The sequence below is a fragment of the Hypomesus transpacificus genome, chromosome 21, assembly GCF_021917145.1.
Source record: "Hypomesus transpacificus isolate Combined female chromosome 21, fHypTra1, whole genome shotgun sequence".
Taxonomy (NCBI): Eukaryota; Metazoa; Chordata; class Actinopteri; order Osmeriformes; family Osmeridae; genus Hypomesus; species Hypomesus transpacificus.
The window spans coordinates 4,444,590-4,694,660 of record NC_061080.1 but is presented as its reverse complement, the minus strand read 5'-3'; the positions used below and the strand labels follow the sequence as shown (position 1 = coordinate 4,694,660).

Below are 250,071 nucleotides of genomic sequence, written 5' to 3'. Positions count from 1 at the left end.
AAAGTTTGAAGTAATGCTTTATGAAGGTTGTGAGGAGGTCATGAGAGGTCAGTGTTGGGGTCTCTCTGATCTCCTTCACCTCTATATCCGGTTATGAAATCCAATCAGCCACCATGGATCACACAGAGCTTGATGAAGAAGGAAAAGATAATTACAAATAAGTTGCCATTCCCTCACGATATAAAAGGCATTTCATTCCATTGATGGCATAATCTGTCATGTGTTAAATTCCAGCAGGGGACTGGTCATCTTTTCTTTTAAGTTTTGTTCACATACTTTGCCGACTTGCTTTCTGTTTTTGGAGGATATGTTTTGCCTTCTTTCTGTTGGACTGTATTGTTTGTATGTTACTTTTTGTTTTGTTTATTTGCAGTGCATTATTCCCCATTGCTCTCTCAATTAAAGAGTGAGGATGGGTTGCATAAAGGACACCGTGATGGTTATTGGACAAACAAGTCGTTTGAAGGTTTAGGTTACTTTCTGCCCTTAGTGACTGATCTAGATGCAGATCTTCTCTATCATATCCACATCCTTAACAATTATGAGGAAAACAAAACCACATGTCTCAGATCAGTTGCTAAGAGCAAAAGGAAACCATATCCGGTTTTTAAAAGGAAGTCATTATTCTGAGACCAACAGGAATTCTTCTCTGGTCTCAGGCACTATTGAAGATTTAATTTGTGGGTCTTGGGTAAAAATGGGAAAGGGGGTTTGTTGTGGGGTATTGAAATATTTGTAATAATAAGAATTTGGTGTCAGTAGACATGAAGACCGCGTAAAAGCTGGTATTTACGTTTTTTCGTATTGGTTCTCATATGTATATCGGCCGCACTTCATACACAATATATCTGTCTACATTTCTCAGCAAAACGGTCATCCAGTGCTAAGTGCAGTTATTGTAGCTGGATCTTATTTTGGTTGTTTCCTTTTAGTTTTTGATTTTATTTTTGTTTCTGTTCATACTGTAACTGCCTACCGCTGATTTAAATAAAGCAAAGTGATTTATAAGTACCTGGTGGTGCTCTGTCTTTCAGACGGGAACATGTGGTCACCATAAATACTTGTGACATTGTCGTCGACAGTGTTCCCAAATAAGACTGAATTGGGGGAGGGACATGAATTACATTCACATACTTGTACAGTGCCTTGAGAACCTCAGGGATTTATACATTTACATAAGGATTTTCCCAATCATAAACACACACCATACTCCACACTTTTAAGGGAATACATCTAGTAGAAGGACAAAAAATACCAAACTTAAACATGAATCACCCACCTGAAATGCTTGGGTGTTGAGATAGGTTTGTACAAATTGGAAACCTACATTTGGCAATATTTTATCATAGCAATCTTGCCACAACTTCTTCATTACATTTTTAGTAGGAGTTTTAATTGGGCCATTCTAGGGCATTTACTGTTTAGGTCCCTAGCCTATCCAGTGTTGTTTTGGCAGGGTGCCATGGCTTGTCATGCTAAAAGGTGCACCACTATCCTAGTTAAAGCTGGCAGCAGGTTGTCCTTCAAAGATCTTCTCTACATCACTCCATTTGTCTTCCCATCTATCATAACAGGTGGGCAGAGACATCCCCATAACATAATGCTCCATCACTGTGTTCTTGGAATGAAGTGCCAAGTTGGGTTTTCACTGAATGCTCTACATTTAGGACAGAGAGTCTCGTTTTAGTTTTGTCACACCACAAAGGTTTTCACCACATCTACAGTCTCTTGAATGTTTTTGTCTATTTTTACATTGAGACAAGTGGAGTTTTCTTGAGTAATGGCTTCCTTTTTGGAACCCAACCATACAGACTCGATTTGTGGAGTGTGTGGTATGTTGTTGTCAACACTTTGACCAGACTTGACCATAAAAGAAGTGTTGTATTTATGGCAAAAATGTGATAAGAGCATGACTAGAATGTTAAAAGTACAAGAGATTTGTATATAGTTTGGGGAATGCTAGGTGGGGTGAGAGGGGGAATTTAGGATGGAACTTTGGAGCTTTTCTGGAGATGCACCGTTGCAGAACCAAGCCTGTTCGGCCGCTCTCTTTGATCTGCATCGTTACCGTAGAGCTGAGCTTGGAATTCCCACCCATCAAGGTCTCCAAGGCAATGGCCTTTCCACACAAGAGTGATTCCCTTTGGCCGTCTGACATGTAACATCCCTCCTCAGCTTGACCTATTCTCATGAGTCGGTAGAACGGTAAAGTTAGTGTCATGCTAAAGAGATACAACACACTTCCGAGGCCGACCGAAATACCTGTTATTCTGTACAAAGCAGTGGTCCCAGTCCAAAGATAAGGCATGCGAGAAACCCCACAGAGACATTAGGGCAAGCTGGAGGCGTAGTAAGAGAGACAGGGATTAACAGAAGACCCTTTGAACTGTCTGAGAGTCTCGGGAACAAGGGGAGTTTGGGGAAGCAGGGGTGGGGGTGCTCTATAGAGTTTGGAGGGACATGCATGGCAGATGCTTTTTTCGAATTACGGGAAGTGAAAAGCTTCTGCAAAAGTTGGTTTCATTCTTTTCAGAAGGAAAACAGGCTAATTTGCAGGTTATAATACCCGCCCCCTACACCTACCCACAATGCCCCTCTAGTTGTATTCCACTTAGGGGACACTTTGTCAGGGATTAACTGAGACCCAGAAATCCCCTCTTATCCCCAAATGATTCTTTAATCATTAGAGCATTTACCTCCTGGGTCTCAGGCCGACCAACCAGGCTTGAGAATGTCACTTAGAAGAAAAACCGCACAGTAAGTCCCATAACAAAGATTATTTGGATAATCGTCATTCGGAAAAAAATCCATATAAGACTCAATACAGATGGGTTTTTTATACCGGAAAGGTGTTTGTATAAAACAAATCAATACCCTATATACTGCACCTTGAAATCCTGTGTTTAAAAGAGAAATTCCCATTTTCCCAATTCTCAACTGCAGACAACTGGACAAACTTAATGACGGCAAAATAACTTGTCTTTCTCCTTAGGCTTTCCTGTTTCACAACTGATGGTTGTTTTAACACACATGAACCATAGACAGAAAATAGGCAATTAGCAAAAAAAAGGAAGCCATAAAAAGTCAATGCAGTTTAGAAGCCCAGTAGGGAGTTTTGACCTTGCTCCCCCCTCCCCCCAAGCCCCCCCCCCCCCCCCCCCCCCCCCCCCCCCCCCCCTCTCCCTTTGCAGGGTTGGGGCAGTTTGCTATGTGCATTAATTTCAGTCCAAGAAAACAGCACACATGGCTCTGTTTGAGATAGCGGGGCTAGCTTAAGGGAGGGTTGAGGCGTAGGGGACAAGAGGGGTATCGTGTTCACATTTGTTTCAGATTTCATCCGTGTAAACAAAGGGAGGCAGGCAGACACACTGGGGCCTATTTAAATTAGGCCCAGACTAACATCCCGTCAGGGCGGCTGCCTCACGCCTCGCGCATGCTAGGCCTTCAGCACATTCTGACTCTGCAAGCTGTGATGGCATCAGTCTTCTTAGGGGGCTAAAAAGACTTATTTTATAAAGATATATCGGTTGGGGATCATTTTCACATGTAAATATGGCAGGGGAGTGTTTGTGTCTATATTCCACAGTAAACACTTACCTTAAATTGAAAAGTCTTCCAAAAAACGTGGTTTCTTTTGTAATGCATTTGAGAACTTTTTTGTCCACGAATGCAAATCTCTAGGCAAAGATTTTCAATTTAGAACCCTTGGTAAAAACGAGAACTTATCATATAACTCTTTAAAAGGAGCAGTTTGGAACCCAAAAGTTAAGTTATTTTCAATCTGAAAGGAAACGTTTTTTCCTATGGTGACAAATGGTGAACAATTGCACTGAGGCTTCCTATCTGGTGTTGACAACGTTTGGGTGATGGTGTGACATTGAGGTGTTTATATTCAAGACCTTTTAACTACCCCATTTGGCTATTGATGCTACAAAACACCCCTGCATGTGCATATACACTCACATGCAAACATATACTGTAGCATCTTGCAGGCTATCTAGAATCACCACCAAGGCTGCTCAGGCTGATGGAACGTTCTTTTTTGGGGGGTTGAAGGATGGAAATTTCATGTAACTGAGGTGAGTGGGGGCAGGGTTCAGACGGAATAAAGTTAACAGTTAAAAAGTCCACTTCCTTCCTCCTACCAACCCAAAATTTAGCACTGGGAACTGAGACCTCTCTGTGCCTCACAGTAACCCCAAATGTGGCCGGAACGCCAGACAAACTCTCGATACAAGCGTCTACGAAAACAAACACTGGTCATATTATTTTCACTGCCCTTTTCCTGTTGGTTTGATTCAATACTAGTCACACCCTGTTGAGCCAACAGACACACATACACCAGGCATTGGTTTTATGGAAATAACAGTGTGTCTATATTAGCCACTCAAGTTATACTGGCATTGGGCATATATAGGTAGAAACACAGAGGTTTAGACTGAGATTGGCACATAAAGGCATAAGTTGCTTCTGTTCAATAGAGATACCGTATGACATTGACCTGTACCCTGTGACCCTGAGTCTTCTCCGTCGTCGTCATCTGCCGCTTGTCCGGGGATCGGGTCGCGGGGGCAGCGACCTAAGCAGGGAGGCCCAGACTTCCCTCCCCCCGGCCACTTCCGCCAGCCCTTCCTGGGGGACCCCAAGGCGTTCCCAGGCCAGCTGAGAGACATAGTCCCTCCAGCGTGTCCTGGGTCTTCCCCGGGGCCTCTTCCCAGTGGGACGTGCCCGGAACACCTCACCAGGGAGGCGTCCAGGAGGCATCCTAATCAGATGCCCGAGCCACCTCAGCTGGCTCCTCTCGACGCGGAGGAGCAGCGGTTCTACTCTGAGCCCCTCCCGGATGACCGAGCTTCTCACCCTATCTCTAAGGGAGAGCCCGGACACCCTACGGAGAAAGCTCATTTCGGCCGCTTGTATTCGCGATCTCGTTCTTTCGGTCACTACCCATAGTTCGTGACCATAGGTGAGGGTAGGAACGTAGATCGACTGGTAAATAGAGAGCTTCGCCTTTCGACTCAGCTCCTTCTTCACCACGACGGACCGATGCAGAGCCCGCATCACTGCGGACGCCGCACCGATCCGCCTGCCGACCTCGCGCTCCATTCTTCCCTCACTCGTGAACAAGACCCCGAGATACTTGAACTCCTCCGCTTGGTTCAGGATCTCCTCCCCGACCCGGAGATGGCACTCCACCCTTTTCCGGTCGATTACCATGGCCTCAGATTTGGAGGTGCTGATTCGCATCCCAGCCGCTTCACATTCGGTTGCGAACCGCTCCAGTGAGAGCTGAAGGTCACGGCCCGATGAAGCCAACAGGACCACATCATCCGCAAAAAGCAGCGACCCGATCCTGAGGTCACCAAACCGGACCCCCTCAACACCCTGGCTGCGCCTAGAAATTCTGTCCATATAGGTAATGAACAGAATCGGTGACATAGGGCAGCCCTGGCGGAGTCCAACCCTCACCGGAAACAAGTTCGACTTACTACCGGCAATGCGGACCAAACTCTGGCACCGGTCGTACAGGGACCGGACAGCCCCGATCAGGAAATCCGGTACCCCGTACTCTCGGAGCACCCCCCACATGAGCCCCCGAGGGACACGGTCGAACGCCTTTTCCAAATCCACAAAACATGTGTAGACTGGTTGGGCGAACTCCCATGTACCCTCCAGGACTCCGCGGAGGGTATAAAGCTGGTCCACTGTTCCACGGCCAGGACGAAAACCACATTGCTCCTCCTGAATCCGAGGTTCGACAATCCGACGGACCCTCCTCTCCAGGACCCCTGAATAGACTTTCCCAGGGAGGCTGAGGAGTGTGATCCCCCTAAAGTTGGAGCACACCCTCCGGTCCCCCTTTTTAAAGAGGGGAACCACCACCCCGGTCTGCCAGTCCAGAGGCACTGTCCCCGATGTCCACGCGATGTTGCAGAGTCGTGTCAACCAAGACAGCCCTACAACATCCAGAGCCTTAAGGAACTCCGGGCGGACCTCATCCACCCCAGGGGCCCTGCCACCGCGGAGCTTTTCAACCACCTCGGCGACCTCAGCCCCAGAGATAGAAGGGCCCCCCCCGATGTCCCCAGACTCTGCCTCCACGTCGGAAAGCGTGTTGGTGGAATTAAGGAGGTCTTCGAAGTATTCCTTCCACCGATCCAGGACGTCCCCCGTCGAGGTCAGCAGCGCACCATCCCCACCGTATACAGTGTTGACAGAGCACTGCTTCCCCCTCCTGAGCCGCCGGATGGTGGTCCAGAACCTTTTTGAAGCCGTTCGGAAGTCATTCTCCATGGCCTCGCCGAACTCCTCCCATGCCCGGGTTTTTGCCTCCGCGACCGCCAAAGCCGCGTTCCGCTTGGCCTGCCGGTACACATCAGCTGCCTCTGGAGTCCTACCAGCCAATAAAGTCCGATAGGCCTCCTTCTTCAGCTTGACGGCATCCCTCACCTCCGGAGTCCACCACCGGGTCCGAGGGTTACCGCCGCGACATGCACCGACCGCCCTGCGGCCGCAGCTCCGGTCAGCCGCTTCAACAATGGAGGCCCGGAACATGGCCCATTCGGACTCAATGTCCCCGGCCCCCCCCGAGACATGATCGAAGCTCTCCCGGAGGTGGGAGTTGAAGCTCCTTCTGACAGAGGGTTCCGCCAGACGTTCCCAGCAGACCCTCACATTACGTTTGGGCCTGCCAGGCCTGACCGGCGTCCTCCCCCACCATCGAAGCCAACTCACCACCAGGTGGTGATCAGTTGACAGCTCCGCCCCTCTCCTCACCCGAGTGTCCAAGACATGCGGCCCCAAGTCCGATGACACGACTACAAAGTCGATCATCGAACTGAGACCTCGGGTGTCCTGGTGCCAGGTGCACATATGGACACCCTTATGCTTGAACATGGTGTTCGTTATGGACAAACCGTGTCTAGCACAGAAGTCCAACAACAAAACACCACTCGGGTTCAGATCGGGGGGGCCGTTCCTCCCAATCACGCCCCTCCAGGTCTCACTGTCATTGCCCACATGAGCATTGAAGTCCCCCAGGAGGACGAGGGAATCCCCAGGAGGAGCGCTTTCCAGCACCCCCCCCAGAGACTCCAAAAAGGGTGGGTACTCTGAGCTGCCGTTTGGTGCATAAGCACAAACGACAGTGAGGACCCGTCCCCCCACCCGAAGGCGGAGGGAGGCTACCCTCTCGTCCACCGGGGTGAACCCCAATGTACAGGCGCCGAACCGAGGGGAAACCAGTATTCCCACCCCAGCTCGACGCCTCTCACCAAGGGCAACTCCAGAGTGGAAGAGAGTCCAGCCCCTCTCAAGGAGACTGGTTCCGGAGCCCACGCTGTGCGTCGAGGCGAGGCCGACTATATCTAGCCGGAAACTCTCTACCTCGCGCACCAGCTCAGGCTCCTTTCCCGCCAGCGAGGTGACGTTCCACGTCCCTAAAGCTAACTTTTGCAGCCGAGGATCGGACCGCCAAGGCCCCCGCCTTCGGCCGCCGCCCGTCTCACACTGCACCCGACCCCCATGACCCCTCCTGCGGATGGTGAGCCCACTGGAAGAGGGTCCCACGTTGTCTCTTCGGGCTGTGCCCGACCGGGCCCCATGGGAAAAGGCCCGGCCACCAGGCGCTCGCCATCGAGCCCCACCCCCGGGCCTGGCTCCAGGGGGGGGCCCCGGTGACCCGCTTCCGGGCAGGGGCAACTGAGAACCATTGTTGTATTTCTTCATGGTTGGTTTTTTGAGCCACTCTTTGTCTGGTCTTTCACCTGGAACCTGTTTGCCTTGGGTGACCCTACCAGGGGCATGAAGCCCCCGACAACATAGCTTCCAGGATCACTAGGACACGCAAACCCCTCCACCGCGGTAAGGTGGTGACTCAAGGAGGGGGTCTTCCCCCTCCTTGGGGAAGACTGAGTCTTCTCCCATAATCATAATCCCTTTCCATAACCAAAATCATTCCATCGGATTCCCGAGTGGGATGATCCCAAAACATTTCCAAACAACCCATAAATATTGAATTATCAAGAGGAGTCTATTTATTCGAAGGCCAGTCTCCATGTCTGTGACTTGACTGCCAGAGACGGGTGATAAACAAACAAGGCGCTGCTGGAGACAATGCCACCGCACTCGTCTCTTTCCTCCTGCACAGTGTGGGAACCCTCCTATTGCCCCCCACCCATTGGAGGAAGCAGAGCCCCTGTCTCTGTTGTCTTATGCGCTCAATAACATCCTGATGCGTGTCCTGCAATGTTCCCACCAATGAGGAAACGGTACACAAATAAAGCTTGGCGCTCCCTGGCAAGCATGGAGGGGATGGGACTGGAGCCAGGGGTGTGGCCACCATTTTGGCTCCAGCGGTGAACACCGGTGGAAGGATGGGTCCACGAGGGGGGAGGGGGGATTGTTCACTGACAGGAAGTATCAAGATTTACTAAACCGATGGCGACACCTACGCCTTATACTTGTTAGGGATACTGTTATTGTCACTGAGGATCAAAATACACCTATGATATTGTTGCAGGTCTGTCGTCTTCATTTGGGGTTGATTCATGTTTGGAAGATAAACTAACATGAACCCTCTGGGGAATTCATTAATGATACAGAAATGTATGCATTTTGGCCTTGTAAGAAGCAGATTTACTTGTCTAACAAGGCATGTTTCCACCTGTAAACTGACTGTTATGGTGTAGCTTTACATCAAACTTGCAGTTGACTTAGTAGGATTAATGAGAGCACTGCTGAATTGTGTTTTACCTGACTTGGGAGGAGTACCGTCAGCAGACAGCGAAAGTCATCAGGCTTGAAGACCCTATGGAACGAATTCCCACTGGCAATTTCACTTACACGCCAGATGACGTTCTTTGTGTCGAGGTGGAGGTCATGTGTCCAGGTCCATGTGTTAAGGAGTTGGGCTATTAATCAGAAGGTTGCCGGTTTGATTCCTGGCTGTGCAAAATGATGTTGTGTCTTTGGGCAAGGCACTTCACCCTACTTGCCTCGGGAGGATGTCTCTGTGCTTACTGTAAGTCGCTCTGGATAAGAGCATTTAGCGTCTGCTAAATGACTCAAATGTAGCTAAATGTAAAAGAAAAAAAAGGTGCTATACATTTTGGATTTGGGTTTCATGAATACGCCGGAACATATAACTATAGTTTTTTGTTTCATGCATTTAATTTAAGATTATCTGACACATTAAATACCTGTTGACTGCTTTCCTTGAACACTCAACCAAATCAACACTTGCCATAGAGTAGGTCTACTTGTCTGTGGGAAGCAACAGTATTAGTGTTGGTTTCCCTTTCTTCAAACCCCTATTCAAAGAAGGGGAAAGAAATAAGTGACCTCATTAGACGAAAGTATGCCTTAAATGTTTGCACATGTTTTGTAGTTTGATACTATTTGCAGTTCCTCATTTCCACAGACGCCCAGGCCCTTAAGGGGCATTATTTTTTTCCTCTCTTCAATATGCATATCCAGACTCATAACCAGCAAAATAACCTTGTGTCTTCCATAGATTTTCGGGCTGCTTGCACTATTACGGCCCCATGAACCCCTTCTAGCTCCCAACACATATTTCAGTCTTGACAGATAAGGGGGAAAAAAGTCTCTGGAGCAAAGACAGGATCTGGCTTCTCTCTCTCTGTCTCTCTCTCTCACTCTCACACACACGGGTGTACAGAGAACACACACACAACCCTGTAGGCCATGCCCTGCCCCATGTATGGATTACCCTTTTACAGAAGGATGAAGCGGGGAGCGAGCAGCACAAGGTCGATCAGCACCCAAACCGCCCCCCCCCCTCTCCCCCCTCCTCTCTCACAAAAAGGAGGGCTGGGAAACTAGCTTACTACATTGGGAGTCATGCCTACAGCCAAGACCAAAAGTTCTTTATGAAAGCCACAAACCTATATGTTTGAGAAGCTCCTGTGTGGTTTATCTTAAACCCTTGTCAGCGAAAATGAGGACATGGGTATAAAAACTCACAATTGCACATACACAGTACAGTGGAAAGTACGCATTATCCAAGCCATGCTTTGGTTAGTTTCCATATGATGTATTGGGATTTGTACAGATCTCAATGTCTCTTTTCTAATTTTTTGTTTTTAAAAGCAAGAGTCGCGTTCGTCATTTTAGGAACAATAAAAAAATAGAACTTAAAATGTACATAATACACTTGATATATATTTTTTGCTTTTTTACAGAGGTAAAAATGCATATTGTAAAAAAACAAACAAACAAGAAAAACTGAGAAACCAATCCATTCAACAGTTTTTTTTACATGGTAATTATTATTTTGAAGTATACATGAGGACATAAATGAAGAGGATGCTTCAGGCACTTTCCTTTAATAGTTAAATGTGTGCAGGAGCTAGACACTGCACCAAACAGACAAACTGCTTTTGGTTAACTTTTCTTACCACAGATAGAAAAATAAAACTTGGATCTTCTCTACAATGAATGGCAACAGTATTGCGAAGCTTGACAAACAGGAACATACAGTAGAGAGATGGGGGAGAGAAGGTGGTGGGGGTGGGGACGGAAAGACAAAGACATGGACACAACAACAGCTTTTAATACAGACCCCGCAACTTTAGTCACACAACCCATACAATTGCAGACATAGCTTGGTAGGTGGATGGTTATGATCAGTTTACCTATGGCTGCAATATACAGTACAGAGATGTCTGTCTACCACACTGAATGCAAATCAAGATCGGGCACTTCACAGCAATTTGCGCATTATTCATACGTTTTTTTTTCTTCTGATTAGTGTTGTGCTTTTTACAGAGAAAGATATACCTTAAAGGTTCCTCCCATTAAGGGTAAGGTTACAGGGTGGTATCAATTTGAGGCTGGTTTTTGTTTTCGCTAAACATACATGCACACTTTCCAATCGCACAGGAACTTACACACGCACATGCATACATGTCTTAGAAGAAGCATTATGTCGATTCAAGCATACATTTGTGCCACCGTCTTCCTGACTGATGACTTCATTGGACAAACATCAGGCTCCTCCTGCAACAAGTTGTAATGTAATAATGAGACAAAGAAAACATGATGGGGTTGAAGGTAATAAAACTGTAGACATGGATGAACCACTTTTTTTCAGTGCAAACAGAGAGCCTCCAAGTACTGGCCCTGGGACACTTTCACTGGATCCCTTGTGTCCAAAACTTAAATTCTAAGCCTGAATGGGGCTGGCACTTTGGGGCACTCTTTATCGACACTTTTGTTCTTTAAGGAATGGGGGGAGGGAGCTGAGCAACCAGTGTTGGTTTCTCTCAAGCTTAAGTTGACTGAAGTTTAATAGCAATTCCCTGATAGTTAGCGTGGTCGAGTATCCTTTGAAAGACAAACAAAATTAAATAAATGCAAAAGCACCATTGACACTGTAGAGTGGACGACATCCATCTCAAATGCGACAAAATCTCTTAGTTTCCTCCTGGCTGTGTTTACAACGGGACACTTGACTCACAATAATTCCTCCGTCCCTTAGGCTGGTGTCTCAATTTAGCAAGGAGATAAATAAAACTATTTCAAAGAATATTAAACATGTAAAACATTACATTAACCAAATTTGAAAAAGTCACCTTGCTTCTTTTCCTACATTGTAAAAAACAAAGGTTGATTGAATTTTTTTTTTCTCTCTCCTTAAGTCACTGAATAGCTATATTCTATACATAATTGCTGTACCTCATTTTGAAGTTTTGGCTTTCGTAAAAGTCACAACAATAGTATTTTGAGATACATTGTTGCCCATCCTCTTTTCATTCTTTTTTCACAGACAGGAAGTAACACATATACTTGCACATGCAAGTGTATGCATGTGACACTGATTCTCACACATGTGCAATGCACACACACACACACACACACACTAACACACTCACTCTACTACCCTAAAGATGAAGTGTCTGAAGCAGTATTTCCTTATCCAATCCTCAAGTATCACTTCATGTTGTTTTTGTGTTCTTTGTTCTGATTGATTTATCAAGCAGCTTTGTATACATTGAACCTCGCCTTCCCATTTATCTGCGATTAAGAGAATTTATAAAATATTTTTGGTCAGGGTCATTGAACCCTGATTAAAAAACTCTGGTCTGAGGTCAGTTAAAGTTTTCCTTTCTTTTGTTTCATTGGCTGACAGGTGGCGGGGGGGGGGGGGGATAGGGAGAGGGGCATGATCACAGTTGATTTAAGTGCCTCTATTAACATGAAGGAACCAGCTTGATCTTCGATTGGTAAGCCATGGTGAGGGAAAGCAGAGCGTCCGTCAAAAAACGCTTACTCTGACCTCACGCAACACTGAGAAAAAGAAATATTCAAGCCTTCTAAAACACATGAGTGTAAAAATATAAAGTACCTGTTTATATATATTTATATATAAATGAATATTCATTGTTTTAGTCTTTGTAATGCAAGACGTGGAAGCCGTAGGGTACCCCTATAGCACAAGGACACAAAACAAAAACAAACTAAAAATAACAATGGGAACCTTTTTTTTCCTTCTTCTTTCTTTCCACCGAAAGGAAAACGTCCATTTAGAAAATAACTTGATGAGCCAATTGTTTTCCCATCTGGAATTTGGCGAGAAGACGAAACAACAACAACAACAAAAAATACGGAAAAACAAAAGCATGGAGGGCCCCCCTCTTCCGGTGCCTCCCTTGAGTCTTTGCTCCCTCTGCCCTATCCCGATCACCAACTGGAGCGAGGCCGGGCCTCAACCGACAGCTTTGTGCTTGCCACCGCAGCAGTGGCACGCCACCCCGCAGCGGTAGCAGGCGCGCAGGGGGCCGTAGCAGCACATGCATGGGGCCAGCAGCGACAGCCCCACCAGCGCCAACCAGCGGAGGCAGAAGCGCTCGTCGCTGGTGTCGCACGAGCACGGGTCCGAGTAGTCGCCCTCCGGGTCCGACATACAGTGGTAGAGGAGGCTGTCTGCACACCACATGAAGCTGACCCTGTGGATGCATGTCTGGATGGGATCGGGCGCCTCCTGGCAGCGCCCGCGCCCGTTCTCCTCGTGGTTGAACATGTCCCGGCAGTAGACGCAGCGCGAGCGCTCGCCGTCCTCCTTCCGCCGCTTCCCCTTGGGCTGCAGGGCGCGGGGCTGGGCCGTTACCACCGCCCTCGGGTTGCCGGTGCGGTCCACGCAGCCAGACTTGGCGTCGCGGACGTGCTGCGGGTCGCAGCCCAGGGGGTAGGGGTAGGTGTAGTCGTGTTTGGGCGCCTCGCTTTTCGCAAAGTGCACGTAGGCGTCCTCTGGCTGGATGAGCTTGTCGCGTGTGGCGGTGGCGTGCCGGTAGTCCTCGTAGCCCGTCAGCCAGGTGCGCTCGCGGGGGTTGATGCGGACGATCTCCTCCTCCTCTTGGAAGCTGACGTGACGAGTGAACATGGGCTGTGGAGGTCGGATCAAATCAAAACATGAGTATTTCAACACGCGCCCTAAACAGTGACACTGGGATCGGTCGTCCCCAGAATATTGTCTGTTTATTTCCTTCAAGGCACTTGCCTGATCTAGAAAGTAGTGGTCCTGTGGTCTGTGCTGGTCGTAGAAATGTCCCAGGATGCATTGGTGCCTACGGGGCTCACAGAAGCTGGGCGGTGCCAGGGTCTGCATGGGAGGCTCCTTCTTCTGGGACGAGTTGGAGGAGCTGTCAGTGGCATTCTGGAGGAGACAAAACAGAGGACCCACTTCAAAACTGTGTCACCGCTTTCATTGAAGACTGCATTGGGGAAACCAATCTCTGCTAGAAAACGAGCAACTTGAATTTCCCTTATTCAGCTCTTGCTGGTCACGATTCGTTCCATAAAATTTAGGTACACACTCACCGGACTAAAGTGTTTTCAAGATACCAAAAGCACACTGGTAGAGTTAATCAACTACTGACACTATGGTAGTCTGAACATAAATTGGGCCCTGAAACTCTACTGACCGTTTTGATGTGATAACAATGTTATTACCGGTCGCCGTTGAATACAGGCAGACAAGACTATGTAAAAAGATGCATTGAGGTGAGCAATGCTTTTTCCAGGAACATGGAAGATTGTGAGATCTCTTCACCCCAATGGGGATGAGATCCTACCTTCCATTGGGCTTTGTAATACAAAGACCAACCTGCTTACGGAACGCACTCAATGGGCCGTGACTAAGGTATGGCATGGTATGGCAACGATTCAAATACCCCTACTCCTGTATGCAATTAACCAACGCTCAAGCAAAAACTAAAAATAATAGAATGCCTTCAAGGACAAAAGAGTGGTAAAAAAAAAACTTTCTGAAGTTTCCTTTATTGAGGGTAGGTTAAATGAATTCCAGCTAAGCTTACGACTTTCAGCCTTCGAGCGGCGAACGAGACCAGAAGTGCGGTCGATTGCGTCACCAGCGGTGCCGACGCGGGGCACCGCTTTCATGTGTGTTTGCGAGTGTGTGCGTGTTGGGGAGGGGGGTGGGGGGTGACTTTGTAGAGCTAACTCTGCCTCACCACAACACTGCACTTTCCAAAGAGTGCGCTGCCCATGGGCTGCGTTACACACCAGTGGTAGAAGGCAGCCCCTCGATGCCTCCACGTCGCGTTCTCATAAGATGGGCCATAAGAGAGTTGGACGCCAGCGGATTGGACGGCCTTAAGTTATAGAGGCCTAAAATAAAAACGGCGTCTCTCCGTTGCACACTGCCAAGAGCTTGGTTAAGGATGGAGAAGAAAGGGGGAAAAAAAGTGCTTCTGAGGCTAGCTGGGGCCCCTGTCTGATGGAGATGATTACAAACACAGACCCGTTCAGATATTTACTCCACAGCAGGCTTTGAGAACGGGGGGAGTGGGGGGGGGGGGGATGGGCAGAGGGAAAATGCAATGCTCCAGAGAACTCCTAATAGCACGAGGCGAAAGGAATGCAAATAGGCTAAATTGCCCATGTTCATCACAAAAGCCACGGAAGTCCACCAGGCGTGTTGATTGGGGAAGATGTGTAACGCGCCTCGGATTTCAAAGGCATACCTCAGCAGTGTTTGGAGATTTTCATCATCGCTGGGCTTGGGAAGTGAATGGAAGGGAATTAAGGCTGGAGATAAAGGCAGCGGGGGCTGCATCTGGTGGGGAGCGGGCGGAGGGGAGGGGGGGGTGCCATTGAGATAATTACAGAGTAACGCCACCATTGCCCCAGCACACACACACACATACACACAGCATGCACACACAGACACAGAGCCCCAGAACTATTCACTTTGCCCTCCAACACAGGAAATAGCCAAAAGGCTAGGGTGGTGTGTGTGTGTGTATGTGTGTCCTTAAATGCATGCATAAGGGATATATTTGTGCATGAGTGTGATCCTGTTCTGAGTATGATTGCTGTGGCTGGGTAGTTTGGGGGTGGGGGTATATTTGTGGCTGAGCTAATTATCAATTTAGCCTCCAGACCAGACCAGACACAGGAATGGAACTCGCAGCAGCTGCCGATTCTAAAACTACCTCCTGGCCCCATCCACACATACGATGGACACACAGTCCGCTCACCAGCCCATTCACACTGACCCCAATACGCAAAAGGTAGGACCAGGCACCTCCTTGAAGGTGCGAGGGGGGAGGTTTTTAAAGCGTCTCTCTTATCAAAACCCCCACTCCTTCCCTTGTCCCATTCTACACCCCATAGTCAAAATCGTAAGGAGTCATTCCAAGAATCGGTCCAAATTTCCCCAAGTCACCGAGGACCTTCCAAAGAAGAGGAAGTATTGCATCATCCCAGGGAGTGCCTTATTTACTCTTGACTAATATTGTTCTAGCTCCTTGGGGTGGGTGGATGAGGGTAAAGGTCACTTGTCCATTTGTCCTCGGTCTTCCTCCTCTGGGCTTGGGATGTGTCCCTCTGGCATTTTTTCCCTCTTCCCAAAGATGGATCCTATCTCCTACAAGTGACCCCCCACCCCCGTTCCAGGCTGCCTCAGAGGCCCATAAGGGAATGCAGCTCGGCTCCAAAATAAAAGAGAGAGGGAGCGAGCGAGTGAGAGATCAGCAACAGAGGGGAATTAGCCACGTTCCCCTGAGCAGACCTGCCTTTTTCTAAGTAGGGCCAGCTATGTAAACAGGCAGGCAGTGACAGATTACTGACGGCCCTCTTCCCCCGGCCTGGACATCCTGTGGAAACGACACGCTAGGCCTTTTTTTCTCTCTCTCTCTTTGAAGCCATCGCCATCAGAGGGGTAGGGAGGGTAAAAAAAAAGAACCTAAAAGGGAAACGAGTGCGAGACCTGGGCTTCCCATCAGATTTAGGATGTAGGTAACACATGAGTTACAGTGGAAGGCCTTCACAGTCCGTAGAAGGGAAATGTATGATATTTTATTAGAGTTGTATTGAAACGCCACACTCACTCTGGTATCTTTAAAGGTAAAAAAGGTAAAAAAAAAAAAAAGTGTCCCCTATCAACATGTTGTGTAAGCAAACTAGGCCCTCTTAAGAGTTGTTTAGCAACACAGACAGCTCAGTGTCAGTGGAATGTCCATTTCTCATTTTCAGAGCGGACGGCTACTATCCAGCCAATTACATCCCAGCAATCCTGTTCCAGCTTATCACCTTCTGTGAGGCAGCTTTTATTCCTTGGTTTATGTTATGAAACCACTGTCAATCACACTCGAGCTGAAGGAAAGTGTGGAAGTTCAGTAAGAGTTGCGGGGGCTGATTCTCATATTTGAATTTATTCTAGATAATATTACCTGCTGCAGCTTTAAGTCATGGGGTACTTGAGACAATAAGGTATTATAGTTTTCCCTCTGTTTAGATTTTCAGTCTTTTCTGCAACATAGTTGAGCAATGGCTTCCAACCAGACATTTACAACACATCCATCATCCACTAGGCTCAATCTGTCTCAGAATTACTTCACTCAAGGCATCTCGCCATCACATCACGATGGTTCTGATTATAACAAAACATCTGAACCCCACGCAAAAAAACAATTAGCAACGACAAGATGAGAACTGAAGTAAGTTCTTCCAGCATTGTGGTTCCTGGTAGCGTCGAGGCTGGTTACAAATTCTCATCACATGCCGAGTCTTCTGCAATACCGCAGGATCTACAGTGCTTTGCTCTTCCCGGGCCAAGGCACTTCAAAGTTAAGTGTTAGCATGTTCGCTAGCTAGCGCTTGTGTGGGCTGAGTGAGTACAGTGGGTCATGTAGCAGTGGTTCGGAGGCTGCCAGGCTCAGGCTCCACACTGCGGATGCACCACTATGACTCATGTACGTCTCTCCTCTCCTCCCTGGGAAATTAGGCCTATTCAAAAGTGTGATGTAACAGCAATACTCGGCACAGTTGCAGAAATGGAGAATGTAGAGGAATGTAACCCCCTTGTTCACTGTGCCGGACAGATGTATCTGGTTTGCCGATGGAAAGCGAATCGTCTGTGCTTACCTTGTCAAAGGGAAGGCAGTGAAACCGTTGCAGAAGGAAAGTATGGGCAAATGATTGGTTGAAGTTGGTGACTGCCTTTGGTAAACATATTGGTGGGTAGGAAGGGGAGGGACAATTTCACTGGGCAGAAACTTAAGTCTATAGAAGTACCAAACCAGTAGATGGTTAGGACTGGCTTAAAGGTAAGCACATGTGTAACCGCAGCTTTAGATTTGGATACCACTGAGTTTTTAATTGACCCACTTAAATTAGCACCTTCGAATATCTGTGTGGTGCCGTGTGTGTGAGTGTGACAAAATGACGTCCCAAAGGCTCCAAAGTGTAGTAATGAAATGATCCTCTCTCAGGTGAGGTAATTGGTGGCCATTTTAGCTGTAGTGTCAATTATTATCCAAAAGCAAACGTAGCAAGAAACAAAACACTAGGCCATTTCTTTCCTCTAGCTTGCACACTTTGTGGAGTCCATCAGCTGAACAATTTGTGGCATTACTGCCTAACTACAGCTGTAGCTCTGAAACAGATTACATTAAAACATGCTCTGTCTATATCCAATCGCTGGCTAACAAGAACTACCATCTGCAGAAATCCACCATGGTAGGAGTCAAAACACAGCTGAAAGAAGCATCAGACATACACACACTCACACACCAAACCCTCTCTGCTCAAACCATGGCCAAACCCCACAGACAGCACTTCCAGACTGAACTGGGATAGAATGAGAGACAACACAAGGCTTTCCCTTCTCTCTCTTTCTTTCACCCCCCCCTCCCCTTTCCCCCCGGTGTTAAATCACAGAGGCAGTTTGCTAGGAAGCAGCTGCTAATGATAGTTTTACAGGGGGTGGTGTTGGGGAGCCAGAGATGGGAGGGGGGGGGGGGGTGCAGGAAGAGACCTTGCGACCCCCGCCTGCTGCTCCTCATCTCCTGTGACGGCGACAAAACCAAATGCCAAGCAGTGGAGAGAGAAGAGTCTGGTCAAAACACTACAGGATACACCCCCCCCCCCCCTTCCCTTCTCATACCCCAGTCGCCCCCACCGCCGCCTGTTACTATTATATCAGCCATCTCTGCTCAAAAACAAAGAGCTGTTTCATTCCCAAACAGGCAAGGGCCTCAAAACTAAAATAACCACTACCGACTTCACTTTTGAGGATGCATTCACACGCACTTCAAATAGGAGAACACAAGACTATCAGTGAAAGAATAAAAGAAAAACAATGCTGAACCTGGACAGGGCAAAGGTGGGCAAAAAACATGAGCTCCAACATGTCACCTGATGCAGAAAGACAGCAACGACCATAAATGGTTAATGCATCTCTATAGGTAAATCATCCCAGACCCCTAAAACAAACTGCGGATTCTCCCAGACACAATAAAAGACCATCTACAGCTCTGACCGAAAATGAGAAATTAGGAAAAAATGGAAGAGACTCACAGTGAACACATCGTCGTCGCCCAATTCCGCCTCATTCTGAATTGTTGAAGAAGAGGTGGTGGATCCTGGGGAACCAAAGAAATTGCATATACAACAACATCTGTCTCACCGTTTCAGTTTGGCTCTTTCACTACCATGGCCATTATAAAAAGGTATCTTGAGGTAAAATGGTAACATTTTAAATACTTGTTTCCAACTAGCAATGGACCAGAGGACAACAGATAGTCATATTGACATTGTTGGAGAGCAACCCTTGACCTAAAATGTCTTATCACCCCACACCCTTACCTTCCGTCAGGTCCTCCATTGCCTTCCTTACACCACGGTCAAAGGCCCGGGCATCGGCCGGGCTCTGGAACGTAAGGCCGCACTTCTTGTTGTCCACCTTCCAGTGGTGGAACGTGGGTGTGGCCTTGGTGTAGAGCAAATCCTTTTTCAGGAAGCATTCCAGAATCACCTGGGAGGAAATGGATGCAGAGGACATGGAGGTTAAGCGCAGCCCCCTCAGATAAACTAACTTCAAAGCCCAAGGAGAGAAGACACAGGAGATGACACACATCACAGGAAAATGACTATCAGACAAAAGAGAAGAGGAAAAGCTATAGGAGTCAACGGAAGGGGGACATCTGACCTAAATTCATTGTCAAAGTCTGTACATTCAACAAATTATTCCGTTCTCACGGCCGCAAACAAATTTGGGCTCTCTCATTCAGCTGGGAAGCGATCCGTCTGTTCGTCAACGCAGTCTGCAGGCCTCACCTGTTTGTCTTTAAGGCGCTCGCCATAGATGAGGAAGCTGCTCCGGCCAAGCAGCTCCGACGACAGCACCTTGCAGACGCCCACCCTGCTGAGGCAACCGCCGTCCTGGGCCAGCCAGCCGCCACTCGAGTCGTCCCGGGTCATGACCACCGCTTTAACTCGCACAATGTAGCTGTCACTGCAACGAGAGATAGATAGAACAGTGGCAAAGTCAGTCACTAAGCTTGTTTGGTGAACAAATGACGGGGGTACGGGCGCTATACGTTTGTTAGCATAGAATGAAACATCTCATGTAAGAGCAAAGTCTTGACTTCTCCCGTCTAGGTTATTGCCTAGAGGTACTGAAGGTAGACACAATTTGAATCAGCATGATACAACTTGGAATGACAGATAATGTTGCTTTTTCACGAGTGAATCTAGTGATAAATGCTTGTTGATGTTAATACTTGTTATGGAAAGCACAGACACTACAGTAAGAAACGTTCCCATCATTCATCCCATGTAACATAAAGGGTGGCCACAACAATGAACCTGCTATGCATTGTAAACAAAGTACAAAGTACTAAAAACAAAATGGTGGATGCAAATGGAATTTACTTTTTAGCATAAGGCTGCAAGATGGAAGAACTTTGTGAACCCCAAAAAAAGAAAAGAACAAAGATTTGGGTTATGAGTCAACTGTACATCTGTGCTATGAAAATGGACTGTGAACATTCCCTGCATCACCCCCTCACCTTCTGCCATCTTCCAATGGACACAAACTAGCACTAATTAAAACAGTCCATAAAATGAACTAACCTACATCATAGGCCGTGTTGGAGTTTTCTAGGATAGTGTTTGATACGAAAGCACTGAGAAGTTTGGCAGTGAGGTACAAAACGTCAGCTCTTCCAGATGCAGCATCTCACAAGATGTTTGGCACTTGTTTTTTTCACAATGTATGCTTCATGTTTGGCTACCCGCAATGTTTGGGGATATCTCTGTGTTATGATCAGTGACTTATGCACTTTTGTAAAGCTCTCTCTTGAAAGTTGCTTCGGATAAAAGCGTCTGCTAAATGAATAACTGTAAATGTTAAATAGAAAAAAAAGATTTCTAGTCTTTTCAAATATTCCTTCAAAAGGGACCTTCCACAAAGAAATGATATGCCATCATAACCCAACATTTGATTTGTATAGTCGTTAAAATAAACACCAACAATACTGCACCCTAATGCACAAGAGTATTTAGTGGTGGGTAATTCACTATACCAGGTTAACCATTTTATCAAAATGTTTCCAACCAATGACAGATTGAAAAATCTAGGGTGTCCTTGGCTTTTTAACATGGTAAACTGGCCATCTGGCTTTGAAAAAAAAAAAGTATATTAGGGATGGTGCACCTCCAACAACACTCCCACACACACAATCACACACAGACATACACACGCTATCTGACAGACAAGCAACCAGGCCATAAGAGGGAACAACAGGAAAAAGCCAGAAACAGACCCTGCAAACTGCAAAGACAGGTACAAATCAGCAGTATTACATATCACATTAGTACTACGTGTCAGTAAGTGGGGCGATTTATTGTGAAAAACCCGACAGGCAGCATTTAAAATCATATGAAGGATGACTCCACGACCCACCCACCCCAGAGAAAGATAAGCTTGGGTTTTGTTGACACCCCTGGAATGTGGCAGCCATGATAGGACCTACTAAATAGGAGAGTAATTCCTCTCCCTCTGCAGAGGTCACCCCTCTCCCACATCTCTATGACTGACACACACACACAATGCATGTATGTGGCTACCAGTTCTAAAATCCCTACCCCGTGCACACTACATGCCAAGGCAAACCGAATACTGGTAAAGGAAAAACATGTTGAACGCTTGCCTTTGCAAGCAGGATGATTGATCCATTTTCAATGGAATCTACGGAACACACACCAACACATGGATGATTCATAATACTGACCGAGTGCCAGTGCACGCACTCACCTATGATTACACATTGAAAGACCCTGAGAACACAGCTTTATAGGCGCCTAAACCGTTGCCTGTAAAAGGCGGCATTGCCTCGGTCGTCTTGTTCATCCACAGCCACAGCCAAAACAAAACCTTATCCTAACCAAGCCAGTCACGAGGAGTAGCCCCTCCAGCAACATCCACACAGACAGTGAGAGAGCAAGGAGGACATTGCAGTGTTGACACAGGAAGACATGGTGAAGAAAAAAAAAACTGAAGAAGAGGCAGCAAAAAAAAAAAAAAAAAAAAGGTAACGCAAAGGCTTGCCTTTTATAATCAGACATCTCTCCTACATCCCTTTGCCACGGTCACAAATTCCTCATGGTCTCCATCGACAGACCGTCGTTGTGCACGCGTTGACGCGACACCCCAATCATCCTGATCATGGTTGAAGCAGCGCTGCCTGATTCCAGGCTGTTTGCTCAAAGTGCTTCCCCACGAACCGTATGATTCAGTCTCCTTGACAAACAGATGGTGCTTGTGTGTGTGTCTGAAAGAGAGAGAGAGAGAGAGAGAGAGAGAGATAGAGAGAGGGAGAGAGGAAGAGAGGGAGAGAGGGAGAGAGTGTATGAGTGTATGTATGTGTGTGTGTGTGTGTGAAGCATGAGTCATCGGCCGGCAGCCATTCCGCATTTGCCGGCAGCCTGCAGTGGCACACAGCACACACTCCCATCCCCATCCCTCAGAAGGGGGGAGAACGTGGCCTGAGCCCCATCACTACCGCCAGACGCAGAGACCGAGAGCTGAGCTAAGCTAGCGAAATCAGAAAAACCTCCATCTTATTCTCAGTCACGGGGAGCCTCGCGCGGCCCAGATGCCATTCAAGCCAACTGGAACCGTCTATCAGCAAGGTGTGTGTATTGTATAACCAGAGAGAGTGTGGTGCACATTCAAGGCTTTCACGATGGGCTTACACAGGTCAGAATATGTGGGTTGGATATTACTCAGCTCTTTCTTATCGGGTGTGTGTGCTAGGTGTCCTAACTTTGTCAGGCTCATAAAGGTCAAAGGTTTACAATGTACAAACCCAACCCCGCAGGTAGGTGTGAAATGCCTGGGATGATGTCATCCCTCGCTCAGAATAGAGGAGCAGAGGTGATCAATAGTTCTTTTTTCTTTTCTTTCACTCTTGCCCCCTTACTGGCAGCTCCTATTGAGGACAGCTCATCAATTTCCCCAAAGCTCTTTTTCCCCCTCTTGCACAGGTTATCAAAACTGGTCATTCATCTAATGCATACTCTGTCAATGAGCAATGGGTCACCCACACTCATAAGTTTAATAGACAGGAAAGGAATATGATTTCAACACCATGATAATGTTTAAATTGCTTATGCATGGCCTGTTATCTAAATGATTTCAATATCTAACATTGATGTAGCAAGCCTCCAGCCAAATGGCAGGCAAGAATATATGCACTTGTTTATATCTCTGGGAACCTTCATGTGGAAGGTACACTAAATTCAGAATAAAGATGTCACAGTGTGGCTGGCAGCTGAAATTGGATAGAAAATGAGAAGCATGTAATCTGTGGCTACAGACCACATGCCTGGTGGTTACATTTCAGATGGAGTGCAGTAATGCATTTTATTAATATACACCAGACACTCATCAGCCAACACTACTAAAGAATGAGGAGGAATCCCTGTTGGACCGCCAAAACCGACTTTCCAAAATATAAATTTTATAGCTGGGATTTAAAGACGTCACATTTGTGAGGAAAAATCTGTACGTCCGTGACTTATTAAATCTCATATATTGCATATCAATTAAGACTTGCTAAAGTGCTGTTTGTTAACTTTGACTGCTGTATTCATTATGAGGTGCTGGTATTAAAGGAAAGGAGCCTCCAAAATGTAACCTTTATACTCTAAAGTGTAATTCCGATAAAGATCTAAATGCATTGCCTCAAGTGGCTTACACCAAGTGGTTTGTGTAGGAAGCAAATACAGAATATGTTGAGTTCCCTAATGTTACTTTGCCTTTGTATTCCCCAAAGCACACCCTCAGAATACTAATAAAAACTTTATCTGGACTTTTGCTTTATCAAAAGTTTGTACAAACACAAATCTCTCCCACTTAAAGATATGATAGAGCTAGTGTGATGAAGGATGTTTGTGGTGGTGGTGTCTTTCAGAAACTGTTGGGCAGAAACAATTTCCCTCTGGTAGGTGTGAAGAAGGAGAGTGCAAAAACATTCTTGCGATTCAATATCACTAATCCTCATCAAACCATTGAAAACCTATTAAACAAATGGAGGCACTCTTACTGTAACTGCAGTGCTGCTGACCTAATACCAAGGAGGTCCCGCTAACCGGAAGTCCCCTGCTGAGCATTACCCCTGAGACCCAAGACCAGCACACTGCAGCCTCAGGTGGTCTGTACTGACAGTAACGGCACAACACATGCAAAGTCCACACGTGCTCATGACATCATCATCCCCGTACAAAATGGTAGGATTTCAGTTCCCCCATCTCAGCAGGGAGCTAGAGCAGATGGCGTTTCGCTTCTCCTCTGCCAAACATTTGAATGAGTTTCCTCCCTTGTCACAAAGTGAGTAACTGTGCTCTTAACCAAGTCAACCAAAACAAGTGGGGGAAAAGCACTCGGTGACCTTGTGGGCTGTTTTGCATGCGGTCCCTTGTCGACAGATATCTGAAACGTGAGCAGGTCTGTGGCAAAGTCGATAGAGAGGCAGAATGCAGAACCTGTGTGATGCCACTATTGAGCTGGGGTAACGAAAATCCATCTTCCATTAGCCATGTCCTGTTGCCATTTGGGCATCAGATACAACGACAACTCTACCCTGTGACTTACCTTCAAAAGGTAGCCCTTTTGCAAGATAAATATGTATGGTAGGAGATGGATGTTGGTATTGATATGCAGGCAAAGGACCAAAAAACATGTAAAGGTATAGTGACAAGGAGGTTGGAGTCATTTAGTAGTCACAACTGCTTTAAATGTACTGGTTTAAAGTTGAGTAGTGGCAGTCGTTTTTGTAAAGGTATGATGCCAAAAAGCTAAATATAGCACACTGTAATGGCATTTGATTCACAAACGTGTGGAAGATAATCTAATTATCAGATCATGAAGCTGGGAAAAACAATGGTCTTTCCAGATGCTGGGACCATAAGTAGCAGTTAAGAACATGACAAACTGCTACCTATTTAGCGACAATATACAACCACCTCCTCTTTGCAAGATTTTGAGAACAGCTGAGCCCTGGCGGGTTGAAAAAAAGGAGGGCTGATACGTAATCAATCCTGGGCAACAAGGCTGGGAAGCCAAGGACAGTAACGTTGACCTTTTTCAATGTCATTTTCCATTTTTTCCCCTCTGTGGAACTATTGACAGCTCAGGGTTGGCTGGTTCTGGGGCATCATTACTCTGATCAATACAACTACCCATTCCACAGCCCCACCTTCTGCCCTGGGAGGGGGGGGGGGCATAGATGGAATGCATTTCTGTGCCAATGGGGAACATTGCAAGAGGAGACTTTTGTATGCAAACTTTAGTTCTACCATGGTTTTGAAGCCCAGGTTCTCTTTATGTCCAGACTGTGCCAGGAGGTTGCTCTTGCTATTGATGGAACCACTCCATTATTCTTCTTTGTGTGTTTTAATGTAGTTTCTTGGGTATCTGGTGAGGAAAACTCTCCTTCAAAAAACCTGTTCCAAAATTCCAAAGACCAATGTATGTTAAAAGTGAATCAAGCATTGCTTTTTTATACCAAAACAGCACTGGGTTTGTCCAGGCCAGGGACAGGACTCAGAACCAAGGTTTACATTCCAGGGGTCAGAAAACTTAGGTTAAAACCAGGTTGCTTTTGTAAAATAGGATTAGCTTGGGCAAACTAAATGCTGAATTTATTTGCACTCTGATGAATAGCAACAGTCTTAGTTTTAGACTGTGTGTATGTGGAATTCACAAAGGCTTCTGTTGTGTAACTCTACCATGTTGCTGCAGGGTACTCAAACTTGTGATATAATTTGAGGTCTTGAGGCATCCCACATATCCTTTTGTGCACACATGTAAGAAGAGTTATTTTTCCAATTCAACGTGCCCACCTTTCCATCTTATTCAATTCCCGTGAACGGTTATGTGTTGGAATCCCCAGCCACTTTCTGAGTAAACATTTCACAAGCCCAAACTATTATATCTCCCTATACATGATCATATGAGTCATGTGTTTACCTGCAGGGGTGTGTAACAGAACAATAAATCAAAGTAAGATAGCCTGATCCTTCAGTTCATGGGCTATTGTCAAATCTCTCTGCTAAGATATAGAATTGGAAAAGGGATATCAAGTTATGATCAATGGCAAACCTGTTGCACAATCTGTGCACTAGTGTTACAAATCTACAATATGCATATCGCATATGATTCTCACTTTAAGATTTCTAGGAGTGTGATTTACAATCACTGATTTTAAGGGGTTTGGCACAATAATTTTTTGTGTCTCTCAAAACTCTTTTTTAAGAGTTTATGTCAATACTTCTATGGCTAATATTATTACTTTGGTGTGTTTATGCCATAAGTAATTTACGGCTTTAGGTATGTGTCTGTATAAACATGTATTGTAGGAACTGTGTTTCATTTGATGACTGCAGTCATTTGACAGGTAAACTACACTACAAATTCTGGTAGGATAATCTGTCAAACTGAAACTCATGTATATCCTCGAAAGATTTGGTTACGGATCCTAGTCACTCAACCAGTGACACGCGCACCCCCATCGGGCTCTGCCATTGGTATTTTTATGAATGAAGGACAGTATGCAAATTAGAGCGATTCACGAAAAGAAATGGCGGATATTGCATATCAGTCCTCCACAAAGAAAGTCTTTCTAACCCTCAACGTCACAATGCAAACTGTGTCTACTTTTACGTGCTTGTGCTAATAAATCTTTTAGCACACGCCATATAAAGTTGTTGGGAACATGACCATCACAATAGCACATTAAATCCCGCTAGGATATATGGTACATTTTAGAAACTATTCAGCGCAAATCCCTTTACAAAATGTTTCCGATTCAACCCCTCCCCCTCGTCCCTCCCTCTACCTCAAGAGTAGCCTAGTCGTTCAGTGGGGAGTGCGAGGGGGCCCAGCCACCCCGCGCCTCTGTCCACTAGACATTGGGCTACATTGTAACAAAGCATTTTCAACTTGGGGAAAACATGGAAGTTGAACTTCTTATCCCCATGCCAATCGAGTGAGATTGAAAAAAGCAGCACCAGCACATGGAAACTTACGTTACCTCATGCATAAATAAGATTAAAGACAATTTATCCGCATCTATGTAGGCTACTTACTCGTCTGGATGTGTTTCTTCTGTCATTTTTTCGTTTCACCTACAATAATATCCCACAGCGGGTACATAGTGTGTTGTCTTCATTTTTACTTTCCCTCGTCCTGCACACCTTTTCTCACACGCTGTGGCAATCGAGTTTTCCTACCGTTTTTTGTTGATTGTTTTTGTTCCCCCCCCCCCCCCCCCTTTCGTTTCACAGTACTTCGCCTAAATTATTCGCGGGTATCCAGGAGCGCATAAATCCCCCTAGAATAGCTCCACCGATTTAATCCCGCCGCGTCCAGTGCTGAAATGCGGTAATTGATAATCGTGCGTTGATGTCGGTGAGGATGGCCCCGTACGAGCCCCATCTCTGGTTACTCCATGTTGGATTCTGTAGGCAGAAGCAACGCCACCGACACTGGAGGTGGAGGGGAGTGGGGGGGTTGCGGAAGCGATGACGTCAGACCCAAAGGACTGCAGACTGTGGAGGATTTTCAGGGATGTCCAAGTCAAGCAATGGGCCAGGGGTGATCTGGACAATGTCTTTTTAGCAAGTGAAAATCTAAGGTGACTACATTTTCACATGGTCCTTGCATTAGTTGTACTCTGCACTACAATTTAGTCGACATGGTGTTTCGGATTTAAAGTAGGTCCACCTGGTTCACAATTAGGCTACTAATATTTGTGAAAGTGGTTTCACAACTTTAAAAAAAATCTTGATTTCGAAGATTCAAAATGTGAGAGACTACGTGTATAGCCTAATCTGTCCGTTTTTAGATAGTTTAGGGTAGCCGACCTTATCTCCATCTGTCGTTTGTGCAGTATATGGAGCGTCATATCCAGCAGCTAGCTACTGGAATTAAGCAACATTTTACATTATAATAAAATATTTGGACACTACAGCAAGCAAATACTTAAAGTTTACGTCAGGCTACAATCTAGCCTAGAGAGACACCATAAGAGCACACCAAGCACATTCTTTTATTTCCAGTTTAGACTTACTGCTAGACTTATGAGTAAAACATTTTTTTTTTATTAAATCAGTTCAATTATTATATCTTATATCCTAAAATGTTTTGTATTAGTTGAATCATACACTTCATTCACAACGAAGCAAGGCTTGAGCAAAACCCATTTCCTGTCTTATATCTACCCCCAGTGGTATACTAATGACAGTGCAGCTTGTAATGTCCAACGTGCATGTTGCACGTTGTAAAGTATTGCTGTTAGAAATTTATAATTTGAAACAGGAATGTAAAAATGACATGTAAAACTTTGGAAAATATGATGTATGATATGGCATATCACACTACACAGCTTTCTCTTAGCAGCAAAAGGCGGTTTTGTTTAGGCTATTTACTTTACTGTACGTGATGATATTTATTGACTGCACTATTTCTACTGTATGTGTTAATACAATACATTGGTATTAAATGTAGATTGCAAAGAAAACATATGAGTAACTTTATTGTTAGTCTCTCAGCAGTTACATCAGGGCAGTAGATGGAGCCAAAGTCTTATCTATGTAAAGCATGATCCAGACTGAATCACAAAGAATCAGTTATTCATCCCCCATGTTTCCAAGTAAAAAAACAAAAACAAGCCAGATCAACTGCGTAACCTTCTCAATAGAAGTTTGTGTGTGTACATGTTTTGGTTCTAAATCAAAGGTCCATATCAAATATGTATTCCCCTTTAAACTTAGAAACTAGAAAATGAACGTAGAAAATAGAGCTCATTCACTGGAGGTTTATATTTACATTACATTTATGTATTTAGCAGACACTTTTATCCAAAGCGACTTCCAAGAGAGAGTTTTACAAAAGTGATAGATCACTGATCTTAACAACAAGATAGCCCCAAACATTGCGGGTAGCCAAAAATGAAGCATACATTGTGAAACCAAATAAGTCCCAAAGGGAAGAACAATAAGAGCATGTAGTTAAACAAGTTACAATTAAACAGCAAGAATCTCAAAAGTACAAGAGTGTACCTGTGGAAAAATCAAGCAACAAGAAAATAATTTACAGGGAGTACAATAATTGACAACTACAACAAACCAACAGGAGCAACAAGTCTCTCAATTAGAGTCATTTTGATCCTGGGGGAAACTAACATCAGGTCCAGCCAATCATTCCTAAGTGCCGCTGAACTGCCGGAACAAGTGCGTCTTGAGTCTTTTCTTGAAGGTGGGGAGACAGACAGTGTCTCTGATGGAAGTGGGGAGTTGATTCCACCATTGGGGGGTAGACAGGAGAAGAGCTTCTGTTGGGACCGGGCGCTCTTGAGCGGTGGGACCACCAGACGGTTGACGCGTTTAAAAACATTGACCATTTGCCCCCCAAAACAGCAACAGCAGACGGCAACAACAGGACAAATACTGGGGCTGCTCAGCTGTCACTCTGGCCCAGGCCAGAGATAATTGTAGCTGTGACCATTATCTGTAGTCCTTCCTTACCCCGCTCTTTTCACATTCCATGCAGACCTGAATTGTTTTGTGCGTGTGGAAATGGAAACAAGGATGAGAACGCAAGCTTGGATGACACTGCACCTCAGTCATCCTAGCTGTGGATACTGGGAAGAGTTAACATTAGACTTGGAGAAATTAGTCAAATTCTCACTTCATTATTATATTCTCATCTCAAGTTCATTATTTTCGCTAGCTTTCTTCTCGTTACGGGATAGTAAGAAAATTATTTCATAAAATGAGATGGTGTTTGTATAAGTTTATGTATACAGTCATAGTACTATACATAGCATTATGCTTGCATGTCATGGTGTCATGGTGTGTCATGTGTAGATGTCATGTGTGTAATAAACATGTTGAGGCTAATTTCTGATTCTAAACATAAAAAAGTCTGACCTGCCATACAATTCAAAGGTCTGATGTATTGTGGGTTATGCTCCATAGAACACTTTAAACAGACAAAAACTGATTCCTTCATGGACAAATGCACACACTATTGGTTCCTTACTACAACTTGCAGGCTTGAGATAGCCACATTGTAATAATGTTGCACTTGCCAAAAGCTAGATGGCGCAAGTGATCAGGTTCTCACTAAACTCACTAAATGATTAAACGTGTTTAAAAACATGTTTAATTAGTCTTAATTAGGCCAATGACCTGACTATGCAATGTAATCGATCTGAGTAGCAAACCTTTATAATGCCACAAATTAAAAAATGTGATATAATCAATAATGGTTGATTTGGGAGACAAGGAGTAAGATATCGTAGTTTTAATATATTTAATGCTAACTGATCAAACTTTTGTCTTTTTCTTGATAAATTATATCCTAATAGCCTACATTTTGGACATGCCTGCTTACAAGGAGAGGTCAAGTATGTTTCCACTGAAGTAATAATAGGCCTAACTGTTAAATTTCGAGAAATATTATTGTCCCTGTTATTTCTGAGCTACAAAGCTAAATGTCAGACTACAGCCTACAATAACATAATGAATACAAAACAAAGATTAGGCTTCTTGTGTTGCTGCTATTCACAGTATTTCAAAACATTAGTAACTGTACATTGAAGAATGTTTTTATTGTGTCTAAACTGTAAATAAATCATTGTTTTGTGGCTTACAACTTCATACTATCATATTGTACACAGATTGCGGTAGTTACCAGGCTGTCCTAAACTAAAACCTCTTCTTTCTTTCCATTTTTTTCACATATTAATCTAAAGTAGGCCCATGGCTGTAATCACAATATAACTTCAATCAAAACAGCTTTACTTGCAGGCATACATTAGGCTATGTGTGTTCATCTAGGTGTGTATCAAGCCAAGCCATGTGTATCTATCCTTTTTGATCTATAAAAAGAACAGTTAGCTGAATGTTAGGTGACCTTACGGACGGCTCTCTCACTTCATCCCCAAAAGCAATTGAACTGTGACTTTCTGTACCCATAAAGTGTTGTTAGTCATTTATTTTACAGCTGCCATCAGACATTGGTCATGTCCCCAATTACTCAAACTAAAACTTAACAGAAACTATCAGAATAGCCTATAGAATGGAGCGTAAACATTTCTATTGCATTGAGGTATAGTTGCAAATGAAGCCGTTTTATGTCAGCTCTTTAACATTGCACAAGACATCATACAACAGAGAGACACACTGTCTGACTGAAATGATGGGCTGCTCTTCCTTCAAATAGCATACCATTTGATCCCTATATCCGTGTACTTTATGCATGCATTATGCAGATCAGCATAGTTTAGCCATGTATTTTTATCGGTGTATTGTAAAAACATGCTTGTTATCAGATAATTTGGGGTTAGGCTATGCATTGTATCCGTTTCTGAACGCCCCGCACCTGGTTGCCCATTTGATGTGGCTCATTCCAATACGTGACCAGTTATGGCCACCACCACTTCCGGGTTTCCACAAATTGGTCAACGCTGAACCCCACTCCCTGTCTCCTGCTCAGCACACAGAGACACGCGCGCGCGTCAATTGCACATCGAGGATCCACAGACACACCGACACGGCGACGGCTCCTTTAAGAAAAACTAAGTCAGAAAATATCACCCCTCCTTCTTCAGATCTCACTTGGCTGGTATTGCATCAAAGAAACCTTCAGTAGAGTTGCAAGTGATCGAGGAGACGATGGGGACTGTTTTTGAACATATCTACATGAATATCTAAGTAAGGGAAGCGCGCAACGAGTCATCTTTAATTAAGCCCTTTTGACAACCTCGATATTGATTGACAGTTGGAGTGAGACGACCGTTTCCTGAGAGGAGCATTTTACGCCAGTCTTCGGTCGTGCAGACCGTAGTAGTGTTGCCTGTGGACGTTGTCCTGGAGAAAGCCAAGGCACGACTACTGTGTGTTATTGTCTGTAGGACTTATGCTGACGATCTGGCAACCATTCTCTCTGGATAGAAGCAAACGGGATTCTTAATCTTGCATTTGGAGTTTGGTGTTTATTTTTCCTCAGCCCTGGCCTCGTAGGAGACATTTGGAGACCGAGGGAATCGGATAGAGTGACAGGCCGATGGCGCAACGGGTGCGTATTGACAGAACTTTAAACAATTGAAATAAAGCTATATTTTAAAAAGATCACATAACCTAAATAATTTTTCAATATGTGGCAGCAGTGGGCTGTTATGGACCCTCACTTTTAAAGATGCTACTGAATAACCAAAAGCCTACCCACACGCTATTAATTCAAACTATATATATATGATTGAGTGGCTACATTTTAATACTTTTTTTTTTTACAGCAGACGTTCAAGCCAAATTATATTTAAACTACGACTTTGACATAGTGGTTTGATACTCATCCTAATGTAAACGATGCCTCCATCTTTGCATTGGCCAGAAAGTTGCTATTAAACAAATCATAAGCTTCCTGCAAATTATTAGGCTATTTGGTTTGATCACAATAGCATGAAAAGCTGACTGTAAATCTTTGCTGGAATTGGCCTATACAAATCTGCATACTACAGGCTATTGTTATAATAACATATAGCATAAAAAATACATGTAATGTTCTACAATTCTGATGATAATTTGATGGAAGATACACATTTATATCAATTGACATTTTGAAAGTAAGCTTTATAGGCTTATACAGGATAATCACAAAAACTGTTCTCAATAGACTTATTAAAATAAACGGCAGGCCTGTATTATGTGCTAGCCTACTTGTTGATGATGAACCTTTTTCTTCATCATTATTATTTTGTTTGTATGTATAGGACAATATTCTACTGTAATATTACTCATCTTTATACATTTTCATCAACTTGTGTAATATGTTATAATACGTTGCCATTTTAATAGCCATTTTAGTTACCTTTCTTTGTATCTGTAGGACTTCATAGCAAAAAAACTAGACAGGCGATAAACTTTTTGAATCAAGCCTAAGTTGTTCAGGACGACTTGTAAAAAAAGGTTTTAATGGCAGACATTGATTTAGTTGTCTATATTGTTTTTTATTGGAGTTACATTCCAGAGTTTTATCCAATTTGCGCCATAGGCACACATTACTGTTTGCATATTAACACGTAACCTATTTAATGCACTGCGTTTGTCTTTCTAATAGACTATTAATAGACTATTTAGACTGTTAATTATCATTCAACTAGCCACTTGTATTTTAAACGTGGCACAATTCCAGAGGCCAACATAGACTTGAACTTTAAAAAAACAATCTCATACCCCCCTGTTTTTGTGATAGCCTACACATAGGCCTATCTTGTTATTTCGTAAAGTTGGGAATATCAGCACAAAATTGGTTTTCATATTGCCTTGTCTCTGACTCAGTATGAAGACCTTCCCCATTATGGAATGGACGGAGTAGGGATTCCTTCTACGATGTACGGGGACCCTCACGCGGCACGGTCCATGCAGGCGGTTCACTTGAACCACGGGCCTCAGTTCCATTCCCACCAGTACCCGCACACCACACACGCCAACGCCATACCGCCCAGTATGGGCTCCTCCGTCAACGACGCTATAAAAAGAGACAAAGATGCCATTTACGGGTACGTTTACTTTACTGCCGGAGTAAAATGTATGGTCATAAGGGACATTAACAACCACAAATGGGAGTGATGACGTTTTAGAGAGAGTCCAATGAGTTCTCAGACTTGGGGAAACTCATGCTACTGCTCTGCAGTTGCAATTGCAATTATAAACTGTTGTGTAGTAAATGTCTCATATAGGCCTATTTGATTCAGGCATAAATATCATGAAATATGGAGCCGTTTTGAGCTGTACTATTAACTAGCCTAGGCTTTAGGCTGTAACACGTGACCTGCTTGTCGGTTGTTGTATTGTATGAGCCTACCCCCCTGCACTAGTTTTAAAAGTATAAACCACAGCCAATTATCTTAGACATTTCCATTTCGAATGTCAGATTGTTTTCGATTATGCTGGTTTAATTAATTTGTGAATTGTAGATAGAGGCCCGTTATCAGTTCTTTGCCAATTAAAAAAAAAAAATTAAAGTTAAAATAGTTGGTTTGTTCCTTGAAACTGTGCATGTAAAATAACAGACAAGTATGGGCCCATTTCTACAGCAGATTTGATGAATTGGTCTGAAACATGTTTAAGTTAAGTTTAGAAAAGTATTTGAATACCTTACAATAGGGCAATTCAAGAATGTGAGTTTGGACAAAGAACAATGTCAACTTTTCAGGCTACCTACGGATTTAAATGAGTACCGACTTGTAACGCCTCCAAACCTGCAGTCAACTCAATTGACTCCATCTCTCCATTTAGGCACCCCCTTTTCCCACTTCTAGCACTGATTTTTGAAAAATGTGAATTAGCAACTTGCACACCGAGAGAAACTGGGGTCGCTGGAGGCGATGTATGTTCCTCGGAGTCTTTCAATGAGGATATAGCAGTCTTTTCAAAACAGGTTTGATTCTTTTTCTATGTTGCCAACTTAGGCTGCTTGTTTTGAAATTGTGTTATTAAATGTAGAAAATGTGCATGCGTTGTGTGATAGGCCTAAACGTAGCTTACTTGTGAAATCCTTTGTTCAGTTATTTTTATGTCAGTATGAAAGTAAAATAATAATTTTATGACACTCAAACTTGAACTTGTAAACTCACACATTTGATTTCAGATTCGATCGGAGAAGCCTTTATTTTCGTCAAATCCAGAATTGGATAATTTGGTACGTTCTATTCTTTCTGGTAGAAGAAAGTATTTTGAGCATTGTTTTACCGAACACATTTTAATCAAACGATAACCATAGGCTGCTGTATCAAAATATTGTTAACTTTTACAAATGTTATTAATTTTCTGCTGACAAACGTTATTCGCCACAAGCAATGACTCACACACACCATTCACACACAAACACACAAGTGTAAGTACCAATCATACTTTAATAATATTCTATCATCGGCAATGTTTTAAACGCGTCGCTTATTTTTCATTTTCAGATGATACAGGCAATTCAAGTTTTACGGTTTCATCTGCTCGAACTTGAGAAGGTAGGCTATAATTTATCATAACAAGCGTGACTGATTGTGATGCTAAATCTGATGGGCTACAGTAGGCTATCTTAGTTTACAGTAGGCTTTTAAAGCCTAAATTTAACATAAACATGTTCGCTGCTGAGAGAGCAGAAGATTAGCCAAAATGTTGTAACATTGTCAGAATGGTTCCCATATTTCCGAGCAAGTGACCAAGTAAAACACGAAGGCTGTATAAAGGTTATTAATAACTGAATCATATTTTTTATACAAAGCTCTGACACCCTTTGTTTTTGACCCAAAGCGACATTAACCAAAATATAGTCTATAGGCAATCAGAGTAACACTGATTGCTATTTATATCAGGAGAGATTAACACATTTTAAAACATGAAAAGGTATATTACTAAATAAATTATGTTGCCAGATCAATTATTGATTAATTTCTAAAGATTGGTTGTGTTATTTTGTAGGTTCACGAGCTATGCGACAATTTCTGTCATCGATACATCAGCTGCTTGAAAGGAAAAATGCCCATTGATTTGGTCATAGATGACAGAGATGGAAATAAATCAGACACTGAAGATTTTACTAGATCATCTGGAAATCTTGATCAGGTAAGCGAGAGCAACTCCCCCCCCCCCCCCCCCCCCCCATCATTTCACAGTCAGTAAAGAGACAGGTGATTTTGTTTTTGTGTTTTTTATAGACAATCGAAGACATTTGTCCAGGTGACTGATGTTGGAATTATTTTTTTTATCAATAATACAATGTCGGTTCGCTGTATCGAAAATGAGGAATAGCCAAGTAATTTGCACCGCACGTATCATTGGTAGGCTAAGAATAATTACGTGAATACTTACGTTGCCTGTAGCCTATATCTTTCGTCGACACTTTCAGACGAAAGATATAGGCTTCCCTTACTTAGATATTCATAGTTACTAAAGTAACAATTTTCGTTCTGTAAAGAAAATGTGTAGTCTGTGATTATGCATCATGAATATATTTCTAACGTCATGCAAACAATCTTATTAATACAGGCCTTAAATTTCACCTATTTGGCCTTATATATGTTTCTTTCTTTCTAACTGGGTTATTGTGTTCATTCTTCTGTGATGTGCATGTGTTGCGAAAGACATTCTCTTCTATCACGAATGAACAAGAGGTGAAAAGTCAAGTCGTCTCCGTTTTCATGTGAATGCAACCGAGCCAGTTCTAAAATCACGCTGCACCCTTCCAGCAAGCCTTTAGGTGTTGAATATACATCGCCCCTACTTCCTTAAAGTGCCATGTCAGCCATAGTGACTTGTTAACCATTTAACTATTTATTCACCAAAGCAACAAGTATACATTTAAGTAGCTTAGTGTCAAGTGGCACAAGACTCGTTTTGGTGTTCCATTTCAAACAAGTAGCTTTGATGACTATTACGTTTTGAGTGTCCAATTTACTTTTCTCAAAGCAACACTCAGTGAAACAATGTTGGGAACATTCTGTACTATTTAGTGGTATAATTTCATAATTCATTACAGATGTATTTATCATACATGCACACTCTAATTTGCATACATTTCATCTGGCCATTTGGGATGACATGCACTTGACAAATGGAATTGTAAAATCGCCTGCAATATTGATACCTCTCTAGTATGCACAGTGATCCGTGATTTAATTGTATCCATACTGTTCACATTTAAATTGATTGTGCTGAATAGCCCATTGATAGCCATAGATATGTACTGTACTGTCCTGTTGCAATGACCAGTTGAATGACCTCTCTGCTCTCCCTTCCACATCTGAGTCCTTGATCCGACACCAACCCTAACAGGAGGGGCACTTAGAACCCAGGCCACCCCCCAACCCAACAGTGTGCAGCTTTCACACATAATTCCACACCTCTGTGAAATGGGGGTGTTTAGGGACTATAATACTGGATAAGGGTGGTGGGGGTGCAGGTTGGAGGGTGTGTGTGTGTGTGTGTGGGGGGGGGTGGGTTCGCTCTCTGTGCTAGCTGTACCTTCTTTCTCTCTCCTGGGTTGGTTTCTATTTTATAATTTACACACACATGAACGCATACATGCACACTCCCCATTCCCCCGCAAACACGTACACTCTTATTCTTCCTTATTTTTTGGGAACCTCTCATGTTGAAGTTTGCAGCTTTAACTATTTGCGTTCTGAGCATATGTTCTACATTACTACCGCTTACTGCATTCCCTTGGTATGCAGCACAATGCATGATATATATTTCTTGTGTCTTTCTTTTTTTACTTTCCAAAGAGAAGTCATTATTCAATGGGTGGTCAAAGACAATTACAACTAAAGGGGCACGCTGACCTGAATGTAGCAACACATCTCAAAACAGAGAGCAGTAACAAGCTCATGTGCAACTCAAAGCGGATTCTATCTGTTTCACGTATTGTATAAGTACCATCGGTCACAAATATTTTAAGCTCTCCACATTTAGCCTTTGTTTGCAAAGGGGACTTAGTAAGTAAGCAAGTAACCTTTGTCTGTTTAGTTTTTATAGCATAGTCATGTTGCAATATAACGATGTATGTCCCTTCATTGCTAGTGTCATTCTCATGTGTTGGCCATGAAGATGTTCTCTGGGGAAAAAAATCTTCCAAAGAATAAATGTATAGGTTGGAAAGTTGCAAAATGGAACAGTTTAAATATTGTCTTTTTATGTACGGTCAGTCTCAACCTACTTGAACAGGATCAAAAGAAGTAATGAAACATACAATCCTATGTTAACATTTTAATGTTTTGTTAGTATCACAGAATTCGGGAATTGGCTCGCATATAAACAATACTTTTTATTGCATTACATTGTGTCACATATAATACCACTTCTCATGACAGTTAGCTGAAGGCTCTGATAGTACAGTGGGTTCCACAATTTACACTATTCAGTATGTACAGTGCTCTGATTTTGCTATGCCCTGTGCTGACTGGGCAAAGAGGATGTATGACAGGGACAGGGTTCTGAAAATCAAATGGGACTGATGGCCATTTTGCACCCCCGGCCAGATTTCGTGGAGCAGAGACCACGATGACGCGGCATCTATACGGTCCACGGGGACACCGGGGCCCTCCAGCGGGGGCCACACGTCACACAGCGGAGACAACAGCAGCGAGCAAGGTAGGGGAGTTTCTGATTGGTGAAACCACAAGATAGGTGCAACTGGTCTTAGGTAGACTTATCAAATACTGTCAGGTCTTTGGGGAATAAGGAAAGGACAAGAGGGAAGAGGATTGGGCCTCCCCTGAAGGTCATGTCATGTTTTCCTGAGTTTGGATTGGATGTTACACTGAAAAGAAAAAGAGAAAGGAGAGAGAAAGAGGGTAGAGTGAGTGATGAGGGTTGACAGAAAACGTGGAGGCAAAGCTGAGACCGAGGATAGGATCTGGAAGAAAGGGAGCATTATATTCTAGTTGACTGAGAGACGATTTATGTACCAGCTTCTGCACCTCTTTTATTTGGACATGGGGAAAGAGTAATAACAGAGCTGGGTACACACACATGGACACACAACACACACTCAGATTCACACACACACACACACACACACAAGCACACAAACACACGCACACACACACACACAACGTCTCTAATTCCTAATGGTTGGGTGAGGGCAAGACTGAAAAGGGGCCTCTCTTCCTATTGGACGGCTTTACGTTCCGGAGGACTCTGGGTTTGTGGCCTCCTGCTCACTGTCCAAACAGTTTCAGTCAGATGTGTATCACCTATTACTGGGACCATTTGCAAGCCAAGGGAAACAAGTATGCACGGTCTTGTTATCTCCCGCATACATTTGCAGTTTAGCGCCGCCACGGGTGGACTCCTCCCTGGGGATATCTGTGTACTTAAAACTCCCAAATACAAATATGGTCACACTGCCTCAACAAAGCCCCACTAGAACACAAACACGACTATTGTCTTTTCCCTTCCTATTGGTATGCGTTTCAAAGCACTTTTCTGTGGTATTAGTTTGAAAAAGCCCTGTGCTGGTCAAGCTTCTGTAGAGCAGGGAATTTGTCAGCCTCGGCTCGTTGAGTTCATTAAGCATGACCAGTGGCTTCCAAACTAATAGCCTTGAGTTTAGGTGGGGTGACTGGACGGGTTGTGTTCCCCTCCAGAGACGTAATCACCCAACGTTTTAGGAAACACCTGATAGTGACTGAAGAGATATGCTGTGTCCCACCTGTAACTAAATGACAGACTGTAGTCAGAGACGATATCAGACACAGACAAACAAAAGAAAAAGGAGGAAAACAGATAGGAGGATGGACAACATCTCTGCAAACAGTTTTTGAAGAGAGAGTTAATCGCTATAGCTACGGTTGTAGTTTAGTCACACATTTACCCTCTGCTCAGGTTGCATGGTGGGGTGTGTGTGTGTGTGTGTAGGGGGGGAGACAAAAGCTCTTCTGCATGAGGGTCTGAGAAACAGTTAGCAAGGAGCCGTCAAACAGCCAGCATGAGAAACAGTCGGCCCCTTCAATCATTCTTCTGTTTTATTTCTCCTCAGTTGCTTGAAATGACCACAAGCCCTACATCCTATCCAGCGAGGTCACTTCCTCTCTCTCTTCAATTGGTCAGCGGTCACATGACCCCTCCTGTAGGGCGGCGGGTCCAACTAGCAATGGTCCATGGTAGAAGCGTGGATGCGAAATAACAAAAAAAGCCCTCTCTCCAGCATAGGCACTAGACCACGGCCAATAAAATTTTGTGCAAACACTTCTGAAACATTCTGCGATCGAGGAGGCCAGCAGCTGCTCTCCTCGGAGCTTTGACAGCTTGACTTATAACTTGCGTCTTGGAAAAGTGTGAGTGGACCTTTTTTTTGGTCAGGGTCTGGATGTTGGGAGAGAGCGATAGTCCCACTATTGAACTGTATTCGAAAAAAGTGACAATGGAATGAGGTCAAATGGATAGAAAAAGAGAGAGAGACAGAGACCGAAGGAGAGAGAAAGAAGGTGAGAGAGAGATGGAGAGAGAGATAGATAGAAGGAGCAACTAACACTTTGTCTGGCATAGCTACTGGCTACTGACTAGACTGCAGTTTCAAGGTTGTATTGAGCAAAGCTTAGTGTTGTTTTGGGGAGGAGGAGGAGCAATTCCTTCTGTAACTCCTCACTTTCTCGTCAGCCAGGTTGGAAAGCGCACAGTAGCAGAGCTTCCTCTGTCACTCTCTCCAGCTGCGCCTCTCCAAGTCTTCCCCTCCTTCTCCTTCCATTTTCTCCCACTCTGTCGCACGGGCAGCACCTCTTCACACATGGGTGGATCTGGAAGAAGATGTGACATTTTCAGTCCCCCCCCCCCCTCATCGCCCTTTCCACCATCCTCTTCTCTCTTCTTCGACCCGACATCAACCCCTGACTGCAGTGCACAGGGTGTCGTGATGTTGACCTGTCACAAGCCATTAGCGGGTTGGACCAAAGTCACCTCGTTTCCCTGTAGCATCGGTAGAATGACAGAGAGGAAGAGGATGGGGAAAGAGATAGATTGACTGAGTGAAAGGAAAGTACAAGCGAGAGTGACAGGGTAAAGATAGGGAGGCGCCAAGGCGGAGGGAGGAGAGTACGAAGACGGGAGGAGAATGAGAGGAAAGAGAGAGAGAGGAGGGAGGTACAGTACTGTACAGTCAGAGAAATAGAAGAGATGACAAGAGAAGAGGCGAGGAGGGAGAGGAAAACAAATGGAGAGAAAGAGCGAAAGAAGAATGAAAAGGAAGAAGTGAAAAGCAGAAAGGAGGAGAGAGTGTGGGCATAAATCAGCCTAGGGGAACCGACGGTTCTGCCTAATGAGGCTGAGAGCTTGTTTATGGACTTAAGCATCATTTTTATGATTATTTCCACCTTTTCAGACTCCGGCACTCAACAGAAATCTTGCCTCTGGTTTCAACGGAGGAAAAGCCAAAACTAAACTGGAGAGAGTCTCAATGAAGTCACCACTGACAGGCTAATTCAGACCCCAAAGTTCCTGCCACATGTGTCCTCAGACCGTACCTCTAACCTTGCCTGTCCGCTGTTAAAAGCCAGAAAGAAAAAAAACTCATTAAAGTGGCAGAGGAGGTGTGGAAAAGGTGCAATAAAATGACTGGATGTGTATGGTTGTTAGTGAAAATGTTAATTCATGACTTTATTTTGTGGAGTCGTTTTGATAGCTTTGGTTGGCTTGACAAAGCTAGTTGTTGGCAATAGTCTTGAGAGTTGGTTGAGGAGTGCAAATGTCTTGGCTGACCAGGTTGAAGGTCAGCATGGGTTCTCTTAATGAACTGGACATGATTCTGGGTGGATGCCATTTCTGACCCACACACATCAGTCTAAATAATTGATGTGAATCCCAAAACAGCAAGAGTAATAAACTAGGCCGTTTGGTTTTGAATATCTTTGGGGAAGGAAAGATGGCAGCAACGCTGTTTGTGTGTGAGTTCATGTGTTAATGATTTTATTTTTAAGGCTGGTTGGGTGTATGTCATGAGTATTTAAAATGCATGTAATGTGTAGAAGATAGACTACATGGACCACAACTGACTTCCCTTCCTCAGTCAAGTTGCTGATTCCCTTTCAATGAAGATATAAGAGAGGACCTTCTGCAACAATCGATACAAAATACATACTCTGCTCTGATTTCTAGCTTTCTCTGTATTCTGGAAGACCTAAATAAATAATCAGGTTAGAAGAGCTTACTTGCAGAATCAATAAACATTTGTAAGTGTTCCCTTTTCACAAAGCTGGGAAAAAAGAAAAAGAAAGTCAAAATTGCGGCTTTTCAGGTTTTAGCAGTAATCTCCCTCCCCTGAATTTACTTCAAAAGGACCCTGTTTTACATACTATAAGCACAATTACATTGAAAAGGATTCCCTTGGCATTAAAACTCTTTACTGTGTTGTAACTACTCGAACATCCACAACCACCCACAATGCATTGTTTTGGGTTTGGACAGGTGACTGCCTGGACAACGGGGTGGCTTCTCCCAGCACGGGGGACGACGACGACCCCGACAAGGACAAGCGGCACAACAAGAAGCGGGGGATCTTCCCTAAAGTGGCTACCAACATCATGAGGGCGTGGCTCTTCCAGCACTTGACGGTGAGAAAAGTGGCATATCACCATTACAACCCCCTCCCCCCCTCCTTTTTTGATGCCCTCCTATGGGGACATTTTAAGCATGAGGTTGTGCTCTTTGGCCTCTGTTACAGTCCAGATATGTCACAGAAAGCCAGTTCATGGATCTTTTAAGGTGTCCTGACAAGACTAACATTTTGAGTTAACAAGGTGCGGCCATTTTGGATTTCTGTGCTTGGAGAAAGAAGTTCTGTGAAGCTGAAAGAGGTTCTTGGAAGTTGTCAAACTGGACTAAGCATGCAGGTCCAAATGCTGGTGTTTTGACATGAGGCTGTCAAAGCTAACGCTGTTTTGCTTACATTTTGTCGGCCCTTTTCTATCAGTGATTCTAAGAAGCGTAGAATGGAGTGCTTAAAACTTGGTCGGAGTAAAACTAAGAACAAACACGCTGTGGAAGGGAGGATATATTTGGCCTCAGTACTTGGACACAGGCATATACGTGCCATGGCTGAGTTTGGCCGTAGATGAAAAGTAGAGTCAGTTATCCAAGTACTGAGGTACAGATAGAAAAATGAGAAAACTTGCTATGAACCCATTTTCACGCCATACATGGAGAGGCTAAATCAGGCAGGCTTGGCGGGGGTCAGGGTGTCTGCCAGGACCCACTGCTGAAACTGGGGGCGACCGAGGAAGGCAGCAGATGGAAGAGGGAGGGACGGAGTGGAAACGCAGGTACCTGTGAGAAAGAGAGGACGAGGGAGGAGTCTGAGATTTTGGACTGTTAACCCTGGATAGTCTGAAACATTTTTTGAGGGGGAGTGGGAATTGTGGGGGGGCTGATGTGTGTGCAGTTCATTGAGTGGAATGATTTGTGGAGCGAGGAGCTTAGCACTTTTCATTTTTCCGATTTATACATTCAAAGGAAGCGAGTTCAGGTTTATGGACAGTACTTGCCCTCATAAATTCCTTCATAAGGCCCTTTGTGTATGCGTGTGTATGTCTGCTGTTTGTATAAGCATGCTTGTGTATGGGTGACCGGTTTAGGGTGGAGTTCTGTGTGTGTTTGTATGTGCTGTATGTATGTGTAAGCTTGTGCTTTACATGTTTGGTTTGCGGGTGTGAGTGAGCAGGTTTTTCTAAATCCTGAAGCGAACAGGATGGAACTCCAATCATTTAGCAGGCAACATAGGTCCTAATTCCACCCCCCCCCCACACACACACACACACTCCCACTTTTATCACTGTACACGGAGTGGGTGGGAGGTAGGGGGTACACTCCCCAATGAAAAGGTAATTACGTGATAGGGTAATAGGACAAAACGCAGGCTTCAGATTGTTGCCATGCACACACATTGTGGGAGGTTCCGCTGGGATTGGCGGGTCGTTACCACGGCGAGGGGGAGGGGGGGTGGGATGCATAACCCCCTTCCACTAGTTGTACACAGAATGGCCGAGCCTGGAGCGAGAAGGGAGCCGCAGCTCGTAAAGAGCGAAACCACAGCCGAACGTGCTGTTTTCCCTCTGCACGTTTTTTTCTTCTCCCTCCTCTCTTAACAAAGTGTTTCATGTAACGGTGAAAGAGAAGAAAAAAAACGAAACTGGAAGGCATAATCCCTGTTAATGCAATTAGTGTCTAATTTGCCACCCTCTTACTCACAGATGTGCTGTAATAATGTGCTTAAGAAAAAACAACCTTGGAAGCACATTTTACAAACATGAGCAAAAACAGGTGGGGAAAAGGTTTGCGCTGTACACACTTCTGTACTGTAAAAGTTTGTTTATATTAAACTGAATTATTAAAACTGGGTTTACAGGAATGGCACAAATCTCAGTTGCAATTTATTAAAGCTTTGAATGTGTTGCTGAAAATCGTTTTTCTTTGAAAACACTATGCAAAGCCATGACTGAGACAGGACTTTTTACAAATTCAGGCACATTATTACAGGAAAGGGTTCCACCCTCTCTTCCTGTCCTGTGGAACAGATATGTGGAGCTATAGAAATCAAAAGAGAGACAAGAGAGAGCAGGACTGAGAGAGAATGATATTAGCCTGGTCATGTTTTATCCCTGGAAGCCCCACGATTGACCTCACGCCCCTCAACCCTGGGATCCTCAAAGGTCAAAGGTGGCTGGGCATCTGAACCCATTTGTCATCGGTTGTTTATTGCCAGGCTCCTTCGGATGTTGGCACGTTGCTCACCCGTGTCAACCCCTCTGCCATACACAGCCTGGCAGGCAATCCCAGGTCAACTTGTACCAGCTAGCTAGCCCTCTCTGTCCAATCTTTGTTTGCTGTTCTAAGACAATGTGTCCAGTCCATAATGTGATCGCTCATCATGATGTGCGAGACATGAAATAAGAACTTTACTGTGCAGTATGTCTCACATCCCTCTCCCCGCCCAAAATAATGAAACAACAAAAACATTTTTTTAATAAATGTTCATGTTTTTTGTGACCATAGGGAATATTGACACTTGGGTATGACAAAGTCTGCCATATTCATATTTGTAAAATTCAATTTAAGGGACCTACGCCTGCTGATTACTTCTTAATTCCATCCAAGCAGCGGGTAGAATTGTTGGCGCCACAGAATTAAAGAATAAATGTCATTACACATAAGTGTACTAGTGTTTATGCCCTCGGTCCTTAGCTTATAGCCTGAAAATATGAGCGACGGTGCCCCCTCTTCCTTTTATAGCTCAATGTACCCCTTTGTCGAGGCCACGATATCTGAGGCGGCCTTTTGCCGTTTTTTTTTTCTTTTTTCTTTTGCTCCTTCTTTTGTTGCTCGGCCCCCGTCTGACTTAGCAAGCATGCTAGCTAACAGGGAGACATTTGGAAGTAATGAGCAGACGATTATTGAAGTCAGTGGCAGAAAAAAAGCAAACCATAGTCTTTTAAAGTCTTTTTTAGGGGGGAGGAGTAGGGAGGGGAACCCCGACGGGGGCATCTGAGTTCATTTATCCACATTGGCGTCCCATTGTGTGGAGGGGATGGGTTTTCTCTGGTTCCCTCACCCTGCAGTGAAAACATCATCCATTACCTTTCTGACAGGCCCCCTGAGACTCTCAGCCCTCCTCTCCGCGGGGGTTGCCTTTATTGACCTCCCTCTGAAAAGTCCAGCATGTGGTCACATACATCATCGGCGCGGCCTCTTTTCTCTGACAAGGTAAATGACCAGTGTTTAGGCTGACAGATAATGAGCTGGAGAGGGTCGAAGGACAGGGAAAGATTGGCAGATGGCATCGCGTGGTGGGAAAAGTAGGATGAGCCTGGATCCTGAATATGGGAATTTGATGGGATGGTTGATTAGTGCAGAGTGTTGACTCGAGGGCAAGTGTGAACGTTCCCTCCAACATGACACTTGGTGCCTCCCCTGCCTTTTGTGGACCTCAACTGCAAACACAAAATGATTGTGAGATTAAGAGGACTTCAAACTAACGTTAACCTGCCCACATATGTCTTATCGACATGTTCAGTTGTTTAAATTCCATCTTGTCTTTCAAAGGGAAAGGGGCCTTATTACTATTGGCTGGCTCTTCCTTCCCTGTGTCCTAAATTGTGTGTCAGGTCTGGGAGCATCTCACTTCCCCCGGAGCGCTCCTCCACACTCCAAATGAGGGGTAATTACAACCTATAACAGGTTTACTGGTCCAGTAAACGACATAATCACCCCTCCTGAAAAAATCAGGTTGGTCGCTCACACCCCACACACACACACACACACACACACGCACACACACGCAAAGACTCAAGCATGTGTTCACACACACTTGTGGCTTTGAGTTGAAGCTCAGTAGCTTCCCCCCTCCCCTTTCCCCATTTGCTTAGAACCTCAAGCCAAGCAGGTGTGGATCTGTGGAGGTGCTAACCCCCCCACCCTCTCCCCCCCCCCCCCCCCCCCCCCCCCGCCTCCCTCCCAACTCAATATGGCACATATTTGGTTACCACCATTTAGCAACACGGATGGGGTCTGTCGTGCACTCCAGTTCATTAGAGACTCCTCGTGGTTCGTTTGAGCTGGAGGGGTGAGGTGGTTGGCTAAGCCGTTGAGGCTCGCTGAGGCTCGCTGAGGCTCGCTGAGGCTAGCGTCGGAATGTTGCCCATCCCCGGGGGCTTTGGCTTTTTTGGGGGGCCTTGTAGAGATCGTCAGTGGCCTGCCTGCCTGCTTAGTGGGAGACTGGTTCAGCTGACCTGTCACCACCTTGGCAGCTTCGCTTGCCACAGCCTGGCGGCAGCCACTTAGCGGTCGACACCACAGGCACCGTACCCAACATGTGGGCTGTAGCGCGGCTGTAGGTTGGGATGTTTCTCGTTTTGTCTTGGTGTGTGTGTGTGTTGTACTATGTGTGTATACAGCATGAGCAGGCATGGATGTACTGCAGGTGTGTACAGGTTTATGTGAGTGTGTTACTATAGCCTAAAATGTGCGCCGTTTTCGAAGCGTGTCTGTGTATGTTCAAACACACACGCACACAAGGTAACATACTCCAGCCCCACCTGGGGAATGTGTCCAGACCTGCTGGGATTGAAGAGCTGACCCCCCTCTCCCCACCCCACCCTATTACTGTTAGTGTTGTGATGAAAGACTTGGCGACAGGGAGTTGGATTCTGAGTGGTCAGGTTCGAGATGCACAAGGGGGGGGGGGGGGGGGGGGGGGGGGGCAGAAGGAAGAACGACATGTTGTTACTAGCCTGCTGACTATGCAATCCATGCGTTGGGTCAGTGCTTGATCTGGGCAGGATATTTCTGGAACTGACTTCCTATAAGCAATTGTTTTTTTTTAATGATCGTTATACCAAAGAAAAGAGTGTTCCAGTGTTTATGTTGAATGGAAAGACTGACAGCTTTAAAAGTAATATACACGATGAACTCATGAACTCAACTCAGACTCAGTCATGGCAATTGCACTGCTCTCTCGTTCTTACATGTGAATGTGGTTAAACGTGTTTCCACAGAAGTGGAGAACAAGAGATGAGTCGGATACACAGAAGTCTCCTTGTTGGCCTTTTTATGTTGAGACCAGCTCCATTGTCACTTGTCTCTTATATAGGTAACCTTAAAATATCCTGGAGGTAAAAGTCTGATCTGATCCGCAACCACATATTTGCGTTGATCCAACACTTTGTGGTGTCCTCTGTCTCCTTGGAGATTTCAGGCACACATTTGAGGAGTTTCGCCTGGAGTGCCTGGCGTTGAGCTGTCCTAGCATGCTTCAAGAGAGAGAAAGTGTGTGTGAGAAAGGGAGGGAGAAAGAGAGCAGAAGCATAGCCTGATAGTTGATTAGTGTGGCTTGAAACCTGGAATCCGATTCCCCAAATCCCAACCTTAGACATAGCTAGGTTTGATGCTGACACAAAAGCAGTTTTGAGGGGCAACTTCCACCTGCAAACAAATGATTGTGACTTTATTTGTCTGGCCCAAACAACACTTATATGATTTTACGTTGGCTAGGTCGAGGTCTGTTTTAGATGATGTAGATTGTAGTTTTAAAAAGTTTTATGCTTACCTGTTACTTCGTTTATGTTGTGCATGTCAATGCAGTTTCTCCCTCCAGGATCAATAGAGTTCTACTATATGCTGTAGAGTTGATCCAGAACTCCCTAGGCAAAGCCCTGGCATAACTTGCTAATTACAGGTTTGGAGATGAGTGGCCGCGGTCGGCCTTTCTTCCGAGGTTAGCTGGGAACCCAGGAGCGGTTAGAGCCACTGTTCCTGCTAACAGGATTATAATTTATAATGAGCGGGTGGATCAGGATTAGAGCCCAGAGTGGAAACTTCTGAAATTAGGACTGAGGTTTTTCCCCGCCTTCCTGTGTATTTGTGCATGTTTTTTTCTTCCTCGTTTTTGTGTCTTGTATTCTGGGAAGATGTTAGGATATGAAATTGAGTTGCCATACTGCTGGACATGGTCGAAATATGGAATGTACTGTGAGAAGCTGTTTGACATGGTCTGGGAAGTTTTCGCTTTGACGTTCACAATCCCCTTATGATTATCAATAGAATCATGAAAGCAGTTTTGCTCCGTAGTAGAATGCAGTGTGTTCATGCCCCTGGAATGCTTCTGGAACATTGCCTTCCTCCCAGTTCAGACAGCTATTTTTTTCCAGGCAACCACTTAATGGAATTATCAAGTTGGGTAGAAAGAGACACCCATGAGATTGGAAAGTACCTGCTAGACGGACGTTGAAAATGTGATGAGGCAACACCACAATTATCACTATTTGTTGCCAATTTGACCCTGTTTAGGTCAATTACGATAACCTCACATGAAAACCACGAAGCAAAACATACACTCAGAGTTGATTCTGTGGCTGAAAAAAAGCCAACAAACATCAGAAGCATATTTGTCAAGTGTGGTGAAAAGCATGCCATTTGACTATGAAATTGGCCCTAGGACGTCAGTCGTGGACAATTTGGACCAGTCACAGTACAGTGACTGACTCAAGAGGCTAACTAGAGTTAGCGGTTATGAAGCGTTAAATCGTAGGAGGTCTTGCCCTACACTTTTATGCACTCTGTTATGGTGGATCTGATTTTGACCTTTTGACAGTAGTATGCCATGCCTTGACAGTAATTTTTACTTAAGTTATCTAACAAATAGACTCGTCGGAGCAGGTGTCCAATTGCTGTTCTCACCTTTAGTCTTTTGAGGTTGGCATGGATGAAGAGAAACAAATCAAAGATAGGAATTGTGCACAAACTGTTGGGATTTGAATGCATCCCTAGTGCCTTATCGTTATTCGGGGGGGGGGACACGCACTCGTATACAAACATACACACACACACACACACACACACACACACACACACACACACACAGACACTCTGGAGACCTGGTTTTGCAGCCTCAGGCCTGCTCTGGATCCCCTGGTGCTGGGGAACAGTCCTGTCTGAGCCCCATCAGGAGCTTCTGTAGCGTAGCACACCACTAATTAATGTAGCTGTTTCTCCACTCTGCTAAACTCCCTAATTGGCTCGCCATTTCTTCACCATTAATTATGCTCCATTTCATATTCCGCTAATGAGTTGGAGCCACACCTCCGTTTCTTGAGCGCTAATTAGCCTCTGCTTTAAGACTACTAGTGCTGACAACAACAGCAGCAGAACAACAGTTGAATTTTGGGGGGGGGGTTGTTTCTCAGCTAGCCTTTTTTGTATTCATGCCCTTTTTTTCTATCCTTCTTTCTTTTGACGCAGCATCCTTATCCTTCGGAAGAGCAGAAGAAACAACTGGCGCAAGACACCGGGTTAACTATCCTCCAAGTCAACAACTGGTGAGTGGGGGTCTTGATGCAGCTTTGTTGTGTTTGGGATGGAAGAAATGGATTGCCCCCCCAGGCAACCTGTGGCTAATGATTTGAATGATTAATTCCGCTGGGAAAGGCTTACTCAAACCCCCCTCCCCCCTTTACAGTTGATTGGTCTCAGATAATTGGAATAAAAGGAAAACATCTGAAATATTCCAGTCTACACCAAGCTATATATATACACACAGACACACATACAGTATATATACAGTATATGTAGAACTATACATATTTACAAGTTTCTTCCTGAGCAAGGCAAACGTGTGAAGATAAAGAATGTCATCAAATAGTTTATGAACAATATAGGCTACACATTGTTTATTTCTCTGTCTACAGAGACTTCCATCAAAAATACAGTTTGAAATCACACTTCCCTGAACAGAACGTTAATGACTAGCGAGAGCACTCGCTTGCGGTGCACTAGGCTAGCCCAGCCTCCTCATTGGACGAAGCTAATCGGCTACACAGAGAGACAGGTGCTGGGGCCAGGTAGAGAACGCAGCAGGGCTCCGGCAGGCTCAGCAGCACGCTTCTCCTTCTTCAAGGACGCTGGCTTGCGTCAGTGCCGACACAAACAGACTCAGCTCTGAGAGGGGCGGTGGAAGCTCCACCTAGCATGCTGACATCATTCCGGTTGTGTGGGTAAAAACATCATGGGTGTGTTTGAGAGAAAGCGTACAAGAACGAGAGAGTAAGGAGGGGCAATGTGTCGAGGTACATTCAAACAAATGGCTTGACTACACTTAAGCTTTTTCATGCTTTGGAGTGTTTTTTTTATGGTTTTGAATCCCACTCCATCTTTGTGACCAACAAGGGTTTGGGTCACTAGACCATTTGGGCCTCTTAGCCCAGGTAACTTGGCACTACAACTAACAGAGAAATATCTCCCACCAAACCAATAAGATTCACTGAGCCATCCAAATACATGACACTGTACAAGGCAATGGGTGGGTGAAATATCAGAGTCCGTTTCTGAGTTTGTCTTCTGCAGCCTTTAGTAGACCACTTCTGCATTAGATGTTTTTTTGCGCCGTTACTACGGCAACCCGAGGCAGTCCAGATTTTCCCATTATACCGAGAATTATGAGTAAATGAGCAATCAGAGCCAACTGGCCAAAAAGCTGTGAATGAAGCAATCGTGCTTGGATTAAGTTGCACACCCGGCATATAGCCTCTTCCTTATAAGTTTTATAAATATAGATGTGTAGTGTGTGTGGTTATCCCTATGTGTGTATACAGTGCATGTTCAGTATGTGTGTGTGTTTGAGGGCTTTGCAGTTTAGTTAATGGAAACACTCCTCTGAGTTTGGCGCGAGGTGCCCTCCGAAGTGGGGGCGGGGGGATTGGGTGGTGAGGTAATGGCCGCCCACTGTTCAACAACAGAGCCTAATGTTGCCATGGGGACTTGTGGGAGACCCCCGCGTTTGTTCTCGCTAAAAGTACCAGCCTTGGGATGACATACACACACGTAGATACACATGTAGGCACACACGTTTCGTTGCTGCTCTGTGTGTATTCAGTGTGTTACTTATTCTGTAACTGCACACTGAGTTACCTGAACTCTTGAATTTTCTTCAGGATCATTAAGGTGAATAGAGCACACATTTGAACATGCATATACAGAGAGAGGACACACACACACACAACCTCCCTTGCAAAAGAAGTCGGCTGCAGAGCGCAGTGCAATGTTAGCATGTTGGAATTCAGAGGTTGCTCGACCCTTTTAACATTCTGGCTGGCATAGCAGACTTCCCCCTCTACTATTTTTTCAATATCCTCCCTGGATCTGATGAAAAATGGAGAAGCGAAGCCAATTTCCAGAAAACTCACGGGAACACACATACCTATCATCGTGTTTTTGCTGTCAGTGCGTTTGACATACTTGCTCTGTGCAGTTTTCTTTTTTTGCCAAATGAGGTTGGCAGAACCTTTGATACCCTTTGCCTCAGCACAAGATCATGTGCTGGTTAACAGGTGAGAGAGACAGACAGTGTGTGTGTGTGTATTAGTGAATGTTTGGGCGTGTTGGTGTAAATGGCGTTTTCATGGCAAACAGCTGGACTGGTTTATTTAAACACACTCAGGGTGGGGGGGGTGGCCGGTATGGGTTGGGGTGGTGACTGGGGGTAGGAGAGGGGGGGATGGTTGCAGGGTGTTGACCTGAGAATGACACCCAAAGAGGCGAGGTTTGGGGCCATTTTACGAGCAGGGGAGTGCTGGTGGTGGTGGTGGGGGGGGGGTGGGGGGGCAGCTAGCAGTGGAGGGAGCACTCGTTTGTTTAAGGCTCACGAGAGGCGTGTCACCGTGCGCCTGCAGTGGGCCAGACCAGATGCCCCTGGATGAGGGAATTAGCTAAACAGGAGGGGGGGTACAACTAAGATACATCACAGTTAAACATTCCTTCAAAAAGGAAATAGTGCTTTGTTTACCTTTGGTGACTTGGCAGGGTTTTGCTATGACTGTGCTTTGTGAGGTCGATGTTAGGCCAATTTGTTAGGTCAATTTTTCGCCAAAGCCGCCGTGAAAAAATTCACGTCCAAAAAACGTAAAATTACATTTCCTGTGAAAAACAATGTTTTCAGAAAAACGATTTTAGGATTCGACCTGCATAAGAAGAATAGGCCTCTATTGTGGGAGTGGAAGGAAGGGGGGATAGTTGCGCTCATTGTGCGGTGGGAAACGATGGGCCGCGCGGGCCGTAAACGCAGTCCCATGGTGTGAAGGGGGTCGCACAGGGGTGAACTTTTAACTCCCTACTGGAGGGCGCCGCTTCAGCTCTCCGCATGGGTGTCTGTTCCTCCTTTCATTGGCTGCTTAACAGGCGGAGCCCAGGGTGTGTGGCGCCCAGCTCTCACAACAAAACGCCACAGTGCTCCCTCTCCTTCTCTCTCACTCTCTTTTCCTTTCTTTATTTCTCTCACTCCTTCTTTCTCTCAGTCTAACACATGAGAGACCCCCCAACATAACTGCCACCCCCAGCAACCACCTTAATTCGTCACAGTAACGTCAAGGATTTGAACTCTTGGGGAGCCACAGCAGCCTTTAAGACATTGGCGCCTCATTTGTCAAAACTTTATTGAAACTGGGGTCATTTGTTCGTTTTCTTGTTTGCATTTTGTGACACTTGGCGCACGGATTCCATCATACAACTCTGTTTGCCTGAGTAGTCATCGCTCCACTTTTCTCTATCTCTCCTCTTACAATCGTCTTCCCCCTCCTCCCCGCTCCCTTCATACCTCCTCGCCCTCACCCCCTCTCCTGCCTTTTTTGCAGGCCTGAAAAGAGTGCTGTGGCTTTTGTTCCCTGAAAAGGAAACCCGTTACTCCCCCTTTTTTTTTCTTTCCGAAAAGATGAAATGGAACCATCCCGCCAGGGGTAAAAAGCAGGAGGACATAAATCAAGTGGGAACCACTGAGCTTTCACTCCCCCGGGTCAGGAAGGGTCGACGGGCGGGTTTCAGAGAGGGGCTTTAGGCTGAGCAAGAGCAGAGTGCTCCTCTGCTGAGGGCGTGGGGTCACAGGGTCGCAGGGTCGAAGGTCATGCATACCAGGATGATTTCGAGAGCACAAGTATGGTTAAAGAGAGCCAAGTATGAACACCCTACAACTCTGCACAAACATTCATCCCAAAATGCACTCCGATTAGGTTTCCTTTTGTTTTTACTCACGTTTTTTTTGCTCAAATTATTATTTTTTGTATACCTTGTAAAAATATATATTGAGAACCTTACAATTTTGGCTGGCAGTTGATTTGTTTTACATGAGGAAAAGGTAGCAGGAAATGAAATGACGGGCAAAGATAAGACAATTACTTTACTATACTTTTAATTGTTTCTACTCAGGATATTTAAGCCGTTATTTTCCACAGTCGTGTCATTGCTGTGGAATCATAGATGATCCAGGTGTTTGGTGTGGCAAGACTCACACGCTCACTGTCCAGGCCATTTTTGCCTTTTGTCAAAAACTGTGGGTTAAAAGGAAGTTGAGGTTTCCACGTTCGTCGAGGAGAGCGTGGAGGAGACGTCTGGACAACGTCGGGCCGCTGCTGCTGACAGCTAGTCCATTTCTTTCTTCTTTTCTCACAATGCCAAAATGAATGAATGTTTTCTCTCTCTCTCTCTCTCTCTCTCTCTCTCTCTCTCTCTCTCTCTCTCTCTCTCTCTCTCTCTCTCTCTCTCTCTCTCTTTCTCTCTCTCTCTCTCTCTCTCTCTCTCTCTCTCTCTCTCTCTCTCTCTCTCTCTCTCTCTCTCTCTGTCTCTCTCTCTCTCTCTCTGTCTCTCTTTCTCTCTCTCTGTCTCTCTGTCTCTCTGTCTCTCTCTGTCTCTCTCTCTGTCTCTCTACGGCTCCAAAAACAGAACATTGAAATCATATGCCGCTCGCCAAGTCTCATTTGTAACGTGTTGCTGTCTTCTCTCCCTCTTTGTCCCACCCCCCCCACCACCCTTTCCCGGGTCCCCTCAGGTTCATCAACGCAAGACGGAGGATAGTTCAGCCAATGATTGACCAGTCCAACAGAGCAGGCAAGTTGTTTAATCAAATTCCTTAGTTGGCACCAGACTTGCGGCAATTCAATAAAACAAACAACAGATTTTATTCTCATATAACTCATTTGGGAAAATGCTGTGGAAGATATTGACAGTTCAGGACACAGTGGCAAGGCATCCCCTCCCTCTACTGCTACTGTGGGCTTTGCCTCCTTTGGTCCTGAATGTGTTTAACTGAACGGACGGACTTAACTTCAGAAGTGAATGGCCACTAAGACTCAGGGGATTAGCCGAAACAATGACGCTAATCGCTTTGACTGGCCAGTCCATTGAACGTTTTAACCTTGGATTAGAACAAATAGAAGCCTAGAGTGAAACTGAAGCTAAAATGTGCCACTTGCCCTCCAGCTCTCTAACAAATGACACTGGGTTGACTTTTCGGATAGAAAGCCTCAATGCACAGCTAAATTACTCATTGGATGGATGACCATAATAAATACACGATGGGTCTTTTATAGAATCTTTTTTATTTATCTGTGTCTGGCTACCTTGTTGCCTTATTTTTCTCCTTATCTTCTCTCTAGCCTGTCACTCTTCAGGGAATTTCCCTTTCCACCTTACATGCTCTTACACCCATCTCTTGCTCTTTCACTCCCTTTCTCTCACCTTCTCCCTCTCTCCCCCCCCCCTTCCTCTCTCTCTCTCTCTCTCTCTCTCTCTCTCTCTCTCTCTCTCTCTCTCTCTCTCTCTCTCTCTCTCTCTCTCTCTCTCTCTCTCTCTCTCTCTCTCTCTCTCTCTCTCTCTCTCTCTCTCTCTTCGTCCATGTCCCCATTCTCTTGCTGTTCTGTTGAACACAGACCAGTCCCCTGATGCATGCCTTGTTGTGGAGCTGCTGTAAAATTTATGGCCTGTGATGGGGGGGTTATGGGTTAGGGTTGCATTGGTGGTGGTGGTGGTGGTGGTGGTGGGGTACTCTGTTAAGTTCAAAGCCGGCTGAGAAAGCTTGAACTGTTGCTCGGGCTAAAGTAACCAGAAACAGCCCTCTACCTGAGGGCAGCGACTGCCTTTTTATGATACGAGGGAGACAAAAAAATAATAATATGGAATTGCAGTCTGCGTCCATTGACACTAGGGCAGTTCCTCCTGTGCCACTAATTGCCCCTTGCCGGTGAAGGGGGGTGAGGGTAGGGTTTACTTGTCGGCATGGTGGCCGTTCCTCATTAATCTCAAACGGCGATGGGGACTGAGTTGCGGTCCAAGCCAGTCAAGTTGTTAGATGGCTTAAAACATACTTTTTACAGATAGTGAATCACATTTAGGTTTCTCCAAACTTTAATTTAAATGTAAAGTCACCTTCCACACACTCATTTGGTCTAACTATTTAACGACCAATTCCTATTGGTTGCCTACGCCTTCAAAGCAATTTCTTACCAATTATAACAGATACAAAATGGCATCCCCAAAGTCTGACAATTAGTGGACAATAATGAGATTACCTAGAGGGGGGTTGATGGGGGGGAGGGGGGGGGGGGTCCTGGTATGGCATGTAAGATTCTAATTAGTATTTCCTTCTGTTTCTGACCACTGTGGTTTCAGTGAGCCAAGGAGGGCCGTACACCCCAGATGGTCAGCCAATGGGGGGCTTCGTCATGGACGGCCAGACACACATGGGAATCAGACCACCTGGTAAGACCCTATCTCTAGATACACGGACACGCAAATGTCACACACACTCATACATATGCACACACACACTTGCATATAGACAAGGACAAACACAGATATCCAGACATGCACTGCCGACACAGCACTCCAGACCTAACTGAGTGCACAAGCATGGTTGTCTACCCGTGCCCCCATGCAGGTGGGGTCAGTCTCACTGCAACACCTCTCTTGCTCCTCTGACCCAAATCTCCCTTGCGCTGATTAGCTCCTGTCTAGACATAGGTCTAGCATCTACCTATGGACCCATATGCAAATGTTAGGCTAGGTCGCACGCAGTATGCATACATTAGTCACTCATTGGCCTGCAAGTGATGGTCAGTGACAAAGACAGCTTTCCCTGACTTTATTATCCGCGAATAAATTGACACTCCTGACAAATGTTCTGTTTCACAAACGTTTGACCTGATATCTGACTTGTCATCTTGCTTCTTCTTTTTCCTTTCTCCCTCCAGGCTCCATGGGTGGTATGGGCATGGGGATGGGGGTGGAGGGACAGTGGCATTACATGTGACCCTTCATGGGAGAACCTGGTGTACGGCAGAGGGGGACACACTGTAAGTGTTCATGTTCAAAGCAGGAAGTTATTCTTCCCTCTTCCTTCTCATATGCTAAATGAACTGCATCTCCTGACTAAATCTAGTCAACAATGACATCCGTGTTTGTTGTTTGCTCAGTCCACATTTTTTAAAGACGACATTTAATGAATTGACGTGGTGAGACACCCACCTGTCGTTAGATGAAGTCAACATATTGTGGGCAAGACGAATGTAAAAAGCAATGGCTTTACTTTATTTGATTTTTGTTTACAACATAAGAAACAATTGGAGGTATCCAGTACCAGCTTTTTGTTCCAAGAACCGAAGGAGTAAAAACACAGTATTAACTATTATTAGAAATGCTGGTGAGGGTAGGGTGTGATTTATGACCTTCTTATGTCACTGTTAAAAGAGTGCTGTTAAACACAAAGATGAAACACACCCACTCCTTTGGCATTTTTATAAAACATGTTAATACCTAGTTCTTACTCTACAGATACCTGGCACTATCATTTCAGAATATTTACTATTTACCCTGCAACCACAACTATGCAGTGACATAACAAGAACACTAAAAACTACGATACAGTACTTGCCATGCAGATTAACGACAAAAACAGCATTGTTTTTTCTTTTGATGACCCCTTCGTTTCATTTCCAAGCACATTTCTGAATGTATGAGTGAGGCATATTGGCACATTACAGTATGATAGGAAGACTGACGAAAGCTAATTGACTTTGTCCAAATTAAATATGCCTGCGCCAGCAGGGGTGACCAATTGATTTATCTGACTGGTCATGTGGACCGAAATAGAGACCTGTTACTGTAGGCGCACACACATCTGACACGTAATCCCTGAAAGCAACACACACAGTACTGTACAGCAGTTATGTGGTCAAACTAGAGCCAGTGAAAAAGATGGAGGGTTTGCTTTGAGCTCAAATTAATTGTTATCGTTCTTATTTCCTTATTTGCTTATAGTGAGACTACATTCTGTAAACGGAATAAGCCTGTTGGAATATAGTTGAGGAAGGAAGTTTTAAGTCCCAGGGACAGAGGTGAGAAAGATAGACAACAACTGTGGTCTTGCAGATAATATCTAGAGAATTTAGAATTTTTACATTGGCAAACTGTATAGCTCTGCCTAGCACGGCTAATTAAGATAAGCCGCCCCCCCCCACACACACACCACCCCCACCCACGCCACCACTTTAGATTCAAAGGACAATTAATCATACAAGATGCTTATATTATTTTTTGTCCTTTTGAATGAATTGTCCAAAGACATAAAGCAGTCTCCCCCCTCTTATTTGATTACGAGGTCCAGTTACTTCATAAGCCATTTTCATTAAAGTTTGGTGAATGTTCCGCAAACGGGGGAGATTAAGCAGACGTTCATGAGATGAGCATGGGTGGGGGGTTGATGAGGCAGTGTGTGTGTGTATGTGTGTGTGTGTGTGTGTGGGGGGGGGTATAGAAGAGTCTCAACACTTGGAACTACACTGAGCTGGTTCTCCTATCGCTAGTCACTCACTCGGCAACATTGCTCCCCCTGACCAAAGTCAATTAAAGACTCTTCAGAAGGAGCGTTACACTTTCTCCCCCCCCACCTCCTCTACCATCTCCCCCTGCCCTCTTCCCCCTTGCGATTATCGAGCTTATGGGTCTTGGGAAACAATACACCTGTCAGTTCGGATCGGACGCAGCGAGCCGTGCGGAAGCCCTGAGACCCGTCTACCGCACGGAAATGACTGTTTCATGGCCATTTGGCCCCCTCTCTTCCTTTTCTTCTCTTCCGCAAAATTTGCCATAGCTGGAAAGAAAAATGTTCCCCCATTCGCTATTATGGGCCAGCAGTAATTATAAGAAGTGTACAGGATTATAATTTTTCCCCCTTCGTCTACTTTGTTTACGTTTTTTTTCTTTGTTTTTTTTAACCCAGAAGACCCCTTTTAGACATGCTTTGATGAACTTCTTTTAGTGACCCTGGCACATTGGCCCAACACCACTGGAGGCCTTTGTTTAACAGAGCCTCTTCCCCAATTATTGGTCCAAGGTTTGCTAACCCCTCAGAGAAGGGTCAGCGTTGCCATCTTCTAAGAGAAGGACTTGTAAAGGGACTAGAAAAAAGAAAAATAAAGGGGGGGTGGAGACAAGGCTTTACAGGTGTTTAGCCTCTGCTCTCCTGCGGGAAGTAGCGCCTGTTGATTGGGTCCCCTGGTGTCTGTGAAACAGAACGGGTCAACCGGGCCGCGGTTGGCTCGCTCAGACGGTGGGGCCGGGTGCTCTGGTATTGATTGCTTTTCCCTCCGCTCTGAGTTGCTCATCTGTAAGCTTTGGGTGGGATGGGAGGCAAAGCTATACGGCAATGACAAATGTTAGTTCATTTTCAGTTTGCAAAGCCAACTTCTCTTCTTGTGAGAAGAAGAAAGTGTTTACGTCGAACCATAAATACGTTTTCCCCCAAAGCCCAAAAACCTTCTACAAGCCGACACATAAAATTCATGTTTAGTCTATTTTACAGTCGTTTTAAGGATTTCAGAAATTAAAAGTAGCTTATGTAATGTATGTTCATTCTGTTCATTGTATCTGTTGCTTCCCTACAGAACGATAAAGATCTTACCTGAGGATGGTATGTCACTGGGGTGGCACGACGGGCATGGACAAGGGCATCACTCTGACCTCAACAGGTGCCTCCTCCTGGCCTGTGCCACTTTCACCTCTCCCCTCCAACCTGCCTGGGACTGGACCTCTAGGCGCAACCTCCCCCTGCAGGGTGTTTGAAACCTCAACCCCCCCCCCCCACCTACCCTACCCCCGAGAATCTACTGTTGGTACTGTCCAACTATGACCTGGAGACCTCAGAAACCACATGCCTTCCTGGGACTGACTACAAGGATTTGCTCAACTTGAGACTACAACTGCAGGATGCCCAGAGGACATTTTTTACTTCACCAAAACAGTACCTCGTGCTTTTTCTCTCCTCCTCTGCTGCATGCAAATGAGGAGGGGTGGTGGTGGAGCACTTCGTCTAGCAAACAGACTTTAAGCAAGAAGAAAGCAGATGTCTGTATCACCTGGGGATGTATCTCAACACAGGCACCCTGGAAGCTTTGTGAAAGAACTGAAACGGTCCTACTGGTGAATGGAAAATTGGCAATAAGGTCACGAATCGAGTGCTGTTTACTGTTGTACGATGAACTCTCTGCAGGCGAGAGATTAACATTAACACAACTCATTGCAAGTGCTCCGGTATTGCTTTTGCATACTACGCCGTTTTTTTCTCAAAGGATTTGATTTGTCTTATCTTTCACACTATGTGTGTGTCTTTTTTTCTCTCCTACCCACCCCTTTGCGTTTGAAAATAAAATAAAAATAAGTGAAACGACGAGTTATTTATTTTTTGGGCACTATAAACAATTAAGATGGGAACCAGCTGCTATGGGTGACAACTTTATTGTATAAAAAAAAACATACTCCATAAATAAGTGGTTTAAAGCTGCCGCTATAGCCCAGTTTCTTACAGACAGACTTACAATTGTTGAAACTGGGGATTCAATGAGTGCTTTTATTAGTCCTCAACAGGGCAAGCCCAGTAGTTACTTATCAATTTTGTCTCTGTGGTGGAAAAAGGTTTGTGAGGACATAGTGGTGGGGGGGGTGAAGCAAGAGACGCTATCTCTCATTCCTCTTTGGTTTCTCAGCTGTTGGTCGAGGTGTGGTTGAGAGAAACAGTGTCAGGGGCCAAAAGGTTGGTCTGTCAGAGGTTGTCACGTCCAATACACACCGATGAAGGACCAGGTGGGCTTTGGGGGCCCCCTAAATGACCCTTACATTTTTGGGGACCCTAAACATGATGCTGTTTATGTACGTTGTGGTTAAGTATTGAAATCCCTGATGGGGTATATTGTTCAGGGATCTGAACACTCAGGTTAGAACAAAAATAATGATACGTTTTTGATACAATTCTGAAGTATTTTGTGGTGAGTGAAACGTTTTAGAAGAACTAAGTACTACTATGTCTTTCCAATTACTGGAGAAAAAGCTGTGGTTTTGAGTAGGCATAGTTGTGGTATTATGCGTGGAACACTTGCATTGTTCCAAATAAAAATATGCATTGCTATATATCATGTGAAACACATGGACCCAAAGCATAGTTTCTGTGGCTGCATACAGTCTGGCTGCAAACTGATATTAAAATATTATACTTACTTGGAACAGAGTCTTAAGCTATACATAGACTTGCTAAATCAGACATGTTGCTAATGCAATACATTTCCCCAGGCAAGAGGAAAAGCAACGACATCCACGACAATTATGCACAATAGTGAGGGCACTAACTGATACAAATGGGAGTCTTCCCTGGAATTTGAGGTGAGGGGGGAGGCGATTTGCGTAAATCTGCCTCCAACACTTAAATGGAGAGATTAGTTCCTCCTCATGCTCCAGTTGGCTCGCTCAAAAGATCTGCGCTCCCAATCCGCTGGGAGTTTCCTAGATACACCTCATTTCAAAGCCGTCAGCCACAAAAAGAGATTATTTATCTCCCTCTTAAAATCAATTACTAATTTGGTTTGAGCATAGAAGGGATGGCAGAAATGCAGTCAGTTATTTACTAACACATCGAATTGACTACACTGCTTATTTAGAAAAGCACATTCAGTAGAACTTGGACGCTGTATACTACTCTTTGTACACTAATGATTATTTTCCCATTTTTTTAAGATAGACATAAACATGATAGAGTTTCAGAAATGAATGTTTTTCGTGTCGTGCTCCCCCTTTCTGTCTCTCTCCTGTGAGTCTTGAATTCCTGAGTGACTTGCCGTCTACTGAGCTAAAGAGAGTGCAAAGTCCCATGTATGACTGCCATCTTTAGGGGGTTTTGAAAACTGCCTTGATCCACAGATCTTTCTTCTAAATGTGTGAAAATATCATCAGCATATTTGTCTTTCAGAGATGTTATGCCAATTGATATAAAAAATGCCAAAAGAACTTTAGGGACAACTCATCTGTACACGAAAAGTTTGTGATGGAGACTTTAGGGATGACACTGTGCCAATTTCTAGTTGCACATCAGCACATCAATAGAGAAGGAGGGATATTAATTGATTTAAACAGTTTTTAGCAATCAGTCAACATATTTATTTAAATTAAATAATACATATCATACTTTAGACAGTATGTACATTCCTCAGTACATGCACATTATCTGTACAGTATATTAGAAAGGTATCTATCAAAATCAATGTGTTGATTTTTGTAGGTTCTTTTTTACAAAGAAATTTGTGGCAAACACTCACCAAAATAACTCACCAACACGAGGAAAGAAGAGACACAGAGATAAATGGCAGTGAATGTAAACAACTTTTGTCTGAGATTCTGGAAAAGCAGTCACCCTGAAACAATGGCTGGAATCAGCAGGCCTCTTCCCCGGGGGGCTCTGAGCCTGACACCCAGTGATGGATGAGCGGTCTCCTGCGGACGGGGGTTTCGGGGCGCAGAGGGGAGTGGGGGGGGGGGGGGGGGGGGGAGAGAGGGGGGGAGGTTCGTCAGTGCATGACTTGGCTGTCAGGGTGCTGTAGGCATGACAGTCCAGGCGTCAGCAATAACCCAGTCAAGTTGAGAAGAGGAGGGTGCAGGGACTAAGAAATTATACTTTATTTACTAGAAATTCAAACCAACTCCAATATCAGGAGATGTAAGTGAGGTTCACTTTTTAAACTTCTTTGTTAGATTACTTCTATTGGGCTGGGCTTATCAACTTTGAGTCAATCATTTAAAATGCTTGATATCCTTTGTTTCTTTCTTTCACATTTGAGTGACAACAACCCATGACTGCCAATGTATTGCCAACGTTTAATTCTGATTACACAATACACTGACAACACTGTTTAACTCTGTACAAGTCTGGTACAACAAAATGCATGGATCCTCAATGTTATGGTTGTCCTAGGTTCTGAGTGTCTGGGGGAAGAAACATAGACTAGCTAACATCTGAACAAGATGGCAGATAAGGCTTGTTCTCTTATGCTATCATGAGAAGAATTTGGTTGTTATTTCAAATGTGGGCTAAAACAATCAGTCACTGCTGGAGCAGGACAACACTTCAAGAAAGTTAAGACTAAATAAAAACCAGAACACCAGAACATGTTAAAATATGTACAATTGTAAAAGGTCCTGAATGTTCTGCCTAGTCTTTGATTGGAAATATTTGCATTGCCTTGGCCTTTAATATGAACTTTTTAGGCTACTAAAACCATTTAGACATGTTTTATTGTTTGTCTGTTTGCAAAGTACATTCCATCTTATCATGTTCTTTATCTTATTTACATCCTAAGAACCAGAACATATAGTGATAGTGATATATTATAATAGTGATAATAGTGATAATAATTAAATGTAAAGCTTTTTTCCTTTACATAACTGGTAGGGTTGGGTCAGATTACTTGCAGATTACTACTTGAAATATAGTCAGTTACTGAATACAAATTGAATTGACATTTTTTTCGAAATCTGTTTGATTACTAAAATGTTTTGATATCATTTCAATACATTTGAATTACTTCAAAATCAAACATTGAACAAATTGCACCTCTTACCCAAATTAGACAGCCACACACATTTCGTTTCCACAAATAATCTTCATCTTTAAACATCTCAAAATATTTTCTATGCAAATAAAAGGCATTTAGCATTTTCAGCATTTACAGTAGTAATAACTGACTATTTATCAGTAATGAGTACTGGTATCCTGCAGTTTGTGTAAAATTGTATTAGAATAGTTACTGAAATTGAACAATGATTTTTCACCAGCCAATGCTATTAACCAGTGCCAATGCTATTAACCACTGGTTAATAGCATTGGCCATTGCACTGGCAATTTTTAAATAGCCATTTTTAAAGACATCATCAAAATGTAATAAAGTAATCCTTGACAACATAACTTTAAATCTAATTGCAATATTTTTCTAATGTAATCCAGTTTGATTAAAATTACCTATTTTTTGTAATCTGATTACATAATCCCAATTACATGTAGTCCTAGACTACCCAACCTTGAAGTTACTACAGATACAAACCTAATAATAGTAATTACTAGGCATTTACAGAAGATTTTTTAAAGACGTTGTTCTGAATCAATACGGTTTCTGTTAGATTTGGATGTAGATTTTGATACAAAGTCAGACAGTCAGTCAGTCAGATGACATACAAACACACCACTCTGGCCTGAATAAACAAGGATGACAAATTGAGATTAATGGAATGCTCTTGGTGACAAGGCCATTTATTTGTCAAGGTCTCTGGCAGTTGAACTTTGCCAGTATATTTACATTGGGCTGCAAGGGACCCACAGCCTCCCTAATTGATTGTGACCAATAAGTGATTATTGGAGCCAACCCACATGACACGGTCTACCTATTTGGTGCACCAAAACTAGATTTCATGTTGTTCTTTTGCGCATGCAATTCATATTTACAATAAACAAGAACCCATACAGGCTATATCCCAAAAGCTATTCCTAATTTCAAAATGTCCTCCACATGTTTGAGTTAAACCTGCCCAAACTAAACAAGATTTTACCTTTTGTTTCATTTTTGGTTCCTAATCCTTGGCTAATTCTTCGGTATGGAGGCATGTAGATACAGGCAGTCAAAACATCAGGCGTTGTGTACATTGTAAACCTATAGGTATTAGATAATCTGTCTCCCTGAGTTGATGAGGTGTATGAAGGGATTTTGTCACCCTCTCACAAGAGAGCAATCGGTAATTTGTATGGAAACACCGGCCTAGGAGGTATCAAGATATTTTACTGGTCCCAATGTTGCAAAAAATGTCATGGAGCGGTTAATAAATGAGCTTTTTGGGGTGTTTTTTTACTGTTTTACTTTTGGCGGCTTTTCCGGTTACGCTAAAGGCGGTGCATTCCAGACCTCTCTCTCTCCGACACTTTCCCTCCATAAGTCCCACAGCAGCCTCATGTCTGACATGTCAGTTGTACTCAACAGACTTGAAGGGGAAGAGGGGGGTGTTTTTTTGTGTGTGTTCGTGTCTGTGTGTGTGTGAGCATGCGTGTGCGAATGTCTGTGTGTATGTGTGTGAGTGTAAGTCACTGTTTATGTGTGTGAATTTAGTGTTCGCTGACCCACTCTGTGTCTATCCACTACTAAAGTGCGTATTCCTGCCCATGTGTGTGTATTAATCTGTAGACGCTTTGACTTGAAGCAACGTTCTCGTGTCCCTCTCTGGGTTCTCTCAATAGGAAAGAATGTGAGAGATACATATGGTGATAAATACCCATAAGAAATAAATTGAGCTAGTGCCCAAGGGATGACCCTTTCTGGCTGGAAGACGAGGAGTCGAGAGAAAGAGAGGTAAAGGGTTTAAATAAACAACACGGCTCCTAATTTGGACCACATAACGAACATTAGTCTGAGCAGACGCAAATTCCTGTAGGACATCCATCTGAGAGTGAGGTTTTCCCCTTACCTCCTCCAGGTCTAAGTCCGTGACCTAGCCCATCAATAGTCTGCTTTAAAACAACAACTTGCCATGAGCTCATTCCCAGTCTTGAAAACCTGCCAAAGTTCTTCTCTACAAAGGCTTAGGATGTGTTACGCCTGTACAGTCTGAGTGAATCCAAATGAAAGTTGGATAATTTATGACACTTAATTAGATACTTGATTTAAGACGGATTAAATGTGTTCCTCCTTGGGCTTGGAAGGGGGGGAAGGTATTGAGTGTCGGACAGAGGATCCAGGAATCCAAGAGAGTCGTGGATCATTATTACCTCAGAGGAAGAAGAGAAGTCAAGTTACTCCAATGGGAGACATCGACCCACTGGGCAGGAAGTCACCCTCATTTAAAGAAACAATTATCATTTATTTACCCAAGAACTGCAAACACTTCATAAATGGCAGCTTTTACATGCAAGCATGAGGCAAGAAAGTGTCCTTTCTAAGGTAGTAAAATAATTGCTTGCACAAACAAAGGCATATCAAGCCTATATGAAGCAATTACGAAGAGTTAACTGTAACTGCTGCAGATATAATTCATAGTATAACATACATCACAGCATAACAGACTGTTATACGTAGGTAAAAGACATTCTAATGCTGAAAGCCAATATGCCATGTTTATCAAGTGTTATGCCTGAGAGAGGAAGGTCCCCATCAGGAGTTTGTCATTGAAATTGCCATTGGCACTTGGAAACCGTCATCCTGTTTTGTTAATGATTCTTTCTCTGTTTGCCTACCCTGTCTAGACGAGGGTCATTTTTCCTGTTTACTGAAACACCTAATGACATGGAATGACAACTAATCAATATCTAAGAGGAAAGTGGCATGTGGCGGAACCGTGTATTAATCTAGTTAATGACACTCAGTGTCTTGGCCCGACTCTGGTCCATTTACCTTTAGCGCTGGCTCAATTAGCTAAGCTTGTTAGCCTCTGGGCTAGACCTAAACAGATCTATTTTTCTGGCATTATCAAGCTGGACAACAATCAATGTTCTAAGTCATGCTTTGTGTGGTGTAGAGATACTCTGTGTAGTTTGTAATGTTTCTGACAGTCTATAATTCTACGTTATCTGTTGTTTTCCCGCTGTCGTTTTTCAAGCATGTAACTACGTAAAGTTCGTTTTTTTACGCATTTTATACAGTGCAATTGATCCCCCTATTGTGGTGTTTGCCTTCTGTAACATCTCACATCACTCATGAAAAAGGTTCCAACGTGCATCTGTTTGGGTAAGGTAGTTGAAATAACATGAATGAAATGGAGAATGTATATAATAAAGTGCTGCACAAATAATCACTAGAATCAAAGTAATTAAGATAAAAGCTCATGGCACACACATACACCCGCGCACACACACACACGGTCTGGCACGTACTAATGATCAAAGCTACATCCCTCCTCTCGACCTCCGTCCCAACCCCCAATTTCCAAGCTACTACTTGGTCATCGTCAGGGGACAACCACAACAAAGAGCTATTGGGGGTTGTGGGGGTAAGGGAGGGGGGTCCTGATTTGGTGGGGCAAATGACCTTGGCTTGATGACATCATCACGAAGGAAGAGAAATTAAGCCATTAGCCGGTGGCGGCCATCCCCTCGCTGTAAATCAAGCCCTTTTCCAATAAGCTGCCTCCTTGTTGGTCATCCATCACAGGGGTGGGTGGCGGCCGAGCGTGGCGACACAGGAGCTGCCCGTCCCAGGAAGAGACATAAACAGTCCTGGTGAGCCCTGTCTTGGAAGTAGGGGTCACACACACCCCCATCCCCCCCCTACCCAACTTCAAGAAATGGAAAGGCAGCTAGCGGGATAGTAATGTTAAAGCAATACACAATACTGAAAGAGTTTTCTATTTGGTTACTGTCTCATGTCTTTAAGTGACTGGTATTGTATTCTGGTCATTCTATTTGATAAGACAAGGCAATGGGTTTGTGCTAGAAAGTCTGTGACAGACTTTATAAAACTGAGTGAGGTACGACCTGTACACATGGTAGTATATACAGTACTCAATATGGCTACAAATGGTCAACAGTCTATTGTGTTAACTGTGTTGTATTGTGTGACCACTTTAAGCTTAAGACAGGGTTCTGTAAATAACTAATAACAGCCAAATAACAGCTTTTCCATTGACATTTACTTTACAATAGGCCCTTGGCGTAAAATAACTTAATTTACAATAACTTTTTACGTCTCTCTGATGGAAGCTCACTTTATGTTCATATCTCAGGGGTCCAAGCAAAATGTGTCCATAAAAGCAGCACAGATGGATAGAACAGAGTATTTTTAAGCTCAGGATCTGTAAGAACGATGCAACAGGCAGAGGAACATTTCAAGAGCTGTTTAAATGTTTCAAATCAGTGCATACTGTATTTGGTCAAAATAATACTGTTGGCTAAGACAAAACAAGTTTCATTGCAAAGCAATGATTGCATGCTGGTTCCCAATAGCCTAGTAAAGCTTCTCCATAAATTGAAACAGTCCGCGCCTTTGGAACAGCAAACAGGCTTCACTTTACTATATGAGAACTGTCAAGGGAACCAGGAGAGAAATTAGTCTGGGAAGAAAGTTAGGCGGTTATACAGATGCCTAATATCATTGTAAATACATTCCCAATGCAAAAAAAAGAAGACTAGTTGCAGGTGCAAAAAATCTTGTGATAAGCCAGTTTTAGCTGGCTTCAATATATAGGTTCCTTGACCGATTAGAGACTAAATAAGGTCTACATGAAAATGGTGTTTCATGCATTTTTCTGACTACGGTAATTTACCATATAAAAGTGAATGTGCTGCACTGAACCGATGTTTTTGACTTATTTTCAAAATCACACTGAGGTACCAAGGGCAATTGGTTTTATGCAACATTAATTAACTAAGCTTCTCAGCCCTCAAACACAGCAGTTCCATTTTATTGTTGCTAGCCCTGCTGGAGGACAAGTCCAACCATGAAAGAGCTCAGTTTTGGTTAAGTCTCTCTCTCTCTTTCTCTCTCTCTCTCTCTCTCTCTCTCTCTCTCTCTCTCTCTCTCTCTCTCTCTCTCTCTCTCTCGTAGCTAACCACAATAAAGCAGTTCCTGTGCCTGCAAAGTTTGCATGAAGGCAGTTCCTGTACATGGAAGCACATTTCCAAGGATGGTAGGACATCTTGGGCACCTCTTGACAGGATGGTTTCATCTCTTTCCTCACAGCAGCAATGTTATGGGACTGAGAGAAGCAGTATTAAAGGGCTGGGGCCATCTGACACACATTACAATGGAAAAGTCAGTGGCAATAAATGCTGTATTAAACCCAACCTAAACACACGCACACTTTACATTGAAGCGAGTAAGTGGGCACTTTTTGAGGGCAACTTTTTGGACCACTTTCAGATGGAGCTGACTGAGCCACTTAACATATAATTTATGGGCCGGTAATGAAACCGTAACTGGAGTCATTTGCGCACATTAAAGTGTGTGTTGAAGTGGAAATCGGAAGGGGGGGGGGGGAGACTGTGCTTTTGAAACATATTTCAAGTGCAGAGTCCATAAATGGTAAATGATGCAGCTTTAGTGTCCTTTTCAAGTTTTGCCAGGAGATCTCAATCCTGCACATCGTCCACTGTTAAAAATTATTTCAAAAAGTTAAAGGAAGACATTGGACGCGGCCAATGACATCATGTCTGTTTGGTCGGTTTCTCTGCTCCATGTGGCATCTTTGTCAAGTCAACGGCCAACACCCATGTTCCATTGAGTTTCATTTTCTCTGAAAAAGAACTTCACACTCACATGAAATACTTTCCAAATAACACTCCCTCTCTTGTCTTTCTGTAGTTCAGCAATGGCCCCACTGTTTTGAATTAGGACATCTATATTCTGGATCACTTTGAGTTTTATTTTTCTGGATGACACCATTTCAGGCTGAATGTTCCCGTATAAATGCCGTCAAAGCGGACCTTTTTCCATTTATTGAAAAATTCCAGTGCTCCCAAAGGCAGCGAACCACAAACTCAGTCAGGCTACACTGTCTTTTTTGGAGCACCCTCTTCCTCACAATTACCTCCAGGCATTTTTTGGTTAAAGAAGGAATAGGGAGGAAACACACTGACAGTTTCTTGGAGATGGGGTAAAATAATACCAGGAGAAACAAAAATAAGTCATCACAGTGAACAAAGAATAAATCTGATCCTCAGAGATCATAATGTTGATAATGTTGATATGCTTTGTGAGGTGAACGGCTCTTCAGTTGAGGTTGAACTGAGACCAGGGCTGTGGATTAAAATATAATAGACAATGGTTTTAGCTTGCATGACAAATGATTATACACAAGTATGTTCTTTAGACACTCAAAGTCGCAGAGAGTGTGGTGCCGATGACAAACGTCAACATGCCATTGCAAGTGGAAATTCCTTCTAATGTGTATGTGTCATGTAAACTTTGGTACACTGAAAGCTTAGGAAGTTAAACAAATGTTGCTAAAAACAAAGGAACCCTATCTGTTGAGTAAGAAAAAGTTCACATGACACTGACAAATTCGCTCTATGACTCAAGAGTCGTGTATGAGTTACAGTGACCTGTGGATCATGACACATACTCTTATTAGGCCCCTAAAGGATCGCTGGCACATCCAAGTAGATGATGATTGATGGTTGAGATTACTGTACACAGCATATGACACGAGGCTCAAATCCGGCACCCTAAAATGACTGAGCCTCTTTATAAGAGCTTGCTCCATTGTCTTGGATCACATTTCAAAGACCAACAACGTTTTTGATTGTAGAAAGTCATTCACCATTATGCCACTTTAATGCAAAAACCAGGTAGATACCTTTTCCTCCTTGACAGTTTCACGATGGATTCTTTTTCAGTGCATAGAAACACAATGTTTGCTTTAGCACAGCAGGGTATTCTATTCGAAGGCACTCGCCATGAAATATTGTGCATATCTGTCTTTGGCCACGAGCCAGTTCAGTGGTAAGGCATGTCAAGCTGAAGGGACGTTGATGAATGCTCCATTTTCGTCACAGTCCAAAATCGGCAGGGGAAACATAACTTACTCCACCCTCGTTGGAGCCTTGCGAGTATGTAAACACACTCACAATTAAGTAGGAACAGGGTTGGTGGAATATTTTCACAATCCGCGTTATGTCTAGAACATGTCTGTTTAGCCATACAGCAATCCAAATCTCACATATGCTGGAATGCATGCATAGGGCCATACTCATTTTCCATGAGCTTGTCACCACTGTTGACAAAACATTCAAGAAGACCCCTTCCACGAACAACCCTAGCTGAGCTGCAACTATGGTCTGTAATGTGTTCCTCACGATTACAGCAATTGCTGTACCTCAGCAAACTCAAATGAGCTAATTCCTCAGTTGAGACCAACCACCTATGGGCAGTCAAACAAATAATGTGCCTAGTTGTGTGGGGGCTTCCTCTGCTGTCATGGTGTTCCCTGTAAGGCAAATGACATTTTGTTCGAGAATTTGCAACAAAAGAGGCCACTGAGGGATATGCCAGCTATTGGTTTGATGCTTCATACCAAAATTGGAAGTGACAAGCCTATGGCCCCTGCTCTTTCATCTCACTATCAATTCTGCGGAGTGTTCGCATTTGGTGTGACACAGGGTGTTACTGTGACTTTTCACCAAGCTGCAGCAGTTACTGCCTCCAGCTTTTTCTGTAAAAGAGTCTGATGAGGCCCATATAAGGTGAAACAGAAATATAAGGTTATTTTGTTTTAAATCGATTAAACAATGTGGTAAATACCCATAATGTGCTTGCAGAGATATGTTATCAACTGCTTTAATGAAAGTGTAGGAATATTTAAATGATTTCTTGAAAATGTGTACAGCTGTTACTAATGCCATTCTGTCACATGCCTTGCACGATCAGTATGCAACTGGGTCCTAGGAAACTGCGCTAAGCTGCGCGGCTGTAACGCACGAGGTACGCTTTCAACACAGCAATCTGCCGAAGATGTCGAACTGAACGATGGGAAGTGCAAAATGGCGGAAAGTTCAAATTGTTGCGATGTTTTGAATACTGTTCTTAATAAATTACTTCGCTTTTAGTTATCAATACGATCAAATTAAATGTGTTTTGTATAGATATTGTTAGATGTAATTGCTGAAGCAGACAGACAATAATTTTACTTTACCAACATGACAGAACGTAAAAAATACAGTGGTACTACGACGAGTGTGACAGCAAGCACTGGCGTAAAGTGCGAAGTAGACATTTCGACAGCTAAAACCCAAACAACTAGATTGAGAAGAAGCCTGAGACAAACGCAGCGACAACCACCCCCTGATTCTCCCAATTACTGCCACAACGGTACAGTATGCTTTTACCCAGTGCATGATGTATAGTGTATGTAGCGTTACATAGAGAAGATTATAGAGAAGTTTAGCTTGCTAGCTAGCTAGCGAACAGCAATGAAACTTCATTCACGTTAAACCAGACAGCTAACCTGCAAGTTAAAACCGTTTGCTAACCAGTACTTTACCCCAGGAATACAACAACAATTCCATTAATTTAATTACCAGTTTTCAAGACACCAACTCGAGTGTCAAGGTCAAGATACACCTATGCAGAGTCGCCACAAAATGAATCGGAACTTCAACAGGATATCATTTGGGATGCAACATCTCCCTCTCCCATCAGAGCAGGTAAGCTTCAACTTCTTTATTTTAACTGACATAAAATATACCGTTGCATGCAGGGGACTTGAGGACCATGAGATGCTGTGAAGGAGTGTTGCAGCATAATGTTTCTTGTTTAATTGACACCATTTGCGTCGTGTTTTTCTCTAGACAGAAAAGGCAAGAAGTATTCTGCAAATGTTGGAATCGTTAACATCTCAGATATTGTCAACAGGATTGCTCCCAAGGTTTGGATACCAAATGCATGCTTTATTCCTTGAATGAGACCACATGTAGTACATATTATTTAAAATAATATTGGAGATATAGGCTAATCTTGTTATAGGATAGTTTCTATAATATCCTATATATATCTCCTATTAATCATATTATAAGAGATCTGTTTGCTTATGATAGGCATTGCTGATGATGATGTCTAAAAGCATATGGTCACAATCAAATGTCAAAATCCACCTTTATTTATACAGATAATTTCATACCAAGAGGCAACCCAATACAACTTCACCTTTTTGGGCCAATAGAGGAGAACTGAAAAATCTCTAATCTGTAAAACTGTCAAAACAATACATGCAGTCATGTGGTCAGTGGGTTCTCTTTCCTGTAGCAGGGGAGACCTGTGGTTCCTGAGTCATCTTTGCAACAGTGGATAGGAGACAGTGCCATATCCTGCACTCCTGAAGTAGAGCAGCCAAAGCTCAAAAGGAAATCCCCAAGGTGAGTTATATTCCTAATACATATTGAGATACTGATCTTTCAAGATCTTGACCAGGTTCAAATGATGTTAAAGTGCCTTATTATTTCAATTTTTACACAGGCAAAATGGAGTAGATGACCTCATTAAGCTGGCAAAACAGTTTGATTTTAACATGTTACGGCAAGATGAAGAGCATGTTCAGATACACAATGAGAGTGTTATTTCAGACATGTTTAATTTTGATGGTGAAAAGTGCCAGCCTTCACTATTACTAAGTAAAAGAGCCCCTGAAAAGGCACCATCAGCTCTACAAACAAATGTAAGAGAGTCTTCAGTCCTGTTACCACCAGATCAAGATATGGAGGATGACTTGAATTTTCTGTTCGATGGGCCATCTCAACGCATAAGTGGCAATTTTAGTCAGAATTCTCTAGCTCGGTCGTTGGAAATGAAGACGGTTCCAACTGCATTCTCCAAAGTTATTCCTGGGAAAGATACCAATTCAGGACCTAGTGTTGTGCCACCTGTCAGTACTTCGCCTCATGTCAAACATGGATCGATGCATGGGGATTTTGACGATGACTGGGAGAATGATGATTTGCTGGATGAATCATTTGTTTTTGAGATGACCCAAAATGATCTTGGCTCTGCCCCTTTTAAGCATAGTTCACTACAAAGAGGATCAAATGAATCTAAAACCAGTATTCGTCCTCCTTCAACGATAGTCAATAATGAATGTCAGAGGTTACAGAAAGAAAAAAGTGATCTCCAACCAGCTGTGTCGGAAAAGCCAGTTAATGCTGTGAGAAACAGAACAACCTTCAGGCTTGAAGCGAATCCTCATATCCAAGTCAATATCTTCACAGAGGCACCAGCAAAGATAGAGTCTGCTTCAGAGTTGGTCAAACCAGGGAAGTACAGGGAAGTTCAACAATGTAAATCAAGTGCTCTTTCACATGCAAATGTGATTTCTACAGTAGCTGGTTCCCACGGTAAGCAAACCATGGAGCTCCATTCAAATGGAATAAAACCAGGGCCGCAAGCACCATTGTTTTATCAAAGTACATGGACTCCTACCAGCACATCTACTTCCACCAACTCTTGTCCAGCAAAACCTTCTCAGACTAATTCAAGTCAAAAGCCAGAAGAGAAGGAAGTGAATAAAGAAGACAGTTCAGCCTTCAGTTACGACAACTGTATTCCTGAGGATGACCTGGATTCTTTCTTTGCCTTGGACGATGTTTGGGACGACAAAGATGGTGACGATGACCTGCTGTGTGAACTGTGTGAAGATCTTGAGAGCCAGGTACAGAGTGTGGAGGACCCTCCTATCAAGTACTTTCAGCCAACCAGTCAGGTACAAAACCAAAAACCTGCCAGCGTCCTTCCAAGTCGTAGCACTTACAAAGTAAATCCCCCAAATCTGCCGGCACAACCAAGGAATCCCAACATTGCCACAAATTCACTGTTGGCCCCTGGAATTAGTGGCATGTACTCTCTCCAAATGAACAGAGTTTCATCTCAAGAACCCTTTCCTGCTGTTAGTGGCTGTAAGAAGCAAAGGGGCAACGACTTTGTTGTGAAATCTACATCCAACTCCACCTTTATGCTGCAGAACCATGGTGGAACCGAGCCATATAGATGTACTAAAAGCACTTACCTAACTGGGAGCACAACCAATCGCCAGTGGCTTGGGAATGAGACAAGGACAGTGTCTGCGGCTCGTTTAAATGCATCTGAAAACTCTGGTCAGTTCACCTTCAAGAAACCGTCTGGCTGTGTGTCCAGTTCTGTCACGTCTTCAACCACCAACACCAAAGGTAGGCAGTACAAATCTCACAAACAGTATTAACTGTTGACAATGCGTGATTCCACATAGATATATGACTAATATCCACAATTTTAAATCAAAGGAAAGTAAGTTAATTGATAGATTTAAGCTTTATTCTATAATCTGCCTAGAATTCTCTCAGTGCCATGATGGTACAACACCTTGGCTTACCCATCCACTTTTATACAGTTATCTTGGGCATTCAACCGGAGAAGGATGAAAAATGCTCAGTGGCAGAGATTGAACAGAAGAAACAGCAGGCTATTGCCAGGAGACGTCAGCGGATGCAAGCTGCCCAGAACCTAAGTGCTCCCCCATTAAGTAATCTACAAGCACATGAAATCCAACTTAAGCATTCTAAAGTCTTTCAGAATTGACATACAGAGGAGCCATGGCTGGTCATCTGGTATGGGTCCACATAGACTGAAAACACTGACCCAACAAACATCTGTAGATTTAAAAAAAAAACTTAACTTGTTGTGGACTAAGATCAAGACTCGGTACCAGTCCTTTAAGTTGCTCAGTCCATCCCATCACATTTTGATCTATATTCCTGACAAAGTTTTGATGATACAACCTTGAGTAAGATAAATCATCTTTATTTCGCAGATCTATTTTGATTCTCGTCGGACTGTTTATTTCTTGTTTATATTACTGGACATGGCAAAAAGATAAACAAACAGGCCATTGTTTTCAGTTGGATAAATTAATAAGGAATTGCGGTTTCATTTATTGTTGTTGTCATGTTTTTTTTAAATTATTTTATAATGATGTCATTACTTCTAATAATGACACTGCCTGTAAGGTGGTATACAGATTTTATTTATTTTATACTACAATAGGGTATTTTCTCAGCTGTGAATGAACAGTCAATGTTCAATTAAAAGATTTATTTATTTAAAATAAATATTGGGATGTGTAATTATTGCCTCAACTTTTGTACAGTGGTGACATCTAGTGTGGCCCGCCAAGTCTGTAACTGACACTGGTTCTGCCCTTTCAACCTAAGTCTCCCTCCTCACTAGAATACAGAAACAAATGACCAGACAACAACTGCCACTTACTATGAACACCTGATTAAAGTCAAACACAACAAGACAAACAGCGCCGGGGTACCGAGTATCATATAGCTCTTCCTCCTGCAACACATGTGCACCTAGAAGAGCGTGGAAGTAAAGACCTGAACTTTTCTAGGCTCCAGTAACAGGGGACAATATGAATCCTTCAGCTACAGTCCAGTATCAGTTTGCACCATGGGAGTTACAGGATCTGGCCCCTAAGAGGAGAGTCGGTCGGTTTTTGGCGCCACTTCAGTTACTTTGACTGGCTTCATTTATCATTACATTATATAGATAATATACACTCACAGTGGTTAGGCGAGTCATAGTCTACCCTGCAACCTTCCCACAGTGCGAGACAATATCAGGAAAATACTGTAGTTCAATGTCAGAAGCAGCAGTCCCACGCACACTCGACAGACACAATATTACAATGTCACCCGAGGAGTTCTCTGGGGCACCTGGCCCAGAAGCCTGGCCTGTGCAGTCAACCCGTCCGGACGGACTCGTCAGGTCCCTTCATTAGTAGGCTGGCAGCTGTCTGATGAGAGAGATACCCACCCCTGGCTGGGGCAGTGTGTAAGGCGAGTCGCGTTATCACCAGACAGGTGTGTAACTGTAGTCCGGGCACATAGTTGCAAATCAGTGGCACCGAGATGCAATCTCCCTGGCTTAATCACACTGCCATTGTCTCTCGGTTGTTTCATTATTCAGTTTTCTCCATTTGTAAAGATTATTAACAATGCTACTGTTCCGTAGCCACCAACAACCCCTTAAGATGAGGTGAAGTTATCTGAGAATTGCCTTGAACTCTAAATGAACTGTTCTTACCTCCGATTCACAGCTTTTCATTAATTATACCCTTTCCAATCAGTGAGGAGACTGATACCTCTACACATGGTACCAATTATCTTGTCAAAGGCTAGACCTCTAATGCAACAGTTAGAAAGTTAAAAAGGGAATATTTGTAAGAATCTTGAAATTCCGTTTTGAATATCTCTGCCCAGTCTCTTCAACCATGCTTCCTATTGCTTTGCATGTGATGATTAATAACTCATGATTTTAAATACCTTTTATCCATGCTGTTTCATTGTAAATGTGAACACTTGCAAGTAATTTGGTCCCTGTATAGTATAATTTACATAGCAAAGTAGATTGTTATCTTGCCAAATGTACATGACATCAAATGTGACAGGGTATGCCCTATATTGGTTTAAAATTTTTCCAGTAAAAGACTAAAAAATAAGCATTTGAATTATTCATTCTTAACCATGCTGAACCTCTTATTGATTTAAATCAAACCATTCTTTATTTACCCTATATGTACTGCAAAGAAACATACTGATAATTTAATAAAACCGGTTCTGGACAGTCATAGGATCTAAGAATTTATGAGGGAACTTTCATTACAGGGCTGAATTTGTTTTAATAAACTATCTTGAAAACGATTGGGCCGTATGAAGATTTGTGGAACTGGTAATCAAAACCACATAAGGCTCAGCTGGAGTTGAGTTCAGAACATGTTCCTAACAGTAAACATGTATTGTTAAGGGAGTGCTCTATATTTACAGTATGGTATGAGGTCTGTTATTTGGGTCCAATAGTTTGCCTATCCTGACTGACATTCAGTAAATGGATGTATTGAAAGACTGCCAATACACAGTTGTTGTCGTTTTTTTCTCAAAATGTTTAGTAGTATCGTATCTACCAAAAATGTTTGCTATGATACTTATGTGAAAAACAATTTAGAATCCATGACCATTTTAAGTAGACCTTCATCCTAAATTTTTTCACCTCAAACTATATTCCAAAAAGTCCCACCAAATAACATTTTCTAATGCTTAGCTCATTTAAAAATTACATTTTCTAGATTGTCAGTTTTTCTTGGATATATCCTTCAGCACTGAGTTATGCCCTGATTTACTTGCTCTGGTTTAAGCTGTTCACACCTCAGAGGAATTGATCATGACATCTGTACAAATGAGCCAGATTTTCCCCCATGCTAGTGTTACTGCTGGATGTCTGGAGTTCATTCTTACCCCTGCCGTCCCTTTCTCTGGCTGGCCATATGCAGAAACCTGAGCCAGAAATTCGTTTTGGTTCTTCTACAGTACAAAGGTCTTCAAGATAGACCAGGGGTGTGTATCGAGTTTTGCGTCTTGAGACAAGGGTGCCCCAGTAAGTGTCCTTACGTAGATGGACAGTCCATGTCTGCATTGCTTCAACTGTACATATATCCCCCCCGCAGTTTAAGTTACCTAATTGCTTTATGGGCCCACATTTACTGGTAACACATTTAGAGTATGGGCCCTTTTACTTGTAACAATGGCATGTTGATGTAAATTACATAGGGTAAAGTGGAAAGAGCTGAATCTGCTACACTTAAACAATGCAGACCCTAACATAAAGGAATCCCCGTAGTTGAACTGAAATGTGTGAGAAAATACATAATTTCAATAATTGTATTTATGTAGTTTCAGCCATGATGGCAGATTATTTGGAGAGCTAAAATGGCATATTTGAAGTTGGTCGGTCAGGCTTTCATGTTGGGCTGTGTGAAAATAAATCTGGAGAGTTGCTGAAGTCCAAATCACAAACAGATGAGCAGGTTCCATGAGAATGGCAGTCTTCGGAGGTCCATGTGTGGCGGGGTGGAATACAAATGGGAGTTTTAAGTGGCAGTGACGGGCACAACTGGCCACATTCTGCATGAGCTTAATTAGGACCATTCAGGAAACAGTGACACGTTATCTATGGAAGGGAATCTAGTTTACTGGTGATGTATGTATGAACACATACATGAGCTAAAATTGGTTTCATGAAGTACAGTAAAATAAGGCTATCTGGTTACAAATGTTAATCGGTCTCCTTGCTCTTGAGTCTGAAATCAAACCCAAAACTTCAGGGGCATTTTGTGTAATCTCCACACAGTAAGTGTTAAAAGACACACAACTCTAGCTCATGGTCTTATAATTAGTCTAAATAAATCTGTACCATTAGACAAAAAGTTATCTAGAGGTGAATTTGCTATTCAGGATTCAAATATTTTATACACAAGGTACACAACTAATTTGACTGAATAAATAACTAATATTAAAGGAACATTGGTGTATTCAAATGTGATTGCCATTGGCAATTTGCTTTGGACCACACTCTCAGATAATACACCTCCCAAACACTCATTGTGGATGAACTAGCGCTTTGGCATTCCTCAAAATATATTGTTAGAATGACATCTAGTGGACAATTTGATGCATAACAACAACAACATGATTATCCATCCATATGCTATCAGGCGTATACTACACATTTAAATGTACATTGTCATGCCATATATGACATCTGTAACAACTTTCAAATTGTTTATTTCTTATGTTCATGTATGAAGTTTCAATGGTTCCCACAGCATATGATGCAGCATGCAGAGATGGAAAGAGGAAAAGTAAAACCTAAGACTGAAACCGTCATGCCTCCACCCTAATACCCCATTATCAATGTACACCTTTATATCCCTTTCATCCAATAAACTGACATCTTAGCACTGACCTAAAAACAAAAAAAAATAACGAGGGAGGGAGCACTATAACTATGTTTATAACAAATATCTGTACAAAACAATTCAACTCAAAATAATACAAATTAAAGAAAGGAAGAAAAACACAGTTTCCCCTTGAAAAAAAAGCATCTGGCAGTTGACTTGGGGCATAAGTGAAGCTTTGCTGGAATCAAAGTGACACACAGATCCAAAAGATTATAGTTGTTATAACAGTTACATGTAGTGGATTTACTTTTAGTCATTTCCATATTTTTTTCACCAATTCTTTTTGGCAACATCCATGTATATGTCATTTTCATTCATGTTATAATATATTAACATTACTATTCATATGTAAACAAGAGGAGCTTTTCAAAATAAAAACGGATCTACATGCACAAAGAAACAGGAAAATAAAGAGAAAAACCCTCCATGTCATGCAAGCACATCACAAGACTTTGGGGCCTTTCAGGAACAGATAAGAGCCTTCATCGTGCAGCACTCCATTAAAGAAACAGCGGCACGAGCGGTCGTGTGTGCGCACGGTATAGGGATTGCGCACTTCAAACACCTCCCTGCGCAGGAGCATTCGAATGATCAAAAGCGGAGCACAAATCGAATCCATTAACTTCCATAAATGTAATAGAGAGTCTTGTTCGGTCGTATTCCCCATCTCTGTGTAAAAAAAAAATATATGGTGGCTTGGTAATAAACGCTCTAGTTGGTTGCGTCTTTATCAAGAATACTCAACACAAATAGAAAATGGTCAGAGGCGGGGAGGAAGAGGAAGGCCTCTATCTATATCCACTGACTCAATACAATGTTTTCTAAACCAAATTAAATGTTTTCTTGATACAAAATAAACAATGTTGTAAAGATGACATTTAGAAGTTGAGAGTTACTCCCCTTAATCTCAACCTATGCGGCAGCCCTCAATGTAGGCCTAACAACAAGCCAAGCCTAACCTGTAGCTAAATTACCTGAACAAAACGCTGCCAGCAGTTTAAATAAAACAATTTTCAAGCAAGCTTAAACTTTTTATGCACAACTGAAAACAGCATTATCTCTAATTACATGATAGTCTGTAAGCTATTTGATCTATCTTGTAACATGTTACAACAAGAAAACCGTTTATCTTGGCTGAAAGCAATAAATACAGAATATTAAAACTGCCTGCAATTGTATGCCACTGGCTTGATTGTAATGTGCACATTGTTGGGGATAGGTCATTTTCTATAGTGAAAACTATTCACATAATCAGCCCGTGATTCAAAAAAGACTTGCATTCGCAGTAAACCATAAGCTTGTGTGCAGAAATTAAAATATATTTTACTCTTTCACTACTTTTTGTATCTCATAAAGCAAGACAATAGTAGTCCCTGACAATATAAACAATTATAGTGCACAATCCCCCCTCTGTTGTGCTGTTGTTTTTTTGTGTATTTTTTTTTTTACAAAATGTGTCTTACATTATCGGAAACTAAAATGTTTACAATAAACAAGTTAAGTAAAATAGAAGAAAACAAGTTACACCTGAAAAATAAATTTAACTAGTTGAATTGTGCAGCTTGCACTAGAAAAAGCAGTACTCCCAAATCTTAACAGTAGATATAGATCATATACTCAACTGTTTTATCATTAACATGTTCTGATTGGCACTTCATGCTTTATGTTTGTGTTGAAATCAAGTACATCAAGTTACATAACAGCTAACTACAAACATCCCCCAAGATATACTTTCTTAAAAAAAAAAGACAAGACCAAAATAAATATAAAAAAATCCCAACTGCCTCAAAAACATTTATATTAACCTTCCTCCCTTCCTCCACCAAACTGAAATGCTCGCTCAACGATAAAAAGCTGTCCTTTAGCTTTTGAAGTGCTACACCGGGTTATTGATAGAATTCATGTTCAATAACACTTAAAAAGGTTGGCTTCGGAAGGCTCAGGTTGGGAAAAAGGTGGCTTCACAGAGAAAATACTTCCATTGAAAATACACAGAGAGCGTTGCTGGACGACGCGTTTGCTTGAGCAGATCCTCAGAAATGGAGAAAAAAGCGGAAAAAAGGTTGCAAGGGGCTCGTGAGATCGGTCACACATCCACCACCATCTTTTTGTGTATGTCTAATCCGCCCACCACCTAAGGGAGACAGAACACATTAGCCGAATGTCATTCAAAGCAGTAGAGGTCATTGACTTTAAATGTGTTACCGATATAGTAATTTTGACTTCATGGAGGTAACTTTGATTATATATTTAGATTTCATCTACTCACCGCACAAAACTCTTCAAAGGATATTCTCCCGTCACCATCTTTGTCTGCGTTAATAATGGTTTTGTCGACAATCTGCTGAAGCTGGGTATCTTTGAGGTTGTTCCCCACCATCATCTTCAGGACCTGGAAGAGCTCACCGTTGGATATGTAGCCATCCTTGTCCATGTCGTAGATTCTGAAGGCAACTGTGAACAAGAGGAAATTGGCAAACTGTTTCCGTCATCTATCCCTAAAAGGTCTATTCATCAGGTGATTTAGTACACAGTATTTGTGTATTCATACATTTAGTATTCATATTTTCTCAGTCAAGCCCTGTTAATATGCTAAACATTTTACGAGGGCTGTGTAATTAATCCTTATTTAACAAAGCAATTCATTTTTCAATATTAATTTCTTCACCCTAATGTATTCCTTATATTTTTTTCTCAATTAGAAGTTTTAGTCGTGCACTGTGTTGGTAGATATGGAAATATATTGAAATTCCACCTGGCAGTGTTGTTTTAAGTGACAGTGCAGACATTCGAGGTTGGAATGCTAAACTACTTTAGCAAGTGCTAGTGAATGCTAAATTTAACTCAACCATAATTGCAGCAAGCATTGTTAACATTTGACATTTTATACATACATGATAATCCAGCTGTTGTACTTACTTCTAAACACTTTGCTGCCTTTCATCGCAATGTCCCCCTAATTGTAAAACATCTGTGGTGATTATTCGCATGATACTCACAGCGCAATTTCTGCTCCTTATCGCCTTTGACACTGAACTGGGAGACACCCTCGATGAATTCTGCCAAACAATATCCCATTACATAAACTGTTAATGCAATGGAAGTGAGAGCATGTAAAAGGCTTCGGCTTATTCAGATTAAGACAGAGGGGAAGGAGGGCTCCTTCAAGGAAAATGCCCATGGGCAAAACAAAGTATTTTGCAAGTGTACATCTTCTTGATGTAGATGATCTGCATACTGTGTGTAAAACATAATATCACAGACAAATATTGAACAGTATCTAAAACAGACAACTCTTTCAATCGTAAAGTAGACTTATTCAAATAGGCCTCAGTACATGCAACATATTCCATGCTCATCTAGTGAGGAAAGGATAAACAACAGCATTAAAACTGTATGAGATACAGCAATTACCACAAAAACCTACCTTTGAAGTCAACTTCACCATTGCCATCTGTGTCAAATATATCAATAACTCGCTGTACAAGTGGATTCTGTTGGAGTTCCGGTAAGGACATAAACTCTTCGACACTCAAGGAGCCAGAGTTATCTAGGTCGAGTTTCTTAAATCTCTTTCCTAGCCTCTTAATCTCATCAGCATCAACTGAAATAGAAAAGGGAGAGGGAGAGATACAGAGGGAAGGGTAGAGTTCAAATCTGACATATTACTTGACAGTGGACAAAAAAATCAAGACTCGTAGGTAGGTCCGGTAGGTCATTTGCTAGGTTATCAACTACTACCACCACAGTTTCACCACAGAGGGAAGGACACACAGGACACATACGGGTGGGGGGTAAATCGGCCGGCTGTCCACTTACATCTGGTATTATGCCCCTTCGCTGCCTTTAGATACGATTTACCCGAGCCAGAAGGAATCTTACCCGATTTCTTGTGCGTGTTGGCCATAATTGTCCCAAGTTGCAGCTTTCTAGAGTACTTTAGGTTGAACCTTGAGCTAACATACCTCGCAGTTCCACAACTCTAAGCCCTTGCAGCGTGTCATGTGACCCCTCCTTTCCACACTAATCACTCGACTGATATCCATTAATCGTAACATGCACACACACCAACTAGATGGGCTTGAGGGAATCTGTAAGAGAGCGTTGACAGGATCTTATCTTGGACCACTCCTCTCGCTTTGCCAATGGGTCTGTCCAATGAGAGTGGTTTACATCAATAGGGAGCCCCTTACTTATCAATCCTGTATCAGATAGTGTAGTTAAATATGTTGTTTTGAGTAGGCTAATTATTTGTCTTAAGTATTGGGTGCTGTCTCAAACATATTTTAAAATTAGAAACTGCTGCAGAATGGATCCGTCTTTAGGGCATGTTTTAGTAAAGCAACGCAGCATTGAAAGTTTGAATTACTCGTCAAGTACGGTTTTGCAATGAATACTACTAATAATGACTAAACCACTTAATAACAATGATCCCATTTGGCTGTTAAACTAGTAACATTTCAACAAAATGATAAACAAATCTACAGCAGATATGTACATATCACATTGTTAGTGTACACTATGGCCAACAATAAATATGTCAATAAAAATAATAGCATGTGAGTACAATTCCTATCAGAGTAAAGGATGTTGTATCTCTTTTTTTGACAGGTGGTGTAATCCAGGTTGTGTTTTACATTAACCCAATAACCTAGGATAGATCCCGGTTAACCAAGCTTCTGCCCAAACTTCTCACCATTGCAATTCTTGTCAACAGTTAGTGGTGCTGCAGCGCAACGTCAACCTGGACAAGTAGTGGACCCATCTAAATGTCATAACAGATGCCCACCACTAGATGTTCCACAACACAAGCGAGTGGGATGCTCCAAAGAGTCACACAGTCCAACAATCCCTGCATATTCTGTGCCCCAACAAATAACAATGGCCTGGCCTCTCACTAAGAAAGAAGTGTTGCATGTGCAAAGTAAATCAAATGCGCTATTGTGACATTGCGGTTGAGTGTGGAACGCTCACTGTAAGTGTGTTTCATTTATCTTGATCTTCCGTTTGGGGCGTGGGTCATAACATTTTCAGCGCATCCCTCAATATAGATATGTGAAATTTCACATCTACCATCGCCATGAGAAATTTCAAATGATAAGTGTCTCCAGTCAAAAAATATCATAAGCCAACCCTTATAAACAGCAACTTTAAACAAAAATGTTTGGGGTAGGATCCTAGAATTGGGCATATTCCCTATATATTTGACACCATACCTTTCAGTTACTGCAACTAATGAGAATGTACAGTATGTTCTTGTATTTAGTTTGGACAACACTGGAAGGAAATACAGAACGGAAATACAATGAGATACAGGTGCTAGGCTTTTTTTCTGGTAATGGCCAGTGCATGTTGTTTATTAGTTCCATATGATCCACAGTTTGTGATTTTGTCTGGTTGTGCAATAACCTCTGCAGGCACTTGTCTAGAAATGATGAACCTTTGTTTGAATTATGATCCTAAAAACCTCCCTTCCTACATTGCCTGAATGATGTTTAGGATAAAGCTAAATGAGGGTAACATGCTTCTTAGCTTTTAGAGGAACCCAGACTCTGTAAAAAGGGCAATCAACTATAAACAATTGTAATTTGAGTTAAAATGTTGCTTGTTATTTAGAGATAGCTTGTAGTTTGCCCTTAGCGACGGTAAGAGATGGGACACCAATCTTCATACCAGTGGATAGGAAAACATTACAACAGTGGCGCAGGCCCAAACTGCAGCAAAATAATTCAATTACACTTGCTCAACTAGAACATATGCCAGCGAGGATACAATTCAGTCCAGAAGTACAGTTCAAACAGGAGAGAGAAAATGAGAGTATTTTTAGCAACAAGGCAGAGAACCCCACACCCCAGTCAACCCACACACCCACCCACTCAGAAATCACACAAACATACACACAGTACACACACTTACTGGCTGGTGCTGCCCTCCCCCTTGGGAAACCCCTAGCAACAAGGAAACCCAGCTAACATACAGAAAGGGAGGGGCTGGTGTGTGTGTGTGTGTGTGTGTTGGAGGGTATTTCTGAGGGTTGCAGACAGAAGTCAGAGAAGCTTTTCACAAACTGCTGAGCTGAGGACTGAGAAGTGTTACATTCACATAGGATTTCATAACAAGGCACTGTGGCCCTTATCTCCCTCTCAATCAGCAACACGCAAACCATGCTAATAGCCTGCATGGTGTTGAGCTGTAGAGTATAGAGTTTTGAGTAAGGAGACTGTCGTCAGGTCCTCCCGAATAAAGATACTGAGCCTGTTGCATGGCCATATTGCATGCCAAATCAGCAAAAGAGAAAAGCTACCACATGAACAAATAACCAAATCGGTTGGACCACTAAAGTCAGCATACATTCAGTGAGGTGTCTAAACTAAGCTCTAGCAGAGGTTGGGACAGCCTTGTTAAACTAACTGGTAGTCTAACTATTCTAGATGTTCACCACCAGAGACCAATAAACCTGACGAAACCACGCTCATCCGGAGACACACGAACCCCTCTACGAGTTTGCCAACCGATAAAGTGCGGTCACACATAAAACCCCCGTTGGTGTCAGACAAGAGGCGGATGATGTGGCGGTGGTGACTGGCCTGCCATTTACATGAAGGGGGTCTGCTGAGTGCTATCTCGCCGCGCTGCCATCCCTCTTTAATTTACTGCAGCGGAAACACAACACCTACATGTGGCCCCGTCACGGCACCAATCCCACTGAAAAAAAACGCAGCACCCACTGAGGCGCATCAAAGCACTGCAGTCTCCCAAACCGGACAGAAATACTCCCAAGCTCAATCGTTCCTAATAAAGAACTCTTATCTGCCATTTCTTGGGGAGACAGTTGGTGTATTATTTCATCAGTTCTTGTATCGAGTGACACAAAACTATATGCCCAACCTTACTGTAATCATGCAGGGTTGTGTTGAACGATTCAAGTTAATGTGTCTGAGGATTCATAATTTGGCTCTGAAATGTGGATCGGTGGTGCAGGAGGCAGGCAACGTCATTTGATTAAGGCTGAGACGGTTTTTGCCTGATTATGCGTATGTGTAATGTAGGCCTGCATGCTGTAATCTGCTGCATTTTTATGCCTGACTGGCACTCCTCAAGACATACCTGACGTTCTAAGCAGATGCTGAATATTGTCACTAAGCGACAACCATTGTACACAGGTAGAGAGAGTCCACGCTTAGCAAAATGTATGTCTCAAAATGTACAACTGAACAGGCTGTGGTAGTTGCTAAACAGTTTGGGAAGGAATATCTGGAATCGTCAAAAAGGAAAGACTGTTTGACTTGCAGGCCTTGAACACTGATTTCAGCTTTCTGCTAAGATGATGTCTTGCGTTTCCAAATACAACATTTGTATTGTTTTAGCAACTCTGGTGAACGAAAACAAAACTGACCAATCAGTAAGTTCTTAGGGGGGTTCCGAAAACTGGACTAGAGAACCAGAGCAGTGGGTTTCAGGCCCTGGCAGCACACAGCTGATTTAAGGCTGTGTGTCTTCTTGACACGGTGAACAGCTGCCACACCCCCTACTCTGGGGGGGGGGGGGGGGGGGGGGGGAGACTCCCAAAAATATCCCACGGTGGGGAAATCCACTGACTGACAAGAGAAAGACAGCTCAGGCGGGATATTAAGCACCTGTTAAAGGTCTCTCAGTTTTTGAAAGTCCTGCAGGTGCATGGCCCAGACGTGACACTATAAACACAGGTGTGTTTTACTGGCAAAGTTACTGCCTGCTGGTTCAGACGTCCACATGCCCAAGGAGACTTCAGCACCAAGAGGCCGACATCAAGTCCTTTATGAAGTAGGACTGTTTGGGCACTTGCCAAATTGTCCGTTATGGCCTGGTCTTTCTCAGAGCGATTGGACAAACCAAACATGTAACATTTGATTTCCAGCTAAACAAATACCTTGAGATTCTTAAAGAGCCCTTTTTCTCAGACGAGCCTGAGACAGAGTTTGTTCAGCGTTTTCAAGGTGAGAAAACTGAAAGTGTTGTCATAAATTTGGACCGAGGGCCTCCCCCGAGGTGCCCCAGTCTGTGACACCTACCCTAACAGCTCGTTAGGAGGTGCCCCCCCCAGCCATCCATCCACTAACCCAGCACATGCACACCCGACACCGGCGAGGCTGACGTGACTCCAAAACCAAACTCAGCTCGCTGCAATTCATCCCCAAGGGGGACTTCCCAAAAAGAAGTATGTCCTGGAAGTTCAGTACTGAAATTCTAATTAAGTAGCCCCCTGTTCTTTTTGAGATGGAATTGGAGGAGGGGGGGGGGAATGGATGGGCGAGAAAACCAATTAAAAATGGAATATTGCTTGGACTAAAAATAAATACGGCTCTCCCACCAGCCCTGAAACTGACCTTTATGTGCAGCTCGTGGAGACTGGGTCACACTGCTGCTGGGAGGGTTGAGTCCTAAAGAATTCAGTGTAGCGTGTGACGATGTATATATCCGTCTACTCCGTGATCACCTTCCAATCCATTCCCTCTCACCAGTTGTCTACTGCTTAAGTGTCCCAGACACGAGGCCAGCGCCTATGGTACATGCTGGACTTTGAGTTGACCCAACTTCAACCAGAAACAATGCTAGCCATTGGGTCAGTCCCATGTATTCGTAGTTAATCAAGGTTTGAATATTACTTGAATTTACAGATTTCCCCTAATTAATCATGAATAATGTAATCAATCTTTCTCTGTCTTTTTTTCTTTATGCACATTGTTTCGGCAGCTTGTTCTGTGCTTGCGTGAGAATGGAACTAACTGGTCATGCTTGGAAACAAGACTTTGGTCATACGGCTTGCAACGCAAATTGAAATGACAATAACAAAGTTTGACAGTAGCCAATGTAGTCTGCATGTTCATTGGCCGAAAAAGTCCCACAGCTTTCACTGACCACAGCTGCAACTGATGAGGTATTTGCACAAAATGGACAAGCAGATTGTTTATGTCAGGTTAATGTGTTTTCAGGCTTTAGGACTTTCAGCAAAGCTAATGCTTTACGTCTACAATCCACATGTCAAATACTTACAATGTGTGCACATCTCCAAGGGATAACTTGCTTCATTTCCCTGTAAAAGAAGAGAGAAAAATGGGTGAGAATGACTGCCTTTTCAACAATACTACAATACTATTGTTTGCTGTGAAAATCAGTAAACCGTCAAATGTAGGGGTTTAAGTCATAGGCCTACTCATTCACAAATATGGATTTGGACAGTTTGAGGAACCGAGAAAACCTTATGGGAAGACATGATTACAAGAAACGGTACACCACACGTCCCTCCACTTTAGCAACGGTGCATCCTATTGACAATTATGTGAAATTGTGGCAAAAACGTGACACATCGTGGTGTATTCTGTAGTATGTGAATGTTGCATAAATATAGTCATATATAAACGTGTAGACGGCTATATGTCCTGCCCTTTAAACGTCAGGAAGGACTTGAAACCTCACTGCCCTACTGCTTCTGTTTATCCCTAAGAAGTGGCGGTCTCCATTATGTATGAGAACAACAGAATGAACTGGATTCTGCCAGCCTTGGAAATTAGGGCAATCCACTGCCTTTGCCTTGCCGCATCTCTGTGGGACATGCAGAAATTGAAAAAGGCTGAGGGAGGGAGGCTGTAGCTCTACTCATTAGATAAAGTCTGAGACCTTAACCAGCCATTAACTCAAAAACGCCATTAACTCAAATAGGTTTGACCGTGGTTCTCTAAATAACTCATCAATAAATTTATGTGAATCTATTTCTCTACAGACGGCTTGAGGGGCTTCTCTCTGGGACGCCATTAAAGAATTCTGTTGATAGCTTTAGGTTATATTATTTCTTTAGGCCTGATTTGTACTTCTGTGGTAGAGTGGGGTGAATATGTCTACTTTTGAAGATCCGCTGATATAATTGTACTGGTGCTTTGAAAGAGACCTCAAGTTTGAAATCCTTTTTAAACACAGTAAGTATTTCAGTGAGCATATGGTTAACCATTATGTCATCTGCAATTCAATATTTTTAAGCTTTCAAATCAAACTGCACCATTCAGTATGTGTAAGCAACGTCAGCAATAATCAAGACAAACCCATAAAGACAGGACATTCCTTTTCTAACATAATAAATGGAAAACAGCTTAAGTAAGGGGACCTGTTCATACTTGCTGCCAACCCCACAACCTGTCACATCCCCAGTGATCATTCACAGACAAATGCATGGCCACCAATCCAGTCTCAAAGTATGTCTTCCTTTTGGAAACAATAACAGTAAGCGGAAGGAAAAGATACTTATCCAACATTTGAGGCAATGCAAATTGTAAAATGTAATTAAAAATTAAAAACCACAACTGTAAAAGACCTTATCGCAGAGTCTTTTAAGGGCAGGGATGACCATAGGATTTCAAGGGATTAGGCCTCAATATCCTTGCAGCACATGTGACTTTTGCCATTCCCGATGACCAATGTGTTGTGTTTGGTGAGTGTACTGTGGTTTACCATCAATTCTTAAGTACATCATCAGTGGATAGAAGAAAAAATGGCATTGCAACAAAAAAACAGGTGTCCTTAGTGTTTTCAAATTTGCAATTTTGTAGTGTTGATGCTACAAGAGAGCTGTGTGCCTCTTTGACTTCAGGCCACACAAGATAGAGCATTGAGTTAAAGTGGATTGAGGGTTTAGGATTACAGCATCTACTTGGTGTAAGGTCACATCTTTGTAGTAACCAAACAACAGGAGTGCAAGTAAGGCTAGTTTTGAAAGAGTCAAAACATTTAAAATGGCTTGAGTACAAGGCTAGGTTATGCACAGGTGTACTGCAACTCATCTTAAACAACAATGCAAATTCACATGCATTTTTCTCGACAAAGACTTCAAATACTTGTCTTTTGTTTTATGATGTTACTCTACTGATCATGCTACTCTTCTGGTCCTACAAATACAACTGTGTTTTGTAGTAGGGGGTGACAGTGGGGTGACAGTGGGGTGAGTTTCTTTCTGAAATCGTTTCCTCATTGTTTTATCTGAAACATCTGCATTAGAGGACAAGTCATCTGACGCATGCTGTGAGCCCTATAGTCAAATGTCATGCCAAAACGTTTTCTTTGCCAAACAGAATATTTACTGGTGAGCAATATGACAGCATGACTTGTCATATGTTGTTAAATGGTTTCCCGGGGGGTGGGGGGAGTTATTGATAAAAGAAAATTACCTTAAAAATTCATTACTTATCATATTTTCATTGTCATTTCAAAGTTATCTCCCTCCATATTGGTGACCAGCCAAATACACCAATTGATATCTGGCACTTCTGAAAACGCACGTTAAATACTTGCTAGCTTTGACCGACAGATACGTGATATTGCAGCCATACTTGATGCAATGACCTAAATGCAGCATTTCAATATTATGAGGCATTCAAATGCATTCACATAATGTGGCCGACAAACCTCCATACATAATTTTATAGTATTTCCAAAATGGCCACTAGCTGTAATGATGCCACAAACTTGTGTGACAAATTACAACACCTAACAGATGAAGGTATCTCAATGTCCATTCTATTTACCATGCATACATACTGAAGCTGAAACTGTAGAGCATTCTGAATCAATCTTAAATCGGATTATTTCAATGTACAGTAACATAACAGAGACCGTATGTTCAGTACTGCTTTAAATCAATGCAGTCAGAGTTAACATACACACACATCAAAATGTAGGTATTGTTTAATGAATACATAGAATCTAGACCCATAATATATACAATATGTTGGATAGATAACAATTATCACAGTGTTACACGGTAACACTTGTTATCTTCACGCACTCATTTAGATCTCTCGTACAGAGGAACAACCAGGAAAATGTGTCCATACTGTATTTTGTAACAAGTATTAGCTTAGCCGTGTTGGACCTGCGTTTCAAAAGCCAAATATTGGTCTAAATTGACAAAATAGTGTAATTGTGATTACACAAAGAGGTGACAAAATATCAATATTGCTATATTGTAGCTAGCGTCTTCGGAAACGATACAATGTTTCACTTTTTCCCCACAAGCTCGCGCCATTACCACTGTGCTTAGCTGGCTAGCTAGTTGGTTGGTTTCTACCATGTAATTGAGATAACATAATTCTGAACAGTATCAGTGTTAAAAATGAGAAGAATTGACTAAAGCAGAACAATGACACTGTTTGAACAATGACACAACATTTGCATACTGACCACAAAATATAACAAGTCATATAGGTTAACACAAAAATGACTAAATGTAACTCATTTGGTCTAAACGGTGGAACGTAAGAGCAAGCGAGCTGTCTGATCGCCTTGGGTGCTATGCATGCGTACGGTACGAGATTGTGTACACATTTGGTTAGCGCTAGAATACTATTATGAACAGGTTTTCTTACCATTCTGACGATCTGACTCTTTGTTCAAAGCGTAAAGACAAAATGCAGGGCAATGTTGCACAATCAATTAAGGCTATGATTTTCTGATTGTAGAACAGACCCGGTTTACTCTCTTTCGCGGTTTCTCTCCAGTCGACGGATGACGGATTCACTGCAGTAGCTACTGTGGATCCGCAGAGAGGGGGAAGAGGCAGAGGAGGTTGTGTTGGTGTGGAGAGCGAGAGAGGTTGAAAGGGGAGTAGGGGGAGGTGCAAACTGTACAGTACATCCGGGTACCCTTCCTCTCTCTCTCTTCCCTCTCTCTCTCTTGTAAAAACAATGCAAACTGCAATATATAGATGTAGTCATCTACTTTGTATCAAGCGAAGCATAAGAATGCACTACGAAATCCTCTTTAGTTGCAAATTGTTTGTGGCGAAGTGAGTAACAATGGCGAGAGAACACAACGCACGCCACACCTTTATGGTCTGTTCTCTATGTCTGTTGACTATATTTTTTCTGACAAACATTTAAAAACCCTTACTCCATGAAGCCAATTCACTTTCCAAAGACCACTTGCATAACTGCATGTGTCTACATACAAACGAACCAGGTACTTATCTTATCAGTATGGAACACACACAACTTGGAAACTATTGCCACATTTATTGCACCATACTGTTTTCAAGTACGGGCATGTCGCTTTATTTTTCTTCTATTGTACACTTTCCCATTCAATATGTAAGAAACAGAACATCTAGGCAATCTGATACCACGGTTTCCATTAAAACAAACCTACAACATTTTGGCATAAAATTGTTCAGCCATGCACTTTGTGGTGAGACTTGGGCAAAGCAAAGCACAAAGTAACAAGAGCAGAAGCACTTGGATCCAGGAAATTAGATGTCTCCACTATAGAACGTAGGGAATCAAACTTGAAGCCCCATTGCTTTTTGATAAACTGGTTCAACGGCCTAAACAACACTAACGCTAACAAAACGAACACAGAGGGAAAGCATACTACTACCATGTTCATTCATTCACACACACAACACACACCTCACGAGTAATAAAACGGGTTAGATCGTTTTTTTTTTTTACATGTCATCCACAGGTGTCTTCAATCCTGGTCCTGGAGGGCCAAAGCTCTGGCTGGTGTTGCTGGACTATAAAGAACGTCCCCTTCACCTGATGTCCTACTGTGTTTCAGTTCCTGAAAGACTATTGCTCTTATTTCCCTGCTAATGCACAAATCTAACCAATAACCTCCAAGACCAGCATCACTGACAGCTGCCTCCCTCCCCTCAGTTAATTGTACAATGATAGTGCTTGTTCTCAAACGTGCCTACAGTAAGGCTTTCCTTTTTAAGCAGATGTTCAAAAATAGTCATAGTGCAACTCATTTCCTTTGCTTGGTTTCTGTGACTGGGTGTGAGAAGGATGAGTTGATATGGCGGGTCGTCAGTTGAAGACCTCCTTGTTGATCCACATAAGACTGCGGGTCTCGTTGGGCTTGCACTCGTACTCAATGTCGCTGAATTTGTTTCCGAACTGGCAGTGCTCTCTCTTGTAGTAGTTATAATACTTCACCTGCCATACTGTTTCAAACTGGCCTGCTTTAGGAAACTGTAAAAGAAATAACATGGACAAAGACAATTTATTTTATTTCAAATCAAACCGTCAATTCAAGAGTTGCGTTCATCTATCATGAGGCCTGACTGACTGAGTGATGAAAAGATGCAAGTTTCTGGCATGTTTTCCCATCTCTGCAGACAAACTCTGAAGCTTAGAATGGTGATTCAATTCTTTGTTACCTCACTGACCAAAACCCTTCCTTCAAGTTTTAATGTTGTCCATTATGTTCCTGACATTCATGAAGACTTTAGCATTTTTTTATAATCTGAACCAGATCTATGCATTAAGACAATTGTATCTTTATCATGTCTACAACATGGACTGTGAACTATGGTGCATCAAATTTGCTGGTGTGTGCCTTCTCTAAATCAATCTCAACTCTATTTAGAGCATCATAGCAAAGGGTCTGAATGGACGTGTTTAAGTGTTTTGTCATTAGTATTGTGAGGTTTTGTGTGTAGACTGATTCAAAAGGGAAACGTAATAACTTTGTTTCAAGTCTATAACACAATAAAATGTGGAAAAATGTGAAGGGGTTGAATATTTTCCAAAGGCACCTGCAAACATGAAAGCTTTTCTCATCTGTGACCATTTGATGAGTAAGTGTGTCCAAATCTTTTGCAGAAAGTCAAAAAAATAAGCGGTATGGCAGTTTTGCACTTCCTTTGACCGTTTATCCTAACAAATGTATGCATACAAATTAAAGAGGGGTAATTGTATTCACTTACCTCTATGCTGACTTGAACAGGTTGCCTATCTCCACTTTTGGTGTGAGGCACACCCTCTGTGTCATATTGTCCATGGTACACCACTGACTCCTCATCTTTTGACTGCTGTTCCAGGGGGAAGGTGATACCTCCAATATTCATGGCCCTGCGAGTTCCATGGAACAGAGTCAGTAGTACCACAGCCCCACCCATCTGTAGCACAGTCGACCCATTTGAACCATCTGGTCATTTAGTGGAAATTCTAGTGGTATGAATTATCAAGCAAACCAGGTATTTTGACATTCCTTTACTTGATTTAATAAAACATGTATCCACACACGTCAATAGGCCTACATCATTTATTAATACAGGCTGTATCGGATGCAGGCCTGCAGAGGGCCACTCTACTCCATGTCTATGCGAACAGGCGTTCCTATGTAATTGTATAGCTAAATATAGGACACATAGGCTACCAAACATAGGCTTCCAAAAATACAACCTTTTGATGTTTCCCATAGACAATTTTCTTTCAAGAGAAATATAATGTAGCCAATATTAGACTAATAGATTATTTAACGGTCATCGGTAGGCTAAATATTGCAGCAGCCTTACTGTACATTCATTTAGCAATGATTTCCTTACTGCCTCTATTGTATAGACTTACGTGGCCTCAGCTTTTCCTGGCTTCATTACGACCTCTATCTTGTATTTCGATCCTGTAAGCAATTTTATTGTCCTGCTCTGCCCGAATCTCGTACCGTCCACCTTGAAAAAAACCGGTCCGTCATTTGGTTGGATTTTAAGAGCAATTGATATATTTATTATTGGTGGAACGTCATCCATGGTTCAAAGACAATGTAAACCGTCCTTTTACAATAAAAAAGCAAGCGGAAAGGAATGATGCTGCAATGGTGTATTCCCAACAGTGGCACCAGAGGATGCTGTGACGTATACAGTTTGCAAGCAAGGGTCGCGGTCGCGTACAGTCACGAACAATAAGCCGACATAGCCTCATAGCGTATCTCCATCAAAAATATTTTTGGGGCGAACATAATACCAATCCAAACACAATTATAGAATACATCGTAACTGGCTCACTATAAAGATAAGACAGGCACAAGTGTATTTTGTCGCTACTTTATAGCACCTTGAGTTTACGTCTAAGCGAACTCTGAAATGGCCAGCGGCCCCTGTCCGAAGGGCTAAAATATGGGAAGGCTATGGAACGCGATTTACTTTCTCCGCTTAACTCTCTGTAGGTACTGAAAGCCATGTGCATTTATTTTCAGTGTGATCCCATTACACATAACTTATAATATTAGGCTATGCAATGGAATTAAAAGGCTTAGTTAAACACGAAACCAAATTAATATAAAAAAGACTCGACAATTTTTGTCAAATATTTGAAAACCACAGTTATCATTCCTAATAGTTTTACAAAATATATAAATTAACATAGTTTTTATGTTTGTCATAAAACAAGCCTAATAATATAAGAAATAATTACATCAAGAAATTAAGTCAAGTGCTTCACATAATCATACATTTATCTACAAAAGTGGCTATAACCAGTATTTTTTACAGGCATTAGCCTATCTATCTAGTTCTGCTTCTAGAATCTCGCCCCACGTCTCAACATCCAGGGGACACATGTATGTGTCTAGGAGTTCATCTGCACAATGAACGTTGCTGTATCTTCCTCTCAACCAGTCCCTCTTCAAAAAGCTTCTTTTATAGTTCCGCACTAGTGTGACCTAATTTAAAATATAGAAGAAAAAACAAACTGGATGAATGGCATAATTTGGTGCTCAATTATGTTTAAACATGTAACATGTATTTTGTTTTCTGGATAAAAAAAAGAAGATTGCTTGTTATCTGTTAGTGAAGGACATTTGCTGAGACCCACCTTCCATGACATTCCACCTTGCCTGTCCCCGTCAATCTCTCGCTGACAGACAGCTCTTACAACCAGGCAGTGATCCCTCCAAATATGATCACTGTCTTCAATAATATGGTACCACAATTTGCAAGTTAACAAAGCATTACACAAGCTGCGAGTGTCCAGTTTACGGAATATATTCAAGCTAATTTCAGTCGGCAGAGTTTCAGCAAAGTTTGGGCAGGTCTCCGCATTGAAGCTCAGGGTGGGTCTTTCTTCAGAGACAAAGTAGGTATTTGAACTCTTTTTGAAGACATCCTGCATAGCTCAGGGTCCCAAAGGGTTTTCCTGAAAAGTGTTCCTGATAGGGAAAAGGTGATAGTACAAATCTATGAAACATAATCAGGTAACCCATATAGTCATGGTTCAACATGGCCTACATTAGAGAGGCGAACCCCCCAAATAAATGATATGGACAATTCAAACCAACTCTATCACTTGAGCCACATTTTTCAAATGATCTATTATTTTTAATAAAAAATGTAGTCGTGAAGGCTGTTAAGAGAAATACTAGCTGCAGTGACTAGACTTCCTTTCCGACGAACTAGCTCGCAGTTCGAATTAATCCCGACCGATCGTACAAAGCCTTTAACAAAGGTTACTAGCGATATAAAAGCATACACATCTTGTAAATTTAACATGTACAATCCACTTGTTAACATAATACTGCATAGAATATGTCAAAAACGCATTAAATTAAATAGCAAGCAAGATGAGGTTACCTAAGTAGTATTGAACCACTCCTTGACAGCTCAGGATTTAAATGTCTCACAGTTCAAAATTTTGTTTACATCCTGAAAGCATGGCGTCACAGCATTTAGAATAGAGCGCATGCGTACAGATTTTTTACTTTTTGAATAGGCTTTATACGATTAATATCGTCTAAAACATTTATACATGTTTTGAGTTAAAGTAAATTCACACCAACAGCAACAATAATTCAGTTTTAAATAAATAACTCAAAACATTAAAAATAGAACCAGGCCAGAGCCAACCAGGCTAGACAGAAACGTTATAAAGGCAACGCGTGCGCAGTAATAGCCGGAAGTACTTAAACATTTTCAAGAGAAGTTAGCTCGAACACAACAGCCAAACAGCAGGTATTCAAACATTCACAATAATAATCATATAACTTTCAATTCCAGTTTTAATACTAGGTTTACAAGCCTTATAAATAATCAAAGGAGGGGCCAGCTGTTATGAAAAATATGTATTGTCCTCGAGCATTCAAGTTAAGTTAATTCTTCCTAAGCCAGTCTTGATGATCCTAGATAGAAATTGATCGATAGACCCTAGATCATAGCTTTGTAACAACTATCATCATATTGCTAAGGGGTTACTCAGTACATTTACATTTGTACTGGCTTGTAAATAAAGCATTATATTAGACCTTATAGCGGAAAAGTACGTTTGTGAGAAGTAGCCGAACTAGGTAGTCTCTTCATAGGAATAATGTGTGATTCCTATCAACATACTGCATTTAACCATCCAGCAACAACCTTCATAGATGGCGGGGTTCAACCTTTTGCCCGTGGAAGACGGTGGCAGTCCAGTTCACCTGCCAGAGGGAGAAACTGTTTTGGGAAGGGGTCCATTTCTTGGGGTAAGTCTTTCTTTAAAAAACAAACAAACCACAAAACAATTATAGCGTACGGAACTCAAATGAAAGTCATATTCATACACTGATCCTGTGTAAACTCAATTGGTTATTGAATAGCAGACAAATCGAAAGCTAAAAAAGTGATGTTTAAAGTAGTCTACATTTTTTTTACTTCAAAATACAAGAAGTCACTGTAATATTAATTTAAATAAAATAAAATGTACAACCTTTACCTTAAATAACCTAATTGAACCAATCCACATTTTTAGCTATTACATTTACATTTATTTATTTAGCAGACGCTTTTATCCAAAGCGACTTCCAAGAGAGAGCTTTACAAAGTGCATAGGTCACTGATAATAACAACAAGATAGCCCCAAAGCATTGCGGGTAGCCAAAACAAGCACACATTGTGAACAACCAAAAAACAAGTGCCAAAGGGAAAAACCATAAGAGCATGTAGTTAGCAAGTTACAATTTAAACAACATTAATCTGTAAGTGCAAGTGTACATGTAGAAAAAACAAGCAACCGTAAAATAAAAATATAAGATTAACTAAAAAATAGAATACAACAGTTCGGCTATTATCTACATTGTTGAAATTATTATGGTGGGATCTCCTTGTTGCAGTGCTGTACTAGACCAACAGATGTCCCTCCAAGGCAAAGTGCATTGTCAGATAGACAGATACTGTAATTAAGAAGGATGTAAAAGTTACACATTGTAGCAACCCAGGGGACTTGAGGGCCCGATATACAATAAAATAAGACTCAGACACGGGGGGTTAACATAAATTGGTCTTTACTAAAGAGGGTCAGGGTAAGGGTAGGGGGACAAACTTTAAATTAGGGGTCTTCCCGTCCGGGGTCTGTGGTCCTTCAAGGAGTGTGGTTCTGGGGGGGTCAAAGCAGAGGGAAAGGTTAGTTGCAACACTCCTCCAGGGTTGTCTCTCTGGTTCTCTCCCTCCCCTGCGGCCTTGGGCTGGCTCCTTTTAAGCCCTCGCCTGATTGTCTGGTGGGCTCCAGGTGTGACCAGTGCCATGTGCCCAGTGGCTGCAGCACCTCAACAGGCAGGTAGACTCCTTCTATCACCTCCCCCAATCGAAGTCGATGGGCCCGCCTTCAGGGCCGGATTGGCTGGTCTGACTCCCCTGGTTTGTTACAATATTTATTCATATTTTTTTTTGCAGATGCTTTTACACTGATACCTTTTTTATTTACACACTGTACATGCCTTATATAAAGTGAACCACAAGAGTACATGTCTCAGTTACATTAAATACATCAAATAATAATGAATTTAAGGACATTGCATGCAACGCAGTGCAACAAATGGCAGAAAACAACACTTGTGTGTAGTGTTTTTGTTATTTTGGCAACCCAGTATAAAATCAAATAAATGACCAGTGTTTTGGCCACAGTCTGTGACATTTTTCACAGAAGAGTTTTTTTTACCGAAGGCTTAGTTTTTGTCAGACAATTGTGTTTGTCGGACATTTTTCTCATAGAGGACTCTATAATGAGGCTCATGTAAATTGTTGTTGATAAATATAATACTATATCCACTTTTGGAGATAGACTGTAATTACTCAGCTTTTTTAAACCGCACTCAATGCATTTCTGGTGGCACCTCCCCTTGACATTCTAAATGGAAATGTGATCATGAATCCATATCTAATTTCCTTACTCAATCTGGTTTTCATCCTAGGTTAGTGACAAAAGAGTCTCCAGACACCATGGGATGCTTGAAAACCTGGATGGGCAGTTGCGCATCAAACCGGTACGTTCTCTGGTTCTTTCATTAGAGCTTGAAGTGTGTGCATGTTGGCCTCATTAGGGGGAAGTGCACAGGCAGGTCATTGTTCTCCCTTATTGAAATATGACATCCATCAAGTGAGTGTAGTGTATGACTAAGAACACATCAGACCCCTCTGAGGGTCTATGTCCTGATACTCCTTAATGTCTCTGATCCATTGAAGGGTCCACTCAGCACATTTCTACCTCTGAAACAAGCCTTGAAACATTGTTACAAGAGCTTTATGCAACAGATTAATTTAATTGCAGTAAGAGAAGCTCTCTAAAAAAGAAAGATTGGACACGTCTGCCTTCAGTTGTTCACTGAATGTGTAAAGCAAGATCAGATATACACATTTAATTGATCTTCATCAGACTGCTTTTGTTCTTGTAAAATATAGCCAGAAGTAGAATCCTTGAACATAAACATAAATTACCTTCATAAAACGGAATAGAAATATCAATGCAGTTGCGTTCATTCATCCATTTAGTTTACAGGAGTCAATGTTGCCTTATAGCAGCTACAGTGAATTAATTAGTGCTGTTATTTACAGGCCGCAGTTGCATGACAATGAATTATAATCACCTTTATGTGGCTAGATATAGCATCTATCCTCAAACAAAGGCTGTTCTTCTTTTTGGATTCCAGACCCACCTCAACCCCTGCTTTTGTCAGTCCTCGTTGGACGATTCCCCTCAACCCCTAGACAGGAACCAGTGGCACACACTTAAAGACGGCGACATCTTCTCCCTCCTCCCTGGGAAATACATGTATAAAGTTGTGGCTGTCGATGGGGACAATGGCACACTCAGGTACTTCTGCACTGAAAACGTCTAAGCAACCTACCACTCAGAAGCCACTCTCAGTTTTGCATAAACATCATTCAAGTATTGTTGAAATCTCCGTTGAACCAAGATTGTTGTTAAAATGTATGATGAACAAAAAATATTGTAAGGCCATGAATATTTGAGGCTTACCAATAGTAGCACAACTTGTTCACAACAGTAATAGTTTATTCTCTTATCTGATCCACAAAACTGGTTTTATTTTCTCCTTCTGGCTTTTATAAAAATGTTCAGGACATGCTGAAGGTGCTGTTGTTATAGCGTCATTAAAATATATAGATTTTTTTAAGATTCTGGCCCTTTTCCCGATCTTCAGAGCTGTTTTGGACTGAAAATTATGGAAAGACTCACCTCACTTATTCCATCATAATCCCTATACACTTGTTATCATAGGCCACGTATTTCACTTAAGGTCTTGGCAGGACAGCCCCTAATATCTTAATATCCTTGCAGGGCAGGCTTTAAGATATAAAACCAGATTTAGGTACTGGCGCTTTTGTTGGACATGTGGCAACTAATGGATTTTAAATATGGTCATTTGCATTCATTTCATAGTCAGGCCTTTCATCTTTTACAGTTTAGATTGAGTGACTATTGACAGCTATTTTGGAAAGGGGATCCTTATGTACAAGACTGCCAAACCTCATGGTTTTGATGTTTTATTTTTGTTTGAAGTGTAGATGAAAAAGAAGCAAAACCAAACTACTCAAGCTAATATTGCTAGCGTCTGAATTGCAGACTTTAGAGTGGGTCCATCGTGTGTTGCAGAACAACATATAGCCCAATCGTTTTAAGGATTTCCCATGGCTTTGACATGTTGGATGTCTTACAGAAACAGTCAAGGCTATAACGAGGATTGCAACAAGTCACCTCTCTATCCTGAGCCAAGTAATGAGCAAGCTCATCCCACCATGCTTCAAGGCAAGACATCCACACCACGCTCACCAGAAAAAGTACCAGAGACACTAACAGCAACCACAGCCAAAAAGGATGACCCATTTGTCCAAGACCCAACACTAAACCAGGTTTGAACATCTGCACGGTTGATGTGGAACAATTTAATTCAACTTCTGACTGTTTACATTTCTAACGTTACAGTTTTATGAACAAAACAAAACAACAGCTATGTTTATGTTCTGTTTTTTTCTTCATGTAGACCAAGTCAGGGATTTTAGAGGAGAAAGAAGAGAAACCAGAACCAAAGAAAAGAGTGTTACCTGCCTGGATGATGGCAGGTATCACAACTCCCAAGAGCCCTTCAACCCCAAAAGGTACCTTTTTATATCACCAGCTCACAATTCCACGAATAAAATTCGGGAACATTACAAAACATTTCAAAATAAAAATGCAAACTGAGGTTATCACTTGGGAAAAACCACTGTTGACCAAACTTGGAATGAGAAAAATCTACTCATCCTAATTCAGATGAGTAGTTGAGGAGTTGCATGACCTTTTCCAAAGCTCAAGTCCTTGACTTGATTTAGCTACTTTGCAACCTGCTTTATGATCATGGTTTTCTCTGATGGACAAAATCCTCCTTTCAAAAAGTTCCTATTTAATTTAATAAGTGTTTTGAAGTTATCATTTCTATCAATGCCAAAAGTGTATTCAAATCTTTTATCAAGGTAGAATGTTTCTTATGAGGAAACGGCTGTGAAGGGCCGCAAGGTGAAAACGTTCTGTGTTCTTTGGCCCAGATTCAAATAGCTTTTAACAAAGAATTAAATTGGCTAAAACGACACTATTCAGCTGTTTTCTGGGAGTAGCTGCAACTATATCAAATGACAGTCACATACGATAATTTTACCGTCAAATTATGCATTTTAAATATGCATTTCAGAAAAAACATTTATTTAACAGTTATACAATGCATTATAAAAATATATTCTGTATCTTTATTTAAAAACCTTTTAGTAAAACCTGTTATATAGAGTTATTAGTAAAATATCAAAGATAACACTAGGTTGGGCACTTGTGCCCACATATGAATTTACATTCTCAAATTTGTAGCCGTGAAATGCTGTGTACTTGTTGGTTCTTAGTACCAGTGCAGTACTGGTTCTGTTAGGGAGTTCAGATCAAGCTCTCGCAGAAAGGCTTCCACTGGTTTTTTCTCTCCCTAATAGGAATCCTATTGAAACCTAGTGAAACGACCAATATGGTTGCAGAGTAAACTCACTTCCCTTTAAAGGGGGTTTGGTTCCTTTGTAGCTCCTCTGTCCATTACCATTAATGGATTAATTGTTAACACACAATGTCTCCTTTGAAACACGGTAGTAGGCAATGTTGATATGCCGTTTATGTAAACTACACATTGTTGTACGTTTTGAAACCCGAACCCCACTAGGCTCTGGAAAGCGAGCCAGGGGAACATCGATCTCATCGGCAAGCCGGGTTGCGGCAGCATCAAAGCAGGGCCGGGCCACGGAGCCCATCTCTGGGGAGGAGTCGGAACACAGCGAAGTGGAGCAGCCCAGAAAGAGGACAAAGAGGAAGAAGAGTGAGGAAGATGAGGTGGAAACAGTTAAGTTTTGTCATACATTTACAGTTATCTTCTTAGCATATGTCCCTATTCATTAGTTTGGGTCTAGTTTTATGAAGGATATAACTAGTAAGTATAATGAATCAATAATAAAATATTGATTCATTACAATTGGGAAATGTGGTTTTATGCAAGCTCATAAGAGTGGATGAGGTTCAGTCATTCGAAGTAAGTTGTAAATGAAACATTGTCATTGTTGGTGCTTAGATTGCTGCTCCTCAGGCACACAAAGCCAGGCTGGATATCAACAAAGTGGAGGATGGTGAAGAGTCAGACAACTTAGACATGGAAGCAGAAGATGATGGAAAGAAAAAAGGAGACGGAGCCACACCAACAGGCAGCAGCTCAACGTGTAGAGTGAAACCCAGTGAGCCGGAAAGTGGTCAGAGGATGAAGCGAAGGGGGTCAAGCCCAGAGTCTGGCCGTGGCGCAGCCAAAGCCCAGCCTAGAACACACTGCCCCTATGGAAAGGAGTGTTACCGGTACGTTCCAAGAGCGTATTCTGTGAAGAGGAAATTATGAAACATTGTAGAAGCACTTGAAATAAATTGTGTACCCCATTTAAACAAAGAACATAGATGGGGTATCGTAATTAATTGACATCACCGCCACATTAGCAAAAGATACTTAAACTGGGTAGCATGGCACACAATGCAAACTATTTTCATTGAAACAATTTCCATACTGTTTGTTATCAATCAACTGAACATGTGCAGTGTGTTTCTGGGTATTTTATGGTAAATTGAAGGTCGTCTTTGTTTTCCAAAATACTTGAAGATAAGGAACAGCTACAATAATATTGTCTATAATGTGATGCTGCTCTGAATAAGCTTCACTATACTGAAAAGCAAGCAAGGCCTCGGGCTTTAGATATGAAAGGCCAGAAAGACATTTCCCATAGTTTCTGATCATACGTTAATAACTCTATGTAATAACTTCCCTGAGACTAACTAAATCACCAGCCACTTTAATCAATCAAAATTGTCTCATTTTATACATTATATATTAATAACAACCGGTCAATCTGGTCAATGAAAGTTGCCTTGTTGTTTCAATACATCAAAAATCTTTTTAGGAAAAATCCACTTCATTTCCAAGAATTCAGTCACCCTGGCGACAGTGATTATGAGGAAGATTCAAAAGAAGAGGAAGAAGATGATTCAGATCGTCCAGAGTGTCCCTATGGAATTGACTGCTATAGGTGCGTTAGACATTTACAATGTAGCTATTGTTTTATTTCTTCATTTTATTGTATTATTAATACAATTTCATTGATTCATTTTATCATTATTCATGTTATTAGTAACTGTATGAGAAATGTCCTGCGCAAGCAACAGGATATTCTTTAGATTATTTTCAGTTCAGGCAATTGACATCCCAAAGTCTGTATTAAGTTTGGAACAATGGTTTTCTTCACAGGAAAAATCCACTTCACAGAAAAGAATACAGACACACTACAACGAGAGGTATGTTTATTCCACTGTAATTCATTTAATCTAATTTTTTAGTTGCAGTCAAAAAACGAGCACCATAAAAACGTGCACTTATGCAGAGATGAAAAGGCCTGTGTTTGAAGACCCAAATGTTTTTGCACAAGTATCGCTATGAGCATTAAGATTTAGGGGGGTTCCTTATTGATTTTGTTTGACGAAGAGGTTCCCCCTCTGTGTACACATAAATGAGAGTTTTTAACATACAATGACTTACATTTATTTATTCAACTCTTGATCAAAAGGTCGGGGGTGGGGGCAACAGGGACATATATTAACTTATCCAGGACCTTTGACCTGTTGTCTACATAGGTGTAAAAATCAGTGTGCTCTTCAGGTCACAGACTCGGTAGAAAAACAGCATAAAGGAGCCTTTGTTTGTTCAGACATTGGCTAGGGACGCTCATGGAATTTTTCCTTTTCATCTGAAATACCATTGGCTGCTGTCGATATGTCACACATACTTTCATGCATGTTATGGTTCTCATGCTGAGTACTGAAGATGGTGGAAAAATAAACTGAGCCAATGGCAGCCTAATAGGTGTGGATTACTCAAACCTAATCTTAAACCTCGAATGTGTAGAGTACATAAAATACCTAGGCTCACTTGTTGAGTGGTTCTAATACACAAGGTTTTCAAACCCTAAGGTAATAATAATGGATAAAAGCTTCTTTAATGTACACCAAAATCTTCTTCAACTAGTTGGAAGTAGAGTGCATGGACCACAGATGAAGTGTATAGCCTTCAGCTGGTGTGGTTTAAATAGACACCAGGGCCACATTGAAACTATGAGCCATTAAACACTTTTTTAAAATTTCTTTATTTGACAACATCAATAATTCATTTCCATAAAATACAAGTACAAATCAGCTTCACTGACGAGAAAGTACAGTAACAACCTCATTTCAGTTGCAGTTGACTTATTCAGCATGTTAATTGCACATAATCCTATCAACAGCAAAGAGGACCGTACAGAAAAATTACAACGATAATGAGGAGGAAGAGGATAACTCCGGGGATGACGACAGTTTCATCAACGACGAAAGTGAGGACATGGATGAAGACTCTGACTATGTCCCACCTGACTCGGACGACAGTACAAAGGAAGACTTAAAAAGACTCAAGAAAGAAGCCATGGCATTTGTAAAAAAAACAAAATAACTTTACATTTTCTTTCTTTTATTTTTTTGTTAAATCCAAAATAAACAATTAGAAGATTCCATACTTGCTGTTTGATCTGTGCTTTCGTTTTTCCACAAAGACTCCCTCATTCACTCAACAAAACAAAATAAACAACTTAACAGGTTGAATGAGGACAGTTGCTCTTGTTACATTGCTTTCTATTCACTGGAATACCATCAGTAGAAAAAAGCTTTTTGATGGTACGTATATTTATTCTTTGACATTCTTTGACTAGAATGCTCATTTAATATTTTACATTATAAAACCTAACTTGACATTTATTTGGCATTCATAGCTATGTAAGTACACAGTAGACCTGGGTTAAATTGAGTAAGTGGATGCAGTGAATATGTAGGTTGTGTAAGCAAAAACTAGATTTTTGAGACATTTCCCCTGCCCTCCCCCATACTTTCCTTTATCCATTATATAGCCAGTGACACTGAATTATAACACCATGTGATGTTTTTGCAGCTGGAATTTATGACAATGTTGTTACTGCATACACTGAATTACACAATAACATGCAAACCTGGTGAATAGGCTTTTTACCTTTATCTACTTGCATAAATTAAGTACAATCTGTCTTTACATAGAATGCTTTGGGGAAAACCTTAACTGGTGGTCCAACTTGTTTAGATTCTTGTAACTGTTTTCATGTTTTGTTGAAATACCATGCAAATAAAATTCCATCTCTCTTGTAATGCCCGTAATCTGTGTGTGTATGTATGTACAAATTAAAATGGATCTAGTTTCCCACCATCAGCTCAAAACCGGGTACTCTGCAAAGTTCATATTCTGCATGTGTCCTCTTTATAATCAACAGAGTGCAATGCTGCGATTGAACTTGTTGGGATAAGCATTTTTACATCAAATAACAGAAAATAATGACTGACGTTGTTGGGATAAGCATTTTTTGAAAAATATATGTGCAAAACCACTAAGAAGACATTTCATCACCAGCTGCATCAGAGGCACTGCACTATATATTCCAGAAATCTGAGTCATCATTGCGGGCACTGCCCTATCGATAATATAGGTCATTTTTATTGCAGAAATGTATCAGTTAATTTGCTTTTTTATATCTGTCTCTTTCTCCAAGGGTGATACAGTATACCAGTATACCGCAAATACACTTTTCTAGGTGTTACAACTTTTTTATTCCACATGAAACTGTTAAAGAAACCACAGGAAATTGCTAATTATGTTAATATGGAAGATAACTGAAGAGTACTACAAAAACAATATGAATTCTCTGATTGTTAATTCGATGCTTTTATATTTACAATAAATACGATGTGCACAAAGTACAATAACATTCTTTGTTTCATTAACTATATATTTATTTAAACCGTTGAACAATTAATCAACAACAAATTATTCTTTTGATAAATAGTAATTAGATGCAATGAACAATCAATCCTGTTACCTTACGTTTACTTTTGAGAGAGGCATTCCTCTGAGGGCCATACATGTGTTGAAAATCTAATTAGTTTCTTAATTTAAATGATAAATTCAATTACATAGTGCACAGTGCCCATGATGCAGTCAGTGATTAAGATGTCAGACAAACACACAAAACAGATTCCTTTAAAGATAGTGCATAGTGCCTGTGGTAAAATTGGTGGCACACACACACACAGATTCCTGGAATTACATCTAGAACAAACATCAATATTATTAAAATCCTATACTTATGAAGTTTCTTCAAAAGTTACATCTCCACCGAACCTTAATGTGCTTTTGAGAACTGTGAAAGCGATTTAAAGCAGGGCCGGTTCCTCTCCTTTTGCTTCTACATACTTTCACTGATCTGACTGTACAGCAAGGTCAAAGAAAAAAGACTGGACTGATGGCTAAATACTTGTCAAAACCTATTCAGATTAAGTGCAAACATTTCATACTTTTTCGTTTTCTGTCTCAGGCATGTTCCCTCTGTAACTGCGTCTCCTGAAGGGGAGATGTGCGTACATCTCGCCCATCTACTACAGCCTTGTTCACTACAGGAGACATCAACCTCAAGTGCAACTTATTCACCTGCTTCAAGCCTTTAGCATTGTCCCTAACGCTGACAAAACACAGTGTGTTGATGATCCCATTGCTCATGGCAATGCACTCAATGATGTAAAAGGCCACCAGCGAGTTCCTGTCACGAGAGATGAAGGTAGGGTGGAAGTCACGAAGCATGGCAAAGACGTAATAAGGCGACCAGCAAACCATGAATGCCACCAGGACCAGGATCAACACCACCACCGCCCTCCGACGGCTCTGGAGCCTCACGCGCATCTGCTCTGTCTGGAAACCCGGCAAGCTCTTGAACCAGAGCACCCGGGAGATCTGGACGTAACATGTGGCCATGACCGCCACTGGCCCGGCAAACTCAACGACAAAGATGAAAAGGAAGTAGCAGCGATAGTAGAACTGCTGGTCCACGGGCCAGATCTGGGCGCAGAATATCTTGTGGTTTCGGCTGGCGAGGTACGTCGTCTCCGAGGCGAAGTAGGCAGAGGGTATAGAGATGATGATTGGGACTACCCACACTACCATGATCAGACAGTAGGCTGTATGGTGTTTCATGCGGGGCCTTAAAGGGTGGACTATAGCCATGTACCTGAGGGGAGGGCATGACAGTTAGAGTAAGAACAGTAGGGAGAACAAAGATTAGGGGGGAAACCATGTTATGAAATAATCTTTCTTGGAGGGCTTTTCAAATCCTTGGATGTCACTGAGTGCTGCCTTTAGCATATGTAAATGAATTTATGGTTTAGTGAAATAGACTTATCCATTTATTCATTTTAGCAGATGCACAGCGGATTACAAACTGCATCAAATCTGAAAGGGGTGTGGGACTTGAGTCCACAATGTAGGCTACAATGCAGGACCAGAGGATGGAAATTTACTTCTTAATCATAGACTGAGCCGGATTCAAACGTTGTGTATTGTGATCACAGTGAGGATATTAGAGTAACATGAGATGGATTCAAGTTTTAGTCTTGCCTTGGACCTCACATTTAACATTTTTGATTATTGAGAAATTTTAAACGTAGCCTGGGTAGATTTCTGTGATGGATTTTCTGGGAAACTTATTGGTCATGTTGTAGTTTGAACTACAAGCTTTAATTTAAGTTTAAGACAGTTTCTTCGCGGAAGGTGATTTATTGACGTTACTTCACAGAGGCCGAACATTTAAAAAACAAATTCACTACTCACTTTTCACCTCAATAGGCCTACTGCTGAATGAAGGTAAGTGATTAGCCTACGTGTATCCTGATTTCAAATAAATACAGTTATCTTGCCAAAACAAATAGCTTCTATCTAAGTGCGAAACAACAACTAATTGTTTATCTTTGGCTGTCACAAGCTTGAACAAAATGTATAGGCCTACGTGCTTGCTGTCATGGCATACTATCACGAACAGGCATCGTTATGTTGTTGCATTATTTGACGTAGACTGTCACAACAAACTAAAAATACAATCCTATATTATTTAAAGTGGCTCTGGTTAGGAAGATGCACAAACATGACAAATAAGATTTCGTCATTCTGATATTCCGTTATATAAATCGTCATGGTAGGTGGGATGTTGTATATAGGCCTACTACATATTGTACGTGCTTTTCATTATCTAATGATAAACCGCAGGAGTTTTTTTTTATGTCTTGTACATTATCAAAGGTATATGTTGATGGATCACACACCTGTCAACAGCTATGGCCAGCAGGGCGTTGGTAGACACATACAGAGACACCGTGCGTAAATAGTTGGTGGAGGCGCAGAGCACTTGCCCATGGTCCCAAGAAAGCTGCTTCACCACGTAGTAATCCAACAGAAACGGGCAGCAAACTACCGCCACCAGCATATCCGATATTGCCAAATTGGCAATGAGCAGATTGGTGAGATTACGCAGTTTTTTGTAGCGCGCCAAATTCGCAATAAAAATACAGTTACCAACACCGCACACCAAAATGATACAAACTAGAACTGCAGCAATAACAATGGTAGCAACAAAAAAGGCATGACCTTGAGTCGTGTCAGGTATCTCTTCCATGGGAATATCGTAGTCCATGTCATTAATGTCCCCCGAAAAGTTATCTGTCAGGTCTTGGCCAACCAGACGTGTCATTGGGAGACTGTCGTTGTTAGATTCACCCATGTTGGACAGTTAGCAACAAACGATCTGCAAAGTAAATTACAATGTTGCCCATAGTTGTCTACCAGTAATAATTTAAAGTCACATTTTGTATATGTTTTTACATGGCAGGAAGCAACCAGGATTAGTTACTGATATAAGCGATAGGGCAAACATAGCCGGTTTTGTCTTTTTTATTGAAAAAGCTTAAAGCTTAAACATACTTACAATAGGTATATGAATCAGTATTGACTTTTTTGGTATTTAACATAACTTGACCATGCGTAGAGCTATCGATTCAAACTCAATTCCAAGAATGTAGTTGATAAAATACATTCCAGTTTGACTCTCAAAAGCATGTCCAACTCGTGCATGGTACACATGATAGTGCTGCTCAATCATGCCACATTCATAAAGAACTCTTGTTTATATGAAACTATTGCATATGTTGAGCTTACATTTGAAACCATTGTTTTTCTTGGCACTCTAGAAAATAATACTCTTAAAGTTAAAAGTTACAGAAAACGCATGAGGCGCTCTGAAGATATAAATGCCATGTGTCTTACCATAACTACAATGCCAAAGGATATTTGCCCAAATGTGAAATGGAAGAGGAATATCCATCGCAGCTCCGGTGTCCTCTCTCCATCTTCCCAAAGTGAATGGACTATCCGGGTTGTTGCAGCATCCCTACTTGACACTCCTTTTCACCATCTAGTGGCAATTCAATTCTCCTCTGCGCCACCATTTCCCCTAATCGCATTTGTAGTGAACACATTCACGTTTTAGTGCTTACATTGAACTTTGCAGTCTAGTTATTTGAGGTTTTCTGAATTCTTTTTCACAGTTTTGTTGTTGTTTTCACATCATATACCGTCATATGTTACAAGCTTCTCGATGCTGCAAGACTACAGTAGGCCCTACTGTCCATGCACACAATTTAAGCAATGTTCTGTTTGAAATTCAAACTAATCCAAAATAACTGTATACATTCAAACAAAAGTTTCCAAACCAGCACAACAGTCAACCTTTTCTCAGTGTCTGAGGTTGTCCCTCCACTCAGACAGAACTGCCCTATATGAGCTGTGGAGAGGAAGTGGAGGGAGGAGGTCTGAATCTCCTGATGACCTGGCCTCCTACCATTCCCTGTTGACAGCCTTCATGGCAGCGACAACAGGCACATTCTCTGTTCAACCACTTTAAAATCAACTCCTGCATCTCTAACCCACACAAAGCCTTCTGAACCTTCTTTTCCCTCCTCACTCTGCGGATGACAATGGGGGTCCACTTTTAGAAGAAGATGGTCTGCATCGGATACTCCATGACTCCAGCGTCATCCTTCACCCCCAACCGTGAGCATGACTAGCTTGCCTCCTTTGAGACTCTTGAGTACTCTGGAGCGAAACAAGTCTGGAATGTGATTCTGTCAATTAGTTGTTCCCTAGACAGAGTCAACCTGTTAGTCTCTTACCAATCTGGCTTCAAAGCCAGACACAGGCCCTCAACACAGCTAGAGCCTCCAACCTCTCATCTGTGCTGATTCTCGTTGACCTGTCTGCAGCCTTTGATACAGTACACCACCAGCTCCACACCGGCTGAAATGGGCATCATTGGAACCACTCTCCCCTGGTTCAGGTCTTAGCTATCTGGGTGGAACTTCCAGGTACTCTGTAGTGCAGGGATCCCCAAACTACGGCCCGCGGCCCGGATACGGCCCGCCAACGCATTTGGACCGGCCCTCTGAACAATGCCAGTCTTCTTTTTTTTTTATTAAGTAGATGTTTTGATTTCAATAGCAATTAATATGAAAAAAGTTATTTACAATATTAATAATCCTCTTTTAATAGGCTATGATATGTACGAATGTACGGTGCATAACATAGTAATAAACTAATCTAGCATTATAAATACTAGTGCTGTCAGTTTAACGCGTTATTAACGGCGTTAACGCACACCCAATTTAACAGCGTCAATTTTTTATCGCACGATTAACGTTCTTTTTGGCCCAGCAATTGTTGTAGTCTTTTTCATATGATGGTACAACAACTACTGACGTTCTAGCTACACCGGAAACAAAACAACAGGCACGCCGCACACACTTGTTTGGGCTTGCGAGCCGGCTAAAGAGTATTGGCTAACTTTACGCTTTGAGTAGATGGCGAGCGCGAGACGCAGAAATGGATGCCAATAAGATTCTGAATGCAAAGTTTACTTTAAAAAAGTTGCCAAATGGTCCCATTGACAAGAGCAAAGTGATCTGTGTGTTTTGTCGTTGTGAACTGAGCTATCATCGCTGCACGTCCAGTCTGAAATACCACTTGATGGCGAAGCACACAGCTGATGCGAATTCTCCGCCCCCTCGTCAAAACCAGGCGATTGCATTGTTATTTTCAATAAAAATAAAATTTTGCACCAAGCAATCCGATCCACTTTTCCATGATGATAAAAGCATTCAAATGACAAAAAATAATAAATCAAGGGACATTTAGAATAGACAAAAATGTGCGATTAATTGTGATTAATCGCGAGTTAACTATGACATTAATGCGATTAATCGCGAAATTATCGTTTGACAGACATTTAAAATCATATTAAAATCTCCACATTAATACTGGTAGTTACTCCAGCCCAAGTAGTTTTCTGTTCCAACCCGGTCCCACATTAAAGAAAGGAAAATTATTTGGCCCTCGCAGACAAAAGTTTGGGGACCCCTGCTGTAGTGGGTCCGCTTGAGCACCTTGCCCCCTCACTATGGGAGTCCATATGGGGTCGTGTGCTGGGACCCTTTCTTATCCATCTACACCAGATCACTCAGTCATCAAATCACGTCTTCTTTTCCACTGCTGCGGTGACGACACAGCTATTTCTCTCCTTCCCACCCTTGTCCCCCCCCCAGTCAGCCACCCTTTGAAACTGAAACCTGACAAGACGGAGCTACTGTTCATCCCTGCCAGATCAGATCCTACCTGGAACAGGAGACACATTGCTTGCACGATGCAAACATGCCGATTTTCTCTAGGCAACATGAAGAGGATCTGTCCATTTCTGTGACTAAGTCCATCCAGCTGCTCTTCCAAGCCTTCTTTACAACTGTAACTCCCTTAAAATTTTACAAACCAATGTTGCAAATCAGCAAACTAGTTTCTGATCATTTGTCTGATCCATCTGTATTCTATAGGCGTTATCTGTCAGTAGAATGTGCTTCTGGGAGCAAGCAAATAGTATTGGAGATGTCTGGAAAGTGAAAAAAGATGTAGTCACTTTTTGATGCAGGAAGATGGCTATTTCATAAACCTCTGTGACCTACGGTGGTTATTTTTTCTCTGTCAAAATCATTAAAATCATTAATTGTAATGATGGGCAGCTCTTAAAACCCGTAAATATTTTCTGTCCGATGACTGGTAGTATCTATCACATGAAAGATTTGTGTCTTAAAATTCTCCTACAGTACTCAACAGAGATTGCCTTGACAGAGATGCTTTTCTTTAAAAGCTATAATGTTTGTAGTACATACAGTACTGTTCATCCCCAAACCTGGGAATTACCAAACCACAGAACTGCCTATATATAACAAAATATGATTATTTTAATGTTGTACATGTTGTACAACTGTATGTACAACATACAGTTTAATACTGTTTGTATTAAAATGAATCATTTTACATTGAAAACAAAGACATTTGAGTTGAGGCTCATGATTATGTTTTGACTTGGTATTATTACCTAGTGGTTTATATAGTAGTAGTATATAGAAGTAGTATATGGTTCCTCCTGTCTGACAGGAAGCAATGAGTTAAGCTAGGAACAACAACAAGTCTCTGACCTCCGGTCCATCACAGGATCTCCTCAGGGCTGCATCCTTTCCCCTCTGCTCTTCTTTCTGTGCCCCAACAGCTGCACCTCCAGTCATCCGTCTTTCAAACTCTTGAATTTTGCCTCTTCAACAAGGCCAAGGACTCACACTGACATTTAACTAATATCTATTATAAGTCATCCATCCAACACCTATTGCACTACACACAAGCCACCTTGATCCCATTTGCACTATGCTGCCCATTCATATTCTTATATATATATTTTATATTTAAATTGTTAAAAAAAAAAGATTGTTAAATTCTTAGAATTAGTTCGACTATTGTACTTTTAATTTAAGATCCATATATGTTTATTGTTTGCACCTTCCTGCCACAGTAAATTCCGTGTTTGTGTAAACCTACATGGCGAATAAACCAAATTCTGATTCTGAACAAAGCAATGTGATGTCAATTAAGTGACATTTAATTTCCAATCCAAACACATCTCATTCTGTTTTGCACCTTGCACTAGATTTGATTCCTAAATCAGATTGGTCTTCATCCAGAAGAAGTGAATGTTTGGATGTGCAAAACATTCCCCACATATCCCCAAGTAAAGCACGTTGTCGCCAAAAGCTATAATTTCTCAAACAAGAGTTTGACTTGACGTATTAGGTCATAAAATAAAATAATGGTTGGTGTCTATGCATATTTTTGTCTCCCGTCTGAGACAGTTGTTGCATAAGATTTATTTCCTGCAATGACAAGACTACTACAAGTGTGCAGGAGGCTCAGGGGCGGAAAAATCAGTGCAGTGCCACCAGATGTTACCTTTGATAGTATCTATAAATTATGACAGACATTGCTTTCATTTTAAAAACGTATTCAAACATATTCTAACTTTATAAAACAGTGTTTTGTTATTTTCAGAAATCAAATGATGTTATATTGAATTCCGATATCAAAGCATGGAAAAAAAAAAGCAATATTCACAAGAGGGTGCAACGTTCCAGAAATAACCCATGGGGAGTGTTGTAGTAATAGGCACCAATAAATCCCCTATCTTGTTTTGATTTTTGTTTAAGGAAAATATATTTCTACCCTCATTTTACAAGGTCATGACACAATTGTATGCAATCCCACCATATTTTTCCATCATTATTAAATGTTTCCATGGTATAAATGTGAAGAAAAACATCATTGATAAAGTAAGGTGGAAATGCAAAAATGTTACGTACTGACAGCAGACAGATGGAGGAGCTGCAGAATAATATCTTAACATTTCCTCAGAAGTGCCCTCTTGAAGAGAACTGTAGTTAGCAAAAAAAATATTCCGGCAAGTATTCAAGTCAGTACTTGCTCAAACCACCTCTGCAGCCATACAGCTAGTTGTCTTTTCAGATAACACTGTGTTTGAGATGTTACTGTGGCACTGTGCCTGGTAACACACCGTCAAATTTACCATTTTGTTATGTGGTTTTGAAATAAGATGTTCAGTCCTTATTAATGATCTGCTGTGCATTAAGGTGTCGGTTAAATCTCGTTAATCCCACAAATTACATACATTTTGTGCAGTCTGAACAAGGATAAGACATTAAGTCATATATGACATGGCAATTCCTAGCCATGCAATTGAAGTCTGAAGGCACATTTTATTATATGATGTGAACATGAATGCCTGCAGTGGGAACGAGATGTGAGATTGGAGTTCTGTTTCTCCAACAATAAACTTGCAAATGTTGAATAATTTGGTAATATATATTTTTTGGCATTTTCAGCTTCATTTAATATTGATAAACAGAGACAGGAAAGACATGCAAGAAATTGCCCAGGCCAGAATCAAACTCAGGCCCCAGCAGTAAGGCCTTAACCTTTGTGGTATGTTCTCTACCTTTCACCAGTGTGCCCCCAGTGAGAATTATTTTTCTTATGTAATTAATTTGGAAGAAGTTCCTACTGATCATAGGTTCTAAGTGGGACCCACAGCAATAGTCATTGTTGATGAATCCCAATGCAAACCCTTAAAGCTAATCTGGGCTTCAGACACTGAGAAATGAGTTACACAAAGTAATTTTATTGCTCTGTCTCACTAATAAAAGATGAGTCAAAAGTAGACCGTACAATAAAAAATAAAAAAAGTACAGTTTTTTTATACATTTTGTTTTTTTAAACTTTCAATCAAATGGCTGATCAATTTCCAATACAAGAGTCCAACTTTGCTTCCCCCATCTAGCATTGGGGACTACTTCTTAGAATAAGTAATCTTCATGGCACAAGTGGCTGTAATTCTGAAGCCTTGTAATGCATCCTTGGCAACGCCTGCCTGAGCTTCGCTTTCAAATTCAACAAAAGAGATGTCGTGTTTGCCAGGAACAAGTCGTACCTCTTTAAAACCAGGGAACCTATAAATGAAAAGATGACAAAATCAGTCGCTAATACATGCATGCAAGCCATGTGCTGTAGCCACCACCACATGAAGCCTCCAACATTAACAATTTAAAAATGTATATATTTTCTTTGTGAGCTGGTTTGCTAGTCACTTTTTAAGGCATCAGAGAGTAAGTCAACTCATAATAACAGCAACAAATACTCACTGATTAAACAACATAGACAGCATCATTTCGTTTGTCTCTTCAGGCAGGTTGTTGAGGAATAAAATGTAGTTGGGTGGATTGTCTGGAACCTAGAATGAGAAAAGAGACACATCTGTCACTGTGCCACACAAACCTATCACCTTCACAATTTACAACATTCTTTTAATAAACAGTGCATTAATTTAGTTGACGGGACAAATAAATAAGCAAGGAGCTACGGCTGCTCGATTACGGCAAAAATCATTATCATGATTATTTTGGTAAATATTGAGATCACGGTTAATAAACGCAATTCTTCTCCGACTTTGGAAACATGATGCATATATTTAAGTCAAATAAATAATATGGGATACTGTGGATATTGTTGAACTTTAATTAAAAAATAATCCATCGGAAATTAAGAAAGCAGACCTCATCGAATGGGTCTCATGTGATAGGAATCCTGATAGGGAGGGAAAGCTGTTTGCCAAGCTCAAGGTAGAAAAGAAGCGCATTGGAAAGCACACAGCTCTCCTTTTGTGGGGAGTTTGTGTCGTGAATGTGTGTATGTACCTACCAAGATAAACACAGTCAGGTACGTTAACTTTGGTACTACCCGTTGACTAGCATTTGTAGCAATATACTAGCTAAGTAGTCAGAAGAACCCATACAAACAAGTTGGGGGTACAGCATGCAAATAACATGCCACAGCCTGGCTGAGTTTAAGTTTGGGGTCTTAAGGAGGGGCAAAAGCACACTGCTGTAAAGGGGTGCTTTGTATTCATAACACAAGAAAAAACGAGAGCATCTTTGTGAAATGGAAAGCGGCACAATCGTTTTAACTTCATTTTACATTGTACTATTAACATCAACAACGATTTCCTCAGCCTTCACACTATTCATTGGTTGCTAAATTATATGCTTACCTGTGTGGTTACTTGTGTGTTAGGCTGTGTATTAGATCCCTGTGAACAAGGAAGTAAAATTAGTCTACAGTATTTGACTGTGTGCTTAATTTCCCTCTTAACATTTGAACAGGTTCAAACTCATTGTCATTCTCACCAGTGCTGGCTTCTTTGTTACGTTGGCAACTTGCTCTTGAGCCTTCTTTTTCTTCTCCTTTTTCTTCTCTTTGTCATTGTAAGTGCCTCTCATTTTGGAGATGACCTCTGAGTCTGTTTTGGCATACTGTATGCGCTGGATATAGGAAAATAAATATGTTTAATATGCTGATGTTCAACATTTCCCTTTTAGGGACAATGTAAGGTGGAGCTTACCATGGGCTTATTGTAGAAAGGGAAACCCTGAAGTTGCCTGAGTGCATTTGTGGACGCAGCAAGCTCTTTAAAAACAACAAACGCCTGTCCTCGCATCTTTATCGTTTTCATAGCGACAATGTCCACAATTTGCCCAAACTGGGAGAATAGGGCATAGAGTGAGCGCTTCAGTTCTGAAAGTCAACAGACATAAAAAAAATATTATTTTCAAATGGCCTAGTGCTTTTCCTAAACTTCCCAATTAAATGAAGGTTTGTATCCACTAAAATTCCCCTAGGGGGCAGTTATGTGCATGCGGTACTGCAAATAATAACATGATACAGATAACATGCATCAGACTTGATCTGCAATTGTAGTTGTAACAAGTGTAGTAGAATATAACTTGTCCAATGATTGGCCTGCAGCTTTCAAGATAGCCTAGCTAGCCTGTGCTTTACCCGGTACGGTAGGAAAAAAATCAGACGCGGTCTTACCATCTTTCTTAATTTTATCATTTACATTGTTGATGTAAATGGTGTGGTTGGGTCTAATATCCATGTTTAGATCAAAAACAGCTCCTGTAGATACAAACAATCGTAGTTACCTATCGGAGCAGCAGTAACGTTAGTAAGATACATGCATTTAGATCATGAATGAAACATGCTAGTCTAGCTAGCTAGTGCTAGCGTGCATCACTGCTTGCGTGTAATTGTGTTGCTACTGCAAGTTAAAGCAAACGCCATACTCTTGGTATGGGTCAGAATGATCAACATCACAAATTTATGTTTAGTAACTCCACTCAGTACTAAATCAAAATACATTTCAGCCAATGAGAAAATACACTCACCCGTTCACTCAACGCGCTTCTGAACAGTGAACACAGGAAGTGAACGTGACTGCGTCCTATTGTGGATAGACATAGCTGGAATGTAGTGCCACCATCTGTTCAGGAGTAAGATTAATTTGACACATTATATTTAAAGCGTTCAAACGTGGGCAATATATGGCTTGTTTACGGGTTTCAACCTATTATTTAACACTACACAGTGCAATATGTGGACAAAAGTAGTTAAAACACTGACCTAAGATTTGTTTTTAAACAACAATATATGTCTTCTCCAAGTTTCCGTATCAGCTTTGCGATTTATCAGCTGATGACGCATGGTGACGCCCCTGGAGTTTGATTACTTTCTGCAATGCTAAAAGCTAGCAAGTGATAGCTAATAAATGTGCAGTGAGTTCACAGGGAGGACGAGAGGGTGCACAGTGATGAACGAACAAGTAGAGCAATTTCACCTGTTGTGAAACAGCGAGCTAACCCTGGCAGTAAGATAACGCAGATCGACTGTCAACAACAAGGTTGAAGTCGTATCAATCACCAGAATAACTGGATAAAGCACCGTGGACGCGCCAACAATAGAGAGGGATGTGCAATGGCATCGGTGCGGGTAGCTGTCCGGCTCAGGCCGATGAACAGGCGGTAAGTGAAACAACGGACATATGGGTATAATATACATGCTTATCGTTCGAGGTGATTCCTGTGTTTCCAGATGTACAATGTAAATAATGCTAATTTGTGTAACAAGCTCGTGGCATTGTCGCAGTGGCACATCAACATGTTTTTTTAAATAAACTACATCAATTCATGTCACATGACACTGACATCATGAGCACGCGAATAAAACATATTTGCAAACTTAACTAGGGAACGTAATTCGAACTCAGTAGATGAACCATTCTCACCCACCAATAATTATGGAGTTTAAGAAATAGGGTAGTTTTCCCATGATGACAAATCATGGGGAAATGAATTGTATCTTGACTTGTGTTATTTTACTTTCCATCATACTGCAAGCTACCGATTTATAACATGTTGACCATTAACTATATTAGAGTTCATACGTGCAGTATGGAAACAAAACAAAACCTAGGCCTATACAAATCTCAAGAAAGTTTGGGTTACTGAAAAGAGTAACAATTACAGTTTTGTTTTATTTGCTTTGGTACAATTTTCACAACAATGTGGTAAAACCTCACAAATGTTAGTACAAAACTCAAAGCAGATCATCAAAAAGTCAGTTAAAAAAAAAATGTCATCACATGTTCAATTGACAAAGTACAATGCACAAAATACACAATCACTTTTTCACCACACCTAATCAGTGTGTCATCAAAGAAATACCTTTCATGTGAAGTAGCCTAATTGTCTTTCACAATGCAATGCTCACAATACTTTTGATATGCTTCTCATCTAATTTGCGTAAATAAATTTGACCAACACTTAATCCAACTGATCTTAATGGTTCATCACTGAACAGTTTGGGAAACCTATATATTTTCATTTCAGCAATAAACAGTGTATCAATTTTGAGAACTACAGAAATAAAATGTGTTTTTTTACGAACATATAAATCAACCACACGTGATGAATACTCGTTATTGCTACTTGATTTCAGATTGGGGTAACCACAATTGGTCATTAGATATACGTTACTACCTGTAAAGTGGGGGTGTAAACACTGGCAATTTCTTTCAACATGGAGCCGGATAGACAGCAAGGAATAGGAAGAGCTCGTGGACAAGGGATCCATCAGAGAGGTGGGCATGGGCACCACCAGAGAGGTCAGAGAGGTGGGCATGGGCACCACCAGAGAGGTCAGAGAGGTGGGCATGGGCACCACCAGAGAGGTCAGAGAGGTGGGCATGGGCACCACCAGAGAGGTCAGAGAGGTGGGCATGGGCACCACCAGAGAGGTCAGAGAGGTGGGCATGGGCACCACCAGAGAGGTCAGAGAGGTGGGCATGGGCACCACCAGAGAGGTCAGAGAGGTGGGCATGGGTACCAACAGAGATGTCAGAGAGGTGGGCATGGGCACCAACAGAGAGGTCAGAGAGGTGGGCATGGGTACCAACAGAGATGTCAGAGAGGTGGGCATGGGGCCTCCTAAATGTTGTTTTGTTCTCATTTAGTTACATACTGTAATAGAAAGTATACCTATGTTACAATTATATCTGAAAAATAGTAAAAACTCATTTGCCCAAATGATTGTAGACGATGTCTGCATTGATCCTTCACTTGATTACACATAGAATGGATATTTTGGAAATGATAGATTATGTAAATGTAATTAATGTAAGTGTATTGCCTAATGTGAAAATGTGTAATCTGTTTTTTTCATAGTACTGTAGCATATTAATTTCAGCACTTTTAAGGCCGATTTGAAACATTTATCTTGCATTGTTTGCTGTTGGATGAACTGATTGTTAAAAGTACTAAACTGAAAGAAGATCATACTGTTGTGTTTTGGTGATTAAACCAAATGTTCCCATTACATATTACAATAATCTTGTGTTTGAAACAATGATTATGTGGACTGAAAGCATTCCATCAAGTTTTGAAAGAATGACTAGCTGCGTTACAAGTGTGATCAGTTTGGATCTTTGTACTAAGAGTTTTGAAAATGTACACCTTACTTGTAAAAATAGTACCAAAGCGAATAAAAAAAAAAAAACTGTAACACGTGGAACTTGTATAATAACTTAAAACAATTTGGCAGTTAATTTAAGGCATTTTGAATAGTAATTTGTCAGACTCATTGGCAATCTCACAGCCCAGAATTGAGGGTTATTTGGGGTTCTCGAGGTTTGAGAGAATTTGGTTATGCACTTGCCCAGAAAAAATTGCATGTCTGATAAACTTGATGTGATAAACATGTGCGATGTCAGTATTGTTTATTATTTCATTTCTTTGTCACAGGGAGAAGGATCTGACCGCAAAATGCATTATTGGAATGGAGGGAACAAAGACTACTATTTCAAACCTAAAGGTGATTTATTTCAGGATTATAGGTCAAGTCTGATGCATGAGCAGCTTTAAAAGAAACGCATCGCAGGGAACTGATCAAAATACTAGATAATAGCATAATCACATTTACTTGATGTGTATACTTTGTTAATATAAACCTGCTTTTAAAATAATTCTTAGGCTATGTTGGTCGATGCTTAATTGTATTATGCAATTCTTTCATAAGGTGACAGATGGAATTACTGGGGATTCTGTGAGAGAGAGAACCAAGACCTTCACATATGACTTTTCCTATGACTCCTCTGACTGCAAAAGCACCAGTTTCGTATCTCAAGAAAAGGTAAAAAAATAAAAATAAATCTTTGTCAGAAACTGTTCTGCCTAGGAAATGTGTGTTGGGTTCAAATCAGATTATTGCTCAAAGCTGCTTTAAATTGTCCCTTTGTTCCAAGATAATCTTAATTATGGCGGAGGGTTTTTCCCCTTGTCAACTTCAAGGGTAGAACAATTGCTGAGGTTCTTGCTTGCATGTGCGCCTACATTATCATATTTATTTTCTTAGTCACAGCTGGTTTGTTGCCAGCACTCTCTGTTGATATTCTACACTCTGACTTAATACAAGTGTGTGTGTCTTGTCATGTTTTCTTGTATAATGTTGATGGAGTAATCAATAATATGTAACCCTTCTAAAATAGTGGAAAATCCTATCCCATTTATGTTTTAAGGAAAATTACTTTCCAATGCATTATAACATTACAGTAATGGTTTTATTATAATGGCTCATTAAATGGTATAAGAAAACCTGTGCTGCTAACTAGAAGTTTGTTTTAGTATCTTTCGTTTTTACTCTTCTTTTATTAACCTTTTGATAGTGTTATTATAGTCGTTTTTAAATGTTTTTCTTATTTTAAGCAGGCAAGTCATTTAGAACAAATGTGTATTTACAGTGGCAAAAGTCACTTGAGGAGAAATTGTGCCCCTGTGACAACAAACTTGGAACCCTTAAATGTAGAGTCTGAATAATTATAAACATGATCTTTTGCCTGTTAATACCTGCAATGCAGGGAAGATAACTATATGACAACAATAATGTTTACCAACTGGCCCCTCTAACAGTACAACTGCCACCAGCTTGGCTCTCCATTCTAGAACCTCTCTAGGAAATGGGTAAAAGATAAAACACATAAAACAAGGATTTTAAGAGAACAACAGTAAAAACAAGCAAGTTACTTACCATGCATCTCCCCAAAAAACATGGAGACACATTTTTGTTTTACAATTTGGTGTGAAAACATTTGCATCTATCTGTGAGAATGTCCTTGATTTAATTTTTCAAGGCAGTTATGGTGATAAATGTTTCCAGTTTCAGGAACTTGAGTAATGTTTTCCATTCAGTGGCAAACTGCGGAAAATGAGAGACCAAGGCATGTTTTAGATTTGGGGACTTTTAAATGAATTTGGAGAGAAGACCAGCTGTTGTATGTGTGTATGTAGGAGATGCTTGGTGCAGCAAGTTGCATAAGTAAGGGGATGAGACCAAAGAGCTAACCAGTTATCATAAATAAGTTAACCAGTTATTTCAACAAGTATGCAGGGGAGGGCCAGTTCACTAAAGAAGACAGTGTGCACCGATATGTTTTGAAGAGGACATTTGTGGCGAACTGGATAGCAGAGAGGGAAAGCATGTCAAATATTTGAAGTATACTATTGAATGCAGCTCTATTTATTACATTACCAATGTTTCCACATCTATACTCTACTGTTTGCAGGTTTTTAAAGATCTGGGCTCTGATGTCCTGAAGGCTGCTTTCGAAGGCTACAATGCTTGTATCTTCGCCTATGGCCAGACGGGCTCTGGAAAGTCTTACACCATGATGGGCAACCCAGTGAGACAACTATGAATTTACTGATACAAAAGCATACATCATTAACTTTGCTATTGGGACTCCAATAAGATGTGCTGATGTAAACAAACATTTGTCTGTAAATAGGGCTCTGTCTTTTTTCTGTTTCACTTTTCAGGAATTGGGATGGGGGGTGGTCTGGAGTTAGCAAGGTGTCTTGGGTTTTTTCAAAATGATGTGTTTTATCTGTCATTGAATCGGAAGCTACTCTACATTAGTATAAGCACCCTATGGAGTACTGATAATTGATAGCAAAATTTGGTTCACGTCCAATTATCTTTAGGAAGATGCAGGACTCATCCCAAGAATATGTGAGGGTCTTTTCAGCCGCATTGCTGGGATGACACGATGGGATGAGGCCTCTTTCCGCACGGAAGTCAGGTGAGTGAACAAATGGGGTAAAAGTGGTTTTGGCTGATTTTATATATCAATACAGCAAAGGAAAGGGAATCTGAGACTTGGAGCAAAGACATCGATGAGCAAGTCTGCAGTCGATCACTTATCTTCCAAAAATAAACAACTGCAGACTTTGTAGCTCAGACATTGGGTTTGAGGCCAACTTGAGACGATTAAACAGACTCTCGTGGCTCCGGTTATCTTCAGTTTATCAGTGCACCAACCTTAGCCATGACAGCTATCTTTTGGACTGCATCTTTTTCAGTTATTTGGAGATCTACAATGAGCGCGTCAGAGACCTGCTCCGAAGAAAGTCCACACAGACTTACAACCTGAGGGTGAGGGAGCACCCCAAAGATGGACCCTATGTGGAGGGTAAGATTGCACTGGTCACTTACTACACTAGGCTTGTAGTTTTAGATGATTCATATCTGCTTTTTCACCCCCCAAAATACTAAAAAAGTCCCGGCTTTTTGAGAGAATTCTAGTCCAATAGAGGGGACACAACATGACAACAAGGCTGCAATTCATTTTATTTTATTCATCTCTAAAAGTATTTTTCTGTAAAGGTTTCCATTGTGGTATTTTCAGACAAATGCCAGAAAAACTGTCACCACTAACAGTTCAAACTATTTGCCCAATGTCACAAAAAAAATAGTTTTGTGTTATTTTTTGATAAAAATGATAAATTCATTATAACACATTATAACACACATTCCACTCATATATTGATAGTTAGGGAATTGAATATAATTACAGCTGTCTGTTAACATATAACATTTTACCACGTATGGTGACCCCAGACCTGTCAAAGCATCTGGTGCAGAACTATAGTGACGTGGAGGAGCTGATGGAAGCAGGCAACATCAACCGCACCACGGCAAGCACAGACATGAACGACACCAGCAGCCGCTCGCACGCCATCTTCACCATCAACTTCACTCAGGTGGGACGTCACGATTGTCACTTCAGCTTCACTGTACAAACAAACTACTACTCTTGGCTACCATGGGAATACATTATTGTTCTTGGTTAATAAGATAATAAACTAATGAAATAGAAAGGATATACTCTCTATTGCTGTAGTAATGTTCAAAACCAGTAATTCCACATTGTTGTGTCCTGACACTATATTCTTGGCATACTCCGATGATATGCAACAGTGTTTGCCATGCTTGACTTATATAGAAATATTTGAATGTCTTCAATCCATCTGGATCACACGTTCCAGGGCTTTGCTTGAGTTGTTTTTAAATGGTAAACCAATAAAAAAATAGAAGTGTTGGGTCAGCATCTACTTTAATTGTCAACCTCACATTTTTTATTGACTTTTCAGGCTAAGTTTGATGCAGAGATGCCTTGCGAGACGGTCAGTAAGATCCACCTGGTGGACCTGGCAGGCAGTGAGAGGGCGGACGCCACGGGAGCCACAGGTGTCAGGCTAAAGGAAGGAGGCAACATCAACAAATCTCTGGTTACCCTGGGCAATGTAATCTCTGCTTTGGGTGGGTGCCTTGAGTGGGTCTCACTAGGTCAAAGTTGGCATCATGAAATCATAAATGGGCGAGTTTAAACAAATTGTCCATCAATCGTTATTAAATTATTTCACTCACGTGTCCATATTCATCTTATAGAAATGAATTGTTCTAGCTAATGCTTGTTGAGCACCCCTACCCAACACACCCTCTCGTACTCCAGCTGACCTCACCCAGGATGCAGTAAACACCAACCTGAAGAAGAAGCAGGTGTTCGTGCCTTACAGAGACTCGGTGCTGACCTGGCTGCTGAAGGACAGTCTTGGAGGCAACTCCAAGACCATCATGATCGCAAGTGAGTCAAAAACCTAATCAAATAAAGATTGAAAACATGTTGGAAATTACATGAAAAGCTTTTCACATTGTTGTCGCAATAGCCCTTTCACCTGCTGACGTCAACTATGGAGAGACGCTGAGCACACTTCGCTACGCCAACCGTGCCAAGAACATCATCAACAAGCCCACGATCAACGAGGATTCCAACGTCAAGCTCATCAGGGAACTGAGGGCAGAAATCGCCCGACTAAAAGCACTCCTCATCCAGGGGAACCAGGTAGGGATTTACTGTTACTTATTTGTCAATCACTAAATGATAATGTTGTCCATTTGCAATGTATCAGCGGATATGATATTGAGATCTACAAATATTAGTTATGAAATTATGCATTTTATTTTATGGCGAGTTGTAGAATTGTCTTTGTGATTTTATTGGTTTCTCAGACATCTCAGACTTTGCCTGGTCTCCCATATACTATCAGTTTACTTTGTATCACAATGCAGTCCACAAATACATTGATCCTTGTTTGTTTATCCAGATTGCTCTGCTAGATTCACCCACCGCCTTGAGCATGGAGGAGAAACTGCACCAGAATGAAGCAAGGGTAAGACTCTTGTATTTGAAAGGATCCTTTATAAAACAACCAATTAAGTAAATGTTGTTTTAGTATGAAGTAATTTTATGAAAACTTTCCTGAGAATACGATGACATCAGTTTATCTACTGCAGGTACGAGAGCTGACTAAGGAGTGGACTAACAAATGGAATGAAACTCAGAACATTCTGAAGGTCAGCAGACACAGTAGAATGGGTCAAAACCAACATCTCTACCAAACCTTGAATCAATGTAGTTAACCCTGAATGCATTGATGCAATTCAGTGATGGAATTGACTTGAGCCAAAGATATCACCTCTGTTTGATTTTCCTCCTTGCATTATCATCACACAGGAAGAGACCCTTGCCCTAAGAAAAGAAGGGATCGGTGTGGTCCTAGACTCCGAGTTGCCGCACCTTATCGGAATTGACGATGACCTCCTTAGCACTGGGATTATCCTCTACCATCTAAAGGTCTGATTCTCAAGAGGCAAACTCAGTGACATCAATGTTCTTTTTCTGTGTTATATCTTCCTAAATGCTCCATCCTGGCTAACCTACTGATTGATTTAACATCTTGGCCCCGTCCCGTGAAATCAATTCTTGTGTTTGGGTCACGTTTTTGTCTTGTTTATTAACTTAGCTAAAATCCACTTGTATTTGACATGCTTACGTGTTGTTTTTTCAGGAGGGCAGGACGTATGTTGGCCGAGATGATGCATCAACAGAGCAGGATATCAGTACGTGGCTACTCTTGATAAGCCTAATGCTCACGTGTGGCAGGGAATTCTGTCGGAAATGCTAAGCATTTCATTACACATAACATTACACAATACATTGGGGAAAGGGGAACATATGGGGATGCCATTGACGCCATTTCAGTGTCTCACTCTCATCTCTTTCTTTGCCTTTTTTCCCCCTCTTTCTTTGTTTCTCTCTTTTTTTCTGTGTCTCTATTTTTCTTGCCAGTTCTCCATGGGTTGGACCTGGAGAGCAAACACTGCATGTTTGAGAACCAGACCGGCACTGTCACCCTGATACCGCTCAACGGGGCCCAATGTTCAGTAAATGGGGTGCAAGTGACAGAGCCAGCACCGCTCAATCAAGGTACTATGGACCGGTCTACCCCACGCATTTACACTTTTGACAGTTGGTGAATGGTGGTTGGTCCTTGGCCGTTTCCAAGTGATTTTAATCCGTGCTTGTTTGTCAGGTGCTGTCATCCTGCTAGGCAGAACAAACATGTTTCGTTTCAACCACCCTAAAGAGGCAGCTAAATTAAGGGAAAAAAGAAAGGTAAGGCATAGAAGGTACCTCAACTTTGTCAGTTCCTTTCTCTCTTTCCTTCTCTTTTTCTCTTTATTTTTTTCTTATTCTCTTTATTTCTCTCCAAGATGTCATGTAGCATATTTAGTCAGGTAGATTAGCATAATGGGGAACAACACATTCAGCATGATCTTGGTACTCTAGTCTAGAATACTGTTTGCTAATAATTGATCAGGTTTGTCATACTGACTGCATTTTTGTGTCTGGAATTTTGTAGAGTGGGCTACTCTCCTCTTTCAGTTTGTCAATGACAGATCTTTCCCAGTCATGTGAGAACCTTTCCACCGTCATGCTTTACAACCCAGGGTGAGTGTCTTTGTTTCGCTTTTTTCGTAAAAAAAAAAATGTACAAGAGATGGAAGAAACAATATGCAATCAAGTGCTTGTGGGACTTTCATCATTCCCTCTATGTAATGCAACACCTTGGCTGTTTATCAATCCGAAGAACGCTAAGAACGTTCTTGCCAAGCGTCTTGCCAGAACGGTCTTGCAAGACCGCGAAGACGGGGAACGATTTGAGATGCGTGTGTTCTTGCAATGACTTCTACGAAATCAGATGCGTCCTCACTGACCAAGTCACCATCCAATGCATCCTCGATAAAAGGGGCAGATCAAGAACATTTCTGGGTATTTTTGGCGGTCTTGGTGACTTGTGTTCTTTGGATTGAACACAAGAACGGGAAAAAAATGTAGATTGATAAACAGCCCTTACCTTCTCTGGAGTTGCTAGTTCTCCACCCCCATATGCAGACGTTCCTTTCTGGCATTGCTACTCACCTGTTCATAATCATATTCAGGGATTTGGTTTTCATTTTTAACGCCTTTTAAAACATAGTTTAATATATATGCCGTGTTATAGTATGTACACAAAAAGACGTCCCAGATTTGTAGCTCAACCCATTAAATTCTGTAACATTGTATTCTGCTATTACACAAACCATAATGGTATGAGCTGAAAATGACTGCTTTTCACCTCTAAATTCAAACTGTATGGCCTTCATCTTTGTCTTATTTTATTTTTTAATGAAGACAAACAAGTGTGGTTTTTATTGCCGCCTTGTGGAGAACTTAGTACATTTACGTTGTTTTGATAAATACCAGTGATGTAATTTTGGTCTTTCAAAGTTCAGTTCAGATCATCTTCATTATTACCTGAGAGCAATTTGGTTGCAGCATACAAGCATACAACATGACAAACAAAACAATCCATCCCATACAACCAAGATAAAAACATTTCAAGTAATTTAATTTATTCCTATTAACATTACCTATCATTTTAAAGCTTTAAAGCTGAGGGGATACATGAATAGTTAATGTAGATTGTACACACATGTAGAATGGATAAATAAGACATCCCACAAAAGCATCTAAAATGTAGTGGTTAATATACAGTGAGGGAAAACATTATTTGATCCCCTGCTGACAAACAAGTGTGGTTTTTATTGCCGCCTTGTGGAGAACTTAGTACATTTACGTTGTTTTGATAAATACCAGTGATGTAATTTTGGTCTTTCAAAGTTCAGTTCAGATCATCTTCATTATTACCTGAGAGCAATTTGGTTGCAGCATACAAGCATACAACATGACAAACAAAACAATCCATCCCATACAACCAAGATAAAAACATTTCAAGTAATTTAATTTATTCCTATTAACATTACCTATCATTTTAAAGCTTTAAAGCTGAGGGGATACATGAATAGTTAATGTAGATTGTATACACATGTAGAATGGATAAATAAGACATCCCACAAAAGCATCTAAAATGTAGTGGTTAATATACAGTGAGGGAAAACATTATTTGATCCCCTGCTGATTTTGTATGTTTTCCCACTGACAAAGAAATGATCAGTCTGTAACTTTAATGGTAGGTTTATTTGAACAGTGAGAGACTGAATAACAACAACAAAATCCAGAAAAACACGTCAACATTTTTATAAATTGATTTACATTTTAATGAGTGAAATAAGCACTTGACCCCCTCTCGATCAGAAAGATTTCTGTCTCCCAGGTGTCTTTTATACAGGTAACAAACTGAGATTAGGAGCACACTCTTAAAGGGAGTGAGTGGGTCTCAGTTTGGGTGTGCTCCTAATCTCAGTTTGTTACCTGTATAAAAGACACCTGTCTACAGAAGCAATCAATCAGATTCCAAACTCCGATTCGCAAATGGAAGAAACACTAAAGAACTGTCAATCTCCCTCGGTCTGGCACTCCATGCAAGATCTCACCTCGTGGAGTTGCAATGATCATGAGAACAGTGAGGAATCAGCCTAGAACTACACGGGAGGATCTTGTCAATGATCTCAAGGCAGCTGGGACCATGTCCCATGACCAAGAAAACAATTGTTAACACACTACGCCGTGAAGGACTGAAATCCTGCAGCGCCCGCAAGGTCCTCCTTGGGTTTTAAGTATTAAGTCAGGTTTTGCAGAGGGGTCGAATACTTATTTCACTCATTAAAATGCAAATCAATTTATCAAACTTTTGACATGCATTTTTCTGGATTTTTTGTTTGTTATTCTGTCTCTTACTGTTCAAATAAACCTACCATAACAATTTTAGACTGATCATTTCTTTGTCAGTGGGCAAACGAACAAAATCAGCAGGGGATCAAATATTTTTTTCCCTCACTGTATACAGCTAAAATAATAGTTGAACATAAATGGTGGCAAATACCATATTGTTATCACTAATAGGATGCTTTGTTGGTTTAATCTGTGGTATAATTTTTGTCAGTTTTCAAGCAAATATATTTTTTATAAATTATCTTTACCTTTTTCCAACCCCCCCTCCCTTGGCAGTTTCTTCACTGAAAGGGGGCCCATCTTTCTCAGGTAGACGCCATGAGTGTTCAATGTTGATAGCTTATTTTTAACAATGCACTCATTGGTCTGCCGTGTTGAACACACACAAGTCTCGGTTTTATTATGAGTCTTCATTGTCTTGCCGCTTGCTATCATCATTATTTTGATGCTTAATAACATGATTGAACTTGACATCCATGTTTTCATATCATGTTTTTCATGCAACCTTTGTATATTGCTCACAAGCCTCAAAGTCCATTTAAGTTTTGTGTGCCTCCTAACTTCTTTTATCTTCATGTAAGTCATTTGTATCTGCTCTTACAAAAGGTTAGAGTTTGAGAGACAGCAACGGGAAGAACTGGAAAAGCTGGAGCATAAAAGGTGTGTGCAGAAATCATAAAATTTTCTTTGACAGTCATCTGTTCACATGTCTCAAATATGTTAAAATGTTTGTCTTTTGTGTTTGAGATATGTCATACTTTTTGTGTATAATGTGCAGCATTTCGGCAGACTAGCAACAGTTCACAAGCAGGCGAAGGAATAGTGGGAAACAAATCTGAAATAGCAGCTCACTGTGTTTGTTGCATGGTCTTTTAAGTGGGTTCTGTTACATATACATATAACATAAAAAAAATTGCACATAAGCCAAAAAAAGGCATCAGAATTCTCTTATCCAGGGGTGGCTGGTATGAATGGGCTAACAGGGCTAAGCCCTCCCTATCTTTTAAAATAAAGTTGAGAAAATTAATTGTTTAAAATGTTGGTGGCACCTAGAGCTGAAACACTAAATAGTCACACGAAAAACAAAAAATAACAAAATGGGCATATCAGCTACCACTCATCTTCATAGTGTGTGTGTGTGTGACAGGGAGAGAGAACAATGGTTGTGCTCGCCGAAGGCAAGCACACCCAATAATGGAAAAGCAGGCAGCCAGACATCTGTCACTCACAAGTCCCCACTCAGATGGTCACATTTGGCATTGTTACTGACAATTATCTCTTCTAGTAAGCTTTTTTTGAATGAGACATTCCCCCCAAAATAAATGTCAAGCTTATTTACGTTTTTGGGGGCATATTTTCAGTCTGCAGATGGTAATCAAATCTAAATGTATTTGTATAGCCCTTTTTTACACGCAAGCATGCCACAGAGGGGTAATGTTTGAATCGTGATTCCATCTGAGATATTGCAGGTGACGTTGTTAGAATAAGCTTGTTTCAGAGGGGGTTCTTTATTAATGAATAAATGCAATATGAGCAGGTTAAATGCTTGAAGAAATCACTAGAAGAATATCACTAGAAAACTTAAGGGATGTTTAAGTCATAGAAGTTGGGACAATTTTTACACCGGATTGCCCGTTTTTCTTCTGGTTTTATCCAACTTTTCCACTTTGAGGCTTCTATATAGCCGATCAGCATGCCCTCTTGCAGGGTATATGAGAAGACAACCGTTTCATTCTACATGTTACTCTTAGTATTTTGAGTTGTAAATGAGCAGCAACAAATGTATGCTTTTAAAGCTATGCAAACTTCATAAATAATAAGTATGCATTTTGATATGAAATATACAGAAATATCAGTTGTAAAAATGTATGTAAAAAAACGCACCCATCTGCAACCGACGCAAGCACACCCCACAATTTCCCCAGAAATTGTACCTTCTCTAGTTGTTGTTATAACTTGGTATCTCGGATGTAATAATGCATTTGCTGCAGTGCGAACCTTTGATGAATGTATAATAACCTACACTGTATTAGCCCACCCACCAATATCACCACCAGCCGTCACTGTTCCTACCTTTTCTGAAACTGCACTGAAATGGAGACATAACACCAGTTTGAAGAAAAATGGCTGGTGAGTTTTCACACTGTGTCTGGTCGGGCTACAGGAGGCTGATCAAAGAGATGGAGGAGAAGCAGAAGTGTGAGAAGGCCGAGCTGGAGCGCCTGCAGCAGGAGGTGGAGTCCCAGCGGAAGGAGTCGGAGCAGGTCCAGCTCCGCATCCGGCGCCAAGAGGAGAGCCTCCGCTGCCGCAGCCAGGACATCGAGAGCCGCCTCCGCGACCTCCTGGCCGAGAAGGAGCGCTTTGAGGAGGAGCGAGGCCGCGACACTCAAGAGCTGGACCTGCAGAGACGGCAGCAGCGAAAGCAGCAGGAGGAGTGGAACGAGCGGGAGGCGCAGGACGTGGAGGTGCGGCGCCAGCAGGAGGCGGCTGAGCGCGCAGAGCAGACGGAAATCTACCGCGAGCTGGAGCGGCTGAAACGAGAGCGCGAGGAGCAGGAGGTGAGGTTGGAAGCGGAGCGCAGGCGCTTGGAGGAGCAGGAGCGCGAGCAGCTGAGTCTAGTCGGGCGCTTGGAGGAGCAGCTTCGCGAACGCCACGACGCAGCCGCCGCACTCCTGACCCGCGAGGATCGCAGGCGTCTGGAGAACGAGAGCTGCGCCCTTGCCGAGATCCGTGAGGTCCTGCTCCGTGCCAAGGAGGCCTGTGAGCGCCCTGATGGTGAAGAATCCTGGAATGAGGTACGCGCCGCCCAGGCAAGCTATACAGACTTTAAGGCCGCCCAGGTAACGGAGCTAAGCCAGCTGGAGGAGGGGCTTCGAATGCAGAAGGAGCGTCTGGAGAAGGAGGTTGCAGCCGAACGTGCTACCCTAGCCCTGCTGGTCCAGGCCCACAAGGACCGTCAGCGGCAGGTACGGGAAACCCAAGAGAAGGGAGCACAGGATGCCACCGTGCTTTTCCAGGAGGAGCAGCGAATCAAGCAGGCCGAACAGCGCCTTCAGTTCAAGGAGCGCCAGTTAGCCACTCTGGCAGACAGCCACCTGCCAGCAGTTGCGGAGGAGAGGCAAAGAGCTGTCGAGCTGCTCGAACGAGGCAACGCCGGCGGGGACAGCGGCCGCCACAGCCCCCCGGCCCTGGACAACACACTGTACCAGGTGGAGAAGGAGCTCGAGGAGAAGAAGGAGCAGCTGACGCTGCACTGTGCCAGCGCCGAACAGCTCCAGCAACTCCACGACACGTACGAGTTTACGGCCAACGTGGCGCGGCAGGAGGAGAAGGTTCGAAGGAAGGAAAAGGAGATCTTAGAGTCGCGGGGAAAGCAGCAGCGAGAGGCTTTGGAGCAGGCCGTCGCACGCCTCCAGAGAAGGCACTGTGCCCTGAGGCGTAGCATCTCACTGGAGCCTGAGAACGAGGAGCTGAAACATAAAGGGTCAATCCTGAACACAGCACGGGCCGCTCCAGAGCTAGACCAGGAAAGGTCTGTAACCTGTTATTGACTGACTTTAACTCGTCACTTGAATTTCACCATAAGATAAACAAATAGAAGGAATAAAGGGGATTTTAGTTAGTTGATGCATGATTTTATTTTTCCGGAGACAATTCAGTTGCTTACTGCTTTGTAGTCACATCCTGGCCACCAATTACTTTATTTTTAAGTTATTATTTCTTAACTTAATGATTTAGTAATGGGTAATGAAGTAATAAATAGCTACTTACTAGATAGTCTTTCTGTTGGATATATGAAACCAGTGTGATCCACCATTGTCCTCAGAGTGGAGCGTGAGATCCTGAAGCTGAAGCAGAGGATCAGTGAGAGTGAAGGGAGTGGGAGGAGCCACTCGGTGAGCAGCGATGACAAGAGCAGTCACACCAACTCTCCAGTCAGCCCCATCATCGCAAGCCTCCCGGGTGTACTGCCCATTGCAGACGAAAGGTGAGCACGGTCCTCCATGTTCATAAAAGAGCACTTTCACATTGTGTAACTGGGATGTTGAGTTCTGGAACTATTATGAATGGTCATCGGTTTCATCACTGTCATTAGGTGCGTTCAACATGACCCGACTTCATGCGGCGCCGCAGCCGGCCGCAGGCGGCTGACTTGAAACAGTGAATTCTGGTTAGACTTTTTGTCCGACTTGAGACGGCGCCGAGGATACGTCACTGTAACGTCGCCATTAAAGTACCGTGCGATCGATTCGAGAACTGCCGGCTGTGTAGCCGAGCGCATTTTCTCAAGAGCAACTGCACGGGTTCAAGTGTCGACACAGCTATTTCATGATTGGCCAGACTCACACACGACAACTTTGACGCGTGTTTGGTAATATTCGGACACCTTCAGTTTCGCCAACACTCAAAAAAAGTTTAATTGAATTAAAATGTGTTGAAGGGTTTTAGTCAGCCTCTTCACTAACGGAAAGAGTAAGTTAAATTATAAATAAAGTAAAGTAAGCAAACAGTGCTTGAACGGCCATGACTGACATCAACGCAGTAAACCACGAGAAGCTGGAATGTCCGACTTCACAGAGCCGTTTTCAACTCCTCCCCGACTGCAAGCGGCTACTCTCGCCGGTCGTTTCATGCAGCCGCAGTCCATGTCTAACGCACCTATTACTTACAACAAATGACATTTGACACAATTGGTACCTGGAAGGTTTTGTGAACTTGTCATCTTTTAAATTGTTGCTAACCCTTATTACATGCCTTGTTCTATGACAGGATCAATGCATACATTGAGGAGGAGGTTCAAAGAAGATTACAGAAGATTAATCTCCTGAATGGGGATACCGTTGATCTTTCGTTTTCATCTGAGTCACTGAAGGTTAGTATCAATGACGTGGGGTAGATTTTTTAGAGGGTCACGCATGTAATTTCCATGCAGTGTTTGGATGAAGGTGTAAGTCCCTATATTTTCAAGCACCTCAGTTAAAACTAGATACAATATCATAGTAGATGCTAACATGGGTCCCACTCCCTTTGTAACTGCATAACTAATTTCAAAATGCAATTCTACAGGACCAAGAAGAAGTTAATGAATCTGGGTCTGTAAGACTAACAGATGAGGTAAGCTGCACTGTGGGATGTATAAAGAACGTTTACAATCTGCACGTCTTTCCCATAATTCTCCACAGTGGTTCTGCTGACCAGTTGAAGTTCCCGTGGGTTACATTTTATATGTATTTAATTATTTACAAGCTTTGATTTCCTTTCCCCAACCTGGCCCACAATTAAAATGTTTATTCTGTTTTAAAATTTCATTAATTTGTAATGTTTTAGTTTTTATCACAGGAACCATTATTTTTTAACTTGCAACCTTTCCAAATGTTGAAATCCAAATGAAATGTACATAGTGTTGTCAATGTTGTGGGTCAATGAAATCTAAGATTGTCTTTTTTTGTCAGGATGATGACAAGCAACAAAATCATGTAAATCCAAGGAAACTGAAATATGAGGTAAGAGTTCTGTAACAGTTTAGCTGTGGATATCCGTAATCATAATTTTGTCAGCAATCCTGGAATTTAAATTGTCTATCGTGCATAATTAATTTGTATGTTACATCTTTTAAGTTATTGCATACGCTTGTTTTTTTTGTTTCTCTTGAGAACTTACATTGTATACTATATCAGCAATTTTTGAATTATTTGTATTTGTTTTACTGCCGTAGCAGCAAAGCAATTTTTGTGTCATTTAATTTTACATTTAATTCAGAGAAATCCCTTAATTCTTATAATTTTTCAAAAGTGCCGTATTTGCTTGAATTGCGGTGTGTTCATCGAAGGATAATAATTCTTAGGACCTAATTGGGGTGGAAATTGAAACCAAATGTATTACAATTCAAAGAGCCCTGACCTCTTCTGAAATTATAGTTGTGGATACCCCCCTTGTCCACACAGATAAACTCCATGCCCTTGCTGTGGCGGAGTTTCCTGCATGTTCCTTGGCATGAGAATAGTACCTACTTGAATGGCAGTAAAACATCTTCAGAAGAACAAGAAGGGGAAGATTACTCAGATTTAGATAAAGCAGACAATCCAGAAAAGACAACCAAAGTCTCAATCAAAAACGAGAGTCTACTTTGTAGACAAGGTAACACAGCCAAGTGGTGGCATGTTGGGGTGACGGTACATCGAGAAAAACTGGATCAAACAAAGACCAAGCACTATGAAAGTGACATTGGGACCAACTATATCGACATATCAACAGCTGTCACAAACAAAAATGACATGTATTACGATGTCCCTGGAAAGAGAGACACTAACATGGGTTGTTACATTCTTGACAAGAACCAACATCTTACGTGTAGCCAATCCAAAGAAACTGAAGAAGAAAACATGCTTCTGGACAGATCTGTTTTGCACTCTGAAAGTCACGCAAGGCATCCTGTACCTGATAAAGCTACTGAAATCCCCAAAAGACAAAGCTCAAAGACTCAAATCTCTCTGAATGGCTACTTTGGTGTCAACCTAACCGTACTGTCGACACGCCATCAAAAAAAAACAAATGAGAGGACCTTTGATCTGATCACTAGAATGCTGGGAGCAAAACAGGGTTACATTATCGGATATTTTGCTGGAAAGTTAACTGCTGTTTACAAGGATGCTGGAAAATGCTTGCAAAGCACACAGAAAATTATCCGTCAGGTTAGACAAAGGGATGCAAACAGATTAATCAGCTCATACCTGACAATGGTAGGTAGGGAGCCTCAGCAACTGCAGCTTGAGTTGGAACCAAAATCTAGCAATGGAGCTAAGGAAGTTTCTTTAGCTAATTTGGCAGATTGTGATCTTTTAAATTCCTCAGACAACATCAGTGTGCTTTCTGGTCAAAGCACCAATAGGTGGCCAGAAGGTTCTGTGCTGTCAGGGAAAATTGGAAATCCAGAAGTCTTGTTCCAGAAGCTTGTGCAATTCCCAAAGAGTCTTTTGGAGCTACAGTCCCTTCCACTCTTGGAGATGCTACAGAATTTTTACAGATTATTGCCCCAGTCTGCTGCCACCTCTGGCCAGCTTTTGGGGATCTACTGGCTGAAGATTGCTAACTTCAAGAGGCCTACCTCACAACCAGGTTGTTTGCTTTTATTTGAAACAGAGTTGTATGCAATTTCCAGTAGAATGGGTTTTCATGAAGATGACCAGGCCTTGGAGGTTTTTCACAAATCCTCTCTCTTGGATATCCAGGAAATTCAAGTGAGTTTTGCTGGTCAGCTAGTCCGATTCATTGGCTCCTCTGAAGAAACTCTCTTGGTAGCATTCACTCACAACAAAGACCTTACCCAGACGTTATGCAGAACATTCCACAACATATTTAAAGTATCAAAGGGTGTTGAAGGTACCAGTGCCCACCCTTTACTCCAAGAAGACCTCATGTCTCTCTCCCTGGACTGGAGGTCCCATGTCCCAGACCTCCTTCTAAGCAATCAACTTCGCATCACATCCCGATTCAAGAAAGACCATGCTGACCTGCTCTATATCCTACATGGCAACATGGAAGGACGTGGCAAACCCTCCCTAGCGGACATTTGCCTTCTTCTCTACACTTGTGTCAAGATTGAAGACTCCTCTAACCAAAGTCAAGATGTCCTATCTCAGTTCATCCTCACTGACACTCATGTTGGCCTGCTGCAAGAAGAGGGTGTGTTCCACGCTGTGCCACAAGGCTCCAACCTGGTTCCCATCCAGTCCCATTATCGGGGAATTGAACTTCGCAGACGTTCAGACATCCGTTGTCTTCTTGTCAGGCAAAATGATAATTGCATGGTTGTAGACATTCTGTTTTCCAAGGCTTGCAAACTACAGGCTGAGACCAAAAGCAAAGATGAAGTTTCTGATCCCCTGTACGGGGGCCACATAGCAGATTCCTGGAAGTTAAAATTTGGTTGCACCTCAGAAGCTACAATTTTAATCAATAATCTGTCTACCTAAGCACATGAGTGAGTGAAGAACAAAACATGCCTCAATGATAATTTCAAGCCAGTCCACAAAGGGTGGTAAAACATCTTATCTTACACTTGTTCTCAGTATTAGGTCAATATATTATGGTTTTGAAACCCAAAGTTCTTCTTTCAGTGTGTTTAGGTGCTGCTCTAGAATATAGTGGAGTATCTGAACTGATAACACAATACAAACTGACTTGCCACAAACTGAAGACATAAAGTTTACCTTCTGTTTGCAATTCCTAAAGAGCACCTAAACCAAAGTTTTAAAGAATTTGACTTGAAAGTCTACTGTTGCTTTTTAAAATGTTTTATATGTAAAGATGTTGTTGCTCTAGCAAACCAATTATGCCATAGTGGTGATTTGCCTTAAATATTAAACAAATGATGACCAACAGTTCATTTTACTAAAAAGGATCAAAGAAGCGGCTAATCTCTGACAATTTCTCAGTATCAAGTTCAGAATTTGATTATATTTGATATTTACTAAAGTATCTTACAAAAGTGTATTAATTTCACATTGGGTTTATGGAAATGGAGAGGAAATTACTGTTTTATTTAATATGCAGTATAATATCAGGCAAAATTGAGAAAGTCAAATATTAGGGTTTGCAATGTTCAATATCAATGAAAGATAAATATGTTTGTGCAATATATTTAATGAGACCTATGATTGCTGCTCCAAAGATTTATGTTGACAAAATGATAAACAAATAAAGATTGAACTAGCATGAATAACTTTGTCTATGTTCATGAAGCTACTTGAGTCCAAGTTATAACATTTTTATTTTGTGAATTAGAGGATATCTTTCCCTCCAAATCTATTTCCTCTTCATCCCTCTCTCTACATGTTTTCTTTAGCAGCGAGTCACATCTTTTTCTCTGGGAACCAACTCTGACTGCCTGGACCCTGTTAAAATTTGCATTCCTCGCTACGTTCTCCGAGGCCAGGGGAAAGATGAGCACTTTGAATTTGAAGTGAAGGTTTGTCCAATTTTGCATTATTTAAATTCCTGATCCCTTATTTTTAGGGGACTACCAGCATTTTTGATGCAGACATGTTACATTTGATCATATTTCTTCATGTCTTACTGTAACAATGTAAATATACAGCTTTTTTGCTCTGGCTTGATGTTTTCCTTTCAACCTATAGCTCGCAGTAATGGACGAAACATGGACTGTCTTTAGACGATACAGCCGATTTCGAGAAATGCACAAAAGTCTCAAATTGAAATATCCAGACGTAAGATGCCCAACTGTAAATTGTTCCAGCACACATGCCCTGTGTATTACAAACCAGTTTTGCTAATGTGTTTAAATCTTTGTCTCCAATTTTAGCTCACAGCTCTAGAATTTCCTCCCAAAAAAATCTTTGGAAACCGAGATGAGAGAATGATTGCTGAACGACGGGGTCACTTAGAGGTAGTTGCAGTCAATTTGTCTGAATATATCCACGGAAATATGTCATGTAACAATATACCGATATGGGTTAACTTGCTGAGTAAAACCAAATAAACTTCCTTTACATAGTTATTTAATTAATTGTCTGATTTCACAGAGGTATTTGAGGAACTTCTTCAGGGTGATGTCATCATCTTCTGGTTCACCTCTACGAACAGACTCTGAGGGCAGGCTGCCTTTATCCAAGCACGCCATCTGTGAGTTCTCGTCGTTTTTCAAAAAGGGTGTTTTTGACTACAGTAGCCATGGCACCGGCTGACCCCTTTTGGACAACTAACTTTCAAGAAGCTGTTATCTTAAAACCAAAATGCACTTAGTAGTGCCTTCACAAGTAACTCCTTTCACCCGTTTTTTTCACCACCATGCTTCTCTTTTCTACTGAGTTACAATATACACACAGCAGTTTTCTCTTTTGTCCAAAAATATAAATTTCCATAGATATTGAATAGTCAAGCCATTAAGTTGTAGCATGTTTATCATAACATTTTACTTCTTGATGTTGTTCTCTAAAGATTTATTGTTGCTCACTCAACGGCAGTTATGGTCAGTAGGCAAGTTTTTCTTGATATGCAATAGATATACATACTTATGTGATTGATGTAGGGCGACACAACTGCTAAAGCTTTTGGCCTTACAAGCTTACTGAAAATAATATTTTGCCAGTTTTACATACTTTTACATACATAATTTCAACCATTGCTGCTAGCATATTACTCAATGAGTCTTGCAAGTTGCTTGAGTAGTTCCTGTTCCTGTGCAATAAAAACAAATCTAAACTACTTGGCATTAGGTACAGACATTTGATTGTTCAGTGGGGGAAAAAACTAACAGAACTACCTGGTTAGAAAAAAATTGATTATAGATTACTCCTGGAAGCTGTTGTCGCTCAAATGGTTTTTGCGTAGTGAAGAAGGTAATAGTTTTTCTTATGTCTTCCAATCTCTGATTTGTATATGGCTTATAGCAAATACAGTCAGGGTTCCTTTGATTTTGGGTCTTTGAAATAACATAAAGCTGCGCCAAGAAAAAAAGTTGTAAAATGTCTTTCTCTTGAAGTCCATTCATATTAAGATATTTGTATAAATGATCGCTGAAAGACATTTGGGCATTGCCTCAATTGCTAAAATAACTTTAATCACTATTTGTAAGCCATACTTTATAAATAGAATGTATAATTGAATGTCAGTGTGCATATATATTCTTCTTAAAAGCCGTATACACATGCAATATAAAATGTTTACACTGAATATCATAAAAGGGATTGTACAATTTGTTTTTGTTCTACATACTTTAATTGTTTTGTGATAAGGTTCACTCCATTACTGTATATTTTGAACATACTTCGAATTGTGGGTTTGACATCATGGATATGAATTGAATAATTGCCCTTTTCAATGTGACAGGTTAAGAACTATTATGAAAGCATAGATTTTTCCAACTTGTGAATTTGAATTTATGTCCTGGGAAACAAGTGACTAAAAACATATACAACACCTCTAATGTCTACCAGTTTTTATTATTAAATTTTATGACAGTTGTATCATACATTTATTGGATTAATACAATATATGTGATGTGTGAACTAATGCAATGCAGGAGGCTGGTCTTGTCATGGACGTGCTACCATGTAGGCCTACCATAAAGGCAGAACATGCTACATGCGGCTGTATAAAATGCAGTTTTAATTTTCAGTCTGTCTTACAACAGTGGGGAATGATTAGCACAACACTTAATATGCAAGACTGCCTAAAACTCAACGACTTCACTGAAACTACAACAAATGTTGGTCAAGGTCACAGACTGAAAATACATTTCAATTCCCAAACTTTATGACTACAACTCTTTAGCTGCATGTTTCCAAGAACCACTTTTCGAAAGATTACATTTAACAGAATCTCCAGAAATACCTTATTCTGTTAGCACCTAAAGACGGCTGTTCCAATTGTGGTTTCTGGAGGCAATAATATGGGGATTCCAAATTATTTGGTGTGGTATCTCCTTGCAGTTTTGATTTTCAATGCTGGGTTCTCCTTTCATTTGGCACACTTCATACTGAATTTCTTCATAGGTGTGGTCAGCCATGTTAATAATGTTGCCATTTAGTCAATTAGTTATCCGTTTAGAAAAATGTATCTTAGTTAAAATGGTAAACGTAAATGTCAATGCTTCTATGACAAGCCCAAATGTTAGAATCCAGTGGTCTGTGTTATTTTCTTCATGCAATTTTTTTAATCCATGTCGTTCTGTGTAGTAACACTTCCTGGCTGGATTGGTACATTGTCATTAAAATTGCAGGTTTGTGGTGGGTTGGATGTGGAACAGTTCAGATAGACAGATGGTTTACAATTGCAGAGGTAAATGCTAGAGTCCAATTGTGTAACCCTTATTGTTAGTGACATTTTGTCTCCCGATAAGCCAAAACGTTTACCATTAGTTTTTACTTCAAGTCCATCTATAACAATGATGAGGTCCACCAACTTTCCATTGTAGAATCTTCCCCATGTTATGTTGGGTCCCGCAGAATGATCACACATCAGTTGCTGTTTGCTTTACAACTATTCACACTAGGGAGTCCTGCTTTCAGAAATGTCCATAAAGGCATGAAGGGGTCTGTCCTTTACCACTGATCAATTAACAATAATTATTACTTTAATACTGTTTTGAATGATCCGAATATAATAAACAATATTTGAACTTTAACATGCTATGTTAGCTCATGTAGACACGAAACGTTGAGTCCATTTCTAAAACCTAAATAAAAGCTTCCTAGCATTTGGTGTCCTCTTTCTGTGCTTGCCAAGGCTATGTTGATCGTCAACCACCCTCCCATATTGTGATACCATTTAACAGCCCTTGAATTCCAGTGTTCTTGGTCCAGTCCTTTGAGATGCTCAACTTGAGTGTATCAGACACCTGCACCTTACATTTATGTAATACATATGTTATATTTGCCTTGAACTTGCTCTTAAGAGATTCATTTCATTGACTTGGTACTTTCACAGCAATTGGATACTATCTAATACTTTAGATTATCTTAAATTGTCCATCTTACCTACAGTACAAGTTATAAATATATATATAATTACATTTGTATATTGGTAACACTTTTTTGAGTAAAACTGAATGGTTACCTTACTACTTACATTACTAAATGATTTACTAATTACAAAATATTCTAATTCACTGAAACACAAGATGAATTTACTGTAATAGGCATTGCATAGACACCCAGAGATTCTCAAGACTGTAATACAGACTTTAAAACATTTAGACTCTTTCAGTGATGAGTAGAAATTAGACAACTGGAGTACTTTTAACCACAGAACTTTTTCAACAACGAATAAAGAAGTGTGTGTCACCATCGAGACAGACTGTTCATCCAGTGAATGTGGGTTTGGGTGTCATTAGTGTGACTACCCCCAGAGCAGAGGGTTGTGATTCATTTGTTTGAGTTCCAGCAAAATATAGATTAAATTACCATGACTGAGTGAACTTATTGTGGGTGAAACAACAGGCAAGTAGACAACGATTTTATTTTTAAATGCCAGTTTTTTTAATATTTGTAAATTTACAGAGGCTATCGCTTTAGCTGTTTACAGAACTATCCTTTACGCTTGATGTTAAAGTCATCCCAAAACCTTTCACCAGACAAATGAGTTTGTTGCACATTTAACCTTCCATCTTCATTCTCTATGTATTAAATTCCTGGTGTGAATGGTGCATTTGTCTTTAATGTTCTGAGGTGACTACCAAAGGCAAAAAAGATATACGTCTCAACTTTCAGAAAAAGATCTGATAGTTAATAAGTGGGCTTGTGAAAGATATTGAAACCGTTTGATTGCACAACTTGACACTTTGGTTTGGGTGGTCTTTGCGGTCTGACTTTGTCTGGCGTCTTTTCTTTTTCATTCCGTTTTTAACCATAATGTTCAAGTACAACAAGAAACATATTTCACTCTCCATTGATCCTTTTCTATGATTTGTCTTTGGTAGCTGGCTGGCCAATCTTCGAAAGGTCCGCAAAAGACACGTTTGCAGAGCCTCTTTTTAGTGGTTTGGCCTGCCATACAGAATCAAAACAAAAAAACATTCAAGACAAATATAAATCTTCAAGAAATTCTGTTTATTCAATGACAAGGAAAAATCTGCAACATGTGATATCATACCTGTGAGTCATGAGGTTTCCAGCCAATCATGTAAAGAATCTCAAAGGTGGCAGGGATGGAGCCGTCCTCATTTCCGTACATCTCTGTGGAAAATACCACTCAGTCAACCTTTTAAAGATGCATTCAAGACTTGAAGTCTTGAGCGACTGCAGAGTATACAGTCATTTGTTCAATTTCAGAATTAACAAGACGGATTCGTCACAAAAGCTGATCATGGACTTATTTATTAGTTTCTAGTGTGGCATTAACTTTTAATCGTTTTGTGCTGTCTTGAACTACACTGGTCCATATTCTGTTCAGCACAGTCGCGAAAACAAATGTATAAAGGGTACATCTCAGCTTAGTCTTTACTATTACCATGCTACTACTTAACTGTTAGCTCAATGGTATGTTTTGAAATGACCCATACGTTTTCCATAAGAGCAAGAGTTTACCTAATTTTGCATGTGTGGTGTTATTACAAATAGTTATTCTGTACTTACTTCTGCATGAGAGTTTTACTAGTATTAGGAGAAACTTTATCACACAACCTATCCCTTTAGCTTTGGAGGAAATTAGAAAATTGCCAAATGGACAGGTGTTGGGTCATTGAGTAGAATTTTTATGGCTCATGAGTAAACATGAATGTGAGTGTAATGAAGTGGTCTTTTTACCTTGGTAAATTGCTGCAGCAGCTAAAATTGTGTCTCTGTGTAGTAGTGACTTCCTGTTCCAAGCACAGTTGCTCTCACCCATACCTACAAAGAGAAGAAAAATGTGTGTGTGTGTATATGTATAAACTTTTATTTAGTAATTGTTTTACTGTTAAAACATTATGAAGAGAATACAAACAATTACTATGTTTCTTAAAAAAATGTACAGGACACAAAGTGAAGCAATGCCTCATGTTTCCATAGCTGTAAGCCATATACAGTACCTTGCAAGTCCTTCATGACCTCAAGAATTCCAGGATAGAGAACCTGTATATCATCAATGTCCTATGAAAAAGGAAAACATTGTAGGACAGATCGAGCTAGGGCCTATCCATAAATCCCACAAAAATGTTTTTGATTAAAGTCCCAAACCGAACTTGAATAAACCTAACAAGTCAATTGGAGCTAAAAAGGCTAATTCTAATTCATGAAATCCGACTAATCCGAGTCTGTTTCAAGTAGTCAAGATATTTACAGGTGCACTCTATTCTTAACACGGGCTAAGCCTGACAGTTAGTTTTCCCCGGACCAGGTTAGTTTTGCAGCATAAGTTGCTATAGTAACTGAGCTTGAACTACATTGAGCTGGCTTTATGGAACCGAATCGACTAGAAAAGAATAAGACTACGACATAAGCCTCACTTATTCTGTAAACTCGCTTTATGGAACAGGCCTCTGCTCATTAGACAGCTGTTTTATGTTTTAACTATTCCAAGTTCAACGTTTATTTGCCATTTGCAACACATTAAGGGTTAAGTACACTGTAATCCTGGGTCCTGCTCTCCTTTACAGTTTCCTATCAGTTTGACCTAAATCCTATGTTGTGGTTATAAATTTGAATTTCCAACCTAACACTAAATCAACATGTTGCCATCTAAGCTAAATCAACATGTTGCCATCTACGCTCTTACCACAGTGAGCATGTTGAAGCCTGCTTGGCCCAGCAGGTTGCCCAGGTCAGTGACGGCTGTGTAGGGGGACACATGCGGGGAGAACCCCCCCTCCCTCTCCAGCTCAGCCAGTTGCAGGGAGCACCGCAGCTCGTAGAGGGTCTCCCCACCCACCATGGCCCCGATGAACACTCCATCAGGCTTCAGGACTTGGTGGATCTGGTGAGGGACAGATAATGACCATGTTCAATTGTTACCTACCCATTCAATTTTCACATCTCCACCCTCTGAAATCTACCAAGTGAGCACTGATATATGAACATCTCTTCATCAAATATTACCTGTCTCAAAGCTCCTGGTAGATCATTGATCCAATGTAGACTATAGGAAGCAGAAAGTTGGATACAGTCAAATGTATAGCCAATTGCTGTACCTCTAAAATAAAAAAACAACTGCCAAGAGTCACACATTACCTCAAACTGCTGACCACTAGGTCAAATGTGTTTTCCTTGAATGGCAAAAACTCCTCATCTGCTTGGAAACAGTGTGTGGGGATCTCTATCTTTCTCGTTTGTCTCTGGGGATGAAATATGCAAATCATTCAAGAACCTTGTTCCTGTTCCATGTTAATTTCCTACAACACATTACTTATAAGTAGCCTATCACATATTAAGCATACTTTTTTTGGTGCTAAAGACATTTCACAACTTTACCCACCAAAGCATTATCTGAGATTTCAGTGAGAAAAAGACACTCAACCACTTCCTGCAAATAAAAACAACATCTTAAAATACACTCAGTATGTAATACACTTTACACTATACATTCTGAAAACGTCTGATATCTAGGCATAATTAATTCATAGCTTAATTCCCATGTCTATATACATACACTGTACCTTGCTCAAATGTTCAGCTATGTGACTCCTTCCAGAGCCAATGTCCAAAGCCAAGGGAAATGTTCTGTTGGATGCAGAGTCGCAAAAGGAATTGTGCATGACTTTCGTTAAACACCAAGCCTTTTGCTTTGAATACTTTCCCTTCATATCAACTGAAATTCTGTAAACAACTGCCATGTGTCATTTGAACAGAAGGTCTCATTTAAAATGTGCTTGTCCTACCTTGCAATGTCGTATACCCTATCCGCAACTCTGCTGCCAACCTGCCGAGAGGAAACACCAAGTCAGATATTTGTTAGCTGTACATGGTGCATGGTCAACATTTACCACCCACCTCATTTCTCAGGTAGTCGTATTTGTCAGCATCTTGTAGTGATGCTGCCCATTTCTTCTGTTTTCTTTTCATTGTTCGGTCAAATATATTCATTGTAGTTCCAGACCTGCTTGACAGCTGCCTATTGAAATCAGTCCACTGTGAACACCAATATTTGGATGCTATCAAGTTGCTTAATGAGGATATCCTTGAATGAACTGTCATGACATTCCTGCGAGAAAGAGATTCTGGATGTTGTCGTGGTACAAGGAACCTTATGCTACCTATTTCGACGATTCTCCGGCAGACACAGTTTCGATTGAGAAAACAATTACCTATTCTGCTGTTCATGATGGAAAGTAATTCACGCGCTAAAGGTAAGTATAATGTTGAACACGCGTTGCACAACAGACAACTCTGGAGTTCTCCTGTCTTCCTGCCGTCCCCATTGAATGACCTCAATAACAGAAAACGCGAAAAAAGCGGAACTGGATTCTCCAGAGAAAATGTGGGAAAATGTTTACTTGTGCAATCCACATATTTTCTATCATAATCAAAGTATGCTTTGATTATGTCAGTATCAATGTTATTATAAAATACAAATAAATTAACTGCAGACTTTATTTATTTTAATTCTGAGCCATTCCACACATTGTACCACTTCAGACACCGTAGGAAAGGTGCATGCTGGGACAACACGTGGACCCTGAGGATATCACAGAAACCGCTGTGGTTGTTTTGGTAAGCGTTTACATTGCCAATTTTTTCAGTTATTGTTGGATTTTCTTAATTTGGGGATAGATTTGATGTCATATATAATCTTATCACTGTCGTCCTTAATCAATCCGCATTGGGAGTTGTTAACATGTATGTCAATATGACTATGAGGTATCTTATAAGGAGCTAGCTAGCTCTGACTCTAGCTATACCTAGTTAGTTTAGCTACACAACACTCAGGTGAAAACCCAGGTGAAATATTAAGTCCAAGGATATGTGTAAGCAGTGGCATTTGTTTCCCACAGAAAAGTGTATTGAGTAGCACGTTAGTTACATATAGCAAACAAGCCACATAGTTCACAGTTACTTGACTAGCAAACATCATAGTTCCTGAGCTAGAGCTTTTACCTAGAAACACAAAGTTTAGCAGTAGGAGCTAGCATCGCCGTCCTACCATCCATTCAAAGGTCAGCAGCCATCGCCGTCAGTCTATGGACGTCCATATGGACGGCTATGACGCTCTCAGGGATTTAGCTGGCTCTCAAGATTAGTCTCGAAGTTAACCCATATATTTTAGCTTTTGTACACATTATATGTGGTTGCCCATAGTAGAAAAAGTGGGGTGGAATGTTATTCTCCATGTTTATTTTAAACGTAATCAGTACATCTTAAAGTAATATGCGAAGGAAGTCAGGTGGCTGAGCGGTTAGGGAATTGGGCTAGTAAACCGAAAGTTGCTGGTTCGTTTCAGGCCGTGCGAAATGACGTTGTGTCCTTGGACAAGGCACTTCACCCTACTTGCCTCGGGGAATGTCCCTGTACTTACTGTAAGTCGCTCTGGATAAGAGCGTCTGCTAAATGACTAAATGTAAACGTAATAGTTAAGGTTGGTAATAAACAGTCTCTTTGTTTCCTACAGTGCTTGGAGAATCTTGCCATCATGGCGTCTAAAAAGCACCATGGCAGTGATGACCGCTTCCTTAAGGTGAAGAAGGACCCGCGCTTCTGGGAAATGCCAGAGAAGGAGCGCAAGATCAAGATTGACAAACGCTTCCAGTCCATGTTTCACGACGAGCGGTTTAAGCTCAAGTACACGGTGGACAAGCGTGGCCGACCCGTTAACCACACCTCTACAGAAGACCTGAAGCGCTTCTACAACCTCTCTGACTCTGAGCAGTCTGACGAGGAGGATGGGAAGAAGATAAAGAAGGAGCAGGTGAAGAAGAAAGAGAAGACAAAAACAAAGTTGGATTCTGCTGTGGGAAAGGACACAGACACAAGTGAAAAACCTGTAGAGAAGGGAAAAACAGTGAAGCCCAAAGACTGTGACTTCAAGGGAGCCCAAACTGTGAGAGGAGTAAAAGTCTTTATGGAGGGTAAGTGAAAGATGTTCATGACATGTTTTGGGTGTTGGAGAGGAGTGAAGTGAATGCTCAAAAACTTGGAATTAAATTGAGACTTTGCAATTTCATATGAACTCACTAGGTTCAGTAAATGCCAAAACATTTCTTTTCTTGAGACAGGTGAGAAAGATGATGAGGAGGAGGAGCCAGGCATTGATGAAGATGATGAGGATTTGTCAAAGGTTGACATGGGAGACAGCATGTCAGATGCAAGTGAGGATGGCGATGAAGACAAGGTGGATGAAGATGAACCGGAGGCAGAAAGTGACCTCGAGGGTGAGTCAGAAGATGAGTCTGGTTTGGAATCAGATGATGACAGTGACAGCGGGCCAGATCTTGCCAGAGGGAAAGGTAATGTGGAAACAAGTTCAGACGAGGACGAGGAAGACGAGGTGGAGGCCATCTTGCGTCACGAGGAGGAGGAGATCGAACACGACTGGGGCGAGTTGTGCAAAGATGCACCACGGACTGAGGACGTAAGTTAAACTGCAAGAAAATTTTGAATTCTTTTTGTGTAGTGATCATGTAAAAAGGCTCAGAAAGCAAGGATTTCAGTAACTGAACAAAAAAATCCTGGGATAGACACTTTTATTTTAACAAACGTTACTTTAAAATGTAAGTTTCCACACATTGCCTTTGAATTTGAATGGGCATTAAATACTCCAATACCAATCAGGTAACCAAGAGACTGGCTGTGTGTAACATGGACTGGGATAGAATGAAAGCCAAGGACTTACTTGCGTTGTTCAACTCCTTCAAGCCCAAAGGAGGTGTGGTGCTCTCTGTGAAGGTAATACTACCCTAATTAGTTTGTATTTGATATGGATTAGATGCACTCCTTTAGTTTCAGTTGAATGCAGCGGGTAACTACTTCAATGGTTTATTGCATTTGATTTGTCCAGATCTACCCATCTGAGTTTGGGAAAGAGCGGATACAGACTGAACAAACACAGGGTCCGCTGGAGCTAATGGCTTTGCCTGAGGACCCAGAGAAAGACACGGATGAGGAAAAGTAGGCCCTACACTATTCTGCACAAACAGCAGGTTGAATGACTATACTGTGTTAAGGGGTGGTCACTTGAGACACACAAACCAATCAATGTGAAGGTGCCTTTATTTTTATACAACTTTGCAGAGACTATTTAGTATCTAAATCTGCCTTAACAATCTGCCTCGGCTGTACTATAACTGTGATGGGGACCTGAAAAAAACAATGGTAGATAATTTAGTAACCGTTGTTAATTTAGTTCATGAGAGACAAGCATGTACCCAACCTGCGAACTTGCGCATTTCATGCGCTTCATTACAATAAAAGTAATACAATTATGGGTAGTCTACGTGGACAGTGAAGAGTTGATATATAACTGTCATGTTAATTTAAAATGATTGCCATGGATTGCTACCAAAAAATTATAATTATAAGTGCGTTTGTCTCCCAGGATTCACAGAGAGAAGATGCGAGACTATCAATTCAAACGGCTGAAGTATTACTACGCTGTGGTGGAGTGTGATTCGTTGGATACCTCCGCCAAGATATACGAGGAGTGTGATGGCTTTGAGTATGAGAGCAGCTGCTCCATCCTGGACCTTAGGTAAAATTAATTGGCAAAAGTAGAGATCAATCAATAACAAATTGTAAAATAGTACACTATAAACTTTTTGTTGCTATATAGTAAATTGTAAATCCTTTGTCACATAAATCCTGACAGGTACATACCTGATGAGATGATGTTTGATGATGAGCCAAAGGACATGGCCACAGATGTTGACCTGTCTGTGTACACTCCAAAATGCTTCACCTCAACAGCATCAGCCACGTCCAAGGTTTGGCAAACTGACAAAAACTTTCATTAATTAATCTACGTTGACTTTCAATTTAGCACTACAACAGCCTTTAAGAAGCACGGTTATGTCTGGGCTCAAAGTGATGTTTTAGGCTGAAATATTTGTTTTATAAGACTCAAAAAACACAGATGGCCATTTTTAGCTAAATTTCTCTTTTCAATTGTCAGGTGGAGTTAACATGGGATGAGACGGACCATGAGCGTATGACTGCCATGAACAGGAAGTTCAACAAGGAAGAATTGCTGCAGATGGACTTTAACGCATACCTGGCCTCCTCCAGTGAAGAGGAGGACGAAGAAGAAGGGGAGGGATTGATTGAGATGAAAGTACTGGAGAAGGAACGACCAAAAGGTATTAACAGAACATATTTAACAGTTAAAGGATCCTTGTGCAACACTACGTGTTGCCTTTTTCCAATTATTGTATGTTTGCTTTTTGTCTTTGACAACCTAGCTGAAGAACAAGAGGCTTTCGTTGAAGAAGTGCGGGAAAAGCCTGCAAAAGGGAAAAAGAGGAGTGCCGAGCAGATCGGCAAATACAGAGAGATGTTGAAGAACATCCAGGAGAAGAACAAAAAGCACCAGGACAAAGACATGGAGATGGAGATCACGTGGGTGCCAGGTAGGAGGCCCAAACTATGGGTGGAGATGATTGAGCATGTGTACGGGGCAGTTTATTGCTGGGATTTAAAGGTCACATGATGTGCTGTTTTTGGATGCTTTTATAGGCCTTAGTGGTTCCCTATTACTCTATCTGAAGTATCTTTCCCGAAATTCAGCCATGGGGCATAATTACAGCCACTACGAGCAGTCCCACAATGAGCTTTCCTCAAAACGCGCTGTTTCTGTGTCTGTATCTTTAAATGCTAATGAGGAGGAACATTAGCAACAACATTAGCAAGCCAAAACTCTTTCTAGCATGTGTATTGACAGGGAGAGCCAAACCTGTCAGCTGTGTTGTCAATGCCTCGAGAGAAAAGTGGAAGTAACCAGAGCCTGCCGTCAAGCAATAGCTCTGGTCGTACGATGTGTATGACGCCAATGACATTTTCAAAGGCTTTTTAGAACAGAAAGGCGACTTAAAAAAATTGAATATCCAGCGGTGTGTATTTTTTTTGCCTCCCCTTACGAATTCAGAATTCAAATTACTAGACAAAAAATTATATCCTGAGAAAAGTGGATTTTGAGGAGTATAGCTCCATAGACCTGAGACCATGAGACATTCTCTGGTAAGATGCCTCGAATTTTGCCATTTTCATCTCATCACCCTGGTTTGCAGAGGTGCACACACTAGTCATTTCAATGAGGAGAAAGGCTGATATCGCGCGCCGTACCAACAGCAGATGGTTATCCAAATAACAAAGAAGTGTACACTCGCGTTACAGCGTTTGTATTCACACACACACTTGATGCCATCTACCTTTACATTAGCGTCAGTAACTCAGCTGGCTCGTAGCCCCGTTGCTGTAAGATGCCTCGAATTTGCCCATTCTCATCTGATCACCCTGGTTTGCAGAGGTGCACACTAATAATAATTTCAATGAGGGGAAAGGCGGATATCGCGCGCGCCATAACACCAACCGCAAAACGGTTATCTACAGCCGTAATACAGCGTTTGTATTCACACACACACTTGATGCCATCTACCTTTACATTAGCAACAGTAACTCAGCTGTTAGCTGCAGAGCTAATGTTACAGCCACATTCTAAGGGTAGCAAGCTAGGTAACCATATACAGTAAAGCAACAAAATGATATAGCGTTAGTTAACTCACTTGTCCAAGGTTTGTAGCTTGACCAAGGAGAGTTAGTAATGATCCAGAATTTAATTTCAGCAAGGCCAGCCTTGTATTGGCTCAAGTTGAGGAAACGGTAGTGGCTGAAATGTTTGGCGCAGACATACAAAACTCTGCGCATTTCCAGCGAAAATAAAATTAAGATACTGGTTGTGCAGAGGCTTGGATGAAGGAACAAAAAAAAACAACTTTTGATTTGTACATCCAAACACTGAGTAACTGTTATGCTTCGTTCGTTTGCTAGCCATGATGTCTCTCCTGGAAAAACCGATAATGCACTGGCCTTTGCACGATCGTAGCTCAGTTTTTCATGGGCGGGCCAGATTATCTGGGCGGGCAATGCAAAGAGAAGGGCGGTAGCCTGGCTCCTTGTGACGTCACAAGGAGGAAATTTTCAAACAGAGCAACTGACCGTTCCCCAGGGCCACGCCCCCTTAGTTACTGTTGCTACGCCCGACTTAATTCCCGGAACTGTCAACCCAAAAGCCATGGTGAGTACGGGAATAAACGCTATAGCTGTCAGTGTGAGTGATGATTTTTGGAGTAATACCTCTGCGATATCTTCCAGATCCAGGCAGATGCGACTGCAATATGCAGTGGAGGGATTTATTCAAAATATTAAAATTAGCAACGAAGGGGAAACAACAAAAATCGGAAATTCTAGCCACTGGGGGACCAAAGGCAGGCTAGGGGAACTCATATTAATGTTAAATAACCTCCTAAAGTGAAGTTTTCATGTGACCTTTAAACGTTTTTGTTTTTGTCAGGCCTTAAAGAAACAACAGAACAGTTGGTGAAAAAGAAGCTTGAAGGAAAAGACAATATGACACCCTGGGAAGAGTTCCTTGAAAAGAAAAGGGACAAGAAAAAACAGAAGACAAAAACCAAGCAGGTGAGCATCCAGGAAATAGCTGCTACAAGAACAGAATAACTACACATTTTCTAAAGCAAACATACATACAATATACTTTGTTACATGGAATGGTCTTTTTGTCAGGCGACTGAATTGGACCTCAGTGATGATGAGCTTCCACCAGATGTTGATCTAGATGACCCATTCTTTGCTGAGGAGCTTGGATCAGTGGGTAAGTGCCCATGTTATTAAGTAATTATATTAGCGCTGTCAAACGATTAAAATATTTAATCGCGATTAATTGCATTAATGTCATAGTTAACTCGTGATTAATCAATTAATCACACATTTTTATCTATTCTAAATGTCCCTTGATTTCTTTTTGTCCCATTTTTTTTCAATTTTAAAGCTCTTATCAACATGGAAAAGTGGTTCGGATTGCTTCGTGCAAATATTTTTTTATTGAAAACAACATTGCAATCGCCTGGCTTTGACGAGGGGGCGGAGAATTCGCATGAATCACATCAGCTGTGTGCTTGGCCATCAAGTGGTATTTCAGACTGGACGTGCTGCGATGATAACTCAGTTTACAACGACAAAACACACAGATCACTTTGGTCTTGTCAATGGAACCATTTGGCAACTTTTTAAAAGTAAACTTTCCATTTAGAATCTTATTGGCATCCATTTCGGCGTCTCGCGCTCACCATCCACTCAAAACGTAACGTTAGCCTACTACCAGAGAATGTCTAATATCCGTAAACGGGCTCTGCTACTACTCTTTAGCCGGCTCGCAAGCCAAACAAGTGTGTGTGGCGTGCCTGTTGTTTTATTTCCGGTCTAGCTAGATCCGGTGTGGTGTTGTAGTCTTTCTAACGTCGGTAATTGTTGCAACAGCATGTGAAAAAAATTACAAAGTTTGCTAGGCCAAAAAGAGCGTTAATCGCGCGATAAAAAAATTGACACCGTTAATAACGCGTTAAACTGACAGCACTAAATTATATATTTTTATTTTATTGATATTCTTTGTGCAACCTGCAGTAATATTGCCATGCAAGTAGTGCTATTCTGCCATTATTGAACTTGTTCATACATAGAAAAAATACAAAATGATTGTTACCTTTCTTTACCATTCCACCCTTTGTTTTACTTATCTGTCCTGACCTGTGCTTTGCAGTAGACCTGAAAAAGAAGACAAAGGCAAAGAAAAACAAAAAGAAGGAAGAAAGAACACCGGAAGAGGAAGAAGCATTGGTGAAGAGAAAGGTTGGTATTGGCATGACAGATAGCTACATTGATACATGGATGCATCGGAAGGCAATAGGCACACACTGTCACTCTCAGCTGCTGGTTGCAGTATCTGTCATTTTGCACTATTGTACTGTACTCGACCCAGGTTAGAATAGGTTATAGGTTGAATAGATTCTTTGTGCATTTAGGGTTAGTATAGTGTATTATTTATTGTTATCTGTATATTAAGGACGTTTTTGTATTAGGGTTAGTATAGTGGATTATTTATTGTTATCTGTATGTTTAGGAAGTTTCACTTATTTAAGCTCAGCATAGATGTTAATTATGTTCTGTGTACGTTATGTTATGCCAGGTGCTTGCGTTGTCTTGTCTTAAGAATTTCAGTGCCCAGTCTGACCTTGTGTTGTTCTGTGTACCTGACAAACAAAAGACTTGAGACTTGTATGGTAGTGATACAGCTAGTTTTGCCGACTGATAAACTTGAATTTAGTTCTTTTCATTTCACTTCAATAATCTCTTGAAATTGCCTCTTGAAGTGTTTTGGTAATATCTCAGTCACAAGGGAACTCAAATTAAAGTGAGCCTGTTTCAAATGACTGGAGCCTTTGCTTTCTTGGGTGTCTCTAGGCTGAGATGGCATTGCTCATGGACGATGAGGACGACGACAAGCACAAACACTTCAACTACGACAAGATTGTGGAGGACCAGAATCTCAGCAAGAATAAGAGGAAGAGACTGCTGAAGAAGGACACAGCCCAGGAAGAGGACAACTTTCAGGTCAGAGAATCAATAGGTTGCTGGTGGGTCGTCTGGACGCATAGAATCGCAGCGCTTAGAAAAACAATTTGGTACCTGACAGATTTACTGTGTGAGAAAGAGTATAGTAAAATAAGGTAGTTTATTCTTCATTGGAAGTACAATTTGTTTCATTCAATTTGCTGTTCTTTTTTCTGGATTTGCTTTGAGTAGTTTGATTTAGTTTGCATGGTCTTTGACAGGTGGATGTTCAAGATCCTCGCTTCCAGGCCATGTTCACCTCCCACCTGTACAACCTAGACCCGTCCGATCCTGGCTACAAGAAGACCAAGGCCACGCAGAGCATCTTAGAGGAGAAGCAGCGCCGCAGGGAGCAGCAGCAGAGCTGCCACCAGGTGGCGATTAAGAGTTTAGAGTCCAGGAAACATGAAATGGGGGCAAACAAACAGGAAAAGGCTGACAGCAGCTGCTCGGCTGTGTTCGATCCCTCTCAGAAGGCCATTGACCCCTCTAAGAAGGCCATTGACCCGGCTCTGTCTATGCTTATTAAATCGATTAAAAACAAAACGGAGCAGTTCCAGGCAAGAAAGAAGCCGAAGACCACGTAGGATTTACCTATAATGAATTACTGTCTATAAAAAGCGATGGGCTGTTCTGAGACATTTCCAGGACCTTGTCACTGCATTTCTTTGTGACAGAGATGCACTTGGGGTAAATAGTCAGAAATATATTATACTCTGGACAACATCTCCATATAACGTTTAATAGTATCTAACAACGTCAATAATAGCGTAAACAGAAAAACAGGAAGAAAAATAAACAATTAGATAGCTTTGTCATTATTCAAACATAGCACATTCATAGGCCCATCAGCACTGTCACAATTACAGCACAAAGTTATTCTTTGACTCTTTACTGCCTGTTAGAATACACCACCTAAACACAAGCTAGTGAGGGGGATACAAAAAAGAATCTTTCATATAGGGGGTCCAGTATATGATTAAGTTATACTGTACCATGAGTATATTATTTATATGCTTACATACAAAAGGTTAGTATTTACATGAAAACCTTTTAATTATGAAATAAACATTGTTTTAATCTGAAGACACACATATGACAACGGATTGACGTTCTACAAAATAAAACAGTTTTAGAATACAAAACCTTAGAAATTGCACCATCAAAATTGTTGACCATTTCTCAAGTTAGAAATACAAAAATATATGTAGTGTTTCTTGAAACTGTTGAAATATTTTGTACTAAAGTCATATCTTTAGTCATTGTCTTTTGTAGTGTAACAAATTATATCGCCAATGTAAGAGTGGGGGGGGGGGGGGGGGAATACACTGCATACTTGTGCTGTTTTTTATTAAATGTTAGGTTCCAAGGACAACATTTATACGGAGTGAAATATTTTGAACACTTTGCACATTATCCTTCATTTGACAGAAAAAAATACTTTTTTGTTGCTTTAGGTCACCACAACCATGGTCCTTCACACTGACTTAAGGCAGAATATTTCAAACTCTTCCACTCAGAAACTTGTTAAATATGCCAAAATGAAGATTTGATACATGAGAACATCCTGAGAGTAAATCCCATCTCCATCAGTTTTCCTACCCCTAAATTTCCTACCCTTCCAAAATGGCAGTATCAGAAAAAAATTGCCCTGGATTTTAAAAGTGGCATCTAACATTTTCAGGCGTAGAAGATGAGTTCTGGGATCTGACCCCCTTGCACACCTGTTCCGTTGGTACTGTCTGAGGAACACTGAAACTGGAAAGTCACCTTCCCACACTGCACCTCGGTCATACCCTCCTGACCAAAATAACTCAGCTCATTGCCGTCCAGCACCACGCTGGCCGTGTAGAATGTGTCCGGCTCAATCTGCACCGGGTACTCGAACCACACGGGGAACGTACTGCTGGAACCGTCGGAGAAGTACTTGATGAGGCTCTGGCCCAGGGACACTCCCTGACGCTTCAGCTCGATTTTGGCGCTGTACTCTGCCGAGCCGCAGCTAGAGCCATACAGACCAAAGCCGGCAATGAAGACACGCTTGTCCACGGCGAACTGGATACTGTCGCAGCGGCCCCTGTAGCGCCACTGGTTGCTCCGGTAGGCGCACGACTGGAAGCGATGGCAGCGTTGTGGAGACAGGCCTTTGCGGGGGTTACTGACAAAGAGCAGATCGGGCTTTTTGGCAGCTGTGTACCACAGGAAGATGTCGTTGGTCTCGTTGAGTGTCAGCACGCCGGACTGCGCCGCTCCGTTGGCAAAGTCATCCAGCGCCATCGTCGGTATACGGATGAGGTAGATGGCTTTGCCCAGTACCAGGCGCTTGTTCTCGATGGTGGGCTGCAGTTCCTGCCGCTGGCATTCGGCTTCGGCCCAGCTCAGTGCCGCCTCGAACACCACCATCTCCTTCGCATTGAGGGTCTCGCGACGCAGGATGCTCTCGAGGGTCTGTGCGTCGATGTCGCAGAAGCCCTCCGAGCGGAGTGCTAACTCGGCTTGGGCATCAATCACCTCCCAGCAGCGCTGTGTTAGGTCGGGCTCTTCAAATAGGCAGCTCTGGGACAGCAGCACGCAGGCATTCTTGGCACTCAGACTCGTCTCCAGGAAGTTAACACAGGCTCGTGCCAAATGAGGCACTATGTACTTTTTAGCAGCATAGAGGGTAGCCAGAACAGAGTCAGCACACAGGTCTATCTCGTCACAGTAAATGTACCTGTAATGTCAAGCGTAGATATGTTTAGTTGACAAAACTTGTAGAAGTCATGCAGAAAATGTATAATATAAGTTAAGTGACCTCTAAGAAAACTCAGCATTCAGGGTTAACCCTTAAAATGAAAGTTAACTTTCATCAGCTATTGTAGGACAATGTCCACATCAATCACTGCATAGAAAGAAAACTGCTCAACTGAACATCTTTTGTCAGAAACCAATGGAGGCTCACGTAATGCTCCCTCAGAAACACATAGTAGTCGTTCATAAGTCAAATCCACATGCTTAGATCTTGTATATGAAAAAAGAAACTTACTTCAACATTGCCAGAAAAGAGGGAGGTTCAACGTCAGGTATACGGATCTCTTCCTTATCCTCAGCCAGTTCACCATAAAACATGGCATGGAAAACTGAACTTCCAACAGCCAGAACATACTGAGGAGCAACATAGAAAATAAATACGTAGTAGGTGAACCAGAAGGAAAAAAATTATGTATTGGTTATTTTAAACAAATTGTTTGTTTTTTTTACAGTAATTTGGAGTCAGATGGCTGAGCGGTGAGGGAGTCGGGCTAGTAATCAGAAGGTTGCCGGTTCAATTCCCCGCCCCGCAAAATGACGTTGTGTCCTTGGGCAAGGCACGTCACCCTACTTGCCTCGGGGGGGAATGTCCCTGTACTTACTGCAAGTCGCTCTGGATAAGAGCATCTGCTAAATGACTAAATGTAAATGTAATTTGCAACTGGAAAAGTAGAACACGCTTACTTTATGCCCTGGAACTCGTTGGGTCCCACCTGGAGGGCCCACAACAAAGTGAACATCTGCCATCAACTCACTGTTGAACATGACTGAGTTCCTGTCAATGAATCATATGATGAAGGAGTGGCATTGGTAAGAAGACTTAAAAAAAAAAGTTAAACATGTCAGTGAAATTTGTACTGTCCTACACCACCTGATGAAGCAATGGCGACAGGGTTAAATTTCAGCCAGTTAACTTAATATAGAGGTTATTGATATCTGTTATAAGCGGCCTGTCTCAATCATGGTCTTTGTGCCTATTGCCCTGCATGTGAGAGGCTGTCTCATCATTTAAGTTACAAGAACAATTTGGAATGCAATCTTGGCACAGCACACACCTTTCTCGAATGGTAGGATACAGTCCTTGCCAATTAAAACTGTGTATAGTGTTGTTGTTGTTCAGATTCTGCTGCTGGTACTGCTGAACAGCTGTACTAGCAGAGGCACAAGTGACCGGCGTCTTAGTGGGAAAAAGCTCTGCAGCCATCTTCTTCCCACGTTTGTTTAAATGAGTGATCTCATGGCAGACTTGTGGCCAATAAATATTGGTGTTGATGTAGGGTGATCCTTCAGTTTTTGGATCCAGGCCTCTGTAAGCACAGGGGAACATGAACAATTACTAAGCTATACAGATATTAAAGCTGATCATTGATACCCAATATAGAGCAGTAAAATCAAATGTGCAGTTGTAATGTATAAACAACTATATGGCATCTGTCACTCAACCCTCCTCGGAAAAGAGGCCAAGTCAAATCAGATGTTTTTGTAACCAGTCAAACGTTCTACTGAATTTGGGCGAGAGGGTACTACGGTTCAGCTCTTAAAGGCAGGTTTGGCAAGTTGCGCGAAGCTAGTTATTTTAGCTTCTTTTTGAGATGAGAGGTTACCCCTGATTGGTCATTTATTACAGTATTGTGATGCCCACCAATGTCGGAATGATTTCATATTACCTGCAAACTTGTAGATATATTGGTTGCTATCAAGACGTGAAGTTACTTAAGGCAAATATGACAAAAAGTGCATCTCAACAAAATTGCCTACCCTGCCTTTAAGTCTCATTAGCAGTAAATCGACGACCTTATCAGCCAGGTATTCTAGCTAATTGTGTAGGGTTGTGATCAATACGCAGGCAAGTTATCTTGACAAACTGGCTAGGCTAACTAGGTAGTGCTAACTGACTAGATAGTCGAGCTGGCGAGATAATTAGTTAGGCCCCTTGCTTTGATATGTCACGATTGCCAGCGATAAATACTATTACAATACTATGCAACACCAAATTGAATTTATCTGCTACAACACAGCTTTACCAGGTCTTCCAATTCCAGCAGCTACTACTGTAAGCTAGTGGGTTACTGTACAGTATCTGACTGAGTTTATCAACGTTAATAGATTGCTATAGCCAGGTACTGCAATGCTAACAATACATGTAGCTAGCCATTCTGTCTTGCAGATAAAATATTGGTTTCATTACAATATACTTTAGCTACTTACCTGATTCCACAAGCCAATCATGCACCTACTCCACTAGTCGATATAGCGATGTGATGTTAGGTTGTGCACATTTGTAGCTAGTTACAACACAGTAATGATGTCACCATCACACAGCTAGCTAGCTCTCAACACGTAGCTAGCTAGGTTAGTTGTTGTTTCTAACGACGCCAGCATCAAGACAAATAATCAGCTAGTTAATTATCAACTTAACTGCTGCAAAGTAATAGTCGTATTTTGTTGCACGGAAATGTATTGTATGGTCAAAAGTATCCAGCTAGCGAGCAACTATTACTAGCTAGTTTAATTCGATAACTTGTAAACAATGTTATTGTTAAAGTTCCCGACACATCCTGTCACCAGTCACAAAGAGGGCGGTGTTTACGAGCAGTCTTCACTATTAATGCTTACCTTAATTTACCTTCTTTACGCCATAGCCAACATGTTTTAAACAATTACGTATTTCAATTGAGACAATTGTCAAATAATTGGTGGAAAATCGACTGAAATATTAAATATTTAGGTGAGTTGTAATCACGTCACACAATGGCACATAGTTATATATTTTCTCTATGCACTGTCCTGGCTAGACTACCTGTGGTAGAAAATAAAAAGAAATACATTTCTAGAAGCATACTAGAAACTCAACCCAAAGTATGCATCTCTTGAACAGCCGATTGCAAACCTTTACGTTAAGTTAAATTCCAGGGCAAAAGTCGAATTACATGGAGTTAGTTCACCACCTGTAGTGAGTGATATGTCGTTTTACATTACAATTTCGTAACATGGCCTTAAATCGACTAATAATGTCTCTATTGTAAAATACAATATGGTTGAAACGTTCCTAAAAATAATATTATTTAAGGCTGACCGATTGTATTTTCAACCTTTTGGCTTTCCGTACCGACTTGCTTCATCAAGTCGTGTTTTTAGACGTCTAAACTTGGTCCTACCTCTCTGGGAATTTAATTTTGTATCCATTTTAATTAGATTTCATACATTCCAACAACTATTTGTGAGTACGGAAAACTGAAATTATAGCATATAATCGAGGATGTCAATATAATAACCGTACTGATTGTGACTACAATATATTTTTTAGCTGTGTTCGCATTAGTGCGCATCAGCTAGCACTAGCTGATTAGCTAGCCAGCTATCTAGATATATTTCCGCAGAGTTCCTTCTTCGTACTTATTGCAACCACTGAATAATTATGATAAAGGTAACTATACAGACTGTTGGACTTTTAGTTTTTGTATGGTTGTTCTTCGGGGACTTTGTTTTGGGTTGGTTTCACAACAGTGCCAAGACCAAAACGTCACAGAATGAATATTCTAGAAAAAGTACACCTGACAATCAAGACCACAGTTGCTTTTGCCACGTAAGTAACACCAATTTAAAATGGCAATGTTCATTGTCATTTCAATAATATTTTATTTTCTGATAGTGTAATGTCTTTGTAAGGCATCCAGCTTACAGACATTTACTTTATGCATATGATCCAGATCCTCTAGCATTTTCTACTGTCACCTTAATTTGACGTCACACCTTCAGAAATACATCTTTGTCCTCTCATTTGAACTCTGTACAATTTGTCTACGCTGTCTCCAATACCTTATATTTCATATTAAGATTGTGCTAAATAATATTCATTCAACAATATACATGTATTGTAGGCTACGTACGTAAATCTCGAGAAGTGTCTGGTCCATGCCCCATGAATATTAAACTCAAGACAAACATCACGTTTATTTGCTACCAATGAAGGGTAAACCAATCAGAAAAGGGGTTTAATTATACAACTTTTCTATACATATGTAGAATGGAAAAATCACATTTGCATACATGAACCAGGAACGATACAAGAATATAGCGTGGTGTACCCTGATTGGTTAAACTTGGGGTTCGTAAAAAATACAGTATGGGATTTGTAGTCCCGTGCAGTGTAAGAACTGCTACATCACGTGTACTCGAGTGAAGTGAAGACTACAATTGTAGGAGTCGAGGGCTAATTTGACAGCTGTAATTTGTACACTGCTTTGTTTGGAGGCGGGGTCAAAGCGGGATATACCCACGAGGAGTCAGTGGTCTGAAATGACAGGTCATCTTCTCTCACAACCTCTACATCAGCTCTCTTTGACTACTTATTTTAAATTGCCTTATCAACGCTGTCATACCAGCATGTCAGTAGTTCAAATGTTTTTTGCAACAGCTTAAAATAGCGTTTTATAAAAACTGAGTGGCTCCCTTTGAGGACTTCATCGGCAAAACCATTAAATACCGGTATGCTCAGAGGAATTGGTTTTATATGGACGGCTTCACAACTTTTCGTCATGATAAGTGGACTATTGCATTCTGAGGTCAGACACGTTGACTATATATTGTAAATAACAGTTTGTTAACAAAAGCATTTACAGTCTATTAAATGCTTAGAGAAAGCATTGCATAAGTTTAAAGCAAGCTGTTGCGTATGTTCCAAAGGAACATGCCTCTAGTGCCACATACACTAGTTTTCACCATGAAACCAGTATAATTGTCCACTCAGCTCACTTTTATCATTTAGTGACAAGTTGCATTGGTTAGGTTGAAACCTTAATACTGAGTGAGGGCTCAGGTATCTGACTAGCTCAATACAGTTTTAATTTCACATAGCATGTGAGGATAAACCTGCTGTTCACTATTGGATAATAAAAGTGAAACGTGTGACAGATTTCAGTGGACAGACTTGTCAGCCTAGTTACAAAACAGGTATCTGTTGTACAAATCAGTTTTTTCAGGATGTGGCATGACTTCAACCTGTTTTGTGTCTTGTGCTTTTTGTACATGTTGAACACAAGTCTGGCAACGTACGTGCTAAAAGTAGATTGAGTCTGGAAGTTTTGAGATGCCACTCGCTCTACCTATTTTGTTATTTTAAACAAATTACAAGAAGTGACGTCAAGTTGTTTTTCCAAATGCCTCTATTTATTTTATACCAAAAGGAACTCTAATTTTTTGTTTCCTTAGTTAACTGGTGTCTTGGACGACTGCTTCTGTGACATTGAAAGCATTGACGTTTTCAACAACTTCAAGATTTACCCGCGCATTAAGAAGTTGAATGAGAAAGACTACTTCAGATATTACAGGGTAAGTGGACTGTAACAGTGCTAAAGAAGTGTCAGAGGTCAACAGACAGTGTTGTACAACAAATACATTTACATCTTAAGTGTTGAACTAACCAAATAAGTTGTTGTATTAAATGCTTGACAATAGACACACCCATAATCACACCCATAATCTGAGGCATGCTAATCTTATACAAATAGGCAAAAACAATGCCCTTTGTACACCACATTGTCCATCTTCACTTATAATGCCTTTTAATAACCAAATTATATTCTTGACAATTTAACTTTTATGAAAATGGCACCTTGTCAAAATGCATGTACTAGATTATTTACAATAGACACACCCTTATTCTGATACAGTCTAATCTCAAACAAATCGGCTAAGCAAAGCTCCTGTGTACACCATGTTTTCCATTTCGGAAATGTGTAACCAATAAAAGACTATAATTAATAATTTGTTAATTTAGCAGACGCTGTATCCATATTATACCACTGAACGTCAGCCCCCCTGCCCAAATTGGATTTGGCTATTAATTAAATGTTTGAAAATCAACTGTTGGTTTTGTCACAATGTATGCATGCACCCTATAATCGATGAGATCTTAGCCAACCAAAAATAAAGAAGCAGATTAAGCCTGTAGGAAACTGAAGGTCCTGTGATAACTAGCAAGGTGACGTGGCAATTCTGCCAAGACTATGCGTTGCATCATCAATGAGGGTTCTAAAAATGAAAATCTCGCTCTGCTTGACTACATCCACTGAATGCACACGGACACAAAATCCAAACTACCTGATGTGGAAGCTATCGTCTTCGATGAACAGTTTATCAATAACCCAAAACAGGAAAAATATACACATTGGGACACTATTCATTTTGTGAATGGGAGCATCTGGATCCTGCAGTGCTGATCTGTACTGCATCAATGACTTGTCAGTAAGCTGTGGCCCTCATGAATGACAACTTAATAAATGGATCTAGCGATGTAGACGGCACAGTCTTATTTCTTGAAAGAGAGAGTTTTATAAGCTCTTTGTTGTCATCCATGGTTGACCTGTCCATGAAATCATATAAAACATGTCACCAAAAACGTTTTGGCTCTATACACATCTAACATGTCTTATTGTCTAATTGACCTAGACAAGTCGTTTCTGATACAGCATCCAGAAAAACCTTGTTGTCAGCCTGAGCAAGATGATAGGTATGGTACTTAGAGGATGGCCAAGTGGATCACCTTGCTTCCTTTTGGTATCTCTGAAGGTCAACCTCAAGCGGCCCTGTCCCTTCTGGCCGGACGATGGACAGTGCTCCATCAAGGACTGCCACGTTGAGCCCTGCCCGGAGGTCAGAGTTTATGCAGAATGCAATTGTTCTAGCCAAACTTTCATTTCATTATTTTGAGTGACTTGCATTAAGCAATAGCCCATTCCAAATCACCCATTACTGTCTCCTGATTTGTAGGTGTTATGTACTTGTACACTACAGCTATGAGCAACATGGGTTAAATTCATCTGTGGCTATTATCATACAGGATGATGCCTATCCATTTATTTCAGGTTCTGGTACATAAGACAAAGCTACTCCTTGGGAAGTTAGGAATGGTATTGAGTATGTTTGCCACCTCTATCAAATTAAACGTGATGAGATGTTCACCTGCCCTATTGTTTTCTGGTGGTGTCTCTTTTTAGAGCAAGATCCCAGTGGGAATTAAGTCTGGTAACTACAATAAGGTAAGCCTCCGTTCCCAGCAGATCCATTAAAATGTAATGAGTGTAAAAATGCTAGCTCAGACAAGAGGGTGGAGTATATTTTTATAACAACTTATCTCTTCAAAACACTGTAAAGCTGTGTATAAGATAACTTTTACATTACATTTAGTCATTTAGCAGACGCTCTTATCCAGAGCGACTTACAGTAAGTACAGGTGAAGTGCCTTGCCCAAGGACACAACCTCATTTCGCAGGCCGGGAATCGAACCCGCAGGTCAATCCAGTCATTTTAGTGCGTTTTTGTTGTTGTAAAATGTCGGCGTAAATCTTTTGCAAATAACTGAGTCAAGCGGAGTTTCAACAGCTTAGTGTCTACGGCTTAGTTATCCTTAAAGTTTGAACTATTTGTCTATTCAATGGGCTCGAGGCTTTTGCACTGAGCTGCTTTGTTTTGGGCAAAACATTGTAGCCTATTATGAATAAAGGATGTCATAGGTGCACAGAAGCAGTGTTGTAGTGTAAATATCTCATTGTAATAAGAGATAAAATATACAAAATAAAAAATGTGTTCATTTAGCAGATGCTTATAGCCAAAGCAGTGTACATCAGGGGGTTTTGAACTTGTAACCTTTTTATTTGCAGTAAATAGTTATACCACAGAGCTACACCTATTCCCAAAATAGATAATTATTATGTTCCCTGTTCCCATGTTATTTTGTTAGGATTTGTCATGTAACAGTTTGGTGTTAGCCTCATGATTTTCCAGTTGAAACATTTGAGGAAGATTAGATTAGCGTTCTTTCAGAGTTTTTCCACAGCTCAGGGCAGGGAGGGGGCATTGCGGGAGATGCAAGTCAACGTGGCAGGTAGAGGGAAAAGCACAGCAGGTGCCTGTAAGGCCAGGAGAGGTACATTAGCCACACACAGTGGTTATTCACCTCTAACTAGCTATGTGGCTAGAAGGCAGTTAGCTTTACTAGTTTGTTTAGCCTTCCTGGGTATATGTGTTCATGACTGGCTTGCTGTTTGATGTTAAGCATTCTGTCCTGACACTGAGACCTGGGCAACATCATTTTCTGTCTCTGGTCTTTTGCTATAGATTTTTTGGACCTCTAGTGTAAACTGTCCAGGGTGAGTTGGGGAAAAGTCTGAAAATTACTGTTTTGGCCAAGTTAGAGAAGAACAGTGGCCCTTACATTTACATTTAGTCATTTAGCAGACGCTCTTATCCAGAGCGACTTACAGTAAGTACAGGGACATTCCCCCGAGGCAAGTAGGGTGAAGTGCCTTGCCCAAGGACACAACGTCATTTGGCTCGGCCGGGAATCGAACTGGCAACCTTAGGTCAGGGCTGTTGAGGCTATGACAGATTAATGCAGTTTAGACCTTTTGGGTCAGTTTTTCATAACAATGCTCTTTTTCCTGCTGCATAGTACTCACAGGCACCCAACACAATAACAAACATTGTGGACTGTGAACAAGCCCATGAACTTGGAGCTATTAACAGCACATTAAGGTAATAGCATACTGTACTTTTCAAGTTTAAATGTATTATTATTATTTAACTTTTATTCCCAAAGTGGTGCCTGATAACTTAATGAAGGAAAAATGTCTGATGTTGACATTTCATGATAGTGTACATTATTTGTCAGTTCTGTGCTTGTTAGTTGTTAGTCTTTTTTTTCAAACTGTTTTACCGTTTCTCTTGCCAGCAACCAGACTAAAGAGGCCTTTGAAGACTGGGCTCGTCACGATGATGCTCAGGACCACTTTTGCCTGCTAGACGGTGAGAACATAAATTTTAACTTCAAAGATCAATTTTTTCGCACGTCAGGCTTTATAAAGTATACACTGGCTTCAAACTATTTTACATTGCCTTGCAGAAGTATTCACAGCCTTTCAAACTATTCAACATTTTAAACCGTAGGAAACGTTACTCATTTATTCAAATACAAAACATTGTATTTTGTAGATGTAATCATTGGTGTGAATACAAAATGTATTTATATTTCTTATCTGCAGTAAATTAGCAAAGGTAAAAATAATTGATTTTTAACCCATTAATTTTGAAATGGTATTAAGTAGCTTTAGACACCACCAAATCCCACCAGTCTATCTGTTTCACTCATTCATTATCTCTTCCCTTCTCTTTCAGATGAGACGTCCCCCGATGCCGAGTATGTAGACCTTCTCCTCAACCCTGAACGCTACACTGGCTATAAGGGGCCGTCTGCATGGAGAGTGTGGAACAGCATCTACGAGGAGAACTGCTTCAAGTGAGAGACACATACCCACACTTTATCAAATACTTTTATCTACTTTTGAGCTTTCGCTATTTATTATTAGTACTATTGTACTAATATAAATAAATTGCGTAGCTAATAAAGTATTGCCACTAACCCTAAAATATCACATGATGATGACAAAAACTGTGTGTGTGCATTGTGATTGGTGACATAAAAGTATTTGTTGATTGCAGGCCAAGATCAGTGTATCGACCACTTAACCCACTGGCTCCGAGCAGAGGTTAGTGATGTTTTTGTACTTTTTTATCTTACCGTGTCTGCTCTCTCTTGTCTGCCTTTTCATTGATTTTTCATTAATTATGCTGTTGTATAACGTTTTTGGAAAATCTTATTTTGTATAGTCTAATTTCTATATTTATTTATTTATAAATAAAAACGTAGTGGCCTTAACATTTCTAGAAGCCAGCAAAGACAATCAATACAATGATTTTGAATTCAAATGCTATGTTTTTCCCACAAACAAGTTTTTATGTTTGCAGTCAGTTTATTGTATACTATTAATAGTATGATTGTAACATGCTGTTGTTATCCTTGTCATCCTTTGGACCCCTAGGAGATGACGATGGTAAGTGCTAGTTTATGTATTTTAATGTATCAATTTTTTATTGGGATTATAATAGCAAGACTCCCATGTTAATACAAACTGAAACATCTTTATTTTTTGCATGCATTCAGGAGAGGGCTTCTACGACTGGCTTGAAGGTAATTTATTTATTTATTATTTAAACCTTTTATTTTTAATTGTAAGATTTGTCATTTGTTATGGTTTGGTGAGACAATGAAAATTATTATTTTCATCAAATTTGAGAGGGAAATTCAAACAGCTTGACACAGTCATTTTATCGTAGTTGTTTTGCATGTGTCTATTTCAAGTCATCAAACTCTCCCTGGAATATCTTTCAAGCTTCCTCTCTTCTCCATTATTTCAACATCTCGGTCACGTCAAAGCAACCATAAAAAGCACCCTCTTATGTATTTCTATGATAGCTTTGAAGTGTTTTGTCTAGGCAGACAGAGGCTGTTGAAACCTCTTGGGTTTGGGTACAAAGAAGCCACACAGAGTTCTATTCCCTTCACTGTAGACTTCATGAAATAAGTCTTTGTCATGCATGTCCCGTGATGCAAAGATTACATTATTGAGACTTAGTGAGACTCGAGGCCCTCAAACATCATGACAGTTATATACAGCAAGTGGTAAACCTGCTGTATATAACCTTTTTTTTTTGTCTTTTTAGTGTTCGTTACTTGTTTTGTCAATGTTTAGTAACATTGCACTACTGTACCTCACTGTACCTCGCCACCAGGCTCCTGTTTGGTCATTGACATAGTCACTGATCTGCAAATTTGCACTATTGCACTGTACTCCACTTAGGTAAGATAGGTTATAGGGTTGAAACTGTTTTTTTTTTTTTTTTTGTGCATTAGGGTTAGTATAGCGTACTATTTATTGTTATCTGTAATTTTAGAAGTTTTAGGGTTAGTATAGTCGTTTATTTATTGCTATCTGTATATTCAGGAAGTTCACTTATCTAAGCTCAGCATAGATGTAAATTTGTTCCGTGTACTTATATATGTTATGTTATAACAGGTGCTTGGTATAACAGGTGCTTGCGTTGTCTTGTCTTAAGAATTTCAGTGCCCAGTCTGACCTTGTGTTGTTCTGTGCATCTGACAAATAAAAGACTTGAACTTGAAACTCCCAAACCTTTTTGTAATGGGTGAGGATGCAGTGGAACAACTACATTCTTGTCACCCCTGGCTTAATAGGGCTATGCCCAATATACCCAACAAAAAAGATACAGTGAAAGGACTTTCATCTCCCTTTTGAAGAGCAATGTGAAAATGTGTTGTTCTCTCCTGAATAGGGTTGTGTCTGGAAAAGAGGGTGTTTTACAGGCTCATCTCCGGTCTCCATAGTAGCATCAATATTCACTTGTGTGCAGAGTACCTGTTGGATGGTAGGAAACCCCCACCCCCCCCAACTTCCTTGCCATTTAATAGATGTGAATATGAACATTTTTAATATTACATATGAGGATGATTGCACAAATGTTTAGATAGGTGTTGATGATGCACAAGATTTTCCCTGCAGTATGTTAATATTTGCAATTTCTAACACCATGCAACGATTCATTCAGCCTTTACTTTTACTTCAGAGGCTTGGGGCAAGTCACTCTGGGGCCCCAACGTGCAGGAGTTCCGTCAGCGCTTCGACCCTGCTGAGACCAAGGGCGAAGGCACGCGGCGCCTCAAAAACCTTTATTTCCTATATCTAATTGAGCTGCGAGCACTCTCCAAGTTGGCGCCGTATTTCGACCGTGCCTTCATTAACCTGTACACAGGAAACACCCAAGAGGACACTGGCACCAAGGAGCTCTTGATGCAGTTGTTCAACGAGACCCAGTATGTAGAGAATGAGGATGGAATGTAACAAACATGTAACATAAAAATACAGTATAACCACCCATTTTTATAGGTACATCAATTACACTTGTTAACAGTTTGTTACTAACCTCCCACTGACTACCAATTGTTTTCTCATTTTCTTCAGAGCCTTCCCAATGCACTTTGATGAGAAGTCAATGTTTGCGGGCCACAAAATTGAAGCAAAGATTTTGAAGGTGAGCCCACCTCATTGACAGTTATAGCTTCAACACTAAATATGGATTCTGTCTTGGAGCATTTTTGTCTTTCTCTCCCATACATTTCCTGTCTTTTTGTAACCATCTTTGTCTAATAAAGCCATCAAAAGGCAAATAATATATCTTAAAAAAGACAAGAAAAATGTTTTTAAGTCTTGAAAACGTGTTTTTGCAGTTAGAGGAGGGCAGCAGCTTTAGTGCTGCCTCAATGCATGAGTGGTCAACCAGACAAGCAAGTTTCTGGTCAGCTATGTTATATAACAGTTAATGATTCTCATGCCAGTTACTTTTGTGTTTTGTGTATATGAACACCTGTTGTCACAAATTATCTTCTCACGTTTTGGAATGTGACACAGTGGGTATAAATGTGCATACATTTGTTGCACGTCTTTCTTTGTGGTTTAAAATAGTCCACTTCTCTTATTTTTAAAATTAGGTATTGTTATACATTTTTACAGTTGTGGACACCTGATTTTTCCCTTTGTCTTTGCCTCCTTATTGTTTGCCAGGAGGAATTCCGTCTCCATTTCAAAAACATCTCCCGGATCATGGACTGTGTAGGCTGCAGTAAGTGTCGTCTCTGGGGAAAGTTACAGGTAGGTTTTTTTATTAGAAATTAGAAATAGCTTGATTTATAAATGTATGATTGACACATTGTGGTCAGTTCTTTACTTACGCTTATCTATTTGTAAAATGAGTCTACTCTTGCACAATATTTATTCCCCTCACCCATGGTAATTCAGTTGAGCATTAATGTACAATTTTGCCTTTACAAATGTGCCTTTACTCCTGATACATAGATAATTTCAATCCAGACTGCTCAGAAAGAAAATCCTATTTTGATGGTGTCCTGGCCAACGCTGGCCTGTTTAACTCTCCACTCACGTTACAGATCGAAGGACTTGGTACAGCCCTGAAGATCCTCTTCTCTGAAAAGGAAATCAAGAACCTTCCGGAACACAGCCCTTCCAAGGGTTTCCAGCTGACGCGGCAGGAGATCGTCGCCTTACTGAATGCCTTCGGAAGGTTGGTGTTACCCCTCTTTAGGAAAAGTCCTTTTAAAATATGTTTTTCAGAAACTTAAATATAAAAGCAAAACAATTGATTTTCACTTCAAAGTAATTGAGTCCTAGTGATACAAGGTCAAGAGGTGTTAACATGGCTGTTTATTTTTCTTGCCTAACCTTCTTTTAGACTATCCACAAGCATACACCAGCTCCATAGCTTCCGAAGCCTACTTAATGGCAAGAGGTAACAGACAATGTGGCCACCTGGTGGAGCAATCGAAGAGGAAACTGCAATAGTCTTATCCTATCCAGGATGAGGCCACTTTCAGGGACTTCAGAGTCAACACTGACCCCCCTACCACTCATTTCAACATCTCCCATCCCTGTGTGTGATATTCCTCAAGATTTAGGTCTGAAAGACCTCCTTTACCGATGTTTGCATTCAAATTGTGAGCATTACTAGCCCAGCACTCGCTTGAGAGATCAGAGAAGTTCCTAGTTTGCAAGTATTTGATTGCACATTTGTTTTCTGTCTGCAATTCATGCTGTACTCCGTGGCTTTTTGCCTCCCCCTTTTAGCTACCTCCTTTTTCCTGCATTTGTGTTGCATAAATGCTTAATGCCTGTGAGTCTGTCCTTCCATTATTTTTTATTCTCTACCCCCCCCCCCCCCCCTCCCAATTCACCATCTCAGGCATACTAGTTGTAATCTAGCTAGAACATTGGTGTGCGTACGCTTGAGTGTCATGTGTGTTGATGTGTGATTGAGCGTGTGCATGTTTTCTGAGGAAAAAACAGTTGCAGCTATACAAGAATTATGTTTTTTATTTCCCCAAGCTTTTACAACTGTTATCTTGACACTTGTAGCAGCTTTTCGCTATTCTAGAAGTCATTGATTTCTTCTGTTTCCGAACGCATGTGTCTTTGAGGGAATGTCTGTGTACGCACATTTTTGCTGTTCAGTGGTGTCCCAACATAGTCTTACTGCTGCACAACATGCATAAATTAGGTCATTATTATATGAAAAACTACGCAGTATATCCTTACAAATACAATGTTGGTCATCATGCCTCATCAATCATTTTACATATTTATGTATATGTTTACATATACATGTTTTTGGTGACTTAAGTTTAATTGTTTTTCTTGAACCCTGAGATAAAAATGACTAAATCCCTTCTCAAATATATCTGTAAGGAATTGTGTTGCAACTAAAATGTTGCTTAATATAGATATTCAAGTATTTGTTGAATATTAAGTCTGAATTCAAACACTTTGACCAATGGTGTTAAGCTGCCATCTTGTTGAAGGAGAAGTTCAAGGATGGTATTTTCTGTCTTCACAACTGAAAACAAGCTTTTTTTAAGTTTCTACAATTAATATTCAGATTTAAATATTTTTGGAATTAGACTTTAATATTGGTAATGACTTGTCATAGCTATCCTACAAGTGTCAGCAATTTGACATTATTATGGTTATTACTTGATATGAAAAATCTGAGATACTTATTCCAAATACCAGTGTGAGAGCGGTTATTATTATTTTGTTGTTCTTTCTTTGAAATTGATTTAGAATTGGACCAAAGATTTTATGTTGCCTTTTTTGTCCAACAGCTGATTTTCCAAACCTTTTGACCCCATAAAGTGTTTATGTTCTGAGGATTTGGAAAGGAAGACGTAATCACGTAATCATAATATTACCATCACGTACTGTAAGCATGATTTTTCCAACCATGTTTAAAAACAAAAAACTCTTTAGGACCTTTAGTAAACAAGCCTTTAGTAAGAGTTACTCAATGGAGCACAGCTAATCTAATGCTACTCTCACCATGAATGTGAACACTATGGGATGTGTTATTATCTTTTGTTTGAAATGAAAGGTATCTCATGGACATCATTTCTTGGTAGATTTTTTGTGTGTGCGAGCGTTGGTGTCCGGTTTGTTTGTGTAATTGTGTTCCAAGCCTTGCATGCTGTCTACAACACCAGATTGTCCTGTGCAATCCACTTGTCTGCCTTAAACAAGTTTCCAAAAGTAATTTTAGAATGAAAAAAAAGCCTTCTCAATAGGACAAAATGTACATTAAACTATTTTGTCACTATTGATTCCCAGCTTTCTCCTCTCTGCCTTTGTAAAACGCATTTGTAAAGGAAATAAATACAGAACTTTTTTTCAAATCTATGATTATATATAGTTGCACCTATATATATTGATGTGTATACTGTACTTGTTGAGTATATTTATTTGAACAGAGGATTAAATATTTCTGGTTGTCAAACTTGTCCAACTTGTGTGTGTCATAAGGCTGGTGAGAAAGGGATGTTCAGTAGTATAATTTTCAAAGGGTCATACAATTAGGTTAGTAGCTTAAACTCATGTTTATTTAATTGAATACTCAATAGTTTTTTTGTCATGTTTATGTGTCAATATGCATTCCACAACACATCCACAAACAGACACAAAATATATAGCATTTAAGTGAAACTGCATTACAAATGACATACAAAACACACCTTCCTTAGAAATATATAATCTAATATTTCCATATCATCATAATATACGTTCAAAATGTATGTCACATTCAGACTGTTTTGATGTGAAAGCTCCAGATGGTGATTTCATCTGTACAATACTTCCGTGATTACAAGAAATTAATTGTGTGTCCTCTAAATATGAACGACAGTTACTGTATATTTGAACTAACAAGCAATAGTGCGGTTTAAAATTGTACTGGCTGACATACTGCACACATCAGTATCTCACATTGTAATGGGTACAACTGCCATTTCTCACAGAGCAAAAGCAGCAAAAGACAAACTTATCAACTTTATCAAATTACATTTCATTCAGTGTCTTACACAACAGGGTTATGCTGTAAATGATTTGACAGCAGTAGACCGACAACTTTCTAATTAATCCTATTATATATACAGTGTTTGTCAAAAGTTTGGAAACAGTATTATCGTTTTTGAGAGACACATGCATATGCAACAAACTAGGTCATTTAAGGTATGAAGATTTACTTTGACCAAAATAGTGGTACATAAAGCTTAATTTGCATCAAACTGCCACCTTAGGCAATATTTGGAAAACATGTTAACTCATTATGCCCTACAGACCATGATTGATTGAGTGATTGAATTCATGCATTAAAAACAATGAAAAACAGGTGGTGCATGTCTCAAAAATTATAAATGATTAGGTGTTTCCAAAAAGTTGACAGGCACTGTACAAATGTATTGCGAGTCAACCATGTTGGCTATCTCTATGAAAGTTGCCAATAGGGATAATTCTGCCCACCTGAAACACTAAAGCAAAAATGATTCACAAAACCTTAGAAATGGCTAAACATTTTCAAAATTCAGCTTTTTAATCTAATTCCCCAATAGTAAAAATGTACAGTTCAGTGACAACTCTCCAGTAGCAGGACCTGAATACAATTCAGCTTTGAAATATGAAGTTTAACTAATCTGTGCCAATATCACAGTACAACGTTTCTTTGAAATATTGTGAGACATTCATTTATCACAATATCTGCAATAAACATTAATGGTCTATGTTCTTCGAATGTTTGCAAGTTTCTATTTCTAAATTAGCCACACTTATCACATTGTGCTAATGGACACATTACTACTCTTATGATGAAAAGCGTCAAAGTATGTTATGCGGTGATGTAGGCCTACATTGAGGTGCAGACTCTGCTATGGATATGAGTACAATTCCCCCGTTGTAGCTGTAAGTCGTTGCTCATCAGTGCTGGTGTGTACCGTAAAGCTGCTGTTTCGGCTCCCCCAATCATAGCAGTCTGTGGATAGACTATAAACGTATAGCATTTGTTACGAGTAACCCATTAAAGCCTTACATTTTAGCGAAATTTTGGAAACAACCACCCACCAGATTCCTAACCTGCTAATAATTAAATGTTGGTCAATTGATCAACATTACTGTAGCCTTGAGAGAATGTTTTGGCATGTCACTTACGTGGCTGTATTGTTCTGAGGAGGGATGCTCCAAGCCAGGTCATCGTCACTGTCATACCGCCGAGGGTTGTCAAAGAAATAGCCTCTTGATGAGAGCACATGGTTTGGGATCACGGATCCGCTCTGAAAAACATCCTTTATGATTAGTGAAAGTAGATCCGTCCCCTGCTTCATACATGGTAATACACAACAGCAAAAAGTTCAGACCCTCTCAAGACACATCCAGACAGCAACCCACAAAAGCTCACCCTGTCCTGTGGTGGCCGGCGGACCCTAAAGAAGTACACCACTAGGGAGGTGGGCAGCAACTCCCAGACGAATAGAATCACCCCAAACACGATGTAGCCCGCGTCTCCCAAAGAAGATCGCAAGTCCGCCTGGACAGAGGTTTGTAAATTAATCCAATTCATTCTGAGACTTACTTAAGAATTATAGCATGAATGATATTTGGCATGGAATCACGATTGTTTTCTAAATACATGTGTCTATCCATTTATAAACATTTATGCCACTGTTACCTGGTCAGAAACGTTGTACCAATCGTAGTCAAAGGAGTTGATGGTTTCGATGTCTGTCAGAGCTAGCACTACTAAATTGTAACAAGCGCGAGAAGCATACAACAGAACCACCATCACGCCAATCAAAGTTACCTGGCACACAGACGTCCCCTATAACCCAAAAGAATAGGGATGTTGGAATTACCAGGCTACAGGACGTTGTAAAATTGGCATTGATTTTTATCAATTTCCAATAGGCTACACCATAAACGACTTGCTTAGAAACGAATAGCTTGTTGTTATACATAGAAAAGCAGTTTCTTCTTTTTGGAATAAAGTAAGCATGGGCTCTTACCTTAGACTCTAGATAAATACTGGCAAGAGACATCTTAGCCACCTTGTAGAGGCAAACGGACAGAGAGATGGCGCAAAGCACAAAGAGCGTGTCATTGATGGTAACTCGCACCAGGACAATGGTCTTGACCTCGGTGGCAGTTATTTTGACCAATAGGGCACATGCCAAGTTCACCACCAGGAAGAGGAGACTGACACTTAGAAAGACCAGGTAGAGTGGGAGCCTATGGGAAGAAACAGGAAGAGAGGTGAGTCAAAAAAAGAGTTGTTGGCTAGTGCGAAATTATACTATTTTAATTATGCTTTCCAGAAAAGGATTGTACACAATGAAATGATTTTTTAAAATAATTTTGCATCCTCAAAATCCGGATTTCTTAGATTTATAGGACATTAGGGTATGTGGTGATCCAGACTTTGAGGTTAAGGACTGTTCAATAATATTCTGGAGTCATCTTACCTGTACTTCAAAAGGGAAGGAGTATACTTGGACTTGGCCTTGAAGTAGACCTGATGGGTTCAAAGAAAGAACAATGTACACCTTGTACATAGAAAGCAGTCTTTCTCAAGAAAGATGAGCATGCCACCCTTTCCCCCAGCTTCCATACAAAACAACAACAAATGCAACATTGCTGATCTGATATCCAAGTTAATACATTGATTCTGATGACAGATTTGTCGACTGATCTGATACTATAAAACTCCTATAAAAAATTTAAGATAAGATTTGTATTAGTACTTGCTGATCCCCAAAACAACCCTACTCTAATGTCAAAGGAATCTGACATTGAGTTAACCATCAATGTTTTTAATCACAGAAGCCAAATTTAGCTTGTAGATGTAGCATTCCCTTGCTACACGACCACTCAAAGCTGGACACTGTGTTGAGTGTGTCCTTAAATCTGATACAGTATTAATTCAGGCTTGATGGAGAGTCTCTCTAATGTCTGCCCATATTTTACGAGGCAAGGATCTCATCTTTATGTAGTCGTCACCTGAAGTCCACTTTATCAATTTATAATGTCAAAAATGGTTTTCTTATTGCTCAATGAGGCATCTGTGCTACGCCACTGAATAATGGAACTGCTTAATCTATCCCCTGCTATGTCTCCTTGCCACCCCGCATTTCCATAACATTGCCTTTTTCATCCCTCCCCTAAACCGCACCTCCATCAGCCTACGCATGCACACACTTTTACACAATCCTCCCACATTCACAGGCTGGCTGGAGAACATCTATTTTTGAATAGTTAAAAGCACCATAGCTTAATTTGGAGCCCAATTGACCAAGAAGAACCACATCAATGCCAATTTGGTCCTTTGAGGCCCTCCTCAAGGACATTCTTTTTTCCCAAATGTATACCTTAATATGACCACTTAACATATTATCTCTCCCTCTTTTCACACACAAAACCCATTCCCTTTCTCTCTGTCTCATACACACCCCTATTCCACAACCCCTCACCTGGGCACAGTAGAGGTTCATGAGGCTAAGTGTGAAGAACTGCAGACAGACAGGAAAGCAGTAGAGCAGCCAGAAGGCAAAGGGCCCCAGCGCGTTAGCGGTTACACAATCGCGGAAGTAAAAAGAGAAGAGGACAGCGCGCAGTGCTGCCCACAGCAGACACAGGAAGAGGAAGGCTGTCTGGTAGCTGAATCGCTTGTGGCGGTAGCGCAGGACCAGCCAGAGTTGGGCATAGATAAAGGCGAAGAGAAGGGAGTAGAAGATGGTGTAGGCCACAGTGAGGCCCAGCTTCACGTACGGGGGGATGGCCGGCGTGATGGTCGGAGACGGTGGCAGCATGGAGCCGTTACCGGCTGCAGATGTCCCCAGCTCACGTTGCTCCTCTATCAGGGATCCTTCCATCGCTCCTCCATTCATCTCTCTGGTCCCCAGTGAGAGACAAAAGAGTATTCACCACGCTCTCTTTTTCAAGCAATGCTGTATTGTAAAGTCTATGTGTAGGATCAAATGTATATGTAAAATTGACACATTCTTTTCATCGAGTCTTGCTTTAGAAACACAGGAGAAAGAGATTGGGAGGAAAGGAGAATGAGGAAGGGACACTCCCCTCTTTTTGCCGGTGCCTCTTGGAGAATGGTTGGAAGCTGTGATCACCTGACCAATTCAGACCCCCTTATTGGCTGAGGGCTTGGCAGGAGGCTGTGATGCCTATGAAGAGGATGGAGGGGAGAGGAGAGGAGGAGGGAGGTGTTGAACAAATGGATCGAGCCAGAAAGAGAGAAAGGGAAAGAGAAAGGTGCACATTGACAGTACTTCAATACACGTACTGGGAGACCTCTTCTCTGCTCCCATCCTCTTGCGTCAGTGATGGTATCACATGCAAAGAGCAGATTGTCATGAAGTCTACCCTCCCCTGCTTTCCATTCGGCTGTTATTCCTTAATTTATTTCTATACATTACATAAGGAGAGTTAAAGCACTGTGCCAAACCTTTTGAGTGTAATTACAGAATAATCTGTAGAGCAGTGTAACATAATTTGTGTGGATATAGGCTTACCTTAAAGAATGGGTCTCTGAGTTTTTGTCAGTTCAGCTTTGATGTACATGCGCATCTGTTCATTAATATGTACAGTACATTGTCATAGATTTGGATTATATACATCAATATACAATTACATGTTCAGTATGGTAAACTCATTCTCAACTCATTCAACTCGTTTTATGTCAGACGCATTTATTCATGGTGGTACAATAGCTGAATGAAAAAAAGGGCTGAAATGTGGTGGAGAATGCAATTCAGAGAATCTTTACATGAACTACAAAAGTAAAGCAAATAATTGTGTAAAATGTGGGGTTATTACTGGTGTTTTACATCAAATGGAATGAATTATCAGTGTTTGCCCGAGATTGCATGATGCATCTAGGGTGTGAAACTCATGAAATAGTCTATACTCTTACATTCACATGGACTTTATTGCCACCTGGTGGACTATACATTAGTAGAGGTACCATGTTCAAATATTTCTTATATAGTAGCAGATGAGAATGGATAACACCGCCTGGTAATACCTGGTATATTTTATCCTATCAATGACATATCAGAAAGACAGGTACGGTTGAAAAAAAGTACTAGATCTATAAATGAGTTAAAGTTCAAACATGTTTTACTATGGTATCTGTGTCAATGCTCAAATGTATTATAAAAGGCCCCACATATACAAACATGTTTTCCCCGTTTCACAAAATAGCTTTGTGTGTGGGGTTTAAAGTCACTAAATTCCATGTCTTTGTGAACCTGTACCCGTACTTATTTAGCAAGGCCACCTTCCAAGAATGTATTGGAAAGGGTCTGGGGTTTATTATATGTGTCACCAGGTGAATAACCAACATTACTACTTAAATATCTGCTGCATTGTGACAGTGTTATCATTCATACAAATTTTACTACAACAAAATTAAGTCTCTGATTAACTATATATTATAGTTATAGTTAGTATATATTAACGATATTTTCCTAAGGCTGATCAGATCCTTGTCCTTTCCTAGTTTTTTGGTATAATTTTATAGACTGATGGGAGCCACAATAAATTATTTTTTGTTTTTCTACAATTAATTTAATCATGAGATAACCTTTCACTGACTTTTTTTGCTATTGGGATTCCATAAAATGACAAGTATCCGTGCTGATAATTAGTGTCATAGACCAAGGTGAAACCTTTTTACTTAAAGCGTAAACAGCATCACAGACTAGCTCCTAAATGTCTGCTTCTGACTTCAGGCTTTTCCCCCAATGATTTGATTGTCCAAATCAACATTTGCTCCATGCTATGGTGAGTTTTAGACAATTGCTTTACTGATATTATTTATTTATTTTAATGCTTGGATGTCATACTTGCATAATAGCTGCAAATCCATCAAAATCCCAATTTTTTATTCTGATAAAAATGCTTTAAATTAACAGCAACACCTTCAGGGCAAGAGAGGAAAGGGGAAGTTTATGTGAAGTGGTAGTGGAGGATGGGGGCCAGAGGAGGGGGATCCTGCTGTCCTCCTTAGGGCAGGATCTCATACATCAATTTATCATACTTCATTTTTTCCATGCTTATCAGTTATTGGCTAAAACACATTACATGATGCTCCAAGGGCGGACGTCCTCCCTAACCAATCAACAACTAGAATACAATATTGACACCGAGTTGGTCCAATTATCATTTCCAAATTTGATCTGTCAGTCGGCAGTGCTTTTATACTTGTTGATCTATCATCTCGAACATCACTTACTCAGGTTAGGTGTGCAGAATAAGTCACCATGGCGATGTACCCCTATAAAAAGTGGACCACTGTTGTGACACCGCAATAAGAGAAACGTAATACAATTAATGCTACAGATGTTTTTGTTTGCTGCTAACTACTTTTGTACATTTTCAGGTGAACGCGGCTCACCATCACTGAACATGTCATGGATGGATGACATAAAAAAATGTCTTGTTTTGACTGTCATACAGTCTGACATGACTGACAATTGAGATCCTACAGTGTGACATGGTTTGCAGCGAGGATCATGTTCGCCAAGTCTGACAGGCAACAGTTGCAAAGGACTATTAAAAACCGCACAGTGTGCACCCGTTTTAAGATGTCTGCTTCCCAAGCTGAACATCTTCTTGTCATATTCCAGAAGGTTTGCATTGGCATTCTTATTCATTGACTGTTGTTTCCCTTTTGATGAACAAATGATGGTGTTTGTTTTTGTTGTCTTTGGGTACAACCATGATTAAGCCATTGCTTCTACACTACACAATGCTCTCTCCCACCTGGACAAAAGGAACACATATTTGAGAATGTCGTTTGTAGACTAAAGCTCAGCATTCAACGGCATAGTACCCTTGATGTGAAACTCCAGGTTTTGGGCTTTAAAAATACTCACTGTAAGTTGATAAGAGTGTCTGCTAAATGACTAAATGTAAAGCTAATTAGGGTTAGGGGGGTCAGACCCCCCCAAACCCCCCCATAATTCGCACCCTGTCTGCAGGGGATCTTACGATTGGCCTTACAGTTTTTCACAATTGCTAAAACACTAAACCCCATTCTCTGAATCAAATGTTCAGTGAACTAAACCAATTTGTCAAATCAGACACTCTTTTGGCAAAATTCTAAACACATTATCATTCACTAAACACATTTTGCACTGTGATGCACTTGTGCTGCAAAATGGTAAACACAGTTGTCAAACAGTAAACACAACTACAGCACAGTTGTCATCTGTAAAACACAGTGACTCAAAATCATTCACACTTGTTTCTAATAATGGTTTGGGAGAATGTCAGCTTTCACTGTGGTGTCCGTGTACGAGAATAGTTCAACATCAACCAGCATTTTTTACTGTAAATGTATGCCTTTCACTATACAGCCCTTTTCTCAACCCAATTCAAGATTTTTTCTCTGCATGGCGGTCAAAGGTCTATGACTGAAACAAATATACCAGGGTAAATTTCCTACAGGAAAATCAAATGTACTGTATTTGTATAGCCCTTTTTACAAGCAATGTCACGGAGGGCTTCACATATGCCCATAGAACCGCCCCTCTCCTTTATTGCTACAGTAAATTAATTTACTGTGTAAACATAAACAAATTCTTCTTTACATGTAACTACATGCCCTGGATGCTGTTCTCAATTTTTTGTTTTTGTTTGTTTTTGTGTTGTGTCTAATAATTGCTCCATAGTGTTTGTATATTGATTGGTTGTGTTTATGATCTGAAAGCATAGTTTGATTTTGAGCACATGGTTTAGGAACGAGTGTTTGATTTTGCCAGAAGAGTCAGAAGGTTTGGAAATTTAGTTTGAATTAGTGGTGGGCCGTTATCAGCGTTAACGCACTGCGTTACCGTAAGACTCTTATTGGGCGATAAAAAAAATATCGCCGTTAATCTATTCTCAGAGTTGGGTTGGGAGCTGGGTATGGCAGGCCGTTTTAACATTTATTTCTATAAACGTACTAGTCACTATTTTAAAGTTACTAGTACTTATTCTTTAGTTACTAGTAACTAATCCAATAGTTACTAGTATCTATTCCCGTTTTACTAGTAACTTTCATTAGATACTAGTAACTATTCTTTAGTTACTAGTAACTAATCCAATAGTTACTAGTATCTATTCCCCTTTTACTAGTAAGTTTTCATTAGATACTAGTACCTATTTTTTAGTTACTAGTAACTAATCCAATAGTTACTAGTATCTATTCCCGTTTTACTAGTAACAAATTGGACAATTTTACAATTGTATCCTATGGGGCTCTGCTTTACAGATATCTACTATTTGTGTCCAACTAGTATCTATTCAAATAGTTACTAGTATCTATTCCAGTTTTATTAGTAACTATTCATTAGATACTAGTAACTATTCTTTAGTTACTAGTAACTAATCCAATAGTTACTAGTATCTATTCCTGTTTTACTAGTAACTTTCATTAGATACTAGTACCTATTCTTTAGTTACTAGTAACTAATCCAATAGTTACTAGTATCTATTCCCGTTTTACTGGTAACATTTTACATTTTACTATCAAGTAGTCATTTTTACTCGTCATAAGCAATGACGAGTAAAAACGCATTTGTTACTAGTAAGAATTGTATTAGTTACTAGTAACTAAAGAATAGTTACTAGTATCTAATGAAAGTTACTAGTAAAACGGGAATAGATACTAGTAACTATTCTTTAGTTACTAGTAACTATTCCAACAAGAGATATCCCGAAACCAATAAGTACTAGTAACTATTGCCAACAAGATATCTAGTTAACATGCAAATTAGCTTTAGAAGATATCTAGTTAACATGCAAATTAGCTTTAGAAGATATCTAGTTAACATGCAAATTGGCTTTAGAAGATATCTAGTTCACATGCAAATTAGCTGCCGAAGACCACACCTCACAGAAGACAGCACTACAGTGAACATATCGACGCGAATTTATTTCAGAAATGGCACACACGTGTTATTGAACAAATTCCAACAAGGCAACATACGCCACGCACTATTGATTAATCACTGGTGAATTTAGGAAGACTCGAAGGCATTTTATCGATGGAGACATTGGAAGAACTTGTTGCTAGTCTTTCAGAACTCGAGCTCTGATCACCACGCACTCGATGTCAATAAGAGAGCACAGCGAAGACGCCTTCTCAGACCCTCGTATGCCATCAGGTAACTTTTGGATTTCGCTTTTAGAATAACATTACTCATACAATGGTAATATGGTTAGCCAAATATACCTGATCCCCGTAGGTTATATTCCTTAAACTAGCTTGCTAGCTGGCGAGCGCTTATGTTATCTACCTAGAATACCAGGGCTTAGCTTAGACTTATTAAAATGTCTAGCCACTGGGTGACCAAAGGCAGGCAAGGGGAACTCATATTAATGTTAAATAACCTCATAAAGTGACATTTGTATGCCTTAAGACCTTAACAAAACAATCACCATGGCAACTACTACACAATGGAACTTGCATTTACCTTAGCTTAGTTCTAACAATAAGGGCCAATATATGGTTATGGTGTTGCATGACAAGTTATTGGCTATCCAATCAGAATATGCAAAATGTGTGTCATTAAACAGTTTGTGATGGATCCCTTACCTGTGTTGCAGCTGGCTAGGGCACACTCTTTTAAACTTGTGTCCTGTCGCTCCCCACTGTCCTATCTGAGGCAAAGGCTACTATTTGACTGTAGTTCCAAATTTGTGTCCTGTTTTTCATTACTGCAGATACATGGATGACCTCGGCAAAGCAGGACGACTGACATTATCCACCTCTGCTGCTCACCAGGCTGCTGCGCTGCTTTTTGAAAATGGCGTGGGCACAGAATTGGACATGGAAGCTGGGCAGTGCTCTGTGCCGTCACAGTCAACCAACACAGCATACAAAGTAAACTTGTTACACTTCACGTGTGAGGAGTGAAGTGTGGAGAGGGTGGCGGGACTTCCGCTTCCTGGGGGTCCACATACAGGACAGCCCATCCTGGAGTGTGAACACCTCTGAGCTGCTGAAAAAGGCCCAGCAGAGACTGTACTTCCTGAGAACACTCAGGAGGAATAACATCACACAAAGACTGCTGGGGTCCTTCTACCGAGCCTCCATTGAAAGCATCCTCACAAATTGCATATGCATTTGGTATACCAGCTGTACAGTGGCTCAGAGGAAAATGCTCCAGAGGGTCATCAACACCGCGCAAGATTGTTGGCTGCCCTTTCCCCGCACTGGAAGACCTACACAGATCCTGTTGTCTCAAAAATGCCCAGAACATCATAAAAGACACACCCCTGGGCACTCCCTGTTTGAAATGTTGCCTTCAGGTAGACCATACAGATCAATCAAGGCAAGGACAAACAGACTAAAACACAGTTTCTATCGAACTGCAATCACCACTGTTAATGCTGCCAAAACATAATGTGCACAATGTCATGTTATGTATTATGTAATGACTGTGTGTGGTTGTTCACAGTACTGTCTTAGGTATATTTATTCTTATTTGTTTGAGTAATTTTAGCACTTTAGCAATTGTATCCTTTTTATTGAAATTGAGACACCAGAGAAAGAAGACAATATATCTTAATGATTATTTGTATTTTCCCATGGGACCAGTGTGGTATCATCCCTGTATAATTAATATATCTCATATGTATTTTGTCCAAGAATAACTGGTGGAAGTTATGGTTCAATGGCAAAATTTACAAGCCAGAAGTATCAGCATTACAACAAGCTGGATGATTATCAATGACATTTTCTGTCTTGAGTACATTTTAATTGAATAGCTATTTCTTGATGCTATATATGAAGGCTAAGAGAATTCATCATGAATTGTGTTGCCGATGATGATGTCTGCAGCTCCCATACCACACTGATGCAACCAGTCAGTATGCTCTCTATAGTGCATCTGTAGAAGTTAGTGAGGATGACTGAGTCCATGCTGAACTTCTTCAGTCTCCACAGAAAGAAGAGGCGTTTACGGGCCGCTTTGACCACCTTGTCAGTGTGAACAGACCAGGTGAGATCATTGCTGATTGTAAGGATGAGATCTCTGTCTCCAAGCAAGCCGGAAGGAGGCACGACACTTAGAAAAAGGTTGACTCGGTTTTATTAGTAACAACGTCAGATCATGCCATCAGTCCATGACAGAGGGATAGCATGAGAGAGAAACAAGTCTCTCAGAGGTCCATTATATACATGAGCTGGCCCATACAGATATAGTAACCACCAAAATATGCCCTTAAACAGTACACATTTCACAACTTAATGCACAGGAGAAATAGCACACAGGTGATGCGTCATAACTCATTGTTTGTACTTTTCTCAAAGGTTAAACAGAGCACATTCCCTAATCTATATGGATATTGTCAAAGGCCCACTGCGTGACCTCTTGACCACAGCAAGAGACAACCTCACATATGTATAGAAAATCTTCAGATCACTGATGTTCACCCCGAGGAACTTGAAGCAGCTGACCTTCTCCACTTCGGATCCCTTGATGTGTAGGGGTGCATGCTCTTCTTCCTGCCGCCTCCTATAGTTGCTGACGTTGAGAGAGAGGTTATTGTCCTAACACCATGATTTCAGGTCATCAACCTCCTCTCTGTAGGCTGACACTGTCAGAGATGAGGCCCACGATGGTTGTGTCGTCAGCAAACTTAACAAGGAGGTTGGGGCTGTGCGTTGCCGCACAATCGTGAGTGAACAAGGTTAAGCACACAGCCCTGGGGGGTGCCTGTGTTGGTGATTAGTGTGGATTAAGTGCATTCACCGATTCTCACCACCTGTGGCTTCCCCGTCAAGAAGTTGAAGATCCACTTGCAGAGGGAGGTGCTTAGTCCAAGGTCCACAAACTTGGAGACAAGTCTGGAGGGGATAATGGTGTTGAATGCTGAGCTGTAGTCAATGAACAGCATCCTCACATACGTATTCCCTTTGTCCAGGTGGGAGAGAGCGGTGTGCATTGTCAGAGCGATGGCATCGTCTGTAGACCTGTTGGACCGGTATGCAAACGGCATTGGGTCCAGGGTGGGGGGCAGCGAGGAGCAGAGGAATGATTTGACTAGCCGCTCGAAGCACTTCATGATGACAGAGGTCAGTGCTATCGGGCAATAGTGGTTCATACATGTGACCTTGGTGTTCTTGGGCACAGGGATAATGGTGGTCATCTTGAAGCAGGTGGGGGGTACAGACAGGCTGAGGGAGAGGTGGAAGACGTCACTGAAGACCCCTGCTAGCTGGTCAGCACAGCCCAAGGGCCCTACCTGATACACCGTCTGGGCCAGGAGCCTTGCGAGGGTTGATCTGCGCTGCCTCACCTCAGCTGCAGTTAGTGTAGGATAATGTAGGAAATATGTGTTGGGCTGGTTGACCTCTCAGACTGTCTGCCTGAGAGAAATGGACACACTAGTATCATGTTGTACCAGTGTAGGTGTGGAATACTAGGGACTTGTGTCTATGAGACCAAATGGCCATGTCTCCAGCTACATCCAGCACTGCGTTGATGACGTTGTCCCCAAGAAGGTTGTCCGGTCTTTCCCAAATCAGAAGCCCTGGGTTGATGCCGCGGTCCGGGCCAAGCTGAGAGCCCGTACTGTCGCCTTTAATTCTGGGGACCCTGATGAGTACAGGAAGGCCAGATACGACCTTCTGAAGGCCATCAAAGCAGCGAAAAGGGCTTACAGGACCAAGGTGGAGTCCAGCTACCATGGCTCTGACCCCAGGCGCATGTGGAGTGGACTTAAAGCCATTACAGACTACAAAGGGAGAGGCTACAATGAGACCCAGTCCTCTGTCCTACTGCCAGACGAGCTGAACTCCTTCTACGCTCGCTTTGAGAGGGACAGTGACCCCCCTGCAGTGGAGTTACCTGAAGGCCAAGCCAGTGGTGTGCCTACACTAACTGTAGCCGAGGTGAGGCTGTGCTTTAAGAAGATCAACCCTCGCAAGGCACCAGGCCCAGACGGCATATCAGGTAGGGCCCTTAGGGGCTGCGCTGACCAGCTGGCAGGGGTCTTCAGTGACATCTTCGACCTCTCCCTTAACCTCTCTGTACTCCCCACCTGCTTCAAGAGGACCACCATCATCCCTGTGCCCAAGAACACCAAGGTCACATGTCTGAACGACTATCGCCCAATAGCACTGACCTCTGTCATCATGAAGTGCTTCGAGCGGCTAGTCAAATCATTCATCTGCTCCTCGCTGCCCCCCACACTGGACCCTATGCAGTTTGCATACCGGTCCAATAGGTCTACAGACGATGCCATCGCTCTGACTATGCACACCACTCTCTCCCACCTGGACAAGGGGAATACATATGTGAGGATGCTGTTCATTGACTACAGCTCTGCATTCAACACCATCATCCCCTCCAGACTGGTCTCCAAGCTTGTGGACCTGGGAATAAGCACCTCCCTCTGCAAGTGGATCTTCCACTTCCTGACGGGGAGGCCACAGGTGGTGAGAATCGGTGACCACACCTCATCTGTACTGATCACCAACACAGGCACCCCCCAGGGCTGTGTGCTCAGCCCTCTCCTGTTCTCCTTGTTCACCCACGATTGTGCGGCCACACACAGCTCCAACCTCCTCGTTAAGTTTGCTGACGACACAACCATCGTGGGCCTCATCTCTGACAGTGACGAGTCAGCCTACAGAGAGGAGGTTGACACCCTGACATCATGGTGTCAGGACAACAACCTCTCTCTTAACATCAGCAAGACCAAGGAGATGATTGTGGACTATCGGAGGCGGCAGGAGGAGGAGCATGCACCCCTATTCATCAATGGATCGGAAGTGGAGAAGGTCAGCTGCTTCAAGTTCCTCGGGGTGAACATCAGCAATGACCTCACCTGGTCTGTTCACACGGACAAGGTGGTCAAAGCGGCCCGTAAGCGCCTCTTCTTCCTGAGGAGACTGAAGAAGTTTGGTATGGACTCAGTCATCCTTACTAACTTTTACAGATGCACTATAGAGAGCATTCTGACTGGTTGTATCACAGTGTGGTATGGGAGCTGCACAGACCGGGACCGCAAGGCCCTACGAAGTGTGGTCCGTTCTGCTGAGTTCATCATTGGCAGGAAGCTCCCAGCCCTACAGGACACTTACCACACACGTTGCCTAAGGAAAGCCAGCAGGATTCCCACCTGTTCCTGACTGTTCCCACCCATCCTTCAGTCTCTTTACCCCGTTGCCTCCTGGCAGGCGTTAACGCAGCATCCGGTCGCGCACACGCAAACTGGACAACAGTTTCTACCCAAGGGTCATCAGGCTTCTCAATGGACACTGATATGGACATTTTACTGCACACGAGTCACTTATACACTGTCACTTTCAGCTACTGGTTGCTCTTTCAGTAACATTGCACTACTGTACCTCGCCACCAGGCCCCTGTTTGGTCATTGACATAGTCACTGATCTGCAAATTTGCACTACTGCACTGTACTCCACTTAGGTTAGATTAGGTTATAGGGTTGTAACAGATTTTTTTTTTTTTGTGTATTAGGGTTAGTATAGCGTACTATTTATTGTTATCTGTAATTTAGGAAGTTTTAGTGTTAGGGTTAGTTTAGTCGTTATTTATTGCTATCTGTATATTTAGGAAGTTCACTTATCTAAGCTCAGCATAGATGTAAATTTGTTCTGTGTACTTATATGTTATGCCAGGTGCTTGCGTTGTCTTGTCTTAAGAATTTCAGTGCCCAGTCTAACCTTGTGTTGTTCTGTGCACCTGACAAATAAAAGACTTGAACTTGAACCATTGTTCTGATGTTTTAGGCTCAGCCAGAATTGATCATTATGTTGTTCTGGGGATTTCAAGTATGGTAGTTTTATTGATCATCTCATGTATAAATTGTCCCCTAACAAACACTACTGGGTCCATTAATAAAAATCTCCATGTAACTACAGTCTACAGCATTTACCTTGGGCCAGGCTGTGCCCCCAAAACAATTGCATACCATACAAATGAATAGAATAGATCTTTATTGTCATTGTCACAGGTACAAAAAAATTTAAGTGCTTCCAGTCAGTGGATCATTCATTGACTTAAAAATCTGTAAAAAGGATAAAATTACTAAAGTGCTAAAATTTACTCAAATAAATATACCTAAGACTGTACCGTAAACAACCACACACAGTCATTACATAATACATAACATTGTGCACATCATGTTTTGCCAGCAGCAACAGTGGTTATTGCAGTTGGATAGACACTGTTTTAGTCTGTTTGTCCTTGCCTTGATTGATCTGTATCATCTGCCTGAAGGAAACATTTCAAACAGGGAGTGCCCAGGAGTGTTAAGTGTCTTTTTTGATGTTCTGGGCATTTTTGAGACAACAGGATCTGTGTAGGTCTTCCAGAGGTACTAGTATCTAATGAAAAGTTACTAGTAAAACGGGAATAGATTCTAGTAACTATTTGGATTAGTTACTAGTAACTAAAGAATAAGTACTAGTAACTTTAAAATAGTGACTAGTACGTTTATAGAAATAAATGTTAAAACAGCGTCTTCTGTGAGGTGTGCTCTTCAGCAGCTAATTAGCATGTTAACTAGATATCTTCAAAAGCGAACTTGCATGTTAACTAGATATCTTCAGAAGCTCATTTGCATGTTAACTAGATATCTTCAGGATTTAATTTGCATGTTAACTAGATATCTTGTTGGCAATTGTTACTAGTACTTATTGGTTTTGGGATATGTCGGAATAGTTACTAGTAACTAAAAAATAGGTACTAGTATTTAATGAAAACTTACTAGTAAAACGGGAATAGATACTAGTAACTATTGGATTAGTTACTAGTAACTAAAGAATAGTTACTAGTATCTAATGAAAGTTACTAGTAAGACGGGAATAGATACTAGTAACTATTGGATTAGTTACTAGCAACTAAAGAATAAGTACTAGTATCTTTAAAATAGTGACTACTACGTTTGTAGAAATACATGTTAAAACGGCCTGCCATAGTAGCCTATATAACGCTAGCTGGGTCTGCAAATGTGACGGCTATGTAACAGCTGTAGCCACGCTCCGTAACGACAAGGCTCGTTCGCCACTCACTGGGCACAAACGAACGACCTCTGACTTGCCAAGCATGACGACTAGCTATGCCAAAGAAAAGCTAACTATTCGTTGACGCGGGTGGCCACGACGCGTTTTACTTTCTTGTGTAGATATCACTAAGTCCTTGGTGCTCACGGAGATGGGTTTCAAGAAGGACCCTGAGCACTTCAAAACAATGATGGCCAACATCAACACCATCCTCTCCATTCCTGTCCATGGGTAAGCAGGGCAGAGCTGCACACCTGGGACCTGTATCATAATTAGTTCATTGAACGATTGTTAAACCTAATTTATTGTTTTGGGGGAGTTTGTGTCAATTTGTGGGCTGCCATGATCTCTTTCTGCATGATCTTTCAATCAGTCAACCCATCGACCAATAAATCAATTAATTAATAAAATCCTAGGATTCGTTCACCGGGCAGCGCGGCGGTTAACATGTGTCTGATTGCCCTTAGCGCGGCAGACGCCTACTACCACATGGGCATCCACTGCTGGGACACACACACACCTTATGTACTAACTTCATTCTTATTGCCTCCAAGTGCTTTTGGATTTGCAGGAAATGAAAGTAACTTGAAAGTTCAGAAAGCCATTATTGTTTTTCAGACCGATAATATCTGTATTTTGCAGTAACTTCCTTACCTTGTAATAAACTATGGTTTGATTGTAAGAAATATAGATGAGTATTCTATTTACACAAGGGACAAGGATTAAGCACCACATGAACGACCAATCAGAATTAAATTCCTAACATTAACTTCCGCTCTGAAACAACAGGTGAAATCATATATCAAAATATATATTATAAATATCTTAATCAGTGTCCTAGAAAGAACTTACTTTAACAGAAAACTTAGTTTAACAGAAAAATATTTTTTGGGGGGTGAATTAGATATGTTAAGTGAAGATGCCCTTTTAAGACGCTGGGTGGTAGTATTTTGCTACGTAAATTAAATGCACAGAGGATCACAATATACATACTGTAGAATGTAAGTATTCATTTCTATAGGCCTGCTGTTTGTATACGTTAGATAAAAACCTAAAGTTTGTACAGATTCATGGTAACAACCTGTAGTAGAACAAAACAAAACAGAAATAGGAGTCAGGTGAATTAGCGGTTAGGAAATCGGACTATTTATCAGAAGGTTGCCGGATCGATTCCTGGCCGTGCAAAATGACTTTGTGTCCTTGGGCAAGGCATTTCACCCTACTTGCCACGGGGAAATGTCCCCGTACCTACTGTAAGTCGCTCTGGATAAGAGTGTCTGCTAAATGTAAATGACACCTCATTCAAATGGTGTAATTATGAGTTTATTACAACACATGACCTTGTGGGGATGATTGCACTTTCATAGTAATAGTAAGGCAACTCTGATAACAGTATACTGTAACATAGTGCAGTGTATTACTGCTTCAGACCAGTTAAGGTGACATAACTACTTACTTTTGGTCATATTATTGTTAAATGCAGCAAAAAATCCATTAATCAAATAGTGGTATATTCTGGCAGCAGCTGAAATATTACACATCACACTATATTTTATATTATACATGTGCATATAGCTGATGAATACATGGTAAGAATGCAACGCAAACACATATCCAAAATAAACACATATCTGCCTGTCATCACATGGTTCCTTCCACTGACAATCATTGCAACACACCCCTCAGAATTGTTCCATCCTTTTCAGGGTCTAGGGAGAGCAGTAGCGCCCATAGAAGAGGACACTATTGGTGGGGTTGTGTCTGATGAAGAAGAGGAAGGGGTGGTCAGCAATGAAGGAGGCTAAGGTGACGAAGCTATGACACTGCATGATAACGGCCGTGGCAGCGGCGGATTCTGTGCCCTCCTCATTGACCTCCACAAAGGCTTTGTGGATGACTTTGGACAGGAAAAGGTCGTTGCTGGGGGACATGCCTGTTGGGAAATGGGTAGAAACAGGATGTTATCATTTACATTACATTTACATTTAGCAGACGTTCTTATCCAGAGCGACTTACAGTAAGTACAGGGACATTCCCCCGAGGCAAGTAGGGTGAAGTGCCTTGCCCAAAGACACAATGTCATTTGGCATGGCTGGGAATTGAACCAGCAACCTTCTGATTACTTGCCCATTCCCTGACCACTCAGCCACCTGACTCCCATTATTTAAATCATCCATTTAGTCATCCACCTGGTAAAATGCAGGTGTCTGACCTGAATCAATTTCTAATTCATTAATATTGAATCCTTCATTTATAATATTTAAAAGAACAGAGAATGTGCAGAGAGAAAAACATATAAGGAAGGAAGAAAATTAAAATAGAACAGAAGGAAGAAAGAAACACAAAGGTCGAGGCCCTACCAGAGAAGTCAGCAAGGCCCTGGTCGAAGGCATCCGTCATGCCCATACTGGTCAGTTTGGCTCCCAGGTCCAGGGTCTGCTCCAACTTGAACCTGGGCAGGCCCACCTGCACTTCCGTTATATACATCATGTCTGGTCTGGTCCATTCTATAAAGTTCTCATAGCTCAGATTCTTCTCCAGCTGGGGGGAGGGAGAGGCTTTCATTTATACAGGTTTTCACTACTGGGGAGGGAAATCATTTGTGAGAGTATTCAAACAGTTCAAGGCAGCTTGTAGAGAAAGTGTTTCTTCTTCCTACCTTCGTCAGACCTGTGATCTCATTGGGCAGCATGATGAGCATGCTCAGATCTTTTCCAACATAAGGTAGCTCCAGGATCTGACAGTTGGCCTCACGGATGAATCTCAGGGGGAACTCTGTCTTCTGGTACATCATCTTCACTGGCTTGCTCTCATTCTGGAGGACAACACCAGAATTATATGGATGGGATTAATAACAGATTTATGCAAAGAAGTAGACAGAAAAGAACACAAGCTTTGTTCAATTTGGGGCCTTACTTGGTTGAGCTTGAACTGGGTGTCTCTTGTGCTTGTGGCCTTGAACTTTTCCTCCCAGCTGCCCTTGAAGTAGATGGCGTTGACCAACACCAGCTTGGTCAATTCATCCAGAGTGCCCTTCTGCAGAAGATTCTGGATCTTATCTAGGGAGGAGAAAACCGTAGAATCAGACCCAACCTTTTTCATGATAACTGGCTTTTTGGTAGAGTACAGTGAATACAGCTACATCATAGTCACCTTGAGTCTGTTTCTCCACCCAGCCGTTGATGTTGAGCCTGGCCGCCTCATAATTCTTTCCAAAGTCCACAGTCTCTAGCTCTGCATCGTAGTATTTCCTGGTGTCTCCTAGAAACTCCTGACACGCACACAGTAGTGAGAGAAGGTTCATAACGTTATCTCTGAAACGGACACTAACGTTATCTCTGAAACGGACACTCATTTTTAACGAGTTGCGTCCCTGCGTCCATCAAACTGTGTCTTTCACACAATCCCTTTGGCCCTCCCTCCCTCCCTTCTTCCTCCCCTCCCTTCTTCCCCCCTCTGAATCAACACACGGGTCGTTACCTTCACAAACTGGTAGGTCTGCTCTCCGTAGAGCCTGTTAGCCAGACTGAGGGCATAGGGGGCTTTTTTCTTGTTCAGCTGAGCCATCAGCTTACTAAAGGCCACGTGCACATCATCCTCTGTCTTGTGAAGGTGCAGGGACTAAGGCAGAAAAGGAATAGGAGTCATCTTCAAAACGGCATATATGTTTTTGAAGATTGGAGGTTTGGAACTCCGTGTGTGTGTGTGTGCTCTGAAGTGTATGTAACCAGCGTAATAATGGCCAGCAACATCCAACTTTTAGAGAATGTGTATTAGAATACATGTTGTAATTAAGTAGGTCCAAGCACCACAAGTCACGCTAGATTTTGCTATCATAACAAACATGTAAGAATAAAAGCTGTGGCCTATCCTTATATACACATTGATACAGACATGCTGTTAGACTGAAACAGACCACCAAAGCCTACCAGACCCACCTCGGACATTTGTGTGGCCGTGTTGCCCCTAGCGCCGAGTAGCACCATGGCCAGAGCTAAAGAGATGCTGAGGGGAGAGAAAAAGACGTTTCCTGTTGGGGTTTCCTCTGCAATCTTCTGGAACAGGGCCAGGGAGAAGTTGGCGTTTGCCTCAGACAGGGGTGATGCCATGATGATGGGCTGCTGATGGCAAGGATGGAGAGGGGGGAGAGAAAGAGGTGAAGAGTGAGGAACCATAATACTACACAGGATATGAAAAGAGTGTAAAGACGTTTTTAAACCATCCAGGTTTCAAATTGAGATAGTTAGCCAGGGAGTTAAGACTTCTCAAACGTAAACAATCGTACACTCAATGTTTGCATTAGCAAAATGATAAAAATAACGAGTAAATTTTTTATATTGAAACCACCTTTTTATTACAACTTAAAATATAACTGCAAGCAGTAATGGCGGATTCCTCCAAACATTGCGAACCATTGAAAAATGTATATTCTTGACAAATTGGAATTGTATAGAAAAATCTATGCTGCAGAATTACCAATGGGATACCAAATCTGAAATATAATACCATCAAGATCCACAAGGGCCTTTATTTCAACCCAAGGAGTGAAGGGAGGGGGCTTGGTTAGCCTATCCATTCCAGAAAGCCTTTGTGCTTTAGGGCGTGGAATGTAGCGCCACCTATGGGTAATGGTGGGACAGTTGTGGTGTGGTAATTACCCTTGGTCTATACTTTCAAAAAAGCTCGACCAGAGCACACCCCCCGCTCTCAGGGTACCGAGCTTCAGCTCAGTCATGATGCTGGGATGAATGTAGGCCTATATGTAGAGACCAGGGAGACAGACACACCGGCCAGCTGCCCTGATGGGTCCGTGGTAGATCATTAATGCGGGTTGTATCCTACAACGCTCGTGGCCTCCGAGTAGGACATACTGCTGCTGATAGATCAAGACGTTTGGTGGTGGACACATTGCTGGACGAGAGTGACATTGTCTGCCTTCAAGAAACCTGGATGGCCAAGCAAGATCTGGACAAATTGAACTCCCTACACAAGAACTTTCATGGTGCTGGAGAGTCCACTACCGATCTCAGCATGAGAATGGTTTGTGGGAGGATAGCTGGTGGTATAGCTATACTGTGGAACATAAAATATGACCCAATGGTAAAGGTGGTGTGGCTTAACGTTGACTGGGCTATTGGGTTGGAGTTTAATCACAATGAAAATAAATTTACTATTGTAAAATATGTACACACCATATGAATCCTATGACCATGAGGATGAATTTCAGAACAGGTTAGCTTTTATTCAGTCCTTCATAGAGGACAATAGTTCATGTTGTGTCTATGTCATGGGTGATTTTAATGCTGACATGTCAGATAAGCGTTTATTCGCACAACATCTGCAGCAGTTCTGTAATGAAACTAAATTAATTATATCAAGCGTTATTGCCTGATACAAGTTTTACCTATATAAGTGAAACATGGCACACAACTTCCTGGCTAGACCATATTGTAACCACAGCCGATGCTCATGACTCACTGGAAAGTATAGAGATGTGTTATGGGCTGGCCACCACTGATCACATACCAGTTGCTATGCTGCTAAATGTTGAGTGTACCCTTGTTGCTGGCCCCCCAAGAAAACTGGACTGGTCAAAATTGACCAAAGAGGTTATGCACAGATATTCTCTATTAACTGACAGCTTACATAGTGATGTTGCATTTTCTAGGGATGCCCTAATGTGCACGGATATGAACTGCAAGGATAAACATCATGCTGAAAAGCTCTGTGCCATGTATGATGATATTGTCAAATGTCTTTATGCTTCCAGTGAACCTTTTATTAATCACAAGAGTAAACGCACGGCCTGTCTGGAATGAGTTTGTGTCTGAGCAACATGCTGCTGCTAGAGAAGCCTTTAGAGTCTGGTCAGAGGCAGGCAGACCCAGACAGGGAGTGCTGCTTGATAACAAAAACCTCACAAATGCTAGATTTAAATATGCACTTGTTTCATTAAGAGAAATGAAAACACAATGAGAGCAGACTCGCTGGCCAGAAAGATGCAGAATAACAATCTTACTGACTTCTGGAAGGAGGTCAAGATCATAAATAATAACAGAACTCCCCTCCCTTCTGATATCAAAGGGGTTAGTTGTCCAGAGAAGATTGCTGATCTATGGCATGAGCACTACAGTAAACTATTTAATTGTGTTCAAAGTAACACAGTGAGAATTGATAATCAATATAAAGGTATCTCTGCAGACTTGATAGTTAGATCAGTAGATATTTATGATGCCATCCACATGATAGACAACAACAAAGCTTGTGGTATGGATTGCATTTCTGCAGAGCATCTAAAAAATGCCAGTTATAGACTCAGTCCATTTCTAGCCATGTGTCTCACTGGAATTATGGTTCATGGTGTTCTACCGAACTCTATTATGTCAGTACTGTTAGTGCCTGTTGTTAAAGATAAGGCTGGTAAACTGAACAGCATAGACAGCTATCGACCCATTGCATTGGCCAGTATCTTGTCTAAAGTGTTTGAGAGAATTATTTGATTGAAATTGGAAATGTATATTCTGACTGCAGACAATCAGTTTGGTTTTAAAAGAAAACATGGTACTGATCTCTGTATCTATGCTCTGAAGGAGATTGTCTCAAGTACACAAGTCTTAATTCATCTGTATTTTTATGCTTTATTGATGCTTACAAAGCTTTCGATCGAATTTGTCATGAAAAACTGTTTATGAAGCTAATAGCAAGAAGTGTCCCTAAACCTCTTGTGAGGATTTTGGTGTTCTGGTATGCCAATCAAACTTTTCATGTTAAATGGGACAATGTTGTATCAGCTCCTTTCCATGTTGGTAACGGAGTTCGACAAGGAGGAATTTGATTTCCCTTTTTGTTTAATATGGATATGGACGACTTATCAAGCCAGCTGAATAAGACAAATACAGGCTGTCTTGTTGGTGAATCTATTGTCAATCATCTGATGTACGCAGATGATCTGGTTCCACTCCGCCTGTTGCAACAGATGCTATGGGTGTGCTCTCAGTATGGCTTAGATCATGATATAAAATGTAATGCAAAGAAAAGCCACATAATGATAGTCAGAAGTAATCAGGACAGGAAATTAACCTTCCCTACCTTTTATTTATCTGGCAGTCCCCTTGGTGTTTGTGAGGAAATAAAATATCTGCCATGTCATTTCTGATGATTGGACAGATGACAACGATATGTATCAACAGCGCTGTCAAATATATTCTCAGGCCAGTATGTTATTAAGGACGTTTTCTATGTGCTCAGATTCAGTTAAATGTTCCCTGTTTAGAACCTACATAACACCATTGTACACTGCTCATTTGTGGTCTATGTACAGGAAAAGGAGTATACAGATACTGAAAGTAGCCTACAATGATGCTTTTAGATTGCTACTTAATGTGCCAAGGTGGCATAGTGCTAGTCAGTTGTTTGTGTCTAAGCACGTACCAACCTGTAAGGCAATCCTGAGACAACTGATGTAAGGTTTCAATGATGCTTTTAGATTGCTACTTAATGTGCCTAGGTGGCACAGTGCTGGTCAGTTGTTTCTGTCTAAGCACGTACCAACCTGTAAGGCACTCCTGACACAACTGATGTATGGTTTCATGTGTCGACTGGACAAGTCTGAGAACTGAATAGTAGAGGCTCTGGTCAACCCTCTAAAGAGCTGCTATCGATTACTTGGAACTTAAGACTACATTGGCACAAAAGTCTTCATACTTTTTATGCACTGTATTATCTATGTTTTATGTTTTTGTTTTACTCTCTTTTTTATAGCTCTATGTCTGTTATTTTATGTGGAACTTGGCGTCTGAAATAAAGATTTATATATATATAAATACATATATATATATCAATGTTTCAGGATTTGTATAACTTTTTACCATTGCATACAAAATCGGAAATGCAATACTAAAAAGATCAGCTTTTGTTAAGAGATCCAAGATTACAAGATCCACAAGGCCTTGGCTAGAAACCAAGGAATGAGTGGGGGCTTGGTCAGCCCACACTCTCCTGAAATGTTGCGTGTGCGTCTTGCCAAGCCCGCGCGTGTGTAAGTTAAGGCTGAGTGTGTGAGGATGTGGAGCACGCGCGGGCAGGAGGAGGGGAGACATTCATTGGAAATTTGGCTAGAAATTAGCCAAGCAAGCATGTTTCAAATATTCACCAAAAATCGACCTTTGATCTTACAGTCAACTTTTTCACAGATTTGTGTTATAAACATTCTCAAGAGTCTTCATATGCACTTGTGATTGAATCAGAGTATCAGTTTTTGACTGGCTGATGTGTAAAGCATTATTTTAGCGTTAGCGATAAGTTCAATTTGCTTTATATCAATCATTTTTGGAGATATGAAGTTGCCTTTGCACACGGTAACATGTTGTAGTGTCTTCCATCGATATACCAAGTTTCGTGTTGATATCTCAAAGATTTGCTGAGACATGACTTCACATCCTGTTTGGCGGCTTTTCTGATGAATTTGATTGGCTGTACCGGACAAACGGTTGTGAGGATCAAAATTCTTTTCGATAACTTTTGTGAGGCTTGGTCTGAAGATCATCTCTGGTAACTTTGAAGAAGATATGACAAAAATTGTAGGAGGAGTAGGCTTTCAAAGGTTTTTGATAAAACCGGAAATAGCGGAAAATCTATATAACCGGAAATTGACGCCATGGGGTGCGTTGAACTCGGCTTGATCCAGGGAATCCAATGGTGCCTCATTTTTGAAAATCGGTCATACGGTTCAAAAGTTGTGTGTGTACACACAAGTCCAACTTTGACCCGTTGGTGGCGCTGGAGTGGTCTAATGGGAGACATGAAACTTGGTGTAGGTATAGAATCAACTGTCCTTAATGAGTGTGCCAAATTTCACAAAAAGTTGTCGAAGGGTTCTAGGGGCTGCCATTGACTTCCATGGAACAAGAATAATAATAAATATAACTGCAAGCAGTAATGGCGGATTCCTCCAAACATTGCGAACCATTGAAAAATGTATTTCCTGTACAAATTGTCACTGTTAAGAATAATCCATGCTGCACATATACCAATGGGATAAACTCATTTAATGCAACACCAATACGATCCACAAGGGTCTTTGTTTCAAGCCAAGTAATGAGTGGGGGCTTGGTCAGGCCACAATTTCCTGGAATGTATTTTTGGGATTGTCTATATACCTGTAATGTGAATTTCAATTGAAAGTGCAATTAAAATGTCTGTTTGTATCCTTTGTTGCAGTCAGTTATTGCAAAATCCTTTTGTCACTGACTGGATTGTTTTGTTTTTTACGTACTGTCTCACAAAGCAGAATATTTACATTTACATTTAGTCATTTAGCAGACGTTCTTATCCAGAGTGGCTTACAGTAAGTACAGGGACATTCCCCCCTAGGCAAGTAGGGTGAGGTGCCTTGCCCAGGGACACAACATCATTTGGCACAGTGGGGAATCGATCCGGCAACCTTCTGATTACTAGCTTGACTGCCTCACTGCCCAGCCGTCTGACTCTAATATATGAATATGTCTTGACAGCTTAAGATAAACACTACAGCTAGATTATTGCAATAGAAAGTTATCATGTGGAAAATTGTCTGTCTGTGTAATGCAATAATGTGCACTTATGTCAATGTATGATGTTATCAGAACAATAATTTGTTCTAGAATTGAAAGGAGGCATTGCATTAATTAGCTATATGGCAACAGTTAAAGTGTGTTGAAGTAAAGCAGAGGATGTTTAAAAAGAGATTCACTATGTATGAATATGGATGTATAAGAAAACAAAAGGCAAGAACAAAAACAAGGAGATTTGTAATTGTGATAACAAGGCACAAACAAAAACTCAACAAATTATTCTTTGGTAATCATTCAATGATCTCACTGAGTGAAAAACAATATTACACAACATGATTAATGATTACAGCTACATTTTAACATGAAACAAAGGTTTGTAATTGAAAACATTGGGTACAATTTAAGAAATAGTATAAACACATTTCAACTATAGTATCATTTGTTACCTAATTTGTATTTTGTGTGTTTTGAGGCATGTCACCCAATGAAAAATCATATTGAGCAGGTTAACCAATGTTTTGCTGCTCCTGAATCTTCAGCAATGTTGAAAGTGCTTTGTGGTGTGGTTGTCAGCAGGACTTTGCTATAGAAAAAACGGACAGACACATCTCTAAAAGTGTACCATTTGTCTATCACCAACACATCATTTCCCCACACGTGACCATGATGGAGGCAGTCATGTCAGGAACAGCATACACTGTTTGTCCATCACTTTGTGGGTCCTAGTCATGATTTTCTCTTTTTCTCTCTGCTCCAAGACTTTTACCAGTACATTTACCTGCACACACAGGAAACATTTAAACAACATTTTAGTAAATCAACACACTGTAAAACCCCTTTATGCATTCAGATTACTGCAAGGTTTCATGTGAAATCTGTTACAAATTATAGTATTACAAAAAGTCAAAAGGCAAGTTCCTTGGCATGATTTGCTATTACAGGACATTGAAACAGATGCATTATTTATATGTATAATATTAGGATAGCACTTCTGATTTTTTTACATGGTAAATCATTTTAAGTGACTTTCTATTCGATGTGTTCTTGGATCAGAAATGATGTCGTTATTGATCTGGTCTGCTGGTTGTTTGGAAGAAACTCATCGTAACAAAAGGCCAAGTTTTGCACACATGTCAATTGGGATTGCTCATTGATGAAAATAGCATTCTGTCCTTGATTTTGGCGAGATGGGGTCAGCATTATGTCTGCAACTTTGACTGGGTTCCTTCAAAGAAAAAGGGGTTGAAACAAACAAGTGTGAGTACAATGAAACCAACATCTTACATAACAGCATACTTTGAAATCGCATTTAACATTATCAAAGTACCTATTTTTTTCATCACACACAAACCAATTGTGTTTCTGTGGGGTGAAGTCCTGAAGATTACCATTTTTGTGTTTTGGTGGCTTCCTGAAGTACAGCAGTGAAGTATGCCTTAAACGTTCCTTGTTTCACTTCTGAAACCTGGAATATACCCTTCTACTTTGATGTGCATCTTCGTAGCTGATGTTAAATTGAATCTATCGACAGATTACACACAGTTTGTTTAAAATGTGAAACTGATTTGACATTGCAACCACATCTTTAAACTGTACGAAAAAATAATAAATGCCTTTCCCAAGTTGAGCTCTTTGTCTTTAAACACTGCCTATGTATATAGACCATATTAGCTATAAATTAATAACAAGTTTGAAGAGTCCATTAGCCGTAAAAGTAAATATTGAAACTGCAGCTTAAGACATGTTCAGGGCAAAACAGAAGTGTGACAGTGTTTGGGACCGAGGAAAAAATGCATATAGTAGCGGCTTTGTTTTAGTAAACGAACATATTAGTGGGGTCCAGAGAGAATAAAAGTATGATCTTTTTAAAAGCGCAATCTACGTTGTTTCAAGGTTATTGTGCTAAATTGAAGTTAACCTAGAGCTACGTCTATAAACTATTACTCAAAAGTATAGCTATAGCTACAAGTTATAACTTGCTATAGCTACAAGTTATAACTTGTACATGTTGACGTTTATCGTTGATGAAAACAATTGGTTAACCTTTAGTATAACATCAGAAAAGACAGAAACATATTAGATTATTATACATTTGAAAATGTACCTTTCAAAGTGCTTGGATGACCTGTAGTTTCCTTGCAGTCGTGTGAATTAAATTACGATACTGTACAAACGTGCATAGGTAATGGACATTGTTGCTCTGGCAAGAGCTTGTTTGCCCTGATTGGCTGATCTCCCTTTCAACTTGTTTTGTTCGTTTTGTGGCTGCATTAAAACGATAAGCCTATTATTAGTTAAGTTAAATAAAATGTAATCGCAATATCATGTAGTTCTGTAATAATGTATTTTACCACTTTAACATCAGTGTTGCCTTCTGCCTCCAGGTACATGACATTGTTGTTTTTTTACGTCAGTGCACTGTTGAGCTAGGGAAAACACTTTCACTTTGACGTGACTTTGAGGAGTAAGTTATTTTATTAACTGTGGTATAATATTGGAATGAATATAGGAGTCAAAATGTTGATCGCTATTTGGACCTTGTTTGAAAAAGAAAGTGATTGCGGGGTGACAGGTCATGTTGCTTGATAATTGCCTACATGCAGTGTGCCGCACACTTCAACAAATAACCATTTCAAAGTAAACAAAGGCGACCTGAAAACAAGTATTTACTTTGCATTCATGATTGACAACCTTTTTGTCTAGCAAAGCTTTAAACACATCCATGTAGGCCTACATAGTTTAATAAATTTCTGCCTTTACATCGTTTTAATAGCAGAACACCATAAACATTAAACAAGAAAGAAAAAAAGCCATAGTTTGCTTAATTTTGTGTTTTCAAAGTGATAAATTCGTAAAATGTTATATATGATTTAGGTAGTGGGCTTAAGATCTATCCAGATCTGCAAATGTTTACTTTTGATAGCAGAGACATGTATAAAAAAAGATGTTTCTCTCAATTGCATAGGAAAACGCCAAAACAGCGCGTCCCAAATCTTCACAGTGACCGCAAATCCTACAATTCGATAAGGTTAAAACTAGCCAGAGAAAATGAATTAAAAAGTCTGTAAAAACTAGGCTATTCATAGCAGACTGTTACACCGGGGTGTTTTGAGATTTGGTTCCTAGATGAATCAGATGGTGGGGGCATTTGTGTTTTAAAATATAGCTATGGAAATGTTCCCTTTAAAAATGGCACAGCATTGTTTATTAATGCCGATCTGGAGCCGACCCTAAGCTCTGCTAGACAGAAAGGTTACCAATCATGAATGCAAAGTGGATACTTGTTTTCTTGTTGCTTTCTTTTGTTTTCTTTGAAATGGTTATTTATCGAGGTGTGAGGGCACACTGGAGGTGCTATTGTTCCCCATTGGGAAAAGCCCCCCTCCCCCCCTACCACAGTCACTATCTTTCTTATACAAGTCCAAAAAAGCGCAACATTTTTTATCCTAAATGTATTTACAATATTATTTCAGGTAGCCTATATGGTACAATACAGTTATATCATTATGTCAATTTTTATATCTTCCGTTTTTGTGTCTTTTTTTCATTTCCTGTCGTTGTCTTCTTCATTGCAGGTAAATGGTTATGCAAAGTAAATACTTGTTTCCATGGCGCCTTTCCTTTGTTTCTTTGAAATGGTATTTGTTGAGGTGTGAGGGCACATTGCATGTAGGCAATTATCAGGGACGTGCAAGACAGTTGGAGGGGCTCTAACTCTAACACCTCCCCCCTGGCAGGCACTTTTTTTTCATACAAACTCCAAAAAGCACAAATGTTTTACTCGTTTATTATTTACGGCATTATACCGTTATTTTTGTACAGTTGCTCTGGATAGGAGCGTCTGCTAAATGACTAAATGTAAATGTACAGGCCAGTTGTATTAGTACATTGTAAATCAGTGGCGGATTCAGTGATTTGGGGGCCCCAGGCGAAGACAGGCATGGGGCCACCTTAACTCCTATTCTTACTCTTTTCAATCAATATAATAATTATTAATATATATAATATTGATAATCTATAGCAGCCTCAGTTGAAAAGTTGGATCACATAAAGATATTGGGCAATCCGGTGAAAATGTTCCTAACCTCTATGACGTTGTCACCTTTTTCCCTTCTAGGGATATTTTCAAGCATTTAGATTAGCTACTCATATTGCATTAATTCATTAAGAAGCCCTTTTGAAACAAGCTATTGTAACAACATTGTCACCAGCAGTATTTCAGATGGAATCGCAATTCAAACAGTACAGTACCATCTGTTTACTGAAAATATGCCTCCAGAACGTAAATAAGCTTGACATTTATTCAGGGGGAAATGGCTAATTCAAAAAAAGTTTGCTGGAGGCGATAATTGTCAGTAACAATGCCAAATCTGGTCTCAGTCTACAGCCCTGCGTGGAGAAGCTGACCCCGGTAAATTGTGCTACGAGCAAGCTAGCCTAGCTGCTGTTGCTAGCCAAACTTCACTGAGCAGCACTTGTGCTAGCTGCCGCATCATTGGATACCAGTGAAGAAAAAATAAGTTTCCTTCTGTAGTTTCAGATAGGAAATTACTTGTTTACTCTCCTCTTTTGTCTCTCTCTTTTGTGCTCTGCTCGGGGAGTTTTGTTACATTTAGCAAATTGGTTTTTGCATTCACTTCACTCTTCTACTGTCTCACATTAACCAACTAAAATGACGTGCTTTGCTGCTGCAATCGATGGAATAGTCCACAGTAGTAGGCTATAGGGTGGGAGGGGAAGCCTGCGTTGACACAAATCGAATAAACGCTCTGTTGGTATCTTTGTTGATACTTTTGTGGAAGGTTATGACTTATGATCGGTTTGTATTATTATTATAGTAATTATGGATCATATAGTAATTTTATGTAGACACCCCTGGCATCTGGGGGCCCCCTGGTAGCTGGGGGCCCCAAGCGGTTGCCTACCTTGCCTAATGGGTAAGTTTGCCCCTGTTGTAAGTCCATCAATTCTTTCTCAATCTCAATGAGTGCACAAGAATTGACTGGACATATCGTAGAGCTAGAGTTAGTTTGCTGCTTCTACATAGGGTATTAGCTACTTACCTTTGTTTAAAAGGCAACATCAATACAAGGCAAGGTAGCTTAGGTAGGTAGGTTTATTATTCACAGGGCAACGCTGACGTTATACTTGCAAAATAAATTATTTCAGAACTGGATGATATTGCAATTTAATTGTATTTTACTTTACAAAGGATCGGATTATCTTATTGATGCAACTACAAAACAAACAAAAAGGTTTCATGGTCTCTTTCTCCAGAAGGGCAGATCAACCAATCAGGACAAAGAAGGCGTTGCCAGGGCAACAATGGCCCTTACCTGCGCACGTTTGTACAGTAGGCTATAGTTATTTCATTGACAGGATTGCAAGAGGAACTACTGGTCATTGAAGAACTTTCAAAGGTAGATGTTCAAGTGTATCTTAATGTGTTTGTGTATTTTCTGCGCTTATACTAAAAGTTAAACATTTGCTGGTATTTAAGATAAACGCTGTAAAAATGTGCAAGTTAGTTATAGCCTACTTTTGAGTAGCTTCAGTTTACATAGGCTTGCTAGCTACAATAAACTTGGAAAAAAACGTAGATTACGCTTTGAAGAGGACTATCCTACTCGTTTTCTTTTTTGACCCCACTAATTTGCCAATGTAGTAAAACTGGCCGCTCCATGCATTTTTTTAACTCAGAGGAAAAAACTGTAACACTTTGCCCTGAAGCATGCACTGTGTCAATGTTTACGTTTACGGCTAATAATGGACTTCTCAAGCTTGTTTTTTAATCTATAGCTAGAGCTAATATGGTTAAATACATAGGCAGCATTTGAAGATACAGAGCTCCACTTAGGAAAGGCATTTATTCATTGTTTGTACAGTTTAAAGATGTAAGTTTGAAATCGAATTGACAAAGATCTTAAGCTAAGGTGACCATTTCTTTTGCAACCATTGTACCGCAAATGCTGTTTTTAAAGCCTAACGTATAGACTGATATAATATGTTGGACACATGTAGGCCTAGTTATTATTTAGTTAAATTCCGATGATCGGTTGGCATATTATTGAGACGTTGTCTTCAGTTTCGTTTGTTTTAAACTATCTCAATTTTGAAATGTGTCGAAAACTATAAGTTCTGCGGACATGTATGTTTGTGTTTTCGGTTCAACGGCATAGATCTTTCAACTGCTGACTGAGATGGCCTTTTGAGTTTTTACACATAGCCTACACATCTACAAATGTTACCTGTTGCAATATCTTAATCAGTTTCCAATTTTGTAACAAATTGTGTGTAATTTGTATAGATTCAATCATGACGTCACCTAAGCAAATGAAAATCGAAGCAGAAGGGTATATTCACCTGGTTTCTGACGTGAAACAAGGAAAGTACAAGAAATACTTCACTGCTGTACTACAGGAAGCGACCAAAAACACAAAAATGGTCATCTTCACCCCGCAGAAACACAATTGGTTTGTGTGCGCTGAAAAAGACAGGCAAGTACTTTAGTATTGCTAAATGCAATTCCAAATTAACTAAAATTACACGAATTTTTGGACTAAGTATGGTGTTGCTGAACATGTTTGTTTTATTATTCCTATTGTTATTTGTCAACTTATTTCTCTTTTTCTTTGAAGGAGCCCAGTCAAAGTGGGAAACATAACGCTGACTCCATCACGGCAAAATCAAGGAGAGAATGACATTTTGATAAATGAGCGTGCCCAGCTGACATGTGTGCGGAACTTGGGCTTCTGTTTCGATGAATTGGCTCCAAAGGATCAGCAGACCAGATCAATAAGTGACATCCTTTCTGATCCCAGGGAGCATCAAATAGTGAGTACATTTGAATGATTTACCATGTTAAAAACATAAGAGTGCTATCTTTTTAGTATAGATCTTAATTATGCATCTGTTTCAGTGTCATATGATAGCACATCATTCCAAGGAATTTGCCATTTTACTGTTTCTAAATGGCACTACTAATGTCCTATACAGATTTCCTGCGAAACCTTGCAGTAATCTGGATTCACATAGGTGTTTTACAGTGTGTTGATTTAAATAACATGTTGTGTAAATGTTTCCTGTGTGTGCAGGTAAATGTGGTGGTGAAAGTCTTGGAGCAGAGAGAAAAGGAGGAAATAACGACTCGGACCCACAAAGTGATGGACAAAACAGTGTATGCTGTGTCTGACAAGACTGCCTCCATCATGCTCACTGTGTGGGGAAATGATGTGCTGGTGATAGACAAATGGTACACTTTTACAGATGTGTCTGTCCGTTTTTTCAATAACAATGTCTTGCTGACAACCACACCACAAAGCACTTTCAACATTGCTGAAGACGGAGGGGCAGCATCACCAGCGGTAAAAAATGACGCAAAACATACAGTTGGAGAAATTGTACAGGTGGATGTGACATCCACTTACTTGTGTCCACAGCGCCATGCTGTATTTGATGTCAACCCTGCCACCTTAATGACAAGGTGTGAGAAGTGCAGCAAATACTGCAAGAACACTAAATTGACCAGTTTGATGAGGGGGACAATTGTTTTGGAAGACGAAGAAAAAAACCATGTTGAATTCATCTTAGACGACAAATTGATTCGCTCCTTAGTACAAATTGACAACCATGTTTTAAATCAATGTGACCACATTGTGCAGAACATCATGCAGCATGACAGAATTGATATTACAGCTCGAGGCAAACGTGCCATTGCTGTATTGTTTTGTGATGATGAGCCAAAGCCAAGTACCAGTACTGAGGCAGATAAGGAGACAACACAAGTATGTGAACTACACCAGCCGATGGGTTCTCCTATGATTCCCTCACCAAATAGTGCTGACAGTTGGGATCTTTAAGATCTTTAAGTTAAAGTAGAAGGGTTTCTGAAAACTGTGATTATACACCAAAATGTCTTCTTTGAACAAAACTAAAAGCCTTGCAAGGAAACTTGTTTAAATAATGTATAAGTATGTGTAAATGATTGTTTACTTTGTTGCTTTTTAATATTGAGTTTGTGTCACATTTTCAAGACTTCAAATGCTGACCTTTGTTGAGTGAAGTTGAGCTTCTAAAATTGCTATCATAGTTATGCTGCAGAATGTAACATTTTTCAAGGTGGGCTAACTAAGAGACGACAACACAATAATATGCCAATTAATGATTATGTTGTTTAATTTGTGCCTTATAACCTTTTATAACATTGTTTCATGTTTCACATTTTCATGTTTAATTCATATGTTTCATGTTGAAATGTAGCTGAAAACATTAGTTATGCTGCTCTATATTAAAAACATTATCGTATTTAATGTTTTTCGATTTCAGACCTATGTTTCATGTTGGAATGTAGCTGTAATCATTGGTCATTGGCTGTGTACTATTGTTTTTCACTGTCTGAGATAACTGAAACATTACTAAAGAATAATTTGTTGAGAAAAGGTTTTGTTTGTGCCTTGTTACAATGTCATATATTTTTTAAAGATGACAATAGTATTACTGGTATCCTTGTCTTTTGTTTCTTATACATCCATATTTATATATAGGGAATCTGATTTTAAACATCCTCTGCTTTCCTCAAACACATTTTTAATGTTGCCATATAGCTAATGTACTGCAATGCCTGATTTATATTATAGAAATAATTATTGTTATGATGAAATCATATATTGGCAAAAGTGCCATATTGGTGCATTGCACAAACGTTTTCTAAAGATAATGGCTTTCAATAGCAATAATAAGTTTATGTTTTTGTGAGGTCACTCTGTTTGAGGATGTAGACATCCACAGAGGACCCATCTTAGGTAAGTTGTCGGAGTCAACGTCAGAAGAGTTTGATGCCTGCATGCTATAGCAAAAATAAATAATTTACATGTTATCATTTAGCAGACGCTATTATCCACAGCGACTTACAATAAGTACAGGGACTTTCACCCCGAGGCAAGTATGGTGAAGTGCCCAAGGACACAACGTCATTTGGCACGGCGGGGAATCAATCCAGCAACCTTCTGATTACGAGCCTGACTCCCTCACCGTTCAGCCATCTGACTCCCTGACAATTAGATGTAGTGTTTATTTTAGGCTGTCTAGAGCAGGGGTTTTCAAAGTGGGTGCCGTGACGCATGCTCAGGGGTGCCGCGGAATGGCTCAAGGCTTGGTCATTTCATGGGAAAAAAAAAAAACATTTTTAAATTCATTTTATTGACATTATATAAATAAAAAATGTAGGCTATTTACGTCACAAACAACAATCGGCTACAGTTCACAGTTGATTCAGGGCTTAACGTCAACAACAGTTCTTTCGCTGACTTTGTTAGTTATTCCGCATTGACAGCAGATGGAGGAGTGCAGGCAATTAAAAAGGCTACGTTTTTAAAGAGAATGCATCCACATCTACATGAACAGACATCGGAATCGAAATCAGCAAAGAGAAAAAAGCGGCATAACGACTCTCTAGTAGTAAACGTGCCCCACATACCTGCCTTGTCTGCAGGGAGACGTTGGCTAATGCAGCCAACGGTAATGGTGCCTAGCAAATTGAAAAGGCACCTGAAGACCAAGCACCCACCACACCAGAACAAAGACATTGAATATTTTAAAAGACTTAAAACACAGAATACCACACAGAGCAAACGTATGTTGTTTGCTAAATCTAAAAAGCCACACACTTTAGAAGAGTCGCTCATATTACCAGCCTGCAAAAAATGGATGATGTAAGGCTAGGGCCAGATGCTGCAAAAGAAAAAATCCCCCTCTCTGATAACACGATCAAACGTCGCATTGATGATATGTCAGAGGACATTGGTGAATGAGAAACTACGGCTAAGGTGGAAATTTGCGCTTCAAATAGACTCAACTGATGCTAGTCGTCTTTGCCAGCTGATCGCTAACGTGAGATACGTGGATGAGGACAATGGACAAATTTACAGATAACTTTTTAGTTTGCAAAGAACTGAACAACCTTCCATTACATTACATGTATGTATTCAGACGCGTTTATCCAAAGCGAGTTCAAAAAGAGAGTTTGACAAAAGTGCGTAGGTCACTGATCATAACAACGAGATAGTCCCAACATTGCGGGTAGCCAAAACATGAAGCATACATTGTGAAAACTAAATAAGTCCCAAAGGGAAGAACCATAAGAGTATGTAGTTGAACAAGTTGCATGTTGCATTGAACAAGTTACCGGAGATGAGATATTCAGGGTGACAGTGATAGGCCTATAGTTGTGATAGGGACAGGGACGTTGTCTGTTCATATTCTTGTTCACTATTTATTCAAAAGTTCGATTAAATTAGTTGAATTAAAGAGAGTGGTTCATTTGAGTATAACAAAAAATAGATAAACCTCACTTTCTCAATGTAATGCCTATAATAAAAGCAGTTATAGCCTATTTAACATATCACAAGGTTAAATCAAATGGCATAAAGTACAAATATGACAGAAAGGAGGTTGAGAGTAAAAAGTAAAAAATAGGGGTGCCGTGGATGGTGAGAGATATGTTTAGAGGTGACGTGAGCCAGAAAAGTTTGGGAACCACTGGTCTAGAGACATCATTTGGTTTGTGAGACTAACGCAAGACAATCCAGTGACCAGACACAGCGACAAAAGTAATTGTATTGTTCATATGTTGAGGTGTGAGGAGACAATGCATAATAAAGGGTGATTGATCCTTGTATTGCTCTATGGATGAAGAATTGCTTCATACTCGAAGTGCAGAGCGTGTTCATTTGCCTGTAGTGAAGGATACAAAAAATATTTATAATTGCACTTAGAATAGAAATGCAAATGTTTTCATAAAGAACATTTGAATATATATATGTAGATAGCTTTTATTGAAGCAGGGCTGGTAGCAAAGCCAAGCCTAATGCATTGTGGTACAGGCTGGTAGCAGAGCCGAGCCTGGGGCGGTTGGTGTAGGCAGGTAGCAGAGCCGAGCCTGGGGCGGTTGGTGAAGGCTGGTAGCAGAGCCAAGCCTGGGGCCGTTGGTGTAGGCTGGTAGCAGAGCCGAGTCTGGTGCTGGTGGAGGCCGGTAGCAGAGCCGGGTCTGGGTTCCTGGGAGGATGAGAGTGTGATTAGGGGATTCAGGGAATGGTGATGGAGGTGATGTGGATGGTGTGTGTATAGTTACCGGGTATGGACTTGGGTGTGGCGGAAAGTCCTTAAGGGTCACGGCTGAGCAACGGCTCGATCGATTCCCCTGGGGAGCCTGGATAGATGACTGGGAGAAGCAGAGAAAAGGGAGGGCAACAACAGCATGCTAGCAAAAGGATCAGAGCAACGGAAGAGACTTTATACAAACCTCGTAATTGATACGGGGAGTTTGGTCGCATTCTTTTGTGCTTTCGCTAGGCTGATGCGTATGAAGTGGATTGGAGTTGGTGCGCGTTTTTCTGTGCTTTTGCCTTTTTCCCTTTGTTAACTTGTATAATAATATGCACTGCGATTTAGTGTAAATGCTACCTTTTATGTGTAAAATGTGAACTTTAAAACAAAAAACACAATATACAGTAACATCATCATCATAAGCTTTATTTTGGACACTTGCTCGGTCCAGGACCGGACTTAACCATTGGGCAAAGTAGGCAACCGCCTAGGGGTCCCAGCTGCCAGGGATTATTTTAAAGACTCCATAAAAATACTATATGATCAATAAAAAACTATAATAATAATTATACAAATTGATTAACAGTCATAATGTCTTCTTAAAGTATATAAAAAAAAGACAAACAGAGTGTTTATTCTATGTGTTTCAACGCAGGCTTCCCCTCAGACTTCATACTACGGTGGACCATTCCATCGATTGCAGCAACTGCATAGCAAAGCATGTCATATCAGTCGATTTATTATTTTGCTAAATGGAACTCCCCGAGCGGAGCACAAAAAGAAAAAGACAAACAGAGTAAATAAGTACTTACCAAACTGAAACTACATAAAGAAACGTCCCCTTTCTCTCCACTTTCTCTTCACTTTTTGTGTTTTGAATTGTAAATGAGCAGCAACAAATGTATGCTTTGAAATCTATGCAATCTTCATAAATAAAACACATTTTGATATAAAATGTACAGAAATATCAGTTGTTAAAATTACAGTTAACAAACAGACCCATCTGCAACTGACACTAGCAAGGACACCCTACAATTTCCTCAGAAATTGTACTTTGTCTAGTTATTAAGATTATTATTATTATTATATTAATAATTATTATATGGATTGAAAAGAGTGAGAATAGGAGTTAAGGAGGCATGATTGTCTTCGCCTGGGGCCCCAAAATTACTTTATCCGCCACTGACTATGGGTACATAGATGAACTTTGCAAATCTATATGTCACTGATAAGTAAAAAGAGAAAAACTACACTAATAAATTGTTTAGACTGTGTTTTTAGGTAATGCAACAAGAAAACAAAACAACTTCAGGAAAAAGTTTTTTGGGAAAATCCTATGAAAATCTGTTGGAGATAAAGGTAAAAAGATTTCTGTGATGCAGAGTGAACTGTTTCCCCTTCATGTCCAGTGATTGAATTTGCTTTTGAAGTGGGGTACAATAGGCAGTTGTGTAAGAATAAAGGCATTTTATTTAGTACAAATATGATACATTAACAAATCAATATGGTGTTGAAAACTTGTATCAATGTTAAAAGATAAAAAACATTACATATGGCATTTTTTGTTAAGTAGCTTTTTGTGTATATAGATAAAGTAACTATTTGTATATACAAATGCAGGTAACACATGTATTATAAAGAAATATACAAATAATTCAACTGAAATAACTGTGAAATGATAGTACAATGTCTGCAGATTTAATACATGTATTATAATGAAATGTAAAAAAGAAAAAAAATGGTAAAAATGGAAATGATTGTGAAAGGTGTTAGTGGTAGCAGTGTTAGATTTGTGAAATGTGTTTTCTGTTCATATTGTTTACTGACACAATATAATACCAAATGTGATGTATGTTGTATTGGTGTAATTTACAATATTGAGTGCAATACAATTCTCATGAGTTGAGTCTAAAGCAATTGAGGGTGGACAGGTGTAAAAGTGACCTTTGGATTTCCATGGATTAGAAGGGTGTTTCTGTAGGGTGGTATTAAAACACATGGTCCATCAACATCCTTGTGAAATTCCAGGCAGCCACAGACTTCTTTGATATCTTTCCATCCAGTTGTTGATGTTGTATCCAGTGGTCCAGAGTCGTCATTGAGTTATGCTTCACATGTTTGAGCATTGTGGTTAGCCTGTGTGGACACATAAAATAGACAAATATGTATATAAAGAACAGATAATTTTTTTTTTTTTTAAACATTTAAAGATGCAGAATTTGCATGTGTTTGCAAGTATTTTATTGACAGTAAACAGTGTAGAGGTGAATTATTTTAAGCACATATGTGATTATGTGTTTGTTGAAACAAATATGTTGTACATATTGTACAATATTTTGTGTATAGGATTACTAGGTGTTATAATGCTGTAACTCCATGTTTTGTCTTAATGTTGGTATGTTTACAGTGTATGGATTGTGAAATACAAAGCAAAATTAACAATGGATATATTTACCACAAGGTAGGAATGAGTAGGGTAATATCAACCAGGGTCCAGAAGGCATTTTAGTCAACATAGTACTAATAGTTTCTCAGGGTATTCAGCGAGAAGATCTCAATGCTTGGTTTGAAATCTGGACACGGTTCCTGTATTTATACATAAATATTAAGTTGATGCAGTACAATAATGAAGGTAGAACAGACATTTTGCCCCAAGAGAGACTAAGTGTTCATTGTAAGTAGGTAGGTATAAAAGCATACTTTTTGGTGCAGTTGTTTTAGTGTTGCCAGACTGAAATTGCTGAATGATGCAACCATTGGTACTCCCACAAGGTGTGAAGGCCTGGAGTGGGTTGCTGAAAAGCATAACATAAAAATTTCATGAGAATCATGTTTACAGTGTGACCTTTATTACAATAAAAACATAGGACATTTGTAATATACGTTACCTGATGTAGTAGTGATGGTGGGAAAGTTTTCAGTTGTTGGCTGGTTGAATGAAATCCAACATTTCAAAGCAGAAGGATTCAGCAAGATCCTAATGCTGGGTTTGATATCTGGACAAGGCTCCTTTAGTGATAGGTAAATATATGTTTTAATGCAGTGAAACAATGTAGAAAGAAAATACATTTCTGCCCCAGAGAGATTAATTGTGTAATTGTAAATACCTACTTTGTAATTGAAGTTGTTTTAGTCTTGCCAAACCAAGATTGATGAATGATGGAGGCAGTGATAGGTTCACATGGTTTAAAGGATGAGGTGCTTGCTGAAAAACAAGAAATGACAATTGGATGAGTGTGATGTGTACAAGGTTTAAATGCTTGAAGTGGGTATCTGAAAAGCATAACATTAAGATTTGAAGAGAATCATGTTTACAATACGACCTGTATTACAATAAAAACATAGGAAATGTATAATATACTTTACTTGATGTAGTATTGGTGGTGGGAGAGTTTTCATTTGTTGGCTGGTTTAATGAAATCCACCATTTCAAAGCATAAGGATTCAGCAAGAAGATTTCAATGCTGTTTTTGGTATCTGGACAAGGCTCCTTTAGTGATAGGTAAATATATGTTTTAATGCAGTGAAACAATGTAGAAAGAAAATACATTTCTGCCCCAGAGAGATTAATTGTGTAATTGTAAATACCTACTTTGTAATTGAAGTTGTTTTAGTCTTGCCAAACCAAGATTGATGAATGATGGAGGCAGTGATAGGTTCACATGGTTTAAAGGATGAGGTGCTTGCTGAAAAACAAGAAATGAAAATTGGATGAGTGTGATGTGTACAAGGTTTAAATGCTTGAAGTGGGTATCTGAAAAGCATAACATTAAGATTTGAAGAGAATCATGTTTACAATACGACCTGTATTACAATAAAAACATAGGAAATGTATAATATACTTTACTTGATGTAGTATTGGTGGTGGGAGAGTTTTCATTTGTTGGCTGGTTTAATGAAATCCACCATTTCAAAGCATAAGGATTCAGCAAGAAGATTTCAATGCTGTTTTTGGTATCTGGACAAGACTCCTTTAGTGATACGTAAGTAAATATTTTAATGCAGTTAAACAATGTAGAAAGAAAATAAATGTTTGCCCCAAGAAGAATACAATTGTAAGTAAGTATAAGAGTTTACCTTGCAATTGAAGTTGCTTTAGTCTAGCCAAACCCAGGTTGATGAATGATGGAAGCAGTGATAGGTCCACATGGTTGAAGGTTTGAGGTGCTTGCTGAAAAGCAAAACATGAAAATTGTATGAGTGTGGTTAGTACAATGTAAGCTTTACTACAGTAAAACACATGAAATGTGTCCTTTACATTACCTGATGTGGTACTTGAGTTTTCAGATGTTGGGTGGTTGAATGTAGTCCAACATTTTAAAGCACAAGGATTAGTGTGCTGATGAGAAAAGTATTGCACAACACTGTGTGTGTATGTGCGTCTGTGCGTGTGTGTGTATGTGTGTGTGGGTGTGTGTGTGTGTGTGTGTGTGCGTGTGGGTGTGTGTGTGTGTGGGTGCTGCCAGAGGGCTGGGAGAAAAAATTGCAGAATGATATTGCAATATCAACACGAGTACAAAGCATGTTGTTAAAGCACTTTAACATCTAGTAATTCTATCCCAAAAAAGTATCATAGCATTGTACAATACATAATGTCATAAAATACAAATTTGCAAAGCATAAGTTACCTGTTACATGTTAACAGAATATTTTGACCATTTCAATTGTGAAGTTCACATTTTAATGTTACGTAATAAGTCCTTGTTGTGTTTTTTCATAAATTAACGAAGAAGATATGTAAATGTATTATTCATAAGTGTGTAAATATAATATAATTTATATTTCATCTGCTGTACAAATAGTGTGTTTTAAAATATATTAGTTAATGTGTCTACGATGGTTTGCTTAAGCTATGACTTTTGTTTTAAGATGCATTGTTTAGCAGATAATGTTACTTTATGTGAATTAGTATAGCATTATGATGACTGTAATATGTTGATAACAATTCAAGCGATAATTGAAATTGGACATCTTTTGTGTATACATGGTCTATTATTGTGTTAGCATCAGTGGTCGAAAAGTCAACTAATTGAATGTAATGATGTTGTTCGAAAACGGTTTGTATTGTTTTAGAAGTAAGAAGATTTTCATTAAAGTCCCCCAAAATAATTTTCGCTCCTGGGAAAGTGTCTATTTCGGCAATAAGATGTAATAAATGTTCTTTGAATAAATCAACTTGGTATGTTTGGGGCCTGTATACAACTGCAGCAATTAATTGAAATTGTGGAACGTGGAAGACTAATGATTCTAGATTTGTATTACATGGTGTGTTGACTTCGATGTTCTGATCTGTTTGACAATATATTCCAACACCACCATTGGCCTGAAGTTTTAAAGTATTGGTGATACTATTTATTGGACTGTAACAATTGAAACGTGTGTTGTTGTAGAACGTGAAGTTAGGTAAAAGTACATGATCAGTTGGGAAGTTTGGTCGAAGCCATGTTTCGGCAACACAAATGCATTGTGATTTCAAAATACTGTTGTTTGCTTGCATGTTTTTAAAATGTGCATTGAGACTGAATGTTATGAAAAGCAATTGTGAATAATGGAGTGGTTGAAGGTGAGTTTTTGGAGATGAATGTTGGCATTGTTGCAAGAACATCTTTGATATTACTGTTGCAATAAATCTTTGACTCTTTCAAGTCTTCAATTACTAAGCCTGACAGAGAAGAGACACGACTTAAAGCAACGTAAGCTTGTCCTGGTGAAAATACTTTTTTCAAGTTTACCACTGCACTGTTAACTGTTAAACCTTGAACTTTGTGTACGGTACAAGCCCAGGCTAATTGTAATGGGTACTGCCGCCGTATTCCACCATTGTTTGAGACTCTGTCTTCAACGGGTTTAATGATTGTGATGTTTCGATGAGTATTATTTGGTGTAGTTATTTTAGCTCTTTGCAGTTGTCCAATTTTGCCATCATCAAATTCAACATGTATTACAGAGGGAAAGTATTTGTCTGTATCAAACACGATTTGGAAAACTGTCCCGAAAGCACCATTAACAAGTCCATCTAAAACATCAATGTTTTTTGTCAGCATGATGCGAGCTTGTATTCCCATATTGACACTTGGCTTAAGACAGGAATTAAAAACTTTCCTGTGGTGGCCATTCTTTCTTTCCATACGTCCTGTTTTTGGATTCCGGTCAAAGTCTTGTGCTTCAATAATTATGGCATTTGGGCAAATTGAATTGAGCATTTCAGAGTTATAACAGCAAACTTGTTTATTTGTTGCAAAAATGTGCAATACATTCAAGACTTCTCCTGTTTCGCATTGTTTCAATATCTCAACGTCTGCAGGCAACATAGGAGTTGATTTTTCATGGACACGAATGCGATTCAGCAGCTCAGCAAAAGTAGAATCTTTTTGTCTCACAACTTGAGTCAAATTTGCAATTTCAAAGTGACTGTTCCAAATGTTTAGTCCTGGCTGATCACTGTACAGAGGTTTTCCTTTCACAGGTGGTAACTGGTAAAAATCTCCAACAGCAACAATGCTAACTTTTCCAAACAAAGAATGATCTCCGCACTGTTTGATTTGTCTTAGTCTTCCGTGAATGTATGCAAACAGTCTGGTGTCTACCATTGATATTTCATCAATGATCAATAATTGTAAATTGGAAAGTTTTGCTCGTAAAGAGTTGATCTTTTCCTCACCTAACGGTTGGTAAGGTAATCGCACATCTGTGCCAATACAAAAAGTATTGTGTATTGTAGCAGCATTAATGTTATACGCGGCAACGCCTGTAGGAGCTGTTAATAGGACTGTAGTGTCATCAGGGTTTGGACATACTTGTGCTAGAATTCGTGACAACTCATAATGTATGGCTTTTATCAAATGGCTTTTTCCAGTACCTGCTCCACCAGTGACAAAAAGGTGTATTGGTTGTGGTTTTTGTCCCCATACTGTTTCTAAACTCCACTGACGTAGTTTGTAAAATATGCGCGCTTGCTCATCATTTAGAGATCTCATTATGTCCCATGCTGCTTCTTTAGTCATAAATGTTTTTCTAACTTCTATGTTACCCGTCATAGGCAAAGTTTCTGTCAAGTCTGGAATATTTTCAGAAATGGGCTGTAAATCATTTTCATCATGAATTATGTCCTGTGATTGTAAACACTGAAGCCGTTCCATTTCTGATTGCGGACAAATCTGTGCCCATGCATCATCCAAATCACCTTGTTGTTCCATGACAAGTTGAGCATCATCTAGTTTGTCAGAATTTTGTTCATACAAAGACCTATTATTCTCAATAATTTCTTTAACTGTGTCTATGTTATCACTGAAATCACGTACAATTCCAACATTGTAAAACTCTTCGAATGAAACAAAAGGATGTGGTTTCAATTGATAGTCTTCATAGTGGGGCAAAAACAATTGGAGCTGGCTATGATGGTATTTTTCTGGGTCTTTTGTGGGTGACAGTCTTGCATATCTAATAACAGCTGGTTCTGTGCGCGACCTTTTTTTAATGTAACCATATTTGTCCTGAAGTTGAACAACAGATTCGCTTGGATTAGCTGGGACTTCACTTTGACTCAAGGCTCGATATTCTGAGCAAAACGTGGCAAGGCACATATTTTGGAACGGTGGTGATTGTGGTCTATGTTGATACCTGTCTATTACACTTGTCATCCATATAGTGTTTTGTTCATTGTTGTCATTTAGTTTTCTGTCTCGCAATACACTCAAAGGTAAACTCATGCGCATAGGGTAATCCCCTGTTGGTATGAAAGTTACTTTACGTGAGCATTCCTTTAAATGCATTCCAGTCAGTCTATATACTGCTTCTTGTGCAGACACTTCTCTATTATGAAGGTAAACACTGCCAAGTGATTTGAATGCAGCTTTGGCATCCAGATTGCCTTTAGTTCCTTCTTTCTGTGCACAATCTAGTAACAATCCCATTTCTCTCTCTGCTTTGGATATATATGAAATAATGTACACTACACAAGAATATGCATCGACAATGTACTGAATATCCATATTGGCATTCCAAGCTCGTAACAAGTCTTTGTTAAATTGGTTAATCCAAATGTCACTGGGATTTCTTTTTAAAACAACGTTGGTTTTATTGGTTAGTTGTGAATTTGCTATTTCAAAAAGCAATTGTGAAATTCCGATGCTTTCAAAGAGTTCCTCTGTCGATTCAAATGTTTGGTCACTAATTAGTAAAGTTGTTCTGACCATTTTCAAAATCTTTTCAGCCATGTCTGGTGTCATCAGTTTTCTCAATTCATGTTCCTCAGTCATTGGTTGATGTGATTGTTCTGTATTGCATGGATTTTGTGCAGGTTTGACTATACGATCAATAAATGTTCGACAAGATGGGGGTCGTGGGAAGTTAAACCGACATTCAGTTTTCTTTTTCCTACAGGTTTTTGAGTGCTTAGTGCTATGCTTTTGCACTGTGTTGACAATCTCACACATTTCTTCATCGTCAGATGATGGCAGTTCACAAGATACGTATTTGTCAATAAAGTCTACAACCTTATCATCAGGGTCTTTGTCAATTTGAGGGGCTGATTCCACCCAGAACAAGCAATGACAATGAGGGGAGCCTCTGTTTTGAAATTCTACACGGTAAAAGTAGTCTGATATTTTGCCAATAGGAGCAGCTGGAGACATAATAACATCTTTCAAGAAACTGTGCCATCTGTGGTCAAACATTCTTGCAGCTGTAACTGGGTTTTGTTTCAACAAGGCACATTTCTCTGACCAAGTCAGTTCATCTATAGGCACAGTTTTATTTTGTTCATGACTCAGTGTTGTTATCATTTCAGGCCAGCGCATGTCAGCTGAGGAAAATGAACAGAACCATGTGGGAATTCCTAGTTGTCGTATCATAGCAAACAGATCTTTTTGTGCAGATTGCCAAAAGGGGGGTGTTCCCCGTATAGGTCGTAAAAACTTGTAACCTTCGTCATTTTTTAACACTCGTTTTAAAGATTCTGCATCAGTTAGAAAATTGGGTTGCTCTTTGTCTGGCAATTCAGTGCCTGAACCTTTGCGCATGGCAATTGAAACATTTGACAAAACTTGTTGCACCTCTGATATGTACTGCGCATAGAATATAAAGTCTGTGTTTTTAGCAAATCGGCCATCAGCATTTAGTAGACGCGTGTTTAAATATTTTGCCAGGGTTAGTTTTTCTTTGCGAGGGTCATGAAAAGTAGGAGCTCCAGTTGGATATAACATAGGAAAACATTTACCTTCATTAGTAGCATCTTCCAACAGTTTAATGGGATGATTATTCTCAGCAGGCGCAACCGATAACACAGAGTCAAAATGTTGATCCAAAACTTCTTGAGCAATATCTACTGGTTGTAAACATGTGTCTAGAAACATTCCATGTGTTTGTTCAGTGTATGTCAACTCTTCTTCAGGATCGTCACTTTCTGAGTCATTTTCCATTGTTGTTTTCTTTTTTCTTTTATTAGCAACGCTTGTTGTTTGCATTGGTTCACTAACCATTTCTATTGGCACAGCAGTAATACATATTTCACTGTTTTTATTTACATCTCCAAGAGTTGCGTCAACTTGAGATGTTGTGTTATTATTATTGCAAATTTCCATATGTGTATGATCAGGATTTTCTGCACTTTGGAGTGTGACATTTTGTTGATCACTGACTTGCACATCGTCAATTTTGTCCAGAGGGTTAACCCATTCTTTATTGATGCTAATGTCATGATACCATTTGTTATTTAACTTTAAGTACTCTAAGGCATTGTAGACATGGTTTGTATGTACATGTTTATATTCATAATGCCCCTTGTATGTTAATTTGCGTTTCAGTTTAATTCGTAACATTAAATCATTTCCATCATTTCTTGGAAGCATGTTTGTTACTTGATTGACATTAGATGGAACACACACGACAGGTCCATGACAACCATTTTGTCCACCCTTTGGTAATGCCAACAATTTCATAAAAGGAATATGTTTCGCTATTAAGTGTTGCTCAAGGGAATTTAAGCACTGTAGCTGAGAAGGAATGGCTTTCAAATGCAAATTATTGGCTACACTTTGTTCAGGCATTCTACCAGCACATATTTTACGGTGACATGTGTGACATATCCACAACTTAGATGATTGAATATGTGCAGTGCAGTTATCATCGCATTCTTTATTACATGTCTGTAAATATGTTTCTGTAATGCACTTTTTAGCCAAAGCAACTACAGTTGGACTGGTTGTGTACTTATCATGTTTACATTCAATGACTTGCTTTCGAAAAAGCTGGCGATGACAAACTGAGCAAACACATCCAGGGCCTTCTTGGACATTTTTTCTAAAAGATTCAATGACAAAATCCATGGAATATGTCAGATTTTTCTTATCAAAATATGTTTGCATGCTTTGTTTTTTAACACTACTTTGAAAGTCAATCTCAGACTTGTATTTATTTTTGCTAAATGCTTTGACTTTAGTTTGAAAGTCAATATCAATTCGATATTTTATTTTATTGTAGTTTTTCACCCTGGTTTGAAAGTAATCATCGGTACGGTATTTTATGTTACTGTATTCTTTCACCTTACTTTGAAAAAGATCATCACTTCGGTATTTTATTTTACTATATTCTTTTACTATAGTTTGATAGTGTGCATCTGTTCTGTACTTATCTCGGCTGGACAGCAATTTTGTTTTTCTGTATTGATCATCTGTCACATATAATTTCTGTTGCAACATAATGCAATTTTGGCGAAATTGAAAATCATTCTGATATTTTTGCTTCTTAATGGCAAGTTTATCTTGGCATTGTTGCATTTTACCAGTTGTTGATAACCTTTTCCTCAAATTTACATTACATTTTGGCATAACTTTTTTTGCTTGGCACAATGATGCACATCCACCTTCACAATGTGTATCTCTTACACATGTTACCAATTCGTAATGATTTCCATTGACATTGTTCAAATATATGGCATCGTCACTTCTTCTTGAAAGACTTTTGTAGATGTTCCAGCGATCAGAATTAAATGTGTAAATGTCCGTATGGAACAGATCTGCTGCACTTATAATTTCCAATTCAGTGCCCCAAGTGTTTGCATACATCATTCGTGAATACTTTATGTAGTGTTCTACAGAGGTGTATTGAGTTCTCAGAAACCTTTGAAATGTTTTCTCATTTTTCATTAAGTGTCTTACCACTTGTTTTCGTATTTTCATGTGTGGGCTTTGATTGCCGCAAATTGCCATAGCCAGTGACCGGAACAAGCAGTTTCCATCTTTTCTGATAGCCTTTGATTCACATGGACAACTTAATACTGTAGGTTGTTGAATTATGGTTGAATCATGGTTATCATTAACATTCTGCAAATCTAACTGTGAACATAATGCAGTTTGATTGATAAATGTTAATGGAGAAAACGTCCATTCTGACAGTGTCACATCACCAACAACAACATCCTCAGTATTTTTACTCAGTTTATCAACATTGTCCCCAGTTGTTTCATGCAAGTCACTTTTTTTTTTTGTGTCTGCTCGCATATTTTCTGTTTCTGGCCTTTGGTTTTCACACAATACATTCTCATTTTGTGATGGCAATGCATGACCACACTCTGTTTTTGTTTCACAAGTGCTCTCGGGAACATGAATATTTACATCAACAAAAGCCTCTGTTGTTACATGTGGTTTCAAGGCATTGACTTTACATTTCTGTCTACTACACCTGTGTACTGGTTTAGTTTTTACATTGGGTCCGTCTTTACATCTCATTGTAACGGTGATTCCAGAAACTTCAAAAGGTTTTCCAAAGGCATTCATTGAACTTGCAAGCCTGTTAATGTGCTGACTGTACATATCCTCAAATGTTTGAAAGAAACACACAACACTTTTTCCTGTTGAATGAACAAGGCCGTCATAGCTGCGTGCGTGGGAATCAAACACTGCGTAACCATTGGTGTGTTTAATAATGGCACAAGTACTTTTATTCATTGTCAAAAAACAGCTGTGATCTCCTAGTAATACTCTCTGGAGTGCTTCATAAAGGCTTATTGACATATCTGCCAACTCTGGATCATAGTCATGTACTCCTACTATGCCACTAAATGCTTGTCCAAGATTAATTGTAAAATCAACATGATGAAGCACAAGAGACGTTGGCAAATCACTTACCAAAAGATGAGTATCATTTACCTGATTGCAGTTTTGCACTGATGTGTAAAGCTTGTTTCCATTCACAAGAATATTATCAACATCAATACATTGCCATGTGCACACATCTTTTAATTCATTCATCAAAATTGCTGTTAAACTGTTTGTCAGACATTGTACACCTGCATTTGCTCCAAACATCACATGTCCTTGATGGAAAGATCCTTGTAGAAACCTGTTATTACAGCTTGGATACATGGTGCTCTGTAACACAGCAGAATGTATCAGTTCATGATTCTCAAAGTTAAGTTCAGAGTTTTGTTCAGGCTTCAGATCAGACTTTTTGTTGTCAGGGGTTATTTCAGACTCAATGTTGTCAGAGGTTATTAGTTCAAGATTTTTAAGGTTCAGTTCAGAGTTGTGTTCAGAGTTGTGTTCAGAGATTTGTTCAGGCATTTGCTCAGGTATTTGTTTAGGTATTTGTTCAAAGTTTATTACATGGCAAGAGTCACCATCAGAACGGCATGGTAGTGGAGCACACCTTGGAGATTTAAGAGGAACAGTTTGGGTATCACTGGCCTGTGAATGAGAATGTGAGGTCTCTGTCTCACATCTCGACAGAGGCACAGACTGTGAAAGAGAATCACAGGGCCTAAAGACAGATGACTGAGACGTCGGAAGAGGAGGAAAATTAGAGTAGGTGAAGCGCGGGATGGGGGATGAAGAGGAAGATGGGATATCACAAGGGTTAGAGTGGGGATCAGTGGATAGAGAAACATCAGACAAGGCGCTGCATGCAGCAGCATCAGCAGCCTTATTGCGCCCTTTCCGCCTGTTCTTCCTCGGCATCTGAAAAACATGAAAACAATATCAAGAATCAATCAACATGACTAGTCTTCATAAAGCTACATTGGTATGTTTCTCAAATGTACATAACTGCTATAAGCAGTAACATCAAACATTTGTTTGATTATCAAAAATAGACATTTAATATGCATTTTCTCAATACAGGAACACAATCCTCTAAATATGTCATTAAACAACAATTTCATAAATAAACATGACATATGAACATATTTATTAATACATGATTCAGACAGTGACAGTAGCCATCAACATTAAATAGTTTCACCATCAATTAGAATGTTAACATTCACAAAAACAAGCGTTGAGGAAATCAAGCAAGGTCTCTGCTTACTGTTAAATGATAAACTTTAGTTTGTATACTTTTATTGAACCTACAGTTCACTACAGACAATACATCTTTAACCCCAAGCCTTAATGCAAACATTAGTCAATAACTGTTATGACCCTCTTGGCTTAACACAGAGGGAATGGCAATGTGTGAAACATTAATTGATAATTGATTGCCGGTCTGGAGGTAGAGAGACGGTTAGCCAACTGCCAACAAACACAGGCAAGACCATACCTGCATGCAGCAAATAGGAAGGAAGAGGGAAGAATACAAAAGAAAACACACAACCACAACTATATGGACCCTGAATGAGAGAAATTACAAACATGGGCCTGTAACAGTGATGTTAAGAATCCTCATTCAACCATTCACATTCATTTTTCTAACCTCGAAAGTGGACCCGTGGTCATCTGAACCAGCCCAGTTCTTCTTGGCCGCTGTAGAACGTTTGCTGGAACGTGGCATCTAAAAAATACAGAAAAAATCACAACTATTAAAAGCCACATACCACACTACTGAACAACTATTTCATAATCTTAAATAATTGTAACTTCATGCTCAACAGTTCTAGTATACAGACCTTTGAGAACATGCTAAGATGGTTTGGATTCTCAAGACACCAACCTCTTTTTACTTTACACATCCAATATTTCCCTGTATTCTATTTCTACTGTGTACATTCAAATTTAAGTCTGTAGATATTAAGAAGCAGATTGAAGACGATAAAACCAAATTTGTGTATATATAGATAAAATGTTACATTAGTACGAGTCCTTGACCTTTTAATAGCATTAAGGGGTGTGTGTCTACATATTTGTTTAAAATTTCGCTATATAGTTTCGAGAACAAACAATGAAATAATTCCTGGAATTTCCGCTGATACTTTTTAACCACTTTCAGACCGACTTCAAACGTTCGCTTAAATGTTTTCTATTTTCCACAAAATCGAGAGTTATTTAACACTTTGTTAGCACTATCTTTGGTCACAATGTTTGAGTTAAATTATCCGGACACCTTCTACAATGGCTGTTTCTCAAAGCAATTAGCACTAGGCTACGGCTAGCACTACAGCTATCTTATCAAACAAGTTCCAAACGTACTGTAGAACGTAACCCGTTAATGAGCAGCGTCACAATATGTGATCGTTCGAATGTGGGTCCCACAGCGTAACATGACAATAATGTTAAAAGTGTTATAGCTTGCAAGCCTGCAATACATACTGTAAACAAAGAAATCCTTAGCTCCCCTAGCCTAGCTCCAATTAGCTAATATCTTGTTAGCTAATAACACGCCTTAAAACTGTATCAAATAGTCTTCCAATTATCATACATATAAAAACGCTAAGATACATGTTTTGTAGGCTACTGTCGTTATATGTAATGATTACTCACGGTCAAATAGTGCAACAAGGAAAATGAAAAGGGCTGCAGTAGTAACGTTAGTTGTCTTCAGGTCTTCAAAGATGAAATAAGTCTTCTTGTTTGGGTCCTGAAGGTGGAGGGCTGAAGCTCAAAATCGTGCATTAGAACGATCCCTCGCGATAGAGGAGCAGGATTTTTCTGTATCGCTTTAAAACTTTTCTTCAACCCTTTTACAATGTGTTTGCATGTCCAGTTACGGCACATTTTTCACGGAACAAACATTTTGTTTCTTTATCGACACAGGCAAGTTTTCAGGACACCTATAGTCCGCATCCAATCAGAGCTCATATACATGACACCTTCATAACATCCACCAATCGTGTACCCCAATATTCAACGTAGGCCGTCAACATTCACATATGCATTTTGGTTAGCCGGTAATACTGTCAGTGGGTAACAGACCTTCAAATGCATAAAAACAAGTCAAACAATTGTATAATTCAGGTATTCCGTAAAGAAGCATAGCAACATTACACTTGAACCAGCATATTTGTTAGGCTATATTATTAATTGCATTTGAAGTGCATTTTATGTGAATATTATTTATAATAACTAAATATATAGTTCAAGAAATGATCTGATTTAAAATAACTACTTTCTTTCCTTCACTTTTGTCTTGTAATACACAAAGATACAAGCCCTAAAGGGAACCTTTACCTGAGGAAGCAACTACAATTCAAGCCCTATGCTCAAGCCTTACCAGAGTTGGTGTATCACAGTGAACTAGCCATCCCATTCAACATTATATGCAAAAGGAAAAAATACACCAAACGAACATTTAGCAGAAAGAGACTAAGTAAAAATGTACATTTGCATTACATTTATTCATTTAGCAGACGCTTTTATCCAAAGCGACTTCCAAGAGAGAGCTTTACAAAGTGCATAGGTCACTGATAATAACAACAAGATAGCCCCACAGCATTGCAAGTAGTCAAAAACAAGAAGTACATATTGTGAACAACCAAAAAATAGTGCTAAAGGGAAGAAACCATAAGAGCATGTAGTTAAACAAGTTAAAATTACATAACATTAATCTCTAAGTGCAAGTGTACCTGTAGGAAAGCAATACAAATAGGAATAACTAAAATAGAATACAACAGTTTAAATCAGCTACCACTAACCAGAGAGCAACAGTCTAAGCAAGAGTCATTGTAATCCTTGAGGAAACTTGCGTTGGGTTCAGCAAACCATTCTTAAGTACCATTGTACTCCCGGAACAAGTTCGTCTTGAGCCTTCTCTTGAAGGTGGAGAGACAGTCCGTGTCTCAAATGTATAGTGTGTGATACACACATAACTGGCAAGTTGCTAGTTACTGCTGACAGGCAAATGGATGAAAACCTCTGACTGTATATCCGTGGTAGGGATTAGGTTGCTTCAGAAGCAAAGTACCATTTCAATAGCTTCAGGGACTAGTCAGCTAAATCTCCCATCCCAAATCAGTCTACCATCTCCAGTCAGATCAGGCTACCATCTCCAGCCAGCTCAGTCTCCCATCATCAGCCAGCTTATGGTCTCTTCACCAGCCAGTTCAGTCTACAGTACACTCAACAAGTATTAGAAACAACACAGCTTACACTCTCCAACTGCAACACATTATACAATCAGATGTTAAAAACAACCTCTCACTCAAATTTTATATGTTACTTTTGACAGGGTTTGACAATATTTATTTAAAGCTCAACAGCCTTGTATTACTGTTATTTTGGAGCTGGAAGCTAGTAGTCTAGCTTCTTGACAAATGATCCTGTTATGAACAATTTGATTTGCTAACAAGATGATACACCAGTTCTGGTTGCTTGGACAGTTTAGGTAGCTAAATTGGAAATGCATATTCTGACTGCAGTCAGTCAGTTTGGTTTTAAAAGAAAACATGGTACGGATCTCTGTATCTATGCTCTGAAGGAGATTGTCTCTAGGTACACAATCCTGTTATTAAGGAAGTTTTCTATGAGCTCAGATTCAGTTAAATGTTCTCTGTTTGGAACCTACATAACACCATTGTACACCGCTCATTTGTGGTCTATGTACAGGAAAAGGAGTATACAGATACTGAAAGTAGCCTACAATGATGCTTTTAGATTGCTATTTAATGTGCCTAGGTGGCATAGTGCTAGTCAGTTGTTTGTGTCTAAGCACGTACAAACCTGTAAGGCACTCTTCAGACAACTGATGTATGGTTTCATGTGTCGACTGGACAAGTCTGAAAACTAAATAGTAGAGGCTCTGGTCAACCCTCTAAAGAGCTGCTATCGATTACTTGGAACTTAAGACTACATTGACACAAAAGTCTTCATACTTTTTATGCACTGTATTATCTATGTTTTATGTTTTTGTTTTACTCTCTTTTTTATAGCTCTATGTCCGTTATTTTATGTGGAACTTGGCGTCTGAAATAAAGATTTATATATATATATATAAATACATATATATATATATCAATGTTTCAGGATTTGTATAACTTTTTACCATTGCATACAAAATCGGAAATGCAATACCAAAAAGATCAGCTTTTGTTAAGAGATCCAAGATTACAAGATCCACAAGGCCTTTGCTAGACAGTAAGGAATGAGTGGGGGCTTGGTCAGCCCACACTCTCCTGAAATGTTGCGTGTGCGTCTTGCCAAGCCCGCGCGTGTGTAAGTTAAGGCTGAGTGTGTGAGGATGTGGAGCACGCGCGGGCAGGAGGAGGGGAGACATTCATTGGAAATTTGGCTAGAAATTAGCCAAGCAAGCATGTTTCAAATATTCACCAAAAATCGACCTTTGATCTTACAGTCAACTTTTTCACAGATTTGTGTTATAAACATTCTCAAGAGTCTTCATATGAACTTGTGATTGAATCAGAGTATCAGTTTTTGACTGGCTGATGTGTAAAGCATTATTTTAGCGTTAGCGATAAGTTCAATTTGCTTTATATCAATCATTTTTGGAGATATGAAGTTGCCTTTGCACACGGTAACATGTTGTAGTGTCTTCCATCGATATACCAAGTTTCGTGTTGATATCTCAAAGATTTGCTGAGACATGACTTCACATCCTGTTTGGCGGCTTTTCTGATGAATTTGATTGGCTGTACCGGACAAACGGTTGCGAGGATCAAAATTCTTTTCGATAACTTTTGTGAGGCTTGGTCTGAAGATCATCTCTGGTAACTTTGAAGAAGATATGACAAAAATTGTAGGAGGAGTAGGCTTTCAAAGGTTTTTGATAAAACCGGAAATAGCGGAAAATCTATATAACCGGAAATTGACGCCATGGGGTGCGTTGAACTCGGCTTGATCCAGGGAATCCAATGGTACCTCATTTTTGAAAATGGGTCATACGGTTCAAAAGTTGCGTGTGTAAACACAAGTCCAACTTTGACCCGTTGGTGGCGCTGGAGTGGTCTAATGGGAGACATGAAACTTGGTCTAGGTATAGAATAAACTGTCCTTAATGAGTGTGCCAAATTTCACAAAAAGTTGTCGAAGGGTTCTAGGGGCTGCCATTGACTTCCATGGAACAAGAATAATAATAATAATAAAACTAACAATAACAATAGGTTTCCTCCTGACGGAGGAATCCTAATAAAACTAACAATAACAATAGGTTTCCTCCTGACGGAGGAATCCTAAATATAACTGCAAGCAGTAATGGCGGATTCCTCCAAACATTGCGAACCATTGAAAAATGTATATTCTTGACAAATTGGAACTGTATAGAAAAATCTATGCTGCAGAATTACCAATGGGATACCAAATCTGAAATATAATACCATCAAGATCCACAAGGGCCTTTATTTCAACCCAAGGAGTGAAGGGAGGGGGCTTGGTTAGCCTATCCATTCCAGAAAGCCTTTGTGCTTTAGGGCGTGGAATGTAGCGCCACCTATGGGTAATGGTGGGACAGTTGTGGTGTGGTAATTACCCTTGGTCTATACTTTCAAAAAAGCTCGACCAGAGCATACCCCCCACTCTCAGGGTACCGAGCTTCAGCTCAGTCATGATGCTGGGATGAATGTAGGCCTATATGTAGAGACCAGGGAGACAGACACACCGGCCAGCTGCCCTGATGGGTCCGTGGTAGATCATTAATGCGGGTTGTATCCTACAACGCTCGTGGCCTCCGAGTAGGACATACTGCTGCTGATAGATCAAGACGTTTGGTGGTGGACACATTGCTGGACGAGAGTGACATTGTCTGCCTTCAAGAAACCTGGATGGCCAAGCAAGATCTGGACAAATTGAACTCCCTACACAAGAACTTTCATGGTGCTGGAGAGTCCACTACCAATCTCAGCATGAGAATGGTTTGTGGGAGGATAGCTGGTGGTGTAGCTATACTGTGGAACATAAAATATGACCCAACGGTAAAGGTGGTGTGGCTTAACGTTGACTGGGCTATTGGGTTGGAGTTTAATCACAATGAAAATAAATTTACTATTGTAAATGTGTACACACCATATGAATCCTATGACCATGAGGATGAATTTCAGAACAGGTTAGCTTTTATTCAGTCCTTCATAGAGGACAATAGTTCATGTTGTGTCTATGTCATGGGTGATTTTAATGCTGAAATGTCAGATAAGCGTTTATTCGCACAACATCTGCAGCAGTTCTGTAATGAAACTAAATTAATTATATCAAGCGTTATTGCCTGATACAAGTTTTACCTATATAAGTGAAACGTGGCACACAACTTCCTGGCTAGACCATATTGTAACCACAGCCGATGCTCATGACTCACTGGAAAGTATAGAGATGTGTTATGGGCTGGCCACCACTGATCACATACCAGTTGCTATGCTGCTAAATGTTGAGATTGTACCCTTGTTGCTGGCCCCCCAAGAAAACTGGACTGGTCAAAATTGACCAAAGAGGTTCGGCACAGATATTCTCTATTAACTGACAGCTTACATAGTGATGTTGCATTTTCTAGGGATGCCCTAATGTGCACGGATATGAACTGCAAGGATTAACATCATGCTGAAAAGCTCTGTGCCATGTATGATGATATTGTCAAATGTCTTTATGCTTCCAGTGAACCTTTTATTAATCACAAGAGTAAGGTCCCTAACGCACGGCCTGTCTGGAATGAGTTTGTGTCTGAGCAACATGCTGCTGCTAGAGAAGCCTTTAGAGTCTGGTCAGAGGCAGGCAGACCCAGACAGGGAGTGCTGCTTGATAACAAAAACCTCACAAATGCTAGATTTAAATATGCACTCGTTTCATTAAGAGAAATGAAAACACAATGAGAGTAGACTCGCTGGCCAGAAAGATGCAGAATAACAATCTTACTGACTTCTGGAAGGAGGTCAAGATCATAAATAATAACAGAACTCCCCTCCCTTCTGATATCAAAGGGGTTAGTTGTCCAGAGAAGATTGCTGATCTATGGCATGAGCACTACAGTAAACTATTTAATTGTGTTCAAAGTAACACAGTGAGAATTGATAATCAATATAAAGGTATCTCTGCAGACTTGATAGTTAGATCAGTAGATATTTATGATGCCATCCACATGCTAGACAACAACAAAGCTTGTGGTATGGATTCCATTTCTGCAGAGCATCTAAAAAATGCCAGTTATAGACTCAGTCCATTTCTAGCCATGTGTCTCACTGGAATTATGGTTCATGGTGTTCTACCGAACTCTATTATGTCAGTACTGTTAGTGCCTGTTGTTAAAGATAAGGCTGGTAAACTGAACAGCATAGACAACTGTAGCGCCTCTCTAGTTTGGTGGATTTGTAATGAGAGGTGGCTAACCTGAGTTCGTTAGTAATTGTTACTAACTTAAACCAATTTAACATATGAAAAAAACAATACAACCAACTGTTAAACAAAAACAGGAAAGATTTACTTCAGACAAAAAATCAGTTCTTCAGTTATTGGTTCAACATTTACATGACATCGTAATGCACATGGACACACAATACAAACTAGCCGGCAATGCTAACTACACGAATACCTTAATTCAGTACAGTTCTACGGTGCAGGCCTGAGTGTAGCTCGTGTGCGTTGTAGCCGTAAACAAAATGGCTGTTTCGCCAGGATGGCACAAAATAACAAGGAGCTGGTACCTCGGATCAGCAGTGCGGTAGCACACGCACTGCGGCAGAAGGGCGGCAGCAGGTGAAGGAGAGACCGACCAAATACTCTCGTGGATTTACGAGACGAACCAACTCAGGAAGAAGACTGAGGACGACGACAATCCCGACCTCCACCGGCTCCAACCTGGCACTCGCTGTCGCTAGTCTGGCGGCAAAGCCCGTGCTTAATCCAAAACCGCCAACAGCCAAACTCCTCTTTCTGGGTTATTGTTGTTGGTTGAGATATTCACCCAACAATATAAACATAACACCACTAATGATAATATAAAATCTTCACTCTTGGTATTTTACCGTACGCTACAATTTTCTTCTCCCTCCAACTCCTCCGCTCGCTCTGTCTTTTTCTACTCCAACCTCATCTACCCCAACTTCCCGTGTTACCCTGCCCTTTGACCTCAAACCGGATTGGCTTAACATCATAATCAAAATTAAAGCAACAACATAGATTCACAAAACATTCATCTTACTCTCTTCATATTTGTAACCGGTACATTTTAACATGCGTTTTTTAAACAACAGATATACATTTCCAAATGCTGTATTCAGTAAAACATGAACAATATGCATTTCTCATCAAATCAAAATCATACTCTCAAACCTTAAAGTCTATTTATTAAACTATGAACTTAAGTATTATGTATTCAAACTTTTATATTTATGTAATAGGATTGTTTCAACAGAAATGTTTACCACCCGGGCTACACAACTATCGACCCATTGCATTGGCCAGTATCTTGTCTAAAGTGTTTGAGAGAATTATTTGATTGAAATTGGAAATGTATATTCTGACTGCAGAAAATCAGTTTGGTTTTAAAAGAAAACATGGTACTGATCTCTGTATCTATGCTCTGAAGGAGATTGTCTCAGGTACACAAGTCTTAATTCATCTGTATTTTTATGCTTTATTGATGCTTACAAAGCTTTCGATCGAATTTGTCATGAAAAACTGTTTATGAAGCTAATAGCGAGAGGTTTCCCTAAACCTCTTGTGAGGATTTTGGTGTTCTGGTATGCAAATCAAACTTTTCATGTTAAATGGGACAATGTTGTATCAGCTGCTTTCCATGTTGGTAACGGAGTTCGACAAGGAGGAATTTGATTTCCCTTTTTGTTTAATATGGATATGGACGACTTATCAAGCCAGCTGAATAAGACAAATACAGGCTGTCTTGTTGGTGAATCTATTGTCAATCATCTGATGTACGCAGATTATCTGGTTCCACTCAGCCTGTTGCAACAGATGCTATGGGTGTGCTCTCAGTATGGCTTAGATCATGATATAAAATATAATGCAAAGAAAAGCCACATAATGATAGTCAGAAGTAATCAGGACAGGAAATTAACCTTCCCTACCTTTTATTTATCTGGCAGTCCCCTTGGTGTTTGTGAGGAAATAAAATATCTGCCATGTCATTTCTGATGATTGGACAGATGACAACGATATGTATCAACAGCGCTGTCAAATATATTCTCAGGCCAGTATGTTATTAAGGACGTTTTCTATGTGCTCAGATTCAGTTAAATGTTCCCTGTTTAGAACCTACATAACACCATTGTACACTGCTCATTTGTGGTCTATGTACAGGTAAAGGAGTATACAGATACTGAAAGTAGCCTACAATGATGCTTTTAGATTGCTACTTAATGTGCCAAGGTGGCATAGTGCTAGTCAGTTGTTTGTGTCTAAGCACGTACCAACCTGTAAGGCAATCCTGAGACAACTGATGTATGGTTTCAATGATGCTTTTAGATTGCTACTTAATGTGCCTAGGTGGCATAGTGCTGGTCAGTTGTTTCTGTCTAAGCACGTACCAACCTGTAAGGCACTCCTGAGACAACTGATGTATGGTTTCATGTGTCGACTGGACAAGTCTGAGAACTGAATAGTAGAGGCCCTGGTCAACCCTCTAAAGAGCTGCTATCGATTACTTGGAACTTAAGACTACATTGGCACAAAAGTCTTCATACTTTTTATGCACTGTATTATCTATGTTTTATGTTTTCGTTTTACTCTCTTTTTTATAGCTCTATGTCTGTTATTTTATGTGGAACTTGGCGTCTGAAATAAAGATTTATATATATATAAATACATATATATATATCAATGTTTCAGGATTTGTATAACTTTTTACCATTGCATACAAAATCGGAAATGCAATACTAAAAAGATCAGCTTTTGTTAAGAGATCCAAGATTACAAGATCCACAAGGCCTTGGCTAGAAACCAAGGAATGAGTGGGGGCTTGGTCAGCCCACACTCTCCTGAAATGTTGCGTGTGCGTCTTGCCAAGCCCGCGCGTGTGTAAGTTAAGGCTGAGTGTGTGAGGATGTGGAGCACGCGCGGGCAGGAGGAGGGGAGACATTCATTGGAAATTTGGCTAGAAATTAGCCAAGCAAGCATGTTTCAAATATTCACCAAAAATCGACCTTTGATCTTACAGTCAACTTTTTCACAGATTTGTGTTATAAACATTCTCAAGAGTCTTCATATGAACTTGTGATTGAATCAGAGTATCAGTTTTTGACTGGCTGATGTGTAAAGCATTATTTTAGCGTTAGCGATAAGTTCAATTTGCTTTATATCAATCATTTTTGGAGATATGAAGTTGCCTTTGCACACGGTAACATGTTGTAGTGTCTTCCATCGATATACCAAGTTTCGTGTTGATATCTCAAAGATTTGCTGAGACAGGACTTCACATCCTGTTTGGCGGCTTTTCTGATGAATTTGATTGGCTGTACCGGACAAACGGTTGTGAGGATCAAAATTCTTTTCGATAACTTTTGTGACGCTTGGTCTGAAGATCATCTCTGGTAACTTTGAAGAAGATATGACAAAAATTGTAGGAGGAGTAGGCTTTCAAAGGTTTTTGATAAAACCGGAAGTAGCGGAAAATCTATATAACCGGAAATTGACGCCATGGGGTGCGTTGAACTCGGCTTGAACCAGGGAATCCAATGGTACCTCATTTTTGAAAATGGGTCATACGGTTCAAAAGTTGCGTGTGTAAACACAAGTCCAACTTTGACCCATTGGTGGCGCTGGAGTGGTCTAATGGGAGACATGAAACTTGGTGTAGGTATAGAATCAACTGTCCTTAATGAGTGTGCCAAATTTCACAAAAAGTTGTCGAAGTGTTCTAGGGGCTGCCATTGACTTCCATGGAACAAGAATAATAATAAATATAACTGCAAGCAGTAATGGCGGATTCCTCCAAACATTGCGAACCATTGAAAAATGTATATTCTTGACAAATTGGAACTGTATAGAAAAATCTATGCTGCAGAATTACCAATGGGATACCAAATCTGAAATATAATACCATCAAGATCCACAAGGGCCTTTATTTCAACCCAAGGAGTGAAGGGAGGGGGCTTGGTTAGCCTATCCATTCCAGAAAGCCTTTGTGCTTTAGGGCGTGGAATGTAGCGCCACCTATGGGTAATGGTGGGACAGTTGTGGTGTGGTAATTACCCTTGGTCTATACTTTCAAAAAAGCTCGACCAGAGCATACCCCCCACTCTCAGGGTACCGAGCTTCAGCTCAGTCATGATGCTGGGATGAATGTAGGCCTATATGTAGAGACCAGGGAGACAGACACACCGGCCAGCTGCCCTGATGGGTCCGTGGTAGATCATTAATGCGGGTTGTATCCTACAACGCTCGTGGCCTCCGAGTAGGACATACTGCTGCTGATAGATCAAGACGTTTGGTGGTGGACACATTGCTGGACGAGAGTGACATTGTCTGCCTTCAAGAAACCTGGATGGCCAAGCAAGATCTGGACAAATTGAACTCCCTACACAAGATGTTTCATAGTGCTGGAGAGTCCACTACCAATCTCAGCATGAGAATGGTTTGTGGGAGGATAGCTGGTGGTGTAGCTATACTGTGGAACATAAAATATGACCCAACGGTAAAGGTGGTGTGGCTTAACGTTGACTGGGCTATTGGGTTGGAGTTTAATCACAATGAAAATAAATTTACTATTGTAAATGTGTACACACCATATGAATCCTATGACCATGAGGATGAATTTCAGAACAGGTTAGCTTTTATTCAGTCCTTCATAGAGGACAATAGTTCATGTTGTGTCTATGTCATGGGTGATTTTAATGCTGAAATGTCAGATAAGCGTTTATTCGCACAACATCTGCAGCAGTTCTGTAATGAAACTAAATTAATTATATCAAGCGTTATTGCCTGATACAAGTTTTACCTATATAAGTGAAACGTGGCACACAACTTCCTGGCTAGACCATATTGTAACCACAGCCGATGCTCATGACTCACTGGAAAGTATAGAGATGTGTTATGGGCTGGCCACCACTGATCACATACCAGTTGCTATGCTGCTAAATGTTGAGATTGTACCCTTGTTGCTGGCCCCCCAAGAAAACTGGACTGGTCAAAATTGACCAAAGAGGTTCGGCACAGATATTCTCTATTAACTGACAGCTTACATAGTGATGTTGCATTTTCTAGGGATGCCCTAATGTGCACGGATATGAACTGCAAGGATAAACATCATGCTGAAAAGCTCTGTGCCATGTATGATGATATTGTCAAATGTCTTTATGCTTCCAGTGAACCTTTTATTAATCACAAGAGTAAGGTCCCTAACGCACGGCCTGTCTGGAATGAGTTTGTGTCTGAGCAACATGCTGCTGCTAGAGAAGCCTTTAGAGTCTGGTCAGAGGCAGGCAGACCCAGACAGGGAGTGCTGCTTGATAACAAAAACCTCACAAATGCTAGATTTAAATATGCACTCGTTTCATTAAGAGAAATGAAAACACAATGAGAGTAGACTCGCTGGCCAGAAAGATGCAGAATAACAATCTTACTGACTTCTGGAAGGAGGTCAAGATCATAAATAATAACAGAACTCCCCTCCCTTCTGATATCAAAGGGGTTAGTTGTCCAGAGAAGATTGCTGATCTATGGCATGAGCACTACAGTAAACTATTTAATTGTGTTCAAAGTAACACAGTGAGAATTGATAATCAATATAAAGGTATCTCTGCAGACTTGATAGTTAGATCAGTAGATATTTATGATGCCATCCACATGCTAGACAACAACAAAGCTTGTGGTATGGATTCCATTTCTGCAGAGCATCTAAAAAATGCCAGTTATAGACTCAGTCCATTTCTAGCCATGTGTCTCACTGGAATTATGGTTCATGGTGTTCTACCGAACTCTATTATGTCAGTACTGTTAGTGCCTGTTGTTAAAGATAAGGCTGGTAAACTGAACAGCATAGACAACTGTAGCGCCTCTCTAGTTTGGTGGATTTGTAATGAGAGGTGGCTAACCTGAGTTCGTTAGTAATTGTTACTAACTTAAACCAATTTAACATATGAAAAAAACAATACAACCAACTGTTAAACAAAAACAGGAAAGATTTACTTCAGACAAAAAATCAGTTCTTCAGTTATTGGTTCAACATTTACATGACATCGTAATGCACATGGACACACAATACAAACTAGCCGGCAATGCTAACTACACGAATACCTTAATTCAGTACAGTTCTACGGTGCAGGCCTGAGTGTAGCTCGTGTGCGTTGTAGCCGTAAACAAAATGGCTGTTTCGCCAGGATGGCACAAAATAACAAGGAGCTGGTACCTCGGATCAGCAGTGCGGTAGCACACGCACTGCGGCAGAAGGGCGGCAGCAGGTGAAGGAGAGACCGACCAAATACTCTCGTGGATTTACGAGACGAACCAACTCAGGAAGAAGACTGAGGACGACGACAATCCCGACCTCCACCGGCTCCAACCTGGCACTCGCTGTCGCTAGTCTGGCGGCAAAGCCCGTGCTTAATCCAAAACCGCCAACAGCCAAACTCCTCTTTCTGGGTTATTGTTGTTGGTTGAGATATTCACCCAACAATATAAACATAACACCACTAATGATAATATAAAATCTTCACTCTTGGTATTTTACCGTACGCTACAATTTTCTTCTCCCTCCAACTCCTCCGCTCGCTCTGTCTTTTTCTACTCCAACCTCATCTACCCCAACTTCCCGTGTTACCCTGCCCTTTGACCTCAAACCGGATTGGCTTAACATCATAATCAAAATTAAAGCAACAACATAGATTCACAAAACATTCATCTTACTCTCTTCATATTTGTAACCGGTACATTTTAACATGCGTTTTTTAAACAACAGATATACATTTCCAAATGCTGTATTCAGTAAAACATGAACAATATGCATTTCTCATCAAATCAAAATCATACTCTCAAACCTTAAAGTCTATTTATTAAACTATGAACTTAAGTATTATGTATTCAAACTTTTATATTTATGTAATAGGATTGTTTCAACAGAAATGTTTACCACCCGGGCTACACAACTATCGACCCATTGCATTGGCCAGTATCTTGTCTAAAGTGTTTGAGAGAATTATTTGATTGAAATTGGAAATGTATATTCTGACTGCAGAAAATCAGTTTGGTTTTAAAAGAAAACATGGTACTGATCTCTGTATCTATGCTCTGAAGGAGATTGTCTCAGGTACACAAGTCTTAATTCATCTGTATTTTTATGCTTTATTGATGCTTACAAAGCTTTCGATCGAATTTGTCATGAAAAACTGTTTATGAAGCTAATAGCGAGAGGTTTCCCTAAACCTCTTGTGAGGATTTTGGTGTTCTGGTATGCAAATCAAACTTTTCATGTTAAATGGGACAATGTTGTATCAGCTGCTTTCCATGTTGGTAACGGAGTTCGACAAGGAGGAATTTGATTTCCCTTTTTGTTTAATATGGATATGGACGACTTATCAAGCCAGCTGAATAAGACAAATACAGGCTGTCTTGTTGGTGAATCTATTGTCAATCATCTGATGTACGCAGATTATCTGGTTCCACTCAGCCTGTTGCAACAGATGCTATGGGTGTGCTCTCAGTATGGCTTAGATCATGATATAAAATATAATGCAAAGAAAAGCCACATAATGATAGTCAGAAGTAATCAGGACAGGAAATTAACCTTCCCTACCTTTTATTTATCTGGCAGTCCCCTTGGTGTTTGTGAGGAAATAAAATATCTGCCATGTCATTTCTGATGATTGGACAGATGACAACGATATGTATCAACAGCGCTGTCAAATATATTCTCAGGCCAGTATGTTATTAAGGACGTTTTCTATGTGCTCAGATTCAGTTAAATGTTCCCTGTTTAGAACCTACATAACACCATTGTACACTGCTCATTTGTGGTCTATGTACAGGTAAAGGAGTATACAGATACTGAAAGTAGCCTACAATGATGCTTTTAGATTGCTACTTAATGTGCCAAGGTGGCATAGTGCTAGTCAGTTGTTTGTGTCTAAGCACGTACCAACCTGTAAGGCAATCCTGAGACAACTGATGTATGGTTTCAATGATGCTTTTAGATTGCTACTTAATGTGCCTAGGTGGCATAGTGCTGGTCAGTTGTTTCTGTCTAAGCACGTACCAACCTGTAAGGCACTCCTGAGACAACTGATGTATGGTTTCATGTGTCGACTGGACAAGTCTGAGAACTGAATAGTAGAGGCCCTGGTCAACCCTCTAAAGAGCTGCTATCGATTACTTGGAACTTAAGACTACATTGGCACAAAAGTCTTCATACTTTTTATGCACTGTATTATCTATGTTTTATGTTTTCGTTTTACTCTCTTTTTTATAGCTCTATGTCTGTTATTTTATGTGGAACTTGGCGTCTGAAATAAAGATTTATATATATATAAATACATATATATATATCAATGTTTCAGGATTTGTATAACTTTTTACCATTGCATACAAAATCGGAAATGCAATACTAAAAAGATCAGCTTTTGTTAAGAGATCCAAGATTACAAGATCCACAAGGCCTTGGCTAGAAACCAAGGAATGAGTGGGGGCTTGGTCAGCCCACACTCTCCTGAAATGTTGCGTGTGCGTCTTGCCAAGCCCGCGCGTGTGTAAGTTAAGGCTGAGTGTGTGAGGATGTGGAGCACGCGCGGGCAGGAGGAGGGGAGACATTCATTGGAAATTTGGCTAGAAATTAGCCAAGCAAGCATGTTTCAAATATTCACCAAAAATCGACCTTTGATCTTACAGTCAACTTTTTCACAGATTTGTGTTATAAACATTCTCAAGAGTCTTCATATGAACTTGTGATTGAATCAGAGTATCAGTTTTTGACTGGCTGATGTGTAAAGCATTATTTTAGCGTTAGCGATAAGTTCAATTTGCTTTATATCAATCATTTTTGGAGATATGAAGTTGCCTTTGCACACGGTAACATGTTGTAGTGTCTTCCATCGATATACCAAGTTTCGTGTTGATATCTCAAAGATTTGCTGAGACAGGACTTCACATCCTGTTTGGCGGCTTTTCTGATGAATTTGATTGGCTGTACCGGACAAACGGTTGTGAGGATCAAAATTCTTTTCGATAACTTTTGTGACGCTTGGTCTGAAGATCATCTCTGGTAACTTTGAAGAAGATATGACAAAAATTGTAGGAGGAGTAGGCTTTCAAAGGTTTTTGATAAAACCGGAAGTAGCGGAAAATCTATATAACCGGAAATTGACGCCATGGGGTGCGTTGAACTCGGCTTGAACCAGGGAATCCAATGGTACCTCATTTTTGAAAATGGGTCATACGGTTCAAAAGTTGCGTGTGTAAACACAAGTCCAACTTTGACCCATTGGTGGCGCTGGAGTGGTCTAATGGGAGACATGAAACTTGGTGTAGGTATAGAATCAACTGTCCTTAATGAGTGTGCCAAATTTCACAAAAAGTTGTCGAAGTGTTCTAGGGGCTGCCATTGACTTCCATGGAACAAGAATAATAATAAATATAACTGCAAGCAGTAATGGCGGATTCCTCCAAACATTGCGAACCATTGAAAAATGTATATTCTTGACAAATTGGAACTGTATAGAAAAATCTATGCTGCAGAATTACCAATGGGATACCAAATCTGAAATATAATACCACCAAGATCCACAAGGGCCTTTATTTCAACCCAAGGAGTGAAGGGAGGGGGCTTGGTTAGCCTATCCATTCCAGAAAGCCTTTGTGCTTTAGGGCGTGGAATGTAGCGCCACCTATGGGTAATGGTGGGACAGTTGTGGTTTGGTAATTACCCTTGGTCTATACTTTCAAAAAAGCTCGACCAGAGCATACCCCCCGCTCTCAGGGTACCGAGCTTCAGCTCAGTCATGATGCTGGGATGAATGTAGGCCTATATGTAGAGACCAGGGAGACAGACACACCGGCCAGCTGCCCTGATGGGTCCGTGGTAGATCATTAATGCGGGTTGTATCCTACAACGCTCGTGGCCTCCGAGTAGGACATACTGCTGCTGATAGATCAAGACGTTTGGTGGTGGACACATTGCTGGACGAGAGTGACATTGTCTGCCTTCAAGAAACCTGGATGACCAAGCAAGATCTGGACAAATTGAACTCCCTACACAAGAACTTTCATGGTGCTGGAGAGTCCACTACCGATCTCAGCATGAGAATGGTTTGTGGGAGGATAGCTGGTGGTGTAGCTATACTGTGGAACATAAAATATGACCCAACGGTAAAGGTGGTGTGGCTTAACGTTGACTGGGCTATTGGGTTGGAGTTTAATCACAATGAAAATAAATGTACTATTGTAAATGTGTACACACCATATGAATCCTATGACCATGAGGATGAATTTCAGAACAGGTTAGCTTTTATTCAGTCCTTCATAGAGGACAATAGTTCATGTTGTGTCTATGTCATGGGTGATTTTAATGCTGACATGTCAGATAAGCGTTTATTCGCACAACATCTGCAGCAGTTCTGTAATGAAACTAAATTAATTATATCAAGCGTTATTGCCTGATACAAGTTTTACCTATATAAGTGAAACGTGGCACACAACTTCCTGGCTAGACCATATTGTAACCACAGCCGATGCTCATGACTCACTGGAAAGTATAGAGATGTGTTATGGGCTGGCCACCACTGATCACATACCAGTTGCTATGCTGCTAAATGTTGAGAGTGTACCCTTGTTGCTGGCCCCCCAAGAAAACTGGACTGGTCAAAATTGACCAAAGAGGTTCGGCACAGATATTCTCTATTAACTGACAGCTTACATAGTGATGTTGCATTTTCTAGGGATGCCCTAATGTGCACGGATATGAACTGCAAGGATAAACATCATGCTGAAAAGCTCTGTGCCATGTATGATGATATTGTCAAATGTCTTTATGCTTCCAGTGAACCTTTTATTAATCACAAGAGTAAGGTCCCTAACGCACGGCCTGTCTGGAATGAGTTTGTGTCTGAGCAACATGCTGCTGCTAGAGAAGCCTTTAGAGTCTGGTCAGAGGCAGGCAGACCCAGACAGGGAGTGCTGCTTGATAACAAAAACCTCACAAATGCTAGATTTAAATATGCACTCGTTTCATTAAGAGAAATGAAAACACAATGAGAGCAGACTCGCTGGCCAGAAAGATGCAGAATAACAATCTTACTGACTTCTGGAAGGAGGTCAAGATCATAAATAATAACAGAACTCCCCTCCCTTCTGATATCAAAGGGGTTAGTTGTCCAGAGAAGATTGCTGATCTATGGCATGAGCACTACAGTAAACTATTTAATTGTGTTCAAAGTAACACAGTGAGAATTGATAATCAATATAAAGGTATCTCTGCAGACTTGATAGTTAGATCAGTAGATATTTATGATGCCATCCACATGCTAGACAACAACAAAGCTTGTGGTATGGATTCCATTTCTGCAGAGCATCTAAAAAATGCCAGTTATAGACTCAGTCCATTTCTAGCCATGTGTCTCACTGGAATTATGGTTCATGGTGTTCTACCGAACTCTATTATGTCAGTACTGTTAGTGCCTGTTGTTAAAGATAAGGCTGGTAAACTGAACAGCATAGACAACTGTAGCGCCTCTCTAGTTTGGTGGATTTGTAATGAGAGGTGGCTAACCTGAGTTCGTTAGTAATTGTTACTAACTTAAACCAATTTAACATATGAAAAAAACAATACAACCAACTGTTAAACAAAAACAGGAAAGATTTACTTCAGACAAAAAATCAGTTCTTCAGTTATTGGTTCAACATTTACATGACATCGTAATGCACATGGACACACAATACAAACTAGCCGGCAATGCTAACTACACGAATACCTTAATTCAGTACAGTTCTACGGTGCAGGCCTGAGTGTAGCTCGTGTGCGTTGTAGCCGTAAACAAAATGGCTGTTTCGCCAGGATGGCACAAAATAACAAGGAGCTGGTACCTCGGATCAGCAGTGCGGTAGCACACGCACTGCGGCAGAAGGGCGGCAGCAGGTGAAGGAGAGACCGACCAAATACTCTCGTGGATTTACGAGACGAACCAACTCAGGAAGAAGACTGAGGACGACGACAATCCCGACCTCCACCGGCTCCAACCTGGCACTCGCTGTCGCTAGTCTGGCGGCAAAGCCCGTGCTTAATCCAAAACCGCCAACAGCCAAACTCCTCTTTCTGGGTTATTGTTGTTGGTTGAGATATTCACCCAACAATATAAACATAACACCACTAATGATAATATAAAATCTTCACTCTTGGTATTTTACCGTACGCTACAATTTTCTTCTCCCTCCAACTCCTCCGCTCGCTCTGTCTTTTTCTACTCCAACCTCATCTACCCCAACTTCCCGTGTTACCCTGCCCTTTGACCTCAAACCGGATTGGCTTAACATCATAATCAAAATTAAAGCAACAACATAGATTCACAAAACATTCATCTTACTCTCTTCATATTTGTAACCGGTACATTTTAACATGCGTTTTTTAAACAACAGATATACATTTCCAAATGCTGTATTCAGTAAAACATGAACAATATGCATTTCTCATCAAATCAAAATCATACTCTCAAACCTTAAAGTCTATTTATTAAACTATGAACTTAAGTATTATGTATTCAAACTTTTATATTTATGTAATAGGATTGTTTCAACAGAAATGTTTACCACCCGGGCTACACAACTATCGACCCATTGCATTGGCCAGTATCTTGTCTAAAGTGTTTGAGAGAATTATTTGATTGAAATTGGAAATGTATATTCTGACTGCAGAAAATCAGTTTGGTTTTAAAAGAAAACATGGTACTGATCTCTGTATCTATGCTCTGAAGGAGATTGTCTCAGGTACACAAGTCTTAATTCATCTGTATTTTTATGCTTTATTGATGCTTACAAAGCTTTCGATCGAATTTGTCATGAAAAACTGTTTATGAAGCTAATAGCGAGAGGTTTCCCTAAACCTCTTGTGAGGATTTTGGTGTTCTGGTATGCAAATCAAACTTTTCATGTTAAATGGGACAATGTTGTATCAGCTGCTTTCCATGTTGGTAACGGAGTTCGACAAGGAGGAATTTGATTTCCCTTTTTGTTTAATATGGATATGGACGACTTATCAAGCCAGCTGAATAAGACAAATACAGGCTGTCTTGTTGGTGAATCTATTGTCAATCATCTGATGTACGCAGATTATCTGGTTCCACTCAGCCTGTTGCAACAGATGCTATGGGTGTGCTCTCAGTATGGCTTAGATCATGATATAAAATATAATGCAAAGAAAAGCCACATAATGATAGTCAGAAGTAATCAGGACAGGAAATTAACCTTCCCTACCTTTTATTTATCTGGCAGTCCCCTTGGTGTTTGTGAGGAAATAAAATATCTGCCATGTCATTTCTGATGATTGGACAGATGACAACGATATGTATCAACAGCGCTGTCAAATATATTCTCAGGCCAGTATGTTATTAAGGACGTTTTCTATGTGCTCAGATTCAGTTAAATGTTCCCTGTTTAGAACCTACATAACACCATTGTACACTGCTCATTTGTGGTCTATGTACAGGTAAAGGAGTATACAGATACTGAAAGTAGCCTACAATGATGCTTTTAGATTGCTACTTAATGTGCCAAGGTGGCATAGTGCTAGTCAGTTGTTTGTGTCTAAGCACGTACCAACCTGTAAGGCAATCCTGAGACAACTGATGTATGGTTTCAATGATGCTTTTAGATTGCTACTTAATGTGCCTAGGTGGCATAGTGCTGGTCAGTTGTTTCTGTCTAAGCACGTACCAACCTGTAAGGCACTCCTGAGACAACTGATGTATGGTTTCATGTGTCGACTGGACAAGTCTGAGAACTGAATAGTAGAGGCCCTGGTCAACCCTCTAAAGAGCTGCTATCGATTACTTGGAACTTAAGACTACATTGGCACAAAAGTCTTCATACTTTTTATGCACTGTATTATCTATGTTTTATGTTTTCGTTTTACTCTCTTTTTTATAGCTCTATGTCTGTTATTTTATGTGGAACTTGGCGTCTGAAATAAAGATTTATATATATATAAATACATATATATATATCAATGTTTCAGGATTTGTATAACTTTTTACCATTGCATACAAAATCGGAAATGCAATACTAAAAAGATCAGCTTTTGTTAAGAGATCCAAGATTACAAGATCCACAAGGCCTTGGCTAGAAACCAAGGAATGAGTGGGGGCTTGGTCAGCCCACACTCTCCTGAAATGTTGCGTGTGCGTCTTGCCAAGCCCGCGCGTGTGTAAGTTAAGGCTGAGTGTGTGAGGATGTGGAGCACGCGCGGGCAGGAGGAGGGGAGACATTCATTGGAAATTTGGCTAGAAATTAGCCAAGCAAGCATGTTTCAAATATTCACCAAAAATCGACCTTTGATCTTACAGTCAACTTTTTCACAGATTTGTGTTATAAACATTCTCAAGAGTCTTCATATGAACTTGTGATTGAATCAGAGTATCAGTTTTTGACTGGCTGATGTGTAAAGCATTATTTTAGCGTTAGCGATAAGTTCAATTTGCTTTATATCAATCATTTTTGGAGATATGAAGTTGCCTTTGCACACGGTAACATGTTGTAGTGTCTTCCATCGATATACCAAGTTTCGTGTTGATATCTCAAAGATTTGCTGAGACATGACTTCACATCCTGTTTGGCGGCTTTTCTGATGAATTTGATTGGCTGTACCGGACAAACGGTTGTGAGGATCAAAATTCTTTTCGATAACTTTTGTGACGCTTGGTCTGAAGATCATCTCTGGTAACTTTGAAGAAGATATGACAAAAATTGTAGGAGGAGTAGGCTTTCAAAGGTTTTTGATAAAACCGGAAGTAGCGGAAAATCTATATAACCGGAAATTGACGCCATGGGGTGCGTTGAACTCGGCTTGAACCAGGGAATCCAATGGTACCTCATTTTTGAAAATGGGTCATACGGTTCAAAAGTTGCGTGTGTAAACACAAGTCCAACTTTGACCCATTGGTGGCGCTGGAGTGGTCTAATGGGAGACATGAAACTTGGTGTAGGTATAGAATCAACTGTCCTTAATGAGTGTGCCAAATTTCACAAAAAGTTGTCGAAGTGTTCTAGGGGCTGCCATTGACTTCCATGGAACAAGAAGGTTTCCTCCTGAAGGAATCCTAATAATAAAACTAACAATAACAATAGGTTTCCTCCTAATCCTAAATATAACTGCAAGCAGTAATGGCGGATTCCTCCAAACATTGCGAACCATTGAAAAATGTATATTCTTGACAAATTGGAACTGTATAGAAAAATCTATGCTGCAGAATTACCAATGGGATACCAAATCTGAAATATAATACCATCAAGATCCACAAGGGCCTTTATTTCAACCCAAGGAGTGAAGGGAGGGGGCTTGGTTAGCCTATCCATTCCAGAAAGCCTTTGTGCTTTAGGGCGTGGAATGTAGCGCCACCTATGGGTAATGGTGGGACAGTTGTGGTGTGGTAATTACCCTTGGTCTATACTTTCAAAAAAGCTCGACCAGAGCATACCCCCCACTCTCAGGGTACCGAGCTTCAGCTCAGTCATGATGCTGGGATGAATGTAGGCCTATATGTAGAGACCAGGGAGACAGACACACCGGCCAGCTGCCCTGATGGGTCCGTGGTAGATCATTAATGCGGGTTGTATCCTACAACGCTCGTGGCCTCCGAGTAGGACATACTGCTGCTGATAGATCAAGACGTTTGGTGGTGGACACATTGCTGGACGAGAGTGACATTGTCTGCCTTCAAGAAACCTGGATGGCCAAGCAAGATCTGGACAAATTGAACTCCCTACACAAGATGTTTCATAGTGCTGGAGAGTCCACTACCAATCTCAGCATGAGAATGGTTTGTGGGAGGATAGCTGGTGGTGTAGCTATACTGTGGAACATAAAATATGACCCAACGGTAAAGGTGGTGTGGCTTAACGTTGACTGGGCTATTGGGTTGGAGTTTAATCACAATGAAAATAAATTTACTATTGTAAATGTGTACACACCATATGAATCCTATGACCATGAGGATGAATTTCAGAACAGGTTAGCTTTTATTCAGTCCTTCATAGAGGACAATAGTTCATGTTGTGTCTATGTCATGGGTGATTTTAATGCTGAAATGTCAGATAAGCGTTTATTCGCACAACATCTGCAGCAGTTCTGTAATGAAACTAAATTAATTATATCAAGCGTTATTGCCTGATACAAGTTTTACCTATATAAGTGAAACGTGGCACACAACTTCCTGGCTAGACCATATTGTAACCACAGCCGATGCTCATGACTCACTGGAAAGTATAGAGATGTGTTATGGGCTGGCCACCACTGATCACATACCAGTTGCTATGCTGCTAAATGTTGAGATTGTACCCTTGTTGCTGGCCCCCCAAGAAAACTGGACTGGTCAAAATTGACCAAAGAGGTTCGGCACAGATATTCTCTATTAACTGACAGCTTACATAGTGATGTTGCATTTTCTAGGGATGCCCTAATGTGCACGGATATGAACTGCAAGGATAAACATCATGCTGAAAAGCTCTGTGCCATGTATGATGATATTGTCAAATGTCTTTATGCTTCCAGTGAACCTTTTATTAATCACAAGAGTAAGGTCCCTAACGCACGGCCTGTCTGGAATGAGTTTGTGTCTGAGCAACATGCTGCTGCTAGAGAAGCCTTTAGAGTCTGGTCAGAGGCAGGCAGACCCAGACAGGGAGTGCTGCTTGATAACAAAAACCTCACAAATGCTAGATTTAAATATGCACTCGTTTCATTAAGAGAAATGAAAACACAATGAGAGTAGACTCGCTGGCCAGAAAGATGCAGAATAACAATCTTACTGACTTCTGGAAGGAGGTCAAGATCATAAATAATAACAGAACTCCCCTCCCTTCTGATATCAAAGGGGTTAGTTGTCCAGAGAAGATTGCTGATCTATGGCATGAGCACTACAGTAAACTATTTAATTGTGTTCAAAGTAACACAGTGAGAATTGATAATCAATATAAAGGTATCTCTGCAGACTTGATAGTTAGATCAGTAGATATTTATGATGCCATCCACATGCTAGACAACAACAAAGCTTGTGGTATGGATTCCATTTCTGCAGAGCATCTAAAAAATGCCAGTTATAGACTCAGTCCATTTCTAGCCATGTGTCTCACTGGAATTATGGTTCATGGTGTTCTACCGAACTCTATTATGTCAGTACTGTTAGTGCCTGTTGTTAAAGATAAGGCTGGTAAACTGAACAGCATAGACAACTGTAGCGCCTCTCTAGTTTGGTGGATTTGTAATGAGAGGTGGCTAACCTGAGTTCGTTAGTAATTGTTACTAACTTAAACCAATTTAACATATGAAAAAAACAATACAACCAACTGTTAAACAAAAACAGGAAAGATTTACTTCAGACAAAAAATCAGTTCTTCAGTTATTGGTTCAACATTTACATGACATCGTAATGCACATGGACACACAATACAAACTAGCCGGCAATGCTAACTACACGAATACCTTAATTCAGTACAGTTCTACGGTGCAGGCCTGAGTGTAGCTCGTGTGCGTTGTAGCCGTAAACAAAATGGCTGTTTCGCCAGGATGGCACAAAATAACAAGGAGCTGGTACCTCGGATCAGCAGTGCGGTAGCACACGCACTGCGGCAGAAGGGCGGCAGCAGGTGAAGGAGAGACCGACCAAATACTCTCGTGGATTTACGAGACGAACCAACTCAGGAAGAAGACTGAGGACGACGACAATCCCGACCTCCACCGGCTCCAACCTGGCACTCGCTGTCGCTAGTCTGGCGGCAAAGCCCGTGCTTAATCCAAAACCGCCAACAGCCAAACTCCTCTTTCTGGGTTATTGTTGTTGGTTGAGATATTCACCCAACAATATAAACATAACACCACTAATGATAATATAAAATCTTCACTCTTGGTATTTTACCGTACGCTACAATTTTCTTCTCCCTCCAACTCCTCCGCTCGCTCTGTCTTTTTCTACTCCAACCTCATCTACCCCAACTTCCCGTGTTACCCTGCCCTTTGACCTCAAACCGGATTGGCTTAACATCATAATCAAAATTAAAGCAACAACATAGATTCACAAAACATTCATCTTACTCTCTTCATATTTGTAACCGGTACATTTTAACATGCGTTTTTTAAACAACAGATATACATTTCCAAATGCTGTATTCAGTAAAACATGAACAATATGCATTTCTCATCAAATCAAAATCATACTCTCAAACCTTAAAGTCTATTTATTAAACTATGAACTTAAGTATTATGTATTCAAACTTTTATATTTATGTAATAGGATTGTTTCAACAGAAATGTTTACCACCCGGGCTACACAACTATCGACCCATTGCATTGGCCAGTATCTTGTCTAAAGTGTTTGAGAGAATTATTTGATTGAAATTGGAAATGTATATTCTGACTGCAGAAAATCAGTTTGGTTTTAAAAGAAAACATGGTACTGATCTCTGTATCTATGCTCTGAAGGAGATTGTCTCAGGTACACAAGTCTTAATTCATCTGTATTTTTATGCTTTATTGATGCTTACAAAGCTTTCGATCGAATTTGTCATGAAAAACTGTTTATGAAGCTAATAGCGAGAGGTTTCCCTAAACCTCTTGTGAGGATTTTGGTGTTCTGGTATGCAAATCAAACTTTTCATGTTAAATGGGACAATGTTGTATCAGCTGCTTTCCATGTTGGTAACGGAGTTCGACAAGGAGGAATTTGATTTCCCTTTTTGTTTAATATGGATATGGACGACTTATCAAGCCAGCTGAATAAGACAAATACAGGCTGTCTTGTTGGTGAATCTATTGTCAATCATCTGATGTACGCAGATTATCTGGTTCCACTCAGCCTGTTGCAACAGATGCTATGGGTGTGCTCTCAGTATGGCTTAGATCATGATATAAAATATAATGCAAAGAAAAGCCACATAATGATAGTCAGAAGTAATCAGGACAGGAAATTAACCTTCCCTACCTTTTATTTATCTGGCAGTCCCCTTGGTGTTTGTGAGGAAATAAAATATCTGCCATGTCATTTCTGATGATTGGACAGATGACAACGATATGTATCAACAGCGCTGTCAAATATATTCTCAGGCCAGTATGTTATTAAGGACGTTTTCTATGTGCTCAGATTCAGTTAAATGTTCCCTGTTTAGAACCTACATAACACCATTGTACACTGCTCATTTGTGGTCTATGTACAGGTAAAGGAGTATACAGATACTGAAAGTAGCCTACAATGATGCTTTTAGATTGCTACTTAATGTGCCAAGGTGGCATAGTGCTAGTCAGTTGTTTGTGTCTAAGCACGTACCAACCTGTAAGGCAATCCTGAGACAACTGATGTATGGTTTCAATGATGCTTTTAGATTGCTACTTAATGTGCCTAGGTGGCATAGTGCTGGTCAGTTGTTTCTGTCTAAGCACGTACCAACCTGTAAGGCACTCCTGAGACAACTGATGTATGGTTTCATGTGTCGACTGGACAAGTCTGAGAACTGAATAGTAGAGGCCCTGGTCAACCCTCTAAAGAGCTGCTATCGATTACTTGGAACTTAAGACTACATTGGCACAAAAGTCTTCATACTTTTTATGCACTGTATTATCTATGTTTTATGTTTTCGTTTTACTCTCTTTTTTATAGCTCTATGTCTGTTATTTTATGTGGAACTTGGCGTCTGAAATAAAGATTTATATATATATAAATACATATATATATATCAATGTTTCAGGATTTGTATAACTTTTTACCATTGCATACAAAATCGGAAATGCAATACTAAAAAGATCAGCTTTTGTTAAGAGATCCAAGATTACAAGATCCACAAGGCCTTGGCTAGAAACCAAGGAATGAGTGGGGGCTTGGTCAGCCCACACTCTCCTGAAATGTTGCGTGTGCGTCTTGCCAAGCCCGCGCGTGTGTAAGTTAAGGCTGAGTGTGTGAGGATGTGGAGCACGCGCGGGCAGGAGGAGGGGAGACATTCATTGGAAATTTGGCTAGAAATTAGCCAAGCAAGCATGTTTCAAATATTCACCAAAAATCGACCTTTGATCTTACAGTCAACTTTTTCACAGATTTGTGTTATAAACATTCTCAAGAGTCTTCATATGAACTTGTGATTGAATCAGAGTATCAGTTTTTGACTGGCTGATGTGTAAAGCATTATTTTAGCGTTAGCGATAAGTTCAATTTGCTTTATATCAATCATTTTTGGAGATATGAAGTTGCCTTTGCACACGGTAACATGTTGTAGTGTCTTCCATCGATATACCAAGTTTCGTGTTGATATCTCAAAGATTTGCTGAGACAGGACTTCACATCCTGTTTGGCGGCTTTTCTGATGAATTTGATTGGCTGTACCGGACAAACGGTTGTGAGGATCAAAATTCTTTTCGATAACTTTTGTGACGCTTGGTCTGAAGATCATCTCTGGTAACTTTGAAGAAGATATGACAAAAATTGTAGGAGGAGTAGGCTTTCAAAGGTTTTTGATAAAACCGGAAGTAGCGGAAAATCTATATAACCGGAAATTGACGCCATGGGGTGCGTTGAACTCGGCTTGAACCAGGGAATCCAATGGTACCTCATTTTTGAAAATGGGTCATACGGTTCAAAAGTTGCGTGTGTAAACACAAGTCCAACTTTGACCCATTGGTGGCGCTGGAGTGGTCTAATGGGAGACATGAAACTTGGTGTAGGTATAGAATCAACTGTCCTTAATGAGTGTGCCAAATTTCACAAAAAGTTGTCGAAGTGTTCTAGGGGCTGCCATTGACTTCCATGGAACAAGAATAATAATAATAATAAAACTAACAATAACAATAGGTTTCCTCCTGACGGAGGAATCCTAATAATAAAACTAACAATAACAATAGGTTTCCTCCTGACGGAGGAATCCTAAATATAACTGCAAGCAGTAATGGCGGATTCCTCCAAACATTGCGAACCATTGAAAAATGTATATTCTTGACAAATTGGAACTGTATAGAAAAATCTATGCTGCAGAATTACCAATGGGATACCAAATCTGAAATATAATACCATCAA

The 250,071-nt window shown here is 40.8% G+C and overlaps 18 protein-coding genes and 2 long non-coding RNA genes across 35 annotated transcripts; 7 read left to right on the top strand and 13 right to left on the bottom strand.

The window, feature by feature from the left end:
- Nucleotides 1-10,162: 10,162 nt before the first annotated feature.
- spred2a (sprouty related EVH1 domain containing 2a) lies at nucleotides 10,163-27,339 on the bottom strand. Its single transcript, XM_047043957.1, has 6 exons — nucleotides 26,920-27,339; nucleotides 19,603-19,780; nucleotides 19,132-19,300; nucleotides 18,844-18,908; nucleotides 13,520-13,675; nucleotides 10,163-13,405 (listed from the first exon to the last, which is right to left on the bottom strand). The coding sequence occupies exons 1-6, from the start codon at nucleotides 26,943-26,945 to the stop codon at nucleotides 12,728-12,730; spliced, it is 1,272 nt and encodes a 423-aa protein (XP_046899913.1). The 5' UTR covers nucleotides 26,946-27,339; the 3' UTR covers nucleotides 10,163-12,727.
- A 4,011-nt stretch (nucleotides 27,340-31,350) lies between these two features.
- meis1a (Meis homeobox 1 a) lies at nucleotides 31,351-59,362 on the top strand. Its single transcript, XM_047043746.1, has 13 exons — nucleotides 31,351-31,915; nucleotides 33,178-33,398; nucleotides 34,138-34,279; nucleotides 34,490-34,540; nucleotides 34,812-34,862; nucleotides 35,317-35,460; nucleotides 37,875-37,986; nucleotides 41,797-41,942; nucleotides 49,120-49,196; nucleotides 53,690-53,748; nucleotides 55,309-55,398; nucleotides 55,890-55,991; nucleotides 58,581-59,362. Exons 1-12 carry the CDS (start codon nucleotides 31,904-31,906, stop codon nucleotides 55,946-55,948), a joined length of 1,164 nt encoding a protein of 387 aa, XP_046899702.1. The 5' UTR covers nucleotides 31,351-31,903; the 3' UTR covers nucleotides 55,949-55,991; nucleotides 58,581-59,362.
- An 11,097-nt stretch (nucleotides 59,363-70,459) lies between these two features.
- On the top strand, nucleotides 70,460-74,667 carry etaa1a (ETAA1 activator of ATR kinase a). 2 transcript variants are annotated; one of them, XM_047043809.1, is made up of 6 exons: nucleotides 70,460-70,796; nucleotides 71,009-71,131; nucleotides 71,276-71,352; nucleotides 71,733-71,839; nucleotides 71,940-73,639; nucleotides 73,840-74,667. In XM_047043809.1, the coding sequence occupies exons 1-6, from the start codon at nucleotides 70,625-70,627 to the stop codon at nucleotides 74,025-74,027; spliced, it is 2,367 nt and encodes a 788-aa protein (XP_046899765.1). In that variant the 5' UTR covers nucleotides 70,460-70,624; the 3' UTR covers nucleotides 74,028-74,667. The 2 variants fall into 2 exon arrangements, with proteins under 2 accessions (XP_046899765.1, XP_046899764.1); XM_047043808.1 differs by having other exon boundaries at nucleotides 71,730-71,839.
- Nucleotides 74,668-78,056: 3,389 nt separating this feature from the next.
- On the bottom strand, nucleotides 78,057-90,853 carry ppp3r1b (protein phosphatase 3 (formerly 2B), regulatory s1ubunit B, alpha isoform, b). Its single transcript, XM_047043742.1, has 6 exons — nucleotides 90,642-90,853; nucleotides 87,283-87,322; nucleotides 81,677-81,853; nucleotides 81,249-81,308; nucleotides 80,519-80,703; nucleotides 78,057-80,383 (listed from the first exon to the last, which is right to left on the bottom strand). The coding sequence occupies exons 1-6, from the start codon at nucleotides 90,642-90,644 to the stop codon at nucleotides 80,336-80,338; spliced, it is 513 nt and encodes a 170-aa protein (XP_046899698.1). The 5' UTR covers nucleotides 90,645-90,853; the 3' UTR covers nucleotides 78,057-80,335.
- Nucleotides 90,854-90,976: 123 nt separating this feature from the next.
- Nucleotides 90,977-94,175, bottom strand: cnrip1a (cannabinoid receptor interacting protein 1a). The gene is made up of 3 exons (XM_047043743.1): nucleotides 93,627-94,175; nucleotides 92,984-93,128; nucleotides 90,977-92,246 (listed from the first exon to the last, which is right to left on the bottom strand). The coding sequence occupies exons 1-3, from the start codon at nucleotides 93,803-93,805 to the stop codon at nucleotides 92,082-92,084; spliced, it is 489 nt and encodes a 162-aa protein (XP_046899699.1). The 5' UTR covers nucleotides 93,806-94,175; the 3' UTR covers nucleotides 90,977-92,081.
- A 379-nt stretch (nucleotides 94,176-94,554) lies between these two features.
- On the bottom strand, nucleotides 94,555-95,165 carry LOC124483339 (F-box only protein 48). Its single transcript, XM_047043744.1, has 2 exons — nucleotides 94,869-95,165; nucleotides 94,555-94,716 (listed from the first exon to the last, which is right to left on the bottom strand). The coding sequence occupies exons 1-2, from the start codon at nucleotides 95,163-95,165 to the stop codon at nucleotides 94,555-94,557; spliced, it is 459 nt and encodes a 152-aa protein (XP_046899700.1).
- Nucleotides 95,166-95,935: 770 nt separating this feature from the next.
- aplf (aprataxin and PNKP like factor) lies at nucleotides 95,936-105,056 on the top strand. Of its 5 annotated transcripts, none has more exons than XM_047044098.1 (11): nucleotides 95,936-96,001; nucleotides 96,409-96,504; nucleotides 98,209-98,280; nucleotides 98,944-99,107; nucleotides 99,973-100,165; nucleotides 100,297-100,411; nucleotides 101,488-101,663; nucleotides 101,890-102,164; nucleotides 102,758-102,883; nucleotides 103,102-103,148; nucleotides 104,132-105,056. In XM_047044098.1, exons 2-11 carry the CDS (start codon nucleotides 96,409-96,411, stop codon nucleotides 104,332-104,334), a joined length of 1,467 nt encoding a protein of 488 aa, XP_046900054.1. In that variant the 5' UTR covers nucleotides 95,936-96,001; the 3' UTR covers nucleotides 104,335-105,056. The 5 variants fall into 5 exon arrangements, with proteins under 5 accessions (XP_046900054.1, XP_046900055.1, XP_046900056.1 ...); XM_047044099.1 differs by having other exon boundaries at nucleotides 95,942-96,001; nucleotides 96,394-96,504; XM_047044100.1 differs by lacking the exons at nucleotides 95,936-96,001; nucleotides 96,409-96,504 and adding an exon at nucleotides 97,006-97,570.
- Nucleotides 105,057-105,768: 712 nt separating this feature from the next.
- Nucleotides 105,769-109,172, bottom strand: prokr1a (prokineticin receptor 1a). The gene is made up of 3 exons (XM_047044119.1): nucleotides 109,048-109,172; nucleotides 108,051-108,529; nucleotides 105,769-106,963 (listed from the first exon to the last, which is right to left on the bottom strand). Exons 2-3 carry the CDS (start codon nucleotides 108,503-108,505, stop codon nucleotides 106,273-106,275), a joined length of 1,146 nt encoding a protein of 381 aa, XP_046900075.1. The 5' UTR covers nucleotides 108,506-108,529; nucleotides 109,048-109,172; the 3' UTR covers nucleotides 105,769-106,272.
- Nucleotides 109,173-114,333: 5,161 nt separating this feature from the next.
- On the bottom strand, nucleotides 114,334-117,019 carry snrpb2 (small nuclear ribonucleoprotein polypeptide B2). Of its 2 annotated transcripts, none has more exons than XM_047043753.1 (7): nucleotides 116,952-117,019; nucleotides 116,599-116,682; nucleotides 116,126-116,298; nucleotides 115,911-116,045; nucleotides 115,775-115,813; nucleotides 114,870-114,958; nucleotides 114,334-114,677 (listed from the first exon to the last, which is right to left on the bottom strand). In XM_047043753.1, exons 2-7 carry the CDS (start codon nucleotides 116,660-116,662, stop codon nucleotides 114,518-114,520), a joined length of 660 nt encoding a protein of 219 aa, XP_046899709.1. In that variant the 5' UTR covers nucleotides 116,663-116,682; nucleotides 116,952-117,019; the 3' UTR covers nucleotides 114,334-114,517. The 2 variants fall into 2 exon arrangements, with proteins under 2 accessions (XP_046899709.1, XP_046899710.1); XM_047043754.1 differs by having other exon boundaries at nucleotides 116,599-116,708; nucleotides 116,952-116,992.
- An 86-nt stretch (nucleotides 117,020-117,105) lies between these two features.
- kif16ba (kinesin family member 16Ba) lies at nucleotides 117,106-140,711 on the top strand. 5 transcript variants are annotated; one of them, XM_047043750.1, is made up of 28 exons: nucleotides 117,118-117,584; nucleotides 119,862-119,931; nucleotides 120,136-120,249; nucleotides 121,679-121,795; nucleotides 122,097-122,194; nucleotides 122,475-122,584; nucleotides 123,013-123,155; nucleotides 123,546-123,714; nucleotides 123,908-124,039; nucleotides 124,122-124,297; nucleotides 124,560-124,625; nucleotides 124,750-124,809; nucleotides 124,970-125,089; nucleotides 125,304-125,355; nucleotides 125,585-125,722; nucleotides 125,829-125,911; nucleotides 126,159-126,247; nucleotides 128,747-128,779; nucleotides 129,077-129,130; nucleotides 130,635-132,002; nucleotides 132,297-132,458; nucleotides 133,241-133,343; nucleotides 133,538-133,585; nucleotides 133,924-133,974; nucleotides 137,319-137,438; nucleotides 137,608-137,697; nucleotides 137,793-137,876; nucleotides 138,013-140,711. In XM_047043750.1, the coding sequence occupies exons 1-28, from the start codon at nucleotides 117,538-117,540 to the stop codon at nucleotides 138,172-138,174; spliced, it is 4,059 nt and encodes a 1,352-aa protein (XP_046899706.1). In that variant the 5' UTR covers nucleotides 117,118-117,537; the 3' UTR covers nucleotides 138,175-140,711. The 5 variants fall into 5 exon arrangements, with proteins under 5 accessions (XP_046899703.1, XP_046899704.1, XP_046899706.1 ...); XM_047043749.1 differs by having other exon boundaries at nucleotides 137,316-137,438; nucleotides 138,013-140,710; XM_047043752.1 differs by lacking the exon at nucleotides 128,747-128,779 and having other exon boundaries at nucleotides 117,119-117,584; nucleotides 138,013-140,710.
- A 692-nt stretch (nucleotides 140,712-141,403) lies between these two features.
- ndufaf5 (NADH:ubiquinone oxidoreductase complex assembly factor 5) lies at nucleotides 141,404-145,406 on the bottom strand. The gene is made up of 11 exons (XM_047044213.1): nucleotides 144,895-145,406; nucleotides 144,783-144,823; nucleotides 144,561-144,624; nucleotides 144,380-144,427; nucleotides 144,136-144,239; nucleotides 144,004-144,043; nucleotides 143,684-143,881; nucleotides 142,998-143,058; nucleotides 142,735-142,818; nucleotides 142,082-142,164; nucleotides 141,404-141,975 (listed from the first exon to the last, which is right to left on the bottom strand). Exons 1-11 carry the CDS (start codon nucleotides 145,222-145,224, stop codon nucleotides 141,889-141,891), a joined length of 1,140 nt encoding a protein of 379 aa, XP_046900169.1. The 5' UTR covers nucleotides 145,225-145,406; the 3' UTR covers nucleotides 141,404-141,888.
- Nucleotides 145,407-145,508: 102 nt separating this feature from the next.
- esf1 (ESF1, nucleolar pre-rRNA processing protein, homolog (S. cerevisiae)) lies at nucleotides 145,509-154,771 on the top strand. Its single transcript, XM_047044206.1, has 14 exons — nucleotides 145,509-145,614; nucleotides 146,510-146,966; nucleotides 147,114-147,469; nucleotides 147,670-147,783; nucleotides 147,896-148,005; nucleotides 148,433-148,585; nucleotides 148,703-148,817; nucleotides 149,006-149,189; nucleotides 149,292-149,459; nucleotides 151,400-151,524; nucleotides 151,630-151,717; nucleotides 152,663-152,751; nucleotides 153,364-153,513; nucleotides 153,735-154,771. The coding sequence occupies exons 1-14, from the start codon at nucleotides 145,558-145,560 to the stop codon at nucleotides 154,098-154,100; spliced, it is 2,532 nt and encodes an 843-aa protein (XP_046900162.1). The 5' UTR covers nucleotides 145,509-145,557; the 3' UTR covers nucleotides 154,101-154,771.
- btbd3a (BTB (POZ) domain containing 3a) lies at nucleotides 154,242-159,003 on the bottom strand. Of its 2 annotated transcripts, none has more exons than XM_047044212.1 (5): nucleotides 158,920-159,003; nucleotides 157,359-157,610; nucleotides 156,988-157,078; nucleotides 156,539-156,657; nucleotides 154,242-156,226 (listed from the first exon to the last, which is right to left on the bottom strand). In XM_047044212.1, exons 2-5 carry the CDS (start codon nucleotides 157,505-157,507, stop codon nucleotides 155,194-155,196), a joined length of 1,392 nt encoding a protein of 463 aa, XP_046900168.1. In that variant the 5' UTR covers nucleotides 157,508-157,610; nucleotides 158,920-159,003; the 3' UTR covers nucleotides 154,242-155,193. The 2 variants fall into 2 exon arrangements, with proteins under 2 accessions (XP_046900168.1, XP_046900167.1); XM_047044211.1 differs by lacking the exon at nucleotides 158,920-159,003 and adding an exon at nucleotides 158,512-158,902.
- A 415-nt stretch (nucleotides 159,004-159,418) lies between these two features.
- On the top strand, nucleotides 159,419-171,555 carry ero1b (endoplasmic reticulum oxidoreductase 1 beta). 3 transcript variants are annotated; one of them, XM_047044209.1, is made up of 16 exons: nucleotides 159,419-159,889; nucleotides 161,515-161,634; nucleotides 162,874-162,957; nucleotides 163,302-163,343; nucleotides 164,756-164,838; nucleotides 165,035-165,108; nucleotides 165,478-165,598; nucleotides 165,802-165,848; nucleotides 166,182-166,193; nucleotides 166,304-166,330; nucleotides 167,494-167,586; nucleotides 167,785-168,031; nucleotides 168,180-168,249; nucleotides 168,780-168,866; nucleotides 169,163-169,296; nucleotides 169,465-171,555. In XM_047044209.1, exons 1-16 carry the CDS (start codon nucleotides 159,722-159,724, stop codon nucleotides 169,523-169,525), a joined length of 1,470 nt encoding a protein of 489 aa, XP_046900165.1. In that variant the 5' UTR covers nucleotides 159,419-159,721; the 3' UTR covers nucleotides 169,526-171,555. The 3 variants fall into 3 exon arrangements, with proteins under 3 accessions (XP_046900165.1, XP_046900164.1, XP_046900166.1); XM_047044208.1 differs by having other exon boundaries at nucleotides 166,173-166,193; XM_047044210.1 differs by lacking the exon at nucleotides 159,419-159,889 and adding an exon at nucleotides 160,592-160,868 and having other exon boundaries at nucleotides 166,173-166,193.
- A 1,300-nt stretch (nucleotides 171,556-172,855) lies between these two features.
- Nucleotides 172,856-176,854, bottom strand: LOC124483532 (G protein-coupled receptor 137Ba-like). Its single transcript, XM_047044024.1, has 7 exons — nucleotides 175,571-176,854; nucleotides 174,566-174,615; nucleotides 174,110-174,332; nucleotides 173,776-173,925; nucleotides 173,506-173,634; nucleotides 173,259-173,380; nucleotides 172,856-173,093 (listed from the first exon to the last, which is right to left on the bottom strand). The coding sequence occupies exons 1-7, from the start codon at nucleotides 175,985-175,987 to the stop codon at nucleotides 172,979-172,981; spliced, it is 1,206 nt and encodes a 401-aa protein (XP_046899980.1). The 5' UTR covers nucleotides 175,988-176,854; the 3' UTR covers nucleotides 172,856-172,978.
- A 12,574-nt stretch (nucleotides 176,855-189,428) lies between these two features.
- Nucleotides 189,429-192,295, bottom strand: LOC124483363 (leukocyte elastase inhibitor-like). The gene is made up of 7 exons (XM_047043784.1): nucleotides 192,078-192,295; nucleotides 191,620-191,760; nucleotides 191,293-191,410; nucleotides 191,056-191,198; nucleotides 190,799-190,954; nucleotides 190,500-190,680; nucleotides 189,429-190,072 (listed from the first exon to the last, which is right to left on the bottom strand). Exons 1-7 carry the CDS (start codon nucleotides 192,246-192,248, stop codon nucleotides 189,849-189,851), a joined length of 1,134 nt encoding a protein of 377 aa, XP_046899740.1. The 5' UTR covers nucleotides 192,249-192,295; the 3' UTR covers nucleotides 189,429-189,848.
- A 6,421-nt stretch (nucleotides 192,296-198,716) lies between these two features.
- Nucleotides 198,717-200,185, bottom strand: LOC124483536. Of its 2 annotated transcripts, none has more exons than XR_006957851.1 (3): nucleotides 199,795-200,185; nucleotides 199,018-199,211; nucleotides 198,717-198,915 (listed from the first exon to the last, which is right to left on the bottom strand). It is a non-coding gene; the product is annotated as an uncharacterized LOC124483536 (long non-coding RNA). The 2 variants fall into 2 exon arrangements; XR_006957850.1 differs by having other exon boundaries at nucleotides 199,079-199,211.
- Nucleotides 200,186-203,031: 2,846 nt separating this feature from the next.
- On the top strand, nucleotides 203,032-205,956 carry LOC124483622. Its single transcript, XM_047044141.1, has 4 exons — nucleotides 203,032-203,110; nucleotides 203,998-204,187; nucleotides 204,329-204,524; nucleotides 204,785-205,956. The coding sequence occupies exons 2-4, from the start codon at nucleotides 204,006-204,008 to the stop codon at nucleotides 205,547-205,549; spliced, it is 1,143 nt and encodes a 380-aa protein (XP_046900097.1). The 5' UTR covers nucleotides 203,032-203,110; nucleotides 203,998-204,005; the 3' UTR covers nucleotides 205,550-205,956.
- A 4,350-nt stretch (nucleotides 205,957-210,306) lies between these two features.
- On the bottom strand, nucleotides 210,307-214,284 carry LOC124483731. 2 transcript variants are annotated; one of them, XR_006957894.1, is made up of 10 exons: nucleotides 213,057-214,284; nucleotides 212,871-212,964; nucleotides 212,641-212,764; nucleotides 212,386-212,479; nucleotides 212,160-212,283; nucleotides 211,905-211,998; nucleotides 211,682-211,802; nucleotides 211,494-211,588; nucleotides 211,249-211,379; nucleotides 210,307-210,929 (listed from the first exon to the last, which is right to left on the bottom strand). It is a non-coding gene; the product is annotated as an uncharacterized LOC124483731 (long non-coding RNA). The 2 variants fall into 2 exon arrangements; XR_006957893.1 differs by having other exon boundaries at nucleotides 212,871-214,284.
- A 10-nt stretch (nucleotides 214,285-214,294) lies between these two features.
- LOC124483724 lies at nucleotides 214,295-223,624 on the bottom strand. Its single transcript, XM_047044270.1, has 3 exons — nucleotides 223,484-223,624; nucleotides 222,480-222,557; nucleotides 214,295-221,746 (listed from the first exon to the last, which is right to left on the bottom strand). Exons 2-3 carry the CDS (start codon nucleotides 222,555-222,557, stop codon nucleotides 214,295-214,297), a joined length of 7,530 nt encoding a protein of 2,509 aa, XP_046900226.1. The 5' UTR covers nucleotides 223,484-223,624.
- Nucleotides 223,625-250,071: the final 26,447 nt, after the last annotated feature.

Excerpts from the sequence above, each read along its gene's own strand:
- spred2a (XM_047043957.1), bottom strand. The coding sequence starts at position 26,945 with ATGACAGAAGAAACACATCCAGACGA. Across the intron at positions 18,909-19,131 it reads AATGGAGGACCTGACGGAAG|GATCCACCACCTCTTCTTCA; the intron begins GTAAGGGTGTGG and ends TTGGTTCCCCAG. Across the intron at positions 13,676-18,843 it reads GCGACGACGATGTGTTCACT|AATGCCACTGACAGCTCCTC; the intron begins GTGAGTCTCTTC and ends TGTCTCCTCCAG.
- meis1a (XM_047043746.1), top strand. Across the intron at positions 35,461-37,874 it reads CATCTGGAAATCTTGATCAG|ATTTCGTGGAGCAGAGACCA; the intron begins GTAAGCGAGAGC and ends ACCCCCGGCCAG. Across the intron at positions 49,197-53,689 it reads ATCCTCCAAGTCAACAACTG|GTTCATCAACGCAAGACGGA; the intron begins GTGAGTGGGGGT and ends GGGTCCCCTCAG.
- etaa1a (XM_047043808.1), top strand. The coding sequence starts at position 70,625 with ATGACAGAACGTAAAAAATACAGTGGTACTACGACGAGTGTGACAGCA. Across the intron at positions 71,840-71,939 it reads CTCAAAAGGAAATCCCCAAG|GCAAAATGGAGTAGATGACC; the intron begins GTGAGTTATATT and ends ATTTTTACACAG. Across the intron at positions 73,640-73,839 it reads TTCAACCACCAACACCAAAG|TTATCTTGGGCATTCAACCG; the intron begins GTAGGCAGTACA and ends ACTTTTATACAG.
- ppp3r1b (XM_047043742.1), bottom strand. Across the intron at positions 81,854-87,282 it reads CTTGGAGATGTGCACACATT|TTGATGCTGATGAGATTAAG; the intron begins GTAAGTATTTGA and ends TTTCTATTTCAG. Across the intron at positions 80,704-81,248 it reads TAAGGAGCAGAAATTGCGCT|TTGCCTTCAGAATCTACGAC; the intron begins GTGAGTATCATG and ends TCTTGTTCACAG.
- cnrip1a (XM_047043743.1), bottom strand. The coding sequence starts at position 93,805 with ATGGATGACGTTCCACCAATAATAAATATATCAATTGCTCTTAAAATC. Across the intron at positions 93,129-93,626 it reads CCAGGAAAAGCTGAGGCCAC|GGCCATGAATATTGGAGGTA; the intron begins GTAAGTCTATAC and ends TGGAACTCGCAG. Across the intron at positions 92,247-92,983 it reads CTGTTCAAGTCAGCATAGAG|TTTCCTAAAGCAGGCCAGTT; the intron begins GTAAGTGAATAC and ends TTTCTTTTACAG.
- LOC124483339 (XM_047043744.1), bottom strand. The coding sequence starts at position 95,165 with ATGCAGGATGTCTTCAAAAAGAGTTCAAATACCTACTTTGTCTCTGAA. Across the intron at positions 94,717-94,868 it reads AAGGTGGAATGTCATGGAAG|GTCACACTAGTGCGGAACTA; the intron begins GTGGGTCTCAGC and ends ATTTTAAATTAG.
- aplf (XM_047044097.1), top strand. The coding sequence starts at position 97,541 with ATGTGCCCAGTGGCTGCAGCACCTCAACAGGCAGGTAGACTCCTTCTA. Across the intron at positions 97,655-98,208 it reads TGGCTGGTCTGACTCCCCTG|GTTAGTGACAAAAGAGTCTC; the intron begins GTTTGTTACAAT and ends TTTTCATCCTAG. Across the intron at positions 100,412-101,487 it reads GAGCCCTTCAACCCCAAAAG|GCTCTGGAAAGCGAGCCAGG; the intron begins GTACCTTTTTAT and ends GAACCCCACTAG.
- prokr1a (XM_047044119.1), bottom strand. The coding sequence starts at position 108,505 with ATGGGTGAATCTAACAACGACAGTCTCCCAATGACACGTCTGGTTGGC. Across the intron at positions 106,964-108,050 it reads CTGGCCATAGCTGTTGACAG|GTACATGGCTATAGTCCACC; the intron begins GTGTGTGATCCA and ends CCCTCCCCTCAG.
- snrpb2 (XM_047043753.1), bottom strand. The coding sequence starts at position 116,662 with ATGGATATTAGACCCAACCACACCATTTACATCAACAATGTAAATGAT. Across the intron at positions 115,814-115,910 it reads TAACAAAGAAGCCAGCACTG|GGATCTAATACACAGCCTAA; the intron begins GTGAGAATGACA and ends CCTTGTTCACAG. Across the intron at positions 114,959-115,774 it reads ACACACAAGTAACCACACAG|GTTCCAGACAATCCACCCAA; the intron begins GTAAGCATATAA and ends TTCTCATTCTAG.
- kif16ba (XM_047043747.1), top strand. The coding sequence starts at position 117,538 with ATGGCATCGGTGCGGGTAGCTGTCCGGCTCAGGCCGATGAACAGGCG. Across the intron at positions 120,250-121,678 it reads GTTTCGTATCTCAAGAAAAG|GTTTTTAAAGATCTGGGCTC; the intron begins GTAAAAAAATAA and ends TACTGTTTGCAG. Across the intron at positions 128,780-129,076 it reads AGGGGGCCCATCTTTCTCAG|GTTAGAGTTTGAGAGACAGC; the intron begins GTAGACGCCATG and ends CTCTTACAAAAG.
- ndufaf5 (XM_047044213.1), bottom strand. The coding sequence starts at position 145,224 with ATGAACAGCAGAATAGGTAATTGTTTTCTCAATCGAAACTGTGTCTGC. Across the intron at positions 144,625-144,782 it reads AGGGTATACGACATTGCAAG|AACATTTCCCTTGGCTTTGG; the intron begins GTAGGACAAGCA and ends TGCATCCAACAG. Across the intron at positions 143,059-143,683 it reads GCTTCAACATGCTCACTGTG|GACATTGATGATATACAGGT; the intron begins GTAAGAGCGTAG and ends CCTTTTTCATAG.
- esf1 (XM_047044206.1), top strand. The coding sequence starts at position 145,558 with ATGCTGGGACAACACGTGGACCCTGAGGATATCACAGAAACCGCTGTG. Across the intron at positions 149,190-149,291 it reads GGAGAAGGAACGACCAAAAG|CTGAAGAACAAGAGGCTTTC; the intron begins GTATTAACAGAA and ends TTGACAACCTAG. Across the intron at positions 152,752-153,363 it reads AAGCATTGGTGAAGAGAAAG|GCTGAGATGGCATTGCTCAT; the intron begins GTTGGTATTGGC and ends GGGTGTCTCTAG.
- btbd3a (XM_047044212.1), bottom strand. The coding sequence starts at position 157,507 with ATGGCTGCAGAGCTTTTTCCCACTAAGACGCCGGTCACTTGTGCCTCT. Across the intron at positions 156,658-156,987 it reads AACGAGTTCCAGGGCATAAA|TATGTTCTGGCTGTTGGAAG; the intron begins GTAAGCGTGTTC and ends GTTGCTCCTCAG. Across the intron at positions 156,227-156,538 it reads TCTTTTCTGGCAATGTTGAA|GTACATTTACTGTGACGAGA; the intron begins GTAAGTTTCTTT and ends TTGACATTACAG.
- ero1b (XM_047044208.1), top strand. The coding sequence starts at position 159,722 with ATGATAAAGGTAACTATACAGACTGTTGGACTTTTAGTTTTTGTATGG. Across the intron at positions 163,344-164,755 it reads AGTCTGGTAACTACAATAAG|TACTCACAGGCACCCAACAC; the intron begins GTAAGCCTCCGT and ends CCTGCTGCATAG. Across the intron at positions 168,867-169,162 it reads GTCTCTGGGGAAAGTTACAG|ATCGAAGGACTTGGTACAGC; the intron begins GTAGGTTTTTTT and ends CTCACGTTACAG.
- LOC124483532 (XM_047044024.1), bottom strand. The coding sequence starts at position 175,987 with ATGAATGGAGGAGCGATGGAAGGATCCCTGATAGAGGAGCAACGTGAG. Across the intron at positions 174,616-175,570 it reads TGAACCTCTACTGTGCCCAG|GTCTACTTCAAGGCCAAGTC; the intron begins GTGAGGGGTTGT and ends TGAACCCATCAG. Across the intron at positions 174,333-174,565 it reads CCTTCCCTTTTGAAGTACAG|GCTCCCACTCTACCTGGTCT; the intron begins GTAAGATGACTC and ends TTCTTCCCATAG.
- LOC124483363 (XM_047043784.1), bottom strand. The coding sequence starts at position 192,248 with ATGGCATCACCCCTGTCTGAGGCAAACGCCAACTTCTCCCTGGCCCTG. Across the intron at positions 191,761-192,077 it reads CGGCCACACAAATGTCCGAG|TCCCTGCACCTTCACAAGAC; the intron begins GTGGGTCTGGTA and ends TTTCTGCCTTAG. Across the intron at positions 191,199-191,292 it reads GGTGGAGAAACAGACTCAAG|ATAAGATCCAGAATCTTCTG; the intron begins GTGACTATGATG and ends TCTCCTCCCTAG.
- LOC124483622 (XM_047044141.1), top strand. The coding sequence starts at position 204,006 with ATGACGTCACCTAAGCAAATGAAAATCGAAGCAGAAGGGTATATTCAC. Across the intron at positions 204,188-204,328 it reads GTGTGCGCTGAAAAAGACAG|GAGCCCAGTCAAAGTGGGAA; the intron begins GCAAGTACTTTA and ends TTTTCTTTGAAG. Across the intron at positions 204,525-204,784 it reads ATCCCAGGGAGCATCAAATA|GTAAATGTGGTGGTGAAAGT; the intron begins GTGAGTACATTT and ends CTGTGTGTGCAG.
- LOC124483724 (XM_047044270.1), bottom strand. The coding sequence starts at position 222,557 with ATGCCACGTTCCAGCAAACGTTCTACAGCGGCCAAGAAGAACTGGGCT. Across the intron at positions 221,747-222,479 it reads ACCACGGGTCCACTTTCGAG|ATGCCGAGGAAGAACAGGCG; the intron begins GTTAGAAAAATG and ends CATGTTTTTCAG.